Genomic DNA, 212,936 nt, shown 5'->3' with positions numbered 1-212,936 from the left:
TTTGTTAATAAAATAATCAGAGGCTTTTGAAGTATTCTTCCTATTTCATTTATTTGTTAAGCTTTTGTTCAAGGATGTGACACTTTTACCTAGCTGTAAAACACTACTGACACCATGGTCGCAATATTTTAAAAAAACTACGTCCTCTCTAAATGTGTTTGCATTTAGCAAATAGGCAACCTCTATGACACTAGGGAGCACTGTATTTAATTAAGTATATCATTGTTCTCAGGACTGCAAAAGGCAGTCAGTGGGCAAAGGCGACAGAATTGCATTCTATTTGTTTGATATTTTATTAATAAAAAGTATTTATTTTAAACAAGCTTTCTGAAAGCTTGTTCAGATTTGATTAGTTCAGACTTGTTCGAGTAATGTAAGTTTCTGCTCTAGTTTAATAAAATTCTAGGAGACAGAAGCTCTCAAAATAGCTATCCACTAGTCATTTAAAATTGCTTATGACCATAATCACTTAAGGTTTTGAAGGCAGCAATAACATCTTTTGCTATGCAAATATTCTTGACAAACTGTCTTGAAAGTGGTGTAAATTAAATATTATCACCAGTTGTTGTGCGTTATTCTGGATTTAGGTGACAAGATTGAGCCTACTACAAGGACAAAGGACGCTGAAGAGGACAGGAGGCATGAGAGGCGCCTGATCAGCATAAGGCAAATTTACCTCTGGATTGCTACAGTGCAAATCTTTCCAAGTATGGGCCAGGAGAAACCAGATTCAGATGTGATGGTTTGATTCCTGCTAATAGTCCAACAGTTGTCATGTGAAACATTTCAGCTTTATCTTCATACCATCACATCTCCCCTAGGACTGAAAAGTAACTGAACTGGTGGAGCAAGAAAGAAAATAATAAACACCACTAAACACCCTCTTTTAGTTACGAAAAGTACCTAACATTGTAGATCTAGTTGACCTTGGATGGGAGTAATTGCAAGTATTCTTATATTTATCTGAGCAGCTTTGACATTTAGAAGTACTTGATATTAAAAACAATACATGAATAAAGCTACATCCTGGTACCTGGATGGACATGGCCTGGATACTATGTTTTATGTGCGACTGAAAACTGAGCTGAATTTTGAAGAATTGTGGAGGGTAATACAGTGCCCTGTAGCTGAATACAAGTGTAAATAGTCTCTGAGCCCTTTAATTTCAGGGTCACTAAAGCTGATCAAAAAGACAGTCACTAGGAAACAACAAAACCTATTTCCTGAATTAAGAATTTGTAAGATGATTTATCAGCAAGGGTGATTCTAAATAGAGGAGTTGACCCTAAGGAAAGAACTACTGGAAATCAGCTATTTGGATATGGAATGACAACCTTTGTGACTTACAAATGTTGCCTCTCTGAACAGCTCTTTTTTTATCTCCATAACCGCTTACTTCCCTTCCCTTTTTACTTCTCTTCAGCAGTCTTGATAGCCTACAGGATGACAGAAGCAATAATTGCTTTTGAGAGAAGTGAATTTATTTTATGATCGTAGGTGTATTTTACCGCGCAACACAATAAAAAACACATGAAGACCAAAACGCTGGTTATTAACCTAGTAGTCAAAATCACATATGCAATGATTATGTGAAATCAACTTCCCTCAATTATCAATGGAATAATTATAACCACATCTGTAACTTGGAAAAGAGTGCTCAGACAAGCTTTTGTGAACATCAGATCTTTTTTTTGATAGCTTCTATTTTTTATGTAAAAAAAAACCCCAAAGCTAAGTTTACTTAATGTGAAGGAAGCAGGCTTATTCCTCTTCAACTCACCTTACCCACCAACAAAACAGTTATTCCAAATTACCTTGGATCAGCATTCATAAATTGATAAAAATGGGCTTTTAGATGTCCAAAAAGATATCAAGATTGGTTGCAAACCATGAAGAAAGAGCACAGTTGATGGGTGAAGAGTCTTTTTCAGAAGTTGCTTCAAGAACGCCAATATATTTGCTCACTCATGTCAACATGGAAAGCCCATGGAAAACTGCAGTTCTTTTTTTAAATTTCTAAAATTTGAATAGAAAAAGTCCAAATGACCTTGAATGCCAACACGCATTTACTTCAGAACATCCAGTGCCAGCCTGCTTGTCTATAACAAAATGCAGTGTGCAGATTATGCTGCCTACTGTGCAAAGTAACTGTTTATTGAAAACGCTGCATCTAATTCTTAAGGTCCGGAAGAAAGCATTGTATTTCCTACCAAAGAAAGGTTACTACTCAGCTATTGGAGTTTGTTCATGTTAAACAATTCTTTCCCTTTTTATGTTTATATTCAATTTAATGGAACCACTCAAAGAATAAGGTAGAGTAATAAGTATTGTTGCAAGCTCTTTGACCTTTCCTTTGGCTGTGCAAAACTGCTACATCATTTCCATAGTTCACTGCTACATATTAGTCACATTTGTTGTTAAAAATTTTTAGTCTCCCACATAGTGATTTCAAGTTTTTTTTACTTCTGTGCCTACAAGCCAGATGTTACCATTTTCGTGCAGTGATGGTAAAACACAGGAGTATCTCAGATGTGTAGAGACGCAACTACCTCCTGCTGTACTAAACAAGACAAGAGAAAGGAAATGCAAATAGATCAGAGGGAGTCTTTTTTAAATATAAACTCGGTGACATTGGCTATGCTTCTTTAAAAACATTTTTTAATGTTCAGCACACAAAATACTTATTCTGAGTTGTACATTTTTAAATGTAGACCATTTGACATGTTTAATATATGCCTGATTCTCATTCAGGATAAAAAAAATAGGGTCCAGAGAGCAGTAATTTCTTCCTTCTTTGGCTGTGTAGGTGGAAAGCTGGGTGCAGCAAGAGCTGTCTTGTGGCTGATTGCAGCAAAAGGCTTTCAAGCTGTATCAGCAGCATGAAGTCAGGAGCGCTGATGCTGCTGGTGGGTCTGTTAGATGAAGGCAAACTACTCCAGAGTGGTTTTCACAGTCCTCAGCTGAACGTGCCTGTCGCCTTAAGCATGATGCGCTGGCTGAGCAGCCTGTTGGAAAATCACAGCCTTAGGCTGCATGTGGTATCAAAAGGGTCTGCCTTAACAACAAGGTCTTGTCTTAATATCTGCAGATTTGGGATAACGACAGTCACTCCAGAGCACTGAGCTAGCACATGGAGTTCCTTAGCAAATGATGTCTGAGGTGAGAACATTAAGAATAGACAAACCTTTGGCCCCTGAATGCTCGTCCTTGCCTGACAGGCAGGAGCAGTCAAGCAGAAAGTCTCATCTCTCTTCACTTGCAGATCTTTTCGAGCCTTCTCCTGAGAGACCTAGTCAAGCACGGCAGGGCTTGCCCTTGGATTTAGACATCAGGGAATGCATTCATAAATAATAGATTTGAATGTTAATTAAAAAAACCTACCACAGTCCCCAGCCATGCAGAAATTGCACTTTGCCTGCAACAAAGAAAATCCATCCATTGCCATAAAGACATGGGGTAACGTATTTCATCCATCCTGCCTGCTCTGGGAGTCCAGCCACCTTAGTACTGCTTCGCATTATTGAAAAAGACATGCAGCAGACTAGCCATAACAATGAAATATTTTAATCTACCCCCCAGCCTGTAGGAGCATGTACTTTATCTCAAATAATAGATAACTGCTCCTGAAATAAATATTGTGGCATGACTGCAAGCAGGTGTTTTAGTCATCTGTGCTGATTACTATGTGCCAGGCTGTTTCTCTGCATACCAGGATGGCTTGATGCTGGGGGAGCTTTCCCTTTCTTTTAACCAAATAATGAAGCCCCTTTTTTTACCTAACAAATTTTGAACAGAATGTCAAGTTAGGTCTGAATATATAGAGAGATACATACAAAAGAGTCTGAGAAAGTTTAGTTTTATAACAGAATATTCCATTATCTTGAAAATAATGTATCTGTTAAAATCAGATCCAGAGTTTTCAGATGGCTTATTGTTGTCAGCATGTCATAACAGAAAAAAACAGCACAGCAGTGTGAAAAGCTGAGCAGAGATGACCAATCTACTTACTGTTCCATTTCTCTCTGTTTCTAGATTGAGAAAATCTGAGTTGATTCGGCTGAACTGAAGGAGTGCAGTCAAAAAGCTGAGTGTCAAGCGTTCTTCTTGCTTAATGAGCTAGAAATAGACCCCCTTTTTTACAAAAAACACAACATATTTTATTTTAAGTTCTTTAGACTGATTTCTTTACTTTGAATTAAATAATCACACTCACAGAACTTAGTACAGTTTAGAATAATGTATTGTTATTTTGCTGGGAGCCAGTCAGTTTTCTAAGGGTTAAATAAGTGAAATGCCTGCTAGTGTGGCAGGAGAAGCAGAGCTGCTCTTTGACCTTGTTAAGACAGAACCTGTCAAAAAGGCAAAATGTGCTTGCACCTTCTCTAACTGGATAAACTTGCTGTATCATGCTGCATGCGTCTCCATTTCTCTTCCACCATTTCAAAAAAGAAGTGAATACTGTCTGTCGGTGACGACTTCAGGCTATAAAAGAGCCTAACTTTTGGTACTAAATTTAAATCTTGAACCTGTTAAAATGTGTGAACTTCCCCACATACCTACGCAGATCCATTCACACACAAACAAGAAGTCTGTCTGCACAATGTGTACCGTGTGACGGTTCACGTTATGGTGTAGCTGCAATTCTTGGCAACCACAGGGCTGCTGATAGCAGGCAGCATGTGTTCGGCATCTCTCCTCTGCCTCCTGTAATGACAAGCAAGTTCAGCTCATTTGGCCAGTTCCCTAAAAGCCCTCAACACTACTTCACTGGTGCAACACAAGAAGCTCTCCTCCTGGTGCTGCTGCTGACTGTTTCTGTGGGTTATCCATTGCTACCGTTAACACAGCACCTACAAGCTCAGATCGTAAGTCCTTCATGGGTTGCACCATACAATGCTAAGAGGTCGGGTTTTGCTATTGTGAGCACTTAAAGCAGAAGGTGTTATGCCTTCAACTCCCAATACTGACCACATCCCAGAAAGCCTTTGTAACCTCATGGGTTATGAAGCAGGCTGCATACCATTGCCAAAGCATTCCGAGATGTTTCTCAGCCTGTTCCTGTGAAGACTGGTAGCACTAAGGAGGGCACTGGAGAGCCTACAGGGCCATATCAGCTACCACCAGGATTTTTGGACTGCTTCAGCCCATGGGTGATTCCTCTATGTATGAGACATTTGTAGGAATACATTTATAAAATCATAATTTTAGACAAGAAAAAAACCCAACCTTTTCTTATATATTTTAAAGACTTTCTATGAAAGCTATTAGGACTATTTTAATGAGATTTCTTTGCTGAGATATTAGGTCTTTTCTGAGAAGCTGAGGCAGAAATAACCTGAATTTGCTGTCATGCTGGAGGCCATTCAGGGAGCCAGTGGACGCAGTCCACTACCTTTCAAACAGACACCTCCTTTCAAACAGACACCACCATCCGCAGACAAACCTGCGGATAATAAACAACCTTCAGGAGATGTCTCAACAGAGACCTCACAGCAAGCATTTCTGAAGATCCGGCTACTCTTCAAAGAGCAGTTTTGATGCAGACTGGCTAATGAATGTCAGGAAGCTCATCTACAACTCTCTCCTCTTGAGCTGAGTGTAGGAACATCATGTTTCTGCAGCTGTCTGCACTTTTCAAACAAACATTCGAGTCTGGGTCAGAGTTTTAACAGAGAAAGGAAGGTTCCTGCTCATTTCATGCTCCTCAGCATGGCACCAGGGAAGGGCTCCTCTGCTGGTATGCCTGGCTGCAGATCTGCTGACACTCAGTGCCTCAGAAACAGTGTTATTTAAAATAGCTGGAATCACCTGTTTTTTAATTTTTGCTTTTGCCTCTTTGAGAATCTTAACCAAGCCATCAGTGTTAAAGCCTGAATACGTGCAAGAGTAAATTCCCCCTCCCCCATTTAGGTGCCTGTTGAAGGATAACAAAAAGCTGATTCCTTAAAAACTCCTTTTTGGAGTTAGTGATTTCCATTCTGCTGAAAATTAACAGTTTGTATTTATGGGGGCAAGGAATAATCATGGAAGACAAATGATTTATGAAAAGTTTATCCAAAACCATACTAAGAGCAGGATGCATCATCTTCATACTTCCGAATGCACAGACCAAAGGTGGAACATTTGGAGTATGTTTTCCATTTTCACTCAGTATCAGGACTGAAAATAGAAGCAAAGGTCTAAGACAGAGTAGTGGGAAAAGCTCAAATTAAATTGCAAGACTCTAGGCCACAAAAACAGCAGAGATCACTTGGACTAGTATAAAAAGGCATTTTTATTTTTAAACAGGAATTAAATCACTGAAGCACCATAATTAAGAGAGGTGAAAGGAAATAATGTTGAATAAAATCAATGTGTCGAATATTTAGAGGACTGCTGGGTCAGATGGGCTACTAGGAGAGCAAACGGCTGTCTGTGACTAAGCAAACAGCTGAGAAAACAAAAGTTAGGAAAAAAAGGGCAAATAAGCAGAAAGTAATCATTTTAGAATGAATGACACTGTGACAAGCAAAAAATTACCTTCGTTCTTAGTATGTAAAGTAAACATATACTGCTAGGATTATTTTTAAAAGTAACAAGCAGAGAAAACCAAAGGAACAGTAAAATCAGGAAAAACAACTCTCCATTCACCTCATGGTGTCAGAGGCTACAGTCAAACTTCTCTTACCCAAAAAATTACCTGCCTTTGGAGTACTCCCATGGGGATAGTGTTCATTTATATTCAGAAACCCTTTGACAAGATTAATTTTTAGTCTATGCGGATATTAGCAAAAGGTATCTCGCAATGCTCACTGCTTTCCTGGCAATTAGTGATTCCCACTCCATGCAAGTTGGTGCCTCATCTCCACATATGTGTGCTGTACGTGTACATGTGGATAAAGCCTAACATAGCAAAACTGGTTACATATCTGCTGTGTAAAGCAGCAGAGCAGCGGATTCCATTCAGAGGTAGCAGAAGCTACATCTGCATTATATTTGGGCTGTATTTCCACAAGGGAATGTGTAGAAATGTAAAAAGCACCCTGTGTTTGCTGCAAGATACTGCAGACCAAAAGGTAAAGAGGATTAAGACCAGCTTCCTTTATGGAAGCCCTCATTTGTCATAAAATTCATCAAAATATTGATCCCAAACATGATGGAAGTGCATTTCTTCTCCCACTTTTCATTAGATACACGTAATGCCATGCAATGATGATTTTTCTCTACTCATCCACATTGCAATGCATTTCATAAGTAAACAGCTTCTCAAGAATAGATTGATACCACAACTAAAAAGGATGAAGCTGCTGTACCAACAATATCCAGTATGACATGCTATAAATTCCCAGCAAAAAGCAGTACTGGAACCCAGGAGATGAGACGTATATGGGAATGTTTCCAGGGAAGGCTATCCTAGGTTTCACTAAGTCTTGGCAACGTGTGTCTATTTAAACCATACTTTATGCTCAGATTCACTGGAGTATATAAGTCAAGGCCGCAATGAAAAGGAAAACTATAAGATATGTATCATTTTACATTTTATGTGTGGGAAATTACTTGAACGCTGCCGGAGTCAGCCTATTTGCCTAGTATAGATCTATCTTTTAAAAAAAGGAACAGTAAATAAATAACAATCTTTAAACTCTGCTGGCTTTTTTATTACACAAAAGAGTATTACTTATAAAAGCTCACATACAGCTGTTACAAATCAATCCATGCTTCTCCTTAGGTGTTCTGTTACAGTAACATACACCACTATGAAGAAGATCCAAATCCTTAATGTATTTACAACAACTAGCAATAATCCTACAGCCAAAAACATAACCTGAGATTTCTGAGATATCCCAGTAAATTGTCCCATTCTTTCATGTCTGGAAAAAAAGACAGACAGCCACTGTACCTTCTCCTAAGGGATAGCAATGCAGGGTACTAATGAGGATGTGTTAGAGTTACAGGCTTACTGATTCCACCATTCACTTTCCATTTTTTTCTGTATTCATCCCCTGGGGTGACAGGCCTCAACTTTCACCTGTATGGGAGAATTACACAGTTCTTCTGCTCTGAAGGTGGGATTTAACTGATTGGACTTCAGCTGTATGAAAGCTATTCATTTAAACTAAATTGACTTGGTTCCCTCCATAGTCAGTAGAGATAAAGAGAGAATGTAGAGGATGACAGGTCACACCTATCTTGGACTTGGTACAATTGGGACTGCATGAGTTATTCATTACATGTTAGTCTTTTTGTAAAGCTAGAGTCCAGATGACAGTTTAGACTAGCTGCCTAGTTTTTATAACTGTTAAAATTAATTGGGACAAATTCCACTCTAGGATGAGACTTATCCTTTAACTTTCAGTACATTGACCATGCTTACATACCAGTTTTGGCTGAATTCAGATGCCTGAAGTTCTTTCTCTCAAGTTTGCCCATGGCATGTGGGACATTCAGGGAACAGCCTTCTAAAAAATAACTGTCACTTATTTTACCTGTAAATATTTGTCTCATATAAGACAAGCTGGAACAGGTTGTTCACTGGAATAACCACCTCCCTGGAGGTGTTCAAGGACAGGTTGGATGGGGCCTTGAACAGCCTGATCTAGCGGGAGGTGTCTCTGCTCATGTCAGGGGGGTTGGAACCGGATGACCTTTAAGGCCCTTTCCAACTCAAACTGTTCTATGATTCTATAAAATAATGTACATGTAATCAGCAAAATATCTGCATATATTTCTGTCACATAACTTCAACTATAATTCACCACCAGTGAAGCCTGGCATCTTTCCCATGCTGTGGACCATGAATGCTTCTCCTTTTTGGTCCATCTCTTTCATTTCTCTTTCAATCCCAGTAGCTATTTTTGTTACTCTACATTCACATTTCAGTTCTTGTTCTCGTACTTGGATAGGCAGCCAAAAATGTAAGAGCCCCCATTAATAACAATTAGCTGTCTAGCTTTGACTTAGTTGCTGGATGCATTCTTTTTCTTCTTTTTTTCCTGCAGAGATTCTCGACAAATTAAACAAATGCTGCTCTACAGCATGCAGAAAATACCAAAGACACACAACACACCAGTACATGAATAATCAAGCAATGTAGAGTATTCAAAATCTATCATACGGCAGCTTCAAATCTGTCACCAAGAATATCAGATTCCAGGGTTGGTGAGACCCTGTGAATTTTATCTCAGCAGCTGCTTGCTGAATCCATGGGACATCCCTTTATGCAGCCAGTCTCTTCTGTTAATTATCTTTTTTCCTGCTTCTAGCAGGCATTATATTATATCTAAAGGCTACTGAGTTTAAAGTGCTTCTTGAATTTGAAGTGAAAATATTTTCTTATTCTTATAAGAATGTATAAGAACTTCATGTTTGTTGTAAATGATCAGTGACTGAATCTTTAAACAAATATTCAAAGTAAGCCACAGCCTCTTCAGCCTCCCACTGCAGAAATAAATCTTATTCTTGTAAAATCCAATAGCTTCATTAGAAAGAAAATAATCTTTGAGCTTTTTATGAGTGAGGAAAACAAAATTCAGCCATAGATTCATGGTAAAACATTTATTAGAATTGTATGAGTGAACTGCTTTCTAGTAAATGACATATTAAAAATAACCTTGGCATTTATGCATAGAAATAGTGACTACAAATTTTTGTGTTCTGTAATTTTTTAAAATGAATCAATATTTGCAATGATTGCAACATCATTAGGTTTGCAAATAGACCAGAATGTTTTAATGTTGTATTTCACACGGTGATCACTTTTACCAAATGTGCACAAATACGCAAAGCTTACTTAGAAGTCATTGCTGGAATTTTAAAAGAGAGCACAGGTTCCACAGAGGGCTGGCACCTGTTCTGAAGGACACAATTTCATTCTTATATGTTACACTGTAAATATAAAGTCAATTTGGATTTTAATCTCCTACCTTCGATCCAGCCATCCAATGAAAAGAAGTGAAACAACGAATTTAAACCTTCTCAAACTTGGGAAAATTCTGGTGAAGTCTCACATTTTGTGACATGAATGCTTCAAATCACTATTTTAAAATAATGCACAACTGTCTGCCCTCCTTTACATATTCCTCCATGAACAATTATGCCTTCAGGTTAAGGAAATTACCTTGCAGGTGCCAAAATACTCCTGCACCAAAAAAAAAAGGCAAAAATTCCAGTGGTCTATGCTCAGTGTTCTGGCTTCTAAGTATCCAGATTTAGGTTGACCTCATCCCTGCAAGAGAGCTTACTGCCAGCGTACTCCCCACCATCCCCTACCATATAGTTTCCTTCTTACATCTGTGTTCACACCATTTGCTTACAATAATATCCCAAGTATTATTTCTGTTCTCAAATGATGAGCGAAGGAAAAAGCAATGTGCTGATGAGAGTTTAATCCAGGAAAAGTTAAAGAACAAAATAATGAATATAAGTGGCTTGTCAAGTGGGCATTTTAAGGATGATACCTGCAGCTATCCAAAGGTGTGACCCCCATCCCGTGTGTACATAAATAGACCAGTTCAAGCTCCACTACCATAACCTGCTATTAAATTCGTATAAGCAAGCTTTTATTGCAAAATGTATGTGCAATCCCAGTGCGAGGCAAAGGAGCAAGTTTGGTCCAAATGGGTAGAAAACACCAAAAAAATTGTCACTAGTGTTGATTTGTATGGTTATGTACCTCCTACAGGGGCCCTGCACAAAGCCTCCTCTTTTACAAAATCCGTGTTTAAGCAACAATTGCACTACCACTAAGCACAACTTACCTCAAATCACATTTCTCAGGAACTGAGAAGAGAAGCACTCACAAAAAGCAGTAATGACTCCACAGATTCAGAGGAACTTGGCCCTGTGGAATTATCTGCTGCATGTCTCACAAACTATGACGAATGAGATTTTTACCAGCACAACAATGTACGTTTGACCTTCTCAGCTACAAATAGTTACAAATTGCACCTCAACAGTTCCACCAGTGGCATAGCAACATTTTCTGGTAGCTACTGTCTCTAGTCATACATAAAGAGATCTAAAATTATTTAGCAAGATACAGCACACAATACAGCCTTCCAGATATCAAAACTAAACACTCCAGGTCTGCCTGGATCTGCACCCAGACAGCTGCAAGTTTCAATGTCACGAGAAACCATCCGTCATACACACTGTAAACCAGTCAGTCCAGTTTTTAATGATCCAGATTGCACGTCAGCTCTGACATTTGATTTGAAATTCAAAACATTGTGGAAGTCTAATCAGAACTGTCGTATTTAAAAATGTTTTGTAAAGATATTTGAGCGAATACACATCTAGTAAATACTTAGTGAGTTAAATGGGATACTAAAATGAATCACTACAGTGCTTCTTTAATGTCTTTCTTCTAGGCAAGAATATCCATAACTCCCATTCAATTTTATCTTTCTAGTTATTCGTATACAAAATTTCTCATTCCTGCCACGAAGCACGCAGTTTATAACGTAAATGCTGAAATATCAGTTACTGCACTTTTGACAGGAAATAACCCAGTGCAGTTGCTGGAGGAAACAATCAGGCAGATTCAAAGATCACTTTATGGCAGTTAAAAGCGGTTATCGCTCTAGTCTCATTGCTTCTCACCTTAATTCACATGACTTTTATGACCTCTCTGTCTAAGCTTTTCAACGCGGATATTAAAATACTTGGAAACCATCCTTGTTATTCATTTGACTTGCCCTACCCACAGATTAAAGGGATATTTTTTTCCAGCTGAATTCCATTCAACTCTTCTCAGTTCCTTTTCATTTTCAACCCTCCTTTCACTATTATTAGCTTATTGAAAGAGATCTGCATAAACCTTTGAAAATGCGCAAATTCTAAAGCAATGCACTGAATTCAGCTCAGATCAAGGGCAAGAGAGTCATTCAGCATGTAAAAATTAGGTTAAAACTAATGCTTCAAGCTCCCAATATCTGTGCTATTTAATGCTTAATCTGTAAGACAACTCAGCATGCATTAGGCTGGTCATGCCACATCAGTTATAAAAGACCCACAGGAGTCTAAAGCTAGGATTTAAAGGCAAAAGAGTCATCATTTTCAGTAAATTTATTACTTTTCTGATTTTTTTTACAAATCGGGATAATCCCGTTCCCTAAACTGAAACTGAAGATTAAGAATTCAGGATAATCATACACTATGGTAGTCCTTCCTATTACACATGTTTAGGGAGATAACTAATTAAGCAGGCTCACACCCACAGAATAATCTAGGAAAACAGTAATGGTAAGGACAGTACCTGCCAAGAAAGAGGGCAATCACGTTTTGGTTCCCTCCCTTCAATTGTTTATCCTTAAAATCCAATAATAAATAGTTTCTTACCAATTTTATCTGCCGGAGTTGGCTAGGAGAGGCAATAAATCAGTAGATCATATTGCTACCTTTGCCATATCTCCTCCATACATCTTTTGCAGTGCAGGGCTCTCAGGAAATTGTCAGAACATTGTATTCTTGGTATTCAGAGACAGAAATACTTGCCATTATGAAGGTGTCACCGTAATGGCTTGGATTTACCTTTAAATTTGCATAGCCTCACATATTACAATAACTGTATAGTAGGTTCCTGGGTCAGAGTGGAAACATGCTATTCATTTTTTATGTTCCCCAAAAGGAACCCTCTACCTTTACTCAAAGAGGATAGCTCAGAAAATCACCTGTCTAGGTGATGCAGCCATAATCAGGTCCTCAAGCTTGAAAAACTACTGAAGAAATTTTGTAAAAAAACCAACCTGAATAACCAATTTTAAAAATATATATTTCCTTCAGTCTTTAAGATGGGTGTTTGTATTCCTTCTTCATTCAAAATATTAGGCAATGGTATGCTGAGGTGTCATGGAACTTGGGAACAGAATTATTCATCTATTAGCAGGAGCAAAGTGCTGAAGAAAGAAGTTGCAAAATCCTATAGGTAGGCCAGAAGAAAATGTATTCTTACAGAAAAATTCCTAGGAAAAAGGGGTGACATTCCAGCACCTGCAGCAGTATAAGCATATAAATACAAGCTACAGCTGGGAACATTTGGTATGCTCCATAGTTCCCAGCCACAAATCAAAACTTAATTCCACCAACCACTAGAGATTTGTTTTCTTTTTTTCTTCATTGCTATCTGACATTTTTCAAACTGTCACAAACTGACAAATATCATGCTTTACTAGGAGTATGTATCCCCACTTAACTGTAGTATCGACTGTATTTCAATATAGCAAGAGCCTGTACGTTTTAGTTTCCAGGAATAAATTTGTCACCTTGCAAGTGCCTCCTCGCAGTGATAGATATGTATTTCATTGTTGGCCACTCCAGGGCATCATCGCTTTTGTACAAAAGCTTGGAAGCAACCTAGGAATTACCTATTGATAATATTCCCTGTGCTAATAAACAACTGCTTTTTTGTTCTTTCAGTGCCACCGTGGATACACTGCAGCCTATTTTAACCTCTTAGAATACTCACTCTACAAACAAACCATCAACTCTTAATTTCAGCTCCTGAATTTATCTTAAAAAAACACCTCTTAAAAATACTAAAGCACACTTATAGTGAGTGCATCTCTTTAAGTTTCAGTGACAGATTGTGATCCGTTGCATAATGGATACAGTGAATATTCTTGAATTATGCTTCACTTATTTTTACAAGGGTGGCAGGCCTAGGACTCCACAAAGGGACAGAGAGAAATGCCTCTATACCTCAGTATTACATGACAAAGCACCACCAGCAGACTTGCTAAATCTTAATGCATTCAACAAGAAACTTGGAAACTTCTCTACCAAGGTGCCTGCAGCCTGATCTAGCGGGAGGTGTCCCTGCGCATGGAAGGGGGTTTGGAACCAGATGGTCTTTACAGTCCCTTCCAACCCAAACTATTCTATGATTCTATGATTCCATGATTCTATGACTCTATGATTTTATGATTCTCTTCCATTGCAGGTTCCCATCTGCTGGATCTGCCTGGACCCTGATCCATCACGCACTGATCATCTGCATCTGGTACATGAAAACAGAATGGGGGCAAATGCAAAGTACTATACTGCAGATAAAGAAGGTACCAACAAGTGAGCCACAACAATTAAAGGATCATCTACACTGGCACTAATACCCTGACCCTATCTGTTGTCCCCATCAGTCCTATATACTGGGTCACATACAAAGACAGGGCTGAGTGGTCTCTTGCACAATGTAAATACTGAATTAAATTTGTATTGAAAACAATGGTTTAAACAATACTTCTAAGTTGTCATAAGCTGGTAACGTTGCCAAAAAATGCACGCCTGCCCTCTTCTTGCCTACTTTCTTGTTCCTGTCCTTGTGTTATCCCCGCCCTTGAGCTAATACAAATGTTTGTGAGGTTGCCCAATGAATCAGTATATGGAGTATATCTGGACTAAAAATCCTCTGCTTCCTGTCAAGTTAATTTCAACCTAATTAAATTCTGAATGTGGTTCAGTGCATAATTCACAACATGACAATGCAAATGTTGATCAGGGAAGCAAGAAACTTACAGGTGGGTGCAGGAAGAAGGATAGCTTCCTTTAGTGGCAGTTCTGTCTTATTCTAGCTGAAAGTGATCACAGTCTTACTGTTACTGTGCTATTTTAAAGGTCATCAAGATGATTTAAGACAGTGCCACCACGAGCAGCCAAGTGGCCCTCCTTAACGCCCTGACCACGTCTCCCCACTCCCTTTCTTGTGTAAGAATTAGCAAATGTGTACGTAAGTCTGACTGATTCACTGATTCCATTGAAAACTAACTTTCTGTAAGGCTGATTTTTGGCTGGACCACTGAGATGAACTGACTCACTGCATAGCTGCACAACTGCACCAACACAGGAAAGTGGGTGAGAGCTCATATAGGTGAAAGAAATCCCTTTGGGAGGCAACACAGCGATAGATCATCAGCTTGTTCAAGCATGAAACTGCATTCTTACTATCACCTTTTACTGTCTCTTGGAAGCAAAGGCACAGAAGTCCTAGCTTCAGAAAAGCAGTACATACAATTGTTGCACATAAAACCTATCAGAAGCAGGTGCTAATTATTCTCTCTCACACAGAAAGTTCTCTACATTTTTCTCACTAAACAAGTATCTAATACTCACTGGAAACATTTTAAATACATGAGACAAAATAAATGGCTTTTAGAATACTCCAACAAACATTTAAAAAGTACTAGACAGTACTTTGGGGGCTGTTTCTCAAACACATTTTTTCTCTTGTGCTGTTTTATGCATAAACACAAACACTCCAACAAAGCAGTGGTGCTTTTGTGCTTTAGCACATACATATCAACATTCTCAGAAACCATTTCTCAGGTCTGATAGCACAACTATAATATTTCATACATGTTGCTTGCAGACTTAGTGGTTTGAGCAGAGAAAAACAATTATCAGTCCTTTTTCACATCTTCAGAACTTCACCAGCAACCAAATACGGATCTCTGCAGCTGTGAGGATTACAGTCCTTGGTTCAGCCACTGACTGATGCCAGAAACCTGCATGGTGAAACCAAAACAATATAGACATTAGAATCACTGTATCTGAAAAGTATTTTGGAATTCTTTGCAAGGCATTGGCACAATCTGTTCCCCAGGGCTCATTAATACCAATGACCTGGACACAGGGGATGGAGAGCACCCTCAGTAAGTTTGCAGATGAGACCAAGGTGTGTGGGAGTGTTGATCTCCTTGAGGGTAAAAAGGGTCTATGGAGGGATCTGGACAGGCTGGATTGATGGGCGGAGGGCAACTGTATGTGGATTCAACAAAACTAAGTATCAGGTCCTGCACTTGAGTCACAACAACTCCATGGCACAGTACAGGTCTGGGGAAGAGTGGCTGGAAAGCTGCCAGGCAGAAAGAGACCTGGGGGTACTGGTCAACAGCCAGCTGAATGAGCCAGCTGTGTTCCACTGACCAAGATGGGAACAAGGTGGCCAAGAAGGCCAACAGCATCCTGGCTTGTATCAGAAATAGTGTGGCCAGCAGGACTAGGGAATTGGTCATCCCCCTCTACGCCTCATATACTGTGTTCAGTTTGGGGCCCCTCGCTACAAGAAAGACAGTGAGCTCCTGGAGCGTGTACAACAAAAGGCCACAGAGATGGTGAAGAGTCTGGAGAACAAGTCTTATGAGAAGCGGCTAAGGAAACTGGGATTGTTTAATCTGGAGAAGAGCAAGCTGAGCGGACACCTTATAATTCTCTACAACTGCCTGAAAGGAGGTTGTAGTGAGGCGGGCGCTGGTCTCTTCTCCCAAGTAACAAGTGATAGGACGAGAGGAAATGGCACCAAGTTGCTCCAGGGGAGGTTTAGGTTAGATATTAGGAAAAAATTCTTCACTGAAAGGATCGGCAAACATTGGGACAGGCTGCCCAGAAAAGCAGTTGAGACCCTGTCCCAGCTTGTATCAGAAATGGCGTGACCAGCAGGTCCAGGGAGGTTATTCTCCCTCTGTACTCGGCACTGGTGAGACCGCTCCGCGAATCCTGTGTTCAGTTCTGGGCCCCTCACCACAAGAAGGATGTTGAGGCTCTGGAACGAGTCCAGAGAAGAGCAACAAAGCTGGTGAGGGGGCTGGAGAACAGGCCTTATGAGGAGTGGCTGAGAGAGCTGGGGTTGTTTAGCCTGGAGAAGAGGAGGCTGAGGGGAGACCTCATTGCTCTCTACAACTACCTGAAAGGAGGTTGTAGAGAGGAGGGTGCTGGCCTCTTCTCCCAAGTGACAGGGGACAGGACAAGAGGGAATGGCCTCAAGCTCTGCCAGGGGAGGTTTAGGCTGGACATTAGGAAAAAATTCTTCACAGAAAGGGTCATTGGGCACTGGAACAGGCTGCCCAGGGAGGTGGTTGATTCACCTTCCCTGGAGGTGTTTAAGGCACGGGTGGACGAGGTGCTAAGGGGCATGGTTTAGTGTTTGATAGGAATGGTTGGACTCGATGATCCGGTGGGTCTCTTCCAACCTGGTTATTCTATGATTCTATGAAAAGACATGTAATGTGGGACACGGTTTAGTGATGGCTTGGCAGTGTTAGGCTAAGGGTTGGACTTGACAATCTTAAGGGTCTTTTCCAACCTAAATGATTCTATGATTCTATCTTTAGTTAGGAACCCATATGAGACAGAAATATTTTACATCTTTGCCCTTCCTTTCTTGTGATTTTTTTTATTGTCCCTTCAATAGTGACAACCCCCTAACTTTTAAGTAATCAGTAAAGAGGTAAGCATGTTTCTTATGGCCTGTAGTTTCTGTAGCAAAATCTGCCCTCAAAATCCCTTAAGTTCTTTATAATTGACCAAACATTATTTAAATACATGGCTTCCCTAGTGAACAAAGCTGATATAACAACTGGCTTAGTTTAAAGCACTGAGACCCAGCCCACAAGCTGACAACCATTCATATCTTGACCTTAAAGCAGGGCACTGGATTGTCTTTTCATCTCTGGTGCTTGGATCACTGTTCCCCTGTGATTTCCATACTTACTGGCTCAGCTTTTAGAAGGAAACTAGATGACAACCTGCTGTACAGATAATTTACAATAAGATCTTCCCGTGCAATTTTGGAAGCAGTCTTTTGATAACATAGAGGCTTTACAGTGTTGTGGGATTTTGCCAGGGGTTGCCTTATGACTTGCACGTAGATGTAAAGTACCAGCTGCACCAAGCTATAAACTTGATGAATTGAGTACCAGTAGTTTGAACCTGAGAACAGAAATTGAAGATTCAAATCACATTAAAAAACCAAAACAAAAGAAAAAAACACCCCAAGAAAATCCAAACCAAAACAAAACCCAAGCAAGACAAAACAAGAAGTTTAATCTATTCATGTTAGAGCAGGAATAAAAGACAGGGAACTGACTGTCTTTTTGACAGGTCTTTCCTTCAGTAGCCTGATATTTCAGCAGCAGCTCTATACGCTCAACTAAAACATAATCATCTTGTGTACACCATATGAAAATATACATTAATATGAACAAAAGAGATATCTAACTGCAGTCCTCAGTGTGCTTTACATACAGATATTCATTGTCTTCCTTGCAAGTTTATTCCTGCCAAACGGACTGTGAAAATCAATAGCAAACTCCATTTGCTAATAACACTTGCAAGCTCTGACTTGGATAAGAAAATCTGGACTCAAGTTGTCTGTGCAAAACTACCAGCAAGAATTCCATGGCAATTCTTACTCTTGCCATGTGGTCATTAGTAGGTAGCTTTGAAAGACCAAGATAATTTTGACATCAGAATTTCTGAACTTACACCTGTGTATGACAAAAAATTGTGATTTTTCCTGAAATAAATTATAAGAAATAATTCAATTATGCTTAGTGCATCTGCTGCTGAAGATACAGTCTTTTGAATAAACCAACTCAAACTGAACATGGTCATTCAGAAAACCTTCTACAATTTTTTTCAAGAATCAATGTACTTGGTGATGTGACTTCTAACTCACTCACAAAGCTGCTATAAGGCTAAAATCATGTCTATCCTCTCAATATTTTCAGTATTTTTTCTTATTTGGTTAATAAAATAGCCTGTAGGTTCTAATCATGACAAGAATGAGTGCCTGGTACAGCTCAAGCAATTTTGTTAAAACATGTGTTTTAGGCCTGGTGTTCACTTACAGCTTTAGCAGAATTCCCTATGCCAGGGTATTCCTTAAGAAATCCAAATATAGACACCTACAAGGTAATGAGTAATTTTGGCACAGATCATTTTTCATCTGAGAAACCGGTTAAAGCAATACTGGCCAGCATTAGCTGCCTCTTCATTAAGTGGCTGGGATCACTGCACCTTTACCAACGCAGCTACAACAACTCTGCTGTACACAAAGAAATAGCTGCTCAAATAAACTATTCAGTCAAGAACACAAGGTGACTGCTTGCAAGGCCTTAGCAAGGTGGCACAACAGAATCATAGAATCATAGAATCACTAGGTTGGAAAAAACCCACAGTATCATCGAGTCCAACCATGCTACCCCTGTCCCTGCAGAGCACAACCAGACAGGGTGTGAGATGTCTGTGATCCCTGCAGATTTGAAAGCAGTGGCCCAAAAACATTTCCACTCTCAGCCCCATCTCCTGGGCCAACCCAAATCTTATCTGCTAAGTCTTATTACCAGTTGGTTGTCAATTGGGATGATAGTCCCTGCAGAGCTACTAAATCCCTGGGTGGCATTGCAGCCCTCCCTTTAAAGACCATTTCTCTGAGGGTATTTAATTTTTCTGCAGAGCTCCAAAGCCACCCAGCAGTCTTTAATGCCTCATTTTGGCTACTGACAGCACTGAGCTCAGAGCAGGAGGCCATAGCATCACTGCAATAGGCTGCACTAGGCTCTCTCTAGCTCTTCATGAGGAAGGGATCAGGATTAACTTTGGAAGGCTGTTGTCCTGACGGACGCAGTAAGACCAGAGTGAAAAGAGAACACAGGAAAAGTTAGCTGGAGATAACGGCTCTCTGTTCTCTGAGGTCAGAAACGGCTCCTGGTTCCCACAACCACCTCCGTTTTTGGCACACTGATACTATAACCCTGTCCCACTCTGTCCTAAAGGTATATCTAGAAACCCAGTCCTTACATTTCCAGATTAATTTTTAATTAATATTTTTTGTATCAGGCTGTATTTTTCTAAACCAAATCTGGCTTCAGTTAGTGCCACATTCTACTTTCAAATACTGCTGCACTACCTCTACGTGCAAAAACTGTGATGCTTTTGCTGCCTACCAGTCAGCCAGAGTCCAACAAAGCTTTTCTTGGTGCTGAAACCAGCATGAGGAAACAACCCCTTGGCACTCTGGGAGGGAAAATAGGCCAAAGAACACAGTAAAAAAAATTTAAATGAAATAATAATTTTACAAAAAAACCTATCAATTTAAGAAAATAACAAAATGCGAAAGTCACTGCTTAGTTGTATGGTGCAATATTTTGTTAATGCTTTGTACTCCTAGTGCATGTACAAAAGGGAAGAAGTGCTAGATGACTGTAATTTAAAGGCAGAGGATGAAAGCGATAGGGTAAGGGTACATTGAACACACACAGGTGAAGCGTCAATCCGAGCCTGAGTGCAACGGGCAGCAGGGATGCGGGAGGGCAGCAGGGATGCGGGAAGGCAGCAGGGATGCGGGAGGGCAGCAGGGATGTGGGCAGCAGGGATGCGGGCAGACGGGATGCAGGTGGCAGGGATGCGGGCGAGCAGCTGGGATGCGGGCAGGCAGCAGGGATCTGGGCAGCAGGGATGCAGGCGGGCAGCAGGGATGCAGGCGGGCAGCCGGGATGCGGGTGACAGGGATGCGGGCAGCAGGGATGCGGCGCGGGGCGGGGCAGAGCGGGCTCCGCGCCCCCATGTCCCCGGCGCGGGGGGCGCAGTGGCTTTTGCGCGCATCCCGACGCGTATCCTCCTCGGCGACCGCCGGCGCCGCTCCCCGCACGGGAAGGGGCGGCCGCTCCCGCGGGAGCCTCTCTCGCCTCCGCTTGGGGGCGGGCGGCGCCGCCCGGGGCAGCCTTCCTCCTCCTCCTCCTCCCCCGAGCGCCGGTGGCCCGGAAGGGAAGCCCTGCCCCTCCTCCTCCTCCTCCTCCTGCCGGGTGGCAGCGGCCATCTCCGCGCCGCCCTCCGCGCTGCCTCCCGCGGGCTTCGCCCCACCTGTCGCAGCGGGCGAGCCCCGCGCCCCCCGCCCCGCCCGGCCCGGGCTCGGCCACCGCCCCCTCCCGGGCCGCCGCGCCCGCCGCCGCCGCCCTGACGTCGCTTCCTTCCAACATGGCGCGGGCGGGCAGCTGCCGCCGCCGCCGCCGCCGCTGCTGATGGAGGCGGGAGAGGGACGGGGGCGGCGCGGGGCCTGAGCGCATCGCGGGCGCTGGCGGCGGGTCGGGGGGGAGGGACGAGAGGGAAGGAGAAGGCTCCGTCCTCCTTTCAGCCGCGGGGGCTCCCTGGGCGGGAGAGAAGCCTCCGCGCATCCCCGGGCTCCGCGCATCCCCCCGCAGCGGGGGCGGCCGGCGCTCCCTGCCCTGCCCGCCCCTTTTCCCGGCTGGATCGCGCCCCATGCATGAAGGGAAGAAGACGAAAAACATGTTCCTGACGCGGGCCCTGGAGAAGATCCTGGCCGACAAGGAGGTTAAGAAGGCGCATCACTCCCAGCTGCGCAAAGCCTGCGAGGTGGCCCTGGGTGAGGAAGGGGCGGCGGGGGCGCGTCCAGCATCTCCCGGGGCGGAGAGGGGCTTGGGGGCGCTGGGGGGGCTGATGAGTTGTGGGTGCGCACAGACCCGGCGGCGCCTTTAACTGGGAATCCCTATAGATCCCGGACGGAGGGGAGCGCCTGGCATGAATAGGCAGGGAGAAGGAGGCGTGTGACCTGGAAGCAGACGGGGAGGGAGCAGGTGACAGCCAGCCCCGAGCGGGGGTGGCGGAGAGCGAGAGACAATGACACCAGGCCACGTCGGGAGCCGGTGGCCCTTTGGGGTTGGGATGCAGGGCTGGAGGAGGAGGAGGGGGTGCTCCGGGATGTGTGCCTGGGAGAGCCTTGGCCGGGTCCTTGCTGGTGGAGAAAGAGCTGATGGGGAAGGGGGCTTCCTTCGTGCGTGGCAGAGGGAGAGAGGATCACAGAATCTTAGAATGGTTTGGGTTGGAAGGGACCTTAAAGATCCGTCCCTTTGGAAGAGACCTTAAAGATCCACCCGTTTCAAAGGGAGCTAAAAGTCCATCCATTTGGAAGGGACCTTAAAGATCCACCTGTTTGGCAGGGACCTAAAAGATCCACCCCTATGGGAGGGAGCTAAAAGGTCCATCCGTTTGGAAGAGACCTTAAAGATCATCCAGTTCCAACCCCCCCTTGCCATGAGCAGATGTGGGAATGTTTGCCTGCTTCGGGGTGGAGATGGGTTTGTAGGGCAGCTGTGTCAACACCACCTCCTCGTCCAGAAGCGTGAGGGAAGTACCAGGGCTGGGTAGTACAAAGCATACGTACACATGTGATAACAGGCAGCATAAAAGGAGAACTTGAGCTTTAAAATTCTGGCGTGTTGGGCGCAGGCAGGGTTACAACCTATGTGGCACAATATTGACGTGCTTACTGTAAGACTTCTGGAAAAGGGCCTGCTTTATTTAAATAATACGTAAATGGATTTTGGCCCTCCCATTCTTGTGTAATTGTTTCTGGTTTTGGAGATAATTATCTTGATTTTGTACAGTAATAATGCTTGTTTAAAGGGATTTGTCTGAAGAAATACTATTAAATTGAAACTTGCTTGTTTTAAAAATGAGTATAAGTGATTTCAAGCTGTTTGTGTCATTGTGTTCATTGGTCTTTTATAATACTTCCAATTTTTAAGAAAAAGAACAATCCTTGTCTTGTTTTCCTTGTGTTGTTTTCTTCGTGAAAGACCCTGACGCATAGAGGGGGAGAAATGGCAGTAGTTCAGCTATTTGTTTCTTAATAATTTAAATAGATTGGAAAGAGTTTTTCTTACATTTCTCATTTATCATTAGAATGATTAATAATAATCTTACAATGTAGGCAGATGGAATTGAACTGATAACCTTTGGCCCTTCCGTTGACTTTATGCTGCGTATTCAACTTAGAAATAAAACAAAAGATGATTTATCATTAGTAAACTGAGTTTGTATCCAGCTTGTATGTCATCCATAGAATTAAATACTGGTATTAATTTTGTGTTTCTGCTGTACTTTGTTTCAGTAGCTTTGTCTTTTTTAAGTATCATCCATATCCCTCCAAGCATGGTTCAGTTGTGTTACACAGATTATAAAGCAAGTCCTCTAGACTATACAATCTGTATCTTTCATCTTGTAAACTGATTTCTGCAAGGAGACCCCTAAGCACGCATCCCAGTGATTTCTTATGTCGGAACCTCACTGAAACCTTTCCAGAGGATCTGGTTGTATGATTGGGGCTTAAATAGGAAAATGATATAAAAGCCAGCGAAGCGAGGGAAAAAGGGATACAGGATTGTGTGTACTAGCTAATGTATATGGAAGGGATGCGTGAACTTGAAAAATACCAGACATAGAGTTAATTATGAAAGAGTCTTGCTTAGGTTGTGGTACAATTAAATATAGTTGGTGATTGTAAATGTGGCAAGGTCCATTGTCTGGTTTTGTCTGTGGTAGAGTCAATTCAAAGCGGCAATAGGTAACTCTTCAATAGAGTAGGACTCACACCTAACTATGAAAAGCTTTTCAGAGAAAAGTAAATATCCTCCTTATTTCACATGTGGAGCAACTGGATGTTAAAGCTGAGCTGTGATTTTCACGGTAGAATTGGAAATGGGATGCATGTGTTGTGGTCTCTTCATCTAGCTTGTCATCTGTTGGAGAGTGCTCTTCAGCTGGACAGTTCTTTGCCACCTTAAGCCAGGAGAACAGACTTCTTATTCCTGATAAATTGTTTTATTTTAGAAAACAATGACATTAATGGTAGAACATTAGTAAAATAGTAGTTTAGAGTTAAGTTCAATTTGGAATTAACTCTGGCAAAGTCTAACTTTAAAGTTTTATTGCATTTTTTAAAAAGGTCGTTAAATGAAAGGTAGCTTTTAAAAATCATGGTAGTAATTACACGTCTTCAAATCAACACCATGGGGCTTTTTCAGTCTGAATATTTAATTGATTCATCTTCACTGTAATTAGCTGATCTAATACAAAGCTCTGCCATTAAGATTTTTTTTTCCAGCTGCCTGACTGTAGTAAAATGTTACTTACTATGAATGTATCAAATATTCTAACTAGCAGTTGTTACTAATCCAGACTATTTTGCTATCATTTTTTGAAATGTTTTCAACTTTTTGTTTATTTTTTTTCTAAATCCACTATTTTTATTGGTTTGCATAAGATAAGCTGCTGTCAAAGTATTTCAGAAACAAGAAAGCAACGACCAGAAATATGGTATTCCTGTACAACAGGCAAGCAAATTAAAACTCTGCTTTCTAGACTGAGGTTGACAAGTGGTATTTTAAAAATTCTTAAGAATATCCCTTTGTAATTTTTAGTCCCTGTATATTTTCTTATAAACTTGAGCTGTTGCATTCCATTAAGATTATACGTACTTTATTTTTGTTTTGTGAATTCTGAGGGAGAAAAACCCCTCAACATTCCTGGTACATTACAGTGGTGATCTGACCTCTGAACAGGTATTAGAATGAGGTTCTTATAGTATGACCATTTTTCTGGGCTATTAGAAGATAAGAAAGCAAAGTATGAATTAAACATTGCAACTTGAACCATAGATGTTCTTTGTTTTTTTAACAGGGACAGTATTAAACCTGATATTCACATCCTATGTCTACTGATTCACCAGATTGTGTTTGGATTAATACATTAGACTTGCAGTCAGCAATTCTGTATTTTTTTTTCATGTAACACTGTCCTTTCTGTATGTAAAAAATACAACATTTATTTCTCTAGTCACCTAATAAAGTACAGCTAATTTAGAACTTCATATTGTTTACTTGCATAGCAGCCGCTCTTCCTCCATGTAAGAAATGAGTTTATCTTTAAAATTGCCCATTTGCAGAGAGCATGAGGCAGCAACCTGACAGCAGGATTAGATTTAGAGCTGCCTTTTCTATTGAGATCTCTGCACTGCTGTTTCTGTATTGGTTCTGAGCCATATTACAGTGTAGGAAACTTTACGGTAAACACATTGCATTATGCATAGTCTATAAAAGGTCTTGGGGAGCGGGGGAAATCCTCAGCTGAATGTGAAGTTCTTAACAGACTGAAAAAAAACTGTTAGTGTTTTGGGTCAGAATCTGGGGTGTAGATTTGTCTACCTGGAAAGGTGGTTTATAGAAGGACCAAGATGAGCAAACCAGAGTTTCCCGCTTGTTCAACTGTAAACCAGGAGTCAACAACTCTGTAAAATTCCAAACCGCATATGATTGAAAATAATATGTATGTGTAGTTAGTATGTAGTTTAAAAAAAAGGCATGCATGTGCTGCTTGGAATTCTGGAAGTACCAACTGAAGAGGCCTGAAACTGAGTTTTAAATGGTTTTCAGTGCTCCTTGGAGTGTTTAGTCTGTTATGGAAAGGTCCTGCTGGGTGATGTAGGTCTCGTGCAATGTGAAAGTATCAGCTCCATTCAGTTTGTGTTGCCTTTACATGCACATGTAGGATGATGAAAGAGCAGGATATAATTAAGCAGTGAATCTTATTTTTCTGAAAATGGGTAACGTTTGGAGTAGAACTCACCACAGAGGTGGGAAGATTCATCTATATCTTTACCTACATGGATTTGTAAATGGACAGGGAAAGTCTCACCTGCATAATTTTTTCTATCTTGCTTTTTACCCTTCCTAGTTACCTTTTCTCATGTCCTTTGCTTATCTGGATAGTCATGTTCAATTACCAGAATAAGCTAGGTTAACAGTCAATACAGAAATGCATTTATGCGTTGAAAAAAATCCTTCCTAAACTAGCACAAACAGTTAAAAATGCGCTTTGAAGACCGTTATTGTGTTACTCCTCTGTAATTAATTTTAGTGCACGAGTTAAATTTCTGTTTGTTTTGGATAATGCTGTCTTTGCAGACTACCTTCCATCTTTCATCAAAATTAGTTGTCCTTAGAAGCCAAAGCCCTGAATTTTTTTGAGTCCTTTCTATGCGGAATACAAAGAGATTGGTATTGTACCATTGTCTGTTGTCTGCATGTGCTATAGGCATTTATTTTCACAGTTATACAAGTCACCATTGTCTATACAGAACTTATTTCCTGGTTGTAATTGTTCTTCTTAAACACTTTGAAGTAGGCAAGAAGGATAAGTAGAGATTTTTTGCTAGTACAAACCAAGATGTGTATTAAAAAAACCCTCAAACTATCACTAAAACTTGCAGCTACCCTTCTCTCCTTTTGTTTGCTTTGCTGAGCTTGGGCTTTAACCAGCAGGGTTTCAATGTGGTTAAGATCTCATCTACTTTTGCAAAAATTTAAAACTTGGCTTGGTAACAGTAAGGTCTGGTTGGCCCTGTGAACTGTTTTCCAGTTTTCCATACGCATTTGAGGTATGAAGTGCCATTTGTGTCAAATTACTGGGGCTAATTTAAGAGAAGTTGTGTATAGCGGGAATTTTTATTCTTTAAAATGCAATACATTCTTGACTGTGTAGAAGGGCAGTGCTGATGAGCTTTACTCTTCCTTGAGAAAGGGGATGGTTGGCAGGGTGCACATAAAAACACTTTCGTAGAAAACAAGGAGAATTGTATTTGAGTTGGAAAAATGTGAATGGAGAATGAGTATCAAATATTTGCTTTTTGTCTTGGAAGGAAAAGAAAATGGTATTTTATTTTAGGTGGAACTCTGACTATCCTGAGATATGTCCTCGGCCTTTGATATTTTGAAAATTTCAACACTGATTTTCAGTAGCTCTTAAAAGCTAGAAATACTTTGAGACATCTTTGTGACACAGGATAGCTTTTAAATATTTCTCTTCTGCTGTGTGTTTTAGAATGTTTTTGGGATGTTGAATATTGAAGCTTAAAATGAAAAGTTGTTGCCTTGTGACCAGAGTGCATCTCTTTCTTGCAATGAAATATCTTCAATGTTTTGTGGTATTTTGTTCTTGTTGATCTTTTTCTGTACCCTCTTCCACTATGTTACACTTGTAATTGTCATCTTTTCCTCTCTTCTCTTGGTTCTTGTCTCCAGTTAACCACGGTTTCATTTTTTTTAGGATTACATTAGTATCCAGTTTTGTGTGTGTCTTCATATACAATTTAAAAAAAAAACTAGCTTGGCCATTTACATCAAATGTACATTCCAGACCTTTTCTAGAGTTCTTCAGAAAATAACGGGTATTGAGGTGCTACTCTAGTGATATGGTGTTAAGTATGCTAACTTGTTTAGTTGTCAGGGAGGATTGTTCACATGGGAGTGAGAGGGAAGCATTGGCCACTGGTGTTCTAGTCAGTCTCTCTTCCCCAGCAAACTTGTCCATGACTCATTTGTTTCTGCAACAGCCAGCAGTAGATGGGTGACTTGAATAGGCAGGAGGAAGGGGGTTTGTGTTTTCTGCATCAAGCCAGAGAGCTTTCCTGGGTGATGCGTAAATAAATCGGTGGTTTGACAGGAGAAAATATTTTTGTCTGGGAAAGACATAGGTACTGTCAGTGAAGCTGAAGTGACTTGGGAAACACTGCAGGTATTGGGAAAGAGGGAGGTATCAAGGAGATAAGACAGAATTGAACTCTAGTGTGTTTGTCCGAAAGCACAAAGTATGTGATCTAGCTGTGCTGGTCAGATGGATACAGACCAAGAAGTGTTCCGTTTGTAGCTGGCAGTCATTACTGTGTCCTTCCCATGAGTAAGTAGTAGAATAAACTACAGATTACTGTTAGGCAAACCAAACCTTTAAAAAAAATAGTGTATATACAAAAAGTCTCAAAAATCCCCAGGGAAAGCATAAAATACTCCTATGGGATTTTATAGAAAAATAATATTGTACAAGGACAATGGAACAAATGGTATCTGGTGTGTTTTGTTTCTATGAAAAAAACCCCTAGTGTCAGAACTTAAAATGAAGAAAAATACCAAACCTCAAAGAACCCTAGCCTATGTATTTTATAGATATCTTAATGGAATGCAAGGGAGCGTTAAATAAAAATATCGGTTTTGAGGGATAAGAAAGATGGCACTTGTTCTATGATACTTCCCATTTTGAGTATAAATGTAAAAGAGCTGCTAGAAATAGGCCTGTCAAGTCCCAGGAGTTTTAAATACTTGGAAGAACTCCCTTATTGATTTCTAATCAGTCTTAGGACACTGAGAAAATTCTAAAGGACTGGAAGACATCTGCTACTGTGCCAGTATTGTTACAAGGATGAATAGGATGACCTAGGTAATTACTGCTGTATTGGCCTAATGTTGATGCCAAGTAAGGTAGTGAAGTAGCCGATACATAATGTGAGTGAGAACAAAATTGCCAGTCAGTAAAGATTTGACAAAGCAAGCCTTCTACCAGTTTAAGTTTTTTTCGATAGATCACAAGCTATTTTCCCCACATCTTAGTCTTCTGTGTTCTTCACTTCTTAATTTTCCATAATTAGAAATAAAACCTGTCAAACTGATAGGAAAAGGGTGATAAAAATTCATTTGAGTTGATAAATACTGACAAATTTGGTGGGTTTTTTCCCCTCATTTTTCATGTTGCTTCTTTCCACTGCATCCATAGCTTTAGCATTTAGGTATTCTTCTTGATGTTGGGTATTTTGCTTGGGTTTCTTTGGGGGTTTCTGATTTTGATTCTATTTGCTGTTTCTCTTTAATTTGAAGTTGTACATATTAGTTTTCAGCATGGGCATATTAGTAAATGATGAGGTGTTAGTTGGGAAGCAGGAGCTTTTCAAAGACCTTGAAGTCTTGAGGGATCTGAGCGCTCTTAGTACGATGCTGTAGTCACGAGCGGATTTGAAGCTTGGGTAGAGAATGGGAGGTTATACTAACTCTGTACCTGATACAGCTTTTAAAAGTAATATTACACCTGGTTTCAGCAGTGTGGTGGGATTAATTATCAGTGAGATGAGCTTGAAAAACCTTGTGAGTTAGAGAATGACAAAACCAGCACAAGAAAGAAGATTAAATCCATTGCTTCCGTTTAGACACAGGGAGGAAAATAGTAGCTGGTTTTATGCTCTGATGTTGCAAATCTTTGTGTCACTCCTATTCCAAAAATGCACTTAATTCTAGGGGAAAAAAAAAAAAAAAGAGGGATCTGGTTCTGTTTTTCAGACATTTGTAAAAAGCAGTTACACTTTACACTGGATGCATCCACTTAGAAAGTCACACTTGATTTTATGGGAATTGTAAGTGAAAGTATGTTTGTATTATTCTTTGTATTATACTGTTACATACTATTATATTATAGTATGTTTAAGCATTATACCAAGAAGCTTGTGTACTCTGTTGTAAAAGTGCCGTCTTTGTGCACGTGTGTGTGAAACACAATAATGACAAATAGATCTTTCATTTCAAGAGGGAATTTAACTTCATACTTGCTGCACCTTGGTCACGTGCCCACTGATACTTTGCTTCTTCAGGAATGATGTCGCCAAAACTTCCTGAACTGAGGCATTAATGCCACTTTCTGATGGCGTTTATTCTCTGAAGTGGCTCCTTTTAGCTTTTCTCTAAGCTATGTTCAAATGTACACTTCCATAGTAAAGGATCTCAAAGCAGTCATGTATTTGTTTACAACGTTTGATTAGATGCCCAAAATATATCTTTCTGCTGGGTTTTTTTAATCTTTATTTTTCTCTTGTAATTTTTTTTTGAGCTTGAACAAGCAACAGTTTTTCAGGTAATTTTAAAATACAGAAAACCCCAGCCCTGAAAAGCAGATTTATGCTTGGCCAAAGCAGTGGGCATGTCTAATTTGATAAAACCCCATGACTGCGTTGTTCACTGGCTCAGATTGTTTTTTGCAGGTATGCTGTTCTTGTTCTGTTCTAGTATTATTTAATTTTTCTGGTAAACAGGTTTCATTCTAATTGTGTTATCTAACTAGCTGTTTTGTCATGGTTGGGTATTCTTTGTCTTTTTTGCCAGCTTTTTATTTTATAATAGAATTGTGTCCGCATACTCTAACAGCTTAACTAAATTTTACCAAAACCAAGAGTCTTTTATTAGAACATCTAGGGCATGATTGCTGTGGGCTTCCTTTTCTTTTTCAGTTGTTGATTTCTGTTCAGAAGGTTTTACTTCTGTTCCATTTCCTTTCCCTCCCCCATTTTTTGTACTCTCTCTGTCATATATGCTGATGTGGTACGAGATTACATGGTTATTGATATTGTGCTGTTTAATACTTGGTTTTGTTCGAATGGGTAATGTCTGCTGTCCAGTGCTCTTCGATCTTTTTTTCATGTCATGTAAATTAAGATAATTTTAAGGTAATTTAAAATACCCACCCTTGACATAAATGGGTTTATTCAAGCCCTCTTTTTGTCTGCTCTTAAAGAGAGAGGGAGATAGGTTTGAAAAAGGTTATCCATTAATAATACAAATTGCACTCTCATTGTCTTTAGCACTTGCTATACTAATAATCTTAACAGGTTTTGTGATGTTATTCCTCCTTTTCATTTAGAAATAAAAGCATAATTAAGTTTGTAAATATTTCATGTCAAGAGATTTTAGTCAATGCTGGATAGGGGTGTTTTACTGCATTGTGTTTTACTGGATGTAATTGTGGGACTATTGAGAGTCTGTTTGCATTGCAGTCACGTGTCAGAAATGTTTGAATGAACAACATGCTTCAGTATTGCCATGTGCAGCATTGCAGGTTAAGAGAAACTGGGGATAGATACTATTAGGCTTTCAAATAGAGATTAAAATGTTGGGGTATACTAAAATTGTTCAATAATATTTTATACTGTGGGACTCAGATTTCCAGTTGAGTAGTACAGGGTACGCTTACAAAGTTTCCAATCTGTGAATTAAATATAATGGTTTGATTTATGTGGTAGCTCCCCATCATATTTTAGTTCAAAAACTGTGTTACAAACTAACATAGCTATGTTTGCACAAGTCAGTGTACTTCTAGTGCAGGTAATGAGCATAAACTAATGGGAATGCCCTTTCAAATGAAGCTGCTTTTGCAAAGGTGTGGTTCTGTAGTGAGTAAAACTAACCCAACTGTGCATGCCTGGCAAGCAGCCTTGCAGGTTACAGCAGCGTGTATAAAGGTCTGGGGGTTACCATTGCATGGACTGAGAGTGCAGCAGCTGGCAAAGAATCACAATTATTTTCTGCAATTCGGGAAAGCTGGAAAATGCAGAGTCTTAACTTGGCTTGCTTCATTTGACTGATGGACTGTGACGTCTGCAAGAATACTGGATCTTGTGCAGAGTATGAGAAAGTGGATAGGAATAAATTAACCTCTGTTTTCAGTATCCTGAAATGAAAACAGAGCTTTATAACTGCTGTAAGTAAAATTGCTGGAATAGGACAGTTGCATTTGCTTAGAAGTTTGAAAGCAGAATAAAGACTGCCTAAGTGCCTAAGAGCTATGATTAAAATTTTCTTCACCTGCGGCAAAATGAGACAGAAGTTTTCCACTTGTGATTTAAGACATGGCACTTTATTTTGTCTGATTATGTGTGCATAATTACGCATATAAATAGATCTTGAATGTTTAGAAACTTTGCGGTAAAGATAAACAGTTTTCTTCTACAAAACTGTCTCTGACAGTAGGAGCACGGGGGAAGACTATGATGGTTAGTGGTATTTGGAGGAGCCTTAGGTTTGTGTCTTAGAAGCAGAAAGAAAGAGAAGAGAGGATAAATTTGACCTCTAGCCTGGAGTCTTATGTTATCAAAACAAATTCTGCATTTGAGTTGCTAACACTGTCTTTTACATTGAAAGTAAAACAGCACTTAGGCCATTCTTTGCTTGGTCACCTGCCTTTGTCATGAAAGCAGAAGCCACCGTCTGTCTGCTTGGTTGCCTTCTGAGGAGTGGCATGGCACTAAGAGGTTTCTTACCTCTACCCTTTGGGTGATTGTTTCTTTTATGCTTTTGTGTAGGCGTTCACTTTAATAACATCCCTCACCTCCCCCTCCAAACCAAAAATCCCTCTTCCCCCAAAGCTGCTCTCTGAAACTGGACCAGAGGGAGGGCTGGCCCAGGGTGAAATACTCTCACAAGGAAATTCCTTATTTAAAGAACGATAAAGTGTAATTTTGAGTATCTTCTAAAACAATATTGGAGACTCTTTTACTATTTATTGACACTATCTATAAAACTTTAAGGATATGTGTAACTTCAGAGATACATTTTTGTATACAGATTGTGCCTGTGACTGTATATGCGCTACTGATGCATTGCACTAACTCTTAGAGAATGTTAGAATTGTATGATTGTTTAGAGATAGGCTAAATTTAGAATCAAGAGTGTGTTTGCTTAAAGCCTAGCATGAGTAGGGCTTGTTTAAAGTTTAGTGTAATTGAACTTTAAATTAACTCTGTTGGTTAGCATGGATAGCTAAGCAGGGGAGGAGGTATAGGGCTTACTTGAGAGGATGAACTTGTGTTTAACTTTTGCTGAGTTGCAGAAAGGGGCCCCAGGGACTAGTTCAACCAGAAGGTAAGAGATCGTAGGCAGCTGCATACCTTGAAGAAAAGGAGTGGCTTGCCTAGAAACAGGGAGGAAATAAAATAGGGAATAGAATACCCCAGTCTTGAAATGCCATTGGATCAACTTTTGTGCAGAGAGCAAATGAAGAACACATGGGGGTAGGAACTTAAATTGTAAAAGGTATAATTGCCCAGGAGTGTGTTTGTTCTGGGTCTCTCTTCAAGGAGACACCCAGCCTGGACTCTATCAGAACCTGGGTTTTGAACTTTTAACACTAACTTATGTAAAATATTTCTGACTCTGACCTCCACAGAGGTAGATACGGCCAAAATAGGTTTATATGCCAATTACTCAAATATATAATAATATAAAACCCTTCTTGAACAGCACAGATGAGGCGTATTAGATGTAATCGACCAAATGCCTGATGAGTGCTAGGTGGTAATGGAAGATGTTTGCATTTGATCAAAAATAGGTTGTTTAGATACAGCCATTGAGTTATGCACTGACTTCTGACATATAAAGAAACTTCCATTATTTTGAAAGCAATAAATAGTTAGAAAAGCCAAGTATACTTTTATAATAGAGCAGATGATTTTGAAAGTTCTTTACTGTAGTTTATAACAGCACTTGTTTAATCATGTGTCCTAAAATGTTCTTAAAGAACAAGTAGGAGGGGCACATACTCAGAGCAGTAGGAAGTGTAATTGCTGTTAGATAAAAATTATGTGTATAAATAACCAATTTGTGTAGTCAATATGAGTACACTTTTCCGTAATAGTTCATTATGAACTTGTGGATTCAGTAAATATTGAACTGAATGCCTTAATTACCTTGTTTTTCACAGCTTTGGTACGTAATGGTAGAAGACACCGTAACGCCATGTGCAACATGGGTGGGGTTAACAAAATTGTGTAGTGGTGACTTTTTTAAGTAGTCTTCCAGATGTCTGCTGATGAGCATCTGAGAAAAGAAAGGGTAGTGTCATATGAGTAGTTGTTGTAATTTAAGCAGTCTGATCTTTAAGAAATATTTATTTTGAACGTAAATAAAAGTTAGGAGGTAGAAAATAAAGATTTCAATATATTAATACTCTAATGCATATATGCTATACTGAAGTCAGCTGCACTGGAGCTTTCAGACTGTTGTAATACTCATATTCATCCTTCTTGTGTTCAAACATCTTAGGCTTAGCTGCTTCCTATATCAAAGTGCAATGAAGAAGTCAGGACTTCAGTAACAGTGTGATCACTTTGAAAGCTTCATTTGAAAGACCTTGCATCAGGACTTCTGATTTTACATTTGTAATAGAAAATTAAAAATTTGATATGGTTGTAACCTTTTTGAGGGGCATACCATAGATATAAAAATAAACCTAAGTCCATACTTTCTTGTTATCCGGGATTTTTTTTACCTCTGTCAAATGTAGCTCAGTTAATTTTCTAGACAATTGTTCAGTTGTAGTCTCCTGCCTATCTTGTATCTGGAAAAGACATGGATTTTCTTATGATCCAGAGCCATGGCAAGAGGGAAGTGGCACAATGTATTTTTAATTAGAAGGATACCAGTAGTATCATTCTTGTATAGACTTGCATGTGACCTTTAAAGTTTTAGTGCTTGAAATGGGCAAGAGTCTTGCAGTGTCATGTGAGTTTGCTGCTTGTTTTTTCATCCCTGCTTGGCAGATTTCTTTTGAAGTTAGTGAGACTGGGCTACTTAATGGGAATAGAGAGGGGAGGGAGGGAAGGGCATTTCTTAAGATATCGTGAAATTATAAGGATATTGTATTTAAGTCTGAATAAAGCTTAGTAATTTCCAAGTTCTAAATTACCTTTTAAACCACCAGTTTCCAGAAGGACAGAAAATAATTGGAGCCAGATAGCTACAGCAAGAATGGAAGTGAAAGATAAAATGTAGATTTTTCCCATGTTACGAAGGGATCTTTTAATTTGATTCTAGCTGTTTTTAGAACTGCATAGGGCACAAAAGCTTATTATACTCAGTTGTATTGAGTCTTTGACAATTCACAGCACTGATTGTATGACAGAAAGGTGTATGAAACCACCTCATAGACACTGAAAATTTTATAGTGAGTGATTACCCCTGTTGGCGGGAGGAAAATTACCTTTTTCCAGGATATGAGAAGGGTTATTACATACATACATACATAGTTCAGTGAGTTTTAACTTTGGATTTTATTTTAAAATATTACAGCAGTCAAAGTAAATACCTGCTTTGAGGTAAATATGCTCAGAATAAATCATTATTATATGCCAGGATTTATTTTATTCCATGAGTGTGTTTTGTGTGACACCTATTTAGTCTATTGTATGCCTGTGTTCATGGAGGGGACAGCAGAGGCGTGTTTCCTTTTCTTACCTTGAATAAGCTGTGAAACTTGAGTTATTTTAATGTATGTAATATTAGTTTGTAGTAGCTGGTTGTGCTTTTAAAAGTATGGAATAAGGATGCATGATCATTGCTATGCATGTGTGCTTATTCTTGAAAAAAACTTTTCAGGAAAAATATGATTGCTTGAAGGATCACTTTACATGAAAAAGTGTTAGCGAAGAGGTGGGCTGTGTGGAAAGTGGACGTGTAGCTTTTGTTCATGCTGCCAAATGATCGAAACAAGACAAAGAAACTTAATGACAGTCTTGTTCTGCAGCACCAGCCTGTCTTGGCCAGAATAAATATACTGCATTAGTAAAACCTCTATTTCAGTCTTTAGTTGTCATCAACCAAGCAAATGAGCAAGTAGAAAATAATAGAGAAGTCTCAAGAAATAGTTTCATCAATAGGTAACTGTGTCAAAACCAGCTGTACGTTTGTTCACATATGAATACCAGAAGTCCTTAAAAATAGTCTGCTGAAATATCATTGGTTTTAAAAACTGGCCATTCAAATAACAGGCCAGGAATGAGGAAGGATAATGTGTGGGAAAGTTAATTCCATAGCATTAATTACGTAGGTATGAATGTTTAATTTGCTGTGCTTTTACAGAAAGCTCAGTCATGTTACATAAATAAATCAACTGTGTTGACAGGTAACATTCAATTAAGATGTATTGAGCAGCTCTCAAGTCCTTCTAGGGCACTACCCCGGAATCAGTTTAAGATGTATCAGCTGAAGAGCTGGTCTGTAATAGTGAGCATTCTCATTGTTACATCCTCAAACGTGCACTAAAATATGCTCAAATTCAGCTTCATAGTACTCATGAAAAAGACTCATTAAAGCAATTTTTTTTGTTTCAAATGGAGTAATACAGAGAATGATTTGAAGAGAGCAAAATGCGTAGAGCTAACCTGGTGATTCTTTGTCATGTGTTTTATTAACACGTAGAAATATGTACCAGCTGTCGATAAAAGCTTATGAGAAGACCATGCTGAAATGGATATGAACAAATGGCAAACAAGAAAACACACCCATACGCTGGCTTGTAGATGATAAAGATGTGGACAGGCAGGAGGGGATCCAGAGAACGGGCCACAAAGGTGATCAAAGGAAGCTTGACATATGAGGAGAGGCTCAGAGAACTGGATTTATTCAGCCTTGAGAGAAGAAGACTTAGGGAAGACCCTGTCACCATGTTCCAGTATTTGGAGGGTGGCTAAAAAGAAGATGGAGATTCCCTTTTTACAGGGAGTCACATGGAAATGTCTAAGAGTAATGGGTACAAGTTACTCCTGGGAGGTTCTGAATGGAGACAAGAGGAAACATTTTCACAGTGAGAGCAATCAGCCATAGGAATGATCTCCCCAAGGAAGTGGTGAATTCCCCAACACTGGACACCTTTCAGATTCAGCTGAACAAGGGTGCTGGACAATCTTGTCTAGACTGTGCTTTTGTCAAGAAAGGTTGGACCAGATGATCCTTGAGGCCCCTTCCAACCTGGTATTCTGTGATTCTCTGGTATCACAGAAATATTTAGGGAATATAAAGATATGGAAGGAGACCAAAATACGTTATTTTCCTTGTTGTATATGGAAATTGTGGAATCTTCCTATAGTGGAATTACAAGGAATGAGTCAGAAAAACCTCCCAATTTAAAGTTCAAATCAAAGTTTTTATTAGCTCATTAGGATTAGGATTTTCAAAGGGTCTCTAATCTGCAATTGATGAACTGTTTAATAAAGTATGTGATACTGAACTTTCATTGATTGCTAAAGGAATGAGAGATACTAAATGCAAGTAGCGTCAGTCATTCTGTTGGGTTTTTTTTGGGGGGTTGGTTGTTTTGGGTTTGTTTTTTTTTTTAAAAAAAACTGTTGGGCATATAAAGGATGGAGAAATCCTGAGCACTTCAGTCTGAACCCTAGCAAAAAATGAAGCTGGAAGAGAACAACATGGGCATGAGTGCCATAGCGAGGAACAATCGGTGCAGGCTTCGCAGAAGGGAAATTTAGAATCACAAATCTGTAAGGCAGAGTTGTTGAGTGTGCAGATAAGCATATGATAATATAATTTTGCAATAAACCTCAACCAGGTTGCTTGCCTAAGGTTCCTGCATTCTGTATTCACCACCCAATGATATTACAGTTCTGTAGAGGTCCGCGCTGTTTGGAGGTGAACAGTGAGGTGGCGAAGGTTGACAAAATAAAGCATTTAAAAGAGTGAAAACAATCTGTTAAAAAGCCCTCAGTTATGCTACGCTGACCCACTTGTTGATAAAGTGGCAATAGTGAAATGTTGATAAATGCAAACTAATCCATGTGGGTGAAAAGGAGGAAGTGGAGGATGAAACTGGTCTAAATTGTGCATGCACACACATAGGCTTTAAGTTTTATCCATCAGGATGAAGGGAGGGGGAGAAGCTGGAGTTGCTGTGAATTCATGAAAATATGGATTCCTTTGTCAAACAGACAAATAGGAAAACAATGCGGGGGGAGGAAGCCTTTACACCATTTCATGAAGATTTCACGTCTAATTCTGCTTCCTGCTGCCTCCCAAAGTGACAGTGGACTTAGAAATGATGACTTGGAAGTTAAAAATGATGATTCTTCTGGAATATCTTTCAGAAGAGATCAAGCAGGCCATGCCACTTGTTTCTTGGGTAGGGGAGGAAGTGGGAAGATGGGTGATAAAGGAAGTTTGTGAGATTGCAAGTGGCATGGACATTAAGAGGGAATAACTGATTGTAATTGCTTGTAATGCAGATCCGGAGATCCTGTAAGGATCTCAGCTTATTTAAAGCAAAGCAAAAAACAATGTTCTTTCTTGCAGCTTGTAATTGCATTGATCCTGAAAGCTAAAATGGTTTAAAAAGTGATTAAATGAAAGTTTAGCAAGAGTTGTCAAACCTGCAAGAACAGTCTTTGTGCAGGAAGAGTATAAGCCACAGATGGCTGGATGCTGGTAGGAGGGTACTATTGCAGTGTTCTTGCCCTGCTTGTATAATAAGCATTTATTTAGGCATATGCTGTTGGCCACTCACAGAAGCAAAATACAGGTTGGATATCAAGGGTTTAAGAAAAAAATGTCATTCTTTTTGTCCAATCCAATCTGGCAGTTTTAGGCTTGATTTCTGGGTTTGTTTGCTAGTTCTCAAAGTTTACATGAATTTTATTTAAAAATCTGGGATAGGGACGCACATCATTTTTGTTTGTGTCTTTGGACACTGATCTGTGTATGTATTTCATGAGACGTTCATTGTCTGCCAAGCTTGATTAGTTACCTTTCTGCCTCCTCTTTGAAATTTGTTTTCATTTAGTTCCATTATGTCTGCAGTCCGTGGAGAAACAGCTTTGAGCCAGTTAGTGCAAAAGTCCAAACAGGTTTCTGCTAAATTATCTTGGTTTTCTGTTTTGCTTTCTATTTTTCATTTATTTATTAAAATACTTGTTTAACCTCGAGGGAAAAAGAAATTTGTTTTATTAACTAAATGGACTGGAGCTACTGAATGCAAATCCCTGTCTTATGACATAAAATGATGATGAATATACTGGTTTTCTGGGAATGGCATCGTGAACTGAAGATACACTAATTCTGGAGTTAAACTTTGCATGTAGGTGTGAAGAGCTGTGTTGTATCTGAAGCAGGAAGAACAGAATGCTTGTATAACATAAGGAGAGATGAATTGCTGCAAAATCTGCTCCAGCTTGATTTTTCCAATCTATGTTTGGTCAGGCCTTAAAAATTGGATTCTTAAATAAGTCAAGTGTGTAAGTGAAGATATAGTAGTAATGTTTTCTTTGAGTTTTTGTCCTAATTCATATAAATACAGTACTTTATTACAGCTGTTATACAGTTGTTAAAATATGAGAGCATTGGTGCTTGAGGAACCAGCTTTGTGACTTAAATTCATGTTACATGTCCCCTGTTCTTCTGTTACTAGGTTGTTGATTCTGTATTGGAAGCATAAACTCTTGAAACAGGATTCAGCTAAAGAGTAAATTGCCTCAGGTTAGGGGCTTCATATGCATCAAATCTCTCGTATTCTGATGATTGTATTGGTCAGCTCTCTGCTGGCTTTGGAGAATGGTCAGACAAGTCCTGAAGCACAGCTCCTGGCTAGTACAGCTTCCTCAGCCGTTTACAACTCGCACTTAGAAGAAATTAGGCAGATAGAATGCATGAAAACGTGCACGTTGCAACATCTTAATATCAAACCAAATCCTGTCTTGAATGCAGCACTTCGTGTTTCTAGATGCAGGTTTTGTTGAGTCTTTGGGCTCCTTTTGCAGTTGTCAGTGCAAACAATTAAAAAAGTCAATTAAATTTCAAGAGTTACTCAGCTACTTAAGAGACTTGTGTCCATTAAGCCATTTAGTTATTACATTGTTTTACTGCAAGTGAATGCTGAAGTGATGTTCTTGTGTAAAAGAAGTCTTTTGGAAATATATGGAATCAACTCACGGAGAAGTCTGGATTGAAGGGGACCTGTGGAGATGATGTGTTGAAAGCAGGGCTGTAGGTTAGGTTTATAGCCCTGTCTGCAGTATGGTGAGTAATTCCAGCAGAGCAGACTCTGCCACTTCTCTGGACAGCCTGTTTGCTGTTTAGATATTACCAAAGTTAATAAGTAGGCAATGGCACATCAGGTTGTGCAGAAATTTCTCTTTTACTGGGATGGATGTGGTGAAAGAATCCAGCAGGTGTAATTGCAGAGGGGTGAGGTAATTTCTTACTGTCAGTTCTTTGGTTTTTTTGAGTTGGGCTCCTCTTATTTGCCTTCATTGAACTTAAAGGTCAGACTTCAGGGTGATCTTCAGCAAGAAGCTCGTTGTGTCCTTTCTGATGACTTACAAATTGCAGGAGTCTGTTCTGGATATATTAAATTTCAGATATGCTTTTTCAGGCAGGTGGAAATGATTTGATTGAAAATGCTTTCCCTTTTGCAAATGTAATGCTGGGTCTGCAAAATTTTTTTCTGTCATCTTTGTATTTTATCAGAAACACACACCTTTCTAAGCAGACTATAAGGGATATGTTTGTGTTTCTGCTCTTAAAAATGTGGGTAGCTAACCCGCTCTGTCAGGGGAGTAGGAGGACAGCCCAGCTTGGCATGAAGAGACGCAATGTGCATTACGTCAAGCTTCCTTTCTTTTTAAGAAATTATGCTGCAGTTCCTTGATATCTGACAGTTTTAATCAGAAATATTGTACATAATTCTTTTATTTGCCAGTATTCATTAGTTTCACTTTGAACTTAAAAAAAGAAGAATCTGTGTTGTGTTTGAGTAGCTAAGAGTACTTTTCATAAAAAGTTTATCAGGTTGTCCGAACAGTGATGGAGGCTGGAAATGTATCGGTATGCTCATTGCAGTTTTAGTCATAACCTATCTTGTGAGTCAAACTAATAGTTAAATTCTTGTGGTCCTTATTATAATCTGCTCTATTAAAACTTATACTTCAAGTTATAGGTTAGATCTAGGGAGTAAAAATTGCATTATATATGGAGATGGGATGTGTGTGCATATACTTATATAAAAATTTTTGAGAGGTAGATAGTCTTAAATTTCTACTTTCTACTGTGATTCTGAAATAACTACATTATATTCAGTGCTTAAATGGAAAAATACAAAGACGTAGATCCAAGTTAATTTCTTAAAGGTTGCGGCCAGAAGAAGTGAAGCTGCTTTTGACTTCTCTAAGTTTCAGAGGGCAACATATCAAGCTGCTGTAGCGAATTAAGAGTTACTGATGATTCATCATCTCTGGAACTAGACGAACATGTTTCACAATCTTAAGCCACAGAGCTACTGGTCTCTGTGGTTTTGAGGAAGCATAAACCCACCATACTCAAAGAGTTTCTGCCATCCTGCTCTTACATGCAGTACAAGCTACATTTCTGCTGATTGAAGCAGGTGTTCATTCAGTGGAACTAGTGAATATTTGTGAAAGTTGATAGAGGGAATGGATTTATTGAATCACTCCTCAGTATGTCCTATTGAAGTTTATTCACTGTGTTCACTTTTTGATGAGTGTGCTGAGAAATGAAAGTGTCCCACCATTTGAATCAGGTAAATGGTGAGAGGGGGCTAAGTCCAGTTAATTTGTGTGGAATATTCTAGAGAAACCAAAGGAGTTACATACTATTTCAGACCATGACATTGTATCATCCCTGAAGGCTTACCTTCCTCCCCTTAAATTCGAGACGTAGTTCAATGAGTAGATCCCTAACTCTTCCTAGTGGTGTTACAGGTACTTACAGGAGTTTCACACAGATAGAGTACATTGTAATGTTGGGTTGCAGTGACAGAGGGGATGCAGATATAAAGAGTTACGCTGGTTACAATGCCTATTTTATGGAATTTGTTATTGGTAATTAGTTTCTTTTACCTTGTTATGGGTTACTGAGATGACGAGAAAATTTGAAAAATCAATCATTGAGGCAGAAAAGATGGGAGTATTTTATCTCCAAAGACTTGTGATGCTTTTCTGAGTCCAGCCTGTTGATATTTTCATGAAAGACAATTGGTAACAAACTGTTTTTTATACTTGTCTGTATACTATTGCACTCAGTTGATAAAACTGCTTTTTCCGTAAATTACAGCTATTCCGATCTGAATAATTGTAGTATATCCTTTCATCAGACTCTTCTAGGGGGTCTGTCTTAATTTGATTATTTCTCTGCAATGTTTTGTCCTCCTATATTCTTTACTAAAGAAATAAATTACCTCCCTCAACATACATTTTCATGTTCACATGTTGAATTTAATCTTTGGTTCTTTCTGTGCTTCCAGTCTGTTATAATGAACACTTCGTATTTCCCCAGTAGCAGCATTTTCTTCCCAATCCTACAGTTACCCCATGGTAAAACCAGATAAAGGAACTGACCCGTATTTAAAAAAAAAAAAAAAGTTTTAAACTTGAAGTTAAAAACTTCAACTTTTAATTTCTTAATCCAGTGTTACTTCTCAGCTGGTAAGGTCCCTCTTCAATTTTATAGCAGGCATGTGCAAACAGTTGTACTGGAATAACGTAGATGATGCATACAGGGAGAAAGGGATGTTAAGTACAAACAAGATTTGTGCCATTTAACACATTGAATACTTCTTGCTGTGTAGTCTTTTTCTTGAGTAGTAATTGACTCATCTGTCTGCATAGGGATATGAATTCTTACTTTTTTAAGCAGCAAAAAAATACAGAAAAGCAATAAAAACACCTGAGTGAAGTTAGTCTGTGCTGTTTTCAAAATATTGTGCTACCTGCCTCTTTATTTGGATAGCTGTTGGTTGTGTTATGCGATGGGGTTGGGGCCTCTAGAATCAGGATTTATACAACTCATAAGTATGTTAGTGAAGAAGGCGAGAAAGAAGGGTCAGAAAACACAATACACATTCTGAATATAGAGAGGAATAATCAACTGCAGACTTCCTCTCCCTTACCTGAGAAAGAAACATTATTGTCCTTATAAAGCTCATTGCATTAGAAAAAATACTAATGCTGATGAAACACAGTGGGTAAACTTAATACAGCTTTGCAGTGTGTTTATCCCAATGCAGCTGTGCATATCCACTGCAATCGGTGATTCTGTTCCAGCTCTTCCTTCCTGATATGTGATACACGTGAGGTGTGGCAGCTTGTGATCATGCAGCCCTACAATGAGTTCAAATAGCTCACTGACACAAGGAAGACTAAAATTATCAGTCTATTTAAACTGCATAATCTTGGCAGTGATTGTGCAAATAAGCGTGATGTGACACATGGAATAGGAGGAATCCCTGTTTTTGGTGGTCACCCTAAATCACATTAAAGCATATTGGAAAACTGTGCTTCCAGGCAAGATCCTTTCTATAATCTGGTTAGCCGGCTGTGTATTTAGTAAGCAACCAAATTACCTGTATATTAATGCATCTCTTCAGCTGCTTCTGCCATGAGTTCTGAGTGTGAAACCAATGTATGGGGGTAGTGGGAGGAGATAGCAAAAAGCCTGGAGCTTTGAAAGGTATGCCCTGCTTGATTAAAGTAAATGTACATGGCTGTCTCTTCTTGTAACTGTGTTTAAAGATGTAAATAAAAAGTCTATTTCCATTCTTTGATTTTGATCTAAGTATGAGAGATTTCTCTGAGGAGTGAAGACACAAGTTTGGATACTGCTGGGAGTTTCCTGTAGATTTAATAAAGGATGGAGATCCATATAATATTGAAGGAGAGCAGAGGGATTTACTGCTGCAGAAGATGAGCTTTTCACCCACGTTAGAATACAAATGCTACTAATAAAACTACAATTCAGTTATCATTGGCAATGTGTGGCCTATGTGTGTCACGCCTCCTCTTCTTCCCAAGTAGTCAGTAAAGCAAACTTGACAGTTGTCTCGACTTGATTTAGCAAGTAGAGGGATTATTACAGAAAATCTAGTCATAAAATCTCACTGGACTGAATGATTCTAAATTAATTTTAAGCATAATGAAGCCACTAGAGTATAATAGTTTCTTCCTTTGAGTAGATTTGCCAGTGATTCTCTGTTGAAAAATGTCATACCTAACGAGCTGAAGGAGCAGGTAGTAATGTTGGTTCAGTGGAGACAGGTTGTGCATTCAAGCTTCTGAATTCACCCGAGTTGCATATTCTCAAATGATATCATATTGTGAGCAGGGGTGGGGAGGAGCTGTAGTTCTGTATGAATGACTGTCTGAAAAAGAAAATTAAGAGTAAGTGAGAAGATTGCTTCACAGTTAAAAAGCCCGATAAAGACCATCAGATATACAGTTACTGTCTTTTGAATTGCCGATATAAAAGTGGAGAAATACTTAATGGCATTTGCTGTAAAACTTTAGTGTATCAGAAAATGTGGCATGGGAAGTAACAACATATAATGTTCCTCTTTTACATTAGCACTCTCTTTAGAGGATTAGTGTCATCTGAAGTTGAAGCAACTCACCTGTACAAAGTTCATATTCATGGCTTTTGGGTTTTTTTTACTTCATGTGTATGTACACCTGAATACTCTTCTGTATACTTCGAAGATTACTACTTCGTGTCTTTCTAAGCTGATGAGGTAGAACTTAGTATTTCAATTAATTAGAGTGTTTCAGGATTTTGTAGATCACAATAAGGAAGATCTACACAGAATTTTATTAAGAGTCATCAGACTCAAAATATAATTGCTGTTTGTTTGGAACACTGCTTAAGTGTCATTAATCTGTGTTTCCTTAGTTACTCCTTCAATACCTGTAAACATGAAGTTGTAGCAGCATAATACATTTGAATAGAAGGCAAGTGGAAGTGTTCAAATATGCTCTTAAGGTTGTTTTGTTTACCTGTACAAGTATTACTTGCTGTTTTATAAGTTCTGTTTGAAGGCCACAACGGTGACTTTCTTAAATCTGCACAGAGCTTTGCTTCCTTCCAAGTATCAGCAGACATAAGAACAGATGTGTAAATAAACTGTAACTGAGGGTCTATGCTCAGGAATTTTGAGGGGAAGGAAATATTCATAGTATGCTACAATGGGGAGGATGAACACAAGTGAAATTCACACTTTGAAGTTATATGTCCTTGCGCTTGCATCTATATTTCTTCCAATCTTGTTTCTCCTTAGGTTAGCTTCCTGGATTAAATCAAAGAATACTGCCCTAGAGGCCAAGTGCTGTTACCAGCCTCTTCTTGGACTTCCACAAATAGGACTTTTTTTGTCCATCTTACAGTCACTTTTTTCAGGAGGATCTGAGGGAAGGGAGGAGGGACCTCTGTGCATCCTAGAAGGTATGATGGAGAAAGCTGTTTATAGGATTTATAGGAAGACACAGTTATATGATACTTATCCTGGGAATTCCATTTAAGGAACAATTTCCAGCTAGTGAATGTTTTCTTCTTCAGGCTGCCTGAAATACTGATTATTTCAGTACCATCTCCCTATAATGAATTTACATAAACTGTTACCAGTTTTAGGCAAGTCAACCTGATTTGATAATCCAGGGGAATAACAGTATTAGACTGAATTGTTTAATTATTCTGTGGTAATTTGAGATCCCAGTGTGGCTTCTTATAAAGCTTTCATATTTTGTTGGTTTACATAGACTGATACTGTAAGTTAATTCCACTGCTACAGTTAAAATAATTGGGAGAGGAAAATACCGTAATCTAAGTTTCCCAGTTACTCTTCTCCATGTGTCTTCAGCACAAGAAAACATATTGAAACTGGAGTAGTTCAGAGTTTAGAACTAGTGGGTCAGAGGCTCTGTGAGAGCAAGAGGAGTGGTCAGCTGGAGGCCTGGAGAAAAGTCCTGTGCAGTGTGTGTGCTTGACAGTGTTTGTCTCCTAGCAAATCCTCAGCTTTGTGGAAATCCTATGAGGGGTTTAGATGTTACAAACAAGGTGCCAAGAGCAAGTGCCTAATTTGCAGAATGTGTTTTTACATAAACTTGCTGGTTTTTCTTAGACTGAACAACTTGGCAGAAGTTGCTCACAGATATCATCTCTGATCATCATTGAATGCAGTGGACCTTGAGTTAAAAATAGCTGTGTGTTTCTCCAGTTCTATTGTTTGGACTCCATAAACCTTAATGTTTTCATTTTTTTTCTGAAGGCAGTTACTGACTTTGGGTAATACTTCCTTTAGCTGAATAGGCAAGAGACTTTTTTTTTTCTTGGCGCTGCTTGAAGCCAACAAACAGCAGATACCAGGAAAATCAAGACGTTTGGGGTATTTATTTAGAAATATATTCCAGTAGCCCCTTTCAGGGAAAAACTTACTCAGTATGATCTGCTTGGAATTTTATCTCTTCGAGAGAGAGGGAACATTTTTTGTTCCTATCACGTTTATATGGCTTTAGTACTGTGAGTTCAAACTTGGTAATTTTTTAAAAATTAAACTATCACTGTATGTGTAATAATCTTATCACAGAGCTGGAAATATAGTCAATGAAAGTTATCTACAAATAAATATTGAATTTCTAGTTTTATATTACTTACAGTCCAGCTAACATCATCTTACAATTTTAAATTGACAGGTACCTTTAGACTGCTAGGTCTTTGAGGTTTTCCATGTATACTGACATGGAGAAGGACATTTTCAGTATTGTTAATTATGAAAATTTGATTTTTTAAACTGCCTTGGCTGCTGCAGTATTTTATATGATATTGGAGACAGTCACAAGAATATTTGGATGGAAGGAAGCAAGTTAAGTCAATTCATGCAAAGCCTTTAATGTTTTAATAGGATTTCATTTTCTTAAATATAAATATCGATATAATTTAAATTCCTCTTCACAGCACGTTCCTTGGATCTCATTCACCTGGTTTGCTTTGAAGGAACTGAATTCAAATTGCTTCCTTCTCACAGCAGTCTTCCATGGTATAAGTAATCATAGAATGGTATAGAATCATGGAATGGTTTGGGCTGGAAGCAACGTCAAAGGTCATCTAGTTCCAACTGCTCTGCCATGGGCAGGGACACCTTCCACTAGACCAGGTTGCTCAAAGCCTTGTCCAACCTGGCCTTGAACCCCTCCAGGAATGGGGGCATTCACAGCTTCTCTGGGCAGCTTGTTCCAGTGCCTCATTGCTCTCACTGTAAAAGATTTATTCCTAATATCTAATTTAAATCTCCCCTCTTTGAGGTTAAAACTGTTACCCCTCATCCTGTCACTACGATCCCTGATAAAAAGACCCTCCCCATCGTTCCTGAGGGACCCCTTAAAGTACTGGAAGGCTGCTATAGGGTCTCCCTGGAGCCTTCTCTTCTCTAGGCTGAACAACCCCAACTCTCTCAGCCTGTCCTCATAGGGGAGGTCCTGCAGCCCTCTGATCATCTTTGTAGCCCTCCTTTGAGCCTGCTCCAAGAGATCCATGCCCTTCCTGTGCTGAGCACTCCAGAACTGAATGCAGGTGAGCTCTCACGAGAGCAGAGAGGGAGAATCACCTCCCTCATCCTGTGGGTCACACTACTTTGGATGCAGCCCAGGATATGGTTGGCTTTCTAGGCTCCCAAGTGCACTTTGCCTGCTCATGTTGAGCTTCTCATCCACCAGCACCCCCAAGTCCTCCTCTTCACGGCTGCTCTCAATCTGTAATGCGGGCTCCAAACATTGACTTGTTTCCTTGGAGTACTGCAGCCTCTGCTGCTTTGGCTGTTTCTACCTTCTGATTACCCAGGATGGTTACAATTCTTTGAAAAGAGTAGCACAGTTTACTATCCTGATGTATGTGATACCCCTATCTTTTTAGTTGTAATATTGTTATGACTTTTTCTCATTTGCATATGTTTTTGGCATTAAGAAGAGTTGAAGTATCTAAGATTTTTTTCAATATTAAGTGGAAGATTAGCTTCCTGTTCTTTTCCCCTAGTGAGCAGAGGAGCAAGTATATATATATTTTAGATGTAATTTTTATAAGGTAGTCCCCCCCAACGCCCCCCATCCCTGTGAAAATGCAGGATGTTTTCTGTTCCAATAAATATACTTTCAGTTAGGTAAATAAACTTCAATTCTGAGTTTTATGCTGAATATTAATCATCTTTAGATGTGGAGATCCTTGTAGAGTTGAGACTTGCGCATGTGCTTCTTTGGCAGGCAGCGTCAGCTGTTTGGAATACAGTATGGTGGGGATGTAATATGTGCTTATTTTTCAAGAAATTTTGATGCAGGAATGGAGAAATAGTATGTGATGTGTATTTAAATGCTTTTAAGCATGTGGGTTTTTCCTAGCATCATGCTTGTAAAGTATTTTTCCATTTTATGGTAAATAGTTTCCCTTTTCCAATGGTGAGTTCCATAAGAATTCTTTTCCCTGTAATCTATTGTACAGCTAAATATTGAGCTGATGCCGTAGAACTTAGCTCCATGTACTGTTCCTGAAGGTAACCCGTTTAGTTATCCCTTACTTGACGAGAATGTTATCCTTGACTTCTGCCAAAGTATAACCATAGAGTGTTTATGCTTTATAGGATATTACAGCATATTTAGGTGAGCAGAAAGAAATGTTACCTAAAATAAGCTAGAGGAGTCTGTTTCATGTGCCGTGAAATGCTGGTATAGGAACCGAGGGAATAATCCAGTCATAAACAAATTTCAAATTTGAGTTAGAGACAACCTTCAGTGTAATTAAGGTTTAAATCATCCTTTGAATCGGCTTAGCGGGGCAAACAGTGAATTAGTTCTAAGTTGGAGTTTGATCAGCATTATAGGCCTGTTAAGACAGTATTGCCCACAGCACCTGCTTGAGCCACGTGGCCTGTTCTGATCTTTCTGATTAGGTGTTACCCACTGTCATTACAGACAGATGTTGATTTTATAGTTGCAAATGAGTTTAGCTGGTTAGATGGTGCTAAAGGGAGAAAAATAAACTAGAAACTAGTTTGGTTTGGTTTTTTTATTGTAGAAACTATGAACAGTCTGAAGAGGGTAAGGAAGAGTGTTCACATGACGTGCTGAAATAGTAAGTTAAAGTTGGAGAAGGTGAGAATGGAATCACAGATACTTGTTATGGTGTTTTACCTCTGGCCAGCAACCCCCTCGGTAGCTGGTATCAGGGAGAGAGTGGGAAGGATAAAAGTACAAAAAATATGGATTGGATTAAAGGCAGTTGTATGAGGAAAAAAAACGGAGATGGGCAAGAACAAAGGAAAACAAAAAAAGCAATAGCTCACCACCCGGCGACTGATGCCCAGCCAGGTCCCAAGCAGTGGCAGGTAAACTACTGTTACCTCCTCCAGATTTTCATTGTTCAACATGCTGCCATACGGCATAGGATATCCCTTCAGTCATTTGGGGTCAGCTGTCCCAGCTGTGTCCCCTCCCATCTTGTGCACCCACAGCCTACTTGCTGGTGGCATGGTACGAGAAGCAGAAAAGCCCTTGACTCTGTGTGAACACTGCTCAGCTGTATCTAAAATATCCCTGTCTTATTAACACTGTTTCCAGCACAAATGTAAAACACAGCCCCATACAAGCTGCCATGAAGAAAATTAACTCTGTCCCAGCCCAAACCAGTATACCTGTATGAAAAAGGCCTTAGACCTTTTCAGAGATTTTTTTTTTTGAAATGATGATGGTCTGTAGAAGTGTAGATGAATGGAAAATAATGTTGAAATTATGTATGTGACTCATTGTACCTGCTAGGCAAAACAGTTGATGCATACCACTGTAAAATTGCAAAATAATGCATCTTGTTGATCAACTCTATTTTTCTGTGCAAAAGCCACATATATTTCCATTAGTTCTGTGGTATAGCTCTCTGAAGAGCTGATCTTATGGAACTGCATGAAAGTGAGAGTTCAGGAGGGGTTTATTTTTTTTTTTTTCTGATGCACTTTATTTAAGAGTACTAAATTTACCCTGATTATTAATAGCTCTAGTTTAGGACACATCATCCTTTCAGTGTCATGGAATTATCTGACCTATTTCCTACATAATTCTGTGTTTGTCTCCCAGATAATGCAGAGAAAGACTCTGGAAGCTGTAGTCCTTTTCTCTAGTCTTCTTGCCCTGTTACAGCATCTGGCATCCTTTCTTACTCTTACTTCCCAAAACTAATTGTGATGCTGCGATAATAAACTTTTCCAGCTCTTGGATCTTCTCCTTTGTGGTTTTGAGTGTATGTTTTGGAGAGCGGTACAGCAAAACAAGGAAGCAGCCGTGTGTTCAAGCCTGGCTTCATCTCCCTTTTCTAGCTAATCTTTAGTTTTGCTGGGATTACTTTTTCCTATTTAGAAGAATGTATCAGTCAGTGTTTTGGTTCATCTGTCTATAACTGATAATTTATCTAGCATGACAATTTTTAGTTACTTTTATTATAATCTGTTGTTCTGATGATGATGTGTCTTGCATTTTATTATGCTCCCTACTGTATGTGGTTAATCATGATGAAATTGTACTGTGACTAACTTGTGCTTTGGCATGGAGAGAAGAGGGAGTAATCGGATAGTAAGGAGAATAGGTTTTCTCTGTTCTCGAGGGTAAAAGTAAAGTTTGCTTTTACAGTATTTTGCTGTCCACCTTGTTCATAGTAATGGTGTCGTACTATGTGCTTAGCTGCCAATGTTTTAGTCTCCTGAAATATTGATGTTAGTTACTATAAGGCATTTTATTTTACAAAGTTTATGAAATCTATATTTTCACATTAATAGACTGATGCAATGCTGCTCAAAACAGTAGTAATGTTTCATTAGATTGACACTTGCAGAAGCTTTTTTCCTTGTAATTGTAGTATGCTTCCTTCAGTTACAAAAATTTCCGTTTTCTGATATGAACTGCTATGACCTATTCTGAAGATTCTCTCGTGGAGTAATTTAAGAAAGAATAGTGAAAATTTGTTAGGATATCTGCAGTGTGGTGAGGGCTCTAAGCAGCTCTGATGGGATTTTTTTTTTATTTTGGTAATCTTTGCAAGTACTGTTACAGTTTACAAAGCAGAGAATAAATTAAGAGAGGATCTGATGCTGCAGCAAGATGACAGTGAGGTGGGTTTGATAGATTCTTCTAGTTAGGAATAAAACAAGTTACTGCAAAGTGGAACCACTGTTTCTGATCTTTCTTTTCCTGAATGTTGTTTTACAGTTGCCTGATTGCCAGGGACTGCCTTTATTCAAGCAGTGCTTTCAGCTCAAGAAATTTGCTTAAACACACAGTTTAACCACTGTTTTGAAATTTGTAAAACTAAGTAGGGTGCCTGAACACTCACTTGCTGTCATGTCTGCTTTAAATAGTACTGGAAGAGTAGCAGAGCTTAGACCATATGCTGTCTTTTAATGGCAAAATATATTGTGTTAAGGGAGAGGGTGGAGAGCTGAAGAACTGGCTTACTTTTACTTCCTTATGCCATTTTCACATTAATTCAATTATTTATCCTTTTAAATTATTTGGCTTTTCTGATTTTATTTTTCCTGGTGGCTTTTTTTTTTTTTCTCCTAATGCTTCTCTTCTGAGAGGAGACAATGTTTCTCAAACTTTTGCTTTCTGAAGAAGATCATAAAGGGTGTTCTCCCCAACTTAAGAAAGGCTTTACCACTTGATATGTGGAGGAGGTCCAGAGACAAATTCTGATAGTGGTCGTTCTCCAGCATCAGCATTCTGGGGGGAGATTGTCCATGTGTTGGGCTTTGTTCATAGCAGTAGTCTGAATTGATTCTTATTCTAGATTTGTTACTTTTTTTTTTTCACTCTAGCCAAAGTATGAAATAACTTGTAAATGGACAAATCTTTGTGTTGTCAATAGAGTAGTAGACTCCTGTACCTAAGTGATCCTAAGTAAAGCTGTTAAATAAACTATTGTACCTGTTTAAGGTTATCAAAATCTAATAAAATTGTAACATGAAATTTGTGTTGTAATGAGTTGACTATGATTGTTTTATCTTCAGTTGAAATATCATCTTTCTTTATATTAAACACCATGAAATGGGTTATAATCTTGGGTTATAACTCGAACATAAAATTATAGAAATGTTTGTTAGCATGGCTTAAGTTCAAAGTATGTAACTAAGTGATTTCTGAATTTGTGTTAATTGTTTTGAACAAGAACTTACTATAAAACAGGAAGATTTAAAGAAGTCAAGTTCCATAAGATGTGATTTCTACTTACGTGTTGATTGTCTGCCCTCCTATCTTTTCAATAGCACTACTTTCATACCTTGTGTCATTTTACAGGAAAAAAAATCATTAATGTCATTCCATTTATAGGGTTGCTATCCAAGCAAAGAATTAGAGTTCCCTTAGTTTCTGTAGTCTACTGTGTTTCATTCTGTGTTCAAAATAGCTGTGTATTGGGTGAGAATCTGATTAATTTTGCCACTTCAGTTGGAAGCTTTGACCTCAGAAACCATTCTGTACTTGCATCTGTCAGTTGTTTGTTGAACAGACTTCAGAACATCTCAGGGAGTTGGGTGCCTTGAGGGTGAATGCTAAGGTTGAAGGTGAAATAATGAAAGGTATGAAGATGCTGCAAGGGAGGAAGAGAGTTTCTTCTCCTTCCCGTTAGCCGGGAATTTGTCTTCAAGTGGGTGTATGGATCAAGCATTGTAAGGCATGCTTTGCTGAAACATTACTGACTATAAGACTTGTTATTATTGTCCCCTATTGAGGAATATTGAATAGCTGGAATATAGAGCTATTTTCGTGTTTTGTCTAATAATGGATGACACAGATGTGAACTGCTTCTTGACTGGCTGTTCCTCAGATGAACCACTTACTTGCTAACCCCAGGGTCTTGCTGGGGGTGAACTGAAAAATTACTTCGATTTTGGGTTGATGGGTGTTACTTATATTCACTTTTCTTTATACTGAGCAAGTCTGTTAGTGAATGTATTTGATAGTAGTGATTTGTGACTGAATACCAAACTTAGGAACCTATTTTAAAATAAGTGCATCTGTATGCCTGTAAGTGAGGGGTGGGACCCGGACCAAGTATGCTTTTGCTGCATGGGAGCTTGGTTAGAAATATTCAGTTGGAGTTTTTTTCTCAGAATTGATTCATGCCACTTGTTTAAAGTTTATAGAAAAAAATCTTAAAATGTTGGGTTTAGTTAGTCATGGTTTTTCATGTTTGAGCAGGACTTGACATTAGAATGGATTTCCTGAGATGATTTCTTCAAACATATACATATATTTCCATACTTGATCCTGTACCTTTTTATTTCAAGAACATGTTCCAACAACATTGGAAATGCTAGTCTTTATGGAGTTATTTCCTGTAATTTAAGTGTGCTAAATAACCAGAGAGTATAAACAAAAATACTTTTCAAACTGAAGATACTTCATAGAATTAATTTCAGTAATTTAAAATTACTTATAAAATGTATTGTAAAAAGTTACTTAGAATGCCTTGTCAACAGCATTAAACTGTGAGTCTTTCTGTTTTAATATATTTTAAAAGCATGTGAAAGCAGAGGTACTCCAGGCTTCTTTTTCTAGCCTCTGGCTGTCACTGTGGTGTCTAATGGTATTTAAAACCATGGATAAGTATTAGTCATCAAGGTTTCATGTAAGAATTGGTAATAGTGATTTATTGTTTTTCTGTATAATCCACGTTTAGCAAGCAGTATATCCTTTATGGGTAGATAAATAGTTTTAATAAAATTTGCATTTTCCTCATTATTTCTGTATACATGAGCTGTGAAAAGAGCTTGCCAGTGTCCTTGCAGAAACATTCTAGGGATGTGGTGTTTACTTAGCATGACTGGGTGCAAATTTAAGTATTAAGTATTGAATATATATTTGTAAAGCAATTTTGATTCAGTTTACAAGAAATGCAGGTGAAGAGTAGAAGCTGTTAAGAAACTGCTTATAAACATGTATTTTCTGTTTTCAACTAATCCTGGTTTCAAATAGTTTTGGTTTCCAGTAATTTTCAGTTATTGAATTTTATATTAGCGGTTTTGATACCATTTCCATAACTGTGCCTTTGTTTCATTTTACAGATGAAATAAAGGCTGAAACAGAAAAGCAAAGGTATGTGATAGTTCATCATATTAAACAATAGTGCTTTACCGTCCTAAGGCGTGTGTCATCCTTACTTTGCACGGGGAGTACGATCTCTCTCTGAAAAGCATTTTCAATGTATTTTGTAAGGTTGGTGGTATCTGAAAACATGCTACAGGTTCTTCTGTGACTGACTGTGACAGTGCAAGGCACGGGGCTTGGGAGCAGAGGCAAAAGACAGCTTACAGGGAGCAGGCTGACACTATCTGCCTAGGGAGGTTAGGAGCAGACTTCAGGATTAGAAGAGGACTTTGTGAATGGTGTGGAAAGTATTGGTGGAGAGACCTGAGCTTAAAAGTATCCTGAAATGGGTTCAGAGGAGGGAGATGTGCCTGAAATGCAAATCATAGGATCAGTAAAGTTAGAAGAGACCTCTTAAGATCATCAAGTCCAACGTCAGCCCAACACCACCACACCTTACTAAACTATGTCCCGAAGTGCCACGTCTACATGCTTTTTGAAAACCTCTAGGGATAAAACAACTTGAACTGAGTTAGCAAAGGGAAGAGGCTGGGGTGAGGAAGTGGAAACAAGTGGGAAAGGCTAGTAGGACTAGCTGTAGATATCTGGAGGCAGCTTCTCTGTAAGTGAAGGTAGAGGCAAAAATTGACATTCAGCACTGTGCCCCTATCAACAAGTGAAATTTTAAGTATTGGCAAATTGTGGAGTCCATTATTCATATTTACTTACATGTTCTACAGGATTTCCTTCCTCATTCAGTGTACGTATGAGTCAGGTCTGTGTGGTGGCCTGTTTATACCTCCTGTTGCAAGAATTGGATCAGTGGGTGAACTGATGATGCAAGTGTTCTTACGGCTTAAGCAGATGAGTGCTGCTTGGAGACCTGCTTCTGCCCTGTAACCAAATGTATGGTTTATGCAAATCATTTAAACCACAGCTGTCAAAATTGGCTGCTAATGATTCCTGTCCTGGATACTTCAGCTAAAATCTACAAGTTTTGGTTTGGAAAATATAAGCACTTCTAGCGGGAAAGGAAGCCAGTGGAAACTGTTTCACGAGTTGTAAAGGGCAATCAAATATGCTGAAGAACTTAATTTTGCAGTTTATCAAATTGCAGAGGTAAAAATTAGTGGGTGCATCTTTCTGAGTCACTGTACTTCTGTTTGCACCAGCAAAATAAAGTTAGTACTGCCAGCTTATGGTAAGATTGTAAAAATGAAGTTAGTATTTGTGTAGTGTTCAGAAAATATTGCACCAAGCATCACAAAATAGTAGTAACTGGTTTTATAAGAGGTTTTACTTAGGATAATATAAAGCAGAAGTCCACGTTGTGAAGCACTGTAAGAAAAAAGTTCTTAATATTGAATTCGGTGGGAGATATTTGTTCTGGGCACCAAGAACAGAAAAGTAATGCTTGATCCTGCAGTTAAATACCATGCTAAAACTAATGAGAGCATGGATTTATAGTGATTTACACAAGGATGATTCAGCCATTTCTGATTTTGGGTGCTTAAATGCTGTCCTATTAATATCTAAAGTTGTGATATTTTAGGGTATAATGTGTCTGTCCAATCTGCCTCTGTACATTTGCTAAATAGGTTTTAGGTTTTCTTCAGTGCTGTCTTTATTTCGGCAGTAGCCTTTTCCTGCTATGAAGACGTTGCTGGGCTTGGAAACTATGAATGGATTTTCCCTGTTCTTATGTAGAGTCAAATTTTTTAGATGCAGTAGGAAATACTGTTTTTCTAAGCTTTAGAATAAGGAAACTTCTTAGTTTATAAATTTTTTTTTTTTTTTAGCTTCTTATTTCTGTAATTGAGATTTGAATATTCTAACAAGGAACTTGTAGTGGTAATGGCTTAATTTTTTTATGGTCCCCGTTCAAGGAAACTGCTCTTCCAGTTACTTGGAATGCATTGAAAACAAGAAATCATTCCTACCTCCTAGAAATTTTGCACAAAAAAGCTGCTTATTTTGTTTTATTGTTTTTAAACAGAACTGATGTTTGGTAGTGAGGTGAAGGGGAATGGAATAGAAAAGGACAAGCTGATTTGTATAACCTTACACAGAAAATGCTGCCAAAATAATTCTAAAAATTCATTATTTGAGACATACATGATCCTGTTTCTGTGGCTGATACGTAAATATCAGCATATTTCTTAATTCTCATGGTTGGTAGATCCTGTGGTGGAAGAAATTTAGGGACGGTTTCTGTTTTCAGTGTGCTGGAAAATAAACAACAAACCCAACTGAACTAATTTCCTCACTGACATTAAGAATGAAAGACTCTGGATTTTTCTTATCCTCCCCTCTGCTATCCCCACCCCTTCCATGTCAGCAAGGTGAAGAGCTTATTAAGTTATCTTCCAGAGGCAAATGAAGCATCATCTTCTGTATTTATTATTCTGGACATTTTTTAATTGCTTTCTAATTAAGAGAAGCTTCAGGCTTCTGCAGTTGCTTGCGGTGGCACAGGTTCTTCATTTTTGGAATAAATTCATGGGCTGCTCCTGTTTTTATTTCTGGAATGTTTTTTTTTAACTGAATGTTAATGGTTTCAGTAGATGTAATCACTAGATGAAGAGCAGTCTTGTCATAAAACATGAGCAAAAGATACCACCCTTCTGTTCCTCAGAGGAAATCTTTCATAGGAATTTAGGAAATATTTGAGAATGTAGAAGAATCATGTACCTTCTCTGCACCTTATCTGATTTGGGTTTTGTCCAAAAGAGCTCTGTTTCCAGCAGAGCAATATTGGGCAACAAATAAAGTTATGCAGCCAACAGAAAACCAAATCTCAGCTCTTCTTCACGAAAAGAATATGTAGAGATAAATCCTTAAACCTTCAAAAGAGAAGTTACTTCATAGAAAGTAGAATCTTAACACCAGTTCTTCACTATTGGGACTTAGAATTTAAGTGCCCTTCTAAAGCAGCCTGAACAAGGAGGGCTGTTTGAATGTGAAGCCAAACATCAATTTAAGGACAATCCAACTTGCTCTTTGGAAAGATGAAATTGATAATTCAGATTCATCCATTTGGTTAGTTTCAGGTTCTCTCCATGATGCATGGAACTATATTCTTTGGATTTATAATAAACTTTTAGCAGTTCATTGTTCTACTTCAGCAACATGAAAAATCTATTTTCCACCATCTGCATTCCTTGTAGCATCTGAATTAGTTTGCAACAAATGCACCGGGCCTGGATTTGGAAGTATTTGTTTTGTAAAGATCTATTTGAATTACTGCAAGAATTTTGTGATACTTCACCGCAGAATGCAAAGTTATGCTCTGATTTTATCAAGTTTGTGTAAGATAGTGTAGTTTACCTTTTATGTAAAGATGTGTGTGAGTGCACAAAAAAAAAGGCCAGGGATGCTTTATATAGAGGTGATGAGCTCTTCTGTTAAATGAAAACTCCAAACATCCTGCTTTGAATCAAAGGCAAACTGCATTGATGTGGACAAATCAGTGAAAAACGACCCATTCTTAATTACCCTTTTAAATTATGTATTAATGAGCAAGCCCTTTCTAAATGTGCTGTAGAAATAAGACTTTAACAGCTAATAATTTCCTCAGTTTTTATACAATTAGCCATTTCAGATATGTTGTCCATTGAACTCTTAAATTCTGTGGTATTATTTGAAGCATGGATGGGGCAAAATTTTGCGTGTTTTTTTTGTTTGTGTTTGTTTTTACACTGATTATGTTCAGGATTGAAGTTGAGATATTATTTAATCTTCAAAATACATGTAATTTCTCTGAAGTACTGAACCAAACTCGTATCATAATACAGTACTTGAGTAGTTCTTAACTTCAAGAGTCATTAAAATTTTTGGCAAGTTGAATTCTTATCTGTTCACTACTGAATAAGAGGCTAGACTTCTCTTTAGTTATCATTTTGTGTGGAAATGATACTGAATAGATTTTACTTCTCCTCTGCCTTTACCAAGAAATAAGTGGAGTCTTCCTGTGTTTCAGAGGAAACAAGTCCTTATGCCTTTAAATCATCAGGGACCACTGGATATGTACTCAGTATGCAAATGGGTTGATTTGTCTGATCCATAAAGGAGGCAGATGAAGTATAAAAGCTGTTAAAAATATTTATCCAATCCATATTACTGTTAAGTGAACTTCATATATGTCAGTCTTTCCTAATGTTAATTTTCTTGTTATTTTATTTCATTCATAAACATTGTGGTGGTGAGAACTATATGTGTGATCACTTACAGCATTCTAATGCAGTCATTCTCTTTAGTCCCCCTCATGGAGAAGCAAAGCCTGGTTCGAGCACTCTTCCACCTGTAAAATCAAAGACAAGCTTCATTGAGGCGGACAAATACTTCCTCCCGTTTGAATTGGCATGCCAGTCGAAGTGCCCCAGGATTGTCAGCACATCTCTAGATTGTTTACAGGTCTGTATGAAGCTGAGCTTTAACTGTCAACTATGAAATTCTATTGTTTTGGAGGGGAACTACAGTTGTAGGTAACAAATAATGTCATTGTTTTTCTATTATTTTACTTCATTGCACACACATCCAAATTGAATATCTTTCTCACAAAAGGTGAATTTATATTTATTATGTAGTGCGTGCATGTGTTTATTTGTATATATGTATATTACTGCAGTTACATGTTTGGATCAGTTTTATTATGTTAATGTGCGGCTACCTATTTTCATGTGTATATCTTTGTGTTGAACTAACACAGCAGGTATAGCGTTATCAAATTCATTTTATGCTGTTTACAACTGCAGTGGAATATCTTCAATCTGAGATGCCTCTTAAAAGTCAAGAGGCTCTTTTAATATTTTCAAAACAAATTTTACAGCATGGAATTTAGCCATTTGCTTCTCCTGAGTAGCCCAACAGTGAACTCAATTAATATTTTTACAGTCACAGGTACATGCATGCCCGGCATGCTGTTGCACTATGATACCATGTTACTCTGTGGTTTTGAGTAAATAACCCATGGAGATTTACAAATACTCTAGTGCCTAAAATGTTCAAAAGAGGATTTTGTTAATTTTGTGTTAGATTCATTTTCAAAATATTAAAGACCTAGAGAGAGAAAGGGGTTATAGCGCACAAAAAGAGAAGACTAGGTAGTAGCTTAAGTAGAAGGCATTTGTAGCTGGTCTGTCTGGTAGTAAACACATTTGTGTGCTGACTACACATGAAGACTTGTGTGATGTGGGTTACTTTCTAAAATCCTGTTTGTTTTAAAACTTTCTTAACTCATGAACAAAAGCTTTAATGTTAAGCTCGCTGACAAACTTTGTATTGCAGTTGCTGAGTGAAAATTGAATAAATCTGGAGGATGTTGTAAAAAAAACTTTGATATTCTATGAAACTTGGGGTAAAATGTACTGTTTTAATTACTCTGTACAAGTTAGAGCTATCAAGTGAAATTATTTATTTTAATGAAAAAGCCAACTTATTTTTAAGCTCTTATTTGTGAGTTTTTTTTTCTTTTCTCCAGAAACTTATAGCATATGGCCACTTGACTGGGAATGCTCCAGACAGTACAGCTCCAGGCAAAAAATTAATTGATAGAATTATTGAGACAATATGTGGCTGTTTTCAAGGCCCTCAAACAGACGAAGGGGTTCAACTACAAATAATAAAGGTAAAACATTTAAAACTTACGGTATTTATAGTAGTGACAGCCGGAAGACATTTATGGCCTCAGAGTTCAAAACTGAAGTGATTAATTTGTAAGTGTAATGGTAACATTACAATGTTTTCTTGATCTTATTTGTTTGAGATAGGAACTCCCTGTCTGATGCTCCTTTCCTAGCTCTCTCTTATTGCATTTTGGGTGAACTCATGGTTGTGACCCAAAATCTTGTGCACAGGCCACTGGGTGAAATTTCCTTCACAGCAGAACTGTGGAGCTCTCTAATTGCGAGGAATTACTGTCAAGTAATCCTGCACTCCCAGTGGGGAAGACGGTAATTAAGCAGCAGATTTTGAAATCCCATTTTGGACTTATTTTATGAAATGCAATTAGACCTGGCAGTCAGGAGTTACCATGGCAGCTTTGTGCTGCTCTGTCATAGACTTCTCCTCAAAGGAGGTCTAAGGTTTCTTTCCATAGCTTACATAAAGGGCACACGTGGAGTTTGTACAAGTAAGTGTTTCTGGGAAACCTTAGCAGTTTTCTGATTGCACTCATTAATTATGGCTATTTATAATGGGAAATTATTGTGCAGTAACAGAAGTTAACCACCTAGTGGAAATGCCATACAGTACTCCTGTAACAGTAGTCTTTGAATGGCTGTGATGATGAGCATTAGTGAAGAATACAATTCAAGTTAGTTATGTTTTTGTTACCTTGTATTCTTGTGTATATGTGTCCTGAGGTGTTGCTATTTCTTGCAGATGGTATTCACTTGTTCTACTTCAAAGAATGTAGTTTGTTTTCCTACTCCTTTCCATAGCTCAAATATCCGTTTTTCTTGACAATCCACTTCTCCAGCAGGTAGTTGTTACAAATTTTTATGATGCTGTTGTCTAGATTTGTTATGTTGTTTTACCCAAGCATTTGAGACATTTTTCAGCTTGCAAAGGGTAAGTTTTGCTGCTTTAAACTTTCAGTGGTTGAAACTGTTATATCTCCCTCTCAGAGTAATACCTTCTCTCTGAATGCATTCTTATTCTGGCCCTCCCTGCCTCAAGGGTGTTATCTGTGACCTGATATTCCTTCTGTCTGAGAAAATAGTCAAGAAAGTAAATTCTTCAACAACTGTAAATGCTTTAAGTGCGTCATTTCATTTAGTGCCTTATTTTTTTGGCTATTTAGACTTCGCTAATTGCTGTTTTAGAATGCCTGTCTGTTTTTGCTTGGGCTCCATGTTTGCACAGTACAGTGTGCACTAGAGAAAGCATGAAAATTGGAAATAACCATAGCAAAGAATGGAACTTCAGTCTTCCTTTGGGGGAATAATTAAACTGCCAAGTCAGTTGTATTCTCTTAGGCTTCATAACTCTTCTCTTCTGGGCGGAGTGTGGAGTCCACTTCTCCAGTATGATTTGAGGGATGGATCATGTATATTTTCAGACTGTTCTGTGGTCCTGGTGATTAGTATGCTCTCTGAGGAATTCTAATTCCATCAAGGAGACTGAAGGCAGAGGATGTGGGTCTCCCGCTTTCTGTGCTGACGCTCCCAGGCTGTTATTCACAACATGAGCAGTGCTCCTGCAGGACAGCTGCATCACCAACATCATGGTGAAATCTGAAAACCTTGATCTCTCAGGTATCTTCCTCCCCAGAGGCTTATCTTGGTTCTGCACACTGAATGAACAGCCCTTATACAGTGTTCTGTGCTCTGTCTTAGATCTGGGGGATGCTGTTGGGTAGGAATTTGCATGCGGTGCTGTTTGATAGTTACTAGATCACTTTCCAGTGGTGGAATCATCTTAAGCCAGTTCCCAACAACCAGAGCCGCCTAGACATTCTGAAAATAACCTTTCTGCTGCTTACCAAGGAAATAGTCTTGCTGACACTGAGCAGCGTAGTTTGTCTCTTCTTAGGTATCTAAGCTTAGAGATACGTCTGGCAGTAGTTCTGACAGTAGATAGCCAGTTTACTCTCTCTGCCTCTGTTTCTGCTTGTGTATTTTCATCTCCCTAATCCCCTCGTTCTTCATCTGCAGACTCCATGATGAACCAGACTGGAAAATTGGCCTTTCCTTCCTTCCTCTTGTAGTTTAGTTTAATTTAGTGTAATTTTGATGGGAAGCCATGCAAATTCTTGTTCAGTTGCTATGGTGCAATTGCAGGGGCAGAAGGAAAGCCAGTAATTAGGCTAGTGCTCCCATTGAAAATTGTTTCTTCAAATTATGTTTGAAACAGACTCCCTTGATTGCACCTTTTTTGCCTTTAGGCTTGCTCAGCTAGGGCTAGTATGACATCTGAGAGGCAGAAATATGTGCAAACTTGCTGTTGGCATCTGTCGAGGTTTTAGCTGAAGTTCTATTTACATTTCTCTCTGGCCTTTTCATTCCTGACAAACTACAATGTATGACAGAAAATACATTTTTTAAAACATGTATAAGGATGAGGAAGAAGGACATGAGATCAACTGTTTATCCTTATCTGTATTTTCTTTCTATGGCTTGCTGTGTAGTAAGTATTTGTTATTATCCAGGTACTTCTACAGCTCAACTTCATCATGTTTGGCCAAGAAGAAATTTTGTGTGTGCTTGATAGCTGTAGTTTGCAAAGTTGAATGTTACGTGAGTGACCGCTTTTTGAATCTAGCAAGTGCAATGGAGTGTTCATAAGGTCATCTCCATGTGCCCTTTTACAGCTCATCACACTGGCAGTATGATCAGCATCCGTGGAGGAAGGAAAGTTGAATCAAACATTGCTTGCACAAGTCGCCTTTTGAAACTAACTAAAAATAAAGGACAACTCATATTTAGCTTGCGGAATGGGAAAACTGTAAACTCTGACTAATTCTGAGGAATAAGGAAAATGATGACAGGTTTGAAAGAATTTTAACAGAAGTTGTTCGAAACCAGATTCCAAATTGAGAAAACCCTTAGAAGAAACTTCGTTAATTCCATATCTTGTTGTATTTCAGTGTTGTGGAATGCTGCCTGAGTAACTTCATTGTCTATGATATCATGTAGTAGTGTGGTTATTTTTTCCTGTAAAAAAGCTCATAGAAAGCTTAATTTATTCTGAGATTGAAAGGAGCTGTGGGTTATGGAATGATTTGAGAATCAAAATAATGATGCAGGAGGGTTTTTTTCTGAGTCTTTGTGTTTTGAGGCTTTTGTCTAAGTTAATGGCTGGTGCTGGTTCCTTAACCCAAAAATGCTGTCCTGTCAGTTTGCAATTTTATTTTTTAGAGAAGGATTATGTTTGTTGGACAAGGATTATTATTATTAGAGTTGGACATGAAATACCTCCATTTTGCAGAATATGTATCCATTTAATTCCATATTAGATTCTAGTTAACTTTGAACACCTAGCTTTCCGATAATCACAGAATCACTAGATTGGAAAAGACCTCCAGGACCATCGAGTCCAACCAAATAAAACTACATAATAAAACTATATACAACTTTTTATTATTATATAATGTATATTCATGATATTCTCTTCCATAGGAGAAACTGGAAAATAGTTCTGTTCTTTCAGCAATCTCCACAGCCATAATCCTTCAGTGTGTTTCAGGCTTGGTAACTGAATATGGAGAACTTTTTCTTAAAATTGATTTTAAGTTTTAAAAAACACTGATATTAAATACTAAGGGTGAGTTAATGATCCATTACTGAATCTGGTGTAGAATCTAGGATATGACAGTATTTAAATTGCTATCTTGACTCTGAAAGCACACTGGAAGCAAACACTATATTCTGTCTTTCATGCCCTTACAGTGTATTTCCATCACAGAATCACCAGGTTGGAAAAGACCCACGGGATTATCGAGTCCAGCCGTTCCTAATAATCACTAAACTGTGCCCCTCAGCACCTCATCCACCTGTCTTTTAAATACCTCCAGGGACGGTGACTCAAGCATCTCCCTGGGCAGCCTGTTCCAGTGCCCAATGACCCTTTCTGTGAAAAATTTTTTTCTGATGTCAAGCCTCAACCTCCCCTGACAGAGCTTGAGGCCGTGGTCTTTAAAGTTGGTCTATAGGTCTTTAAAGCTGGTAAGTTAAGTTAGGGAAATGTAGGTCTTTAAAAGCTATTGTAAATGTATAGCAGAAATGAGTAATTTGGAAATGATAAAAAGCAGGAGATAATCTTATCACTTGCTCACAAAGAGAATGTCACTTGGAGAACTATATTACTGCATTTGGTATGGGTGTGTTTTTTTAGTGTCACTCAAACAGAAGAATGATTTATCTGTGAAGGTCATTAGATGTTTTTGTTGCTTTGTCTCCTGCATTTTTCCAAAAGTCAGTTCATAGTAACACAGGATTTCATGATCAGTTATTTACTGTTTGGACTTCTAGTTGAAGTTTAGAAAAAAGTTGTTATTATTGAAAATAACACTATCCCTTCTAAAAGAAAATGGAATTATAGCATTCTAGTAGCTAATACACTGGAAAGAGGGTTTAAGGCCACTGTCTCAAGTGCTCAGGAGTTCCCAGGCAGTTGAGTCGGGGTATTTTACCCAAACTAAGCCTGTGCTGATCAGATGTTGGCTGTACGGTGCCATAAATCTTCCAAAGATTGGATAATCTGAGTTGTCTGAGAGGAAGAAAAGAATGACCCTGGGCCGAAAACTGGACATCCCAGCAGTGTATGTAGGTGCATCTACCTCTTGTGTATTCTTAAATTACTTCTCCTGTTTTTATTTATCTTATTGTACCATAAGCATTCTGTTCTTGCAAAATATTCATTGTGAGAGGAATGAAAAGTTTACGGGTACAGATAGATGCTGGGTGTTTTTAGTAAAGAATTGAAGTTAGTTTACACTACATTAATTTTGCATCACAAATCACAATCCTTCCTGTGCTGTTCCAATACGCTCATTTTGCATAATAGGAAAGTCACTAAATATGCAAACATGCTTCAGGCTAAAGGAAAAAAAAAAAGGCGTCATACAAAAGCGTGATGATGTTTAACTCAAGAAAAGATTTTGAAGATTATTCTTCTTTCCCAAACCCATCTGGAGATTGTTTATGAAAATGAACAAGTTTGCTTTATAGTAACTAGGTAGAGGCAGGAACAGTATTCTTGAATACAGAACAACAGGTGTGAACAGTTGGAAGGAAAGCCTAAGAAAACAAGTCTGTCAGTCAGGATCAGAGCTGGTAGTTTCAGGACAACCAGAGCTTTGGGGCTGTTAGTGTTTTTGTAGACTTTGTGACAAAGAGAGCTTTTGTGCAAGTACCTGGAGTGTAATGAGGTAGTGCTAACAATGCTTTTACAAAGGGTTTTTTCCATGCCTGAAGAACAGCAAAGGGGAGGAGTACAGTAAAGTAAGCATTTTTTTTTCCTTTAAATCATCTCTTCTAAGCTCACACTGAAGATATTTGGTTGAAAACAGATGAGCTAAGTGTGACCAGAAGGAGTGGGAAGTCAGCTACAAAAAGCCTTGAGCAGAAAATCTTTACCATGATACAAAAGAGCAACCTAATGCTGCAGCTCCATTGTCAGCAGAGCCACTGTGGGAGCTCTGCTGTTTCGATCTCTGCAGAGGGGTGTTTTTCTATACAAGCTTTGCTCCCAGATGTTGTCCTACCTCATCCCTTTTCCTGGCATGCATTTAATATTCTGAATCAACTAAAATCACTTTTCAAACAAACAGAAAACCAAAACCAAACACCAGAAAAACAGCTGTGGGTTTGGGATTTTTGCTCTGCTTTGGTTCAAACTGTATTAATGTATTGTCATTAAAATAACACAGGTGACTTCGTGGCCTAGACCTGTTGCAAAGTAAGCAGTAAGTGTTTATTTGCTGGGACGAAGGCAGAGCTGTTTTTGTTCTGCCTCTCAAGGTCATACGTTGCTGTGTAGCAGTTTGAGATTTTGTGTAATCCTGCTTAACCGGGGACTGGTGCTGAAGCAATTCTCTCCTACTCATCTGTCTCTCCTCTTTTCCTCCTTGCATTGGACCTAGTAGCTGTTTGACCACAGAGTGCAGCTGGGGAGTAATCTGACAAAAACTGATAAAGTGAGAAAGGGAAGGATTAGTTTTCTAACATCAGAGTTGGCGATGCTTTCTGAGGAACAGGTCTGCTGCTGATGATGGTAACCTGTGGTTTCTTAGGATTAGTTATCATGCTAGTCACAGTAATGATGTACTCTTTTATGATACAGAATGAGGTGACTTGATTTAGAGCGTGCAGTCAAACTGAGCCCTAAATGAAAGGTACCAAGGGGGAAGGATGTTGTCAGAAAGCAATTGTACAGTGATTCCTGTCTCATGTTTGTTCTCATATTCCTGCTAGATTGTGATAATAGAGGAAGAGAAATATCATTGAGACATGAAGTAAGCACGACTAATAGCCTGATGATGGATTGAAATTGGAAGGAATATGAAAGATATTAGCAGAAGATTCAAGTTAAAAATGCTTATCAATTTACAGATGTGTAGTAGTCATTAGGGTTCATTATCTGTAGTGTCTGAGAAAGAAACCCAAAGAAGCAGCTTCTGTAGTCAAATTGAACTCTTTAATAGTTAGATATCTGCAAGGAGAGAGCCTGCTGGAAAGATCGATTTCTCAGTCTGCATAGAAGATTTAGTTATTCAGTGCATTTGCTTTAATATCTTAAGGGGTTATGTTTCTGTGTGCGTAAACATTTCATTGCCTCCACACACCCTTATCCAGCATTGTGAAAAGAGCTAAGCTCTAGCAGTCATTACAGGCGTATGAAGAAACTCATGAAATTCAGGCTGTTAAGCCAATTAAAACAAAAGAACGCGTAATCCATCTGTAGCCTTGTCACCTTTTTCTGCTAGCAGGTATTATCTCCTGTTATTAAAAGTTGGGAAGAAAACTGACGAGATTTTACTGAACTGAGATGGGAGATGTTCTGGTTTGAGCTAAAGTTTTCTAATTTTTCAGCTACGCCTCATTTAAGTAACTTCATTTTTCTGAAAGTTAACTGCATATTTTTCAGAACTGTTTCTCCAGAAGTGGTAACATGCAGAAAGGCTGTCGCTTACACTTATTCCTATAGAAACCAAGGCCATCCTCAAGTTGGCAGAATGCTGTAAGTGGAAGGGTCACACATGCAAGAAGGAGCAGACAGGACAGGTGATCCAAAACTGACCAACCGTGTGCGCCATTCCATATATAAAACTGAGGGATCACAAGAGTCAAGCTCTCTTCTTTGATGGCCAGCATCCAATACAGACCTTGTCTGTCTTTTTGACCCTGATTCCAGATCCGTGTGTTCCTGAATCCCATTCCTGTGTCTAGGAACCTCCTGCCACACAGTCCAGCCTGAGATCTCTCCCTGTGCCTTCTCTGTAGCATCAGTGGTGATGAAGTCATTTGAGGGGGGCACAACAATTTTCTATATTATTATTATAATTATTTCATTAAAGCTCTTTTGGTTCCCAACCACAAGTCTCTTTCTCTCGTTTCCCTTACCCCTTTCTCTGGATGGGGTGGGATTAGGATCACAACTGCTTGCATTTAGCTGCCAGTCAAGTTGTACCAGGGCTAAACCATGACAGAAATAAAACTGGACTTTCAGATATCAAATTCTTAATCACCCACATTTAACAAGGGGATGAAAATGACACAAAGGAGTAAATTTTATGAATTATCTAGCTAGAACAAACCTGCCTCCCTGCATCTTTTCATTAGTGTCTTGAATGCTGGGCAGCAAGAGACCTTATCTTCCAAATGAGAAATGATACGTGGTTTTTACACACACTTACAATACAACAATTTATCTCAGTGTTTGAAATTGGGTGAAAGAAATCTTTACTAAATCTACATACTTACTGTATTGGGCCCAAACAGCAATGCTTTGGAAAAAATAGTTGTCTGTTTATGCCTGGGCTATGCTTGTTTGGCTTGTTTCCAAGAGTTACTGATTTTCTTCTTTTTAAACTAGCACAAGCTTAATTCTGTTACAGAATTGTTAGTGAAGGATTAAGGGAGCTTTCTGTTTTGGCCTTTTAGGACTTTAAGACACACAGAACTTGAATAAGTAGAATACTAAAATACGTACATGTGTGCAGCCTTTTCAGCCAGATTAAAGAGGGCAGAATCTAATTCCTGGAAGCTACCTGCCTTCAGGGAGATCATGTTTGCTCCTGAAATGTGTCAGGAGGAGCTGGAGAAGTCCACAAAGCCATGATCGAAATGAGTAGCTTCGAGGATAAATTTTGAAGTGTGAGTGTATCGTGTTATAGGGGATGTTGTTGCCTGATGAGAAGAGATGAGCAGCTCTAATTAAAAGGGTTCCGTGTGTTTTAACTCAGTACCTGCAAGTCTCATAAACCCTCAGGAAGTCCTGGCAGTAAGATGGAGGTGGAACACTACAATACTCACTGAAAGATAAGTGCAAATACGACATGCAGAATTGTGTGCACAGGCTAGTGTAGAAGGTGTTTGTATGAGGGGATAGGGGAAGGACAGGGGGTGAATAGTTTAAAAGTCTAAACAGGTTTTGGTAGCAAACACGTTGATACAGAGAATAGAATAGAATCATAGAATGGTTTGGATTGGAAGGGACCTCTAAAGGTCATGTAATCCAATCTCCCTGCAGTAAGCAGGGATGTCATCAACTAGATTGGGTTGTTTACAGCCCTGTCCAACCTGACCTTGAATGTTTCCAGGGATGGGGCATCTACCCCACCTCTCTGGTTCCAGTATCTCACTACCCTCATGATAAAAAATTTCTTCCTTGTATCTAGTCTGAATCTTCTCTCTCTTGGTTTAAAACTATTACCTTTTATCATATTGCAAAAGGTCCTGCAAAAAGTTTGGCCCCATCATTTTTGCGGGCCCCCTTTGTAGAACTGAAAGGCTGCAATAAGATCTTCTCAGAACCATCTCTTTTCCTGGCTGAACACACCCAACTTTCTCAGCCTGTCCTTGCAGGTAAAGTGCTTCAGCCCTGGGATCATTATTGTGGGCCTCCTCTGGACCCGCTCTGGCAGGTCCATGTCTGTCTTATGCTGAGGGGTCCAGAGCTGGATGGAGTACCCCAGGTGTGGTCTCACCAGAATGGAGTACAGGGTCAGAATCACCTCCATAGACCTGCAGGCTGTGCTTCTTCTGGTGCAGCCCAGGATATGGCTGGGATGCAAGTGCACCATGCCGGCTGCACGTCCACCAGCACCCCCAAGTCCTTTTCAGCCGGACTGCTCTCAGTCCCTTCATCCCCTAGTTTATATTGAAACTGGGTGTTGCTGTGGCCCAGGTGCAGGACCTTGCACTTGGCCTTGTTGAACCTCATGAGGTTCATACAGGCCTGCTTCTTGAGCTCGTAAAGGTCCCTCTGGATGACATCCTTCCAGTGCAACAGCAGCACTACTCTCCTTAGTTTTATCTGCAAACTTGCTGATGGTGCACTCAGTCTCGTGGTCTGTATCATTGGTGAAGATATTAAACAGCACTGGTCCCAGTACAGACCCCTGAGGGACACCACTTGTCACAGATCTCCATCTGGCTATTGACTGTTGACCACTACTCTGAATACAACCATCCAACCAACGGATATTGAATCTTTGCACAGAGAGGGTAAGAATTAGCAGTAATGGTATGAATTTCAACTCTGCGCTTGGTTTTTATAAGCCCAATGATGTGTAAACTGATTTTTTTTGGGAAAAAAAGAACAGGGATAGTGCTTCGAGACTCTAGGTTATTTTAACAAAGCCGTTGTCTACAGTGTGCCTACCCCCTGTGATTTCTTCTCTTCAGTTGGAGGGAGGAGGGGTTGAAATTTTTTTTCCTTTGATTTTTGATGAAAAAGACTTGTAGTGGGCATTTAGGCAGCAGCACTTTGTAGATTGTAGTTTGTGATGCTGTTCAGTCGTCACACAGGTGATAATGTAAACTCTCCACTAAGAAATGTAAGTACAGTCATGCATATATGTACCTTCCTGTGTCCACTGATGAGAGAACTGGGGCACCATGGGTAGGATAAGAGTAGACATTGATCTGATTGCTTATCTAGGAGTAGAATTCAAATCTCTTCAGCAGCAGCTCAGTAAGGTAGGTCTTTGATTTTCTTTTTCCTGTCAAGCTGTAGGGTGATTTTTAAAATTCTCGAGTAAGCAATGGATATTCTTTGTCCATTTGTCATGTGTGGACAGAGGTGCTGACAATGTCACTAAGAGAAAGGAGGCATGATTACACAACACTTACTTTATAACTTTTGTTGTAACTGTGGTAAGCTTACAAAAGTATGAGCTTTCCGTGCTTCCAGTTCTTTTTTACTTTCCCTAAATATCCCATTAAATCATTAACTCTAAGTCTTTAATGTATAAAATTCTCTTTATTTTTTTTTCTGCTGGGGTACCGTGATCAGTATAAACATGTTTGTTGTGTTGTGGACCGAGCTCTTCCCTTTTTCTTCCACTCTCATCACAGACCTCCAACAGTGACTTTACACCCTGTCCTCAGGTTTCATCTGCCTCTGTTTCTGCTCTCAAATCCAGCCTGCCCCTGACTCCCATAGAAGTGATGTGTTCCTTACCTTCTGTGTTACCTGATCTTTTGTAGGCTTATTTGCATAATTTTTGTAAAAAAGAGAAGCAAGTACCAGCTCAAATGGAAAGGAAGGAGTGAATTTCTACAGAGAGAGCAACACAGCATTCTAGCATTTGCCCAAGAAAAGTGTTTAGAAAGGATAGTTCTCCCACTTTAACTACCTAATCTCATACTCCATCTTTGTTCTTCACATTTGCATTTATTTGTAAAACAACTTTTGGACTATTTGATTATTTTCCTATATTTTAGCAGGTATTCTGTCCATATTTTGTGTCTAGAAAATTCTGTGATGCTTTTATTAACTACCTGTTTGAAAACTCCATTGGTTACCACTTGCTGTTCTATCCTGTGAAATGTGTATTTCCTAGATAGGTTAATTAAAAGCACTCTTAATTTAATATAACTGGTTCATATGATGTTCTAATACGGCTACAAGAGTACATGCCAAAACTTAGTTATTAACTGCAGCTTTATGTATGTATGTATGTACGTAGTTATATTTTAAAAGTAATCCGACTTTGATATTTATTCATTGCAAACTATCTAATCAACAAAAAAAGTTTTGACTGGTGTGTTTTTTTATTTAGGCTTTACTCACAGCAGTAACATCTCAACACATAGAAATCCACGAAGGAACAGTGTTACAGGCTGTAAGAACATGTTACAATATCTATCTAGCAAGCAAAAATCTCATAAATCAAACCACAGCCAAGGCCACTCTAACACAAATGCTGAATGTCATTTTTGCACGGATGGAAAATCAAGCAGTGAGTATCTCGTTATCTTTATATAAAAACTAGCTCTTAAAGGTACCCAGCTTGAGAGGTTTGTTTTGTCATTATTATTAAAGCTTTTTTGCTTTCATAACTTAGGTACTTTCGAAAAAAAAACATAGTCTCGTATTTTACATTGTTCTGTTTGTGGTTTGCCCTCTGAAATAGGTGTGAAATGTATTTTGGGGCATGGGAGTGGTGTGTGGGTTTTAAACTTCTTGTACCAGTCCTCTGTATTGAATGGGTGTATTCAAATTCCATTTCTATTGTTGGGCTGCCGAGATGTGCCACACTACCTGTGTAACAGTGCGCATATGAAGCACAGGAGTGTTACTGAAATGCTCTAGTGTTGTTGTGATGATGATTAGCGCTAAAGAAGAAATCCATGATTGAAATCAAACAAACAAAATACCCTCCCCCAAAACCAAACCAAAAACCTTCCCAGTGATGTAATTACTTACATTTTTTGACATTTTAATGTGTAGTAGTCACCAACAGATGCTTACAAGTCACCGAAACTGCTATTATGAGTTGTCAGCAGGGACTCCAGCAAATGCCGTGTGTCTTCTACTGCTGCTAAGATCAGGAAGTTAAAGTAATCGTCCTATTTCCTATAAAGAAAGAGAACCCAAACACCTAAACCCCAAACAAAAAAGCAGATGCCCAGATTTCAGAAACTGTTGAATTTCTGGCTACTTCTAGAAGTAATTCTTCTCTGTTATTACAAACTCTTGAGTTTCCTCTAAGACTATGTAGTACTTACTTACTTACTTTTCTTTCAGAAGCAACTGCATATTTGTACATGGTACCATCACAGTCAAAGATTTGTAAGACAACGTATTTATGATGACAAAAGCAAGTCATGCAGTACCTGAGTGTTTTGATAAATCTGTGCAGTTACTGTCCTTCTAAGCAATGTAATATAGAAGAAGATGAGGAGGAGTAGGATGATTATTATTATAATACAGTGGAAGTCTTAATTTTTGCCAGACTACAAGTCCAGTGTTTATGCAAGTTGATAAGCAGTTCTGCTTGTTTTGCACACTCAGGGCAGTTATTTTAATGTGATAGTTAACAAACGATGGAAGGAAATATTTGAGTCATGATTCAAAGAGAGTGTATACTCAGATATCTGTAGCACCCCAAAAGATGCAGCATAGAAAGTTTTAAGTGGAAAAGGGCTGATATCATAGTAGCCAAAATAACGGTATAAAAAGCTACAAAAGTTTTGGTTCACACTAGGCTCTGCAGGGATAGAAAGCCAGTCCTTAGAGCATCACTTCAAATGACATCGTGCTTTGATTTGACTTTAATCTTTGGTTTAACTTTAATGACTGTTGTTTTTATCTGTTAGACAAGGTACAGAAATTCTTTCCTTTGTGGGAATTCCAGATCAAGGACCTATGATACTAAAGCAGCTTTTGACTTATAGTTTTAAGTATGACGATTTCTGTCATCATAGAATCATAGAATCACCAGGTTGGAAAATACCTCCAGGATCATTGAGTCCAACCATTCCTATCTGCCGCTAAACCATGTCCCTGAGCACCTTATCCACCCGTCTTTTAAATACCTCCAGGGATAGTGACTCAACCACCTCCCCAGCCAGCTTGTTCCAGTGCCCAGTAACCCTTTCTGTGAAAAATTTCTTTCTGATATCTAGTCTGAACCTCACCTGGTGCAGCTTGAGGCCATTCCCTCTTGTCCTGCCCCCTGACACTTGGGAGAAGAGGCCAGCACCCTCCTCTCTACAACCTCCTTTCAGGTAGTTGTAGAGAGCAATAAGGTCTCCCCTCAGCCTCCCCTTCTCAAGGCTAAACAACCACAGCTCCCTCAGCTGCTCCTTGTAAGACTTGTTCCCCAGCCCTTTCACCAGCTTTGTTTCTCTTCTCTGGACCCGCTCCAGAGCCTCAACATTCTTCTTGTGTTTAGTCGGCTGTCAACCAACACCCCCAGGTCCCTCTCCTCCAGGCAGCTTTCTAGCCAGATTTCTCCTAGTCTGTAGCACTGCACAGGATTGTTGTGCCCCAAGTGCAGGACCCGGCATTTGGCCTTGTTAAACCTCATGCCATTGGATTCTGCCCAGCGGTCCAGCCTGTTCAGATCCCTTTGCAGAGCCTCCCTACCCTCGAGCAGATCCACACTTCCACCCAGCTTAGTGTCGTCTGCAAACTTGCCAAGGGTGCACTCAATGCCTTCATCCAGGTCATTGATAAAGACATTGAACAGGGCTGGACCCAGCACTGAGCCCTGGGGAACCCCACTTGTCATTGGCCTCCAGCTGGATTTCACACCATTTCCCACCACTCTCTGGGCCCGGCCATCCAACCAGTTTTCCACCCAGGAGATCGTTAACCTGTCCAGGCCAGAGACTGACAGTTTCCTAAGCAGAATGCTGTGAGAAACTGTGTCAAAGGCTTTACTGAAGTCCAAGAAGACTACATCCACGGCCTTTCCCTCATCCAGTAAGCAGGTCAGACTTGTCATAGAAGATGATCAGGTTAGTTTGGCAGAACCTGCCTTTCATGAACCCATGTTGGCTGGACCTGATCACCTGGTTCTCTTGCATGTGCTGTATGATAGCACTCAGGATTGCCTATTCCATGGCTTTCTCCGGCACTGAGGTCAGACTGACAGCTCTGTAGTTTCCTGGATCCTCCCTCTGACCCTTCTTGTAAATGGATATAACATCAGCCAGCCTCCAGTCCAGTGGAACTTCCCCAGTCAGCCAGGACTGCTGGAAGATGACAGAAAGGGGTTTGGCAAGCACACCCATCCGGCCCTATAGACTTGTGAATTTCTAATTAGCCAAGCAAGTCTCTGACCCCTTCCTCTAGCTCCTGGGGATGTACACACAGGGAACAACTTTCCTTACTATTAAAGACTGAGCCAAAGAAGGCATTAAGTGCCTCAGCCTTGTCCTCATCCTTTGTCACAGTAGCTCTCTTTGCATCCAGTAAAGACTGGATATTGTTCCTGGTCCTCCTTTTACTACTGATGTATTTATAGAAAGATTTTTTATTATCTTTCGCCGAATTGGCCGGTCTAAGGTCTAGTTGGGCTTTAGCCCTCTTGATTTTTCCTCTGCATGATCTCACTTCCTCCCTGTAGTCCACCCAAGATGCCTGTCCCTTCTTCCAAAGTTCCTAGACATTCCTCTTCATTTTGATGCCTCTCCATATTTCCCTGCTCAACCAAGCTGGTTTTTTTTCCCTGATGGCTGATTTCCTAGCACATGGGGACAGTTTGCTCCTGCGCTGCCAGGATTTCTTTCTTGAAGAGCACCTAGCCCTCGTGGGCTCCCTTGCCCTTAAGGGCTATTTCCCTTGGGACTTTACCAACTAGCCTTCTGAACAGTCCAAAGTCTGCCCTCTGGAAGTTTAAGGTGTCCATTTTGCTAACCCCCATTTTTGTTGGTTTTTTTTCCCCCTAGATGTTTAGTTAGTTCCTTTTTTTTTTTCAGTCTTGCCCTTGATACCAAATGCCGTGATGTTTCTCCATCTTCTGTCTGAACTTCCTTATAGGGCAGGCAGGCAACTCTTGGTTCTGTATTACATGTAGTTTAGTCATCTCTCTTCCACAGTGAAGGTATGGTTAAGTGTAGTGTACATTCCTGGGAAGCAGCCCTTTTGCAAAGGTTTATCCTGTGATATTAAAATAATTTGTAATAGTAGAAAGGATGTGTTTTCTTATACTGTTAATAGCTCTATGAGAGTGTAAGCATGTTTATAAAATAATGTATATACAGCTCATTGTTTTGTTTTGATAGTGAAATTCTTGTATGATTGCAATGTTTTTGTAGCTTCAGGAAGCCAAACAGATGGAAAAGGAAAGACACAGACAACAACACCATCTACAGCAGTCTCCAGTAAGCCATCATGAGCCTGAGTCACCTCAGTTGCAACATATTCCAACACAGACTGATCCACTGTCCAAAGAACAGGAGAGAGAGCTTGACCACAGCACAAATGACGTGGACAAGAACCTTCAAGAAGATACAGAGGCTGAAAATGGATCTGATATTTCTAGTGCTGAAAATGAACAGACAGAAGCCGACCAAGCCACAGCAGCAGAAAGTAATCAGTGTGTATTTCTGTTTCATGGAGGGAGGGAAAAGGTCTGTAAAAAGAAAGGCTTGAGGACTGTCTCTTTTCTCCCCCTCTCTTAAATCTGGAGTCAGGCATGTATTTTCAAATAGTTGACGAGTGCAAAATGCCTGTTGTCCTTGTTACTACTGTTAGGCTTCATCATGAGTATCCCTTAGGCCCACACTCAGTTGTAGTCACTGTAGCAAAGATTCCTCTTTGCACATGCGTGGTATTCTGGAAGTTTTTCAGAACAACATCTCAAAACCACTAAGTTTTCAGTGTTTAATGTACATGAAAATACAAAATTGATGTCTTTGTTGTCATAGGCCTGTGGATTAATTACCATTTACAGGTTAAACAGAGGAATGCTTATGTTCTGCAAACACTATTTTCAAAGCATCCAAACATGGCTTTTTTTAAACGTATACTCACCTATCAGTAGATTTGTAATTGAATTTTTGAATATTAAATGCAAATAAAATGTCTCCTTAATTGCTGAATTTCTCATTAATATTTGTGTTTGTTTTTCTTTTTAAAGATCTTTCTAAAGGTGATGGAGGAGCATATGATAGTGAAAGCAATGAGTGTGAAGAGAAGGCACAAGAAATTGTAGAAAGTATTGTGCAGGAAATGGTGAACATAGTAGTTGGAGGTATTATATTAATATCTGTCTAGTCAATAGTATTGTAGTCTGAATCTTGACATTACGAATTATTTCAACATTTTTGAATATTTAAGTAAACTTAATAACACTTATGCTAAAGAAAAGGTTTTCAGTTGTCTGACCTTAGCTATGCATTACTTAACAGTAAAGTGGACAAGCTTTCATATATTAATTTACGCTGTCTATGTTGGAGACTAATGGTCTTTTTAAAATCTGAGATGTTATTTCTTGCTTTTTTCTGTTTCATTTCTACATAAACTCTTTATAGATGGGCCTGTCACTGTAGTGGCAATGTAGCACTACATTTCTCAGTTTGTTGGAAAGTTTATATCAAATCAGTGACTTTTTCTTCGCCTAGTACTTCTTAGAAACTTGGTAGAATGTTGAACCTGGTGATGTAAAGTAATAAGTTATTTTTTTAATTGTAGTTTTCATTAGTGGTAATTAAGAGTATTTGGAATTTTTTTTTTAGCTATATAATGCCACATAAATAATTACTTAAGCTCCTCCTTATGATATTTCGCTTATGATTGTTTTATGTTAGATTTAAAAGTTTTGTTTGATTTGGATTCTTATGTTACATTTGTTTTTACGTCTTTACTGATAGATTTGGAAGGGACTGCTGAAAGTGCTGGTGGTGATGGCACAATTGTAACATTAGAGGATGGCAGTGACAGTGAAAACATTCAGGCAAATGGAATTCCAGGGACTCCAATTTCTGTTGCTTACACACCATCTTTACCTGATGACAGACTATCTGTCTCTTCCAACGATACTCAGGTACGCGCAGTTACAAATTGGGAAATACTGAAAAAAGTACTATGCTTTAAGTGTTGCCTAATACTTGTGCAGAAAGTGTTTAATGTAATTCCATAAAAAAAGTTACTTGAATGACTATCACATCGTTCTCAGTGTTATTCTATTTTAAGGCACTATTTAAATTATTTTGTAAGTAAATTTTGCATGCAATGCCTTTTTTATCCAGCATATGCTAAATACAGATGTCAGGCATATAGGGTGGCCTTGCTGCAATAATTTCAGATAAAAAATTTCATATCTAAGAGGATTCGGTTTTCATTAACAAAAAAGATGTGAAAATATGCTTCTGTTGTATCAGATATCTGCATGTATGTGCTATCAACTGACAGAGGGTGTCTGCTATCAAAGTGTACTGAGTAATTAGAGTTGAGAATAATAGATTTTAAGCTTAAAAAGCTACAGTCACGTATGCCATACAGATAGAAGAGAAACATTCAACACCTTGCTTATATAAGGAATAACAATACAGATTTGCAAGACCTTATCAGTAAAAGTGATAATTTTAGCATGAAATTTTACCAAGTGCATCTTGACACAAATATGTAACCACTGGTATTTTATTAAAATGGGTTTTTTTAAAACTAGATATCTACTTAAAATGACTGAAGGGAATTCAGTGCAAGTTACCTTACTTAAACTTGACCTACCTTATTTAATGACAGTCTTTAACTTTTTACTGAAATGGCAGTTTATATTAATGAGTTTATTCATTTTAACTGGACTGCAGAGTATTTTGCTTTAGTTTAGTGTAGTCTGTCCTAAAGCTATAGTGAATTGGTTATATTTGTATAATATGTTAACTTCTTGTTGCTAGGAGGTGGGGATTTCCCTACACACCCTGCTAATGCAAAATGGAATACTGAAATATGTTAACTTCTTTAGGAATCTGGAAATTCTTCAGGACCTACCCCTGGTGCTAAGTTTTCGCACATTTTACAAAAGGATGCCTTCCTTGTATTCAGGTCACTGTGTAAACTCTCTATGAAGCCCCTGTCAGATGGACCGCCAGATCCAAAGTAAGTAGAAGTAGAAGTTCTCATAATTAATCTTTTGTATTTGAAAATTAAAAAAAAAAATTAAATATTTTTGAGAGTCCTTAGTTATTGAGAAAACAATGGTATGATAAAAAGAACCTAGGAAATTTGAAAAGGTACTTTTATGTTTTAATGCACATTTTGTATGTTAAATGAAAACAGCTACTACTACCTATCTGCCTGTTTAGAAGTTTCTTAATAATGCCTCTGCTTTTTGTAAGTATATCTTATTCTTCCTAGTTGCTCTTTTTAACGCTTTTTAGAAGGGTGTGTGAAGAAGGTCTTCAGGTATTTTTCATCTCGCCTAACCTTATCCTGCTTTTACGTAATATCTAGGTTTGTAACTATAGCTGTTTGTTCCCCCCAGTTTCTTGCATGTCTTGCATATTGGTTATCCAGTCCACAAGCCAAATTCTACTTCCGTCTTAATGTAGGCTCCTGACTTTGAACTGATACTGGTTATGATAAATTCCTGATACAGTGTTTCATTCTTTTGCTCAGGTTGGACATTTTTGACAGCTTCCTGAATGAAAACAGAAACATTTTGAAACAAAGTCTTTATTTAGTCTTTCTTGGAAATCTTTCTCTGACTACATATGTCATGTTTTCAGTTTTGCTTAGGGGATTGTTCGTTGTAAACCAAAAAGAAATACTCTGCTTTATAGACGTGTGCCAGTATTAGTTAGCTATTAGTGTTGTCAAAGAACTTTTCTGATCTTGGATAGAATTTATATGTGTCTTTTTTGTCCATTAAGCACAATTGGTAATAATTTTCAAAGGAATGCTTCTTTGTTCCTAAAATATTAAAACTGTAGTGTGACTTCTGTTGACAGTCAAAGGGCCAGTATTCATCAAAATAAAATCAGCTTTACTTTTCCAAGGTTTAACTTTTAAAGCAGGTAACCTTTAGACATTGCAATTTAATCACTGTCAGGTTTTAATAATCTGGAAAAAAAATTACGTAATCGAGGGGGTTTTGAAGGGTTAGCAGAGAACCATTTTTTATTTGTTACCTAGTGATGCAGTATGGAAAGTCAGAATATTGAAGAATGAAGACTTAAGCTTAAGGTTTTTGCTCACTATTTTTGAGAATTTGTCTTCCAGGAAATGCCATGAAAATCTTGCAGGTTTAGTCAGTTCTCTGAGACTAATACTGTGCATTTATTAAAGGTTTTAATGGATTAACTTCCTCTGGAAGAGCAGCAGAGGCTGTTGAGGCACTTGGAGCATCTCAGCTGAATCCATGGAGTCTTTGACGTTTGTATTAGAACTCATTAAGCTCTTCATATATTAAAAATCAGAAGAAACAGCATTTAGGGCAACAAGAATTAGCTGCAAAGGAATTTGAAGACGTCCTGTGTTTGGAGAAGTGCCTAGAATTTATTGGTAGTTCTGAGACATTGATGGCTTTTTGAACTATTACAAACATGCTGTAATTGAAAAAGGAGGCATAGGATATCTACAGTATTTTTAAAAAAGGCTTACCTGCCTCTTTAAAAATCGTCTTTCCTGTGAAATTAGTTATTAAGTCTTTAATGAAAATACTTTAAATAACTGGACATGGAGATTTAGCTTAAAATCACAAGGCTCGGAGGTAAGATCAAGGTTGTGCTTCCTGGGAACCTGCTTAATGTCTTTATTTCCCTTTTCCCTGGAATAAAATAAGATGGGGGAGAAATACCTTGAAGGTTCACTTATTAGATTTTAATCCTGAAACTTGTTTTAAATTAAGTGGGCCTTACACATCATATAAAATCGGTAAGGCCAGCAAGTGAGGACTTTATTATAAGCTGACACTTGCTGGAAGTAGGCGATATTAAATATTTTATAAATGATTGAAATTCTCGTAATATTTAAATATTTGTAGTACAGTCTGGTTACGTGCTGTCTGCACGCTTGATACAACGTGTTGCAAAAATTGAGCCTTTTGCATCAAAGTAGATTGTTACATTAGGATCCCTGCAGCTGTGCAGTGTCCAAAGCTGGGCATTTTCTTGAAGAACTCCTAGTGAGAGCTGGTTTGGGGCATTTACTTTGACCTGCAACCCATTAGGAGGAATGGGAGGAACAATTCCCTCAATTCGACTGGCTATGTTTTGCTTCTCACAAGTGTCTTCAGACGAGAAGTCTATGCTTACGATTATGTTCTATGAGTTGGAAATGTTTGTGGGTTGATTCCCCACCTCCCAGCCAACTTTGTTTGCCAGCATGCAGAAATCATTGCGTTCATTTGCAACATACTTGTTATTAATTTGCATTTTTGTTTTTAGCTAGACAGGAGTTACTTTTTCCCCCCACCCCAAGCTTGTATTTTTGCAGTCTACAGCAACTATTTAACTGCAGTGTGTATTGTGTTGACTCAAAGTGCTCCTTACCATGTCTGGGCTCTTTCTGTATAAAAGATTTCTTGCCGTTGTTCCTTATGTTTCGTAACTGTCCTGTGTCAATGAGTGGTTGTTCAAAGAAAGCTGCAGACTGTCTTGTTGGGGAAGTCATTTGTGTCTATACATGCTCTTCAGAAGAGGTACAGCCTTTTCCAAGTTGATCAGAAGTGAGAAGGAGCATCAGGAATTTGAGGAGAGAACGCTTCCACCCAGAATGTTATTTAAATTGCATTATGTTTCCATAGATGCATATTTCCTTTAGACTTTCTTGTGTGTGTTGTTTGATGGTTTTTTTTTTCGTTTTGTGTTTTGATTTTGTGGTTTTGGAGTTTTTCTTAAGGTATAAATAGTAGCACTGCTCTGACATGAAGCTTACTTCAGTCTATAAGAAGCTTGATGTTACCCTGGAGCACTTAATAATACTGTGGTTGCCTGACTTTGCTGTTGCCATGCTTAAAATAGGCATGTTATGTATCTTAGCTACTTTTGGAGTGGAATGGGGCCCGTGACTGATAAACATTATAAAATATCGTATATGAGAAAAAGAGCTTTCATTGCTGGGAGGAAGTAGATCAGACAGCACAGCTGTTGTCTTTATGGTCCTTCAATTCTCTTTCCATGCTGGTGGAAATAGAGGAGGAGGAGAAGGGGTTTCCACCTTTTGGTAGTCAGCTCTCTGTAAACCGGCTGGGTGTTTTAGATGGGATCTTCCAAAAATCCATGAAAAGGAAAGAATGCTCCCTTCATCCCTTGGCTAAGAGTGGCATTGCCCACTGTTGCCGCTGTTCTTCAGTGCTGTGATGCTGAAGAGACAGTGGCTCAATAATAATGGGGAGAAACAGTAACTGGAAAAGGTTATTCTTGCTCACCTTCTTGGCTGAAGAGTGACCACTTCAACAAAAAAAAGTCAATATCTCTATGGCTTTTTCTGAGCCAGATGGTGTCAAATTTGAGTTTGTTTGCTGAACATTCCACGTAAAAAACATGGTGTGTATTGACTTTTCAAGAGAATGTTTTATTTTTTGATGACTTACACTGAGCTGATAACTGCATTGTTTTGTTCCAGATCCCATGAACTGCGATCAAAGATTCTTTCATTGCAGTTGCTTCTGTCCATTCTGCAAAATGCAGGACCTGTCTTCAGGACAAATGAGATGTTTATTAATGCTATTAAGCAGTACCTTTGTGTTGCACTGTCAAAAAATGGAGTCTCTTCAGTTCCAGAAGTTTTTGAACTTTCACTTTCCATATTTCTTACCCTCCTCTCAAACTTTAAGACTCATCTAAAGATGCAAATTGAGGTATGTTATGTGTATTTCCAATCTATGGGGCAAGGAGTGTTAAGTGAATGTTTGTTTGAATTTGTGTGTAGCTTGGTCTTGCTTAGATAAATTTGTTTTCCTTTCTGAATCTCAGCTTGCGTGTAAGACTTGCTAGATCTTCCCTTTTATAGAAGCTAGTTTTCACCCAATGTCAATGGACTTGCTTGCAACAATCCCTTCGAGACCCCCTTTGGATAAAATAGCAGCATTTCCTTTGAAAGACTCACAGATTAAATAAAATTTGCTCTGTAGCATTAGAAGTAATATGACACTTGTAGCGTTGTTTGGTGAAGTGGAAGGTAATGGGAAAACTTTTGTAGGGCTGTGAAAATATAGTGGAAGTATTTTTAAAGTAGAACGTGAAATGAAGTCCCTAATAAAGAAGTAGGTTATTTCATCACTTAATAATAAACATTAACATAAACAATGAGATTTTCACAGTGCAAAACATCCTCTGATTTACTCTGTGGTTGAGGTGAATTTTTACAGTCCTAACTTACACTTATATTATTACTAAATGAATTTGTTTCCTCTATTTAAAAACAGTTTTCTGTTGGCTGTGGCGTGGTATTATTGCAAGGTGATGCAGGGTTTGTGTCAGAAACAGCGTGGCCAGCAGGACCAGGGAAGCGATTCTACCCCTGTATTTAGCAGTGGTGAGGCCACACCTTGAATACTGTGTTCAGTTCTGGGCCGTTCACCACAAGAAAGACCTTGAGTCTCTGGAGTGTGTCCAGACAAGGCCAACGAAGCTGGTGAGGGCCCTGGAGAACAAGTTTTATGAGGAGTGGCTGAGGGCGCTGGGGTTGTTTATCCTGGAGAAGAGGAGGCTGAGGGGAGGCCTTATTGCTCTCTACAACTGCCTGAAAGAAGGTTGTAGAGAGGTGGATGTTGATCTGTTCTCCCAAGTGACAGGTGATAGGACAGGGGGGAATGGCCTCAAGCTGTGCCAGGGGGAGTTCAGATTGAACATTAGGAAAAATATCTTCACTGAAAGGGTCATCAAGCTCTGGAGCAGGCTGCCCCGGGAGGTGGTAGATTCACTGTCCCTGGAAGTATTTAAAAGACAAGTAGATGAAGTGCTTAGGGAAATGATTTAGTAGTGGACAAGTATGGTTGGGCTTGATGATCTCAAAGATCTTTTCCAACCTAGTGATTCTATGATACTAGGGTTTGTGCATAGGCTCGGTATACCAGTGCTCAGTTATGTGATTAGGAAGTTTCAGTTCTGCACCACATAATGTGGATTAAGAAAATGTGTATGCTTATGAAAAGGCTACATGGCTTTGCACAGGAATTTTAGAATAAAAATTAATTACTTGAAATGCATTGTGGATTCTCTCTGAGGTCACTTGAACAGATTTATTTCTCGAAGGAAATCCTAGCTATTTGATTATTGTAGCCACTTTTCTTTGTGTATCTTGGCCTTCATCAATATACATCCTGCATGAGATAATTGCATTTCCTCAGGTCTCAAAAGGTATTGCAAGGTTTCTCAACTTATGGATATATTCTAAGTCACGGGGGAAAGCAAGACAAAAGTAAAGCCCTTATTCTTAGTTTATAATCCTTGTGCCATAGGGTCCGACCAGCTTCCTGGAACTATTTTGTACATTTTAACCACATGGATGTCCTCTTGTGTGTCCCATGTGTTAAAGACCTTAATTCCATTGTGAATAAAGCAGTAGTGTGCTCAATGTGTTCCTGAAGTTCATTTTGGTAATTTATGTTTTTGGAGTTGATGTAAATGCTGAAGCCTACAGATTACCCCATAAGTGTGGAGATAAAGTATATGAAAAGATGCTAAGAAATGTCGATAATGTTGCTGCTTTAAGGACGTTGAATCCAAGGATTTCTTCATCTATGGATGTCATTGTATAGGTTGATATGCTGTGGCAGCTTTTGCCAATACCATGTCAGAAGGGTATTGTGTTCTGATCACTTACCAGGCTATTTTGATAGCTTTTGGAGGAAGAAAGAGTAGTATTTCCAGTACTTCACTGAGCATAGCTTGGATAGAAATTAAAATTTGGCGATTGACTAAATGTGCCTTAAAAATGTGATGCATTTTTGAAAACTTTCAGTACAAACTGTGTGTGCTCAACAAGACTGTGGTGCATGTGCAGCATTCAGCACATGAGGCACACTGGGCTGAGCTGCTCTACAGTCACACAGGCTGCTTCCCAGAAAGTGTTGGACTCGCTGTGTGTTCACAGAGCTTACAAGCTAGCATGTAGATGGCAAATGCATTGCAATCCGGCTTCCCTGACAGAGATTTGATGAGCTTACATCACTGCCATCCTTTCCCCCAGTTCCAAACAGAAAATAAAGACGTATCTGAGAAAAATTAGGTGTAGGATACCCTACAGTATTGTAGTAGCCTCTAGAATATGCTAAATTGGGATCATCACCACATAGCAGGGTTGGATTTCCTCCTCACAAGTATGAAAGGCAAAAGCTTGATCCTGTCAAAGTATCCCCTTATTACAACATATGAGAGATAGCAATTTCTAGAAACTTAATTCTTTTTCCTGGTTGTGAGCTAAGAATTCCGCTTCTTTCAGCTACTGATCCTAAAGGTTATTCAGAAGATGTGGGTAGACAAGTAGATAACTTCACATTCAGTTTGTCTCTTGGAGCTGTAAGGAAAGCCATATGCTCGGATTTATAATATGCAAAATCTATATATTTTGGGGTTGAGGCTTCATTCTTCATCTGTGTAAGAAATTTTTGGCATATCTTAAAGTAATAGTTTTAGATTCTATTGAAAGTGACCCTCCCTTGGTTCTTTGACTTAAATATTCGGCTAACAGTGCCCTCTGACACTTAAAAGTAGTTTGAGTTGTGCCTTAATTGTATTGTAACTGTATTTCTACCTGTGTCAATGAATATATTTGCAGCAAATCAAATCCTAGCTGTCAGGGGATTTCAGGTGTCATTTAGCAATACTTGCCATTACCACCAATTTATAGCTGTGAATAAGTTATCTTGGAGCTTTCACTTTCACTTGACAAACAAAATAATTACCTCTTTTCAGTTTTACATTTCTGATATGTGAGGAATAAAATCGTAAACCTGTAAAATTAACTGCAATAAGTAAGGTAGCGATAGATTGCATTTTTAAATATCTGAAATGTAGATAAAGGCACAGTTTTGAGAAGCTGGTCATTCCAAGCTATGCTTATCTAAAGTTGATAGCAGAAGCAAGTCGTCAGCCATGTCTCAGAAGCATAGAGTTCTAAAAGTATCTTCTTCGTATGCAGACATTACAGGTAATTTCTAGCTTGATTTATGACTATGATTTATTTTTTATACCTGAAACTTTTTTCTCTGCTCCATCAATGACGGCTTTTGAAATTCTCTAGGACAAAAAAATTTTTTTCCTAAATCCAGTAAATAACATTACTGTCTTTCAGTAAAAAATCAGAAAACGGCAAATATGTAGCTAATAATTGCTCCAGCATGACTTGTAATAAAATTTTCTGTCTTCCTATGTTTGGAATGTGTGAAGTTGTGGCTGAAATCAGTCTAGTACTCTTGAGCATATCTAAGCACTTGAAAGTCTGATCGATTTTGTCTTGAACTTCTTGTATTTCATAGGGTTGCTGTGGTAATGGGGATTTTACTGTGTGCTTTTCTCTGAATAGGCCACTAAAATGGAACTATTGTTAGCGTGTTTTGCTTGAGTAAATAGCTTACCATTAAAAGTTGCTTAAAAAACAGTGTTGCTGCTTTTCCCCAGACATGTGGCTTAAAGCAAAATTAGCCTCATGCCTTTTTTCTACCTGGCTAATAGCATAAAAATCTCTGTAAAATTTCTGTGGTATAAGGGAATGTCTAATGCTAAAAGCAAGGGTACTTATGTGTCTGGGTATTTGTGTGCTGCTGTTGAAGAGGAACTTGATGGCTTGAGGCATTTGGCAGCGTTGTAGAAAATACATGCTTTGGATTCAGTAGCCCCAACTGGCTGTGAAGAGGTGAGCTTTCAGAATGGTGATGTGATGCTGTGCAGGATGGTGATGTAATGCTGTGTAGCAGTTAACGTTTTGAGTTCATCCACTGTTAACAGCAGTTGCTGGTGCTTAGGGAGGAAGTAAGAAAAAAGGCTGTCCTAGTTGCTAAGCATGCTCAGCCGAAATAGTCAGCCTGTAATACTAAGAGATCTGGTGAGGCGCTAATTGAGAGTGGATAAAATAATCTCTCTTCCAAACAAAAGCATCAGTACTAAAACGATTTCAAGGTAAGCTAATACCAGCTTTAGAGAAGAGTAACTTTCCTTTTATGGACCTGCTGCATTTTTTATGCTCTGTCTGATCAGTGCGCTGCTTCTAATAATCTAATAGCATAGAGTGATTCTTTCATGTCAAGATGTTTCCCTTCTAATGAAGATCCGATACTTTAAATTGGCTTAAGTGGCTGTTTGCTATGTTTGTGTGAAATATCATCATCTTGTAGAGAAAATCTTTTGTAGTGAGGTAATACCTCTCCTTTCAGAATCCCAAATGAACTCTGACACCAGCTTGTACTTGTCAGGCTACATTGTCCTTTCAGACGTCATGTCATTTCTGTTTTTTCTGGTTTTGAGTGGTCAGAATATAAACCAAATTTTTCAGCTGGACAAAACTCCAGAATTACATAAGTAATAATTGTAATTTCTAATTTGAATGTATGAAGCATAAATTGTATTTACTCTCTTCCTCCTTTTCTTACTTATCTCCTGTAAGTTTAAAGTGCTGCTTTCATAATTATGTCAGAATCTTGGCCATCAAAGCTAGTAATTGTGTGTGTAATAGGTACTTTTTTTTTCTCCCTCTTCCTGGAATATTTGTTAGGTTTTCTTCAAAGAAATTTTCCTGTATATCTTGGAAACTTCTACTAGCTCATTTGATCATAAATGGATGGTGATACAAACGCTGACAAGGATATGTGCAGGTATTAAGCACCGTTTGGTTCTAGTTTTTTATATTTTTATGCTAAAGAACAGAACTATACTTGCCTTTCACTGAATGATCTGGTTTTTGTTCCAAGTTTGACTGTGTCAATTTATTTATAGATGCCCAAAGTGTAGTGGACATCTACGTGAACTATGATTGTGATTTAAATGCAGCAAATATATTTGAAAGGCTCGTTAATGACCTGTCAAAGATTGCTCAAGGAAGGGGTAGCCAAGAACTTGGCATGTCCAATGTTCAGGTAAGAATTCTACCAAACTTTATGAAACTTTGTTTCTCAGCATGATGGGTTAAGACTGAACTCCATTCCTCTGATATATTCTTTTGAAATCTTTCCTAGGAATTAAGTTTGAGAAAAAAAGGATTGGAATGCTTAGTATCGATCTTGAAGTGCATGGTAGAGTGGAGTAAGGATCAATATGTAAATCCCAATTCTCAGACAACACTTGGTAAGACACAACATGGCTTTATTGGAGATGCTGCAGGAGTTTAGTACATTTTTCCAGTATTCTGTTACTGTTGGTATCCAGATCAGGAAAACTTCTTGCATTTAAAAAAAGAGAGCGAATAAACTTTTTTTTTTCTTTGGTAGAAATACTAGTAAGTTTGAATTGGTGTCATTTGAGCAAGTTGTCTAAGTTGTCTTTTCTTAATTGCATGAATCCTAGAAATATAGGATAACTAAATCCTGGGGGTTTTATATATTTCTAATTGTAAAAGGATCACAAAACTTACTTTGAAGCTTGCGTGATTTCATGTAACTGCATATTGATTAATTTACTACTGAAGCAAGCTGGATGGACAGCATTTTTTTATTTATCAATATATAGCTATAGAGCTTTCAGTGTGGTAAGCAGTGAAGTAACTAAGTAATTACTTGTTTTAAACTTTTTTCCATCTGACCTGAAGTGAAAAGTGATAAGGTTATGCCAGAGTTTTCAGATTAAGTACTTCAAGTGGGTAGGTGAAGTGATAACCTGCATGTGTAGAGGTGGTTAATGTGGCTGTCTCTGTGAACCAAGTGGACCAGCTCCTTAGCATATCTGGTCATAAACACTTCTAAACACTCTGCTTCAAAAGCTTAGACTAGTGTGATTTGCTTCAGGTCAAAAGTAACATTGGGCTTGAACATAGAAGGAAGGATCTGTAACTGGGTTTCTAAGGTGGTGTATATTTTTTCTCAAGTGCCGACAAATCACAGGTGAAATTTAAGGCTTACATTTTCAGGTGCATCGTGGACTGAAATTATCCTCCTGGATAGGTTTTAGTGACTTTCTTGTTATTTTTCCAAACAAAACAAAAGCAGAATATTTATATGGAAATAAATACATCATTGAAGATAACGCTAGTAACTTTTAGAAGCCATCAGAGAGTATTGGAAGAATAACTTCTGATTTTTGTTTCTTTTCATTGTGTGTATTTTGTATATATGTAACTCTTTCCAATTTATAGGCCAAGAAAAACCTGCAGAACAGGACAGCAATGAAACCAAACACCCTGAGACAATTAACAGATATGGAAGCTTAAATTCTTTGGATTCTACTGCTTCATCAGGAATTGGCAGTTACAGCACACAGATGTCTGGCACTGACAACCCAGAGCAGTTTGAGGTCCTAAAGCAACAAAAGGAAATAATAGAACAAGGAATTGACTTGTGAGTGCCCTTTTGTCACCCATGGGAGGGTGGATTCTTTCAGAGCTATGAAGATTCCTGGGTTTTTCTTCCTTCTACTCATAGATACTCATCTTGTGTTAGGAAAAATACTCTGGATGTAACAGCACTTCCTCTGGTGAAAGAGTGCTGAATGGTGTCCCCTTTGGAGCCTGTCAGCAGTGTTTTGTGTTAACCTAATTCCTCACAGCTAGAAGATGAGTACACTGAATGTTTGTTCTTTTTTTCTCCAGACCTGCTTGTCTAAAAATAAGGTTTTTATATTTGGAAAAATGAAAAGAACATTGAACTCATGATCAGTTGAATACGACCCATTTCTTCTGATTAATTAACTAGTCATAATTAGAACTGGAAGATAGTATAATTTCTCAGTGCAGTCTGGCATGGATCTTCTGTGTGCTTTCAGCATTGTCGCTTCACCTCATCAGTGAGGTTGCTTTATGCAAAAATAAAAGTTTTCTGTGGTACAGTTCTCAGACCCCCAACAAACATGCCTTAGTCCTTTAGAGTTTCAGCTTCTTTCAGTTACCTGTTTCCTTGTCTTGTACTTTTCCATTCTTACAGACAACTCATGGATTTTTTTGTTGTTCCATATAGACTAAAACAAAAAGTAACAGAGCATAATTGTTCCTTTCCAAGCCAAGACATTGCTATTAACATACTTTTTTCTTCATGAGTGCCAGAGTAAATGATAGTGTTTAGCTCTCTCTACTGGGAACTGCTTGGATGCCGTGCTGGCAGTTGTGTAGCAAAGAGGAAGAGGAGGTTGTTTATGGGAGGGGAAGAACCCATGAAATCATCCAATGACAAAGGGATTAATGATAGAAGGGAATAGTTCACTCCTATCTAATGAACAGTTTGATAAAGGAAAAGTATTTAATATGGAGATTTTAATACCTCATCCAAAATTATTGGAACGTTTTACTTAAGCTGGCAAGGCTTTGTATGTGGATAAAAAGGTTAACTCTCATTCCATCCTAATCTTGATTGTACAGATTCAATAAGAAACCAAAGAGGGGGATTCAGTACCTGCAAGAGCAAGGAATGCTTGGCACTACCCCTGAAGATATCGCTCAGTTCTTGCATCAGGAGGAAAGATTAGATTCAGTAAGAAAACTGTTTTCCTGATGGTTGCTTTTGCTCATGCTGATGTTTTTATCCTAATTGCAAACCACATAATAATGTTTTAAAGTGTGTAATGTTATTGTACAACGAAGAAATGGAAGTTTCTCTCTTAAAATTTGCAGGCTTAAGGAATTTGAATTGGAGTATGCATTAGGGCTCTACCCTGTACTATATGCATCCTGCAGTTCAGCAAAGTGTGAAGGAAAAGACTGACCTACTTGAGCTGACTCACAACTTGTACTTAGTTGCTAGTATAGCTAGAAGCAACGTAGTGAACTGTATGTACTTTAGTTCAATAAGGGGCTGCCAGAAGTACATGCCCTTCAGACATGGCTAAAAAATAAGGTGGTGCCACAGCATGAAAAGCATTTTCTGCTGCCTCCCAAAAGAAGGTTATTTAATCTGTATTAGTTCTTTGATTTTATTTACAGCTAACAGCTGTTGCTGGTCTTGGAAGGATGCTGCAGTATCTGATTGAGGAGGGTGGATGTATCTCTTGTTGATATTGGCATGAAAAACATAGCTTTTTGGAAGACCAGTTGTGCTTAGTAGCCACCCTCATTGCATTCTAAGGAAAAGCTTGCATATGCCCATGCTTGCAGCTGTGCCTGAAGTTGCAAAGTTCAGTATTAGTACTTACAATCAACCATAAAAACAAATTTTAGCTTCAGTTTACATATACAGGCATCTTTTTCTGAATGTACGGTATTTTTCACAATACTGTGTTGCATTGACAGTGATCAACATGGATGTGCTTGAGTTCCAGCTATTTATATTAAAGCATCAGTTGTGTCTACTTGAGATCGATACTGTAGTGGGAATAAAGCTGAATTTAGTAAGCTTTTCATTCCCAAGTAAGCTTTTCATTCCTAAGTTTCCCAAGTACAAAAATCATTACAGCAGAGAACAATCAGTCGTTGGTACTACTAACTTTGTCTTGTGCACACATGGAGTTTACGTACTAGAAAAAATAGGTACATGAGTAGAGCCAGAGAAGGAGGAAGGTAGGAAGATATAAGCATGGAAGAGCATTATGATGGCATATATGGCCAAAATACTTTGCTTTAGAGAGTAGAGGGGAAGCAGGCATATGTTATGGTTAACTGCATACAGGCCTCTCTTTTTGCGAGACATATGAGCAGTGCGATTCTATTGTTCTTACTTCTTTTTTTTCAGTGTGAGTGCACTAGTTTATCTTTTCTGTTCTTGTTTTAGACTCAGGTTGGAGAGTTCCTGGGAGACAATGATAAATTTAACAAAGAAGTCATGTATGCCTATGTGGACCAACATGACTTTTCAGGAAAGGATTTTGTTTCAGCTCTGCGCATGTTTCTAGAGGGATTTCGTCTTCCAGGAGAGGCTCAAAAAATTGATCGCCTAATGGAGAAATTTGCAGCTAGATATTTAGAATGTAACCAAGGGTAAGCCATGCTTTGTCTTCAGAATTTTGGAAAGCTGAATAAGAAGTTAAAAATCCTAATATGTTAAAGTTGCTGTTCTTTTTCTCCTTTTCCCCCATCAGGCAAACTCTTTTTGCTAGTGCAGATACTGCATATGTTTTAGCTTACTCAATTATCATGTTGACAACAGATCTCCACAGTCCCCAGGTATGTAGCTAGAAAATTATGGGTAATCTGTAGACATCTAAATTTCAGGCTTTGTGACAATGTAGTTGTAAAACTGATGCTAAACTGAACATTAAGATATGTGCATAAGAAATATGGTAGCTTAAGTTTGTGCATCTCCTAAGTAACAGTACTGTGTTTCATGGGTGTTGAGATTTTAAGTTGTTTTGGTTAGGTCTTTCAGTAAAGTATAATTTCCCTGCTCTTTATTGAATACACATTTTATGTATTTGCTTTCATATCACAGCATTCATTGTAGTGGACTAACCAACATTCAAAGCCAGAATTTGTGTAATTACTTACCCATTGATTTTAACACAAGTCTGCTCCTGATTTCAGTCTGAAAAATAATGCAGCTTTATTTTGATAAATACAACTCACTTCTGCAGTGCATGGTATTCAAAGTTGAGGTGATGAGCCATCATCATTTATACAAGTAAAATCTGGAAAGGTTATTGAACTCTTAAGAAATTATGTTTAAAATAGATAGCTTGGTCTGTATGAGAAGATAAAACACATTTTTAATGTAGTGTATATCTAACTGATCTGTGGATCCTACTGAATGTTTGAGTGTTGTAATGCCCACACGGCTTTGAGTTATTCTTTAGATTTGACAGTATAGTCTTGCATATGCTGGATACTTTAAAATGTCTTTTGAATCAGCAGGTTTGTCCTTGATGGTAACTTTTCATCTGTTTGGCTGCTTTATAGGCAGCATTGTGACTGCCATGAACTGGACTCACTTGTTGATATTAATAGCTTCTTTCTGGGTTTCAGGTTAAGAATAAAATGACAAAAGAACAGTATATTAAAATGAATAGAGGCATCAATGACAGTAAAGATCTCCCTGAAGAATATTTGTCTGCTATCTATAATGAAATAGCTGGAAAAAAGATTTCAATGAAAGAAACAAAAGAATTAACAATACCCACAAAATCTAGTAAACAAAGTAAGTAGTTGCAATGTTAGCTTTCTTCAAAGTGTTGGCTCTTCAATTTCATGAAGGTATCTCCTTCTTAAAATCAGAGGTGACTGAAGGAAGCACCACTTAAATCAAAATGAGCCCTAACTTCTAATTTTGTATCCTCTTCCTTTTAACATAAATGCATATGTCACCTTCAAATCTGTGTTAAATAGGATTGCTTATTTTCACTTCTCTTTGCATCTGAATTCCTGATGTTAGTTGCATTGACCATGGATAAGACAATTTTGCTCTTGAACCGCAACGTAGGGAAATGCTCTTGAGGGCTTTATGAAGTAATGGTGTTGCTGATAGGCATAGTGCAGAACAAACACAGTGGTTGTGCTGTCTATTCCTAAGGTAACTATTGTATTTCCCTGTCATGTTCAAAAATTTTGCATTATTTGGTTTGTAGAGACCCAATTTATGCACTTTTAAAATTAATTATCTTTTCTCTCTCAAATACCAGAAAAAATATTATGTTTTGCACAATATGAAGATTCAGGTATTATTCATTCTAGCTTTTCTACAGAGAATATTAAGATTGACTTTACTCTTTTCCAAAATAGTCAAATTTGTATACTTCTAAGTCCTAGGTTAGTCTTAAGAACAGATTGCTTACAGGAAATCCACATCTAGAAAAAGGAATCCCTCTTATTTTCAATTTGTTCAATTAACGTAATGTTTTCGTTGTAATTTTCAAGAAGCTGATTTTTACATTCTGCTTGGGTTTCACGTTCTTGATGAGATGGATGTTCCATTACTGAAATGAAAAGGTGATTAAGGTAGTTCTCCCTCAGAAAAAGGACGTCCAGTTATTTTTATTGTTATTTTCTGTGCTGATGAATTGCTATGAAACTTCTGCTCACTTTGAATCTGACTTAGTGGATGCGATATTAATGTTGTCAGGTGAGGTCATAGAAAAGAAATGTTTGTTGTGCATATCTTAAAATTCTGTGAAGATTTAAAATTAGGTTACATTTAATACATAAGTTTGGCTTACATTTTCTCTGTATTGTAAAAGAAAATGTCTTGCTAGTGTGTTAATTTCAGAAGGTAAAGATAATACCAAAAAATGCCTCTGAGTATGGTACTTAAAATTATTATGTTCCCGAAGACAACACTGCTAAGGATACACAGCTGAGAGGAAAAAATATCTTTACAGATGTTGCTAGTGAAAAACAGAGAAGACTTCTGTATAATTTGGAAATGGAACAAATGGCTAAAACAGCTAAAGCTCTTATGGAGGCAGTGAGCCACGTTCAGGCACCTTTTACCAGTGCAACACACCTGGAGCATGTGAGACCCATGTTTAAGGTGAGATACATGTTAAGGTATTTACCTAGGATATCACTTAGTTTCTTAATACAAAATATTGACTGGCAGAATTTGTTGAAAATACTAAAGATCTGTCTGCTATGTTTTAGTTATTTTGTAAGTTATTTAACTTGCTATGGGAGAGAAGAGATTTTGAGCCTTCCACTCCAGTTTCATTTACCATGGGACTTAAGAACTTTCTGTGTCTATTGGAGCAGCATCTGGATATAATGGAGGAGTTATGAGGAGTGTGTTGAGGGAATAAAAATGTAAAGAGTATTTAAAAACTTGAAATGGCAGGATTTTTTTTTCAGGTATAGAGGTGTAAAACCAGCAGATTTATAGACGTGAGAAATGGCTAATCCCACTTCATTGTTTAATTAATATTTCAGGCTAGAACGGTCATCTGTTTTGGGGAAGGTAGCTGGGTCTGAATTAAACTATTTTTCTAAACACTTGTCTTTGCTATTGTATAGGTGCAAAGCTATCTGCATCCCAAGTGCCTTTTCCATACCAGTGATTCAGATTCATAGATAACAGAGTATGTTCAGTAGTGTATTGTGCCTCAGTACACAATTGGATGTGGTCTTCGGCGTAACTTAACTCATTATCATTACCTGCCGCTGAAATAAATTGTTGTACCCTTATCATGCATTCTAATTTACTGCCCTTGTGTGACTAATGGTCCTCAAATGACCCCTTTGTGAACTGCTCTAGGGAGGTAAAGTCTTAGACTGCTATCATTACAGTAAGGAAATGGTTCCCTGGAGTGATGGGACTGTGAGGTCAGGTTGAGCTCCAGGCCGAGGCTCAAGAGTCATAAAGTCATCACATCATTTAGTTTGGAAACAACCCTTAGAGTCATTGAGTCCAACTGTAAACCTAACACTGCCAAATCTACCACTAAATCATATCCCTCAGCACTACATGTACATATCTTCTAAATATCTCCAGGGAGGGTGACACCCCTTCCCTGGGCAGCCTGTTCCAATGTTTTACAACCGTTTTTGGTGAAGAAATTTTTCGTACTCTCCAATCTAAACGTCCCCTGGTGCAACTTGAGGCCACTTCCTCTTGTTCTGTCACTTACTAATTGGAAGAAGAGAGAAAAAGATACCAACCCTCGTTTGGCTGCAACCTCCTTTCAGGTACTTGTGGAGATCAATAAGGTCTCCTTTCAGCCTCCTTTTCTCCAGACTGAACAGGTCCAATTCCCTCAGCTGCTCCTTGTAAGACTCGTGCTCCAGGCCGTTGATCAGCCTTGTTGCCCTTCTCTGGAGGTGCTCCAAGGCTCAATGTCCTTCTTGTGGTGAGGGGCCCAAAACAGAACGCATTATCTGATGTGTGACCTTGCCAGTGCTGGGTACAGGGGGATGATCACTTGCCTGATCCTGCTGGACACACCATTGCTGATACAAGCTAGCATGCTCTTGGCCTTTTTGGCCCCCTGAGCACACCGAGTATCTAGCAGCAAGATTGCTGTCCGTGAGGCAAAACTCTAATTTCTTTATTGCCATATTAATAAAAGTAGGATAGTATTCAGTACAGATCAGTGCTAAATTAAGCCCTTGCTTAAGACCTACTGTCAGGATGCCAGGGCATCACTTAGCAGAGGTGCATAATTTTTGTGTTGACTTCTTTAAGTCTGAAGTGAAATAGCTTGCATGCAGGCATCTGTAAAATTCATAGACTGTTTTTCCTTCAGGTACCAGCCCTATTACTCCATAACTTTCCTAGCCTTTAGGATCTGAAAAGTACATTTGCAAAATCCATTTTCAAAGGAGCAAAATATGAAGCATCAGGGTAAATTAACACCCTAAAAGTCTTCTGTGAAGATGCCAAGAATTAGAAGTCTTTTTACTTGGGGGTGTTCATAAACTAATTGAAGTACCAGAGACAACATTGAACAGGGAGCTGTCATCTCAAAAAAAGTGAGAACTTTGGAAGTTTATTATTTAATTTCAGATTTTTTTATTTAGATATTTTTTATTCCAGCAAAACTTTATAAATTCCTAGGCATCTCTTTCACCCATTGATGCCAGTTTAGAATTTATCATGGAAATTCACTTCATGCACCCACCTAAGCAGAACTGATTGTCTAGTTTAGAGGCTTAATTTTTACTTTTAATGACAAATATTATAAATAACCGTGTAAATCTAGTTATAAAGCATACTGTACAGATCTCTGTAGTGTTCTTAAGGACGTATTTCAGGTTTTCTGTTTTTATGATTAGTTTTGGTTTCAATAGGAATAATAAGCTGGGGTCCGGTGGGGAGAAAAATACACTTCTGAAGCATAGACTCATAAAATATTTTCGGTTGGGAGAGACCTTTAAAGGTCATTCAAAGGGAATTAAGTCCTGGATCTAGGAATTCGTCTAATTCTTTAATATTGTCCCAGAATTATGATTTGGCATGTGCAAGTGTTTTGCTGAGGGTAGTGCTCTTGGAATTGCTGGCTTTAATGAAACCAAAGCTCTGTGGTGCATCATTTTATTATGAGATCAAGCGCGAAATCTGTTGTTCCCTGCTGTGCCTATTAACTCTTACTTCATCTGGGGTGATTTTAGGTAAAATTGTCTCTAAAATCATTCTGGGTACCCTGAAGTTTCCTCTCCATAACCACGTGTAATTACAGCAGGATCCTTTGCATCTTCCAGTTGTTTTTGCTACCTGTGGGAGAGGGAGCCTTGACCACAAGGGCAGGACCATGTGGGCTCTGTGGCAATAACTTTTAATTTAGTGTATTACACTCTCAGACTTCCCTAAGGCAAAAAAATGGGAAATATCAACAGTGGTTTAGATACAAAGAGATGAGGGGCCAACAGAAACAGAATTAAAGCAGTGTGATCAAAGAAACAGTTGTGTCCTGTCTCTTATTGTTGAGTTACTGTATTTTGATGGAATTAATAAAGTTTGTTGCCCTGTTGTACCCTACCTTTCCCCTCTCTCCTCCTGGTGTTAGTAAGACAAACTTCTTTTGTTTAAGTACATGCTTTTCATCATAACGGAACACATTATACACTGTGGTTCTGTCTTTATTTCTCCCTGTGCAAAGATAAAGTTATCCCGGGAATACCGAAACTATCTAATTGACAAAGCTTTGGGGTTGTTTTTTTTCCAGCTATCTGAAGGAGATTGTGTATGTCGGTTGCTGAGGGAGTAGGGGAGTGCTTTAATCTTCAGAACTTCTCTTCTGTGTCTCGTATCTATTCTATTCCATTTCCTTTTGGCAAAACACAACTTCAAGTTTAATGATGTGAATTTACACTTTTGTCAGGATTTTGAAACTGTAACATTCTCTTCAAGTTCTTAGAGTTGCTAATGTAACTCTTATTTTCCCTACCTTCCAGTTGGCATGGACACCTTTTCTAGCTGCATTCAGCGTGGGTCTGCAGGACTGTGATGACACAGAAGTTGCCTCTCTTTGTTTGGAGGGTATACGATGTGCAATCAGGATTGCTTGCATTTTCAACATTCAGGTAAAAAAAAATTCAAACTGAGACCATACTTTGGTTTATGTACCAGCCAAATGTTAGTGGGGCTCTAAGGCTCCTTGTTGCTGATGCTGTGCTCGTGATACCTGGAGGCTGCCTGCTTCTGGAATTACTACTTCATCTGGAAATGACCTTTATTTTTCCTGGTGTTTTGTGGTAACTGCTGCCACGCCTGTGTACTGAATTTTTTTTCCCCCACAAGCTTACTACTTTTTTTGTCAAATTACTTTCTTCCTACCTTTGCTACAAAGCCACTTAGCTTTGTTGTGATATTCTGTAAAAAGTCTTTCTATTCTGTGTCCTAAGTAAAATAGTATCTCTGTGAACCCTGTTTGAAATAGTGTTCTCAACTTCAGAGAGCTTATACTAATTTGAGACTTCTATAATTGGATAACATTTCAACAGTTGTGGCACTGGAAATGTCAATCCTGATGTAATGCCTGAATGTATCTTGCATTTAGCACAATGCCAAGAATTCCAGGCTCTCTGGCTCCGAAGGGTAATTGTGATTAAACTTAGGGGCTTTTTTTAGCCATTTTTTTTTCCCTTCCTATTTTAAAATCATCAGTAGTGAATGCGCTATTATGTTATTGTAGTTAATAAATGGAGTGCTGGTCTGCTGTTAAGTCCATTGTAGCGATAGTTGAAGATAGAGGCAAAGCAAAACTCTTATGTTTGGTGTTGCATTATTCCATGCGTACACTGAGAACATTTTTAAAAACCCACATATTCTAAAAAACCAACAGCCTTGTAAGACTAACTTTAAGTAAAAGCTGTTAAGCTACGATGTGATAGCGAATGCTTTGCTGCCCTCTCCCCTTGCACCTGTATTTAGCAAATTGGATAACTTCTTATCGCTAGCGTAGAAAAGCACACTGGGACCTCTGATACAAATTCTTAAAAAAGCCGGTTTGAGATCATGTAAGGTTTCCATTGTCTTTCCACTTCATTTTCCCTCCCATCTCCCCAACTGAACAGACTTAAAAATTTGATTAACAAAGCCTTCCCTGGAGCCTCCAGCTGTTTAGCACAATCCACATTCCTGTTATTTTTGTTTCTATGTTACAAAAGCGGAACTGGTACAAATACCAATTTCAGCAGCTGCAGAGGTTAGCTCCCACTCCTGCGCTGGTCGGCTTTGGGTGGGGAGGGCAAGGGCTTGTTTGCTCTGCGATGTCCATGCTTCAAGGGTGTACCAGAATCAGTCATATCCTTCCACTGACTTGGAACAAACTTGATTGAACTGGAAGGGTTTCAAAAATAATGCTCGTTTGCTGAAATTTAAAAACTTGGTTTTGTATTTTCAGTGTAAGTGATATTCCTTCTTGTCTTCTTAGGGGAATTCTGTTTCATTGATATCATTAAAAGCAATACTGGTTTGTGGATTTCAGTACGTTACAAGATGGTTTATTGTACAAGGTCCCAATTAGATGGTAGTGTTGTTTGACTTAAGGTGCTAGATAGCTCTAGTGGTTTGAAGGAGACTGGCGAATCCATTCCTGAGCTGATCTCAGGATCTTTTCTGTTGGAATCAGGTTTTCCTTTTGTGCATAACTGGTACTGGCAGCTGTTTTATTTCATTGAATAAAAATACCTCCTGAGAGATGATGGAAGGAGCTAGAGGCTTTTAGTTTTAAGAAAATTCCTGAAGCATGCAATATAGTTTAAGCTATGTATGTTCACCTCTAAAACCTCAATTAAAGATTCTGGGTTTATTTATACTTTTAATCTTGGACTGTCACACAGTCTGCCTTTTTTTTTAAGCACCTGGGACAAGATGCGCATCAAAAGGATGGACTTTATTTCCTTATATTGTCAGTTTTTTCATTCTGGTTAATGAACAGATTGTTTAGTTTTTTATCTTCTACTTTGGCTTAGGAAAAGGGGCAAGGGGGGAATACCTCAATGGAACAAAAAGGGAAGATAGGACTGGGAAGCTTTTTCTTTTACAGAAGATACACAGTTTGTAGACTCTCAAGCTTCTTTGCTTAGTACTCTTTCCGGGAATCTTCCATTTTTCTAGGCTTATGCATCATTTGCTGTGCTTTTGCCAGTGTACGTGGTAGCGGTAGGTGGTTTTGAACATGGCAGCCATGCCGTGTGACTCTTGAGCAGCCGTCCCTTCTATCATTGCTGCTGTGGTGGTGTTCATGTTTCCTCTATGAAACAGACATCCTTCCTGGGTGTTTTACTTGAAATATTTTATATTTGGGTTTATTATATGCTCAATGAATTTTTAATTTCAAAATAGTCTTAAGCGTGCAAACAGTTAAGTATATATCATAGTCATCATTTGTTTCCCTGATGTACAACCGTTTCACTTTATGGCCTCCGGATCATACACAACAAGACAGTAAAATGCACTTGTGAGCTCAGCTGTAATCCCCTTTATACCATTCTAATCGTTTCATATAAGATCTGAGGAGTTTCCATTGCCGTTTGCAGATTCCCTGTACTTAAAAATCAGGTACCTACATGTGAAACATTCCTTTTTGTGATACTGATTTAATCTACCTGGATAACAGGTGACTTGCTGTTTATCCACCCATGACGGTCTCACCCCACAAGGTTCTGAGATGCTCCAAGAGGCGTAGGTTAAATCAGATATATTTTGAGCAGAGGAACTGGCACAACATGCCTTCTAGGTAACTTATTTAGGTTCTTTTGCCAAAAAGAATAAAAATCCTACAACTTGACTCTCCTAAGGCAGCATTTTCGTAGTACAAGAATATTAAAAGCTTAGCTAAGAAGCCACATTTCCTCTGAAACAGCGTCCAGTTTCCCCAAAAAGCCCCTCCTAAATGTAAGTCAACAAAACCTAGAAACTGAACAACCACGTGTGTGTTCTATGCTGTCAGACTTTACCCTTCGTGTTCCTAAATAGAGGGAGCCTGATTTTATCCCACAGCTTTATACAGAAGAACATGAGATATTTTCACTGTTTAGAATACTTTGTAAATCCTAGGAAGAGAGGGGTAAACTATGTAGTTGTTGAAATCACACACATAGTACTAAGAACAAGAAACTGAGAAAATACTTACAAGGCAATTTTATTTGATTTTTTTTCCTCCCATTTATAGCTTGAAAGAGATGCCTATGTCCAAGCATTAGCAAGATTTACATTACTCACAGTGAGTTCTGGTATTACTGAAATGAAGCAGAAGAATATTGACACAATTAAAACTCTCATCACGGTGGCTCATACGGATGGAAACTATTTAGGAAATTCCTGGCATGAGGTACAAGAGCTATTTGTACTTAAACTGCAAGAAAGCACGTGTACTGGTTTTAAACACAGTAGAATTCTTGTTTGTGCATAAATACAGTGGGTTTTTTTAAATAAGTGCTAAGTATATACTTTTGTACATACACGATGTAGAATTGTGGATTGTGTGGCCAGTTGAAGTGGCAAATCATGTCAAAGTGAGAAATAAAATTGTGGGAGACTAATCCAATCGTATTTAAATTAATGTTCCTTTTAGGCAGAAGAACAGAAATACTTGTCCTTGAGTGTTCAGATCTGCCCAAAGATTGATTGACTTATTTATTTATATTTCAAACTGCTTTTTGTTGATAAACAACTTCTCTATTCTCTGGAATAGATTCTGAAATGCATCAGTCAACTTGAACTGGCACAGTTAATAGGAACTGGAGTAAAACCTCGCTACATCTCAGGGACAGTGCGTGGCAGGGAAGGTTCTTTTACTGGAACGAAAGATCAGGCACCTGATGAATTTGTGGGGCTGGGCCTGGGTAAGTAATGCAGATATGAAGTATTTTGTTTAGCTGGCTTCGTTCAGACAGATTTGTCCTTTGTTTTGGTAAAGTTTGTTCTTTGTTTTTGTTACTGTTGACTGTGAGATTTGGAGACGAGACCATGTAGTAGTCCTTGTAAAACTGTCTTTGGCTTTGAAAAGATCTGTTCCTACTTCTGGATGGGTTTTATTTTTTTATTTACTGGGTCGGGAGAGTGGGAAATATGAGAAAATAATACATTATTCATTTCTAATAAAATATAGCTGACAAAGTGAGACTATATTGCTGATGGTATGATCAGATTTAATAATACTGCAGTGTTAGTGCACAAAGTATTTTACCAAACAGGCAAGTTAGCATGTGTAGGTTAAGCATCCTCTTATGAAACTTCGTGAGAAATACGCGGTATTCAGATCAAGTGGGAGATGAGACTAGCTTAAATTCTGAAATTGTATTTCCCCCTCTTGTGGTTACTTTAGTACTGAATGTGCCTTATTTAGATTGGCCTGAGAGCCAAAATCTACTCCTTAAATGAGCTGTTGTTTCCTGTCCTCCTAGAAAAGTATACCAGTCTTACCTTAAATTGTCTTTAAAAAATTGAGTGATTTATTTAATTAAGTTGGAAAACCATTAAAGACATAGAGGTGTAGGGTATTGGGAAGCTGTGGAAAGCATCAAGGAAGTTAATATAGTTCCACTTGACTGTTCAAAAGTTTCAGTTTTAGAATGATGCTCAGTATCTCTTGTGTTTTGAACAACTTCCCACAACTGAGCAAAAGCTTTGTTGCATTCCCTCAATTTTTCATGTAACTATGTAAGAAGCAATGATTGTTTTACTAGTTTCCCGGACCTTAGCCCTCAATTAGTCCTAATCATCTGCCTTTGTGTTCTCCTCAGACAGTTTTTGTATTCTGCAGACAGTCCTTTTCTTTCCATTGTGCTCTCTGTTTGCTCTCCTGCCTCTGTGTACTCCCCTCACCTTGCCAAGAACTGCTGAAGGGAAACCTTGTGCCTGGAAATGAATGCGTCTGCCAATATCTCATACACTGAGCTTCTTCCTGCCCTTCCAAAGTGCATCTTAAAGTTTAGTGTTCCCTGATGACCTTTCCAGCTTTGCTGTTTCCAAATGATGGCAGTTTCTCTATGCTGAAGTGACTGGTCTTTAAAAGTTTTGAGTCCTAATAGCTCAAGAACGTAAACTGCAGTCAGGTGTCTCTAAATCATACTTGCTAGTTGTTGGTGTAGATCCAGCTTATAAAGACTTTTCTCCCCTCTGTCAACTATGTTTCAAAGGAAACAAGTCTATGCCCACATGCATAAAATGCTTCGCTCTGAATTGAACTTCTGGAGTGCTTTTTACAGTGCACATATGGAAACTTAACGTTTTTCGTTTTCCCCCCTCCCCTTTGTTTTCCCCTCCTCTCCCCTTCGTTTTCCCCTCCTCTCCCCTTTGTTTTCCCCTCCTCTCCCCTTTGTTTTCCCCTCCTCTCCCCTTCGTTTTCTCCCCCTCTCCCCTTCGTTTTCCCCTCCTCTCCCCTTTGTTTTCCCCTCCTCTCCGCTTTGTTTTCTCCCCCTCTCCCCTTCGTTTTCTCCCCTTCTCCCCTTCGTTTTCTCCCCCTCTCCCCTTCGTTTTCTCCCCCTCTCCCCTTCGTTTTCTCCCCCTCTCCCCTTCGTTTTCTCCCCCTCTCCCCTTCGTTTTCTCCCCCTCTCCCCTTCGTTTTCTCCCCCTCTCCCCTTCGTTTTTCCCCTCTCCCTTTCATTTTCTCATTTTCCTTTTCCTTAGTATCACTTCAATCTTGCAGGAGAATGCCCAACTCAAAAGAATTTGGGTTTTGTATGCTATGGGGCTGATAGAACAGTGTCATTTGCTAAATTATGTTAGTTTTTTCACTCTTCTCCACAAATCCTGTGTTGCAGATACTTAATTTTTTTTCTGTGATTACTCTGCAATATCCTTTGGAACTATGGCTTTCAAACAATCTCCCTATAAACCTAAATTCCTGTGAAGACCCCATAGTGTGTATGTCCATATATAGAAGCACGTTTTACAGGAAACAGGTTGTTTAATTGGATTAAGTGAAGTTGCAGCCTGGTGACACAGAAGCTTCGTCTTTCAAACCTGCTTGCAAAATCAGACAAGCATAAGCAGCAACATTCTAACTTCTTTCTGAACTTAGAAGTGTGTGCTTTTTAAAGAATAAAACCAGACCAAGCCCCCAAAAAACCCTTTGCTCATTTACTGCCTGCACAAAGATTCAGGTGTGCACACTTCCAGCATCTGTATTTGAATGTCTTCATCAGTCTTTTTACATTATTTCCCTGCTGTCGCCCTTTTTTGTATTACTTAAAAGTTAAAAGTCATCACAAGCATGTGGATTGTAAATGTAAACAAATAAGCATCAGTTTCTTCGCTTCTTTGGTAGGGTTGTTTTCTTACTTGGATTTGTAACTGAGAAGTTCAGCTTTCTTCTACTCTACTCTCTGTTCACAAAATCAGAAGACAAAGCCTGCTGCTGTGAGTGGATCGTAGCCAAAGTGTACTTCTTATGTAACCAGAAATCCTTTCTGGACAGTGAGAATCTGAAGAATCAGGTTTTTGTAAAGCAGATTTTTATTGGTGACTGTTTCACTGTAAAAGATCTCATAACTATTGAAATATGAATCTGCTGTACGTTTAAGTTTCCCACTATGCATTATAAATCCTGTGATAATAAGGAATTCTTATGTAAACTGGCAGAGTTGGTGTCATTTACCTGACTTCTTGGAAATAGTCTTTTAAATTCATTTCACACAGCTGCTTGTCTGATGTTTCTTATCTGACATGTCACCAAGATTCAAGCTAATTGATAGTGTGTGCTCATAAGAGAAGCCTTGATCAAACCCAACAGTATTATAAGTTTCTGAAATGCTGGTAGAAGGTTATGTATGCATGCATGTATGTACAGAAAGATTGCTCCATAAATGCCCTAGAAAAATACTCCATATGGGTCAGTTTATCTAGATTTGACAGCCCGTCATTTCCAGTCACCTCCAAGAGTGGAACACAGCAAGGCTCAGAATCAGTTTGAAGCACGAGAACTTTACAGCTCTGCAGAGCTCTGAGAACAGAACTGCTCTTCTTTCAGTCTGCTGTTCTCCTTTATTGTGCCAGTAGGGTGCCTAAGGGAAAAAAATCCCTTAAACACGGGGTAGGTGGAGTTACCAAGAACGGTGTAAAGATTCCTGCTCCTTTTTCTCCTTTTTTTTGATGAGGGTGGAGAGGGGCTTAGAGACTGCCAGTTTCTAGCCTCCAAAATAAGCATTAGTATTTTTATTTACAGATGTTTCTCACTATTGTTAGGTGATAATTCTGTTGTACTTGAGATGTAGCTTTAAGATGGAGTTGTGATGGGAGCTCTTCTCTGAATGATTGGAAAGAAAACTTACCAGGATGGATTTACTTGCTACTCATATAGCGTGAAAAGTTCTCTATGTGATACCCTCTATCATATGTTGTATCCTCTGCCATATTTATTTTAAGTAGCAGGATTACCAAAAATCCGTTGGAGGATGAAGAGAAAAAGGTGGTTGTTGTTTTTTTTGATTTTTTTCTGTTCATGCATTTTTTTTCTAATGTGGGCAATTTTCTGGGACTAACATAATTTATACATGGATAGAGAATTTAGAGAATTAGGACTTAGACCAGCATGCAACTTTTCACCGAGATGCCCAGCTCATGCAAGGGAAATCAATAATGTACTTCATTTTCATTAATTAAAAAATTATTTATTTGTAGTGGCACGACTTCTCTTCGTCTTTATTCCCAGCTCTTTCTATGTCTCTTACCCATTTTTCAAATTTTGTTCTCTGTAGTTGGCGGAAACGTGGATTGGAAGCAGATAGCAAGTATTCAGGAATCCATCGGTGAAACTAGCTCCCAAAGTGTTGTCGTTGCTGTAGACAGGTATTGTACTAAATTTGTTATTGCCACCTCAGGCTTGCTAAACAATATTTGCATGCACTGTATTAATAATAGAACACTACTAGTTCACCCCGGTTTGGGATAAACTACATAAATGTTACCATATTAAAGTGCTTTTGGTTCTGTGGGTTTTTTCATTTTTATGGAGAAGTATTTTTGCAAGAAGGACCAGAAGAAAGATTAGGCCAGAAGCCTTTATACTGATATAAAAGTTCCAGAATGAAAACTGCTGCACTATAGTAAGGTATAGAAAATCTTATTTTGCATTAGTGCTAGGAGTGTTATTGACATTAACATTTTTCTTCTAAGTGTAATTACTGACTCTCTGCTTTCCTCTAGGTTATGTAGATGTTGCCTGAAGTTACCAAAATTATTATTCCAGTCTTCCTTTCTGTGAATCATATTTATCATAACTGAATTTGAGCAGGCATAATACATAAATATTCCCTGTTTATGTTGTAAAGTACTGATCATACTGGAATGTTAATGGATCTTGCTCTCTCAGCAAATAAGCCAAAAACCATCATTTTCTTAATGGTTGTCAAAATTGACAGTACAAAGTTATATCATTCTGAAGGCTTACAAGCGTTTCTGTGATTGAGTACAGGCAGCAAAATCGATGTCGATTCAGTGAAAGCTGCCTTGCAGTAAAATCACATAAAGCGAACTGGGGGCTTAATGTCAAGCATAGTAGCTCTTTAGGTTTGTGGTATTCCCCCCGACTTGAGAATGGGAAGTATTTTGAGTATCTGTTCCTCATGGCAAATAGGAATTTTGCACTCTGGTGAAGTTTGACTTCTGTGTTTGGAGTAGGGCTGAATAGTTTATAAACTGCTGGTGAGCAGATAGCATTAGAAACAATGCTCACCCCCCAGCCTCTACACGTCCTTATGGGGGTTATTTTTTAAATATTAGAAATTATTGAAATATTTATTATTTTATTGTCAAAACTCAGTATTTTTCCACAATTACCAATTGTTTTTTAATAAATAGAAGTAGTCACTTGGTGTCTATATATTTTAACTGTCTTGAGTATGTGTTTAATAGACAGTAACAATGCCTTAAACTGTGCTTTACAGAATATTTACGGGATCTACAAGGTTGGATGGAAATGCTATTGGTAAGTTTTATTTTTTCCCCACCCCCCCTGTAAATTACAAGGCAGCTTTGTCTTGAACCTTGGAAAAATATGACATTAAAATCTGTGGTCATTTAACAGTGGATTTTGTTCGGTGGCTTTGTGCTGTATCTATGGATGAACTGCTGTCTGCTACCCACCCTCGAATGTTCAGTCTGCAGAAGATAGTAGAGATTTCTTACTACAACATGGGCCGGATAAGGCTACAGTGGTCTAGAATCTGGGAAGTTATTGGAGATCATTTTAATAAGGTACCCCTGTTAATGATTTTACTGCACACTCCTTGATCAATAGAAATGAATTTCATTTAGGGATTTGTTGGAAAGTTGTGCTCATTGAATTTTACTGGGTTTTCTATTCTGTACAAGTAGCTTAAAACACAATAAAAATTGTAAAGCTGGAAAGGCCTTTGAAAAGGCAGAGGTACACAATATAATAAATGTAAGAGCAGGAGTATACATCAAGTTATTTGTTGTGACTGGGCTCTAGAACTCACTGCCTCTAGTTATGTATTTTATTTTGGGGGGGTCTTTTATGAATCTTGAGGTAAGGAGTTGTTTTCTGTTCAAGTCTATTTTGACTGTTTAGCAGATGAATGTTTGACATGCGTTTTTAATACAGCTTGTCTTTCAAGACAGCTTGCTTATTCTTATAAAGTTTTGAATGCCAGGATATGAAATTTAGAAAGTATCTGGAATTGGTTAGGGATTATTATACTGCATTACCGATGTGGTTTATGGAATTGACTACTCTTTAATTTTGTTATATTTTCCAGTACTGCTTAGTTTTCCATTATCAAATGCAAAGGCAGCTTGGGCTGATACCATAAAAATCCTGATGCAAGCTTACTAAGCATTTCTGTTCTGCGTTACCAGGTTGGCTGTAATCCCAATGAAGATGTAGCTATTTTTGCAGTGGACTCGTTAAGGCAATTATCAATGAAGTTCTTAGAAAAAGGAGAACTTGCTAACTTCCGATTCCAGAAGGACTTCCTAAGACCATTTGAACATATCATGAAGAGGAACAGGTAATAACATACAATTAACTGAATTTTCTGGGACCATGAGCACCAACTTTTGCAATCGATGTTTCAAATTGGTTTTGTAAAATCAGTTGCTGGAGAGCTATACTATTTTAGTTGATTATGTAATTTAGTTTAAACAATTGTTGCTTATTATCTTAATGTAGGTCTCCTACTATTCGAGACATGGTTGTACGGTGTATTGCACAGATGGTAAATTCCCAGGCTGCTAACATTCGCTCTGGCTGGAAAAACATTTTTTCAGTGTTTCATCTGGCAGCTTCAGATCAGGATGAAAGTATAGTGGAACTTGCATTCCAGACTACAGGACACATTGTCAGTGAGTATTAACAGTATTCAGGCATCATGAAAGTGTATGTGACCCCAGAGACTGAACCTTTGTTTATCTATTGGCCCTACAGCCAGCATAGTAAAGGCTGCTTCATGCTGTAGAACCAATGTTTTACGCTTTTCAGCCAGTCCTCTCGGAAACCATGGAAGTAACTCAGTGAGATTATAGTTATCTGTCTTCCTTTATGCCTTTAAAGAAAACGCCAACTATCTCTTTTGTAGCATTCTGTAGTAAAACGAGACAAGACTTAGATAAATTTACTTAATGTGTACGTTTCATTTAAGTGAAGAATTTTATTTCCTCCCACCCCACAAAAAAAAATAAATGTATAGTCATTTTACTGGTATGTTATTTGCCTGTCTTTTTCCTTGTTTCTGAATTGTCTATGTCCCTGCTTAGGAGAAAGTGCTGAGCTGAGCTGGGTGGCCCTCTGATTTTTGTTTTTAACTTCTGATTTTAATCTAGATCCCAGGCTTTAAGTGTGATAAGGGATCTCTTTTCATTCTCTCTCAACCTCTGCAAGTTCCTAAAACTTTTTCAGCATTGATGAAGAATTTTTTTTTCCTCAAAAGTGACAATTTAAAATCAAGGCAACAGGACTGTATTGCTGAGAGAAGTCCTTTTCTAGATGTAACTCCATGCTTTACGTAGCCCTCTTAAGTTCCAATCACACAGACTAGTATAATGCAGTAAGCTTATAGTTCTGTTCTTGCTTAACTGTAATATTTCCCTCCTTTAGAGTAGGTTCTACCTTGATTTACTTTAGACACTTATTTACTGTGAGAATAGAATGCCCTCTAGGTGATTTTTTTTTTTCAGTTGAGCATTTATTTTTTAGTTTTTATTACTACTTGCGCATTTGACAGCACAATCAATGAACCAATCTCTCATGACTTCTGTTAAAATCAGTACCTATTAGAATTAATAGATTTTAAGACATGACACTTTTTTTTTCCTTCTGTTCACACTTCTCTTCCAGCAATTGTGTTTGAAAAACATTTCCCAGCAACCATAGATTCTTTCCAGGATGCAGTAAAGTGCTTGTCTGAATTTGCCTGCAATGCAGCATTTCCAGATACCAGTATGGAAGCGATCCGCCTCATTCGTCACTGTGCAAAATATGTATCTGATAGACCTCAGGTATAGTCTGTATTAACTAAATTACAAGTCCTTTAATCAACAATGCCTTTGATAAAGAAAAAATTACTTGCTCTAACCTTACTGGCTCCCCTTCAAGTTTCAGTCATAAATAAGAAATGCACATTATTCAGAAGCAGTAGGGGTATAAAATGCCACAGATGTGGAAAATACCAGCAATTCTTTTTTTTATTATTATTTCTCTCATACACCCTCAATCTACCCAGTTCAGCTGGTGGCTGGCTTCCCTGAGAGCTGCTGTCATTAAGAGGCTCAGTCTGAACTGTGGGCAAAAAACAGCGCTTGAATGTATCATCTCATTTATTTTTTTGAGTTTATTTTTCATAATATACCAGCCATTACTTTGAAGAACACTTAACCTTCTCAGTAGTATTATTTTGATTGCCGGCTCACCTAAGTGTCAGGGTATAATACCAGTACAGCAGAGATTGTTATTTTCAGTCCAAATTGTGTTTTATTTTGAAGAAACTTAACTATTACGGCTCTGTATAACCCTGTGTTTGCTTCCAAAGGCATTCAAGGAGTACACAAGTGATGATATGAATGTTGCTCCTGAAGACAGAGTGTGGGTGCGAGGATGGTTCCCAATTCTGTTTGAGTTGTCCTGTATCATCAATAGATGCAAATTAGATGTAAGAACCAGGTAACAGTCAGTATTTGTAATTCTAATTTTAAAAGGCTTACTTTATATGTTTAAAATACAAACAAGTCTCTTAGTAAATGTAACCAGTCTAAAATGTCTTAGCATTTAATTTAGGTGATATCCCTGTGGGAACACCAGGCTTTTTCAAAATAACTTTAAAATAGATGTTGTGATGTAGAAATTAGGCCTGTATTCATTACATACAATTTTATTTTTCCCATTATAATATATAATGAAGTTACGTGTTAAATAGTTAAGTATTACATTTTCTTAAAACCAGATATTCTAATTGTCATGGCCCAATCTGGACAGTCCAGGGGTTGCTTGGGTAAGATTCAGTATCTCCCCGTAACATTTATGGGTTTGAGTAGCAAAAATCAGTCTCTGACAAAATGTATTTTCAGTGCCTGTTTAGGATCAGTAGCCATGAAATCACACAGATAAAGAACTATTTAAATAGTTCATTTGAAAATAAACTAAAGCTTAAGTAAATTAAAATGTAGTGACTGTTCTCTCTTTATTATAGAACCTGTAAACTATTTAAAACAGCTCAGCTCAGCTTACAGTCAGATGGAGTGGAGGCAGTTTAAGCATAGAACACAGTGAAATATAGAAGTCAACTTCTAACTTTCCTAACATACGACAAAAGCATTATTTTAACATGGAAGGTCAACTCTAAACAGTCAATATGCATTAAATCCTTTTCTTTTTTAAATAACTGGATTTATATCTTCTGTATTTTTCCAGTGGCAATACTGATCCACTGTATTCATTAGTAAATATAAATGTATAGTGTTCGATTCCATGATATGTGCCCCTGTTACTTAATTCCATTTTACTGATTTATTGTAGCTGACCTGTCAAAGCCTGGTATCACATTTCTGGTTTTGCTCTGTTTAAAACAAATGTAAAGTGCTCCATGGAATGTATGGGTTTAGTTTTAGTAGACCCCCCACAGCACAATTCTGTTGGAATCCTATTTTTTGGTTTTAATTGAACTCATGACCCCAGTCCTGTCTTTCTTACCTTGAGGATTTGAAAACTGGTTTTATAGTTAGATTCATTGACCGGTTGAAGATTGCAGAAATGATTGAAAGAAATAAAGCTTTGCTCTGACTTCCTGTAAAACACGACGATTTTTCTTGGTTATGGCTTTTTCCCTTATAAAGTGTATCCAGTTGCAGTTCTTATGCTAAATATGAGAGATTGTATATGGGTCATTTTAAGTTCACACACCTACATGCGAGCTAGGTGTCTAGACTCCATTTATAGCCAGTGAAGACAAATACTCATTTGTAGACCTCTGTCTCTTGAAAATACTTGTTCCTTTACTTTTGTGGACCTTCGTAAAGAAGTTATTTTCCTATTTTTATTCGAAATTACCACACTTATCAAAATTATTTTCTGGCTATTGCCTGTAACTTTTAAGAATTTTCCAAAGATACTGATTTTCCACTTAATTTTAGTGTAATAGTGTAACTGATGCACACACTTTCCAGGTCAGTATATAACATTCTTAACAGTATTTGAGTTTGTTGTTGCTATTGTGGTGGGACATACTTGGTCTCATGCGTGTCTTTTTTTATAACCCTTAATATATGTTGTTTGTTCTTCATTTCAGGGGCCTAACGGTAATGTTTGAAATAATGAAGACGTATGGCCATACTTACGAAAAACACTGGTGGCAAGACTTATTTCGGATTGTCTTTAGGATATTTGACAACATGAAACTACCAGAACAGCAAACTGAGGTGAAAAAAGTGGGGGAAGATAATTTACATGAGATCTGTAGTTAAAGTAGAATATAGGTTAACAAGTAATGCAAGGCAAACCTCAGAACTTCCATGGTTGAGCTGTGGTTCTAGTAGCTTTACTTAGTTTTATTAACATTCTGTTGGAGGTGTTGCCACTCTTGTCATTTTTTAAGCAGTGCGTTTAAGAAGACCACTAGTTTGCACTGCAAGCAATAGAGGAATATCATAAAATGCAACATATTTAGGGCTTGAAAGGAGAACCGCAGCAACAAGCAACAATGAAATGAAGCTTTTTGTGAGGAGTGAAGTCACAATTAGAAGAAAATAAGGTCTGCTAGTTCAAAACTTCTTGATGGCTACGAAAGAAAGGAAAAAAGTCAACAAAAATACCCAAAACAGTGCTATGCTTTCACTACACTCTTTTGACCAGCCAAACCTAGAACAGGTACTGTCCTAACAAGGAAGTGAAAGAGAAATAATTATGTGTAAATTAGCATGAGAAGTATAATCAAAATTGCCAACTGTTTGGGAGGCTCTGTGTGGCTGGAGGACATGTCTCACTTTCTAAGTTCTTATTCTCTGGGGAATATTTGGAATATACGCAGCAAACATAGCCTGGTGTTAAACTACTGTGCTAGGGTAGATGCTAAGCATAATCTCAAACTCAGTGTCACATCTTATGGTCAGTACTTGTCAGTGGTATAATCTGGTCTCTGAGAATCATTGATTGTTTCTCTAGTTTCCTAAAGCTGCCAGTTAGCAAAACAGAAGTTGCGCCTCCAAGTTCTGGGAGTTCTGAGATATGGAAAGGAATTACGTATCACTGTAAAGCAATTCGGATTGAGTAAATATATGTATATGTACATATCCATATGTCTTCAGGGATGTATATCCTAAAAATTTAGCCTTGAAGAAAGCTGTAACTATTTTTTTCCTTCCCTCCTAGAAAGCTGAATGGATGACAACTACTTGCAACCATGCACTTTATGCAATATGTGATGTATTCACACAGTATTTAGAAGTACTTAGTGATGTTCTTTTGGATGACATATTTGCACAGCTGTACTGGTGTGTGCAGCAAGGTAGGACTGTACCAAATAATGTTAAACAATGTAAACATTTTACTACGTTGAGTGTGAATAAACAAATGCACTCTTTGTCTTTTCCAGACAATGAACAACTGGCACGATCCGGTACAAATTGTTTGGAGAATGTCGTCATCCTAAATGGTGAAAAGTTTACCCTAGAAATCTGGGATAAAACTTGTACTTGCATGCTGGATATTTTCAAAACTACAATCCCTCATGCGTAAGATGACTGTTAATATTTATGCTTTGTAAACTAGTTTAGCTACATGACTTACTGATTTCAAATTGTTAAATATCTAGTCAGTGGGGTGAACAGAAAGCTGTTAGGTTATGCTTTGTAAGGCTTTTTAGGTGATAACGGAAGCAGTCTGTCTTCAAACATAAGCATAAATTAGGTGCTAGATGTACTTGTCCTGTGTTGTAGATGGTAGACTGTTAAATACTAGAAATACCCTATGGACATAAGAAAAAAAATCAACAACAAAAAGTCTGTAACTTGATTCAATTTTAAACTGTTAAAAAGTGCTGTCTGGCTTTTTCATCATTTTCTTTTTGATGCAGAAGAATGCTATTGATAGGCAGACTTTGCAATTTGTAATTGCATGTGAAGCATTCTGCACAGAATATGAGCTAAAATACTGCCACAGTCTTAGAGATTTAAGTCTCTGTGGTTGACAGTTAACTTCTGTCATATTTCTATGAATCCTAATCTTTCAGTGAAAATTATCTTGTGTATTTGGTAACTGTCTTTCCTTTCATGTTTATAACTACATGAAGTGTCTTGGAATAAGACTGTACCATTCCAAGTAGTGTCTTATACATACACATGATAGAATGGAATAATGAGAAATCACATCCAGCATTATACCAGGGGTTTTTCTCCCCTACCCTGACAATACTGGGGTGTAACACTACTTGCTTTCAAATCTGATAGTCTTAATGTGAACTGTTATATTAGTACTTGTCCTGTGTCTGCCAGCTAGTTCCTAGCCTTTGCTTCTGGGTATCACCTAGTTCAGGCCAGAAGATACCTGAAGCAAAAGGGAACCTTCTGCACGTCAGTCTTTCTTTAATTTTAGAGTTATCTATCAAATATGACTGTGAGAGAGCTTCATTCATGCTTAAAAGATGAAGTTAATCTCTAAATTAATCTGTAAGTCTTATAGATTTGTCTTTTCTCGCTTACTTTTCTATGGGAGTAGGTGTGAATTAACTGAATCAAAAATAAAAAAATACTAAATTAAAGCTAAAACTTCCTGGGAGCTAGCAGGACTTTTTTTTTTTTTTAATGTTGTTAACTGCCAAAACTAAAATTTGAAACCAGATCTCTGATGTAAAAGTCCAGTTCAATTAGCCCTAATTTATTACGTCTCATACTTTGAAAAATTTTGAAGCAAGTACTTATTAGCAAAACATTTGCTTTGATTACTATGTGTGATCAAAACTTAGATTGCTGGGTATTCTTATAGTTGAAACCCTTCTAGAGGAGCACTTAGGATGTCTTAATCTTTAGACACATTCAGAATACTTAGTTGCCTTTAGCTAGATCTGCTTTGAAATATGTGCCTTATTCCCTATGGCACTGCTACTTTTCAAACGGGTTTTTTTTTTTTTTAGGAGGGTAGTTGATATCTTCTTTAGCTTTTTGTTCTTTACTTCCCGTTTCCTTTTTTTCATTCTTCCTAAGACTTCTTTCAGAAATTCATTATATTATTCTTTCCTATATTACTGGGAGGTTCCCAACTTTTGCAGACCAAAGTAAATCTTAGTTGGTTTTAATATTTGAGTAATCCCTTGAGCATATGTAATCAGTCCTGTTTCCTGTCACGAAAGTACACCTGCTCTTCTCCAAGTAACTGTTGGGTGTTACAAAACTACTTGAAGCAGTCTTTTCTCTTTGACCATTTTGATTAAAGCTGAAGCTTTGTAGGTGGATAAGAAAAAAATACAAACAATATACAGATATTCTTTCATATCTTTAATGGAGACTTTGCATGCATTTTTCCCTTCTCTTTCTGAGCCCTCGGAGGATACTCTTTTTTCCTTCTTTAAAGCCCCTCCTTTTTTCCCCCCTTTCTTGTTGTGGGATCTGGTTCTTTTTCTGTGACTCCTGGTATGACTGGCATTTCATATTTGTATTTCTTGGTTGAAAACATTGAAATGAAGACAGAGACAAATTGCACAGTGGTATATGTGAAAGTTTAATGGGCAATTGCTTTATTGCTAATTGTCTTGAAATAGCCAGGTGCTATGAATCTCGAGTGTAAAAGGTATCTTGTGGCAGAGGTTTTTGTTAGTCTGATCGGGTAGGATTGCATCTGTTCTTTTTTAGCATTCATACAGAACATCTTTCAGATATTGTGTAACTTCTTCAATTTAAGAGTTGGAGATGTGGCTGCAAGAGTTCTTAGTTGCAGTACTAGCCGCCGCTGCTTCTTGGCAAGTTACCTTTTGGCAAAGAGAGATGATTATATTATTTCCTTGTTTGGAAAACTTACTACTGGAATATTTACTCAGGTACATATTTCAGTAAGGATCACTTACTAGAAAAACCCAAACCATACTCCTGCCAAGCTTCCGTAAAATCATTGAAGTGTTGATAGCTGAAGGTAGTAGCACAGAATCACACAGAATGGCTGAGGTTTGATGGGGCTCTGGAGGTTGTCTGGTCCAACATCCCTGCTCAAGCACAGCAGTCTAGCACAGTTTTCCCAGGACCATGTCCTGGCTTCTGCATGTCTCCAAGGAAGCAAGCTCTGCCCTGTCCCTGGCCAACCTGTGCCTGTGCTCAGTCACCTTCACAGTGAAGAATCTCCTGATGTTCAGAGAGAAACTCTTGTATTTCAGTTTGTGACTATTGCCTCTGGTCCTGGCACTGGGCACCACTGAAAAGGGCCTGGTTCTGTCTTTGCTCCCTCCCTTCAGGTATTCATAGACATTGATGAGACCACCCTGAGCCTTCTCTTCTCCAGACTGAACAGTCCCAGCTCTCTCTCAGCCTTTCCTCATAGCAGATACTCTAGTCTCTTAATCATCTTTGCAGCCTTTTGCTGGGCTCTGTCCAGTACCTCCATGTATCTCACACTGGCAAGCCCAGGACTGGACACAGTGCTGAGTAGAGGGACAGGATCACCTCCCTCAGTAATGAAGGTATTGAAAAGAATTGGACCCAATTCGGACTACTGGGGTTACACCAATAGTTACTGGCCTCCAACTAGACTTTACACCCCTCATCACCACCCTCTTGGCTTGGCCGTTCAGCCGGTTTTCAATCCACTTCATGGTTGCTTATCCAACACAGACTTTGTTAGTTCATTTTAATTGTTTACTTAATCTTCTTTTTATTGAACTTCTGTTCTGTTTATGACATTTTCATTGAAATTTTCTCATGCTTCATGAGAGGAAGTCTTGGCTTGCTGGTGCTGAAAATGCCAGGGTGAATGTCCTCTTGTCCTCAGGAAATTCAAGAGTTAAAATTGGTTCCTTACAGAATTTATGGTGATCTGGCCTCTGCTGGCTTATAATGGCTTGTTATTCCGATACCTCCTTTGGCACATGAAAGTTTAAGACTTCATAGCCTGAAAAAATATTACACCATGTTTAACAACCTTTCATTCAGAATAATCTTTAATTTGTGTTCTGGTAGCTTTCGAGAATCAGTTCAGTTCTCTGCTCTCCTTCATTTGTTGTCTCATGACGTGCCTCCAGATTTTCTGTTTTCTTACATCCCATTTACCTTTCTAGTCATATGGTCTTTAATTGCATGGACATCAGTGATTTGTTAATTTAGTTTCCTTAACACAATGAAAAAAAATCTCACTTGTGATACGCAGGCACAGAAGTCCATCAAGCATTGCCTCACGCAGATCGAGGCTAAATAGTTTGAGATCTTAACAATGACAAATAACTTTAATCTTACTTTGTAGCAATAGATTTGATAGAACAAGAGGTGATGGGGCCACTTAAGTTATTTCATTCAATTTCCCTCAATCCTTGACAGGCAGAGGCACCCTCAATAAGTTACAATTAATGTAGAAATTTCTTAGTGCTTAACTTAAGGCAAAGATCCTCAAGAAAACAACGTGCTATCAGAAAACAGCAGGGAAGAGATCAGAAGTGTGGTCAGTGACTTGGTACCTCACAATAGCAATGAATCCTAAGTGGAAATAGAACCCCATTACGGGGACATATCCCAGACAGAATGCAGAACATCCAGACGTTCATGCTGATTTGTCCTGGAGTAGATTCATTCCTTATTCCAGGTAAAGCTTGAGGCAGTATGAGAGAACAAGGCCCACTAATGGCACTACAGCACTACCTAAAGTCAAATCCAGTATTTCTGAGAAAAAGTAATCTATCTGCATATAATCCAGTTTCCGCCAATTGCCTTGGACAGACATGTTGAGTTTTATAAAACACAATACTTAATTTTTTTAATTTTCCATGAATTTAAATTAAAAGAAAGACCACCACCCCCCCACTGAAGTGGACTTTTTAGAGTATTGATTATGGTTTATATTTCAAACTTACTAAGTTTGGCACTCGTTTTGTGTTTGCAAGGCTGCTGACTTGGCGACCAGTCAGTGGAGAGTTTGGCTCTGGATCTCCCTCTGATGCAAAAGAAAAACTGGTAAGCTGGCAAAATAATAAAATACTTTAAAAGCTTGCAGGAGTTCAATATAAATGTATTGTGATGTAGGATAAGTGAAAAGTATACTTATTTTAAACCCATTTCTCAATTATTGTTTACATTTAGAAGTTTAATTTTTTTTCCAGATAAAGTGCTATTTAATGCTTAAAAATGACAAGGAATTAATGGGGAAAGAATTTTGTATTTGTCTGCAGTAAAGCTACTCTTCCAAAAGTTGGCTGTAGGTTGTTATCCATGTATGTTTTAGATAATGTTCTGTGTTTGGTACGTCTCTGTAATACTGTATTTAGGGTTTGTTTTCTGGTTTACGGCATGTTTTTTGTTTCATTTTGCTTAATATTTTCTTTGAAATATTGGCATCATGGGAAAATGCTGAAGGTGGAAAGATTGCCTGTTAGACTGACTTTTTTTTTTCCTTGAAATTTTCTCTGATAATAAGAACTTAAACATCAGTGTTTAGAAAATAGAAATAAACGTTTAGTAGCACTGATTGAATAAACTGATATAAAACTTGGATTTGCCTATGAGTGGCAGCCCTGCTACTTTGCTACTGATGAGAATTAGTTTAGCTTTTGGACATTCTCACAAGGTGAAGTTCTTCATAGATTAGTGAAGCATTTTATAAAAATGGTTCAAGAATATGGGCCCAAACAGGCTCTACTAAGAGAGACTGGCTCCTTCCATTTATCTTTATGGAGCGTTAACATAATTTGCTTACGACAGAGTGTAAAAGTTTGTGATGACTAGTTCCGATTATAAAGGTAATGTGACTGAATCTGCTTCCTATATCTTGATTCATTTGTAGTGGTTTGATGTATAAAACGTTTGATCTAAACATTGACTGTGGTTTTGATCAGTTTATGTCGAATATAATAGCATGCGATAGTGGCAAATATATTAAATATCTTAGTCATGAATAAATCTAAAGATCTTTTCTCTTTGAAATAGTTCAACGTGAATGTTTTAAAAAATCTTTTTTGTCTTCAATTTAAAAAGACACTTTACAACTTCAAAATTAACAGAACTTGTACAATAAATAGCATTAAAGAAGAAGTGGTTTGGACTTTTTCTTTTGGTAGGATAGAATTTTTGTAGGCTTTAGGTATTTCCACCTAATTTTTCTTCAGTTAGTTAAAATATAATGAAGCGTTCTACTATCTGTAGGCATAATACCTATTAAAAGTTTATTTGTATTTAGTAGTGATTAAGCTCTTGGTTATTTACTAGCATTAGAAGTTGATATGTTCTTAATAGGAGCTTTATGTATAGATTTAAATCTTGCTGACAGCCCAAGGCAGGGAATTAATGTGTAGCCTCCACTGGTACTTAGGGAACAAATGCCAACAGAAACACAGGGTTACTGAAAGGGACTAATTTCTGTATGTAACTGCTTTGCAGTTAATGGTAACGTATTTTGTTATTAATTATGTTAGTTACTTTTCCCTCTTCAACGAATGCTTTCTGAAATGAAAACAAATGTGTATTCCCATTGGTTTTAATACTTTACATTCAACTTATCAAGAAGGAAGATATTTATTAAAAAATAAACCAAAACAAAACCTCATCAATTCATCTTCCAAGGTCACGGAGTTCTAGCTTACAAGATGACATGATTTTAAATAAGCCTGATTTCATGGTATGCATGTATTCTTCTCCTTCGTCATTTTACTGTGGTAAATTCCTGCAGCACCTACAAATGTGTTAGGAGCTTAGAATTCAGAACGTTCAAGCGAGTGAAGGCAAGTAAAGATTAAAGTTTGATGATGCCTCATGTTGTTGGGATTTGTCATTTAGGAGCTGTGTGTTTGTTTTCACCAGTTATAAAAGGAATACAAATTCTCACAGAAGCTATTAGAGCTTTTCATTGTAGATCGAGGCAGAGACTGCACTTCCCAGTATCGGAACCTTGCGGCAAACATCATACACTTAATCTGGTCAAAGTCAAACCAACTGTTGGCTGACGTGCTAAATGCTTGGATGACCAAAAACCCTGTATGCAAAATAATATTCACTGACTTTGCTGTGTAATTAAGTATCTGTTACTTGTTAAATATTCAGTTCTTTCTCAGTAGGTGTTTTTTTGGGGTACATCTGTCTTTAATGCTAAGATCAAAAATGACTAAAGTGAATGAAAAAGTGCAGTATTGAAACAGCAAATGTCTTAAGTTGTGAAGAGCACGACATTACTGACAATGGCTCACAGAAGTTTTTCTGTAAGTTAATTTTTGGGGTTTGGCTTTCTTTTCAGGATACGATCTCACAGAAGTCAGTAGATATTCATGAGACTGTTCAGCCCAGGTCTTCAGATGGACGTCCGTATCAGCCCAGTGCAGGGTCCGCAGTGGGTGAAGAAATGAGCAAAGCCAGGCCAATTGCAAGTGCGTGTTTCTTAGTGATTTGGTATTTGATATCTGTTAAGAGCAATATTTAGCAGATATTTGATGTCTTTAGTTGTGGTCCCAACCATAACTTTAAAAACATAATGTGGGTGGAAAAAAAATGTATCAATTAAATTTTTGTCTCCATGTTGAATGACAGAATTCTGTTGGACTGGTGGGTCCACATTTTTTGACCTGCACTTTAAAAATCCAGAGTTCAGCTGCTAACTTGCAGGCTTTTTACCCAAAGCAAAATATTAGAAACAATACTCGCCTTATAATTCTCTGTAAATTAGTCTTTTTTTTTTTCCTAGAAAGTAAAGTTCTTCCTGTGCAGGATGCAACAGAAGCAATAGTTGGAAATAAAAGTCTGGTTAGACTGATTTGAAGAGACTGTATCTAATCCTTAAGGTGCTTTGTGCAAAGTTACGTGTGGGTGCTTAAAATGTTCATGTCTAAATGTTCATGTATTAGTATTTGCCAGAAGTACAAACAAGCATTGATAGTGTCAGTGCTATCTTAAGCCTCTTCTTTGCCATTGCACTGATGCTAATGAAAAGGTCACTAACATTGGTGATTTTTATGTAACAATGTACTGCCTAATATATGGCAGGTGACCTCAAAGTTAGGAAAAAGTTTTTTTAAAACCTGCTGAGCATTAACATGGTGATCAGTCCTGGTTTTAGAAGAGTAATTTGGATGGAGGATTCCTGGTTTCTTTTATGAATGTGCTTGAAGCTAAACTGTTCTTCAACTTAACTCCAAAATAGCTCAAAAATTAAAAACTGTTGCAGTTCTTTAATTAACAAGCAATTTTCATTTTCTTTTCTCTAAAGAATTTCCAGAACAGAAGTTATTTGCTGCACTTTTGATCAAATGTGTTGTACAACTGGAACTCATTCAGACTATCGACAATATTGTGTTCTTCCCAGCAACTAGCAAAAAAGAGGATGCAGAGAATCTAGCAGCAGCACAAGTGAGTAGAAATTGATAAGAATTTCTTTTTAACAGCTTTTTCTCTGGTGGATGAAGTTTCATAAACTCCTGGAACGTCTTCTGATTTAAAGGTGCTCAAGAATTTCTAGCAGACTGTTGAGATCTGTTACATGTCACATTAAATAGTGTTTGCTAGGCTGGGGCAGCACACAGTGGAGACTGAAACAAGTTTTGTTCAATGGGATTTATGTAACTGGGATGTGGATACAACTCTTAGTACAGTTTTGCGTTTAAATCAAAGTACAGGGAAAACTGGGTAGGATTGAGGTATCACAGGAGCTTGTGAATTTTTACTTGAAATTTCTTTTTTTGTTTGCTTTTTATTTATTTTTTAATAGAGAGATGCAGTAGACTTTGATGTCCATGTGGATACACAAGATCAAGGGATGTATCGTTTTCTAACATCACAGCAGCTTTTCAAACTTCTCGATTGTCTGCTGGAGTCTCACAGATTTGCTAAAGCATTTAATTCAAACAATGAGCAACGAACAGCTCTCTGGAAAGCAGGTGAGTCTGTCACCTTGGAGATATACTTGGTGGGAATGTGTTACTGTGCTTTGAATTGACCCCAAAACAGGTCAGAAGTGCATTGATGCTGAATGTAAGATTGAATATAGAATCACAGAATCACCAGGTTGGAAGAGACCCACCGGATCATCGAGTCCAACCATTCCTATCAAACACTAAACCATGCCCCTTAGCACCTCGTCCACCCGTGCCTTAAACACCTCCAGGGAAGGTGACTCAACCACCTCCCTGGGCAGCCTGTTCCAGTGCCCAATGACCCTTTCTGTGAAAAACTTTTTCCTAATGTTCAGCCTAAACCTCCTCTGGCAGAGCTTGAGGCCATTCCCTCTTGTCCTGTCCCCTGTCACTTGGGAGAAGAGGCCAGCAGCCTCCTCTCCACAACTTCCTTTTAGGTAGTTACAGAGAGCAATAAGGTCTCCCTTCAGCCTCCTCTTCTTCAGGCTAAACAACCCCAGCTCTCTCAGCTGTTCCTCATAAGGCCTGTTCTCCAGCTCCCTCACCAGCTTTGTTGCTCTTCTCTGGACTCGCTCCAGAGAATATAAGACTGTAGCTTATAACCCTAGAATCCCGAAGGAGAGGAGGCCTCATCTGTGCAGCTTTTGATTTCCTAAAATTTAAGGTTTCACTGGGTTACTGCTGCCAGGCTCATCCCTGGCTGTAGGGGCAAATCCCATGCTTGGAAGCTGCAGGCACAAAACCCCAGAGCTCGTTAGTGGGGCTTGTTTTATCTGCTGGTGTGTAAGTGGAATATGTATAATTTTTTGAAAAATGTGGAAGATGGGCTCTCTATAGCCTTGTGCTTAATCTGTTCCTTGCACCAAAGTCAGCTCTATTAATATTTTTAGTGATGAGTGCATATTATGAAGCTGCCTTGTGCCTCAGTGCATGCATAGCCAGAACCACTTCAGCCTGAGTGAGGTGGTATTCAGGTTTATGGGTATGCTTTTTGCTCATATGGGTCTCCAGTAGCAAAGTGACTTCAATATGCAGTAACAGCGTTGGAAACAATACTATTGTAGATATTTTTATCAAAACCAAGCAATAAAACAGCATAGACTGTAGATACATGGTTGAGACAAAATGGTCAATTGTTCAAGTGGTTGGAGTGTAACTCATCGTACACCCAGGTGCTTGGAAGCTTATGTTGAAACGGGTGCCAAACATAATTATGGTGCCCAAACACAGTTATGGTGCAAATGCACAGGTTAATATTTAGCAATACTCCATTGTACTAAGTGTCATGAGGAATTAATTACTCAAGGTGGTTCTTCTGGCTGTCTACGTGCAGGAGCCTTCTACTTAGAAGTAAGGGGAAGTGTCAGATGAAACAAAAAAAGAATCTAAATGGATGCTTTGAATTTCTCTAGGTTTCAAAGGCAAATCAAAGCCTAATCTTCTGAAACAGGAGACAAGTAGTCTTGCCTGTGGGTTGCGCATTCTGTTCCGTATGTACATGGATGAAAGCCGTACGAGTGCATGGGAGGAAGTCCAGCAAAGACTATTAAAGTAAGATCCTTGTAGCTGAACCTGCTGATGTTACTTCTGATACTAAAGTATGTTTATTTTTTGTTGAAAAGGATTTTCAGTAAACTTTGTAGAGCCAGTAGAGTGTGTTGGTGGTCACAGCAAATATTAAGAGTTTTTGTGTCACATGGCAAGTGCTGTGCCTCCAGCTAGTAAAACTGTCTCTATTTTTGTTCTCATTACATCTTTTGCAAGAGAGAACAAAGGGGTTTGTCACCTTGTGGGGTTTTTCTGCAGCTTGTTGGGTAGGTGGGGCATTGTTATAGCTCTTTTTGAAGCAGAACTGCTACCTAAAACCCTGCTCTTTTCTTCCAGTAACCTCAGATTTTAGGGAACTGCTGCTGTTTGTTCTCATGTGTAGAAATGAGCACTGGGCTTCAGAGGCCTATGGGTACACAGAAGCTTTTGGCTTTTTGGTTATTCATTACTGTGAACACTGAGGTTCACCTGAATGTTTTTAGTTTACAATGTCATTCAAGAAAGTGTTGGAATAAGAGAGGGCTTAAAACCGTGGCAGTAACGCAGTGAGAGTATTTTAAGGTTTACAGACCAAGGAGCAGAGCCATCAGCATGAGATTGACTTTTAAAGTGTACATTTTGTTTTGTCACCTATATTTTAATACCCCTCACAGAGCACCTGTTACACTCCAATTATAAGCACAAACAGGGCAGTTATGTTTTGTCAGCATAGTGAATGCTAAAGTCCTAGGATCTTGAGTTTTAGTTGAACAAAATCACTGCTTTCTGTTACTAATCAGGCTTTCAAGATGCTGTTCTACACCAAGGCTCTGCACTGGTATAGCTGCAAAGCCAAAGCTCCCTCTCTGCTGCAGAGCTTGAAATAAAATGTTGGTTCCTAGTTTTTGTGTCTTTTCTTTCTAGTGTCTGCAGTGAGGCTCTGAGTTATTTCCTCACTCTTACATCAGAAAGTCATCGGGAAGCCTGGACTAATCTATTACTCTTGTTTTTGACTAAAGTACTGAAAATAAGCGATGAAAGGGTAAGTAACTCTTTGGAATGGTATTTAAGACAGCGTTTATGGGTAATAAGCAGTTCCAGACCAGTTCTTCACCCACAGTTACATGGACTTGACTGTCAAAGCTCCTGCTGCTCTGTAGATGCTTTTTATTGAGGGAATGTGCGTCGGAACTGCGCTCGACATATACACAGTAACCGAGTGGGGGTGTAGTGAGTGGTAAAATGTGTCTGGGAAAACCTAAAAAGATGCTAGAATTCTTTAGAAGTGTGTGTTGAATTGCTTTGACCCTTCTTCTGCTGAGGAAGATGATCAGTGTCGATATTTTATTCAGAGAACTAACTCCTGATTCTGCTTCCAGTGCTACGCGTAGATCACCTTGACCCTCTCCAAAGCAATTCTGCAGTAAATAAATCCATGCTTAGATCTCCCTCTAACAAAACTTGGCTGAAATATTAAGTGAAAAGGGCCAACTGCAACAAAAAACTTACCTGATCCAGGAATCCAGGAACGATTCTTCCTCTTGAAGAATAAGCATTAGCGAGCAGACTGCGGGTAGCTAGCGAGCATCTGTCAGAGTATGTCACAGCTGTCCTAGCCTTATTCTAGCACTTCTCACTTCAGTTATAAGGGTGTTTCTGCTTGTCACTTTTTGGGTTTCTCACATTGACTTGGGAAAGTGTTTAAAATTCTTCACTTGCAACACACTTTCTAAGGCGTATTGATGCATAATAGAGTAATTTCTTCTGTTTTTCTCCTCAGTTCAAGGCTCATGCCTCATTCTACTACCCTCTGTTGTGTGAAATTATGCAGTTTGACCTTATTCCTGAACTTCGAGCTGTTCTGCGAAGGTTTTTCCTGCGGATCGGTGTGGTTTTCCAAATATCCCAGCCACCAGAACAAGAGACTGGAATATGCAAGCAGTAGCAGATAGTGACTGAGTATTGCTCTTTCAAAAAGTTGATATTCCTCAGCTAAATAAAAGGACCAGGTAGCTGAGCCATTCTGTCTGGATATCCATAAAAATGGTTTCTTTGTCTGGCAACGTGTATCCAAGGGTTAACGGTACAGATGCTTACAACTGTAATCAAGGCTCAACACTCCAGTCCCTTTATTTCCTGATGGATTATCTCTATCAGTTTCTCTTTCCTGGCTCGTGCTGAGCAGAGAGCCAGCCCTTAGCACAGTCCTCTTGTCACCGTGGGCTGCGGTATCTGTCACCGTCCTAGGCAGCAGTGTGGCAGCGGGGTTTGTGGTGAGAGTGAAGGAAAACGTACCCAAAGAACTATATATGTAAAGGTTTGAGCTTCTGCAAGAAGTACAACTCAGGAGAGCTGTATTTTGAAGGATAAAATGTTTATAGTGAAAAGAAAAAATGGAGATTATTGTTCATGATAAAAGATATTTAGCAACTGTCTGATATTCTAAGATTTTTGCACACTCAGGCTGTCTGAGACATCGGGAAATCATCCTCCTGTGAAAAATGTACAGAGATGCAGGTCTGTAATATAACTCTTTAACACTATACAGTTCTTCCTCAGTTGTTTTATTTCTGTATTATTGATTTGCTGGAAACCCGTAACACTTCATTGTTTACCAAATGCACTAGAAGGTTGGGTTTATTTTTTGGGATTGTGATTTTTTTTTTTCTTTTCCATTTTTTTCTTTTGGTTTTGTTGTAGCCCAGCAGTTCGTGTTGCTGACTTTTGTCAAGAACAGAGGTAGAAATATCACAACTGACATAACTACCTGTAATATACTTGTTTTAGGGCTTTTCAATATAACGAGCCATTGAAATGATGATCCTTCAAGGACTGGAACTTGAATCACTGCAAACAAGTCTAGGTTGTGTCTGCTGTCACATGTTTTTTTGTTTGATGTAGATTTCACTCTTATGTACAGAATTTAATGTTGAATATATTCAAGTAACAAATCTGGCATGGTTTGGGGGTGGTTAAATTTATTGGAAATGTATTCATACTGTGAATTGTGCTCTGATGGTTAAAAGACAAGATTGTCAAGCATTCTGTATTACAATGGATGTAGAAATTTTTTTCAGATGGACAAAATGTATATGGTACAGATATGTAAAGTTTTCTATGTAAAAAAAAATTCTGTACAACTTTCTGTACAATATTTGGTTCTCATCTGGCATATTCTAATCAGGTTATAGGTCAATAAAGTTTTTGAACTCTTTCATCAGTGCAATCAAAACCAGCCTAATTCACAGCTACTTGTTTTACAGTTCCCTTTGCTTCTTCCCTTTCCACAGGAGCATGCAGGGATAGAGCAAGGGAGAATGGCTTTAAGAGTTTAGACATTAGGAAGAAATTCTTCATGATGGGGCTGGTGAGGCTCTGGCACAGGTTGCCCAGGGAAGCTGTGGATGCCCCATCCCTGGAGGCATCCCTGGATGTGCCTCGTCGGGGTTAGGGAAAGACCAAGAGGGTGAAAGAGAGTGTTAAGTTTAATAGGAAAAGAAGAAGGAACAATAAAAGTGCTTGTAGCTGGACTGGTCGATTGTACCCGTAGTGCTGCACAGATGGCAACACTAATGCTACATTCCACCTTCTGGGAATTAAAATAGTGACACGGAAGCCTATGGGATAAGGGTGGATGGAAGGGAAAGGCTGGGATCACAGTTGGTCTGACTGCTGACTTGCAGAACAGCAGCTGGCTTAAGGCTGGTCAGCATCTTTGGTTTTGTAAGTAAAACTGGAATTGGATTGTTCTCTGGTGTGTTCTTACAGAACTCGGGACTCACAAAGGAGAGAAGTGTGAAGATGAGCAAGTGGATGAGGGAGCCTGATCTCAGAGAGGAATGGATGTGCCTCTCCCCAGTGAACTGGGAGATGGGTGAAGTGTATCCAATCACAGCTCAATAAGCATAAACAGTTCGATGGAGCAGGTAGGGAAAAGCCAGTGAAGGGAGTTAGAAGGCCCGACCTGTGACTGGGAGTTCTCTCATAACATTGGTTGGGATGGTGCAAAACCAAATTGCATTTGTGAAAGCAGAAGGGGGAGAATTGAGGTTACTTTAGTTGTAATCGTCCAGCCTTTCCTCTGGGGGTGGGTTTTATTTTTTTCAGTTTGTTGTGTAATGTTTAAACCTTAAACCACTGTGCTGGGCCAGACCTGGGGTTTGTCTTGTCTGTTTGATGGGGATCAGCAGCAATTCTGTAACTGTCCCGTGGCCTGTCCCTCTCCAGCAAACGGTGTCCTTGGCACTGTTATCGAGGCGTTCCGATGCTGCTATCCAGCCGTTCTAACTGCGATTTATGTCTCTCTTGTCCATGTGTTCGCCCAATTCCTTTTCCAATTTCTGTGTTCAAGATTTCAGCGTTTTGTTGCAATGAGTACAAGAGATTGTCTAAAAATTTTGGTAATTTGGGGGTTTTATAGGGTGGGGTTTTTTGCTTTAAACCTTCCTGCTTCATTGTTCTGTTCTGTACTCCTATTTGGTAATGACTTTTTTTACAGCATGGCTGCCTTCTGCCTTTCCCTATGTGTTGCTTGGGTGGAGAAAGCCTAATAGCTGCTTAGTCTTGTTTCATTGGAGACTGAGCTTCTGTGTCATTGTGACCCTTCCCTGTCCCTCTCTGTAGCTGCGCTCTGGGGCAAGTGGTTCGCCTGCAGCTCTCCAGAAGTTTGTGTCCACGACGATTATCAGAGGATCGTAGAATCATAGAATAACCAGGTTGGAAGAGACCCACCGGATCATCAAGTCCAACCATTCCTATCAAAAAAGCAGCGTTGGAGCCCGACGGTTCCCATTTCAGGCATCTCAACTCTGAGCTCAGGGTTGCAGCTGTGTTTATTTTGCAGATGAGGCCGTAGTGATATTAAAAATATTCATGAGGGCAGGCAAAAAGGCTGTGCCCGCAGCCGGGCTTTGGAGATGCAGGGAAAGCTGAAGGAAAGCTGGGGAAAGGCAAGACGGGAAGGATCAAAAATAGCCCGAATGCCAAAGCGAGGACAAGCATAAGGACTGGGGGAGTTGTTGCTAAATGCTGTGAGGTTAACTAAGTTCAGTGATTTGGGTCCCTGCAGGGGTGGAAGGGAGCACCAACACTGTGCAGCATCCCTCGGCTTGAACTGAAAGAAACAGCTGCCATCCCAAGGCACTCAGTGCATTTACAACAGTTCTTGCAGTCAACCGAGGCTGCTTTTTAGGGTTTCTAGGGGGGATAAAACTAATCAAAGTTCAGGGAATAAAAGTGAACTGTGTCTCTAGATGAGAAAGAAGGAAAATACAAGGTCTGCTTCTAGCCTGGAGCGAGCGTTATCACAGAGTTCAACTCATGAAGCAAGTGAAGAGTCATCAGGTGTCAAAACCAACGGGAGGGCTGGCAGGTGACAAACTGAAGAAAAGTGTGATTTAAGGCTTCAGCCTGAGAGGCGCAGCGGTCGGGTGGAAACTGTGTTAGAAAACCTTTGCCTGCTTGAAATCATGGTTTGGATTCTTACTTCTGGGTAGGAATTCCTAAACAAGAGGGAAGCCACAACTTTAGCCTTGGTTCTACTTGGTGTTTTAGTTCACTGAACTAAATTTTTGCTTCCATCAACCCATCCTGGCTGAAGAAAGATCTGCGCTTTTATTCAGCAACATTTCCGTGTGCTTTTCCTGCTGCTTTGAGCATTCTCCTTTCTTCATGAGTAAACATATGCTGAAGCAAATGATAAATTAATCACATTTTTTGTAACAAAATAATTTATTAATTTTTAAATCAGAACCATATGTTAAATATATGCAAGAATATCTCTATTTTCAGCACATAACAGGGTAGGGAACACAAGATGCGTTGCTGATGGTCATTTCTCCATGAAACTGTTCACTGAGCTTTTGTGCAGGATAACACTCCTCACTGCATCAAAAGCAAGTTCCCTTTTCGAAGTTATTTATTCTTTCAGTAAAAGCTCAAAATGCATCTCTGCTCAGTTTCCAGACAGTTCGGGAGCCTGGCTATAAAAAAAAAATAAGAATTAACTTTGATTTACCATCAAATTTAAACACACACAAACGATTGCACACACACACACACACATGGTTTTTGTGATAGTTCAGCTCTGAGGCTGAAAATTAACTTGTATAAAAAGTGCAAAACCAGCCAAGCTCTTCCTCCGCTTTCACATCTAAACCATCCCTGCTTTATATCTCTGTTACACTGCAGCTTCTGTTACTTCGTTATTGCTATTTTCAATTCTAGATACGGTTCCACACTATGTACATGGTCGAGAACCATCCCTACAAGAGATCCTGGAAAGTGCGGGAGTGCTGAGCAGCCCTTCCCCGGCCAGGAGGCTCGGCTGCTTCGTGGGCTCAGCCGTGTGCGGTTGAGAGCCCTTCCCAACCCAGCAGCGGGTTTTCAGGCGAGAGCTTTGCTGGGCTGGACTGTTCATCCATGAACCTGCGAAGTGGCTCCGATGTTCCTGGTCGCAGCCAGGGCTCCGTTGCAACCGTGTCAACAGAACTGGGCCGTCCGCCAGCATCAGATGAAACCTGCTTCAAAAGGTCGTCCGCTTCTCCTAAGGAGGTGTTGTCACCTTAGAAAGGAGAGCAATGCACACACGTTAAAGGGGGCAAAAGCTTCTCAAATCTTATCACAAAACTTTGTGATATTGAACAGGCTTCTTATTCTGCAATAAACACCGAAGTAACACCTTTAAAATATATTTGTTTCTATTTAACAGACATTTTTGACGTTCTGGGGCTCCAGGCCCATCTAGAGTCAAGACCAGAAGACTCCAATTCTTTGCTGTCCGATGCCAACAGCTCCCAAGGCTGCTCTTGTTTATGCAGTTAGGAACACGCACACGTTGCCTGCTGGAGAAAGTAGGTGCTGGCTTGCAGAGACTTCACTGCTCAAAGTACTCACCAAGCCTACGTTGATTGGAATGGAGTTTTTTGGATGGGTGAAAACAGAGGCCTGGCTCCAACATGCACTAATTTTCCAATTAAGAACACAACTGTAGGGTTGCTTTAGGATTCCCACATCAGTTCCATAAAAGAAAGTGAACTGAGCCTCCTTGCTGTGCCAACAGGATCTGCTCTTAAAATTTATCAAAGCCTGTAAGTTGCCATCTCTTGGTCACTTAAGGGAAGACAAGCAGTCAGAATTCCTTAGGTAGAGATTTGACAGAGTTGTTTTCTCCCAGCCGTGTCTCTGGGGATGGAGGAGAAATAACAGTCCTAGCTGCTAGGAAAGAAGAGGATGCCACAAGGGCTCCATCAAACTGCTAGGGATGAGGAATAAAACCTCCTAGCTTCACTCATTTTGTTTGTAATATCATTGAGTAGGACAAGGAACCAGGAGTGCAGGCAGCAGCACAGCCCTAGCTGCCACAGCTGAGCCAAAGAATCTCCTATTCCATTTCCAAGGTGCACATGCTAAGGAGGAGCTATGGTCCCCACGTGTTCCAAAGAACAAACTACATAGAGACATATAGATACGTAAATACACACACACACATATACACACACATATACACACACACTCTGGAGCTCATGACAAACAGAAGGCAAATGCAATAAGAAGTGCAATTCATGCGCTATGTGGCAAAACTATAAAAGAGGTGAGATGGAACAAGGGCAGAGAAGTAAAAGAAGTTCATATAGAAAAAAAAATCTGGGTGGAGTAAAATTAGTAAAGCATTTGTTTAGACTATGACAAAAGGAATATGAACGGTGGGCTTTTGTGACTTAAAAACCACAGTGAGATGGTCGAACAAAAAAAAAACTATGAAGTGCGTGTAAGAGTAACCACAGCAACAGAATTTGAACAACTGTCAGCATCTCGACTGTCACTAAGTTTATAAAAAGGATATCGATGCTGCCATTGCCTAGACAGCAGAGCAACCACCTCTGAAAAAAGGGAGATATCATACTCAAATGAAAGAATCTTTAGCACGAAGTGTAGCAGCATCAACCTCAGATACAGAACGATCGTTTACGATCATTTAAGTTCTTCATTATATAGAGATTTCTGGCATATCTTCATGGTGGTTGGATCACCGGCATCTGATTCCACGGAATGCCAGTAAACTCTCCCAGGTATTCCATCATCATTAATAAGTCAGGAGTTTCATTTCTTCCCACTAACACTGCAGCTCTGCCGCTGCGTATCCACACCTATCCAGTAGCAGTGACACATCGCAATATTCAGAGTGCTACAGGCAGGAGAAGTATGAATGGCCGATCTGACAGGAATTAAGAGTATCTTTATTTTCTTATTATCGTCCTCTAAACTTACTCTGAGAAGCTGTGCTGAATTTTGCTGGGGAACCTTTTTGAACAGCTACAGAACGCTATAAATAATTCCTATATTTGAGCCAGTTTCTCACTGTTCATCTACAGGCAATCTATTAGCGTTCATTCCTTTGATTACTGTAATTACTTCATATTGACCGCATCACCTCCACTACACAGGGCATACCTAAGTAAGCAGATTTCTGCTGGAGCTCCGCCAGTCTGCACAATCGTTCTTCATTCTTGCCTTTCAACTGATCAACGTCAAGGCTGAAGTTCGAGTGCAAAGAAAAGCTGTCAGGCTGCAGCACGGGTGTCTGGCTCGGTGGAACATCCTCCTGCAGAAAAATGCACAAATCCTTTGGTTAAATAGCATCCTTTTTAGAAGGGCAAAGAGCTATACGTGTACACTGTCAATATCCATATCATCTTGCCACTTAGGAACCACGGGAACTGCTTGATGTTACCTCTGTGGTCCACCTGCATATTTACAGCAATCTGTTATACATACAGAGTACTCCGATGCTTTCTGCTTTATTCGTCTCCTCTCTCTCGCAGAAGGTGGAGGCTGTGGTGATAAATTAACTTCTCCTAAGGCAGGAAACATTTCCCCATTAGCACCTGGAAAAACAGAGGCGAAACCATTTGCAAAGAAATCAAACAGGTTCAAACCTCTCTGTGTTTTGAAATGAGCCAATCTACTGTACTTGATTTAATCACAGGAACCAACAGAATGTATTCCTCTAGGACATCTTGCACGAAGCCAGTGACATCCAGATGCAGACAAAAGAAGGTATCACAAATGCAGCAACAGTTAAACTGGAAGCAAAGCCAAGGTCTATCTTGAGATACATACTGAAATATCCCTTATCTAGATCAGCCTTTCCACGCTCGCACTTCACGACATCTTTATACCTAGATCTCCAGAGAAAACGAGTATTCAAATGAGCATAGTGCCTCTGCTTGAAAGAGAGAACACTGGGCAAACTGGAGGCATAAAAAGACACAAGCTTGTAATAAATTATATACGCAAACCAGAAGATAATGTTACACGGAATACATGATCATGTTACCAATGTCTTAGTCACATCCTAGTTACATCTTAGCCTTTTCATGCAATAAAGTGTTAGAACCTCTTCATACAAAAATAAATAGATAAATTTTTCATCACACTTCTATCATGTTATGGGTGGGCATGGTAATAATTTTTATAACATAAATGAACACTAAAGTGATGTCACTTGTTTTGTCTATATCCCCTTCCTTCCCTAATCCTGGAAACTACTTAAAATAGTTTCAAACAGATAGTTTGTTTGCACTGGGACCAGTAGCCATTGCCTGGGGGCTGGTTTTTGGCTCTGCCACTGGCTTGGTGCAGGCAGCGGGCTCTGATTTCTACTTCAATCCCTCCCGGTACCTCCAAGGAACAGAGCCTCCCAGAAAAATAAAGGACTCTGCTTAACAAAACCAACACAGAATCTGTTACCACCAATCATTCTTTGTGACAACAAATCATAAAATGGTTTGCATTGGAAGGGGGTTCCAGCCCTCTGGCTCTTAAGTCTAGTATGACTTAAGTTAAATGAAAAAAGAAATGTGTAAATATATATACGTACACACACACATAAACACATAGAGCACTGAACAATTCTGCAGCACATGTCTGGAATGATTCCATTTGCTAAGGGACATACTGCAACATTAAACATAAGGCACAGCTGTGGAAGGAATGGGTTTTTCATTGCCTAGCAGTCTGAAAATAAATTTTAATTAAATATTTTATGATAATCACAACTGTAGAAGATCTTCAAATGAAATTAAAAAAATAAGAATTATTTTGGTTGAAAATTGAAATACTTGGGTTTGAAAAATAAACTTGATTGACTCTGACATCAAGGAAGTTCAGAGAAATGAAGACAGATTTTTAAAAAATTCTTCTGTATTACCAGTTGTTTTTTCCCTAAAATAAAAATGTTATTGCTCTCTCCTCTTTTCCCCAGATTCCACCAAAACTACTCATGGTCTCATCACAGATATTTCAAGTGAAAAAAAAAACCCAAAGCATAACTCAAGTGGTATATGACAATCACAGAATCATCAAATAGTTTGGGTTGGAAAGGATCTTAAAGATCATCCAGTTCTAACCCCTCTGACATAGGCAGGGACATCTCCCACTAGACCAGGCTGCCCAAGGCCCCATCCAACCTGGCCTTGAACACCACCAGGGATGGGGCAGCCACAGCTTCCCTGGGCAACCTGTGCCAGGGCCTCACCACCCACATCCTGAAGAAATTCCTCCTTAAATCCCCTCACCGGAATTCTAGTTCGTAGATCAGTTGAACTTGATTATATTCAAAACAGTGCTAATACTCAGAATACAAAAATGTATTTATTCATGTGCATTTATCACAACAGAAACTAAAGAAGCCACAGAAGAATTTATGTGCACCTTTAGGGTTTCATCAGTGCATGATGCTACCTGTTCCTTTAATCATCTACTACTCGGATATTACTATGTAAATGTCCTTTCAAATCACTGCATTGAGACTAACGAATTTCAGGGTTTCATGTGAGGCACAAAAAGGGAGAAAAGAAATTGATAAAACTGTTTACTCCAAACTGCCTCAAATTTCTGAATCCTAGGAGATAAAGACAAATTCATTTGTAATGCTGACATCTATTACAAAATTGAGTTAGATTTTAAACCCGCATCAAAAAAGAAAAAAACAAAACCCAGGGGGTGGTGTTATGCTCTTCTTAGGAAATGAAAATCATTGTTCAAATGTATTTCACAGAAGTATTTCACACAAAACCCTCAGACAATGTGAACAGCACAATTCACAGAGAAGGCAGCCCACAGATAATGAAAGTTTTTATTTTTCATTTCAGAGATGGAAACAATGATTCATATTCAGAATTTCAACAGCTATTTATAAGGCACAAAGGGTAACAAAGCTTTAGCTGGTGCCTACAGCTCAGTTCTGGGGAACATAATTTTCAACATAGTCATAAACAACTTGGGAAAGAAAGAAAAAGGAAATGAACAGTATCATAAGTTAACTCCATCACCTCACTAAGCTGCAAGAATCAGTTGGCATGGGAGAAGAAGGAAATAGGAGAGGGGATGATACATATCATGAACCTTGTGAAAGTGGTGAATAAAACCAAGGTGGCAGATTCAGAGCAGATGAAAGGAAATGGCTTACAGAAGGCAGGGTGTGGAAATCAATCTGCACAAAACTGCTAATGGTAAACAATTACAGGGATTTAAAAATGCTGATTCCAATTCATGAAAGAGAAACTATTAAAGACCCATCATATCAAGACTTCTTAAATGTAAACACACAGCTCAGGAAGCCTCTGAGCTACAAGTCACTGGAGGCTGGAAGAGTCCTCCACAGTGATTCTGCACGTCTGCCCTCCCTCTTCTACTCTTCCCTGTGCGCCTATTCTGACTACCATTAGACACAGGGTATTTGGCCAGACTCTAGACTGATGGACTACCCTAAAGCATTCTTTTATTATTTGAGCTGCAAATAATAAATCGTATTGCCTAACCTGAAGAACAGTGGCTTGGCAGTGCTAGGTTAAGGGTAACTCCATGATCTTTAAGGTCTTCTCCAAACAAAATGATTCTATGATTCTATACTGCAGACTACAGAGAATACCAAATGCATCAAACACGCCTGAAAGCCTCATCCTGTGCCCTTCCCAATGCCAGGTTCTATTCTGTACTCCAGGACATGTTAACAGAATAAGCTTGAATACATTTCAAATGAAAAATTCTGCTGTCAATGAAAGCCAGAGAGAGCAACCACTGGTACATAAAAACATACCGAGTTTAATTAAAAATAACTTGCAGGAATCTACTGCATCTCCTCTACACAGCAAACAATAAAGCCATGTAAGATCACGGAATCATTTAGGTTGGAAAAGGCCTTTAAGATCATCAAGTCCGACCCTTAACCTAGCACTGCCAAGTCCACCACTAAACCATATTCCTAAGCGCTACATCTACACAATTCTAAATACCTCCAGGGATACTAACTCAACCACTTCCCAGGCAGCCTGATCCAATGCTTGACAACTCTTTTGGTGAAGAAATTTTTCATAATACCCAATCTAAACCTCTCCTGGCACAACCTGAGGCCGTTTCATCTTGTCTTATCACTCCTTACTTGGGAGAAAAGACCAGCACCTACCTCCATACAAGCTCCTTTCAGGTAGCTGTAGAGAACAATAAGGTCTCTCCTCAGGCTCCTTTTCTCCAGACTAAACAACCCCTTAGCCATCTCCCATAAGACTTGAGCTCCAGACTCTTCACCAGCTTTGTTTCTCATCTCTGCACACGCTCCAGCACATGATCACTTCCCTGCTCCTGCTGGCCACACTATTTCTGATAGAAAGATGATTTCTATCTAAAGGGAATTTTGAGGTAGTGTAATGCCTACTAATGGAAAATGAACACTGAGAGGCCTGAGCAGTTTGGTTCTTTTAAAAGAAAGAGAAGACAGGTTCTAGCTTTATTATTTCTGGTGACTGGAGAAAACCCACCATCTGAAACAGCACTTTTACTTACATGCATATAAAGGTTGAATGAGAAGACATAAGGCAACGTGATAGTCTTCTGTATAAAAAAACTTAACTAAAATTCATCTACTTCAGATGATTAAGTGACAATGTTTGTAAGCATGAAGTTATGTGAAATAAAATAACGTGTGAACAGTAGAAAAGGGAGTAATTTAGAATATAGTCATACTTAAAATCGAGCGTGCTTGTAAAATAGAAGAATAAAAATTAAATGAATTGCTGGCTGCCCAACACCTTTATAGTTCACTATGTAATTGTAATTCATAATTTCACTCATAATTGTAAGGCGTGATTGCTACTAAATTATTTACTTTCATGCAGAACAATAGAAAAGCAACTTTAAAAACAGCAATAATCATTTTAGAGACGCATCATTAGGTTAAATGACATGTTTGTACACTTATAAACATAGTTAAGGAAAGGTATAAACTCACCAATAAAAGCACTATCCGATTCCAACAGTGAATTTTTCAAGAATTCATTAGATTCATTCCTGAACTACAAAAGTGAAACAGAAGACATGTAAATTCAGATGCCTCAATATCTTCCTGGGGCCAAATTATAATTACTGTAAATCAATTGCCAAACTTCTGCAAAGCAAACGGCAGCTCTACAGTGTTCTGTGCTACTCCTTACTTTATGGCTATTTAAAAAATTATAAATTTTTAAATAATTCATGTTCTCTTTAAGCACTAGGGTTTTTCTTTTTTTTCTGCAGTAATTCCATTTGCTGAAATTGCCTACACATGGTAAGTGTTCTAGCTTTTTGTGTAACACAGGAATTCCCTTTAAGAAATTCACTCTGCTTCAGTTTCAGGACAGTTCACACTAGAAGTGTGCTTTGCACCTGAAATATTGATCAAATTAAGAATCGTACAATGGTTTGGGTTGGAAGGGACCTTAAAGATCATCCAGTTCCAACCTCCATGCCATGGGCAGGGAGACATTCCACCAGATTAGGAATGATTCCTTAGGTTTCCCTTATCCCACCACATACAATCTTCGATATTAAAGCATTAAAATAATAAAATTCTTCATAGTAATTACAAGCACTAATAATCAGTGTAGCTCACTGCACAACTTGCAACGATTTGTTACAGAAATTCTACTATGGAATAATTTATGTTCAAAACCACTCTGAAATCCAAGCAATAGAAACTATCGGGGGAAACAGAACGAGAGAAAACAATTTTTTTACTGCAATGCATTGCTCTGAAGAAGATTTTCAGTCAATAAATTACAACTATAAAATGCATTAAGGTGAACTTTTTTAATAAAAAATGTTTCATTTCTGTGTGCAGTTAGAGTATTTTCCTTGAGGCTAATGGCTTCACTCTTGCAGAGACTTCTATTTTACAGTTTCACATTCCCATGAGACACAATTGAACTCCGTTATTCTGTAGTTCGGATTAGTGCAGAATTCCAATTTGATAGCACTTTATTTTGCTCTTTTCACCAAGTCAGAAAATAAATGTCCCACTTGAGACAATGAATCTAATTAGTGACTGCCACGCGCATCACTTAAGCCACCTGAATTCAGAGCAACTGCTTCTGGCTTCATTTTTTTCACTAATTCCCACCTCTAGCAGCAACCTAACATCATATGAATATAAAATAAGTACCAATGAATATAAAAAAGGAGAAAGTTAATGAATCAAACTACCTCTACATATAGACAGTTTGCATGTCAGGTTTAAAGAGGCTATTACTCATTGCATTGACATGCAAGAGAAGTAAATAAAGCTTACTGTCTCTTTACTTAAGTGTAACTCCTTTCTCCATTTCTATGAAAGACACAATATTCCTCAAACTTGAAAAATGCAAAGCAATCTAATTAAAAAAGCATTTTATTCTTACCAGTCCCGTGGTTTGTGGTTTATTGCCAGAAGCAGAATCACCTTCATCAACAAAGGCCATGTAGCAAGGGAAAAACAATAATATTGACATAAAACCAGTTAGTACTAAAACACATTAGTTTTTATCAGCACATTATTATAAGAATGAAGACCACTAGGCATTACTTCTATAAAATTACAAACATTTAAGTGAATATTTTTTAAAACATTTGAATGCAATGTTTATTCCAGTTTCCTTATGTCAATTTAAGTAGATTCAGGGAAATCAAACACAATTTGGTAGTATATTATTTCTAAGAACACTTAGCATGTGCAAGCCCTTCTCAAGGCTCTCCCAAAGAGCAAAGATACTTTTCATAGTAAACCTATATTGTTCATTACTAATAAAAATGAACTGTTTCCCATCTTGCTCAAAACCCAATTTATTAACCAGTAAAAGGAAGCACAATTATTTTTGTGGGTATTGAAAACCATTTTTTAAAATAAGATATAATCACACTTCATTAAACACTAAAATTGCACTAAGTCATACTGAATTCTGAGAAGTTCTCCATATTGCAACAGTCAGAACTACTTTTGTGCTATTTTACAATATTGTAAACACCTGTTACAGAAAGGTTATGTCCATGTATTGATCCAATAACGTGAAAAACATCAACTTGTGGGAAGGCAGCAGTGTTTAAGCCATCAATCAGGGCACAAAAGGTTGCTGCATGAATCTCTCGTTTACCCTCTTTTGTTTTGTTTGTTGATGCCCTAAGGTCTTTATTATTTTAATTACTGCATCTGAAACAATACCTAGTCTTACAGCTAGCAAGAAATATATATTTCATTGTATGTTCTATACACTGCTGAATCCTAATGCAACTGGAACGTGGTACTGAGAAAATACACCAGGGTAAGTAACTTCAGATGAAAAAGCATTTAAACAGAAACCTACTTTTCAAAATGCACCCAAGAACTCAAAGCCGATGGCCTTCTTACTGTAATAAAGATTATCCCCCAGTCCCTAGCATAAGTATTTTGGTTTTCTTGCCATCATCTTCACATATTAAATTTTACATATGTCACATATTTTTCTTACATTAAAAATATTTGTGAACTACAAAAAAAAATAATAGTGGAAGTTAACGATATTCAACATCCTGGTAGTTGCAAACCTGCAAAACTTTAAACTGCATCTGAATTCCACAGCTAGGGCACAAAAAAATGTAATAACGGAGAGAAATCTAATTTATCAATTTTTGCTTAAACTTGCTATGAAGCAAGTAGAAAAGCAAAAAAATACCGCAGCATATTTCAAAAATAAAGGAAGCCAAAAATGAATTATTTCTTCCATCACTAAAGATCACCTGAACCATGTATTTCCTGATCCCACTTTGGTTTTTGCCATTATTTTTAGTGGTCTATCAAGAGCTAGTCAAAGGGAGTCAGAAGTCTCATTGATATTTAGGGAAGCTAAACATTACAATAGTGTTGTAGTTAAAACTCAGGGAATACTCAAAAAATATTTATTCTATATTCCAAACATCTGCTTGCCATGAATAGGAAGGTCTGAGTAGCTAAACTGTTGTACTTCTATCAGCAGAACTCGATACTAATGATGTTCTCCCCCAGGTGGGGCATCTCAACAACCAAACTAACTAGCAGGAAGGATGCCGCATCAGAACAAACGTTGAACTAGACAGAGATCATTTCACAGAGGAAAGTACTTGTCTAAGGATCAAAAACTCTACTCCAGAGAGCACAGAGAACCATCCTGAAAGTTAATCTAACAATGACTCCAGGCACACTGGAAATGTAAAAATAAACAAAACTGAAGTTACTCTCTCTATTTGGGTTAAGTCTTCAAATAAAATATTTAATATTATTTTAAATATTTATTTCACATGAAATAAAATAAGACAGGTTTTCTTTCTTGCATCTCTATCTAGTAAACTTACCCAGTGTGCAGCTGACCTTCTGTCTAGTATCAAAAAAACACAGCACACGGGCTGCCACTTCTCCTGGACTGACAACCAGCCCATTCCTGAAACGCTCCACTCAAGAGGAGCAATATCATCAGATGTGCTCCTGTGCCTTTCCCTCCTATCTCCAAAAATAATAATTTCCAGAAGTCTGGAAAAGACTGCCTTGCAGGCATACAGAAAGCATTTAAGATATTTGGGACATTACTTTCTCAGGTTATAGTTCCACTAATAGTCCACATAGTTCTCTTTTGCATAGAGAAGAGAAAAGAAAGAAAATGCATATCAGAGAGAAAAGAGTATATAGAGCAGGTAAAGTAAAGAACACTTACATTTAGCGTGGGAAGACAGGTAAAGCCTTTGCCACTACAGCCTATAATACGACCCACAGTACAAAAATACTGTTGCTTTAATTCATCTTTCATTTTGCCTTAAATCAGACAATAAAACCACTCATCTATTTTCAGTGAGGGGAAGATGATGAACTTGTCTCTGAGGAAAATATACTGGAAATAGAGAGATACACGGCAACTCATTAATTCTCTTGCTCAGTACACAGTGACAGACTATAAACTTAAATGATGTTGTAAAGCAGTAGGAGAAAGAAAGACAGAGGAAAGGCTGTTTGGGGATCCTCAAAGCATCAGTGGAAAATTGTTTTAAAAATCAGCTGCTTGTTTACTAACTAATCTAAATTGTCTGAGGAAATGCATCTTTAGGTTGTTAACCATGTATGCCTGCATTATCCATTTAGCATTAGCATATGTCTAAAATGACTGCTTGTCCTTAAAACTGAATGAAAAAATGCAAATTTGCTTTGTAGCTGGTGGAAGTTCCTCTCCAGACAACATTAATTTAAAAATTCTCAGACTGGCCTGTTGAAAATTATTCTAATGGCAGAAAACCAAAACCAAATCCCACACAGATGTCAGCTGAATCTAGTGAGTTATTTTTCATCAGTTGAGTCAATCTCACTAAGGTGAAGACTGAAGACAACGTTATACATTCCATTTAGACATTAAATGATATTGTATTACAACAGCTTGTCATAAACACAGAAATTGCTATGGATAAGCTTATGTGCAACTGTAATGTTTTGTTATCCATAAACGATATTGCCCACATTGCTTGAAGACCAGCACATCTGTCCAAGATGGAACAAGAATCGTCTTCAACACTCACCAGGGTAAAAAACAAAATAACCTGCAAGTAGTTGTCACTTTTCACATCTTGGTATTGGTTTTGTTAATCTTACATATGTGTCTATTAACAGGTAGCACAAACAAGCCTCTGGCATAAGGGGTTTTTTAGCAGTATGGAAAGGTGTAACTATTCTCCTTTCAGGTGTGTTTGAGGTTGGTTTTTTTTCTGTCCCAAACTTTCATCTCATCTCTGAGGCTAAAAAAATCATAGAATAGTTGGGGTTGGAAGGGACCTTAAAGATCATTTAGTTCCAATTCCCCTGCCGTGGACAGGGACACGTCCCACTAGATCAGGGTGCCCAAGAATGTCTTAAGGAGAAATCTGAAATTCTACTGGGTGTCTGTGGCAAGGAGGGGGTTGCAGGAGTGGCATCTGTGAGAAGATGTCAGGGGCTGCCCTGTGCCAGGCAAAGGCAATACCACAGCAGAGCCACCGCAGGACACTGCTGAGCCCATCAGCCAAGCTTCTGGTGCCTCTGTGAAAATATTAAGAAAAGGGCAAAACAAAGCATGGCAGTGAGACATGAGGACTAAACTGTGAGAAACAACCCTGCAGACACCAAAGTCAGAGAAGAAGAAGGGGAGGAGGTGATCCAGGTGCTGTAACAAAGATTCCCCTGCTGCCGCTGGAGGAGATCATGGTGGAGCAGATGGAAAGGCACAAGGAGAAAAGATCAGCAGATAGGAACTGCTATGTACTGACCAGAAGTCCTGCCACCTCATCCACAATCTCATGCCACTCACTGCGTCGCTGAAGGGACTAAGCATAACATAGGATGTGTTCAAGGATGGGGAGCAGGGTGTTGGGAGTAAAGGACTGAAGTTGGGCCTGGGGAAGGGCACAGGAAAGCTGTAGTTTTGATGCTTGTCTTTTTGTTTCCTGCGACCAAGTAATTTAATTTAATCAGTAATTAAATATTTATTTACATTGATAACAAATTAGGTTTTCCCCAAGCTGAATCTGTTCTGCTTGCAACAGCAATTTGTAAGCAGTCTTCCTGTCTGTCCCTTGGCCAACAAGCTTTCTCTCTCCTACTTCCCCCATCTGGCCAAGGTGCATGGGAGAGGGGACATGAGCAGGCAAACAGCTGGGTAGGAGTCCAGCTGCTAGCCAAAGCTAACCCATCACCACAGAAATAAAGCTACTTTCTCTTTAAAGATACAGTCAAGCCAGCCTGAATTACAGAAACACACGCTTTTAGGAGAAATTTGTATCTTGCAATCAAAACTGAGACCATTTATATAGTTGCAACTGTAACTTCAGTTGAAGCGACTCTTGTGATATTTTTAAATCACATCTAAACCAACTTGAATTACTGCTCTTTCATGACTGTTCATAAAAGATATTCGAATGACTATTACACAAGGAGTTAAGTACAGCATACAAAAAAGGGGGACTACATTTACTTTTCCCTGCTCCTGTAATACGTGGCCAAAATATTTTACTGTGTTAGGATGTTAATATTTTACTATATTAGGATGATCCCTATCAAGCAAAAGAAGCAACATTCTATTCTAGAACCTCAAATTTGTTTTCTAAAGCAAAGACTGTTTATGGATACAGATGCCTGAAACTTTGAAATTGTCAACCCAAGGCTATGGAAATAAAAGAAATTTCATCCATTTCAAAGAGACCAAGGTGCAGACACGCTGGCTGCAGTTTAAGCAATTCACAGTTTCACAGCTATCTCTTTCTTCACTGAGACCTGAAGAAATGCTACAAGGAATTTACCTGCTAACATTTCTATCACAAATCAGCTGAAGAGTTCTACTGCTCTGTAGTTTTATTTAAAAAACAGTAACCAAGCTACTTCTCTTGCACTTGTTCAATTACTTTCAGAGAACCAGAGAGAAACAGTCATGGTAATTTGAAAAAAAAACAGCATTCCATCTTTCAATGCCTTACATTATGACAGAATTTCAGCATTCTCCTGTTTTACTCTTTTGTGTTGCAGTGCTGGTATTGAACTTGAAAGAAGTAAAGCTGGAGCTGGTGTTTCTTAATTCTTATCAAATACAAAAACAAATAAATAATTAAAATTATCCTGGACCGCTCATTCCTTACCTTCTACCCCTCTCCGCATTCTCATTCTGTCAAGTTTCTTCTGCTGCTCTCTCAACAGTGCCTGCTGTTGAATCTCTAGAGTCTGGTCATCTTTTGGAGGATCAGGATACATGTGCCTCAAGCCCATACGTGTTTCTGAATCTAGAGCAAAGATAGGAAATTTAAATTTTTCCCTAAACCAACATTGCTGAAAAACATTTTTAAAGAATTAGCTACAGATACAAAGTCACCATTCAAAATAATGATGAGCCACTTAGCAATTATTTTACAATTTTACTATATTAAAATATATTTTCTGGTAAAGAAGAAACAGAAAGTTACACAGAATCACCATCAACACCAAGAAGGTCTACCTGCCTTTGTATTTAAGTTCATTAAATTCCCGGATATTCTGTATATTGACAGGATCTTGTGCCTCCTTTGATGAAGCTCGCCTTACTGGAGCCTGCAGACGAAGCCTGGCCCTCTCAAATACGTCCTTGTGATTCTTCTCTCTCCTCATACTTGAAAATTGTAAAACAAGCAGAATATAATTTAACATTGTAGTATGAGTGGGTTGCATGGAAATACAATATTGACAAAGCTTTTATCCTTAAATAAAGCTATTAAAACAGGAAAATAAATTAAAAAGTAATGACACTGCATGTTGCGTTATAAAAAGGGATAATATAATTAAAATCAAAAAAACCCTCATACTTTATGGAGTGGAACTAAGACTGATAATCTTAAGAGTATTTTACAACTAATTGGTATGATTAACTAATACATTTTGGAAGCAAGCCTATTTTCTTTAAACGAAAAGGGTACGATTTTCAATAAGAAAAAGTATTTCCATGGCGGTATGCTATTCGTAAGTATATTCAGCAGCAGCAGAACTGCAGTTTATGAGGAACAAATTATGCCCTAGGAACAAAGTTAATGCGAGAAAGTTCTGCTTTAGACATCTGGTTTAGACCATTCACCAGGACAGAGTATTGCAGCTCACAATCTTACCAGCACAGCCACCCTTACACCACACCTCAGTAAGATATTTGGAAAAAACTGATACATATTAGAAAAAAAAAACAAAACTATTTTATATACAGGTTCTCTCATTGTATATTCATTTCACTCATATATTAGCCAGCTAATACTAGCTACTTCTACACAGTAGCTCAGAGCTCTCGTGCCAAATCTAACTTTTAAAATTGAAGATAAAATTCTGACCGTGTAACTGGTACATCATCATCACTGGCCATGTTTAGCAACTGTTCCTGCAGTCGCCTCTCTTCACTACGAAGCTGCTTCCTCATCTCTGATAATTCATTAATCACATTCTTTCTTTCCTCTGGAAATAATTTAAATAATTTAAAAATAAAGAGTGTGAGAGACACTTTTCTGCCTACCTCATAAATGTAAAAAAAAAAAAAAGATACCATGAACTGCTAATTAAAACAAGGATTATAGAAACACAAGAATCACAGCATTTCATACACTAGAAATTAGGTCAGAGCTTGTATTTTGAGACAGCACAAGGACCAGATCCCCCGAACAGCAGAAAGCATCCAGACTTCAATGGAAATATTTTGTTGTATTTAAAAAAGGAAAAGCTATGAAATAAGAGCAAGTCAATGCTGCCAGAAAATAGCATTATTTTGAAATTAGCAAACCTACAGTCAGAGGCTGGGGACAGGAATGATGGAGTATCAGCAAGCACACAACCTCGTTTCTGTTTCCTGACTCAGCAGTGGGATACATGTATGCCCAGTGCAGACTCTTAAGTGTTCAAGAGTTTTAACTTAACACATACTGTTAGTATGTGCTTATGTTGACTTTTTAGGCCTACTTTGTGTCTAAGCTGGTTTTTGTGGTCAGGACAGCATTCCTTCACAAGATAAAACTGTTTCTTAAATTCTTTATTTTCCAAATAACAAGCCTAATAACTTGATGTTTTAATGACTTTCAGCTAGAGTCAAGAGCCCAGCAGGCAAGCAAGTTTTACTAGCTTAAATCCTCAAAATAAGTTTTAATTCCTATGTCTTGATTTCTCTCATGACAGATGGTCTGAGCCAATCGACTTCCAAGAGCTGCATTAAGAACCACTCTGCCTTCCATTTAGCAGAAGAGCCATAACTCCGCAGAAGAGACACACATACTGACTGCCAGGGGTCAACATTTGTAGGTCATCATTTACTGTTACATTCCAGGTGTTGTTTCTTTTTTACTTGTAAAAAAAGAATCAGAAGGAAAAATACTGCTTCCCATGCACATATTGCCAAGATAAATAACATGTGAAGGGCAAGGGAGACCCTCTCAGCACTTCCAATTTTAAAACGAACAGTGAAAGCCAAGAGGAATGAACAAAGAATTAGGCAGATTAACAAAGGAAAGTGGAACTTAAAGAGTTAGAACTGCAACACTCAACACATTGTTGGTCTAATCCATTACTAAACCAATCCAAACTCTCCCATTTTGCAACGTTCTGCTCACAGGGGTCGCCACTGTCCTGACTGAAAGGTCCAGCTCTTCCCACACAGACTATTCCATTATCAGAGTTCTTGCAAAAGAATATTTCCTGATGAAGACACATACTAAACGCATTTCTGTTTTCAATTAATACTCAGATGTACGATTATCAAGAGACTGATAATACTAAGACAGACAGAACACCAACACAGAAATGCAAACTTTATAAGAACTCCTTTGCAGGCAAGGAAGAGAACTGCAACAGAGAACAATTTCATTGTAATATAAAGTGAGCTTGCAATAAAGACAATACCTACCAAGTGCACGCAATTGATTTCTTCTAGCAGGGACAGGCGGAGAAGGAGGCCTTGGTTGTGGAGCATCCTAGTGATCATATTGAATATGAAATGTTAATATGTCAAAAGAAGAAAATATAGCAGACATAAGTACACTTTATTTCATCATTTTATGTCAAATTTACATCAACTTCCGCTACTACTGGAAGATAGAATAATAACGTTGCATGCTGTTAAAGCCCAAGGTTTTTTAAATCTGATCTTTAAATGCTTAATCCAAATCACTATGATAATACCAATAACTGTTCAGAGACCTGGACAAACCTATACCAAGTACTGCAAAGACACAGAAACAAAGTGACTTTCCTCCAGAGCATTTTAACATTTAGAGAAAGCAAAAGTTTTAAATAAGTTTCAAAGACTTGAAACATTTTCTGAAATTGCACTATAAAGTATTTTGCCAAATTATCATTTTCATGGCAAATTAACTTTTTAAATTTTTAGCCCAGTTCATACAAACAGCTGGTAAAAAAATCCATTTCTAATAAAATGCCAGAAGAGTAGTCCAAAATTCAAATATCGTACACAATTATTTCATCTGCTCTTCACAGGAAAACTTCATTTAAAAAAAAAATTGTCCTAGGGAAGATAAAAATCAAGTGAAAGAAATGAGTGGTCTCAGAACCACTACTGTAACTCATTTGTTATGCAAAGAGGAAAGTGAAGTGTATTAGGATTTATAATTTTTATGTACCTTCAAAAACATAATGGTAAAACAACACGTCTGTAGCTAGGAATCAACATTGAGCTTCATGCCTGAGCTAAGTTCTTCTCTGAGTGAACACAGAGTGTTTCTGGATGATATGTAAACTTCTAGATCATCAGACCCTTGGTAAGGGTCTGGACAGAGCATGTACACTCAAAAATGAGGTGCTCAGCCCTACAGAAAATGCACACGCAGAAAAAAAAATAACACATCCCCAAAAAATATTTTCAATACTTTGAATGAAGTTCCACATTAACTTTCAGAGCTACAAGACTGGCTATTAGAAAGCCTGTCTCCAGTTATTTGTGGTATGCTAGTAACAACTGGAAACATTAAAAACCTGATAGGATTTAATACACTGTACTGTCTTAAATAAATCAGTAAAAGTTGACAATAAAAATCATACTTGCGTGTTGTAAGATATATGGCTCTCAGCAGAGGGAATCCTTTCTTCTTTTCTTATTGATTTGTTCTGAAGAGCAGGACCGATGGGAGAAGGCTGCCTTGAAAACTGCAAGGAGGAAAGCAAGACTGAAATCATACATTCCTACAGATACTGAATAAAGTTATTATTTTTGACATGAAGAGTTTTGTTAATATTTTTCATTTGATTGAAAAATGCTTTTGCTTATATTAAACGAATTGTTTTTCTATTTAATTGGCCTTCAACTCTTAAATGCATAAAAAATTGCAAGAATTATTTAATATGATTTTTTGTTTCCTGTAATGTAGTTATTGAAATTTCTGGTTAAGTTACATCTTTTTTTTCCTCTAGACATGCCCATCTTAGCTGCCCATTTTAGAGAAATGACACAGAAATTTTAGAAGAGAAATAGTTATACAATTTACTTAGATTTTGTTCATCAGAATTCTACGTGATGGACTTCTTGCATGATCCAGGCCAAAGAAAAATAATGAAATTACAAAGGACATAATCATTAGAGATGAACAGTCCTCCAGTCCTTTCAGTTATGTAACTTTGTTTTATTTGTATTTGGACCTCAGCAAAAGCAGGCCACGTGACTTCACTGCAGATATAAAAACCAATTACAGAGTGCAGCTTGCTCTTATTTATCTTGGTTTTACTATTTCTTTAACGCCAATTTGATCAGCAAGATAGGTCTCCACTGCAGGATGAGTTTGTTATCTTTCAATCAGCTGTTCTCTACATGCACTAAACTTACCACAGCTTGATAACCTAAGAGGGAAATAATGCTGAAGGCAGAGGTGTAAGAAATTATGCCATTTCCTTAAAATTCAGTTATTCTTAGAAGTTAGGAGGAAGTATTTGCATTTAAGAAAGTCACTGAAGCATACCATCTTCTTTTCCTCTTCCATCTTTTCTTTCTCAAAATACTGTCTAAGTTGTTCATCTTGCTTTTCTTCTTTTTCTTTTCTTCTTTTTTCTGCCTCTTTTTTCCTTTCTTCATCTAATCGAATTATTTCTTTATTTTTTAATCTTCGCTGTTACATCATAAACATTATTAGTACATACAAAAGACTCAACATTATTAAAGTTTTGCTTTGGTTTTCTTTAAGAAGTTAAAATTGCACATGGAAGTGATTAGTGTGACATGAAAAGCTATTTCATTAGGCTGACCTCAAGCATTCAAATCAAAAACTATACCATGCAAATATTGAACACCTGCATCCCTGGCTCTGCTAACATCATTTAACAAAATTCCCAATAACTTCAATAAACAGTAGGTTTCTGACCCCAGAGCTGCTGCCAGTTCAGGCTCAACTGTAGGAGTGATTTCCAAAAATTCAGATTCAAACAAAACATACTACAAAAGTGCACTACCCTATAAGCCCACAGAGAAAATTTTAGTCTTGTATCTGTGAAAACAACGATACCACCTAGCTTCCCACTCTCTACTAGCCCAGCTTTATTACCCAAAAGGCAAGACTCATCCAACTAACTTGCTCGTAGTAGGAAAGAGAATCTAGGATATAAGCTTAGGGTTCTGTCTTAGAAATCTTGATGCCCTAAATCCTGAACTGATCTTTCATAATCCCGCAGGGTAGTGAAAGATTCTCCCATCTCTGATGGCCTTCTGCCCTTCTCCTATAATTATTTGTGAGATTCTGAATTATGCAAATTCATTCCATTTTCCAAGCATGATAAATAAAGTTTTGGGTTTAGAATTAAATCATAAGTTTACCACCACAAAAATTATTCATTAGATTTGCTTGGCATTCTTCCAAAACAAGCAGTATTCTTATCTCAAAGATATATCCTGGCCAATTCAAAAAATGGCTTTACAAATTCTGAACGAATGTATAGCTACATTCAGAATACAAATAATTGCAGGAAACCTAGATTTAAGAGGCTAACAAAAAAAATTAGTTTGTTTTTTCATGTACCAATTTGACAAAGCTTTTCATTGGCCTCACCAACTCTTTAATTTAGAAAGTAGAGCACCACTGTCAATTATAAAACCACAGAATTTTTCTTAGAGTAATTAACAGTACTTCTTCAAGTGGGTTGCATACCATAAAAAGAGAGAAGTATGTGCTAGTTAATACTGAGAATTTCTACCTCTCCTGCGGCTAATGTAGAGCCATGTAAAAACAAGGACCAATACACAGGACAGTTCTCAGTTTACCTTCTTAATCTAGAGAACAAATATCACAAAGGGTTAGTTTAGGATGTAAAAAAAGTCAAGGTATCAAAACACTATACCTCCTCCTCTTTCCTTCTTTTCTCTTCTTGTTCATCTTCATATGCTTTTTGAATTCTCAGCCTCTCTTCAGCTATTCGTTTTTCTTCTTTTTCTTCTGCCAGTCTAAGTTTTTCTCTTTCTGCTTCTTCCCTGCGTCTCTTTTCTTCGATCTAGAGAATAAAGCAAAAAAGTATTCAAGTGTAAATAGCCAGCAATAATCTGATGAATAACAATTACGATTGTGATCTTCTATGGACTTTTACAGTACCTACTTGCACAATCAAAGACTCTACGGAGTAAATGAAAAAATGCCAGGACCAGTCTTACATTTCAGCCTCAAAATTCCTTTTAAATGAGCTGACATTTTACTGTTTCTGTTTGGTCACTCTTTACTGAACCACTCTTCAGTAAGAACACTAATTATAAATGCTACCAATAAAACCTGAATATTTCCTAAAGCTTACTCTACTCTGGATGTGCTGGAACAATCCTTGTCTTCACTGATTAAATTATGTAAGATGGAAAACCAAACCAAAAAAACAAGACATAGCAATTATCTTTTTCCTTTCCACAATTATAATATTTTCAGATACAGCACTGACTTACTGAAGTCAAAGATTTGCCCATTCTTTATTCTTTTTGGTAGAAACCTCCCCCACATATATTCTTTCCAATATACATGGAAAAAGCCTTGATCTTTTCTAAGAGATTCACATCAAACTATTGTATGACATTCAGGCTCTTTGAACTTACCTGGGATTTCCTTGATAATGATATTTAATTATTGTGACATACATGCACATATGCAAAGAAATACATACAGAAACCAGTAGAACAATCATGTTTTATATAACCATGAATAAGTAACTACATTATTATTGTCCTACTGATCAGCATTTCTTTCTGATGAATACGCATTTGTATCATGTATCCTTCCAATGGCGAACATCTGTCTTTCTTTACATATTTATGTATGCAAACTTGTACTGTGTGCACCATTTCAGAGCTCAATACTCTATTTAGAGAGCTGTGCTTAGGAAAAAAATAAAAGACAATCTAGATTAATGAAGCCAACTATTAATAGCCTTATTTTTATAGGCATCGCTTATGTAAGGCAAAAATCTGAGATGCAATAGCATATGGCTCTTAGTATACCTCTTGTGTACAGAATCTGGCTACGATTGGATAAGGTCTTTGCTGAGCAGTATCTGATTATTTACTTTTGACTGTAACCTCTCTTATTTATTTTTTTTTAAATTTATTTAACAAGATGACAATTGTTGCATTCATTCACCTGTAGACGAAGAAAGTTCTTGTATGACTCTTGTCGCTTAAGATGCTGTGGAGATGGTGGTTCACCAAACACATTCCCTCGAGCAAAAGGAGAAGTCTGTGCAAATGTAAAACCTAGGGGAGGAGACAATGCGGAAAAAAAAAAAAATTACAGATAAGAGACAAAGCAAATTTAAGAGAGTGAGCCAGAGTGAGGAAGCAGGAATCGGAGACACTTGTTTCAAAAGGTATTTTATGATAGTCATAATTCAAGGCTACAGCTGAAAACAATAGCTGTGATTATAACTTCTTACATTGTCTCTAGAACGCTGTTTTTGAGTTGACCTCAACTGTTAGTTGGGCAGGTTTTAACTGCTCAACTAACAATGTCCAAGCCATCTCTATTTTTAGAAAATAACACCTATAAAAGGCATATATTCCACTGTCCAATCTACAGTTTAATATCTAAAAATGTTACCTGTAAGTTAATTAGAATAAGAGAGATTTTACATCTCATAACTCTACTCCTTGTAATTACTCTGCTCTAGCAGAGTAGTTCTGTTCCTTAGGTTTATTCCAACCTTGTGATTCTGTGATTCACTCTAAAAACAAAATATTCTGTCAGAACAAATGTTTAGGTAAAATAGCAACGGATGCTACAAAAAATAGCCAAAATCTGGCTAATAAAATTCTAAGCAGTCAGAAACTTTCATATTGCCAGTATAGGATCTCTTCCACACTATGAAGTGTCAGGTCTCTTCCAGCTCAACAACTTCCTCCCCTGTACTGGGAGCAACAACAGTGGGGAGAGCTTATTGAGTTATTCTCAGCCCTGAATTATGAAAGCATCATAAACATACAGTCCCAAAAGCTCTAGAAAGGGGAATTAGCTCAGTTACCGCACAGAACAGGTTTTGAAGAACAAGATCCCTACAAGCAGAGGAGAAAAGAAATAAGTGAAGGAAAAGTAGAGTAAGCCACGTTAACTTGTCACCTGCCACAGCATGTTCTTCACTCCTGTCTGCTCCAAAGGACAGTGCCTCAAGAATGTGCAAGAGCCACAGCTCTGCTGAGCTGAACACAGCTGTCACTGTTCTCACCCAAGTGAGATGAAAGCAGATATATACACTTACTCCTGCAGGAATGCATATGGTTACTGCTACTGCCCAGCTTTACGAGCACATGCCTGCATAACCAAGTAGTACACTTTGAGGTTAGTGCTGTTTTTCATTGCATAGAATCATTGATCGGATACTTCCAAAATATAACTAACTTTAAATGTGGCTTTTTCAGGATGGATTTATTTCACTCAGGATACTTCCCATGCAGAAAGTCAGAATAAAGTTTATATACCATTTAAAAGGCATGGACAAAAGACACACAAGTTACTGTGGAACGTATAGAGGAATGAACTTACTGTGTACTAGCTATTACCCTGAAAGTTCCTCTTTAATGGGATGGTGTTAGAAAACCAACCAACCAATCACCAAAACCTACACAAAGCCACATTACTGTCTGACTAATGAAATGAAAGGTGCAAAAATATGAAGTTCCACTGCTGATCTGCAACACCTTCTGATCCAAAACAAGCGGTCTAGCCAGAGGGCTCTTTGCCATTCTGCATTATTGCTTTATTGGCCTTGCCTGTTTCACAGAAGTAGATCTATGCACCAAATACAACATAATTCTTTAAACTGAAGTGCAACAGTTCAGGCAAGAGAAAGATAAGCAGCACATAAGCTGACTTGAGGAGACCACCACCTATCCTGATCCTGACCTTTGCCCATCCCAGACTTGGGATAGGTCTGGAGTACCACAGCACTCTCATGCAGACATCTCACAAAACATAAAAAGAGAGAGAACCATGCATTTGGTTTTAAATAGGAAAACAAAATAAAAAAACCTAGAACCTGGAGGCAGTGCACAGGTATATATAGAGACCTGATTTACCTGTAATTTTCTAGAACTTACTAACCTAGCTACTGTCCCCATTTCAACTCCACTTTCAACATCACTGACCTGCAGACCCTCTTCCTCTTTTATTCCATCTTCTCTCCTACTATGCAGTTGTACTTTACTGCGTCATTTAAAAGTGAAAAAAAAGAAGTATGTATGAAGATCTGATTAGGTAAAATTGAACCTGGAAAACTAATGTACCGATTCTAACTGTTTAGTGTTTAAATAGTTATTATCTATCATTACGGACAAGACAGATTTGAAAATACATTTTCAGTGCACACAGTGACAGCAACCAAGAAGTTTGGGAAAGAAGCATGACACTGACTTCAGAGGTAGAAAGCACTAAAACTATCATAGGATTATCAGAATGGAGTAAAGAAACTAGAGAAATCTGATCACTACAACTTATTTTAGAGCTGTAATACAGTATTCTTAAAAACCTGCTATTTTATTTGTAGACGCTTCAGTGTTCTCAGGTCTTGGGGAGATCAAACTTAGGTCAACAGATACAACGCCCCCTTTATCTTCATATAGTCTTGCCTCTGGATTACGAAATGCATCTTCATTTTGCTTGTGCATCATATTCAAGTCCGCTAAAGGAAATGGGAGATAACCGTTAATAATGTTTTATTCTCACAAAAGGCATGTTGACCCTAGATTCTCAAAAATACAGGTATTTTTGAGCAGACTACACTTTTCCTGGGTATACCAACTACGGGAACAAAATATTTTCACAAATACAAGAATTTAGAAGCTATGGGTAAAATACTATTCACTGGGAATTCATTGATTAAAAGATATATTTTGCTGGGTTTCTTTTGCCAGGAATGATGCTTTACAGCAATGATTCCCTGCTCTTGCCCACCCAAAAATCCTACAAAATGGAAAGATAAAGACCTCACAGACTAAAAAAGAAGACTGACAGGTCTGTGTTGACAAGTATGCATCTAGAAACCATCCCTTCTTCTGTTTCCTTAGAGCCGCAAAATACTTTTCAGTTTAGTATTGTTTTTTCAGTACTGAATCTCTATTTGATTACTACGAAGCGCGACGACAACAACAATGAAGCACCAAAGTGTATTTTCGTCTTCATGTCTTCAGTGATAATGCAGGCGCAGTTTTCTGTATGTAAGCAAAACAGTGTCATCCAACATTTTCACCAATGTTTACATGGTCCTTCTCCATTACCACAAAAATCCCATTCAAAGATGCTAATCTCAGCTCATTTTGAAGCATTCACCATACTACACCCAGAATCCCTGTTTCAAAACAAAAAAGACTACACAGGTTTGAGATTATTTTAACTAGCGTTTCTGATAACTATGAACTATTGTAGTCATTTAAGCACATAGATTCCAAGAACTTTAAATTACAGCCCTCTCTGTAAAGCAGCCTTTGCATACACTGGAGTCTCAAAAGCTATTTACAGACATAGTCAAGAGGATAAAAAGATAAGTCACACTGCATTAAAAAGAGACATGGCATAAAGAGCATGCTATGTTTCACAACATTTGCTTCATAGCTGATCCATCATGCCACTAAACTATGGTCAAAAAAATAACTACATATGAAATTCAGGAAAACAGGCTAAGAAACTCCTTCTTCTTGGTTCATCGTTGACAGAGATATGGTCCTCAGGAGATACATAAAGAGCTCAAGTTAATGTAAGTGACCTATGCTTACCTGTGGCCCACTTTATGCACACCATTACAAACTCAAGAGAAAGAAGCCAGACACTTAAATGCAGAGCCTAAAGTTAGACAGAGTGAGCACTCTATCCACTCTGGGGATAAATATAAGCTTGGATACTCAACGCAAGCCTCTGAACTTATTATTTGAGCACATGATCTTTAAAAAAGCATTTAAGCTTTATCGCCTACCATCGAACTACACTGTGAATACAGTGTTATGTTGGTCAGGTGTCATAAAACAGAACCGTTATTCAGTAAGCGTTCAATACTTTGAAAAGTCTCGTTTTGTTACTAGAAGATGTATTTTAAAAATCAAATCAGAATTCATCATCATATTTCAATAACAAGAAAATCAACTTGCTTCACATCAGAAATGAACAGGTTTTAAAGCATAAGACTAATTCACTCTAAAAGTTACCACTTCCACTCATTTTGGACTGTAACTACTACCGCTTCCACTAGTGTATTCAGCTTTCTGGAAGAGGAAACTGAGACCCCACTCGATTTACTCTAGGTAATTCATTAGGTATTCTCTTTATTCCCAGATTAACTGGAAGTATTCAGATCCCTGGGGGTGAGAAAAGGAGAAGAAATTTTCAAGTCCATTTGGCTTAGCTGAAACGAGAAAGTGATTATTAAGGGGACTTCAAAAACTGTTCTGTAGACTGTGTGGAAAAGCATTCAACAAAAGAGGACCTGTGGTACTTCAGTGAAGTTAGTGTTAATAATTTTATTTTGAAATATACAACTTAATTGTGCCTACCGAGTACTATTTTTGTTTTAGATAAGATATTGCTATAGAGTTTGGCAGGAACCAGAATCAGGAAACTGAGTTTTAATGTTACATCTATCTCCCATTTACTGGAGGGATGGATGAACAACTTGCCCCAGTCATAGCTATCTATATAGTCCCATCTTGTATAAAATAGCACTTAGGAAAAAAATAATATCTTAAAAAAACATGGCTACTGTCTGACTGCTATTTATGCAGCCATTTACCAGCCATTTTGCTTGGGGAAATTTATTTTTTCCACTTAGCTTTATATATTTATTCAAACACACTTCCATTTTCCATGTCACAAGTAGAGCTTTCTAAGCCTAGAAGTGACTTCAAAAACTAAAAAGAGTAAAAAAAAAATTCTGGAAAATATTTTAAAAGAGTTATCACAATGAACTTTAGCATTTTTGTATTGCAGTTGATTCCAAGAGCTTGCTTTTCTCATTCTCCCTTTACTACTGCATTTTCAACTCATTTGGAGTTGACATATCCTCTGTTTCCCATTTTGTTCAACTTGCACGCTTTGAACAATTCTACTGAAATTAAAATAATTACTCACTTCCCTATTCATAGAGTGCACAGGTGACATTATGCGGTTAGGAAAGATAAAGCCCTGATAGAATTAAATATGTCCAGGGCAATGAGCAAAGCTTCTATAGGTACATCACTGATAAAAGGAAGATTAGGTAAAATGTGAGCCCTCTCTGGAAGAAAACAGGAGACCTAGTTGCCTGGGATATGGAGAAAGCTGACGGTACTCAATGACTTTTGCTACAGTCTTCATCAGCATTTGCTCTGGCCACACTGCTCAAGTTGCAGAAGGCAATGGCAAGAATGAAGAACCACTCACTGCAGCAGATGACCAGGTTCAAGACCATTTAAGGAACCTGAAGGTGCACAAGTCCATGGGACTTGATAAGATGCATCTGTAGGTCCTAAAGGAACTGGTGGAGGAAGCTGATAAGCCACTCTCCACCATAATTGAGAAGTCATGACAGTCCAGTTCATTTCTCACTGACTGGAAAAGGGCAAACAATCTCCATTTTTAAAAACCGAAAAAAAGGAAGACGTGGAAAACTACAGGCCAGTCAGCCTCAACTCTGGCCTGGCAAGATCATGAAGCAAACCCTCCTGGAAATTATGCTAAAGTATATGGAATATAAAGAGGTAGTGATGACAGCCAACATGGATTCACTAATGGCAGAGTGCCCAAGAAATCTGGTGGCCCTCTACGATGGGACTTCAGCACTGGTGGATAAGAGAAGAATAACTGACACCATCTCCCTGGATTTGTGCAAAGCTTTTGACGCTGTCCTGAACAACAACCTTGTCTCTAAAATGAAGAGACATGGACTTGATGGATGGACTACTCAGTGGATAAGGAACTGGCTGCATGGTTGCACTCAGTTCTGAGTTAAGGTCAATGGTTTGATTTCCAAGTGGAGGCCAGCAATGAGTGGAATTTCTCAGGTGTCAGTATGGGATCCAGTGATGTTTAACATCTTCATCAGTGACATGGACAGTGGAATTGAATGCAGCCACAGCAAGATTGCCAATAACATCAGGCTGTGTGGTCTGGTCAACACACTGGAGAAAAGTGATGCCATCCAGAGGGACCTTGACAGGCTTGAGAGCTGGAGCCATACATAACTCATGAAGTTCAATGAGGCCAAGTGCAAAGTCCTGCACCTGGGTTGGCACAGCCCCAAGCACAAATACAGGCTGGGTAGAGAATGCATTGAGAGAAACTCTGAGGAGAAGGACTTGGGGCGGTGGTTGATGAGCTCAACATGACCCAGAAATGTGTGCCTGCACAGCCCAGAAAGCCAACTATATCCTGAGCTGCGTCAAAAGAAGTGTGACCAGCAGGGCGAGGGAGCTGATTCTCTGCTCTGCTCTCATGAGAGCTCACCTGGAATACCGATTCAGCTCTAGTACCCCAAACATAAGGACATAGGCCTGTTGGAGCATATCCAGAGGAGAGTCACGAAGATGATCAGAGAGCTTGAGCATCTTCGCTATGAGGACAGGCTGAGAGAGTTCAGCTTGTCCAGTCTGGAGAAGAGAAGGCTCTAGGCAGACCTTACAGCAGCCTTCCAGCACCTGAAGAGAGCTACAGGAAAGATGGAGAGGAACTTTTAACAGGAGAATGTACTGATAAAACAAGGGGTAACAGCTTTAAACAGAAAGAGGGGAGATTCAGATTAGACTTAAAAAGTAATTTTTTACTGTGAGGGTGGAACAGGTTGCTCAGAGAAATCATGGTGGCCCCATTCCTGGAAATGTTAAAGGACAGGCTGGATGGGGCTTTGAGAAACATGGTCTAGTGGAAGGTGTCCCTGCCCATGGCAGCAGGGGTGGAGCTAAGCAATCTTTATGGTCCCTTCTAACCCAAACCATTCTGTGATACATCCGCTGGAAACAAGTATTTCTATTTGTCAATAAAGGGCTACCAGTGTAGGCGTAACATATCTGAATAACTAGGAACAGTGTATCTGAATAGAGCTTTTACAAGAGCAAGAAAACATAGATCTGAAATAGACAAAATGTAATTTTGGCAAACATACTTATCAGATTTCCTTTTGCATCTCTGAGAGGAGCACCACCACCACCTTTTCCCCAGGGGTTGTAATTCCTCATTTCTGCTTCTAACTTGGCTTCATAGTGTTCCTTCTCCTCCCTCTCTCGCCTGCGTCGTTCCTCTCTCTCTCTTATCTGAAACCAAAAAAAGCAAAGTCAGATGCATGAAAACATCGTATTAAATATAATTTTAATTAAAAGTTAATGGAGGAAGCTGAGTGCTATCATTACCCTTTCCCCCACCAATATCAAGCAAACTGCAAACATTTCACTGCCTATACTGCAGACAATGCATTGAATACTGCTATCAAAATGTGCGTGTACAGTTGTGCATAACCCCAGAAAAAACATGCAAATACACACTTAAAGACTTCCAAGTTCCAGAAATGTTCACATCAGACACTTCCAGTAGATCAAAAGTCCCATATCCCTGGATCTTATGATACAAAACTTTATACTGTCTGAAAAGTGAACAGGCAATATTACAATACTACAGCACTTTCTTCTCTCAACCTTGTATATTTTGTTTAATGAAAAATTAGACTGGACATGACCTGATGAGATAGAGAGACTCTTAATAATAAATGCCTTGGTAGGATGCTACACATTTCTACAACTGTTCATGAAATATTTTTCTGCAGCAATATGTGATGATGTATGCAAATAACACAGAACTGCCCACACCTTCCTTTTCTTCAAAATCAAGTTAAATTTACATAACTAAGTCTCTTACTAATTTAATGTAGCATTCATAAAGAGAATAGCTGTTTTACAAAGTCCAACTTCTTTTCAAAGCTTTTAAAATATTCATTGCTATTTATGTAGCTGATCTATATTAATGTATTTTTCTTAACTTTATTACTTCTGTGCCTTAGATGAATGTTTCTCTTTATCAAGCAGTCATACAGTTTTGCAAGAGATATAATGAATTAACACAGAGATCCATCTGGCCCCTTCAACTGTTTACAAAAATGGTAAGTCAGGTTTGCCTACAGGCAAAAAAAGCAAAACATATTCTGTTTCCTTTCAACCATAAGCAACTTAACTTTAAAAGGCTATACCTCATCATGTTTATCAGACTTGTATGCCAACTAGCGCAGTCTCTCATATGGCAAGATAAAACTTACTACTTGAGACTACAGTGCTAAAATGCCTTCAGAGAAGCATAAGGGCAATATCGGACACTGTTCCTAAATATTTATTTTATTGTTAATTTGACCTTGATTGGCAGCATCTCTTTTATCCCTATGCACAATCATAATTAGAAGTGGAATATTTTCTACAGCAATTACTTACCTCCACTGAAAAAATACATAAAGAACAACATGATAAGAAAACTTTACACTGAACTGGGTTCTAGCAAAATCTCTTCTGAAATAACATGTCTTATCATGGTAAAATTCATGTTATAAATATGAACTCCCACAAGGTGCAGCAGCAAAAGGCCACCGAAATGAGTAGGAGACTCAAGAAATTTGTCTAGTCTATCAACAAGGAAGTTGAAAAGAGATAGGACACCACTTACAAATACACTGGAAGTAAACATTAGTGAAGCTTCAGATTTAGTATCCAAATGATCATGAAGAAGTTACTGAAATTAGAGTGTTCCTAATAATTATAGCAATAACTCTCAAACACAATCTTTCAATGGGAACATCAGAGCAATTAAACTCATTGCTTTTAAGATGCAAGTTCTTATGTTTATGAAAATAATTACATAGAACTCCATGCCTGGAACTAATCCGTACACTGTCAGTTTTCACACACCCTCTGCCTCTGAAAAAAAAATTGGGATAGCTTACTGTCCACCTGAGGAGGTAAAATGAGCTAAAGTGGAGTCAGAGGAATGGGAGGAAAGGAGTGATGAGAAGAGGAAGAGTTTTTTACTTATAAAACAAATAAATATATTTGAAAAAGTACAAAAGTAAAAAAAAGAAACCATCAGAAGCTTTACCACTCAGTACCTGCTCTTGTAATTCTTGTTGATAAGACAATGTTGCCTCTTTGGAAGGCTTTGGTTTTTCTTCAGAAAATACTCCTATGCTTCTTTGTCTGTCTCCAGTATTCCTCTGTCCAATGTTACTTCTGAATTAGAAAATCACACATATGAAAGGATGACATCATAAGGTCCAAGGTGGGGGAAATAAAAAAAAATCCCTGCCTGAAACATTTAAGAGTGTTGTTTTCCACAGCCTGATCGTTTATAATCTCAAACAGTTTCATAAATCCATATAAAATCAGGAGTTCACTGAATTATTGTTTAGATAAAACTAATTAGAAGTTTGAAGAATTGTCTTTAACACACTTTATTTCAAAGGCATATCCGTTGTCAACAAAACACTCCCAACATGAGTAGCATATCAATAGAGAAAAATACCAACAGAATATGAATACAGATAATACTTACACAGATTGCTCTAGTGGGGCTTGGCCTAAAGGAGGATCCAGATTAGGTGTGGGTTGCATTCCCATCATACCTGTACCATCTAAACAGCAAAAAGAATTACTATTTTAAATACTTGAATATAAACATTTACCTTAAAAGAATAGAACTCACTGCTCAAACTCCATGACTACAGAATTACAAACCAGACTCTCAACTTCCATAACAAACTTAGCTAATCCTTAATGCCCACTAAAGCAAGAAACACAATGCCAAGGTACAAATCTGATTCTTAAATATAATTAAATCCCTTCAAAATTTACAAATTTCTTCATTAACACATCCTACAATGAAGTAACAAAAAGAAATAACTCGCTTAATGTGACACTTGTCTTCCTTCATGCTTTCCAACTATATCCTCTCCTGCAAGGACAGCCCCCTGCCTCTTGCAGAAATGCAGTATTTGGCATCTGTACTCTTACTGAAATAGGACCTGCAGCACTCAGCCACAGCAGGGCTTGAAATTACCCCACAAACTACTGCTTGTGTTCATGAAATTAAGAGATGCATCTCTCGAGCAATTTCACACTTTGGAATTTTAAGCAGTAGCAATATTCCAGCTTTAAAATAACCTAACTCTCATATGTGAATTTTAAGCATTAGTTTCTTTAGTGCTATAAACTGCAAGCCATTTTACCCTAGACATTGTATTGATACAAGGCTAAATAAACAACCAAAAAATAAACCACACAAAAAACCATCCACCGTGAACACTCGCCTTCTGCCCCCCAAAATAAAATCCTTCTGCGAGTTAAAACTGTGGTCCAAAAATAAGATCACAAAGAAAAGGTAAAAATGGTGCCCAGAACACCACCACCACCACAAAAAAAAGTCCAAAAAACCAAACCCCACCACACCTTTCTCAAACCATAAGTTATCAAATCTCAAGCCATAAGCTATCACATTTCAAGGTAAGGAGAAAATTACCCTGGAAAATATAAAAAAATCTAAAAAAACTTTTGCTCTTAAATCTCTAGTATTCCTGAAAATGCCCAGTGGGTAAATATCTCATACAAATCCACCAGTAAAACACTTATTACTGTAAGGAGTTTTCCCCCCTTTATTTTAACTTTTCTGTGAAGGTAGCAGAAAAACTTTTCTTAAAGTATTTCTGGGTTTTGCCCATATAAAAAGCAAAAAACAAACAAAAAAAAATCAGTCCAAACACCACACAATCCAGAACCCACACACACGCCTCCCAGGTGTTTCACTCCTGAAATCATCATGAAGCATTCAAAGGGTAGCTAAAATAGGAGTTCTTAGAAAGTTCAATTACTTCATACAGTTCCTTTAAAAATATTTTAAATTACATCTGAAATTGTTAGAACATAATTTTCTTTATAGTTTTGATAAGAGAAACAATACCTGGGAGGAGTAATGGCTAAGCAGCTGAGACCAGAGCTTGTTCAAGTGATGAACAAGATTTCTGGAAGCCACAGCCTCTCTGTTGTAAGTTGGAGAAAACAACTTCATTCAAAACCAGTATTGAAAAAGCCTGCTTTTCATTCAGTACACATTTAAGAAATAGGTTTAAATTGCTGTTACTAGTTCTACGTTATTCATCATTTAATGAGATTAAAAGCAGTCATATGAATCACTCTAGTGACCAATCCACCAAAAAGCAACTTACAATATGCAAGATTGGGATCCAAAGGATTTCTAGCCCCATAAAAGTAATACGCATCATCATAAGGTGTTCTATAGTTCTCTACCAAAACTGGTGGTGGAGGTGGCGGCATTGGTGCAAGCCTTAAAGAAAAAAGGAACACAATTTTTTTGGTTTGTTGTACAACTAAAAATAAATATCATCAAAAGAAGAAATTTTTAAAAAGATAGAGAATTCACTCTAAGAAATCTCCAGATTTAGCTCAGCCCAAGACCTCTTATTTGTGCCATGTAGGAATACAATACAATAAGCCTCAGTAAGGAATTAACCTTCCCTTAGGGAGTAGTACATGAACCCACACTATTCCAGAGAACTAAGACCATAAAACAACCACGCTTTCTTTAAATGGTTTGGTTAATGATACTTCCTGGTCACATCAGCAACAGTAAATAAAACTAGCCAAGAATTAGTCCCTGGTCAAAGGGCAAGTGGCACAGCACAGCTTCAGCCACATGCCTAAAGCTCCTTCTCACCCTCAAAACAGTTTAGAACCACAGGGTCTAGTGGAAGTTATCCTTGCCTACACTGCATTCCTGAGCCTTAATTGATACAGACCAAACTCATGCTACACCAGCCTTCTAACAATACAGACACTGCTGGGCATGTCCCCAAGCACCCTCGCAATGCGGTTCAATATTGCAGACACAGACACTGTTTCCACGGCACGACCCTTATTGTATTCAAGCATCCACTGAGAGCTGCATTCACAGATAACCCAGCCTCCCCAGATTTTTCAAAATAAACTGTGACCAGATAGACATTAAAGGTTTTTTCAGTGCAAGGTAGTTTTTTTTCTGTTCATTTGTTGTTGAATGTCAAAATGTTATTTTTATCTCCGTTACTTCCTAGGAGAAGGATCAATAGCACCACTGAGCTGTGTTTTTCTAAGCAGAAATAACATGTTGAACACCAAGCTCATTTAACATGCAACATGAATGGGACAGTGAAGCACCTGGGGGCTGTTATTTCACCAAGAGTGCTAGCCAGTCCCTTGTGGAAATCTTCATTCACTGGAGAGGCTGAAGTGACAGGCACCGGCGTTTGGAAAGCCACTCGAGGCCTTGCAGGAGGTACTTTCTCTTCAGAAGCTCTCGCTGTCAAGCCAAACTGCTTCAACCTATCTGGCTGAAGGACAAAGGAAAAAAAAAACAGAAAGAAGAAAGAAAAAAAGCAGTTACTTTGTCACTACTAGGAAATTCTCTGAACCTCTAGTTAGGCTGTGTTAATACCTGACTGGGTCCCAAACAGCCATTCAAATTTCTAGTAATTGCATTTTTTTCTCTCAAGACATTACTGGAAATCTAATACTACAAGGAAATCCAGCATGTTTATCACTCATTTACAAAACCCAGCCTCTATGGCAGGCTTCAGGAAGTGCATGGTTCTGGTATTTATGTAGGGGAAAAAAAAGCATTTACACAGTTGTCCGCAGTTGGTTTTCTACAGCCACCAGTTTCCTACACTGACAGTGTTGTCATATGATGCATAGGAAAAGTTTCTAAAACACATACCCCACCCTCCCAAAACTAAAATAGCTTATAGTCAGCAAAAAGAAAAACACACACACACTGAGACTTTTTCCAATAAACATTTCCTTGCAATATTATCTCTCTTTTTTTATTCCTTTGATTGCATTAGCTTTTACAACAACAATTACAGAATTTTGTGGTTGTTGTTTGTTTTTTTTAAAATAAAAGTATCAAATGTTTATTGATATCTGACAGCCTCAGGAGAAAGTTAGGGACAACATGCAAGTAACACGAAGGCATGCAGTCAGTTAGTTTTAGAACCATCCTATCACACCCAGAAAGTCCTTACACCAGCTGCTATGCATAAATATTTTAATGTTTGTTTAAATTAGTCAGTATAATAGAAGACCAGAAAAGAAAATCATACATCGTACAAGTAAAACAGATTTTTGTTTCTGAATTTTCTGGTCCTAACATTGTAGTGCTTCATGCATTCAGAGAAAGTAATACCAACAACCAGCTAAATATCTAACAGTAAACCATATACCCTACTATACAGAAGTATACCAGCAAAATATTAAATCTTTACCTCCTCATCACTTAGCTGCAAGACAGTATACACAAGGCAGTTAGTACTCACCAATCACCAACTACATCATTAAAATTAAAATTCTCAAAATCTACCAGAATTGAATATTTCTTTATAACTTTTAACTCTGAATTTCTAGATGCGAATATAAAATTAGATAATAGATACGAGCTACAGCAAATGAAAACCATACAGCAGTCCACAGACTTTGGTTTAACTTGTCTTTTCAAACCACTGTCTTGAGCAGAACATTTAAACCAGCCTTTCTCGCAAAAAAGTTTGATGTGAACAGTTCCCAAAGTGCCCCAGATTTCAGCTCTGTAGCTCATTTCAGATGTGACTATGGTGCTCAGTTCATCCTGGAGATTGTTTCCTTTTAAACAAGCAGTACGTACAACGGTCCGCATTTATAGATTCTTAATCAGGCATTGCTACTTAACCAACCTGTAATTAATCAACAAATCCACCAAATAAGAACCCCTCCCTGAGAGGCAATTTAAAGCTAGCAGTGACTGCTGCTTAATGAACGTAGGAGTTCTACTTAATTGAAGGCTTTCAGCTAAATTAATGGTTTTAAAACATTATACATGCCCTGGACTTGCTCTGGATATAATTTTGTTCCTACAGCAGGCACCTTGCAGTCTCTGACTGAGATGCGTACGATATATAGAGTGCTTCAGCACAGCATGCTCCTGCTCAGTCAGCTTTGATCAGACAAACTGTTCACACTGACCTTACAGCCTGCTGTGCTAAAAAAGCCAGCATCTTCTGCTTGGTTTTTCCTCTTTTCCTGCTGGCTCCCAGCTGTACGCTCCAGCCCTCTCCCTTTCACCATCTGAATCCCCAGTTAGCCAACTGACCCCTCTAAGCCAAATGAAGCAGAAAAAAAGACTCAGATATTTGTCAGCTAACCAAGATAAATCCTTTCACAAAAGCCATCAAACAAGCATCACAGGTACCTGAGGAAGGGAGGGCAGGAATATGCAGCCAGAACACTTGTCAGTGTTACAATCACAGAATCACCAGGTTGCAAAAGACATTGAGTCCAACCATTCCTATCTGCCACTAAACCATGTCCCTGAGCACCTCGTCTACCTGTCTTTTAAACATCTCCAGGGACTCAACCACCTCCCTGGCAGCCTGTGCCAGTACCCAAAGGCCCTTTCAGTGAAATATTTCTTTCTGATATCTAGTTTGAACCTCCCCTGGTGCAGCTTGAGGCTATTCCCCCTTGTCCTGTCCCCTGTCACTTGGGAGAAGAGGCCAGCACGCTCCTCTCTACAACCTCCTTTCAGGTAGTTGTAGAGAGCAATGAGGTCTCCCCTCAGCCTCCTCTTCTCCAGGTTAAACAACCCCAGTTCCCTCAGTTGCTCCTCTTAAGATTCGTTCTCCAGTCCCTTCAGCAGCTTCACTGCTCTTCTCTGGACTCACTCCAGAGCCTCAACATCCTTCTTGTGGTGAGGGGCCCAGAACTGAACACAGGATTCAAGATACGGTCTCACCAGTGCTGAGTACAGAGGGAGAATAACCTCCCTGGACCTGCTGGTCACGCTGTTTCTGATATAAGCCAAGATGCCATTGGCCTTCTTGGCCACCTGGGCACACTGCTGGGAGTGTTCTCCCTCCCCATTTGGGAGTAAGAATTTTCATCCAGCTTCATTGCTTAACTACAAGCATTCTCAGTGTCCTGCACCACATGCTGACTAACAGCATCTCACAGCTATTCATACACCTTCATTTTGTAGAAAATGAGAGCTGCTTTCACCCCTGCTGAACTCTCCAGAAATGGCACAAGTTTCTGAGTTGTAGTCTTCTCCGAAGAACAGCACCAGTGATAACTTAAACTGTTAACCAGCTGAACTAATAACTATTTTTTTCTTGCTTGAGAAAGTTACACATCCTGCATCTCTAAGAGCAGATCACTACCGCTCCCAAGTTGGGCACCTGGTGAACCCACATGCAAATTGTACTAGTTCTGTGACAAGCACTCTCTCACTGACGTTACTAGTGCTGGCTATCTACATCTTCATATGTAATCAAAATCCTTAGTACAATAATGACCTTAGTAGGGATGTGGAGACAGCAGTAACTCTGCATTCTTAAAGGCAACACAATATTAAACACCTTGCTTTTTTTCAAAATCCTATAAAAAACCCTTGTAATATTGCACAATACATTTGATAGTTCAAAAAAATAATTACAAATTTGAAAATAAAAATTGCTAGAATGAGACCAACTCAGCTGCAAAAGAACCACTTTTTTTTTTTTTAACAGAAAAAGAGCAATACTTTCTGCATACTTTACGCTCCCAGGAAAGGGTTACTAACCTGTACACGTACAGGCTACCACTAGACAGTACGTATTCTTTCCATGGTAGAATGGAAAGTATGGAAGTATTTAACAAGTGGGGTTGTTTAGCCTAGAGAAGATGAGGCTGAGGGGAGACCTTCTTGCTCTCTACAACTGCCTGAAAGGAGGTTGTGGAGAGGAGGGAGCTGGTCTGTTCTCCAAAGTGACAGGCGATAGGACAAAGGGGAATGGCTTCAAGCTGTGTCAGGGGAAGTTCAGATTGGACATTAGGAAAAATTTCTTCACAGAAAGGGTCATCAAGCACTGGAGCAGGCTGCCTAGGGAGGTGGTAGATTCACTGTTCCTGGAGGTATTTAAAAGACGAGTAGATGAAGTGCTTAGGGAAATGATTTAGTAGTAGAAAGGTATGGTTGGACTTGATAATCTCAAAGATCTCTTCCAACCTACGGATTCCATGATTCTTTTTCCCCTCTACAACATTTCCACATGGCCACATCAATACAAAATGTCTGATAACTTCTGTAAAAATATTTTCCTCTGAACCTGAAAGCATGGGTAATGAGTTATTGTCTTATCATCCTTGGCTTCAATTTTATTCTGTGCTAATGCATAGAAAAAAACACAACAATTATCACTCTATAAAAGCCCTATAGAGTTTTGCAACTGAGCAACCACAGTGTACATGTAATTAAAAAAAAAGTCTATATAGGTTAAAGAAAATCCAAGTTCCTTGCCTTCTTTTCTGGGTCTCGAGCTCCAGAAGCAGCAACTAAAAGCTCAAATTCCTTCTCACTGTTTTTGGGTTGGTTTTTTTTTTTAAAAAAAAAGAAAAAGAAGAAAAGGATCAAATCAGAAAGCAGTTAACGATACTCATTCTTTCAAAGCACAAAACTTACAACCCTGTAAATATAGAATAAAAGAAGACATGATTTCTTCTGGATTCAAGGAAGAAGGATATTGTATATTATTTGTAAATAAACAGAACTCTCAAGAAGTATCTGGCTACCATCTATTCCACCTAATAAAAATCCAACTACCATAGAAGGACAAACCACCATGCTTTTTTACTACAACTTTCAGGGTATTTCTTAAGAATTGATCTTTATACATATTACAGCAAGAAGTTTATAATAAAATATATTGAAAGTAATTATTCAAATGCACAGCAACAAGTAGTACATTGTAATTTCATGGCTCAGTCTTACTAAACACGCATAATTTTTCACCACAGTGAAACCGTCAATAGTTAACTTACTTTTAATTCCTTATCCCTTCACTAATTATCACTGTGTGCTTTTAGGTATCCATAACACCATTTAGCCAGCAGCTCCTAATAGGTAAGCAGGAAATTTACATCTTATTCTTCTGTATAAGCCACACAGTCAAATGGTTTTGGAAGTAAAAGTTTACTTTCCTAAGCTGGCGGGCAAAACAAGATTTATTCTCAGCTTCGCATTGTAATTAGACACTCCTCTACCAGCAAAAAAGATAATTTCAGTTAGATCTTATTTACCATTAAGACCCTAAAAATAATTTCTTAAAATTTAAAGAAATTTGGTTTTCCTTTGTTCCACTGGAAGCTGGTGAGTTTGTTTATTATAAACTAAAGCTCTTATGCCAATGAGTTTAACTGGATGCAATATTATCGAGGTAGTTAGAATTCCTTAATCACAACAATTATTCTTACCATATTGAATTAATGAAATTAAATTTCAGCCCTTAACTTTTAAAAACATAGTAACTTTCCATTACCGTCTCTTATTTCGCTGTTGCTCAGCCATCTGTTCTATCAGTTCTTGCCTGTATTTCTCTTTTCTCCTTTGGAGAAGTTCTCGGTCCTGACCACCTGATGGAAATGACCACACATTTGCATAGATGCTTCCCAAAATACACAAAAGGTACCAGACAAAACCATCACATTTCAGTCTAGTCAAACCATGAAACACAGCAGAGTACACAGTTTGGGAACACGCATAAGAACACTGGATCATTACTGACTAAAAACCAATATATCTAATTTTAATACACAGCTTGTTTGGAGCGTGATAATCGAAGCTACTAAAATTTTCATCATTATTTTCCTAGTTTGCCTGTTCTTGTACAGTCAGTAAGCTACAAATTCCAAAGGTACATGATACAACAGCAACTAAAAAAAAGCTACTTAAATTGTATACTTTCGTTTCCTAATGCTCAACCGAGGAAGATATACTATGGCACTCCAAAATTATGAAGTGCTGCTCTGGATAAAAGCAAAAGTTAAGACAGAAGAAGTCACAGTTCCCACAACTACTAAAAATTAGCAAAGTATTGGCATATAGGTAAAAGGAAATAGTGATAACATCTCACACAGATCTTCAGGAACCAAAAAAACTTTCATCTTATGGTAGTTACCTACAATAAGCATGGGGTACCTGGGCCTTAAACTGTTAATAGAATCTAAGAAGAAATCGTGGGTCTTCAAAATTAATTAGAAAGCCCTGCTACATTAAAGAGGAAAAAGAACATATTTTTCTTTTATTATTTTCTGTATGTAAATCATATTTATTTACCAGCCTTGGGGACAAACAGCACAAAGAAAAAGCTATTTTTTCGAGTATTTAATTATTCCTGAAGAAAAATAAAGTAAGCAAAGAAAGGCTTACTCAATGTCATTAGCTAGATTTCTGTACATACCAAGAGCAAGACCTGTTGCACACGGCATTACAGCTGCAGACTTGGCTTGTTCATTAGCTGAAGAGCTAATTTGTACCTTATTTCTGGCAAAGACAAAAAAGAAAATCAAAAGATCAAACTCAAGAATTTATCTGCAGTCTGAGTGAAACATGATAGATGCACTCATATCACTATGCAATCCATTTATGACAAATACTTTTCTAAACTCCTAAGAAATATCATCAGCAAAAGAATTCAAAAACTGCTACTAAAAGCAGACTTTACATTACTGAAATAATTAAAAGCCTTCACTTGTAGAACAGGTGATCTGTTGTTTCAAAAAGAAAACTGTCACGCAAGCTTCAACAGCTGTTCCCAAAGGAAACACATTTTTCTTCTTCTACTATATCCTAGCTGCAGGAAAAACTATCAGCCATTTCAGACAGCATACTAGGGATTTTAAATAAACATTTTCCTTTCACCATGATTTTTTAGAGGAATTACAAGAAAAATACACTATGTACAACACCTAGAATTTCCAGTTCTTGAGATCTGCTGCACACGTGTTCTCTCCTTTGTTTCGTCTTCAAAATCTGCAGGTGGATCTCTTACTATTCCATTCAGATAGGGCCTTAAAGAAACAGAAAATATTCAGCTTGCTTGCCTAGAAAAAACCGATCTGAAATGAACAGTCCAGCAGCTTCACGCAAACGGATCTCCAGTCCAATTGCACACTGGACAATGGAATCAGTTCTAAAGATACCATCCAAATTTGCAGAAATAATTCACTTTACTAGCATTATTACAGCAGCTCTCTGTCTGGAGTGTGAATTCCCAAGCCTGCTTTCATGCAACCTTTGTCTATTGATCCTGGTTAAGTTTTGAGAGCTGAAGAGCGTTCAGCATTCACACTGTGTTAATTAAAACAGATCCTGCTGCTCTTAATCCCCAGGAGCCAATAAAGTCTACAACTGATTTCAGCAGACAGCTACAGGGCAAGTCTGTTGAAACAGTTAATTCAGATATGAAAAGCTTCTCCAATGACAAGTTCCACTTCCCTATGCACCTGATACCATTTAAAAGAGAGAGGTGACTTTTGATCAAGATAAAACACAGGTAACATGGTGAATACAAAAATTCAGCAGCTAAAATTTGAATCAATTACATTTAAATTAGAGTAATGTAATTGAAACTTCAAGTAATTCCAAAGATGCCAAAAATTGTACGGACACAAGAGGGCTTTTCCTGAAAAGATCTGGGGTAATTGAATTTACAGGCTTTTCTTACCTTCACATTAACGACTCTTTACCAAGGACGTCAACTTATTTTGATAAAATAAGACAAGAATAGGTACTCAATTAAAAATAAAGTAGACAATAGACACTAACAAAGTTACATATTTTCCAGAGCTGGACAGAGCCATGTACTTCCTATTAAACAAACCAAAAAACAATGCTAGGTAATCAGAAAAAAAATCCATCTTATTCTTTTCTGTAAAAAGATCCAGAGCTCTGCTCATGTTTGTAATTTAAATAAAAGCCACTGATCAAAGGGGAAAGGATGCAAGCAGATTATTAAACACTGATTTGGCATATTAACAACCCAAAAAAACCATGAAAGGACAACATCCATCCCCTTGGCATAACATGATCTTTCATGATCATCTTTTTGATAATGATCAATCTGCTACTTAGAAGGCTGCCCACGTAAGACTGAAACACAGTCAGGAAATAGAAAGCCCAGTTCGTAGCACAATGAAAGGATGCAGGGAAGAAGCAAAGAAACAAACCCTAGGATTCAAGAGGCAACTTTTTATGTATAAAGAAGCAAGCTTAGCATGGTGAGGGCCAGATACATTGGCTCAATTCAATCAAGAAACTGTTGTATCCTGTTTTTAGGACAGACTTGGAGCTAGGGATGGACCAGAGCACTCCACTCATAAGAACCAAAACATTTTGCCTTCCTCTTACTTTCCTGTCACCATTTCTGTTTGCTGAAATACGCCACAGTCCTTGAGCCTCCTTTTCAGAAACCTTTCTGAAAAGTCTTATTGAAAACACCTGCCTCTCCAAACTACTAAAGGCATATTTAAAATGTAAAAACTTCAGTGCAGCAAACAAAAATATCCCTCCTTACAGATTTAGTGTCTGTCATGAATCAAATCTGTTCTGGAAAAGTTGATTCATTTGCCTGAAATGTAGAAAAAAAAATGCTAGCTCAGAAGCTGAGCTGTCAGTAACTAATAGACATGTTATCTCCTTCTTGAAGGGAGACTGAATTTCATAAAAGGTTAAGGAGAGCTCCTGGTGAAGGAGAAAAAAAGTACGATTACAAAGCACATTTAATTAAAAAAAAAAAAAAAATCAGTGAAAATTTGGCAAAGTAGAAAACACACCAAAGAACCCAGACCTTAATTCTATGTCCAAATTTAAGTTCAAGCAATTCAGGTCATGGTCCAGCAACTTCTTCTATGAAGATACATCAAGTTTTGCCAATAGCAAATACCATATTCTGTACTTTCTTTTAAATTAAAACTGGAACTAAAACTGTTCCAGAGGCCTCTCCAATTAATCAATTAATTGCCTGGTGACATACTGGTCATAGACATTTATATAAGCACCATCGGTGTTCTCTGGAATAACTAAGAGCTAGTATACTTCTTATTCAACATGATACTGTCTATTATTGGTTCAAACACCACCCTTGCTGATATTTTACATATATAATTCTGTATATATTCTTTGAGAAATAAAGTAAACCCCCAAACTTTATCAGATGGTAATTTTTATTTAAATATGACCATTAGACTGTGTCCAGAAGGTGGCAAACTGCTACCTCGTAAAAAGAGGACGATCATCCTTCTGGGTGTTAACTAACAGAGAATCAACATTGCTGTTGACCAGAATGTCCACATTTTTTAGACTATCCTTTTCAGACACAAAGTCAAGCTTCTAATATTTTTCTTTCTGAAAAGTTGTAGGACAAGAAGACCCTACCCAAAAACCACCTTTGCTCATTTCTACCAGTATTGAACTACAGGATTGAACCATTTTGTATTTCACAACCTCTGATTCTCATCCAGCAGAAAACCGGCAATCTTGTTCCTGCCATCTATTTAACCACTGTTTCCATTAGTCTTTTTCAGAAACATTGCACGAATAAACACATGCTTTTAGAAACTCATTTGAACACACAATCTGAAACTCTGAAATAACCCATTTATTTAGTCCGCATCTCCCAAATCCTTCCAGACATTTCATTTTCACCATAGCTACTTCATTCCTTCATGATGTTTTTTTTTAAAAAAGGACGAGAAAGAATATCAACAGCTATTTTTGTAGAGAAGTTATTTTAACTCTATTGGCATTTGAAACTGGAAAAGAAGCATGACTTCATTCAATTTATAAATTGCTTTTGCAGCAGAATAGCATTTTAGGGTTTGTTTTTCCCAGTTATTAATTTGCAGTACTATCCAGAAAATTATCCCTGTAAACAATGACTCAAAAGATCATTCAAACAGTCCACCAGCAATTAACAACAAAATACGATCATAATATTTAACACCATTGAGAGTGGTACAATTTGCCTTCTATTTTTTCTAGAAGTGTTAATTCTAGGAAAAAAAAAAACCCATAGTTCTTTTGCCTAACACGGTAAAGACAATAGTGTTTCCTACACTGAAGCAATTATAGTAAAATAATTGAGGCAACAGGCATAACAAAAAACCAAAAAAAGCATCTACAACACTCATGTTCCCAAGATCTGTAAAGCGAACAAATGAACACTCATTAAGTACCTGCTTAGAATTTATTTACAAGAAACTTTACTGTTTGATTTAATTTGAATTTAGCTGTATAAAACACATCTGTTTGAAGCTGTGGTACTGTTTTACAAGAAAATCCATCTGGTTTTGAAAGCAACTGATTCTTGCAATAAATACTAGGACCGAAGATGGCCAGACTGTCAAACATTGGATAATTGGGAAGGTTATACTTTTTTTTTTTTGTAAATGAGTGAGCTAGAAGAAAAAGATTAGTAATTCACACCAATCTAATCAAGCTGATTTATCAGTTAACACAGTAAAGGCTATTTAATAATGAACAGTATACAATATCAGTTTTTCTCCTGAACAATTTACCTAAAACACCCTCTTTTGTTTGACTTGGGTCTTCTTTAAGGTACATTCAAAATGTGTAGTTATTACTGAGATTAGCACCCAATAAAACCATCAGAATTTGGTTCAACTACACATATGTTTAAAGTCTGCCATTTAGCAAGACATGAAGCAAAAAGAGGGTATATAATAATTTAAAATATTTTTTACATTTCTAACATAGTAGCATGTACCAAAAAATGAAGCTCAAACCAATTTTGAAATCTGAATTGAAAACTGACTTGCTGTAACTCATACACACTAACAAAATACATGTAATTTTTTGTTTCCAGTGTAGCCGGAAAACTACTCTTCATAAAAATGAATTGTGAGCTTCTTACTCTGGCGTACTATCTCTAGTATCCTTAGTTTGCCATAACACATAAAACGCTCCCTAACATATGATGTATAGTCTTAGATATTGGTTCAATTTTGAAAGACTTTTTTTCTAAAAACTATTTCAAAGTTCATTTTAAAGTACAAAAATCCTGCTTTCACGTGTGAATCCTTTTAACTTTCAATGACAGCAAACCATGGCTGTCAAGAAGCACTACAGAAATAAAGAAGAAAATGGAATTAAGGATACCTTTCAGCATAAAAAACACGGGGAGTTTTTCTGTCATAAGCACTTTCACATCTAAATCTAGGATCTGTTTCTTCACTCATCTCAGGTTCATAGTCCGTTCTGTAGTATCTTCTACCAAAATCATGATCTTCATCAAGCCTGTGATGCTTCCTGAGAGGGATTACAGACTGGTTAGCAAATCCACAATGTCTTCGACTGGGAACATCCAAATCCTCATCAAGTCTTCTATTTAACAGTCGACTTCTTAATTCAACTTCATCATCTAGTCTATGAGACCGGTCTTCCTCCAGCCATCTCTTATTCCGCAGCTCTTCATAACCTTCTGTGGAAGTAAAGGCGTCCTTCCTAGGAGGTTCTGCACCTGTACTGCAGCGCTGTACTTCTGCATGTAGTTCTGGCTGGAGCCTGGTAACAGCAATAGTTTTTATATTCCTGTCCATCTCATTCTGTTTGGTGGGAGAAAAATATTAAAAGATCTGAATATAAACAAATTACATTGAGGAAAAACATGGGATTGTATTTCCTAAACAGGTACTGGACAAAAGGTGTGAGGTGAGCAACAAAAACACTTCAAGCAAGTCTTAAAAGCACTTTTTTGGTCCTTGAGGGCAAAACTTATCTCATGTTTATCAGAAAAAAAGCTATCAATCCTGAATGGCCCTCCTATGAACTCAAATCTAACCTTCAGATTCAGAGGTGCAAAGAATCAAAAAATACTTTAAACTTTATACCTGATCAAGAAACACAGTATCTTTATTCTATCTGGATTCAGGCAAGTCTGTAATAGTTCTTACCTACGAGACTAGCCTTTTAACCTGACCATTTCTTAATCTATTTCATTGCTTCCCAGGAGATGTCACTATGAGAAAGGATAGTTCAGTGGATAAAAAACAAGGCTGTGGCACACTGGACCAGTGTTCAATGCACAATACTAGGAAACCACATGGTTTTGGATAAACTCTGTAGTATTTCTGTGCATTCCACTTTCATCTGTGGAAAAAAGACAACAGTAACTCATTTTACAAAACATAATGAAAAATAAAAAGAAGATGCAAATGACACCAAACATCAATATATACTAGAGGGTATGACTGCCTCTCAGAAAGGTCTTGACAAACTGGAGAAATATGCTGACAAAAAGCTCATGAAGATCAACAACTGCAAATGCAAAACTCTGTCTGAGATAGAATAATACCATGCACTGTCTACCAGACATGACTGAAGTAGAAATCAAGAACTGTACTATGTGACTTGTAACCAGGAATTGCTGCACATATTAATAAAAGCGTGGACTAACTGAATTACATTCTTTGCTTATTTTGTCTTACTTCATATGTCTTAGTCAATAATAAAACAATTGACAAGATCATTTATGTTGTTCTTTGTATCAGCTTCAGTAAAACTGTATTACCTCTGTGCTTTTCTTCCCTAATTTCCTTAGTCTTTCATTCCATTCCTCTTTATCCCTGAGATATTGATTGTACTCCTTGTTTCTTTCAAGCCGTAGTTTCTCCTAAAACAGGCATTGAAAAGGGCATCATAATTTTGCATTTTTGAGAAATAGCTTTTAACTTCATCAAACTGCAGTACAAAATGAATATAAGCGGGCTGTTTTCCCCCCGCCTTTCTTTGTGATGTACAAATAGACCTTGAATTGCTTTGAGGTTTTTGCTCAGTCTTGAACATGGTACTTTCTCTTAATCTGAAATCTCTAAGTAGAAGTCGGCTTCATAGGCATGAAGTCTAGTCCCCAGTAACACAAGTTCCATCTTAAAACCAGTTAGGCTTCCTCCTGGTAAACCTATTCAAAAACTGTTCCAAAGCCTCACTCCTTTGAAAATTAGAAATCACCTTCCAATTTCCAATTACAGATTTTCTAAGTGACGAGAGGCATTGTAAAATGTTTAGCTATGCTTTGCTAGTTTAAGTTTTAAAGTAGTTATTTCACTTGCGTTATAGCAATGCTTTAACTGTTTAAGTTTTAAGGTAGCTATTTCGCTTACAGAAGCATATTTTGTTCTTGATAATGAACATCCATTGCCTGTGCCTGGCCAATTAAGCCAGATAATAAGGACTAGTGCAATGAAACGAGAAAGAAGAACTCGCCAAGAGCAGGATAAGAGGAAGAAGAACCAGCTATGACCAGATGCAACCTTGAAGAGGTGCCCAAGCTAAGAGCATGCACAAGAAGGGGAGTTGAGAAGTTCAATGTGAAGACGACTGTGAGCCTCCCTCCAGAAGCCCCCAGCCCAAGACCACCAGAGGGCAGAGCGCATGCACCAATACCTGCTTTATAACTCTTCCCGAGCTACAGAGATCTACCTGCCCGTCATAAGTACTTACAAATGATTTTTAAACGTACAATTTTTTTTGATGCGTTAAGGTTACTTGTGACGTGTCCCACTCATAATTAAAATGGGACAGCAAATACATGTACAGTCAAGACGTGTCAACTATAGCTTCGGCTATAACTTGACCTGTCAAATTTGAACAGGCAAAGCTGACTGCAAAGAGTCAAAAGCACAAAGAACGCAAGGAAAATTAACAAAAACATGATCTATCCACCTTGTCCTAGCCGATTTTGCAAGTTCATAACATTTAAAACCAGCTTGCTCAGGACTAAAAATACACAGGAATTGTACATCAACGGTTTAATGATATAATATGAAATAAGAAGTCTAAGTAAACTCTAATTTGCATTACTTCTTTATATGAGTATCTTATCTTTAGATCACGTGGCATCTCTTATAATACCTCATGACAACCACCATATAAGTGAAAAAACAGAATCATATTACAACAGTACAAATCACACTCTTCTCTACTGTACTATTTAAGTACAAAGTTAGAATAGTTAATAGTGGAGTTAACTATATCTGGAGGCTGGTCACAAGTGGTGTCCCCCAGGGCTCAGTGCTGGGTCCAGCCCTGTTCAATGTCTTTATCAATGACCTGGATGAAGGCATCGAGTGCACCCTTAGCAAGTTTGCACATGACACTAAGCTGGGTGGAAGTGTCGATCTCCTGGAGGGTAGGGAGGCTCTGCAAAGGGATCCGAACAGGCTGGACCGCTGGGCAGAGTCCAATGGCATGAGGTTTAACAAGGCCAAATGCCGGGTCCTGCACTTGGGGCACAACAACCCTGTGCAGTGCTACAGACTAGAAGTCTAGCTAGAAAGCTGCCTGGAGGATAAGGACCTGGGGGTGCTGGTTGACAGCCAACTGCACATGAGCCAGCAGTGTGCCCAGGTGGCCAAGAAGGCCAATAGCATCTTGGCTTGTATCAGAAATGCCATGACCAGCAGATCCAGGGAGGTTATTCTGCCCCTGTACTCAGCACTGGTGAGATCACACCTTGAATCCTGTGTTCAGTTCTGGGCCCCTCACCACAAGAAGGATGTTGAGGCTCTGGAGCGAGTCCAGAGAAGAGCAATGAAGCTGGTGAGGGGGCTGGAGAACAGGCCTTATGAGAAGTGGCTGAGGGAGCTGGGGTTGCTTAGCCTGGAGAAGAGAAGGCTGAGGGGAGACCTTATTGCTCTCTACAACTACCTGAAAGGAGGTTGTAGAGAGGAGCGTGCTGGCCTCTTCTCCCAAGTGACAGGGGACAGGACAAGGGGGAATGGCCTCAAGCTGCACCAGGGGAGGTTCAGACTGGATATCAGAAAAAAAATTTTCAAAGAAAGGGTCATCGGGCACTGGAAGAGGCTGCCCAGGGAGTGGTTGAGTCACCTTCCCTGGAGGTGTTTAAAAGACAGGTAGACGAGATGCTCAGGGACATGGTTTAGTGGCAGATAGGAATGGCTGGACTTGATGATCCAAGAGGTCTTTTCCAACCTGGTGATTCTATGATTTTCCAATAACAAAGCAAAAGGGATTTAAAAAATCTGAACATTATATATAGACTTACTTTCCCATGAAATAATTTCAAAGAAAAATAACTTATACCTCAGTCACCATGGAAATAGATTAATAAGAGTTTTACAAATGAGACCAATGCTCCCCCAAACTGATTTTTTTTCCAAAATCTGTGCCTATAGGTTTTCTGACAGTGACAGAATAAAACCTGCAGACAGCTATGAAAGCAGCCTGAGAAGTACTTTCCAAACGTGTGAAACTAGCTTTGTCTTTAACAGGAGTCAAAACACTCAGCAGAAAACTCAATACACTGCGTGACTGTGCATTTTACCTAACCTAGGAAACCACAACACAAATATTAACCTCTAATCATTATATGCCCAGCAGGGCACAGTGTGACATCTTCTGGCAGCTTTTAGGTTCTGCAATAGCAGTAAATAAATGGGTAAAAAAGATACAATGGACTTGTACAGAAAATCTCAACGAATGTGGAGATGCATCAGTGATCAGACGTGTTTCCAGACTTTTAATACATCTTTTAATTCCCAGCACCCATACTCGCAAGGGCTAACATGAAGTTCAGAGAACTTGAAGCTAACATACACTCAGCACAAACACACGCTGACACTGAGGAGAAGTCTTTTCCCCTTCTTGCGCACTTCATTCCTGCTGCCTCCCTTGTTTGAACGGGTCCAGAGGAGGGCTAGAAAGATGATCAGAGGGCTGGAGCACCTTCCATACAAGGACAGGCTGACAGAGTTGGGCTTGTTCAGCCTGGAGAAGAGAAGGCTCTGAGGAGGCCTTATAGTGACCTTCCAGTACCTGAAGGGGCTACAAGAAAGCTGGGGAGGGACTGTTCACAAAGGCTTGTAGTGACAGGACTAGGGGCAATGGGTATAAACTGGAGAGGGACAGATTTAGACTAGACATAATGAAGAATTTCTTCACAATGAGAGTGGTGAGGCTCTGGCACAGGTTGCCCAGGGAAGCTGCGGCTGCCCCATCCCTGGAGGTGTTCAAGGCCAGGTTGGATGGGGCCTTGGGCAGCCTGGTCTAGCGGGAGGTGACTCTGTCTATCTCAGAGGGGTTGGAACTGGATGATCTTTAAGGTCCCTTCCACCCTATTCTATGATTCTATGAATATAATTTGGAGTTTGGGGCTTTTTCGTAACAGCAGTTTTCACTTATTTGAGCTCTCACATGGCCAATCCTTACTGACAGCACGAGAAGCAGAACGCATAAGCCCAGCAAGGGCAAGACCAACACATTCCATAGCAGAAGTCTTGCCCTAGATTACAGTGACAGCATGGCCCCAAATACAGAAAAAACAATGCAACTCAAATGCAACAGTCCAGTCCTCATCTAGCACCAGTTTCTTCTTGTCCCTTGCATCTCTGCTGATGATCAATCCCATCAATCAACCAGTGGTGTTATCAAGTCAGCAAAAATATTTGGTAAATTACTAAGATTCTGCTGATTAAACTGCCTGGATCAATTTAGAAACAAACACAGAAGGGAACTGGGAATGGAAGGCCAAAAGTGTCAGGGTATAAGGAGATGTAACCCCTGTAAAACTCATATAGGCTTTCAGAGAAACATATAATGCGTCAGAGGAACAGACCAGAAGTTATGCAAATTCAAATATGCACACTAAATCTTAATTCTTTAAAAGTATACATAATTATAAGAAATGCAATGTTCTTACTAGATCAGTATGTAAGGATTTTACTGCTAAACAAAACCTAAGCACAACCACTAGAGCTTTTGTACATACCAAATGCCTGCAGGTATGAATTAGAAGCAGTAAATCTCAAATAAGCACCAGTACAGAATTACACATCTAATTATCTACAAATAAAGAGTACCACTAACCTAGGATTAAAAACTAACTATCAACAACAAAATTCAAAGACTTTAATTTTTGAAAATTATGCTAATGTCCACCTCCAAAAATGTTCATTTTTAAACGGTGAAAAAAACCAAACAAAAAAAAACTTAAGTGGAAATAATTTTTCCAGAAGAGTTCAAACATTTGTGATAATTTTCAAGTTATACACCACTTACTTCATTTCCTCCAGATATTTACCTTAGCAGACTTTCGCTCATCAATAGGAAGAGATAATCCCTGAGTATATGGATCTACTTCACCAGTAGTCAGATAATTTTTCTACATTAAAAAAAAAAAAATTCAATATATTTTAAAATACCAACTCCAACTTGCTAAGTAGTTGCTTGAAATTATATTTTCTGAGATAAATATCATCAATTTAAGGAAATACTCTGAAGTATTTAATTCATATTTTGAAAATGTAGGATGTTCTTGGAACACACAAATGAAATCAAGAAAAGCAGAAAGGTGTTTGTCAAGCTTTAAGCCCCAGTTTGAAAGAGTTTATAACTTCTTCCCTTTTGCACTCTTTCAAGGATTATATAAATTAGTCTTTGTGTATATTAAAAAAATATATTCTCCAGGAGACTACCTTACCTAGGATGAAAAATTGCTTTTTCTAACTGCAGAAAACATGTTTGTCTCTTATTTTTAACAGATGGAATTCCTGGCCATACTGGCACAGTCACCACTCTGTATCTCAACACTAACATTTTCTACAACAGCAGTCCCCAAACTTTTTCAGGATAATGACCCATCAACAAATCTTCCAATTTCTCACAGACCATCAGTCACTTTCATAACAGAACTTTCCACTAGAAAACGCTATGTTGTTGCTCCACAGCTCCCTGGGCCACAGCTTGGAAATTGGGCAGCACAGCAAGTCAAAGTATCAGCTTTCAAATCAAATATCAGTGCTGGAACAGGTCCTTAGCTTGCAAGTCTAGTGGCTAATATATCCCTCATTTACTAAAAGCATCCCCAGGCCACTCTCAAACAACTACGTTTTATAAATCTTCAATAAAATTATTATCTATTTTCCTAGTGTGGGCTGATGAGTGGAGTAGGTGAGATACAGTATTTCCCTGGCATTGTTTCCTTCCATTATCTATGTTGTAACACAGCTTAAAAGCTTAGAGGCATGTCACGAGGTAAGAACTCTATCTGTTCCAGAACAAAAACACACCATTATGAATTATATTTCACAACTACACATTAAAAGATTTAAGAGATTTAACAGCCACACTAGTATTTAAGCATTGAGACAACTAGATTAATATGGAGAACTAAGTTATTTTTACTAGTAAAAATACATCGCAATCCTCATTATTCTGTAATTCTTTTCACACTTTGCACACAACTGTAGAGGTTACCTCTGATCTAACTGGCCAAAAATCAGAAGCTGATATGGAAATAGCATTTTCTACATGATCAAGACTAAATAATTTATTAAAAATATATATATTACCACTATGAGAACTGCTAAAAGTTGCTCTCTCTTTATGTAGGGAAAATAAACTGGAGATTGTTATCCTGTCTATTCCTCAGGCCTTACAAGCTTATTATATCTAAGAAGTAATACATTAAAAAAAACCAACCCTGTAAACCTAACTTCGTAGAACTGAACTTCAATTGAGAGTAAAACACTAGAAATTAAAGTAAAAATTCTACTACTTGAGTACCTTGCTGAGAAATATGAAATACTAAGTTTTAACACAATATTCTAACTTTGAAAAAAATCTGAAGTTTAAGATTAAATGAGAAGCAACAACTATATAAGCGGGTTTTTTGGGGTTTTTTTTTTTAGAGGTTAAGCAGCCTGCTGTTTCTGCTGTTGTTATTCAGGAGTTCTAGTGCATGTTAAGATAGTTAATTTGTACCACGTGCATGCTATTCAAAGGCTCATAAAAAAAACAGAATGTTGTGTTTCTACCACATTATCTCCCAGTCCTTTTTGAAGCTGCTTAATTTGAACAACTGGGTGGAAAGTATTAGTCCTGAGAAGTATATATACTTGACAGTATAACGATAGAAATAATTTTAAATTACTGTATTTAAACAAAGCTTGCAAAGATGTGCCTCCAGTATCATTTTTCCTCAAAATACTTGCATACTTGCATTCTTGCATTCTGGCCGCTAGGTGCTTATGACCTGGCTCTACCGCTTTCCTAAACAGCACTGATGAGATTTCACAGTGACAGAGATGAAAAAAGTCCTGACTCTGGTTCTGACTGCATGTTATAATATTTCATAGTTTACTATTTTATTCCGGCTTTATAAAGCACATGCATCAAAAAAAAAAAACCAATCAAGTCATAACACTTCTGTAACTGGTAAGCCTTGAAGCAAATGTCTACTAAAAGAAAACCCTTTGTAGAGTCAGCATTAGACAGCAACAACAGCAACTGCAAAGGAAAGAAGAAATCAACAAGTACTTTGAAATCTTACTAACAGAACATAATAAGTAATCATTCCGCACAAAGCAAACAATGCTAATCACAACTGATCTCTACTGCATGCAAAAACATAAAAAGCACAAAAAGTAATGATTTTTTTAAATTCAAAGAGCACAAAGCTTTAATTCAAAGCAAAAGCAACTCATTTGAAGGAAAAAAAATATTACAGCCACCCTACCTTTCTTTTTGCCTGTGAAATACCCTAAAAGACAGGGAAAAGATACTATTTAAAAAGAGTCTTTAAATCAAAAATATCTGACTTAACAAAAAAAAACCTGCTCTTCTTAAAGCCAATCCTTTCTTTCAAGAACTAAAGACACTGATAACCAGCATTTTCAGACAACAGAAAATATTCAGTTAATGATTTTTTTCTGTTAGACTTAGAAGGGATACAGAATATTCCCAAGATTGTGATGTTTCATACATATCATTTCAATTTTAATTCTACTGCCACATTTAATAAATCATGCCAAGCAGAACATTAAAGGTATTTTATTTCTAAAATTGAAAAGAAGCTGTCAAATGGAGTCACACTAATTATAGGAATAATCTTACCTGAATTACAGACCACAGAATATATAAGTACTTAAGGAAGCAAAAGACGATATTTTAAATTCTTAAGAAGAAACTAAGAAAGAAGTACAGACAAATAAATAGACGCATATAGAATAAAATGTACTAATACATAGTCTTATGGCAATGAGATCAGTAGAAGCCTGGAATATATAACCCTTCCTAGTGGTGACATCTTGAAATTACTTTTACTCAAGTCTTCAAAATCTGCCATCATTCATAATGGATGCCTCCTTATAAGGATTTTCCAAAGATTTTATTAATTTTCATTCAATTAAAAAGAGAGAGTAATTTTAAAGACTCACTAAACTCAGGCAATCAAACAAGAAGCTTTACCTGAGAAAGATGTCGCCTATAATCTTGTCGAAGTTCTTCTTTGAGTTTATGTTTTTTTCGTTCATATTCTTCTCCAAGAGGTAAACTTAAGCCATAGTCACCTGAAAGTTTAATGCAATTGAATATTATTATCCTATTATTTTGTATCAATACAAAGCATACTCTGCAAAAGCTACATCAGGATTTTTATTAGACATCAGCAATAAAAAAATAACTATGCAACCAGTAAGTACAAAACAGCTGAAATGCTCTGTATGAGTAGTTGGGTACAAAGCATTCTAGAAAAATTGATTGGTTTTTGGATGTTAATTTTCCTCTAGTCCTTGTGCTGCTTCTCTCTACTACAAAAGAAGTGCAGCATAAACTGAATTGATTAGGATAAGCAGACAAATATTTACAATATATATGTTATTTTATATTGCCTTTGTTACTGTCTGTTTCACAGGAAATCTCCTTTGACAGGTTAGTTTCTAAATTATTCTGCTATTTTAAGCTGTGCTTATCACACAACAGAAAACATGCTCTGCAACTAGAAAGCAACAAGCTAGTTGTTTAGGATAAAGCATGTGAAAATTACATCAGCTTCCACACAGCTAGAAGGAACCTGACCGTATGATAATAATTATTAATTTTATTTTCCAACTCAGTGTTTTCAATTGTAGTGGACTCAAAACACAGATTTAGTACTTTTTCAAGCTTACTGTCAGGTCTCATAACAGCTGCACTATAAAAATATAATACTCTGCAAGTCATTTGTTGTTCCCAAAATATATTTTAAAGTTTTTTTATAAAATATATCCTCTGTCCCAGAAGCCCACCTCTGCAGACACTTTCACTACTCCCCACAGAGAGCTATAGTGAATTCCACAATAGCACACAAGCAGAGACAAAGATTGCAACTGTTAAAGGGGTTTTATTTCCTATTGTTCCTCTGACGGCATTTCTACATCTTTTGGCCTATGTAAAATGAGTAGCAAGGAATAAAAGGGAAGAGGGGGATTTTCAAGATTTACCCTTATATAAGTCCCGATTTATTACATGGTAATTTGTTTGACTCCAGTATTTATAAATATTTAGAGCATTAATCAGTGTCTGTACAGTAAAAATAACATCATATAAACACTGAAAACTGCTAACTTGGCAATTGCTCTACTCCCAAAACAGATAGAAGGTTGAAAAACACTTAGTAAAAAAATACATTTAGCTGGCTTGGCTTGAGATAATTTCAGCTAAGTCAGAATGTATTGTCACAATCCAAAACAGGAGAAATACTGCTGTTCTGTAGAACCCAAGGACCTAACACCCAATTAAATACATCATACGCTATTTTGAGACAGCTTGCAGAGTTCAAGTGCTAATCAAAACCTGCATGGGACCTTCTTCTTCAACCTGCAAGTTACTTTTCTCCTAATTTTGCACATAAGGTAAGCATGATTTCTGTTAAAAAATAATGTGCCATTCCAACCCTCAAGAAAATAAGTGTAAAGAGGATTAGGAAACAGAAAAGGAAATGGTTTGTTTCAGATACTTGCTCTTGCCTTTTATTTCCACATGAAATTATTGTTGGATTAACTACAGGAAACCAAGAAAAAAAATCAAAAGTATGTCAGCATTAAGATCCATGCACAGAAGCCAGTTAAAATTCAGTACAGAAGAAAAAAAAAATAGTGAGAATTAAGTGCTTTGATTCAAGTACGTGAAATATTCAAATAAAAGACGGTTTAAAGTTAATTTTATTACAGAAGACCTTTTTTTGGCCACCAGAGAAGCAATGAGACAATTATGGGTAGTGATTTAGAAGATGTTTGAAAACTACCTAATTCAAAAACTTAATTTAGAAGAGCCTAGCAGAACAAAAGTACTCCAGTTAACATTAACTCGTCCTAATTTTGTGCACCATTTGGCTGAATTTTTCCATTGGAATATGAGATATACTCTCTTTTTAATTGGATTTCTGCTTCTGTTCATTCTGTATTTGCTATATTTATCTGCCATTTCACAATGTTAACCAGACACAATCACACTGATATTTTTTTCTAGAAAAATGTTAAGATTTTAAATGCATTTTTACACAGAAGTTTGCATGCATTTAGTACATTGAGAAGTAACTGTTACTTCATTCAGCCCAATTATCAACACTACTGCCAGAACTACTGAACATACTTAGCAGCTACCAAGGAACAAGTCCTTATTGAATATAACCCAAAGGAATTACATTGCTTTGAGTCAGAATCAGCCAATGATATCAACAGCCATCCAGTAATAGCTAAATGTGTTCAGCACCCAAAGTACAGTTATAAAATGTGCTGGGTTTGGCTGGGATAGAGTTTTCTTCATAGTAGCTAGTATGGGGCTATGTTTTGGATTTGTGCTGGAAACAGAGATAACACGGGAGGCTTTCCATCCCTGGAAATCTTCAAGTTCAGGTTGGATGGGACTCTGAGCAACCTAATCTAGCTGAGGATGTCCTTGCACGCTGCAGGAGGTTGGACAAGATGACCTTCATGGTCCTTTGCAATCCAAACCATTATATGATTCTATGTTTTTTGTTCTTGCTGAGCAGTGCATACACAGCACCAAGGCCTTTTCTGCTTCTTACACCACTTCACCAGTGAGTAGGCTGCAGGTGCACAAGAAGTTTAGAGAGAACACAGCTGTAACAGCTGACCCCAACTGATCAAAGGGATATCCCGCAACATGACATCATGTTCAACTACAGAACTAGGAGCGAGGCTGGGGGACAGCCACTGCTCAGAGACTGGTTCAGCATTGGTCAGTTGATGGCAAACAATTGTTTTCTTTTGCAACACTTGTCTTTCTCTTTGTTATTTTCCTTATTTGTTAGGCTAAATCTATTTATTTATTATTAATTAGAATTATCTATGTAATTCACAAAGTCTTTTTATCTCAGCCCACAAGTTTTCTTACTTTCACACTTAAGATTTTTCTCTCTCCACCCCACTGGAGAGGAATGTCAAAAATGTGAGGTAAATACATATCCAAGTGCTGTCCTCTAGCCAAGTTTATCCATTTTGACTTCTGGCAGCATGGAATATTCAATTATCATTCCAGATAATTTTTTAGTGAAGTTTTGCTGTAAAGCTTTTAGAGGAGCTTGCCTTGCGGATGGCTGGAAGTTCTACTCACATAACATCCTTATAAAATTCAGGACCCCAGATTCACAAGCTCATGCTCCTCTGTAATTTAAGACATGCACTTTTCTGCTGACAAATTCTGTTAAAATTATAGACAGGACGTGATATTAAGCATAGCAGGAGTACTTTTTTAAAAGCTAGATTACATTAGCACTATGTAAAGAACATCAAATATCCATTGACACATCTTCTTAAAATGAATTCATAAAATAAAAGGACAGCTTCTACTCCCACTGAAGGCTTCAGAATTACAGTGAGCACAGTATGAAAATTAATGAGGTACAAACCCGAAGTGTCTACACATGAGAAGATTTACTCACCAACAAGAAGACAGACATAGAAAAGCTCTAAAGCTGTCAAGACAAAACTGAGCTACACAGGTGTAAGTAAGGAAAAACAGTAGTGCCTACAGAAGCGGATGGTAGGACAAGTAAGGAAAGCTAGCATGTTATGTTTTGCTCAACCCAAATACAACAGAAGAGGACAGACCATCTATCAAGAACTGGCAACCAGCTTTTTGATTTGGGGTTTATTCACTTGCTTTACTGTTGTGGTTTTGTTTTATTGTTGTTTTTTTTAAACAGATACCTTTCCAAGAAAAAAGAGCTTTTCTTTATTCACAAAAGAAGCATAACTATAAAAAAAATTCCACAAAATCCCAAGACATTTAGAAGACAGAAGAATTAATATGCACTTAAGGAATTAATTACGCACATAAGGAAAAATTCTTCACTGAAAGGGTCATTAGGCAATGGAACAGTCTGCCCAGGGAGGTGGTTGACTCGCCTTCCCTGGAGGTGTTTAAGGTGCGGGTGGATGAAGTACTGGGGGGCATGGTTTAGAGAATGGTGGGAATGGTTGGACTCGATGATCCGGTGGGTCTCTTCCAACCTGGTGATTCTATGATTCAATGATTCACTTCAATTATAATTATGTTCTTAGAATTAAAAATGAAAAGCAGTAATTCCCTCCCAAAAATTATCAAAGATAATTAAATGCTACTTAAATCCAGAAGACAGAGGGGAAAAAAATCCACCGTACCTAAAGGAGAGTTCTGTTGACTATTTGGAGGTATATTTTCTTTAGCCATGGAGATTAACATCTTGCTCGTGTCAGAAAGCTTCTCTGGTTCCTTAATCTGAAAAAAAACCAAAATGCTTTGCTGCATGAAAAGGTAAAAGAAATATCCCATATAAGAAAAACATTATTAACATAATTACTAGCACTGGAGAGTAGAGAGACTGAAAGCTGGATTAACACATTAAGCAGGTTATACATTTCACTAATACTACCAAAAAAGTAGTTCACCTCTACAACATGGGAATTATTAGTTCTATACATTTCATGCCATAAATCACAATATATGTGGTCAACATATTTTGTGCCATAATCTACAATTGTTTCATAGTATGCACATACCCTCTCTGCTTTTTTTTATGAGGGCTGGTTTGATGTATGGCACCCTGCCTGAAAATGTGGAAGAATTACAGGGTAACACAGAGCAAGTTTAACACACCTGTTCCCTGAAACTATACTTTCACCTTATAGCTTAGGGTTTTATTGAACTGCAGGCTGGAAACATTCTCCTCCTCTATAAACTTGCTCTGCACAGAGGAGGCAAAAATAACAGAAGCCAAACTCCTTCACAGGTCCCGAAGAATTAATATTTAGACTGAATTAATAAAACTTTCTGGAAAGAATTATTATAACTATGTAAAATACTTATATTACCCACAGAAGGGGGAAGACGAATTCTCATATCTTTCTGATGAAACAAAAATGGGAGCGAAAATGCAGTATTGTAATAGCTGTTATAAGCTCAAGCTGTTTGGAGCTTTGTAAGTCAAACAACAGGCAAATCAAACCCCCCTTTTTTACTGAGGATTTTATTTAGTTGCCATAATATTTAGCGAGCTCTCATTATTTAGATATAGCTTTTTGCCAGGTACTGACACTATTAAACAACTTGGTGATCTGCAAATACTAAAATCTATAGCTTTAGAAGTAGGTATTAAAATTTCTAATAGGAAAATTGTGATAAGAATAGATTTTGTTTAATCAACTGGATTAAGTAATTTGCCTTTCATATTTCCTAGTTTCTCTAACAGAATTTTTGAGGATATTTCCATTCCCATCCCAACACCCATGCTCTGGAAAGGGCAGAGAGCAGATCCCTGCTAGTCAGCTTCCCTAGGGAGGGAGGAAGGAATAACCATGTTCAAGAGTTTCCCACTTGTAAAACACAAGCACTACTGACTATGCTTGGTGGCAAACAGGCTTTTAAAAATGTACATAATCACAGATACAAAGTATTTAAGTTAAAAATTACTTCCAATATATAGATCATTAATTTATACTTTAATGACAAATACAGTTTTATGAGCACAGTAAAAGCAAGCTTAAATCAAGACCCTCACAACAGAAGTGTTCAAATTCAGGAAAAATATTAAATACTCTTACCCTCATTTCCATGTAAGGTGGATCATTTTCAAGTTCTGCCTTATCTTGTGCCAACTTGGCCTTCTGATCTTCAATAAATTTGTCTAAATCATCCGCCATCATTTCTAAGGTTACAGAAAAGACAAAGAACATTGCCTTTACATCAGAACCGCAAAAAAAATAACACTTAATAATAGTTATTTAAGACAGTAGTTAAGTAATATTCAATTTTCTCCCACAGAACTACAAACCTTAAAATGTTTGCTGGAGCAAAGAAAAACCTGGCTCAGGAAACCCAACCTGAGGGTCCTTCCTTATGGAGAGCATTACTTGATGTTTTACAACAGAGTAAATTCAACGACTTCGGATTATAAGCCTCAAGGTATTTCTCTAATTTTTTTTTTTTTCTCACCGGGTTAAAGTGGTTTGGAGTTAGGTTTTTTAACTCCAAGTCTACCAATAGCCCTTCACTACATAGTAACTCAAGCTAATTGTTAGTGAATTATAAAATCAAAATTAGACAACATAAAAAATAAACAAGGGAATCATTAGACAAAGCAAGTACAAAAAGTGCAAAATAAACAAATACTCTAAAATAAGGATCAAATCGTGCAATCAATTATGTGCTTAACTTACTATTGCAAGAAGTCTTAAAAATCATCAAGCTTATTCAAAACCAAAAATCACAAAAAGATCCACAAAAACAACCCCACAAAACACAGAATTCATGCATAGTGTTTGCAGAGTTGGAGTCAACAGTGTATCATTATCTCCTGTACCAATAAAATAGCAGAGGCAATAAGAACAGCTACAGTTCTGCACTAATTGTAACGTGTGGATAGGAGGCAGCACTGACTCATGATGAGACAAGGCACTCATGTGCAAGAAAACATGTACCGAGGAAGAGCTCTCTTCCATTAATTGTGCTATTTAAATGAAAGCCCTGCAGAGCAGAAATTTCAGCATCTTCTTTGCGCAATTTATAGTATACTGCTGCCCCCAGATAGCCTCATAGTAAAAATTGTGAAGGTGAATCAAATTCATGGCAATGAAACTGCACAGAAGTTAAAGCACACACTCAGACTTTGAATATTCTTTATTAGGATAGTGTTATAAGAACTAAAAATACTGCAAAGCTGCATACTGAGTAACCATGGAAAGATGAAAGACAAAACCAAAAAGAATGACTGAAAACAAGCCTACTTGTCTTCATCCGCACCGCATTTTTACCAACTCCACTGGAGGAGTTGTTCTGCAAAACCAAGCCTACATATAAAAAATACATACGTTATATTCCATGCTAAAAGGAAGCATGAAACTGAAAAGAAAATCATGACCCTCAAATCCATGCAATACTACCCACACAACTGAAGCAACAGGATTGTTTATACAGGTTCTGAGAAATGCCCTCATACCTGGTATCTAAACTCAGACCGTCCAGCAGTTTTGTTGAGTCTAATTCAGCATCTTTGAGGCTTACAGATTGTATGAAATAAATAATATGTCAATGATACAAGTATATTAGGAAACACGTTGCAAAGATGAGCAGAATAAATACTACCTGTGTGTCCAGAGAGACTGAGGAACGGCTGAGAGAGCTGGGGTTGTTTAGCCTGGAGAAGAGGAGGCTGAGGGGAGACCTCATTGCTCTCTACAACTGCCTGAAAGGAGGTTGTAGAGAGGAGGGTGCTGGCCCCTTCTCCCAAATGACAGGGGACAGGACAAGAGGGAATGGCCTCAAGCTCCACCAGGGGAGGTTTAGGCTGGACATTAGGAAAAAGTTCTTCACAGAAAGGGTCATTGGGCACTGGAACAGGCTGCCCAGGGAGATGATTGAGCCCATCTTCCATATTTTTCAAAAAAAGACATATATTCCACTTACACACCAGCAGATAAAACAAGCCCCACTAACGAGCTCTGGAGTTTTGTGCCTGCAGCTTCCAAGCATGGGATTTGCCCCTACAGCCAGGGATGAGCCTGGCAGCAGTAACCCAATGAAACCTTAAATTTTAGGAAATCAAAAGCTGCACAGATGAGGCCTCCTCTCCTTAGGGATTCTAGGGTTATAAGCTACAGTCTTACATTCTCTAGAGTGAGTCCAGAGAAGAGCAACAAAGCTGGTGAGGGAGATGGAGAACAGGCCTTATGAGGAACGGCTGAACGAGCTGGGGATGTTTAACCTGGAGAAGAGGAGGCTGAGGGGAGACCTTATTGCTCTCTACAACTACCTAGAAGGAAGTTGTGGAGAGGAGGGACCTGGCCTCTTCTCCCAAGTGACAGGGGACAGGACAAGAGGGAATGGCCTCAAGCTCCGCCAGGGGAGGTTTAGGCTGGACATTAGGAAAAAATTTTTCACAGAAAGGGTCATTGGGCACTGGAACAGGCTGCCCAGGGAGGTGGTTGAATCCCCTTCCCTGGAGGTGTTTAAGGCACGGGCGGACAAGGCGCTGAGGGGCATGGTTTAGTGTTTGATAGGAATGGTTGGACTCGATGATCCGGTGGGTCTCTTCCAACCTGGTTATTCTATGATTCTATGAAATGCTTACCAGAAGTAAAATGAAGAGGGAAAAAAATGTCAAAATTCCATCAGACAGATTCAAAAAATTGCATGCGAACTTAAATTAAGGAATACAACTGTTTGATGTATTCCTTAAAAGTGTATTCCTTAAAACTTTTTGTCTTAAGTTAACGCTATTTTTTGATTCCTACTATAAAATCATAATATTGTTACAAAAGAAGCAGAAGTAGGACAACCTATTTACAACTCTAGTGGTAATACAGGACGATCAATTCCAAAAATAAATTCCCCCAGCTGATTTGTCCTCAATCTTTAATCTCATTAGTTTTGCACACTGATACAGGATAAAACAAATCTAAAAGAGGGCAAGATCCCAGGCACTGATAAATATGATTTAGCCTATTAGGTTACATAAGAATAACACTGAAAAAAAAAACATTCTGAACAGGTGGAACAATTTGTCATACTGAAGAATTTAACAACTAGTCTCATTACCTATCCAGTGTTGCATCTCCACCAAGGGCAAAATTACCACAGGTAGAAGGAGGCACAGTGAGAAGCCTTTCCAAAAGCTCATGGACTGTAACATGTACATTTCTTACCTCTATTTACAATAATATTTATAAACTCTAGAACCGTTTCCAAATCACTTCATTGGAATGGCACCAAACCTATTATGAGAGGTGGTATAAAGGGAAAGACTATTCACAGTATATTTTTTCTGTGGAGTATGAGGAACACAATACATATCCTAGCATTCTGCACTCCTATCATACTGCTCAAAAGAGCAATATAATCAACTAAAAAACAAAGATAAAACAGTTACAGTCGAACTACACAGGCAATTCAATTGGTGTGAAGAAAGCTCACAATCCCAGGCCTTGAAGAACACAAAGACGACTAATGACACAGCCCTGTTGATTCAGCAAAAATTTAATACAGCTAAATAGCCAGGAAAAGTGGCCCAATGCCTCTAAGAAAATAGCTAGACATTTCATGTCTTACATCCTTCTGCTTGACTTGATCTTTTTAAAACATATGAGTGTAAATTTAATGATATAAATGAAAAGCATATATTAGAATGAAAGAGAATGAAAGATAAGGAAAAAGATGAGAAATTCTTAAGTACACCAAGACTGTGAATTTGAATGTGCACCGCTAAGTTTGTGAAATATACCAGTATGTATATACTATAAATAATAATAAATACCTTATTGAATATTAATCGATTTTATCATCTACCGTCTCAAGTCAAGACATTGTAACTAGCCACAACTTTAATAAAAGAGGTAACACATTTCTATCCGTGGTCCTCAGTTTCACAGTGAACTATCTCAGAGGTGACAGCACCAAACTACCTTCAAACTGGCTTCCTATGACTGTACAAACATACCAAGGTAAAGCTCGCCACTACAAAACCACTTCAATCCAAAATAAAATAATCTATTTTTAGCTTAGCGATGCATCTAAATGCACTTTGTGCATTTCTAGAGCCTTTCAGTTATTACTACCAAAAGAAGTAGATTTAAAACTAAGCTTGGAGACTATGGGCAAGTGCATGGAATAAAACTGAAAGTCAGAATATGCTGAAAACATTTGAAAACCCAAGTATAGATCATATGCCCCCAAAACTACAAGGTGCAAACAACATATTTTTCATTTTTTTTAAAACATCATACTTTGTAAGTAATATTTTTAAAAATATATTTGAAGCCATAGGTCTATCAACTTCTCCATCTTTAAACCTTGGATATATTTGCATTCTCAAAGCACTGTATTATTCAAAGTGAAATTACATGAACACACTGCCCCTATACACACTGCCTGAGTTATATAGCTCTGCCTTAGTTATATACTACTGACTGAAAGCATCCCAGAAAAAACATATTTTATCTATTTTTACTTTTGAAACAGAGTTTTTCATAACCTTTCATAACCTTTTCATAACAGGAAGCTTTCACAAAGAACTTTGAGAGCCAGCCAGGTAGATCTCAACCAATTATATCAGGAAACAGAAAGCATGTGAATATTCAAAAAAATAAGGCAAGTTTCAGCATTATACTTTCATTACATCTATGCTCAAACAGAGTTAATAATGCTTGTCTGTCTATTCAAGATAAAAACATCTATTTACAAATGTATTGCACCATATGCACTATATCTGCATCTTGTGCATCTACTTTATCGTGTAAAGCAATGTTTACTGTGTTCATTTTAAAGCTTTCCCTGTTTGCTCAAGAAACAGGGCACAGCATTTTAAACCACCATGCGCGAGTAGACATTTAATCTATTCTATGCTGCAAATACTAAAATGACATCAGGAAAACTGGCAAAACAGCAATTCCCATCCATATCAAACTGCAGCAAGGCTGGGAGGGGAGGGACCTGCCTTAAGAAAGCAACTGTATGTCACATCTAGTAAGGAACTTACAGATTATATGGACACATAATTGTGCCATTAGGAAATATTTTCCCAAAGCTTCCCCAAAACTTCCCAAGCTCTGGGAACAGCCACGACTGGCCACTTCTCTACGCCTGTGAGGGGCATTTAGAACAAGCTCTTACTGTCACAGACACGCTTCCTCAGGGTCTGGAAAAGAAGTCTTGGGAGGAGTAGCTGGGGGAACTGGGGTTGTTTAGCCCAGGGGAGGCCGCAGGGAGACCTTCTTGCTCACCACCAGTGCCTGAAATGAAGTTGTGGCAAGGTGGGGACTGGTCTCCTCCACCAAGTGACAGGTGATAGGATGAGAGAAACAGGCTCAGGTTGCACCAGGGGAGGTTCAGATTGGAGATCAGGAAAAATTTCATCCCTGACAAAGGAGTGAGGCACTGGCAGAAGCTGCCCAGGGAGGCGATGGAGTCACCATCCCTGGACATGTCCAAAAAGTGTGTAGATATGGCACTTCAGGACACGGTTTGGTACACACGGTGGTGCTGGGATCACAGCTGGACCTGATCATCTTGGAGGCCTTTTCCAACCTTAACAATTCTACGATTGCACGACTCTTGCTCTTTTCACCTTCGTTTCTTGCAAGTTCTTAGCTGAAAAAGCACATTAAATTCCAGGGTCTGGACACCCACAATTAATAAACTGAGTGGGACAGCACAACGCGACGGCAGCCAACCCTCAAAATAACCCCCCAGCCCGCGTTCCCTCCATCCCGTAAGGGCTGATTTACTTTTCCAGAACACGCGCTTTGCTCCAAAAACACATTTAACCTGCGGACACCTCCCGAGCCAGCAGATCCCACCGATTTCTCCAAGAGTGACAGCGCCTTTTCTCTAGCACCGCCCTCCCTCTTTCCTCTTCCCCGGGCTCGTCGTCAGGCAACGGCAGCACAACAAGCGCCTCCCGGATACCCACACCGGGCCCGGCGTCCCGGATACCTCGTATCCCCCGCCCCGCCCTGGCGTGCCAACGGGACACGCTCGGCCTCCTCGCAGGGTGGGCAGCGGAGCGTGCCGGGAAGCGAGGGGTGGAGGGACTCGGCACAGGGGATCCCGCCCGCCCCGCTCACCGGCTGCCGCCGCTCCCTCCGCGTCCCGCCGCCGCCCCGGAAACCGGTGGGAGGGGGCCTATGGCCACGCCCACCGCCTCCGAGGGCCACGCCTCCCAGCGCTGAGGCCACGCCCCCTCCGCCGATGGCCACGCCCCTCCAGCCGATTGCCGCGTCTCTGATCTGGGCACGCCCCCCGCCGCCGCCAGCGACGCACACAGTCCCTAGTCTGGCCACGCCCACAGCGGTGCACTGACCACGCCCACTCTGTCCGGATCACGTCCCCTCTGTCTATGACCACGCCCACATGTGCTGCCTTGGCTGCGCCCCCTCCCTGGCCACGCCCCCTGCCCCGTGGCCACGCCCCCTCCCGCCCTAGCAACGCCGGTTTGCATTGGTCACGCCCCCTTTGTCTCTGGCCACGCCCACGGCCCCAGGCCTCGCCTCCGGCCTCACCGCCACCTCCTCCCCGGGCCAGGGCAGGGGCGGGGCCGCGCTGTTCAATGGGAGCAGGAAGGGAGGCGGTGGCTGCGCCACGGGGGCCTTTGTAGGCCGTGAAACACTATAGGGCCGGAGGGAAGACCGGGGGGGGCGGGGTGAAGGGAAGGGAGCACGCGCTGCGGCCCCGCACGCTTCTCCCGGGCCGCCTCATGCTGTAAGCAGCGTACGCTGCGTAGACCCTCACACTATCCATGAGCGGCGCGCCCCGAAGAACGCGGCCCCGCCCCCCGCCCTCACCAACGCACTTCGCGCACTCTACACAGCCCCGCCCCGCGCCGTACGCTGCGCGCTTTACGCAACCCCTCCCTGCGCCGTACGCTTTACGCTGTCCCGCCCTCCCCGCGACGTACGCTGCGAGCTTTACGCAGCCCCGCCCCGCGCCGTACGCTGCGGCCTTTGCGCTGCGCTGCCCCGCCCCGCGCCGTACGCTGCGCGCTTTACGGGGCCCGGCGGCGCCGTCTGGCGAGGCCCGCGGGGCGATGGCGGCGTCCGGGAGCGGTGCCTCGGGCAGCGGGATGGCGCAGAAGACGTGGGAGCTGGCGAACAACATGCAGGAGGCGCAGAGCATCGACGAGATCTACAAGTACGACCGCAAGCAGCAGCAGGAGATCCTGGCCGCCAAGCCCTGGACCAAGGAGTGAGCGAGAGTGGGGCCGGGGCGGGGGGGGCGGGGCTGAGCCTGAGCCCCGGTCGCTGGGCTGTAGGATCGTAAAATCATAGCTATGGAACCATAAAATCGCTTGTTAGGAAAAGACATCATTGAGTTCAGCCGTACCTGTCTGCTACTAAACCAGATCCCTAAGCACCTTGTCCATCCACCTTTTTAACACGTTTGGGGATGGTGACGCCGCCCCCTCCTTGGGCAGCTTCTGCCAGTGCCTCGCTCCTTTTTCAGTGATGAAACTTTTCCTGATCTCCAATCTGAACCTCCCCTGCTGCAATTTGAGCCTGTTTCTCTCAGCCTATCACCTGTCACTTGGTGGAGGAGACCAGTCCCCACCTTGCCACATCTTCATTTCAGGCACTGGTAGTGAGCAAGAAGGTCTCCCTGCGGCCTCCCCTGGGCTAAACAACCCCAGTTCCCCCAGCTACTCCTCCCAAGACTTCTTTTCCAGACCCTGAGGAAGCGTGTCTGTGACAGTAAGAGCTTGTTCTAAATGCCCCTCACAGGGGTAGAGAAGTGGCCAGTCGTGGCTGTTCCCAGAGCTTGGGAAGTTTTGGGGAAACTTTAGGAAAATATTTCCCAATGACACAATTATGTGTCCATATAATCTGTAAGTTCCTTACTAGATGTGACATACAGTTGCTTTTTTAAGGCAGGTTCCTCCCCTTCCAGCCTTGCTGCAGTTTGACATGGATGGGAATTGCTGTTTTGCCAGTTTTCCTGATGTCATTTTAGTATTTGCAGCATAGAATAGATTAAATCTGTCTACTCGCGCATGGTGGTTTAGAATGTTGTGCCCTGTTTTCTTGAGCAGACAGGGAAAGCTTAAAAAAAACACAGTAAGCATAGCTTTAGATGATAAAGCCTCCTCTTTTCCAAGCTAAACAACCCCTCTTCCCTCAGCTGCTCCTCACAGGACTTGTTCTCCAGCCCCTTCACCAGTTTTGTTGCCCTTCTCTGGACACACTCCTGTACCTCACTGTGTTTTTAGCAGTTGGAGATTGAAAACTGAAACATTCCTCTCCCTTACAGTCACCATTACTTCAAGTACTGCAAGATCTCGGCACTGGCCCTGCTGAAGATGGTGATGCACGCCAGGTCAGGGGGCAACCTGGAGGTGATGGGGCTAATGCTGGGCAAGGTGGACGGGGAAACCATGATCATTATGGACAGCTTCGCCCTGCCTGTGGAGGGCACCGAGACACGCGTCAACGCGCAGGCAGCTGCCTACGAGTACATGGCTGCGTACATCGAGAATGCCAAGCAGGTGAGGAGCAGTGGCAGGAGGTGTTACTCTGGCCCCATGGTGAGGCTGGGGATCTGGTGAGCTAATAGCACAGGAACATGTGCTGGGGTTTGCAGGCGTCCCCACCTCCCACAGTGATAAAGTGGCTGCTCCAGTTGCCCCGTTTCATAGAATCATTAAGGTAGGAAAAGACCTCTAAGATTATCCAGTCAGCCTACCACCATGCCTACTAGACCATGTCCCAGAGTGACATCTCTAAACATTTTTTGAACACTCCAGGGAAGGAGAACTTGTCAGAAGCAAAGAACATGGGGCCCTCTAAGCATTTTCATATATATATATTTCCATGCCTTCCAGTAGGTCATCAGCTCCTTTCCTTTAGAAACGATTTTTACTGCTCAGGAAGTTGTTTTGTGGCTGCAGCTGGTGCCTGTGGCCGGAACAAGGAGGGAACAAGCCATTTCTAAAATAGGTGATATAATACGTGCTTCTGAAAACAATATGCAAAATTAAATACAAAATATGTGTGTGTCAGAGATACTATTTGTAGATCAGGAATACGACATACGTACCTTTAGTATGTCTTATGCTTAAAACGGTCCAGGTTTATGTAGGAGCGCTCATAGGATAGGAAGTGTTTTTTCTGGTTGTTTGTATTGTACAGTTTCGTTCTCACAGTTTTGAAAAAGAACTTGTGTGCAAATATAATAACTCACTTTTACTGGTGCTCTGGCAGAGTTTGCCTGCTGGCTTGTCCCATGTTGTATTTTGATGAGCAGTTGTACCTGTAATAACTCTTTTTAATACTAGATTGCAAGTTGCTATATTCCCCTGCATAACCACTTTAAGGATGCCAGTGTTCCTGTTACTTGCTTCTCCATGGGCAGGATCTGATGTTAATACACTCAAAATGTGATACTTGGTTTTGAAAAATAACATGTTCTTTAATGTTTTGTTGGTCTCAACTTCTCTATTATGGGAGATGTGAAGAAAATGTAAATCAGTGTTCCATTCAAGAGGCAGTTTGTGTATTCTGTCTCTCCTTAACATTTTTCTGATGTAACCTTCATGACATATTCAGTCTTTGGCAAAACCAAGCATGTGATGCATCCAACCAGAGAACTCTATTAAGAACTGGCATGTAGGTTCGTACCAGAATTGTTCAGCTCAGTATGGAGCAGCCAGTAAGCATTTCCTGAGAGAAGATTACAAAATTACGTGTGATGGGTGTTAGTTGTTTTCTTGTTTGTTGGTTTGTTTTTCTTCCAGTGGCTGTTGAGGTAGCTAGGGTTATTATTCAGAAAATCCTATTTTGATTTTTTTTCTGGTCCTAAAAATCTGAAAAAATCATCTTTTGGCTTTCACAGTGTGCTCTGGCAATAATTTCTGGTGTTTGAAAACATGCCTTTTTGAAGTAAATTTTTGTACCCAGCAATAATCTTTCTGTATGTCTCTGAGATGTGTTATTGTCCTAAGTAATAAATACTCATTCTCTGCTGACAAACCATACGTGACAGAAGATCATATATACTTATGTCATAGTCATCCTAATAAATTTGCCTTCCACACTGAAGAGTTCTGGCTTGGTTACCATTGGTGTGGAATTTCTTCTGTACTTCAGCTGTCATTGAAGAAGGAGCTCCTGCCTCCTTCAAATCCTTTGTTTCATAGAATCATAGAATAACCAGGTTGGAAGAGACCCACTGGATCATCGAGTCCAGCCATCGAGTCCAACCATGGTAGCAGCTGTAACAGAAAGTGTTAATACTACAGACTTTATGGCTTCTAAAAATAGCTTAGCAAACTAAGGTGTATGTTTAGTTTAGCGTTGGTAAGTTAGCATTGCAGGCTACCTGTTTCTTTTAATCTTCCCCCCGTGCTGCAGTATGCTGGAAGGCCCAGCAGAGGGCAGCTGGTCCTTTCAGAATGGAGGCCAACGCTGCGTTTGTTTTCCTTGACGTCTCTTAGGTTGGTCGCCTAGAAAACGCAATCGGTTGGTATCACAGTCACCCTGGCTACGGCTGCTGGCTCTCTGGGATCGACGTCAGCACCCAGATGCTCAATCAGCAATTTCAAGAACCCTTCGTAGCAGTGGTTGTGAGTACTGCCTGATAGTTGATAAAACTACATAGCAAACTTATGTTGAGGGGGGAATAATTTATATATTTCTGCCTGTTAACATCTTAGGAGCATGTGTTTTGCACAGCGGAAGTGTTGGATACAAATTCTAAATGGGCATCGCTTCTTTTGCTTTGTTGCCCGTGTACCAGTCAAGCCAGTACCGTTGCTTACCCAGGCCATTTTCACTTCATTGTTCCAAGCATAGTAGCACTGTACAAATCCATATGTTACGCTCAACTTGAAGTTCGCTTGGTACTTTTGGAAAAAAAATGTGTTTTGAGCAATCCATATTCAGCCTCCTGCAATAAAAGAAAAATATGTTTCTTTTGTTCTCTTTGTTGATTGTTCTATTGGGATAGAATCATAGAATAACCAGGTTGGAAGAGACCCACCAGATCATCGAGTCCAACCATTCCTATCAAACACTAACCCATGCCCCTTAGCACCTCGTCCACCCGTGCCTTAAACACCTCCAGGGAAGGTGACTCAACCACCTCCCTAGGCAGCCTGTTCCAGTGCCCAGTGACCCTTTCTGTGAAAATTTTTTTCCTGATGTACAGCCTAAATCTCCCCTGGCGGAGCTTGAGGCCATTCCCTCTTGTCCTGTTCCTGTCACTTGGGAGAAGAGGCCAGCACCCTCCTCTCTACAACCTCCTTTCAGGTAGTTATAGAGAGCAATGAGGTCTCCCCTCAGCCTCCTCTTCTCCAGGCTAAACAACCCCAGCTCTCTCAGCCGCTCCTCATAAGGCCTGTTCTCCAGCCCCTTCACCAAAGAGATAGAGCAAAGCATGTTCGTAGGGTTCTTTGGCTTGGAAGCTAGAATGCCTTCTAGCCACTAAATGAGTGGCATAGTACAAGGTAGAAGGCACTAAAGAATCTGTCTTTGAAGAAAAAATCTGAATAAACTCTTCAGGCCCTTCAGGGTCTTCCAGGCTTTGCATCACATCCGAAATCAAAGGCAAAACCTTATCTTAGATACTACTTGTATAACCATTGCTGGTGAGGGAAGTAAAGGAAAAAAAGGCTGAAACTAGTCAGGAAGAGGAAATACAGCTCTGATGGAAGAATTGCATTAAAAAAGGATAAGTCACCCTTAAGTATTTCTACCATATTTGTTCTCATTTGTTACAACATAGTTTCATATGCTTTCCTTGGGGCTGCTTTTATTTTACCTTTTTTTAATTACTTTTAAAATTACACATGGCATTAATAAATACGCTTGCAAGGAGATTCCTTCGTTACTTTCCTCTTCTTACCACCAAAACAAACATAATACTATTTCTTATCTCTAGTGCTTATAAAATTAAAATGCAGATTTTTTTTTTTTATTATGTTTTATTGGTAGCTCTTAAGTGCCATTTCTTCAAAGTATTGGGAAACAAGGAAAATTAGTTTGGAAAAAATGGTCCAGAGAAGGCTATTGCTATTCCCACCCTTTTAGAGTCTCATACCAACAGATGTCAACTAAAAAAAGTATTGTTTATGACAAAACTAACACAACTTGCACTAATTACGTTTCTGAAACACAATTACTGTAGATTTAATTTATGCCTGTAATAATTTATAAAATGGATACAAAATGGATATAACAAGCATTACCTGTATTTCTACAGATTGATCCAACAAGAACAATATCTGCAGGAAAAGTAAATCTTGGAGCATTTAGGACATACCCTAAGGTAAATAGTTAAACTTATCTCGGGCTTGATCACTAAACTGTCTTTCAATAACTAATAGATTGGTTTTAAAGATTACTGCAGTTTGATCAGCTGACAGTTCGATCTGCTGTGCGATACTGCATGTCATTGCTCATCCTGAAAGAAAGATGTGATGATACACTGGTTATTGCCTGTCTTTAGATATTGGTTACCTTTACAAAGATTGGCTTCTACTTTGTTTTTCCTAGATTTTTGGCAGTGTTAAATCAAATGGGCTGTCTAGATAGTGGAGCTGACTGAAAATTAAATAGCTCAGTATAGCAATTTTTTAATGGATATAATTATATGTAGAATTCATCATACTAGAGTTATACTAATTCTTCATTATCATTTTTTAGCCCTAAACCCAAATGTTGATAGTGTGGGGTTTATGTTGTAATCTGCTTTTCATTTTGGAAAAACAAGATTCAAAATTATCCACTTGACTATTTCAAATACATATTATGAATCTTCGCAAAATACTGTGCAAAAAAATGAGTTAATTAAACAGTGTGGAATGGTTAGGCTAAAAACTAGGAAATCACGTAAATATTGGAGATCTACATCTCCAAATGCAGTCTTCTGTTTATACTTCTGGCAGAGATATAACTGTGCTATTAGGTTTAAATTAAATAAAGTTCAGGTATATCCTTCAAATCCCTGGTTATTACTGACTCATGAAGAGCTTCAGGCTAATATTTGATAAAATCATAATTAACAAAAATGTACGTGAGAGGTTCCCAGTCGCATTCGGGCATTATTTTGGTGTTGACAAAACACAAGAGATCTCCTGAATCACACACTATTGTAAGAATATTCACTTCTCTAGGTTAAACCACTTCATAAATGCTTTCAGAATTCTGAGCAGTGAGAAGAATCCTGCATCTGAAAACCAAATTGTATCTAGAAAATGCACATTAGAAGTGTATTTTTAGGAAGTCCTCACAGTGGTTTGCAGGCAGTTCTTGCCTAGTTAGTAGCTGTGAGCAGCACCATCTCGGCTAAATAAGTAACTGAAGTTTTAGGTATCCCTAAGGCAGACAAAAGTCATGGATGTTTCTTCCCTCTTCTCATGCCTCCTGTCTTCTCTCAAAAGAGACTTGAAATCACTTCCAAGAATAGGTAGAGAAATACTATCTTAGACGAAACTCGCACTTTCTTTGCTCTAAGAAATTATCTAATCATAACTTGCCGTCTTACTTGCTTGAAAAATCTCAACTGTGACCACTTGTTTGCTCCCAACATGCTTTTTGATAGACCTGTAAGCGTAATGACTGCTAGTAAAGCTAGCAAAATCTGAGATCCAAGAAAATTCCAAATTTCAGGCTACTGGGGGAAATTTTGGTTTCCTTAGGAAAAATAAACTAGAATTGCATCAACTGGAATTTTTGTGAAGTGTTTTCAAAGGGTTAAGGCATTTTTAAAAGACCCAAAATTACTGTGTCATCTTTACCCTTTGTTGCATTTTTAGGGCTATAAACCTCCAGATGAAGGTCCCTCTGAGTACCAGACTATTCCGCTTAATAAAATAGAAGATTTTGGTGTACATTGTAAACAGTAAGTAACGTCAAAACTGCTAACTCTGGTTGTCCATTTTTTATGTTTAGATCAGTGATTCAATACAGAAAAGTACGTTTTTTGAGGTGCTTCAAATTGTCTTGAAGTTCTTTGTTGCTTTAACACTGTTGGTTTTGTGCAAAAGTGTTATTGTCAATTATCAGGAAATATTTTAAGGGAGAGTTGTTATAAAGATGAAGATGAACCTGAAGCTTAAAGATCAAAAGCTTTAGCAGGTGATTCTGAACTCCTTTAAGTAGTGATGCTTTCTTAGGGGAAGGAGAAAAGAGTCAGCAGGGCTAGGGACACTTCAATCTGTTTGCTTTTCTGAGTAGTGGTGAGTGTTGTCCATCTTTTTATCCTGCATCACCGGGCATGTTAGGGTTGTTTCTGTCTTGGGTAGGATTGGAAAGTGGAGCTGCTTTGAGGATAACACCAGCAACAGGAAGAATAACTGCTTTTTCTCTCCAAGTAATTTGCTTTCCATGAATTAAAAAGGTAGACTAGCTTTAATTGTTCTGTCCCCAGCCACATGTTCCTCACGTCATGCCTATCTTTACTTTTTTGGCAAGGCATTTGTTTTGCCAGGTTAGTCCCCTGATCTTGTCCAACTTGTGGCTGTGCACATGTTCTTGCTGGTTAAGCAAATGTGTGGTGGAAAGTAGAGGCAGGTGTTGGAGACATGGTCTTTGCAAAGAGCAGCTAAGGAAAGATGGAACCGCTTTTTTCAGTAATAGCCTGGTTTCAATTCTACCTTCCTATGTTTGACAAGTGCTACAGCTTAAGCATCTGTGTACAGGGAACTTGAAGCTCTCCTTGACACCAGTGTGTCCTGTAGGCTGTTGTGTGGTTTCTTCATGGTTTTGGTGCATTAGTATCTGTTCTTTGGTGCATTTGTAATTGCATGCAAAGTCTGACCCTGAAGAGTTGAAGAAATAAAAGCTATTGGGAATTGGTCTTCCTATCCAGTTTGAGGAAAAACCCAGAACAGTAGCTACACAGAGATCTTTGTAGAGCTGTGATGTTCCTGTCATTTCAGAGTAGACCTTCTAAGTCTAGTGTTGGCCATAAATCTGTGCTTTTAAACATGAAAGGATACATGTTATCCTCTCTTTTTTAGAGGTGGTCAGTTTGGGAGAATTGATTTGGTGAGGCTGGTTTAAGTTGAAAGTGTTTCGTAGTTACCGTTATAATCTCTGTCTCAGGAAGCTGGCTTCTTGTACAAGCTATTTCTTTCCATCTAAACCAAGGCAATATTTTCCAGCGTATCTAGAAGGAAACAGCTGTTAAATAAAGAGAGGCAATTAAAACTGGAAATGAGTCACGTTGCTGAATTACTGATAACAGAAAAGACTAGAGTGGTGGTGTCCTCTCAGTAGTATGGGTAGTCAGACTAAAAGTTTAGAGATCTTGAATAATGATCATGGAACCATTAGTTAGTTTGGAAAATTCCTTTAAGGTCGAGTCCAACCCTTAATCTAGCACTGCCAAGTCCACCGCTAAACCATACCTGTAAGCACCACATCTACCCATCTTTTAAATACCTTTGGAGATCGTGACTCCACCACTTCCCTGGGCAGCCTTTGCCAGTGCTCAAGAACCCTTTCAGGGAAGTAATTTTTTGTGATATCCAATCTAAACCTCCTCTGGCACAACTTGAGGCAATTTCCTCTTGCCCTATCACTTGTTCCTTGGAAGAGAAGACTGAGGCCCACCTCACCATAACCTTCTTCCAGGTAGTTGTAAAGAGCAATAAGGTCTTCCTCAGCTACATTTTTCCGGATTAAACAACCCCTGTTCCTTCAGCTGGTCCTCGTAAGCCTTGTGCTCTAGGCTCTAGGCTCTAGTAGCAGTCTGGATGATTTTAGTCAAACTTCTTTAATTTGCATTCAGCGCTGGATGTGAAACTGATTCCATTTAGTCTTTTTAAGTAAGTTTATTACACTATTTCTCAAACAATTTGGATTTCTGATTTTGAACTGACTTAGTACCTTATTTTGCTTAGCGTATGTGAAATAACAGTATTTGTTCTGTCACAGAAATATTAGTGTGGCATGTGAGTAGATTTTAAAGCGTTGTTATCTTAGATGGAATGCCTTACAGAAATGAGAAACACAATAACTCTCTAGAGAAATCAAGAGAAAATAGGATTACTGATAACCTGAATCAAGAATTTCCTGCTGAAAATAAAGTTTAATACAGCACTAACGTTGCTGTAATTCCCTTACACTAATGACTTTGCGTAGCTCAGCTTTTTGTCTGCTTTATCATGTCTTGCAAATTCTGTAGCGCTATCTTGATTTTGAAATAGGTGTGGTAGAACATAAGGTTGTTTGCCTGTTTGTAACATTTACTGCTGTCAGATGCTCTTAATTTAATTAGAGGCGATATATGCACAACTGCAGTCATGCAACAGTTATTACAGTATTGAAGATCCCAAGCATGGAACAAGGCATCATTGCATTGCAGAAGAAGTCGCTAAAAGAGTAATTAAATAGAACACAGGAATATGTGTGGGGTTATGTATACCTGTATTAAAGCTACATGAAAATCTTTTAGAGTTAGAATTGGAACTGGAAGTAACTTTTTGATTGTTCAGTGCTTTGAATTCTTGAAGTTATTTGCCATTGATAAGGATTTTTTGAGATGTCTGTACTTTGGGTGTCACAGCCAAATGAGTTCTATTTAGATAGAAGCTTATTGTGTGTTTGTTTTTAAAGGTATTATGCTTTAGAAGTCTCATACTTTAAATCATCTTTGGATCGTAAATTGCTGGAGCTTTTGTGGAACAAGTACTGGGTGAACACTCTCAGTTCTTCTAGTTTGCTTACTGTAAGTACCATAGTGTCCTCTCATGCACGTGTATTACTCTTCATTAGTGCTGAAAGGCAAGTCCTTCACTGTAAAACACTTAATGGGACACTGATAGATAAGAGATATAAAATCTGTTTGTCAGATTAAACAAGAAAGGAAGGTTTTCCTAATCATAAATACTAAAATGTTCCTTATGTCTGCTTTTTAAAAGTAGAAGGTGGGAATAACTTATGTTTAATTTTACTGAGTTCTCTATGCACTTAATTTTTTGTTTTAAGCACCTTTTAACTTTATATCCTTTTACAGCACAGCAATGAATAGGATGCCTTACAGTAATGGCATTGAATAAGTACAGACTTAAGAAAAAGATTTAAAAACTCCTAAAATCTAATGGAACTGTTAAAACGAGGTTGCAACCGAAATACTGCAGGTAGACCTTCGATGTAACAGCTCAGCATCAAAACCTTCCTTCTGCAAAAGCCAGTTTTAACTCTTTTCTCAATTTTATACCTTTTCTTACAGGCAAAAGCAACTGAATTTTACTTACTCTTATATAACTTAGGGTGTAGGCAGAAAGTAATGAAGAATGCCTGCTTCAGGCTTTAGGCATTGAGCATTTGTCAGGTGTTGAGCTTCTGTTCTCTCAACCACCACTTGTGTGCCACATGTGTTCTGTATCACTTCAATTGCACACATCGGTTAAAATGTCCAGTACTACTGTCAGGCTCTTTTCAGATTTTGGTTTTTTTGTGTATAAATGCTTGAATTTGTAGCTTAGAATTCAGTATGTTTTTGTTGACTTTTTTGTTAAGAATGCTGACTACACCACTGGCCAAGTCTTTGATTTGTCTGAAAAATTAGAACAGTCAGAAGCTCAGCTTGGAAGGGGCAGTTTCATGCTGGGTTTAGAGACTCATGATAAGAAATCAGAAGACAAACTTGCAAAAGCAACAAGAGACAGGTAAGACAATGCATACTTGTGTTCTTCCTTGTAAAAGTTATTTTGTTTTAAACTTTTATCATGCCTTTAGTTGTAACCTACCAATAGCTCACTTGCTATTGTAAATGTAAGATGTCCTAAATTACCAAGCAAAGAAGTTTTCTGGACTTGGTCTTTGTGAGTATAATGCTCATCAGTTTGCTTTTTAAGTAACAAAAATCTATGGGCAACAATGGTTAAATTGCTGTGTGTGACTTTTCCTTTCTGGACAGTTGTTAAGATTCATGGGGTTATGGGCACCCTGAACTTCCAGAACAGCTGAATATCTTCAAATAAAATGACAGTTCAGTGTTTAGCCAACGTTGAATTTATGCTTGTTTTTCAGCTGCAAGACCACCATAGAAGCTATACATGGATTGATGTCTCAGGTTATTAAGGATAAACTTTTTAATCAAATTAATACAGCTTGAAGTGCATCACCAGCTGATATGCATCTCCAGACCAGAAAAAGTCATGGTTTCTTTCGCTTGGACTTGTTCAACCTGGGAAATGAAGCTTGAGTGGAAAATTATTCATTTAAATTGTAGTACTTTAATATTTCCCACCTGTCTGACCAGTTTTAAAGAACAAAGTGTTCTGAATTGCAGTGCAACTTTTTGTTCTTTATCATAAAACACAACCAGTTTGCAGAATTGTTCCAAAAGAAAAATAAATGTGACTTACTGGGTTTTGCTCTTAGGTATTTATCTGTATTATCCAACTGCAATAAAACAATTTTGAAAATGAGCAACTGTTCTGGGGCTTGAATATTTTGGCAAACATTCGTCTCCTCTTATGCTTTTTCTTATTATTCCTTAGAAAAGTTCTGTCTGCTTAGTTAGCTTAGATAGGTAACTTGTGCAGTGTAAGAAGTTTGCTTCTCAGATTTTCATTTCTGTGTTTTACTTTAAGAATCAAAATCTCATTTGCTTATTTGCTTAAATCTCTTTTGACAAGTTACCGAATCTAATGGAGTCTTTCCTGATTTAGTTTTACTGGTCCAGCCTGAAGTGGTTTCTTCTCACAGTGATGAAACATACATGCATGATACAACAGTGTTTTGCTTGTAGCTTCACACTTAACAATGGACATTTTATATTTCTAAGTATTTAAGTAACAACCAGTTACAGTATGAAACTAATAGTGTGGATATATACCGTTACTTGTCTCCTGCTCACCCTCTCTTGCTTGTCGTAGTCACTTGTTGCATGCAAAGGAGCAAAATGAAAAATCATCTCTGAAATACGTGTTAAGCTAATTTAGCGCCATAGATATCAAAATGCATTTATCATAATTGCTGGCTTACAATGTGGTGCTGCTACAGGGCTGGAGCTAAGTTTGTTTTGGAGGCCTTCGTACTGCATTTCAATAATTCAAGATGTTTGGATTTCTTTTAAGGTTTTTATCCTTAATCCTGAGTTTCCTGGGGGTTTGGGAATGTTTACTTTTGGGATAATTTATAACATGCTTTATACAATATGCCATTACACTTTATACCTTGAGTAACTGATATTCTTTTGCAGCCCTAACTCTGCCTTGATGTGGGTTTTGTTTTTGTTTTGGTCTGGAAATTTTAATAGCTATTACTCATTTGGGGCTTTTTATCCAAATGGACTCTAGTTATTTGAAGCTGAGAGGCAAATTATACAATGGAAACTTATTCAGCAGGGAAATGCGGATACCCTGAAGCTGAAATTCATCAGGATTTTTAAAGCAGCAGCATTTAACGTAGGACAAATATTGGACCAAGTAAAGTTTAGATAATGATCAGATGTGTAGCTTGATAAGAGAACAATTTTATGCTTCTTCCAGCATGGCTGTGGTGATGGGGAGACAGGAGAAGAAAGCTGTGGTATTTTAATATTCAAAGCTATTAATGTTCTTGGAAAGGGCAGTGACATACTGCTGTACAAGCAAGCACAGAAAGTAAACCCATAGCAGTGCCTTGAAAGTCCAAGGAAGACAGTGCCCTCAGCTGCTCCTCATGACACTTGTTCTCCAGCCCCTTCATCAGCTTAGTTGCCCTTCTCAGGACACGCTCCAGGACTTCAATGTCTTTCTCATAGTGAGGGTCCCAAACCTGAACACAGGGTTCGAGGTGAGGCCGCACTAGTGCTGGGCACAGGGGCAGAATCACTTCCCCCACGTTTCATATCAACAAGTACATGAATTCATTCTTCCACATGTACACCCACTTTTTATTTAGAGATTAGTGCAGGTGAGTGCCACGTATCAGGTAATTATTTTGACAGCTAAACTAATTCAGTACATACTAAAGCATTTGCAAGTAGGTTCTATTTATTTAGATTTTTGAGACAAGCATCCATACAAAAATTCTGAGTGCAAAGACCACAATTAATTTTCTCATCTAACAGTATTAGCCAACAGCTACTGAAACTGGAATTCTGAAAATCGTAGAATCATAGACTAGTTTGGGTTGGAAGAGACCTTAAAGATCATCTAGTTCCACCCCCCTGCCATGGGCAGCAACACCTCCCACCAGACCGGGCTGCCCAAGGCCCCGTCCAACCTGGCCTTGAACACCTCCAGGGATGGGGCAGCCACAGCTTCCCTGGGCAACTTGTGCCAGAGCCTCACCACCCTCATGGTGAAGAAATTCCTCCTTCTGTCTAGTCTAAATCTGCCCCTCTCCAGTTTATACCCATTGCCCCTAGTCCTGTCACTATAAACCTTTGTGAACAGCCCCTCCCCAGCTTTCTTATAGCCCCTTCAGGTACTGGGAGGTCACTATAAGATCTCGGAGCCTTCTCTTCTCCAGGCTGAACAACCCCAACTCTCTCAGCCTGTCCTCATACGTAAACATCAGATGGAAAAAAGTCCAAATCAGAACTGGACTCTCATTATGCTACTAACATGTAAGTAAAAGAACATATTTGTATTAATATTTAAAGTACATATTGAAATCCCAGTATATCCCATTTTTTTATATCATACCATAAAATAGGTTAAGATAAAATTATAACAACAAATACAAAGCCAAGTACAATTTAAATGCTACACAGTTGAGCTAGCATAATTCTAAGGGTGCAAGTCCCTTAGAGTTGAAAATTATTAATATATGGGGTGATAATACATAAGATTAATTGCGTGCATGTAGAACTTTCTTCTTGTGTCAAGTCTGGAAGAGCTGACATCAGTGAGTCTCCAGTTAGTTGAAGGATTTTTCTGGAGTTAAAAACAATTATGCTTAACCTTTAAGGAATTAATGAAGTATCTTGTTCCTTGGGGTGTACTTTTTTATGAGCTGTAGTTTTACTTTTCAGAGCCTAGGAATAATATCCATGAGGAAATACATAATTTAGGAAAGTTAATTTTGACCCTCAGATGAAACTTCTAACATATGAAATATTTGCTGTGACATTTGGTTTGTTTTTAATTATGAAAAATGGTTTCATACAGGGCTTTCTGAAAACTACAGTATTCAGGGAAGTAGCATGGTCCAGTGGATAGGTCATAGGACTGCATCTCGGGAGAATTGGGTTTTCTTCCTGACTTCTCTCAAACCAGAAGTGCATAAACTTTAGCAAGGCATTTTTGCCAGAGCCAGTGTCCATTTTCCTCTATGAAATAATAAGATTGATCATTAGCCTTTTAAACACACATATTAAAAAGGATATGTAACTATTAGCATTTTCTAGAACTAAAGGTCATCGCTACATCTCCAGTTTGCCTGACATTACCAGCTTAAATAGCAATTATTAATAATGCTGTTAGCAAAGAATGTTTACTCTTTTTGCACAGTTTGTCTATTTAGATCACCACAGCTAGGAAATGCCTAAGCCCTTTAAGGGGATTATAAATATATTGTTTTAGGAACTCTTCAACTGAAACATGCATTCAACTCCTATGTAATTTGTCCATCATTTCCTGTGTGAATTTCTGTTTGTGTTAGAGCCGATTACCTTGGGGCTTGTGTAGAACTGCAGTGGCATTACTTTATTATACAAGGAAATTAATTTATGTGCCTGCATCTACTGGCACGCAGTCTGTAGTAATTACAACCATCTGAACTTTCTTCTCCAGCTGAAGACAAGTTGCATTCACTTCCTTTATCATTTGAGTTTAAATTAAGCTTGTATTTTTGATCTCTTTCTAAGGGAGGCATTTTCAGTGTGAGTTTAGCAAAGCTGGAGACATAACTGGTGAAACCTAGAGGTACAGAAGCAGCAGATATTCTTCCAGCTTAAACAAGATGCATGTCTTCTGTATGATTATATAAACTTCAAACCAGCTCCTCATTGTAACAAGTTTTTGTGGAACATCTTCCTTTTCCACTTTAGAAAGTTACTTGTATGACAAGTAGATAAAATTCTGGAAGTGGCAAAAATGGTTTAATACAAATATTTATGTAAAACATCCACTAGTGATAAATAACATGTAAAAAACACCTTCACCTATCCAACAACAAAGAAGAATTGCTGTGTGACTACTCTTATTTGCTCTCTACACACAGTTTGGCAAAATAATGCTGAGATACCACTACATCTTTTGACTGCTTCTGAATAATAGCAGCATATCATAATTTTTGCTTTCTGTTCTTGGTTCATCTGTCAAACTTCATTACAATATTTGGAAAGCTGTTATCTTCTCTATGGTACAAATTGTAAAGGTGTGTTTTGAATTTTGCATTTCACAAATCAGCACTGTAGTCTCTGCTGGAGGTATAAACACTATAAAGATAAAATGTTTATCCCTTCAAACAAATAACTTCAGTTTTACTTCCAAGTTCTATCAGATTTTGATGCTGGGAGATGTGGAAGGGCTGTTTCACTTTTTGGCATCTGCCAATAATCTTAATGATTGTAACAGTTTTGTACTAATAACAGATCTTAAAGTTTTATAATTATGATTATCCATATTGGGCTGCAGGCCTTGTCTGGTACTGGGAATCTTTTAACTTTATTTTAGTTGTATTTGCATAAATAACTGTATGAACTTCTGTAACAGCCAGCCTGTTATCTGTCTTGTTTTAATCATGTTAGTGGTTTTCTGTCTTAGCTCCCATTTTGCTTAGGCTTGCACGGCTCTGTTGGTATCAGCAGTCAGTATCAGCAAAAGGGTTAATCTAATCACAGAAGTGATAAGGTATAGCCAGTGAAACAGCGGTAGCTGAGACATAAACCATGTATGGTCGGTGAGGAGAAGGAGGCACTGCAGGGACAGAACTCCAGGCCAGTGCTCCTCCAGCCCAGGGAAGAAAAAGTAGCTCTGCTTTTAATGTATTACCGTTACTGATGCGTGCATTAAATCCTGCTCAAATAAAATCAAGAATCAAGAAGCGTTGTCATGCAACAGAACAAATCCAAGAACTTGAAGCACAGCATGCTAGGATAGGGCTTTACATAAATAATTATTCCAGGAAGCTGTCTCACCTGAACCTCTTCCAGGATAGAAATATAAACATGTAGTTTTATGTTGCCATACACCTGTTTTGGAATAAATTTGTCATGTGGACAAAACTGAAGAACTACATATGCACTAGAATTATTATTCATGAGCAGCTAAAATAATGATGCCCTGTCTCCTGCAGTATCTTATTCCCTGCTGGCTGGGACTTAAAGCTTAGTTAGTCGTGGCTGGAGTTCCCATTCCTGTGCCTGTACCAGGCCCTCCATGCTGCTCCAGCTTTCCCTTCAGATGGCCACCCACCAGCTGAGCAGAGGACTGTTCAGGTCACCCTTCAGCCCCTCCCTCAAATGAAGGCAATAGGCTAGGAATCTTTTTTTTTTTTTTTCCACACCAGTTGTTGGATTTTGTAAAAAACAGTAGAATTTATTACCATCCTATGCCTGTCCCCTTTGCTGGTTTTAGCCAGAGTTGACTTGGGGGGTTTAAAAGTTACTAGTCAGTATATACAAGCAGACACACCAAGAAGGGATAAGCACCATGTCCTTAAAAAACCAGACCGACAACATCAGACTTAATGAATTACAGCTTTGTTTTTCAAAGACATTTCAGTACAGCTTTCTGCAAGTTTATTGAAATTAAAGCACTATTTGCTCTGCCCTGGGGTTTTTTAGAATCTTGTATGTGCTACCTTTGAAAACATAAAAACCAACCCAAATTTAAATTCAATGGAAAAAGTTATTTCAGACATATTTTGCATATTAAAACAACCATACTGAAGCAACTGTGTTGATTCAATTTATATAACTGTCTAGCCACAAAAAGGAGTTACTCACGAAAAAGTCTGACTAAATAAAAAGTTTGAAACCTGACTCTGAAAAAAGTTTATCAGAAATTGTTAGGCTTGAATGTAATGTTTTACAATTAGAAGCGTGAGTATCTTCTAAGAGTATTTTTCTTGTTCACTATATGACACACCCCATGTGTAGAATCCATATACGCAAAAAGAGCTCCATGCAAAATGCATGGCGGTGCGTAACCAAGGGAGGCTCTTCAGGCGTTTTATGTCCTTAAGAGTAAATTTCAGTTCAATGTTTCAACCTGGAACTGTAAGAAATAGAGCTGCCAATGATTTTACACAAGTATTTCCAAAAACTCTTTTGAGGACAAGGACTTTTTGTACTCAGCCAAATTACTGCCATCCTGGAGAGTACACAGATGATTGTTTAATACCGTGTGCCACCAGATGAGAATCCTATTTCAAATCTTAATGAATAAATACTCTCTCTGAAACTTCTCATAGCTTTTTCTGCCCTTAAATCAAATTACTAACAGACAGCCCTAGACACCTGCAAAATCTACAGCCACGAGGGAGAACAAACTAAGTCCAAAATTAACTTTCAGAATATTAATGTACTTTTTTTTTACAGAAACATTTCCCAGAACAAGCAGCTCCAGGGCATGCTCAGTTTGGATTCCACCACAGAATAAGGACATCTTACGAACTTTTGTATCCTCAGAGAGAAGGATATAGGAAATTTGAGGTTGGAAGTATGGGACTCTTTATACCTTGTCTGCCTTTCTAACAAAGGGGAAATGGAACATGCTTGCTTGTAGCAACATTTTGTGTCATTTTTCCTATAAGAAAAATAAAGTCCTAATCTTGGTTTTATTGGAAGCAATATACTTTGTCACTGACCAGCTGATGCACTTTCATGTTCCAACACTGCCAGCACATAACACATACAAAGTTTTATTGATTTCAGTGAGTTATTCATATGCTTAATTGATAGAATCACAGAACAGCTGAGGTTGGAAGGGACCTTTGGAGGTCACCTGGTCCATGGGTTCCCCTAGAGCTCGTTGCCCAGGACCATGTCCAGATGGCATTTGAATATCTCCAAGGAGGGAGACTCCACCACTTCTTTGGGCAACCTATGCCAGTGTTTGATCACTTTGACAGTGAAGAGTCTCCTAATGTTCAGAGGAAACCTTCTGTGTTTCAGGTTGTGCCCATTGCCTCTGGTCCTGTTACCAAGCACCAGTGAAAAAAGCCTGGCTCCACCTTCTTAATTCCTTCCCATCCAGTATTTATAGACATTGATGAGATCCGCCTGAGCCTTCTCTTCTCAGGCTGCACAGTCCCAGCTCTCCCAGCCTCTCCTCAAAAGAGAGATGTTTCAGCCCCTTAAGCATCTTAACGGCCCCTAGCTGAACTCTCTCCAGTGTGTCCACGTCAGACTTGTACCGGAGAGCCCAGACCTGGACAGAGTAGTGCAAGTGTAGCCTCACCAGTGCTGAATAAAGGAGCAGGTTAACTTCCCTCTGCAACTGGCAACACTCCTTTAATGCAGCCCAGGACACCACCAGCCTTCTCTGCCACAAGGGCACATTGCTGGCTCATGTTCATCTTGGTGTCCACTAGGACCCCCAGGGCCTTTTCTGCCAAGCTGCTTTCCAGCCGGTTGGCCCCCAGTCTGTGCTGGTGTCATCAGCAATGAATTAATTGATTTTAAAAGGCACAAAAAAGGTTGATATAATATAAATTAAAAAAAAAAGCCAAACCCCAAACAATCACAAACTGGAATCATGTTTCATCATAGGAAAAATGTATTAAACATTTGCTAACCTTTTTTATAGAACACTGCTTTTAAACACAGTATCCTCTCAATTTATTGAAGTGTTAACCCTTCTATTTTAAGCACAGTGTAATTGAACCATATAATTTTGGTTTTGCCAGTAACTAATGCTTGCAAAAATGCCTGGCACAGGAAAAAAGGGCAACATCAGATGGAAAACCTGCTACTAAATAAAATTTAAGAATCATAGAATCATTAAGGTTGGAAAAGACCTCTAAGATCGTCAAGTCCAACTGTCAGCCCAGCGCCACTGTGCCTACTAACCGTGTCCTGAATTGCCACCTCTACACAATTTTTTAATATCTCCAGGGATGGGGACTCCATTACTTCCCTGGGCAGCCCATTCCAATGCTTGACCAGTCTTTCAGTGAAGAAATTTTTCCTAACATCCAATCTAAACCTCCTCTGGCACCACCTGAGGCCATTTCATCCTAAATTTGTTACTTGCGCAAGAGACCAACACCCACCTCACCACAACCTCCTTGCAGGTAGCTATAGAGAGCAATTAAGGTCTCCCCTCAGCCTCCTTTTCTCCAGACTAAACAACCCCAGTTCCCTCAGCTGCTCCTCACAGGACCTGTTCTCCAGCCCCTTCACCAGCTTCGTTGCTCTTCTCCGGACACGCTCCAGCACCTCAATGTGTTTCTTTGAGGGGCCCAAAACTGAATGCGGTATTCGAGGTGTGGCCTCACCAGCAGTTAGTACAGGGACAGAATGACCTCCCTGGTCCTGCTGGCCACACAATTTCTGGTACAAGCCAGGAAGCCATTTGCCTACTTGGCCACCTGAGCACACTGCTGGCTCATATCCAGTCGACCAGCACTCCCCCATAGCCCAGAACACACAGTATTATCAAGACATTAATGAGGCAATGAGCTTTTTGTAGGGGAGATGCTGTTCAAACATTTGCATCACCAGGTTTCAAAGTTTTGTTCTGGGTAATTCCCTGTGTGTTTCCTCTTCCACAGACCCCTAAGGTGGTCTGGCAGGCCACAGCTAGCTGAGGGGCTACCTCTGCTGCAGGACAAACCTGGTTTTGTGAAAGTGTCATGACATGCATCTTGCACAGCAATATCCTTTAGCCTCAGAGAGTTAGCCAGACTCATGAGTCCAGGCTAACAAGCAACACCCAGTCCCCCATCCAGAGAAAAATGACGAAGCTGGTGAAGGGGCTGGAGAACGAGTCTTAGAAGGAGCAGCTGAGGGAACTGAGGTTATTTACCAGGGGTGGTTTAGGCTGAATAATGAGGAAAATGTCTTTACTGGCAGTGGTGAAGCTCTGGCAGAGGCTGCCCAGGGTAGTTTAAGCCCCATCCCTGGGGTGATGAGGTGCTCAGGGATGGCTCAGTAGTGAACAGGTATGGTTGGACTTGATGATATCCAAGCTCTTTTCCAACCAAGCGAGTCTATAATTCTATTCAGCTTGAAGAAGAGGAGGCTGAGGGGAGATGTTATTGCTCTCTACAACTGCCTAAAAGGTGGTTGAGGTGAGGTTGGTCTCTTCTCCCCAGTGATAGGTGAAAAGACAAGAGGGAATGGCCTTAAGCTGCATCAGGGGAAGTTTAGATTGGACATTAGGAAAAAGTTCTTCACTGAAAGGGTTATCAAGCACTGGAACAGGCTGCCCAGGGAGGTGGTTGAATCATGACAGAATCAAAGAATGGTTTGGGTTGGAAGAGACCTTAAAGATCATCCAGTTCCAACACCCCTGCCATGGGCAGGGACACTTTCCACTAGATCAGGCTGCCCAAGGCCCCATCCAACCTCGCCATGAACACCTCCAGGGATGGGGCAGCCACAGCTTCCCTGGGCAACCTGTGCCAGAGCCTCCCCACTCTCATAGTGAAGAAATTCTTCCTTATGCCTAGTCTAAATCTGCCCCTCTCTGGTTTATACCCATTGCCCCTAGTCCTGTCATTACAAGCCTTTGTGAACAGCCCCTCCCCAGCTTTCCTGTAGCCCCTTCAGGTACTGGAAGGTCTCCTCAGAGCCTTCTCTTCTCCAGGCTGAACAACCCCAACTCTCTCAGCCTGTACTGGAGGCGTTTGAAAGGTGAGTAGACGAGGTGCTTGGGGATACGATTTAGTAGCGGTCACCCGCGGTGGGAGTCGATCATCTCCAAGCTCTTTCCTACCCAAACGACCCTAAGACCCTTCACCCTCCACCTCAGCCCCCACGCCCACACGAGCTCCCGGGCACTGGACGCGCCCCCTCCCGCCATCCC

At 38.7% G+C, this 212,936-nt stretch overlaps 3 protein-coding genes across 4 annotated transcripts; 2 read left to right on the top strand and 1 right to left on the bottom strand.

Moving 5' to 3' along the window:
- Positions 1–20,930: 20,930 nt before the first annotated feature.
- On the top strand, positions 20,931–123,377 carry ARFGEF1 (ARF guanine nucleotide exchange factor 1). Its single transcript, XM_069854205.1, has 39 exons — positions 20,931–21,133; positions 52,843–52,873; positions 57,121–57,277; positions 58,344–58,490; positions 69,594–69,773; positions 73,582–73,855; positions 74,406–74,519; positions 75,139–75,311; positions 76,233–76,366; positions 79,835–80,069; positions 84,923–85,022; positions 85,144–85,283; positions 85,383–85,491; positions 86,495–86,696; positions 87,710–87,821; positions 89,055–89,260; positions 89,362–89,446; positions 90,242–90,413; positions 91,591–91,742; positions 95,096–95,224; positions 98,320–98,478; positions 98,842–98,992; positions 102,848–102,938; positions 104,036–104,076; positions 104,176–104,345; positions 104,970–105,121; positions 105,283–105,455; positions 106,447–106,607; positions 107,138–107,268; positions 108,890–109,019; positions 109,969–110,104; positions 110,192–110,330; positions 114,671–114,740; positions 117,010–117,139; positions 117,976–118,115; positions 118,474–118,642; positions 120,031–120,169; positions 121,070–121,187; positions 121,926–123,377. Exons 1-39 carry the CDS (start codon positions 21,010–21,012, stop codon positions 122,088–122,090), a joined length of 5,541 nt encoding a protein of 1,846 aa, XP_069710306.1. The 5' UTR covers positions 20,931–21,009; the 3' UTR covers positions 122,091–123,377.
- A 3,094-nt stretch (positions 123,378–126,471) lies between these two features.
- CSPP1 (centrosome and spindle pole associated protein 1) lies at positions 126,472–191,187 on the bottom strand. Of its 2 annotated transcripts, XM_069854206.1 has the most exons (32): positions 191,149–191,187; positions 185,134–185,237; positions 183,715–183,811; positions 179,519–179,619; positions 178,788–178,811; positions 176,352–176,432; positions 171,822–171,923; positions 170,411–170,856; positions 166,201–166,302; positions 165,693–165,775; positions 164,772–164,865; positions 163,754–163,811; positions 160,710–160,724; positions 159,604–159,776; positions 158,616–158,734; positions 156,950–157,028; positions 156,507–156,627; positions 154,530–154,677; positions 149,934–150,086; positions 147,557–147,669; positions 146,283–146,432; positions 144,914–145,060; positions 144,003–144,107; positions 142,852–142,918; positions 141,296–141,416; positions 140,447–140,592; positions 140,090–140,230; positions 134,857–134,897; positions 133,434–133,497; positions 128,921–129,030; positions 128,597–128,747; positions 126,472–126,707 (listed from the first exon to the last, which is right to left on the bottom strand). In XM_069854206.1, exons 2-32 carry the CDS (start codon positions 185,233–185,235, stop codon positions 126,484–126,486), a joined length of 3,678 nt encoding a protein of 1,225 aa, XP_069710307.1. In that variant the 5' UTR covers positions 185,236–185,237; positions 191,149–191,187; the 3' UTR covers positions 126,472–126,483. The 2 variants fall into 2 exon arrangements, 1 of the variants encoding a protein (XP_069710307.1); XR_011337183.1 differs by lacking the exons at positions 126,472–126,707; positions 128,597–128,747; positions 128,921–129,030; positions 133,434–133,497; positions 191,149–191,187 and adding an exon at positions 185,749–185,872 and having other exon boundaries at positions 140,443–140,592.
- Positions 191,188–192,055: 868 nt separating this feature from the next.
- Positions 192,056–203,453, top strand: COPS5 (COP9 signalosome subunit 5). Its single transcript, XM_069854203.1, has 8 exons — positions 192,056–192,265; positions 193,325–193,559; positions 195,507–195,635; positions 197,273–197,338; positions 198,828–198,913; positions 201,634–201,745; positions 202,540–202,688; positions 203,053–203,453. The coding sequence occupies exons 1-8, from the start codon at positions 192,108–192,110 to the stop codon at positions 203,135–203,137; spliced, it is 1,020 nt and encodes a 339-aa protein (XP_069710304.1). The 5' UTR covers positions 192,056–192,107; the 3' UTR covers positions 203,138–203,453.
- Positions 203,454–212,936: the final 9,483 nt, after the last annotated feature.

The sequence above is a fragment of the Phaenicophaeus curvirostris genome, chromosome 3, assembly GCF_032191515.1.
Source record: "Phaenicophaeus curvirostris isolate KB17595 chromosome 3, BPBGC_Pcur_1.0, whole genome shotgun sequence".
Classification (NCBI taxonomy): Eukaryota; Metazoa; Chordata; class Aves; order Cuculiformes; family Cuculidae; genus Phaenicophaeus; species Phaenicophaeus curvirostris.
Note: the sequence above shows the minus strand (reverse complement) of the source record. Positions and strands in the feature narration are given on the sequence as shown.

Bases quoted from the DNA above. Each gene is read 5' to 3' on its own strand.
- ARFGEF1 (XM_069854205.1), top strand. From the start codon at position 21,010: ATGCATGAAGGGAAGAAGACGAAAAACATGTTCCTGACGCGGGCCCTG. The intron at 21,134-52,842 runs GTGAGGAAGGGG...TTCATTTTACAG, and splicing joins AGCCTGCGAGGTGGCCCTGG to ATGAAATAAAGGCTGAAACA. The intron at 114,741-117,009 runs GTAAGCTGGCAA...CTTTCTTTTCAG, and splicing joins CTGATGCAAAAGAAAAACTG to GATACGATCTCACAGAAGTC.
- COPS5 (XM_069854203.1), top strand. From the start codon at position 192,108: ATGGCGGCGTCCGGGAGCGGTGCCTCGGGCAGCGGGATGGCGCAGAAG. The intron at 195,636-197,272 runs GTGAGTACTGCC...GTATTTCTACAG, and splicing joins AACCCTTCGTAGCAGTGGTT to ATTGATCCAACAAGAACAAT. The intron at 201,746-202,539 runs GTAAGTACCATA...TTTTTTGTTAAG, and splicing joins GTTCTTCTAGTTTGCTTACT to AATGCTGACTACACCACTGG.
- CSPP1 (XM_069854206.1), bottom strand. From the start codon at position 185,235: ATGATGGCGGATGATTTAGACAAATTTATTGAAGATCAGAAGGCCAAG. The intron at 178,812-179,518 runs GTAAAGCTTCTT...CCTGTCTTTTAG, and splicing joins ATAGGCGACATCTTTCTCAG to GGTATTTCACAGGCAAAAAG. The intron at 145,061-146,282 runs GTATAGTGTTTT...ATGATGTAACAG, and splicing joins AAAGAAGGAAAGAGGAGGAG to CGAAGATTAAAAAATAAAGA.